The sequence below is a fragment of the Typopeltis vanoorti genome, chromosome 7, assembly GCF_054136105.1.
Source record: "Typopeltis vanoorti isolate ZY-2024b chromosome 7, IOZ_Tvanoo_1.0, whole genome shotgun sequence".
Lineage (NCBI taxonomy): Eukaryota > Metazoa > Arthropoda > Arachnida > Uropygi > Thelyphonidae > Typopeltis > Typopeltis vanoorti.
Window position 1 is genome coordinate 14,065,045 of NC_143555.1, and position 272,735 is coordinate 14,337,779.

The following is a 272,735-nucleotide window of genomic DNA, read 5'->3' on the forward strand; positions in this document are numbered from 1 at the left end:
TTTTTAAAAAATTCTGTGGCAGAAATGGCAGGTGTAAAAGAACAATTTTGTGCCCAGATAGTGACCACTAATTAAATATACGTTAGCATAACTGATATTTATATTAAGTTATGAATTCTTTCATCCACAGTTAAAAACAATATTAAAATTCTGCAAAAACTTGGACAGTTTTGAATTCTTCTAAAAAAAAAACATTAATATCATTTTTAAGTGCAACTTGGATTCTATGTTTAGAGTGGCCACTACAGAGGGTTGGATCTAAGCTAAAAAAAAATTTTGAAATATCAGAGAAAGGCTACTATGGATGCTACCTTTAGCAAAGGAGGAGTGCATACTGAGTTTATTTGGGGACATCATTCCAAAAGGAGCTTACCTGATCTCAGGGGACTGACCAAGTGAATATTAAGTATTTTATTCCAATATCGCAACAAGTATTGTTAGCTTAAGTTTTTGGAAAATGAATATAGCTAAATTTATACAACATATGACTGCATTATTATTATTTATTTTAAGTAAAACAGTTTTCATATAGGTCTGCATTCTGATTTAATGTAACTACTAATTACAGTTTAAAATATATAACAGCATAAGTATTATTTATTTTTGGATTATCTAAACTGATATCTGCACAATGCATCTTGAAAATTTTACTTTGATTTATTACATACTTTTGTATTTACAATATTGCACAATATATTCAATTTAATTGCATATACTTACAAATATATTCAATGTACTCATCTAAAATAAATAAATCATTATTTATACTTGCAAAAATATCAATTTAATCATCTCAAATAAATAAATCATTTAATATTCATGATTATGCAAAGTGAATAAGTCAACAAAATCCATTAAGAGACTGGAGTTCCATAAGTCAACATCACACTGATATGTAGTGGTTCCCAAAATGTGGCTAATGTTAACTTGAATGGCAGAGAGTAAATGGAAGGCTTGGGAAGCACTAACATATACAATTAGATTACTCTAAAAACCTATAAAGTTAAACCATGTTAATTCAAAGGATGGGAGAAAACATGGGTAATGGAATACAAGGATTCAAATTTTATGTTTCCTTCCACACACTATATTTGGCATTTCTGCAGTCATTTCTTCATATTTACTTTTCATTCATCATCACTGGGAGGTGTGTGTGTGTGTGGGGGGAGAAATTGCCTCATACTCACCAAAAGTTACATAGGGCTAAAATGGCCTACTCTCTATAGAGAATAAAAGGCTTTAGCATATTTATTTATCATTGCTGCTTCAGTAACATTACATAGTAAAATTAGCACACTGGAACATAACTGATATGCTGATAAATGAGACTACACTTAATTTTTAAAATAAAGCAATTCCTCAATCACAGTAAAAAATCAATTTGCAGTGGAATAACTGAAGCTTTGGTCATTTGATAGTCAGCAAAAGAGAGAGATCATCATTGGAATTCCATTATTGGGTTTCAGGCTGCTTACGAGGGGGGAGGGTCTGAAAAGTTCTGATAAACACCTAGAACAAAATGATATTAAAGCAACTGATATAACCACAAGAAAGAACATACAAGGATATAAGTATATAAGAACATAAGTTACTTTCATAACTCTACTTTCATAACTGCTACTAGTATGTTCTTTCTTGTGGTTATATCAATTGCTTTAATATCATTTTTGTTCTAGGTATTTATCGGAACTTTCCAACCACACCCCCTCGTAGAAACAAACAGTAAGCAGGTAGTCTAAAAACCAACAGAACCATTATTATTTAACAACAAAAATTTTATTAACCTTCTTGAAAACTGAATGGCGTATATTCTGCATAAATTAATTAAAGGGCAACCTCATTAGACTCACCCATAAAAACTCAATTTTCAATTCTGATTCCTATCCTTGTGAATTACAGATCTCCACAATGGATTTGTCCAGATTCTCTGCATGCAGAGATCAACTCCACAACAGCACTGTTGTATTATAGGTTTTGTGATCTCTCAAGTGTGGGGTTAACACACACAGATATACAAACATATGGTAAGAGCTTAACATAGGGCTATATGTGCTTGCATAATTAATGAAAAATTTCTAAGGAATATAGTAACAACTTACAATTTAATCATGGCTTGAATTATATTGAGAAAATATACAGAATATAAATGTAAATAAGAGGAATATACAGAAAATTATATAATAAAGTATATATATATTTTTTGCATATTTTCCCAAAGATAATTACTACTAATGATCATTACTATGATAATATGGAATTAATAAGGCTTTCACTATATCCACCATTAAGACTTAGATACAGTATAACTTTAGTATAAAGCCACATGGATAAATTCACAACTTGGTTGAATCTCATTATTCTGCCATACTTCATTATGGAGGGAAAAAAACATTTAAAAGGGTATTTTTTTTTAATGATTGAGAGCTGATTTCCAGGACTGTAATTACATTCAATGTAGTGAAGCATAGGTTAACTTATCCACTTGATGTCGCTAAGAAAGGAACCTTCATTGTCATCAGAAACAATTCATTGCATATTTTTATTTATTTTAATTTTATGATAACCCAACCATCAGAATTTCTATTTCAAGTCTTACTTTCTTTTCTAATTTACTTTCTTTCTTTTAAGGTTGCACATTGGTCAGCATTCATAGTGAAGAATTTATGGAGACACACATGTTAGAATAATTACTTTACTTAACTTATTGAGGTCATCATCAGGAAAAATACATATGTGTACGATACAAGCTACATGACACTGCACTATACAAAGGTAAAATGAATCTAGATGCTTGTTAATCTTTTAACCTAGCTTGACCTCTTGTGGGAAAAAAAATTAATAAATAAATAAAATAAAAAATTAATTATTTTTTATTTTATTTACTCCACATTCTTGGAATGATTCCAAGAATGTGGAGGACCTACCTGCAACTCTTATAACAACCAGAAAAAAGCCAAGAAGAAAATATCAATACGAGAGGCCTTTAGAAATGTTTACTGTAGTTCAGTTTTTAATTTATTTGTATTTTAATTTTTTATTTTATTTATTTATTAATTTTTTTCCCACAAGAGGTCAGGCTAGGTTAAAAGATTAACAAGCATCTAGATTCATTTTACTTTTGTATAGTGCAGTGTCATGTAGCTTGTATCTTACACATATGTATTTTTCCTGATTTCCTGATACAGAGGTCGAAACATCGAATATTACTTTCCAGTAAATGTTAAGCAAAGTAATTATTCTAACATGTGTTGTGTCTCCATAAATTTTTCACTATGAATTAAGTCTATATTAGTATGCTGTTTTGGGGCTAAGGATTAAAAAATTCATTCATATTCTGGAGGAAGCCAAACAAAGTACTTTTTCAAGTTTCTAAGCATGGTGGTCTCACACTAAGTGATTAAAATCATGAAGCTTCTAAAGTATGTCAGGTTTTTTATTCTACACAAAATGTTAACTGCTAATACTAACTTAAAAGCATTTGGAGGGGGGAGGGAGGGGGAATGAATACATATTGCTTAAATGATGAATGTAGAAAAGTAAGTGGCTGTCTCATTTTGACCATGAAACTGAAAGTTACCAAATTATAAGCAGCCAGCTAAAAATCAGATGATATCATAAAAGGACACGTACAGTTAAGCAGAAATAAACCTTTTTACCAACTTATCTTTAATTTCATAGAAGCAGCAAGATAAAAAAGATGATATCATAAAATAACATACAGTTAAGCAAAAATAAACCCTTTTTATTTGTTTTGGTACATAGACATTATTATTATTATTATTATTATTATTCGTGACACCTCCAAGGAGTCCGTAGACTCATCGTGGGAGGATACCTATTGTACAACTCTAAACGTCTTCAACACTGAACCTCTACTGCCAATCATCTACATCAATGCCATCTACTGCCCACCACCACCACAACTAGTATTTTTTGTCTGTAAATTGCGTGTGTTCTGAAGGGCCGATTTGTCTGTATGTGGGATGAAAAACTAGAGTTTCCTGGAGGGAAAAAACCCCACTACTTCTGTATGAGATAGGCTGACTCACCTTCGTTTGAAAAAAATCCATATAAAGATTCCTCCCGTGATGATGAGAACCGAACTTAGGCCTTTACCAAACGAAGGGCGCAACATACTGCCATTATTATATTATTGTCCGTGCAGTTAGCCTGGTGGCTATGCGCTTCACAACCATATGCCTGGGGAAGGAGTGTCCTAGGTTCGATTCCTGTTCGATGCGAGGAGCTTAAGGATCTTCCTCAGCCATAGCCAAATTAGCCAGCACGATTCTCCCCCCCCTAGTTTATATGGGGTTTTTCATCCCACAAGCAGGCAAACCGGCCCCATGAACACACATGGATAAAGTCAGGAATACTTAAGACAATCCTTCCAGCCATAGGTCTGAATTGTCGGCTATGCTAGTCCCGAACCCAGATAAAAATGGGGGGGGGGGAGATTGAGGTGGTGCCGTACCTCCCTGTAGAAGGGCTCACGGCCGTTGAATCACCATACGAAATGAATTATATTATTCTATATATGTAACAAAAGAGTAAAATCTAATGATTATTATTAAGAGAGACCTCCAGGGAGTCAGGGACTCATTGAGGGAGACCACATACTACACATACCAGCTATCATACTTATTCTTGAATTCACTCACACTGCTTGCACTCACAACATCCATTAGCAATTCATAAATGAAAAAGATTTATTTTTTGGTAATTTTATGTGTCCTTTTATTAATGCTAAATTTATCTGACTTATTAACATAAGTGTTAAGCACCACAACTGGAGATGCATTAAGAAGATACAAAAAATAATTTCCAACAGTTTTTTTTTTTTTTTTCCCCCCAAGTAGCAGGTATTTGCAATTAAAATTCTGTGCAGAAGTACACCAGGAAAAATTTCAAATGAGGTTTTCACATTCCAACATTAAATGTTTCTTTGTAAGAAAATTAAGTTATGAAGTTAGAAATCCACTGATTTTTTATTTTTGAATTCTTAATCCACCTATATTATTAAATCTCATTCTATAAGACAAATTCAACACTGCAGTGTTGAAGTATACTGAGTTCATGCAATGATTTTTGTAAAACTGGTGATTTAATAAAAGAACAGTTTGTATCCTAATGAAAATCGGTTCTCATTCTTTATTTTCAACTAAACAAATTCATGCTTCATCTATTTGGTTCCTTTTCAGATGCACCAGAGGCTCACAATCAGCAGAGTATCTTTTGTTTCATTTTAGCAGAAAAATGTAGTCAGCTTCATGCACATAGTTTTGCAGTAGAATCTGGTAAATGTGTTACTAGATAAAAATAAAGTGAAGTAAAAAATAAAAGCGATCTATATTTTAGAAGAATATGGAACACTACAAATTCCAATAAGAAAGTGCCTCCAAGAATGGAAACTTTTTCATGACATAGCTGTTAGTTTGCACCTTCAGAGGAACATGCACATACCAGATTTTAGCAATGCTGAGATGACAATTAATGCAGTAAATAATGTATACAAATAGTTAAAAAGAGAGGAATAAGAATTCTTCATATATTAACTAGTTATTATTATTTTATTTTCTTGATCTCCATGGAATCACAAGACTCACTGCAGAAAGTCAATGCTAGTCAACACAAAGTCTATCATACCACTCATCCACCATCTGCACTTCACTATCCATGGCTATTTTAGAGCAAATATCTTTAAATATATTGCACATCTTCCCATCTGGCTTGATCAGTTTGATTCTTCTTTATTATTACTATTATTAATTAATTTATTTTTTGTCATACACCATCTCTATTTTCAATAATAAGAGTTTTGAACAATGCTGAATAACAACAAATAAAGTATCATCTTTTTACGTACTGTGTATTATTACTGGAGACGCTTCTGTGATTGAGTAATGCTGTTCTGCCATACTTCACCTGTTTGGGAAAGAAACCTGTGTTTATTCTGAATATTGATATCTTTCCTATGGTTTGGTAATGAGCCCCTCCCCCTGCAGCCACTTTTACTACCCCTCCTAAAACAGGCTTACAAGAAGTGGACACATGAATTCAGCAAACACAACAACATATTGGGCATAGAGCTGACTAGATTACCCTGCTAAAATTAGATGAGAAGAGAATGAACTTCTTAACACCTTCATTAGATAGAATGAAGATTTAACTAAGATGATGAAATAATTGTTAGTATCAAGTGATAAATTTTATACATATTAAAAACAAAATGCTGAAAGAACTCTGAATATGCATTGAGAGGATGATTGTATTCATGGTTATACTATATGTAATTTATTTTCTTGATTTTATCATAAAATATAATTTAAAGTTTCAACAATATTTTAAAGTTTAAATAGTTCTGCAACTGGAAAATATTCTGCTCTTCTATAATTAAAATACTACTTCAGCAATTAATTATAAACTCTGGATATATACACAACAACTTCTTTGAGTGGGAAGGCATTATTATAGCTGCATGTTAAATATGTAAAAATACAATAAAACTCTTATTAACTTGGTAATAATAGTGAATATCAATAAGCAAATGATATACATAACAAATATAATCAATGAAATGAGCCATATAAGGACTAGAATAATACTATACATGGCAGCACATAACAGTAACGATAATTTCTGAGGTACTGTTGTTTCTCTCTCATGCTATACAAAATTAAAGAAATTATTTACATATTCAGTTCATCATACGTGCTTTTGGAATAAAAGTTTTTTAATGTCAATTAAGCAGTTTTGTGTATTTACAATATTTTCATCAAAACTACTCAATCATATTTTTAACTGCTAAAAAACATTTAATCCAATTCTTTATATAACAAATAATCTATTAAACACCTAGGAACATTAAGCCTTTTTATACCTTCTGGTCCCACATATCTTCTAATTGAAAGACGACAAAGGTACAAAAGTGGCTTAACACACATTGCTCCATGCCAAAATGTCACAGTGCCTTTTCGTGTTCTGAAAACAATTATGTCAGATAAAATTATCATTAAAAAGCAAATCAGTAATCTAAAAATGTTTTTATGATATTATGCTAAATAATAACAATCTGATCAAAAGGAGGATAGTTAAGTAAAAGCCAGACAAAATTAACTGTCTAAAATGCAGTTAGATGCAAAGGGAGAAAAGAAAGCCATTGTCTGCATTTTGCCAGATGCTTAGTTCTAAATCAATTCTTAATTACTAATCCACTGAGTAGCTTGCAGTGGTGACAACTACAAATTTTACACAGATGTAAAATTAATTGGATTGCAGACTATATTAAAGAAATAGAATTCTTTGTATAATATGTATACTATATTATTATTATTACATAACACCTCCAGGGAGTTCAAAGACTCATCGAAGGAGGGTACCTACTCTACAACTCTCCGTCTCCACCAACCGGAACTACCTTCATCATTAATGCCAACTACCGCCGACCACAACCACTAGTATTTTCACAGACAAATATCCATGCCCACATCCATGCTAACAACATGAAAATGATCCAGGGGAATCATGTTGTGGTGAATTTCATATACTAATGTTAATGGACTAACTGAAATCAAGTGATGAAATTTAATAAACAACTTAAATTTCAAATTAATGTTTGTTATATGTGTATGAAGATAACTAAATTATATAAATCAAGGGGATATTAAATCCAGCATTATTTCAAAGCTGAATGTAGAAACTATGAAAATTTTGTACGAAATTTGAACAGAGAGCTTACGGGAATACACTTGCCAGCATTTACTAGTTGCCCTAGCATCCATATATTTGCCTTCTATTGGTCCATTTTGATAAGGTTTCACTGGCCTGACAGCTGTTTTGAACTGGTCGTTCTCCCCAGAGACCAGGCAGAAACCTTAAGAGAGCAAAAACTCTTGTTCAGTACTAAGGAACTCGAAGCATCAGAGAAGTGTATTTTTCGTAAGCGAACTCTCTGGGTCGGTGCGTAAAGTATTTACTACAAATAAAGAGCCAAAAGGCTTCAGTTCAGAGATGCAAAATGAAGCCTTTTGGCTATTTATTTTTATTAAAAGATAAATAAAGAACTTTTAATTCACTTATCAAAACTAAAATGTTTTGATAAGTAAATTAAAAGGACTAAAATCAATATTAATTTCTGAAATCTTTAGAAAACATCAAAATCTATCCAATCAGAGTAGTTCTTGCTGATACAGATGGAATGGAGATGCAAAATTATCCTAAAAGATGATATGCATTTTCAAATAGATAAAAAAAGCATCCAACATTAAATTAAAAAATATTATGACTCACTTATTCATTATTTCCCTAGTACTTAGTTCCTTATGTACTATACTAGAAAGATAATACATCATCACTAGAAATACTAGCAAATCAATGTATTTGTAAAGTTATTTTGACTGCACATTAAGAATGTCTCCCTTGCTCAGTCATCAGCAGTGCTATCCTTAAGTTGGAAACACCTGGGCTCACTCCAGTCTAGGATGTGAAGAAAGTTTTATAAAGCTTTTCAAAAGAAGGAGAGTTCAATAATTTCATACAGATGTGGAATAGTATTTCCTATTGTAAACTAAAGTTTCTCTTTGCACAAATGTAATCAGATTCGGCAATCTTTATAGGTAGAATTAAATACTTTATCTTAGCATAAACTAGGTTTGTACAAACAAATTTGCTTATACAGGTCCCCTAACATACTAAGGGGAAAGTGAAGGGCAAATGCAATGAAAAAACAGGAACATAAACAGAAGATATTATTAGTGAAGTTCTAATTCATCAGCCTATTTTAAATAAGAATGCCTTTTTTTTTTTTTAATCATGAATTATAAATGCAGACTTTTTGGTGATGGCTCATGACCAAAAATTTTTCATTTATAATTCATGATAAAAACTACAATAGTAAGATGTATTTTAGCAAGATCACTTACCAAAACTGGAAAAATTTGAGGAAGTCATTCTTATTTAAAATAGCCTGCTGATCAATTAGTGCTCCCCAATAATGTGAAAAGTGTAAAATTTGGAATTAAAAAAATCGACCACTGCTACTAGCAACACACGTGCTTTTAAAGAATTCCTCCGTCCTCTGTCTATACTTCCTCACTCTACCGCTAGTTGGCGCATGCGCGTTATCTATTGAAACATACGGTATATCGATACTGGAGGCAGAAATGCCATCAGAAATCTAAAATGTGGAAAGGCAGCTTGAATATATGACATTCAACTTGAAATATGCAGAAGTTTTGCAATTACACTCTATAATTCAGAAGGCTTGGCCCCAATTTTGAATCCCAGATGATCTGAAATAAAGTTCTCACCATAAAGGAAACTATGGGAATTTTAAAAGAATTTTCTTATTGAGTGTTCTGGGAAACATCTATGCAAGTGAATTTGAGAAAATGCTAAGAAAAATTGCTGATGATAAACAAGCTGGATTTAGGTCAAACAGGGATTTTGTCAGGGAAGAATTTTTTTCTTCCAACAAATACTCAAGAGAGCCATGTATTCCTATCTGAACTTTTAGAGCCATGTATTCCTATCTGAACAGTGTATTTGAACATTGTAAACATGCATAAATACGTTTACAATGATATGTCTATAACAATTTTAACTGAAAAATCATCAGAAATCTAGGTTCATGTAAATAATTTAGAAGCTAAACAAGACCCTACAGAGAAAGCAAAGAAGATATAGATCTTTGCTTTCTCATCTATGCTGATTACAAAAGTATTGTGAATGGAGAAACATTTTTTTCTTCTCTCTCAAACCATTGAAATGCCTCTGCACTTGTGATAAATTCAATGCAAATGACTGCATGCTGCAATAAACTGATGTTATGCACTAAAGAATGTGATCATTGTGATGCTAGAGATTGGGTTGCTAAACCTCAACTTGGTGATTTAATAACTCCTTCTTCCTAAACGTGGTTTGGCACATATGAGCTAAGGCAGAGGTACAAAACAAGACTAGAAATGATGGTGTTGGAAGATAGTAAGAACTAAGGTAAAGTATACATGCAAAAGCACTTACATATAATAATAACAATAATAATAATAATCGTATGATACACGGCCATGAGTCCCCTTTACGGGGAGGTACGGCACCATATCAGTCGCCCCGAATTTTATCTGGGCTCTGGAACCGGCATAGCTGATGAATCAGACCTATGGCTGGGTCAGTATTCCTGACTGCAATCCATGCGTGTTCACTAGACCGGTTTGCCTGCTTGCAGGATGAAAACCCCTGATAAACTGGTGGAATAAACCCCGCTGTCCACGCCCAAGACCGGCTATCCTTAAGCTCCTCGCGTCGTCGACGGGAATCGAACCTAGGACACTCCTTCCCCAGGCATATGGTTGTGAAGCGCAGAGCCACTAGGCTAACCGCGCGGACAATTACATATAATGAAACTGGTAATAGCCAGTTATTGCATCATCATCATTATCAAATTCCTGCTGTGTACCCTCAAAGGGTGTACAGGATATGATAGTACTACATGAAAAAAATTACATCATTACTAACTTCCTATCTACAATTTTCCTCCAAATCAGTCTGTTACTTGTCAAGACCCCAACATTATCAGATCTTATATTTCTATCGTCTAAGGAATTTTGTACCGTATCAACCCACCAATATCTTGGTCTTCCTCTGGGTCGTTTTGCTGCCAACCTAGCAGAGAACACTTGTTTTGCTAATCTTTCTTCGCCCATACTATTTAAGTGACCATACCACATAAAATTAGCTCTGCTAACACATTAATGGATGCTGACAACGTCAAGTTCTTTCCTAATATCCTCATTTTTAATATGACATTGCGATTGATTCTATCTGTTCACACCTCTATTCTTTCTCAGGACTCTCATATCTGCGGTCTCTAGTCTTTGGTCAAGGGTTTTACTTCTGACCCAGCTCTCAGATCCATAAGATAAAACTGGTTTGAACACTGTCTTGTATACAGCTAATTTAGTGTTCCGGCTAATTTCTCTCTTATTCCATATGAATTTATTCAATTGACTTCCAACCATACCAGCTTTGCTGATTCTGTTGTCTATTTCTATACTCAATTTACCATCTTCACTAAAAATCGTGCCTAAGTAGATGAAATGTTTTACTTGTTCCACAGGTTCTCCATTCCCAAAACAGTTGACATTTTGAATAATTTTCATTGTCTTTGTCTTTATATTGCTGACCTTCATACCATATCTATCACAACAGTTATTCAATTTAGTCAGAGAATCTTGCAGACTTGTAGCGGATTTATTTAGAAGTATAACATCATCTGCATAAAGAAAAGAAAAGAGCAGACATTAACATCTCCAATTTTGATATCACTTTCCTTCATAATGTGATCCATATAGATGATGAATAACAGAGGGGATAATGAACATCCTTGTTTCACACCAGATTAAATATTAAACCATCTTCCTGTACTTCCTTCAATTCTAACTGCTGACTTACACTCAAATAAAGACTAAATATTGCTTGATATAATGCCCCATTAACACCACATAACTGTAGCATTTTGAATAGCTGCTCTCTTGGCACCTTGTCATATGTCTTGTCCAGTTCTACAATTCTTAAATATAGATCTTTGTTATGTTCCCATGATTTCTCAACTATCTGTCGTAAAGTGAAAATCTAATGCTGACAGCCTCCGTTTATGGGCTGAATTCAGCTTGTTCTTCACCAAGCTTCTCTTCCACAATCCTTCTCAACCGTTTCTCAAGTATGCTTGCATAGATCTTGCCAGGAACACTCAATAGGGAAATACCTCTGTAATTCTCACATTCAGTTTTATTTCCCTTTTTATATATGGGTACTATTAGAACTCTACTCCAATCACCGGGAATTCGTCCCTCTGGCCAGGCTTTCTGAGCTATGCAGTGCAGCCACTGTAAGACTCTTATACCACCATATTTCAGCATTTCTGGTCGAATATCATCTACTCCTGCTGCCTTTCCACATTTCAAGCCTTTGATGGCTTTTTATACTTCAAGTATGGATGCGTATTCCTGACTGCATGCCTGGTTAGTGTTTTTTACCACTGTGCTGTCATCACTGCTTGTTTCATTTAGCAGTTTTCCAAAGTAATTACTCCATACTTCAAGGATATCTTTTTCTCCCGTTTTCATGTCACCTTTATCATCTCTAACTCCTTTTACAGCACTCTTCCCTCCATTCCTAAGCTTCTTCAACAACATCCAGAATATTTTGCCACCTTCTTGATATTTATTTTCTATATTCTTGCCAAAGTCCTCCGATGACTTTTGTTTAGCTAGTTTTACACTAGCATTCTTACATTTGTCTCTGTATTCTCTAAGAGCACAAGCTGACTTATTTGAGGAACTTTTGATATGCTTTCTTCTTTTCCTTCACTGCCTCTTTAACTTCCTGTGTCCACCATGGAGTTCTAATTTTTCTATCCTTGCAGACAACTTCACCACATGCCTCTCTAGCTGAATCAATCAGGGCTTTCTTCAAGGCTTGCCACTGAATCTCCAAGGTTTGATTCCTGTTCTCAAATTCTTTAATTTTTCCTTCAATAATCTTTGTGTATTTTAGTCTACAGTTCACATCTGAGAGCTGCTCAACTTTTATTCGCTTTAATACTTTCTTACATGTTATTCTTTTCAATATGAAATTCAATTTTATCCTGCTCAAGACTAAATAGTGATCACTTCCAATTTCAAATCCTCTGTACACTCTGGTGTCCTGCACCAGGGAGAAAACATCACTATTAACAATAACATAGTCAATGAGACTTTTCTTATTCCTTGCCTCTTCTCTCCATGTGAATTTGTGCACATTTTTATGTTGGAACATGGTGTTAGTAATAACCAGTCCATGTCCTGAGCAGAAATCCAACAAAAATTAGAACTCCATGGTGGACAGATATTTGCCATTATTATTAGCTTTGCCCTTTTCCCTAAATTTTCCCAAAATATTTTTGTATGTCTCACAATCATTTCCTACTCTGCTATTTAGATCCCCAACAAGAAACAACTTTTCCATTTTCATTGTGTCAGTTGCTTTTTCTAAAGCCTCAAAAAATTCCTTCACTTCTGCCTTAGTAGAACCTTCTGTGGGACCATAGGCACAAATAAGTCTCATTGTCCAGTTTCTCCATTCTCATATTTGCCCATATTACTGTACTTGAGACTGACTGCTATTCAAGAAGATTAGCCTCGTATTTAGTGTTGAATACTATGGCTACTCCTATTGCTAATTTCTATATTAGTGAAAACTGTGTAGTATGAACTCCTTCCTGTATGAAACTGCAAGTGGACAGTTGATTAACACATTTTTTTCTATGGCACAGGGCTTCCGCAGCTCAGTCAGTATAGACCAAGCTCTGTGGTCGGAAAGACCTGCGTCTATGATGTGAAGAACCTTTATTTGGTCTCTTTCAACTAGCTGAAAGAGACCAAATAAAATCAGCCAGTCTCATTCAGAGGTAAAAGTTTTTTTCACATAAAAATTTGAGTTTTTCATCCCTCAGAACAGAAAAACCGGCTTATCGAACACACTAATTCCACATTAGGAGAGCTCAAACCCCCCCCCCCAAAAAAAAGAGGTGGAGGAGAAAGGGGGAACCCCCCATATGATTAAATAAATTCTATGGCACACAGCACCACAATGCTCTGTTTAGTGTATTGTGTTGATTCTTGTGTGCGTTTGAAGAGCTGCATTTCAAGTTTTCCCATTACAGATGTATGCCATTCAGTTGGCTACTGAGGCTGCCTAACAGAGGCTTCATACAGAAAACAGTTTTGCCAAATTCAGGAATTTTTCTTTTTGATAGACAACATACTACAGAGGAATAGCACCAAGGTGTTATTACTTTCCTCACTTTATAACCGACAACTCTCAAGTCCTGTCTATAATTTTGCTATGAATGATACACTCCACTGCTCTTCTTAACAAATCTTGAAAGTTAGAGAACTAAAACGTTCAAACATTTATTCAGGATTTTCCACAAATGATGTCATAAACATGAATTTCCAATGAAGTAATTAGTCACCATCAATTACACTAACACACACAACTGTCTTTTCTCTTATAAGAAATATCTTACTCTTTGTTTCCTCTTATCTTCAGGAATACTCAGAGAAATCAGTTCTTGAATGATAATCTTTTTTTTTAGGTTGACATCACTGCTTGCCCCTCTTGGAACAAACGTCACATTATCAGCCTTCAAAAAACTTTGTGCATTATTCTGACCAAGGCATTATATCATCTGCACAGTTGCTAATCCTATACAAATTCACTCCACCTCAGAATATTCTTCTTACATTTGATGGTGATGTACCAAAACTTCAATAAATTCATAATATTCTTTTATGGAATGATTCCAAATGCTATCTCATAGATGATCTTGTTCCTGTTTTATGGCTCTTCTATAGTTACTTCCATGAATGTGGCTTCACTGAACTGGCATTCACTTCTCTCAAAACCTATAAGAATGAAAGTGATGACTAGTCAACCTCTATTCTGTGAACTGCAAACTTACTAAACCAGTTTCTTCTCTGTCTACCTGTATTTTCTGAAAAGCATTCTCACCTCATCTTCCTAAAGACTCTTCAAGAAATAATCATAAATAGGTTCTTTCTTTCTTTTCGATCCTAGTTTACTGGCATTAATGTGACCTCTCATGAGTTGAACTTAAGTAATATATTATTATTATCCTAAGACCCCATGCAGTGATGTTATACCTTTAAATAAATTCAGTACCATTCTGCAGGATTATCAAACTATTATTATTATCCTGAAACCTTAAGGAGTCACAGACTCATCTAGGAGGTCCCTTTTGTCATACACAGCTCATCATACTGCATCTTAATAAACACATTCAAATTCTCTGCAGACATTACGCGCTCAACAATGCAGTCCAATCATTCTCAACTCTCCATGCAAAAAATCTGCTTTTCATTCACTTGCTCACACCCTCCAGGGATAACCTCTTGGTGTAGAGACTGGGTTCTCACCTAGTCTCTACACCATTTTATGAAAAACCACTTCAATATAAATCCTAAATCTTATTAACTTGTCTCTACATATCATCCATCTTCTTCTTCCTCCTATCTACTAGACTGCAAATTGCATCACCTCAACCTTTCTTCATATTCAACATTCCAGAGATCAGAAACTATTTTGGTCAATTGCCTCTGGACCCTCTCCAACATCTCTTCATCCTTTTGAAAACCAGGTGACCAAATCTGCGTGCAGTAGTTCACGTCACATCTCATCTCCTTTATACCCTCTTTTACCTTGCAGTGTCGAGGGTTTATTAATCATCAGACCTCAAACCTTTCACAGGATAAGGTGGTCAGCCCTACGTCCAGATGTATCCTATGTCTGTAGTGTTGAGTTCTCAAGGCCGGTTTGTGGGATGAAAAACCCCAGGATAAACTGGGAAAAAACCCTACTGCTCACACCCAAGACCGGCTAACTTGGCTATGGCTGAGGAAGATCCTTCAGCTCCTCACGTCACTGACAGGAATCGAACCTAGGACACTCCTTCCCAAGGCATATGGTTGCGAAGTGGCCTAATCAAAGCCCTTATACAATGGAACCAGAATCTCTTTACTTCTATATGTCAGTATCCTCTGCATCATTCCCAGAATTCATTGTGTTGTCTTCAAAATTTTGACAATATATCCTCCAAATTTCAGATCCTTATCCATTATCACCCCAAGATTTCTTATTTCCTCCTATAATATATCTCCACCAAGCATAAATTCTACTTCCATCTTTGTTTTTCAAATTTTAAAACCTTACAACATTGAACTGGCATCCTCACTCACCTGCCCACTCACTCAGTCTATTCGAGTCTTCTGGTAAGGCAGCATCTGCTTTACTCCTCATAGTTTTATTATTATTATTATTATTATTATTATTATTTTGACACCTCCAGGGAGTCCAAAGACTCATCGAGGGAGAGTGTGCCGACAGCATCGAACGATTGGTCCCCTTCCAACTACTAACCGCGCTCAAACATACTTAACTGAGCCATTAGTAGCAGAGGCTCTACCAATCGACCAACCTTCGCTTGTCCCAACTTTTGCATCATCTGCCAACAGCTGTAATCCACATTCAAATCTTCCCATCATCATCATCATCATAGAGCTAATTACGGATATACACCATACTGGTCTGCTCCAGTCTCATTATCCATATTTCTAAATTATATCCTAAATTTCCTTTAAAAAAAAAAAAAAAAAAAAAAAAAAAAAAGTGTGTATATATATATATACACACACACAATAAAAAGTTAGGAAAGATTAGCTGAATTATAAAGTACTATCTCCCATAAAGAGGATAGACGTAAACCATCAGATCTGTTTAAGTTAGGCGAGTGAAGTAAAGTTTTACATGTTTCTTTATAAAGCCGTTCCATGAGGAACTGACTTTTGTGAAGGACTCTTGTCTTTTTCCAATGAACTCTATGTCTAATGATGATGGCATGTTCTGCAAGTCTAGACTGTTCAGGTTCAAGGTATTAAATATAAGACTGGTGTTCTTCTAGCAGAATAGAGGCAGATCTTCCTGTCTGCCTGAAATAAGATAATCCACAAGAGCAAAGACTCTGGTAAACACCTGGAAAATTAAGATGTGGAAGCTTGTCCTTAGGAGAAGTGAGAAAGGTGGAGATTTTTCTGAATGGTCGAAGCAACAAAAATATTCAGTGGTTTTAAAACTTTTGCTATACGTTCATTAATGCCTTGTACATAAGGGATAGGAATGCACGTTATTTCTTCTGTATTTGAAGAGGAAGACATATTAAAACTACTCAAAGCTCTTTTGATGAAGGAATTCTTATATCCATTAGATAGAAAGGAAGAATATATTGCAGTTCTTTCTGTAATAGATATGCTGAAGAACAAAAGGAGTGGGCACGATGAACCCAGTGTTTTAATAGTTCCTGCCTTTTGACTGGGATGGTGATGAGATTCAGCATGGATATAATGGCCTCTATGAGTCTTCTTTCTAATAGACTGAGAAATGTAGGTTACCATCTGGTTGGTGAAGAATTAGAAGATCTAAAAATGCTAACTGCTTATTTGATTCTACTTCTAGGGTAAATTGGATCCTTGGATGAAGTGCATTTAACTTAGTGAGAAGCTGTTGAAGTTCATCAGAAGAACCATTCCATATAGCAAAAATGTCACTGACATATCTGAACCAATGAGGAGGTCTGGGAGAAATGTTGTCAAAGATACATTGTTCAAAATGTTCCATAAAGAAGTTGGAGATAGAAACATGTGAAACTTTACTTCACTCGCCTAACTTAAACAGATCTGATGGTTTATGTCTATCCCCTTTATGGGAGATAGTACTTTATAATTGAGCTAATCTTTCCTAACTTTTTATTGTATCTATAATTTTTTTTTTTTTTTTTTGTTAGGAAATTTATTGACCTTCTTAGTTATCTTACACTAGCTACTTAGGTGGTGCTTTTTGGAATTGTCAGTTATTGTTTAATTTGAGCTTAAAACGAACTGAAGATCCTGTGACACATAGGTGAAAATTATACTATTAAATAATCTTTTTACGTGAGTTTTTCTGTTATTAATTTTGTATTTATATGTCTGCTCACAGTTTGCATTATTAAAACTTATTATTAATAACTATTTTACTTCTAACTGGATTTTGCCCCCAAAATGCCATTGTTTTAGTTTTATCTATGGATATTTTCATTCCAAACTGTTCTACTATAACAATTAAATTATATATTGCTCTTTGTAAATTGTCTTCCCTATCTGATATTATTACCTAATCATCTGCAAATAATAGCATATTTATTTTGTTATTCTAGGAAATTTCTATACCTGGATTGTTTAAGGTGTTCCACTGTATTAATATTGCATTAATATAAATATTGAAAAGTGTTGGAGACAGAGGGCACCCCTGTCTTACTCCTTGATTTATAGACGGTTTTTCAGACATTTTTTTCATTTATTTTTATTTCATTATCTTTGTATATATTTAATATTGCATGTAGTAAAATATTATATATTTATTCTTTGTAATATATCAAACAGTATACCTGTATACTGTTTGATATACTGTTTAATATATCAAACGGTATACAGGTATCCCTTGCTTAACGTGGAGAAATTAATTGCGGCAATCCCTTGATATACACGGCAAGAGTTTTGATTAATGCGCTTTCAAATTTACCACACAAAATCATGCTCATGCCACGAGGCTGCTAGCCTCGTAGTCATCCAAATTCTCTTAATGATCTGTGTGAGAATGTGAAAGCTTTATTTTTCCCACCAAATACAACATCATTGTTACAACCTATGGACATGGGAGTCATTGCAACTTTCAAAGCCTATTTTCTTAAAAAGACATTCTCAAAGACAGTTGAAACAACAACGGGTGAAAATGCGATAATGCTCCACGAAATTTGGAAAAAATTTAACATTAAACACACAATTGACAACATTCGTGACTCATGGGAGCAAGTGTCTTCTAGTTCCATGAAAGCTGTTTGGAAAAACCTTCTGCCAGAATGCACTAATGACTTAGGTTGTTTTCAAAATTCTGTGAACAACATGGTCAAAGAAATCATTGCAATTGGTGAAGACCTCGATTTTGATGGTGTTGATGCAGAAGACGTTAAAGAATTATTGGATTCAAATTCAAAAGATTTCAGTGACAATAATCTTCTTGAAATTGAACAACGTACATATGAAGACAATGAACAAATGGAATGTGAAGATGAGGTTCCAAAGGAAATAACAGTCAAAGAACAGAATGGAATATTTCGCAGTTTAGAATCACTTAAGCAGCAAGTAATGGATATGGATCTAGATGTATCAAAGAATGCTTGTTTGCCAAGGTCTAGAGAGTTATTTTACTTGTTATCGTAGAATTTATGCAGATAAGAAAAAACTAAACTGTTCAAATGCCTCTTTATAACTTCTTTTGATTAAAAAAAATTGCAGTAACTAATGTAGGTACAAGTATTTATTAAACATTTACTTTGCATTCATTTTTTATCTTTCCTAAAAGAGTACCATATAAAACGAATTATTAATACTGTAATCGATCAGGGACAAATTGTACTTTTTACCATTATTAGATTTGATTAACGCGGTAACATTGAGGGATTAATTAACTGCATTAATCGAGGGATACCTGTATATCTTTTTACTTTGTCAAATGCTTTTTCATAATCTATCAACAGAGGATGAGTTTCTAAATTAAATTCTCTTCTTTTTTTCTATAAGTAGTTTTCAAAAACCAAAAGCTGCATCCATTGTAGAGTGTCCTTTTCTAAATCTATTTTGACATTCTAATAATATTTTTACACTGTATATTTTCAATTTTTCATTAAGTATTCTACTGTATATTGTATAATATGTATTCAATAAACTAATACCTCTGTAATTAGCAGGTTTTGTTTTATCCCCTTTTTAAATATAGGAATTACTATACTAATCATTCCTAATATCATTAACATATAGGTTAAACAGCAATGGTCCTAAAACAGATTACCTGAGACAGCACTGGTGACTTTCCTCATCTGAGATACTGCTTCCTCACATACACAACTTGTTGATACCTATCAGACAGCCAATCTCCAATCTAATGCACTAGTCTAATATCCAAACCTATTTGCTTTAGTGTAACTATTAACTTATTATGTGGTAATCTATCAAAAGCTTTTGCAAAGTCTAATTATACTATGCGTATCCATCTCCCACATCCAAAGCTGCTGTCACCTTATTGTAATAAGTAAGTAGATTACTAAAACAGGACCTCCATTTAGCAAATCCATGCTGTCTATCAAAAATTTCATTGTTGTCACCATTGGTTGGCCCAATGTTTTCTTAAATTGGGTCAAGGATTGATTGACCCAATGTAAGACTCATATTAAACAAATATGTTAAGGCAGATGTCAACTCCCTCAAACTATTAATTGATATACGAGGGTGGTCTGAAAAGTTCTCAGCCTCGATAATAGATGGCAAAACTGTCGGCAAGATTTTTTTTTTTTAAGTTGGTACATCTGTCATAAGCATCCATGTGAAATTACAAGTCATTCTATCAAGTAGTTTGTTTTATACAGCTGTCTGAAGCAAAAGTGTTGTCTGTGTTAATCCATTTCAAGACCATTAAAATGGATAAAATTCTTTATCCATTTTAATTCTTTATCCATTTGTAAAAGAAGGTTTAACGGCAAAAGAAATTCACTCAAAGTTCATAAAAGTTTATGGGCACTCTTCTCCTTAGTTTTTGACAATTAAGAAATCGTGTGCCGAGTTTAAATGCTGCCGTACCAGCCTAGAAGATGATCCACATGAAGAATGTCCAAAAAGTGTAACAACTCCAGAAATCATTGATCAAGTGCAGGATATGGTATTGGATGACCAGCAAGTCAAAGTGCGTGAAATTGCTGAGACTATAGGCATTTCAAAAGAATGTGTAGGATATATTTTGCACGAAGAATTGCATATGAAAAAGATTCGCGCAAGATTAGTGCCGTGCTTGCTCACAGCAGATAAAAAACGCACTTGCATGAAAATCTCTGAACAGTGCTTGGATTTTAACAAGAATAAAACTGACTTTGTGCATCAATTTATTACTATGGATGAGACTTGGATTCACCATAACACACCAGAATCAAAACACTGGACAGAAGCCAGTTCAGCACCAAAGAAGACGAAGTCAGTTCCATCAGCAGGAAAAGTCATGGCATCGGTGTTTTGGGATGCTAAAGGCATTTTATTTATTAATTATCTTGAAAAGGGTAAAACAATAACCAGGAAATATTATTCCGATCTTCAAACTAGACGAAAAAATTCATGAGAAACGACCCAGTTTGCAGAAAAAAAACATCTTTCATCAGAACAATGCACCTGCCCACTAAGGTGTTTTGGCAATGGGAAAATTAAGGGATCTGCACTATGAATTGTTGGAACATCCACCTATTCCCCAGATTTGGCCCTCTGACTTCTATCTCTTCCCAAAACTAAAACTTTTCCTCGCCTGTCAGCGTTTTTCTTCGAATCAAAAGGTAATTGCAGCTGTAGAGGAATATTTTGCAGATCTTACTGAGAACCACTACAGGGATGGGATAATGGCACTGGAGCATCACTGGGATAAACGTATTAGTCTTAAGGGAGATTATGTTGAAAAATAAAAATAATTCTGAAATTATAAATTCGTTTTTTCATTGTTAGGCTGAGAACTTTTCAGACCACCATCATATCACTGAGTACCACAGCCTTATTAATATCAAGTTTGCTTCATTCTTCATATACCTCTTCCTCACTCACTCATAGTTAGTCTCTCCTCCTCTCCATCCATTGTTCTCAAACTCTTCATGTCACATTCATAAGAATGAAAGTCCTTTATGAACTGCTCATTAAATATCTGAACTATATCCTCCACAGCAGTTGTCCTTATACTATTTTCTCCATTCAATACCATCCTACCATAATCGTTCTTACTTTTGCTGGCTACATATTGAAAGAACTTCCTAGGATTTTTATTGGCTTCTGTTACACCCTGATATCTTAAGAATGTAAAATTCTCAGTTATCATGGTGTAACATGAAGAGGGAGAGAAAAAAAAAAAAAAAAAAAAAAAAAAAAAAAAAAAAAAAAAAAAAACCTGCATTAAAGCTAATTTAAATGAATTATTAAAAAGAAAAAGGAAATATTCTTGCATCCAATAAAATATATATAAAATAAAGGTGTTTGGTTGAACTAACTAACAAAAGGAAAGAATATATTAATGTTGTAATATGATATAAAAGAGAAAATTTATCTAAATAAGACAGAAAAGGATTAGTCATAAGAAATGGTATGTGAGAGGCTAGAGATTAAAATATTAAATGAATTCATAGAAAAATTTTGGAAAGGGGATTAAATTAGAGGCTAGCCAAAGAAAAACAACAAACTATCGCTCAGAGCCGATGCCCGGATTGAGACATCGTTTGGCAAAAAAAAAAAAAAAAAAAAAAAAAAAAAAAAAAACGCCACCCTAATTGGTCGGTGAAGTAAAAACAAGTAGGGGGGAGGAGAAAAGAAGTTAAAGAGGGTGCCGTTAGGAGAGCAAGTATAAAAGGGTTGGAAACCCCCACCCCCACGGTGCTTTTTAGTTTTTGTTTTGGTTCTGTTCCCAAGGAGTTCTCTACGAGCTTCGTGGCATAGGTTTCACGCGGTTTTCCTGAGTGGAGATTGGGGTTATATCTCCATCGTCACAACATGGAAACAAAAGTGAGCGGGATTTCGATTCCGGATTTCCTATGTAAGAAGCGAAGAATGCCATAGAGTCAAAGAAAAGGAAACTTATTCTTAGTGTTTCAACTTCAGTGACAACCACGAGAAAGGGAAAGCTGTAAAGATATCGATATCCACGTTGCGAGTTGTACAGCTGTTATACAGATGATTCAAAGTGTGTCCCAAGTTACGAGAGGTTACGACCGAGTAAGCAAAGTTCAATTCCAAAAGGAACGTAGGAGAAACAGATTATCGGAGAGGTTATACCAAGCTAGTTCAATCAGAAAAAAGGTAAAGGCCCATATGAAAAACTCAAGAAAGAAAGGTACTGTAAAATATATCTAATGTTAACTAAAATTTGTCTGTAATAGGTATCATTATTCTAATACGGAACTGTTGAAGTGACCAAGGAAAATTTATACTAGGACTTTAGTATCTGACAGAATATATTAAAAGTCAGCTGGCTAGTGTTAATGTTATATGAATAATTACGTGTCCTGAGAATTTTGCATGTCTATTATATTGTATAAGAAAGTTTAAATGTCATAGTTATGTATTAGTGCAGTAAATGGTTTAGTTAATCTACTTAAGTTTGGATAGTTGAATAGTGTGAATTAAGTAATTACGTGTCCTGAGAAATTTTGCATGTCTATTGTAATGTATAGGAAAGTTAAAATGTCTTAGTTGTGTGTTAGTGCAAAAAAAGGTTTAGTTAATCTACTTAAGTTTGAATAGTTAAATAGTGTGAATTAATCTTATTTGTCCATGTCAAATGAATTTATGTGTTGAATTGTTATGGCGGCATTTGATCGTAATACCCATTATAGGATCATAGCCTAATTACTTGTAATAAGTTAATATTAGTTTGTAAGTATTTAGTTTAACATTGAATTGAGTAATAACAAAAATTGAATTGTACCATGTTAAAGTTTTTAATAAACCTTTGTTCAATGATAAGAAAAGTTGTCTGAAATTGCTGTCCAATGCACCACTTGAAAAAATACGGACCTAATCACGCAGGAAATTAATGTATTACGAAACAAGATAAAGTGTCATGACTGCAACATTGTTTCACTTTCAGACATATTTTAGTTCTTTCCCCTTGTTTTTGTATATAATATCTCAAACTAAATATCCCAAAAGGCACAGTATAAATACAAATATTAGGGGTACTAAGGGGAAAAATAACTTAAGTATTAGTAAAAATTTTGGTGATATCTCGTGCGTAGATAATAGTTGAACATAGCTAAGCAGAATTTCTCTAATTGGAATAAAAATCATAAATTGGGACATAACACTTCATTAGTTAACTGCTGCTCCTACTGAACTTTTGCTATCCTTACCAATTGAGTTACCCTCCTTGCTTGTTCTTTGCATTCCTCATGGAACTGATTATTACCACTCCTCTTATGTTGCTTCCGAAATATCTTTTTTCTCTGTATTGTATGCTTAATTTCTTCATTCATCCATTTCACACTTACCTTATTTAACCATCTGACTTTGGAATACATTTAGCCATTGCTTCTACTAGACAGTTCTTGAATATCACTCAAGCAGCAATGACCTCTTTTCTATGCTACAGCTTCAAGCTGTCTCCTGAGCTCATAATCACCTTGAGCTCAGGTATATTCCAGATATATCCTTTCCTCACAGAAGCCCTGACATGGCTGGCAACCACCCAGGTAATCACTTCATGGTCGCTCTCACCAATTGGAGGGAGATTTGACAACTCATTTATAATAACATCCTCTGATGAGATGATCAAGTCCAAGAACCTCAATCCTCACTTGCCTTCTGTTACATAATGCCTGGGTAGTTGTCCCTCAAAAGCTTTAGAAACTCATTTTCTTTAATTCAAGTTACTATCTATTTGCCATAATTAAAATCACCCATAATGATCACCCTTTTCCCATTTGCTTGGCTAATTTGCTTATACATTTGCTAGTCACTACTCTCTACACTTCAATTTCTCCTTCCTTATTACTCTCCTGCTCTTTAACATCCAACCATTTAAATGCAGTTCATCACTCTTATACAGTTCAATTCGTCATTCAAACTCATTCATACATTAATTGTAATATATATATATATATATTTTAAAGATACCAAGCAATTTTAAACCTGGTTTTACTCCATTTCCCAAGTAAGCAAACAGACTAAAAGTCAAGTTTGCACCTGCAATTGATGCAAGTCTAACTGATCCCACAGGTAGTGCAAGATCAGGGCAACTCGTGGTAAAGGTGGAACAAGCTCCGATCACTAATCTTAATATTTACCCTTAATGCCAAAACACATCTCCAATAAGGGGATGTATGATGTTTTGTATTAAAGGCAAGGGGCCACTACCCAGACCGGTTTCGACCTTTATTGAGGCCTCATCAGTGGGAGCTAGGCTAGAAATACCAAGATTTAGTAATACAGAGCTCGTAAGTATTTTACCAGAACAAGTTGCCATAAGGTGTTTTAACCTTATTAATTAAAAATCTCTGGAGGAGATATAAATGTAGAAAATATTTTTACCTTGGGTATAAATATGTTAAAGATACCAAGCAATTTTAAACCTGGTTTTACTCCATTTCCCAAGTAAGCAAACAGACTAAAAGTCAAGTTTGCACCTGCAATTGATGCAAGTCTAACTGATCCCACAGGTAGCGCAAGATCAGGGCAACTCGTGGTAAAGGTTTTTAATTAATAAGGTTAAAACACCTTATGGCAACTTGTTCTGGTAAAATACTTACGAGCTCTGTATTACTAAATCTTGGTATTTCTAGCCTAGCTCCCACTGATGAAGCCTCAATAAAGGTCGAAACCGGTCTGGGTAGTGGCCCCTTGCCTTTAATACAAAACATCATACATCCCCTTATTGGAGATGTGTTTTGGCATTAAGGGTAAATATTAAGATTGGTGATCGGAGCTTGTTCCACCTTTACCACGAGTTGCCCTGATCTTGCACTACCTGTGGGATCAGTTAGACTTGCATCAATTGCAGGCGCAAACTTGACTTTTAGTCTGTTTGCTTACTTGGGAAATGGAGTAAAACCAGGTTTAAAATTGCTTGGTATCTTTAACATATTTATACCCAAGGTAAAAATATTTTCTACACACATATATATATATATATATATATATATATATATATATATATTTTTCAAAAAATAGATTTAATGACTCCAAGACCGAGATAACATATAAAGATTTTAATGATAAATACTACTAGTTTCGGCATATAGCAGCCTTCTTCAGGTATTTATAAAGGAAAGGAATACTAATAAACATTGAATTATTTAAATAAACAAACTGGAAATTACAGGTACAAATTGCCTCACATAATCGATACATAAAAACGTTGTATTTTTCAAGTTGTTCCAACTGGCGTGCCATTGTTTGTTGCAATTGTGCGTGCAAGTTCACGTGAACGCCAATATTGAATAACTGCAGCATGGCTATCTGGGATGTTATAACTTAAATTATTATTTAAGTGGACCGGGTTCAGTAGGATTTCCCTTGATTCTACGATTTTTCTTTCAAACTCATCTTCACAGCGAAAAATATTTTCTGATCTATTCCAGCATACAGAGTGGCTTTGTTGGTCATCATTAGGATTATTTGAAAAAAGAACATGACTGGATAACGCAGTTGCATGAGATCTTTTGTATGAGATGTCTCTCTTATGCTCTTCTATGCGTTGTTCAATAGATTTGTTAGTTTGACCAAAGTATGGGATATTGCAATCACACCACAATTTATATACTCCAGGGTACTTAAGGTTGTGATGAGTAGGTTTTGGATGGCTGATTAGAGAGCGGATTTTTGGAAGTGTGGTGAAGAAGGTCCTGATATTATATTTTTTAAGGACTTTAGCTATTTTCTTAGAGACTGTGCTAATGTATGGAATAGAGATGCTACCTTTAAAATTAATAGTCTCTGTTGTGCACTGCTTAGGAGGGTTCAGAAGAAGTTTCTTAATTGTTTTTTCAGAGTATCCATTTTGTTTAAAAATAAGAGTGAGGTGATTCATTTCTTTTTGTAGTTCATCTTGTTCATTTAAGAGAGAACGTGCTCTGTGTCCTAAGGTAGATATAATTCCAAGTTTTTGTGGTGGAAAATGATGAGAAAGATTATGCAGATATCTATTGGTATGCGTAGGTTTTCTGTACATAGAGATTTTTAATCTTTCAGAGTATCGTGTAAGCATAACATCCAAAAAAGGTAAAGAGTTATTATTTTCTATATCAGCAGTAAATTTTATATTAGGATGTTGGATCACCTCACTCTTATTTTTAAACAAAATGGATACTCTGAAAAAACAATTAAGAAACTTCTTCTGAACCCTCCTAATCAGTGCACAACAGAGACTATTAATTTTAAAGGTAGCATCTCTATTCCATACATTAGCACAGTCTCTAAGAAAATAGCTAAAGTCCTTAAAAAATATAATATCAGGACCTTCTTCACCACACTTCCAAAAATCCGCTCTCTAATCAGCCATCCAAAACCTACTCATCACAACCTTAAGTACCCTGGAGTATATAAATTGTGGTGTGATTGCAATATCCCATACTTTGGTCAAACTAACAAATCTATTGAACAACGCATAGAAGAGCATAAGAGAGACATCTCATACAAAAGATCTCATGCAACTGCGTTATCCAGTCATGTTCTTTTTTCAAATAATCCTAATGATGACCAACAAAGCCACTCTGTATGCTGGAATAGATCAGAAAATATTTTTCGCTGTGAAGATGAGTTTGAAAGAAAAATCGTAGAATCAAGGGAAATCCTACTGAACCCGGTCCACTTAAATAATAATTTAAGTTATAACATCCCAGATAGCCATGCTGCAGTTATTCAATATTGGCGTTCACGTGAACTTGCACGCACAATTGCAACAAACAATGGCACGCCAGTTGGAACAACTTGAAAAATACAACGTTTTTATGTATCGATTATGTGAGGCAATTTGTACCTGTAATTTCCAGTTTGTTTATTTAAATAATTCAATGTTTATTAGTATTCCTTTCCTTTATAAATACCTGAAGAAGGCTGCTATATGCCGAAACTAGTAGTATTTATCATTAAAATCTTTATATGTTATCTCGGTCTTGGAGTCATTAAATCTATTTTTTGAAATGTATAACAACCGAGTAAAAACTAATCGCCATATATATATATATATATATATATATATACACACATACATATAATGGATATACGTTTATGTTCTCAATATTTTATACATAAATATTTCTTGTTGTCTTTTTGGTGTTATACCTTATTATTTTATGATAGTTCAAGTCTTGTATTTTTTATTTATTTATTTATTTTCTTTCAGAATTCAAAATTTTCTCTTCACCTTTATACTTGAATTTGGGCCTAATTATCTGGAATACCTAAGCTTGAATTACATAAAGCATCACCTCTATCCTGCACCTTGTTCTCCACACAATGCAGAAAATTAAGCACAACAGTTGTTCTGGCCACAGCAAATGATTAAGACATGTTCACACTGGTAAGATATTGTTAAACTTTGATAAGTCTAGAATACTAAGATTCCACTTATCATCATTTAACAGGCAGACCCCATAAGAAATTTAAATATATGCTTGTTTTTAAGTATGCGTTGTTCTGCTCTTTGTATAATATTGAATACATTAGTTTAAAAAGAAAAGAATTGTGAAATAACTCAAGGAGACTTTATTACTTGATAGATAAAAGAAAAAAAAATATATATGGGAAAAATAATGCCAATGATAAGTGTAAGTTAATAATATTGATTTAGAGTTGATATTACCTCTGATGTAAAATAACTTGCAAGAGAAACAGCAAAGATAATCTGTGTAACAAAAGCTCAAAGTTTGGGGGCAAGCAGACGGCTGCCTCCAGCAATTGCGTGCTCACGGCACATGAAGAAAACAAGTGGAGAGAGAAAGGACATTGTGAAGTCAGACCCATGTGATGAAAATTCTATGTGCCAGGTGAATGACCTAGGTTACAGTGATTGCCGGTAGGGAGGAGATATAAAAGGGTTAGGAATCCCCCCCCCTGGGTCTCTTCTCTCTTTTCGTTTCCCCTGGTTGTTGACCGGCTCTGTTGGTGCTGGGTCTTCATTGGCTGGACGGTTGTGGGAGCAACTCCATTCCTGAGCGCTTGGACGATGTTTCTGTGAGAAACCTAGACACGGACTCCTAAGAGTACGCGTCCCGAAGGCTATGACCAAGGTGGTCATGAAAAGATCGCTTGAGCATATCGATGATCGGAAAATTCTAGGCCCTGAGACAGATTGAAGGTACCGAAGGAATGTCCAATTGAATAAAAGACAAACTGGTGATGATGCAGAAAGAGTGAGGAACTATCGTGTGTGGATAAGTAGAAAATTTGTTCTTTGTTTGTGTATAACTTGAACACTTAATGTTATGTGAAATTTCGATAGTAAAGGACTCATATAGAATTATAAGACATTACTATAGCAAAATTTTGTTAGATAGGAGATCATGAAAGGATAATCGTTAAATGAATTTGAATTATTGTAAATGATAATGGATGTTAAGAAGATTCAGCCTAAGGAATGAATGCTGATATGGATTGTTAGTATTAAGACTGTAATGTAGCATTTATAAATTGTGTGAGTTGCATAAGGTAAATTGTGTCTTGATGATCATATCTGTTGAGGGTGTTCATGGTGATTGATTTAATTTGATTTTTAACTTACTTAGAATAGAAATTTTGTTTGTATCACTAGCCGTACATTTAGTGTATAAACCTTGCTATATTTAACCAAGATTGTCTGTGTATGGAATCCGATGCACCACTTGTAAAATTGTTACGAATATGAGCGGGAAACCTCTAGAGTACGATTAAGGTCAAGATTGCAAATCTAGTGTTAATTCAGTACATCTTCTTACTCACTTCTTGATTAACATAATTTATTTTAATCTAAGAGTTCTAAGTAGCGCAGTGTAAAAATATAAATTTCTTAGAACTATAAGAGAGGTAGATTACGAAGGCTCTGCCACATTGGTTTTTGCTCGACCCTGAGGCTATCCCTTTGTGTTTCAGAGTTACCACATGACACACATAGGAAAGGCTTTACATGTAACATTGAGAAAATATAAAATTTAAAGAAATAGGACACAACAATATGTACTCTCAACACAAAAACACAAATCAACATTAGGGATGATGGCCATATACAAATCTATTCGCAGCTAACTACATTTGGGAATAATAACCTGACATCACCACAGAAACAGGTGATAATTCTGTTCATGAATTAGTAACAGGTCATCAATCATGTCTTAAGGAAGATGGCCGAAACACAGACAAAACCTACAGCTACCTGAAAGTCTGTTTAAAATAATCAAGAATCTCAAACTTTTTTTTGCTGAAACTGCTTAAATTAATCAGATATCACCTATCTTATAATTGCTAAACTGCGCCTTCTTGAGACAGCCAAGACAGAATGCAAAGTTGAATTGCTTATCTGGTGTCAAACTTTAGAAGTTTAAAAAGCTGATGAAACTGAAGGTTTGAATCCTTTAGTTCACCACAATCATACTGGTGGGTCTGTTAGCAATCCTGGATATATCCCCCCACACACACACACACACAACACGCATTAAACCATCAGAATGGAGAAAAATTTCTATCTTTCTATCTAGGAGTGAAACAATGTAGAAATGGTTGTGATAGCATTCACATCTCAGAGGAAAGGTCAACTGCCTGTGGTAGAAGACATTACTAAGTAGTAAATGAGTTTCATTATGCACTGTCATATATTCATGTTCCTTATTGGAGATTCAAGTGGCCTAAAATTATGTTTGAATCCAAAACAAAGTATGTCCTGGTTTACATTACCCCCCCCCCCCATATCGTCCAGATCATAACATTAGTGATGTTTTCAGAGTTATAGAGGACATCATTGAGAGATCCAGCATTTCTTTTATTTGAGGGTACTATTTTATAACTGCTATTCAACAAATCAGATAATATACTGTACTAAATGGTAATGCTTTATGAGGTTTACATATCAACTAGCAAATAACCTTGCCACCCACTATTCTGCAAGTTGTGTCTGGAAAGAATCCAAGCAGAGGTAGCATATGCAATGCTGTGATTGGCAGAGAGGTTAGGTTAAGTTCAATTACATGATTTAGTAAAGAATCAACCACACTATATATTCTATGTTCCTCCCAATTTCAACTCACATTAAACAATAACCACAAAAACGCAAGCAAAGAGAAATACATTATATGCAAGAAAGGCAATTTTGCAGATCATTTCACAAATATAGGTGATTTTAGATGGCAACAAACATCACTGAAGTTCAATCTCAAATCTGTCAAAAAGCACATGCCAAACCGTTTATACTTTTCTTAAAAAAACTTTCAGCTTCTTCAATCGTTACCGATTTCATTTTCCATAATTGCACACTTGTTTTCTCTTCAAGGTGGCATTTGTGCATATGCGTTCATCCATAAATGTTTCATTCCTACATATTTGCTTTAATATGCATATCTAGATAGCCTCAAATGGAGTTTGAGGCTATCTGGTGTGAAGTGGGGGCGAACAAGGAAATATATGGTGGGGTGTTGCTACAGATCTGATGATTTGCTGAGGATGAAAAAATGAATTGCCAAATCCTTGACGAGTACTAAATAAGTAGTTATTATGGGCGAATTAAATTATCAAATATTGATTGGGTAGCAGAGAAAACTCATAATGAGTACAAAGGAGAATTTATGAGCTGTTGTGAGACAACTTTCATAGCATCAGAAGGTGTCTCAGTTAAGAATGCGACTCTTTTGCCACTAGCTGGTGACAGTGATCATGCTGTACTCACCTGGGATTCAGCCAACTATAAATATGTTCCAATCAGGAGAGGTGATATGCTGAACTATGAATCTGGAAATTATGACAAACTCAGGAGAATACTATCAAGAATACTCAGGAGAATAGAATACAAGATATATTTTGCAAGGAACAGCATGTGTTAACTAAAGGGAAGTTGTATTTAAGCAATTTGTTCATATTGTATGACAATGTTACAGCTTAGTTGGTTTAAAGGGAATGAATATACTACATACCGTTGGACTTTGCTAAAGCATTTGATAGAATACCACATGAAAGGCTGTTGCAAAAAATACGGATTGGATAAAATATTGCATAAAATATGGGATTGGTGACAGGTGGTGTTTCCAAGAAATCAGTTGTTGTTTAATCTATACATTAACGATATTGAGAAGGGCCTCACAGGAGACCTTCAATTGTTTGCTGATGATGGCAAGATAGGTAGGGCAATCAGAGATGTTACTGATATACAGCATTTACAGGGTGATTTGAATAGGCTAGAAGTGTCGGTAAATGATAATGGCTATCAATTCAATGTTAGTAAGTGTAAAGTTATGCACTTTGGTGTGGTGCAACATCAACATCAAACAGCGTATTATGTTGGTGAGATTATGATTGCAGTAACTGATGAGGCTAGAGATCTTGGAGTTGTGGTGGATAGAAAGTTGAAGTTCAAAGGTCACCTAACAAAATTTCTAAATACAACTCAGAGGATAACTGTGATGTTGAAATGAACAATGATGTGTAACAATATGGAAATCACTTTTCCTCTTTACAAGGCCTTGATATTACTGCACCAAACTACTGTGTGCAAATTTGGCCTCCTGGGTTTGGAAGGTATAAAGAAGCTGTGGAAAGGCTGCACAGAAGAGTTACAAAGATGATATTGGGATTATGGAATGTAAATTATGAGGATAGATTGAGGAGTATGTGTACTGTAGACATTGTGAGACAGAAGAAAGAGGAGTGATATGATATTAGTCTAAAAATCTTTCAGAGGGAAATGGAAGGTCAGGGAGAGGACATGGATGCATCCATGGAATTTAACTTTGTGTATGCAGTTAAGTAAGGGTAATAGCTAAATTTTTCTCTCATAGAACCATGAGTGAGTGGAACAGTTTGCCTGCTGAAGAAGTGAATGCATCTAGTGTGAATTAGTTTAAGAAAAGGCGTGAGCTGGTATGGGTGAAGTTTAAAGTTCATGTATGGCACCCATCAATGAGTCCTTGACTTCCTGGAGATTTAATAACAACAACAACAAGGGGCAAAGCTGTATAACTGAGAGGAGACCTCCACATAGCCTTTAAAGGAATGCAGAGAACCGACCAGGGCTTCTGATTTAATGTCCAATCCTCACCTTCTCGTGGTGCACCTTGTTGGTTATTTACGTATACTGAATGAACGAGGATGGGCTACCAATTTGGGATTTAGCTGACCAAATTGTATTCTTATTGGTTAAACCAAAATAAAAAATGATGGTACAACATGACAAAATTTCATGCCGGCGGGGTGTCGCCCGGTTAAACAAGGTCCCCATTGTTTTTGCCATGGAACCAGGGCGAACAACGAAAAGTCAGCTACTGGAACAAATTTGAACACACCCCAACTCAACATCACCAGAGTTAAAGATCGGTACTATCAACTTAAGAAGCCTGAATGGCAAAGAAATGGAGCTAGCTGAGGAATTAGATAAGTACCAGATTGACATAATAGGGGTGAATGAAACAAGAAAGACAAAAACTGATGAGACCTTCCTGAGCAATAAATACAAAATGTTATATTCAGGCAATGACAATCAAGGAAAAGAAGGAGTAGCCAAAGTATACAACACAAAATATGAAGCTAATCTTCTTGAATGGCAGTCAGTCTCAAGTACAGTAATGTGGGCAAATATGAGAATGGGGAATTGGACCATGAGACTTATTTGTGCCTATTGGTCCCACAGAAGGTTCTACTAAAGTAGAAGTGGAGGAATTTTTTGAGGCTTTAGAAAAATTAACTGACACAATGAAAAAGTTGGTCTTTGTTGGGGATCTAAATAGCAGAGGAGGAAATGATTGTCAGACATATAAAAATATTTGGGGAAAATTTGGAGAAAAGAGCAAAGCTAATAATAATAGCAAATAACTGTTGGATTTCTGCTCAGGACATGGACTGGTTACTACTAACACCATGTTCCAACATAAAAATGTGCACAAATTCACATGGAGAGAAGAGGCAAGGAATAAGAAAAGTCTCATTGACTATGTTATTGTTGATAGTGATGTTTTCTCCCTGGTGCAGGACACCAGAGTGTACAGATGATTTGAAATTGGAAGTGATCACTATTTAGTCTTGAGCAGGATAAAATTGAATTTCATATTGAAAAGAATAACATGTAAGAAAGTATTAAAGCGAATAAAAGTTGAGCAGCTCTCAGATGTGAACTGTAGACTAAAATACACAAAGATTATTGAAGGAAAAATTAAAGAATTTGAGAACAGGAATCAAACCTTGGAGATTCAGTGGCAAGCCTTGAAGAAAGCCCTGATTGATTCAGCTAGAGAGGCATGTGGTGAAGTTGTCTGCAAGGATAGAAAAATTAGAACTCCATGGTGGACACAGGAAGTTAAAGAGGCAGTGAAGGAAAAGAAGAAAGCATATCAAAAGTTCCTCAAATAAGTCAGCTTGTGCTCTTAGAGAATACAGAGACAAATGTAAGAATGCTAAACACTGTGTAAAACTAGCTAAACAAAAGTCATGGGAGGACTTTGGCAAGAATATAGAAAATAAATATCAAGAAGGTGGCAAAATATTCTGGAGGTTGTTGAAGAAGCTTAGGAATGGAGGAAAGAGTGCTGTAAAAGGAGTTAGAGATGATAAAGGTGACATGAAAAAGGGAGAAAAAGATATCCTTGAAGTATGGAGTAATTACTTTGAAAAACTGCTAAATGAAACAAGGAGTGATAGCACAGTGGTAAAAAACACTGATCAGGCATACAGTCTGGAATACATATCCATACTTGTAGTATAAAAAGCCATCAAAGGCTTGAAATGTGGAATGGCAGCAGGAGTAGATGATATTCGACCACAAATGCTGAAATATGGTGGTATAAAGGTCTTACAGTGGCTGCACTGCATAGCTCAGAAAGCCTGGCCAGAGGGACGAATTCCCGATGATTGGAGTAGAGTTCTAATAGTACCCATATATAAAAAGGGAAATAAAACTGAATGTGAGAATTACAGAGGAATTTCCCTATTGAGTGTTCCTGGCAAGATCTATGCAAGTATACTTGAGAAACGGTTGAGAAGGATTGTGGAAGAGAAGCTTGATGAAGAACAAGCTGAATTCAGGCCATAAACGGAGGCTGTCATGATCAGATTTTCACTTTACAACAGATAGTTGTGAAATCATGGGAACATAACAAAGATCTGTATTTAAGAGTTGTAGAACTGGAAAAGGCATATGACAAGGTGCCAAGAGAGCAGCTATTCAAAATGCTACAGTTATATGGTGTCAATTGGGCATTATATCAAGCAATACTTAGTCTTTTTTTGAATTGAACGTCAGCTGTTAGAATTGAAAGAAGTACAGGAAGATGGTTTAATGTTAGATCTGGTGTCCAACAAGGATGTACATTATCCCCTCTGTTATTCATTATCTATACGAATCACATTATGAAGGAAAGTGGTATTAAACATGATATCAAAATTGGAGATGTTAATGTCATGCTTTTATATATATATATCTTTTATTTTTATATCTGAGATGTTATACTTTTAAATAAATTAGCTACAAGTCTGAAAGATTCCCTGACTAAATTGAATAACTGTTGTAATAGATATGGCATGAAGGTCAGCATTAGAAAGACAAAACAATGCAAATAGGCAAAAGCAGTGAAAATATCAACTTCATTGATGGAGAACCTATAGAAGAAGTAAAACATTTCAGCTACTTAAATGAAGATGGTAAATTAAATTACCATATTTAATTTACCATCTTCATTTTTACTGAAGATGGTAAATTAAAAGAAATACACAACAGAATCAACAAAGCTGGTATGGTAGAAAGTCAACTGAATAAATTTATATGGAATAAGAGAGAAATTAGTCAAAACACTAAATTAGCTGTATTCAAGACACAGTGTTCAAACTAATTTTAACTTATGGATCTGAAAGCTGGGTCAGAAGTAAAACATTTGACCAAAGACTAGAGACCACAGATATGGGAGTCCTGAGAAAGATTAGGGGCTTGAACAGATGGCATCAATGGCAATATCATATTAAAAATGAGGATATTGGGTAAGAATTTGACATTGTCAGCATTGAGGAATGTGTTAGCAGAGCTAATCTCAGGTAGTATGGTCACTTAAACAGAATGGGCAAGGAAAGATTAGAAAAACAAGTGTTCTCTGTCAGGTTGGCAGGAAAAAAGACCCAGAGGAAGACCAAGATATAGGTGGATTGATACAGTAAAAAGTGACTTAGAAGACAGAAATATAAGATCTGATAATATTGGCAGACTCATTTGGAGGAAAATTGTAGACAGGAAGCTAGTAATGATGTAAAATTTTTCATGTAGTACTATATTATCCTGTACACCCCTTGAGGGTATATATCAGGAATTTGATGATAATGCAAGACCTCACCACATGCCTCTCCAACTGAGTCAATCAATGCCCTCTTCAGGGCCTGCAACTGAATCTCCAGGGTTTGGTTCCTTTTCTCAAACTCTTTCATTTTTTCCTGAATAATGCTTGAATATTTTGGTCTACAGTTAATATCTGAGAGCTGCTCAACTTTGGTTCACTTTAAAACCCTACCACATGTTCTTCCCTTCAATATGAAACCCAACTTCGTCCTGCTCAACACCAAACAGTGATCACTTGCAATTTTAAATCCTCTGCACATTCCAGTGTCCAAACCAGTGAGAAAACATCACCATCAACAATAACACAGTCAATGAGCCCTTCATTATTCCTTGCCTCCCCTCTCCATGTCAATCCAAGCACATTTCCAGATTGGAACATTCTGTTAGCAATAACCAGTCCAGTCCATAGTTTCGCTCTTTCCTCCAAATTTTCCCAAAATTATGGGTTTATCCTTTTATGGATGAGAGTCGCAAAAAAAAAAAAAAAAGCTTTTGTAGTTCAGTTGGTTTTAGGTAGTCTCACATGGAGGTGAGACAGTAACTTGAGTTTTTTCATCCCTCAAAACTGCATGCACTCTTTTGGCACTAGCCAGCATCTTTATATTGGCCATAAGTCATAAGGGACAATGAGATCATGTTGAGAGAATTATGAACAGCATGACTGTCTCTCATAAAAAACTGTTCCAGGAACTACTAAAAAATTCCCATGCCTTATATAGAAGAAAATTACTGTCTCTTTTGTGTGTGTATTTGTTAATTCTTTCATGGTTGAAATTATTATTATGAGAATCAACAGCATATCTGTACTGTGGACTACCTCCTAACAACTTTCATAAACATAGAATTAAAGAGTGGAAACTTATAACATTGCAAAACAAAGATGCTATCCACTTTGCCAACTAGGCCTTTTAAAGCGAAACAAGCAAAGTTATACATTCTCATGATATCCTGAATAGGAATCTGGGCTGGCTATAACATGGAAATCCTTAAATCTCTGCACAACATAAAGAAATACCACTCCAGCTATAACCAACAATTTTAGCTCCTTATATTGAGGGAAAATCAATAACAAACATATATTTAAAAAAAAAAAAAAACACTGTGTGCATGGACAGGACTGCTGTAATCATCCAATGTCTGAGTCTATTTAGACTATAGTTTATATTTTGTAGTGAAACAACCTGCATGATATTTTTGTTTCACATCATATTTTACTATACTTCTGACTAATTTCAAAATACATTGCTTGTTATTCATTAAATACTCTTTTCTCACACAAAGTAAATAAATAACTCTAGCATGCTTATTATAACAAAACAATGACATGGAATATTACTGAACCCTGATTTCAGAAAGAATTTTGAATTTATAGGGATTTGGAATGTTCATGATTCAGGATTCAAAACGTTCAAATATTAACAGTAACCAAAATGTAAAATTTGTTTATTATTTAAATAATAAATATTAAACACATAATGTACAGTATCACTAATCTCATAACAAGCAGTTAAAAAAAAAAAAAAGAAAAAAAAAGTGGATACCTGATTAATAAGCAACAAATCAGTTTCACTACAGTATAAGTAGAAAAAATATTAATTAACTATTAATTATTTAAAACCTTACCCAACAGCCAGAACTCTTCCAGATGGTGAATAAGAGCAACATAAAGCTTCTTCCATGGTTCCTACAGCTTCAGGATCATCCTCAGAAATAACATCCCAAAAGCGAACATAACTTTAAAAACAAAATTTTTATTAATTTTTATATAATTTTTTAAATTTTAATTTAATTTAATTTTTTTTGTATTTATATAGTGACTGGTAATTTCATCACCTTCTTTATCTACCTAAAGCAGTTGAAGCTACCATGAAATAAAAGCAGCCAAGTTATTTAAATTTCTCTAAGAGTTCAGACCACTTATACTCTTAATGTTTTCTATCCATTCCCTGCTAGATCTTCCTGACAGTTTCTTTCCTTCCACTCTTCCATTTTGGAGAATTTGAGGAAACTTTTAGTAGGCATTCTGTGCACATGTCCATACCATTGTAACTGTTTTTCTTGGATTCTGTTATTAATCAAATATAGCAGTGTAACTCTTCTCTGATCTCCTGATGAGTTTTCATTTCAGTCCATGATGTCTTATTTATTTTCCTCAAACACTTGTTTTCAAATCCTGCCAATCTTTATTCTTCCTCTTATTTGATAGCCCAAGGCCCTGCATCAAAAAAGAACTGCAGGAATACCATTAATCTACAAACTCTGATTTTAAGTTTTTCAGAGAGGTGTGTATTTTTTCACGTATTTGCAAGTTTGGTCATAGTAGACCACCCTAGAATTATTTTGTGTTTAGCAGTTTCTTTATAATTTAGCTTAGCCTTGTCTGTGATAAAGATGCCAAAATAATTTAATTTTTAACCTGTTCCAGTTTATTTCCTTTCACTTCTAAGTTAAGTTCTTTATATTTTTAAGTTTCCTCATTATCTGTAAATATATTATATCATGTCCATGTGGTTAACCGAGTGGCTATGCGCTTCGCAACCATATGGCTGGGAAAGTAGTGTCCTAGGTTCGATTCCTGTCATCAACGTGAGGAGCTTAAGGATCTTTCTCAGTCACAGCCAAGTTAGCTGGTCTTGGGCATGAACAGTAGGAATTTTCTCCCCAGTTTATCTGGGGTTTTTCATCCTGCAAGCAGGCAAACTGGGGCCGTGAACACACAGGTAACAGCCATAGGACACACCAGAAGGCATAGGGCTAGCCACTTTTCCTCGGAATGAGTACAGCTTAGAAAAGCTAAGGATAGCTCCATAACAGGCTACTAGGCCTAATACATGAAGGGAAAAAGAAGATATTATATCATCTGCATATTTTACATGATGTAAATTTTGTTCATTCACAGTTTATTCCCATGTTTCATGGAATTGACTCTTTTACTAGTTTCACAAGGCAAAGGTTTAACAATTATGTTGAAAGCAGGCATCCCTGCATGACACACCATTAACTGGTAATTTCTAGAAGTTTCAACAGCTCCAAATTTCATTGTTACCATATATTACATTTTTCTAGTACTGAAGGATGATACTGAGTATTTTTTCCCCTCTAAAATTTAAAACAATTTATTTCTGCTTATTATCAAATGCTTGCTTAAAGTCTATTTTTTAACCACATCAATTCAGCTAATTGTAGAGGAGCATAGATTGAATCAATTGTACATCTCTCCCTAAAATCCCATTTGCTATTCTCCTAATTGTTGCTCATAACTTGCTTTAATTTTGTTTTGTATAATTCGGATAAATAATTCACACGCATGACATAGGGTGGACTTAATAAGGTTACTGGTCTATAATTTGCGCATTTCCATATACAGCTGTTTTTTATGTATGGGATTTATTCTTCTCAATTTTCAGTCATTAGAAATTTCTCCAGAATTCAAGACCTGGTTGAATAACTGCACTAAAATAATGCTTTGCTGTTTCTCCTCCTTTCAGAACTATTGGTACTCTCTCTGTACATGGGGTTTTATCTGTTTTCATTTGTTTGATTGCAGCATCTATTTCCATTTTTAATATATATGGGGTCTCCTCATTTTGAATGAGCAATATTCAAAGAGAAAACTATAAACTGATTTAGCGCATGTTGGAAGGAAACAACCCTCCCTTTTTTTCCAATAAAAAAAAAAAAAAAAAAAAAAAAAAAAAAAAAATTCCCTTGGCCTCAATCTTTTTTCTAGGTATTTCATTTCTTTTGAGCAACACTGTAAAATGTTCAGTTTATTCAAGAGAATTAGACTTTCAACATGCAAATATATGTAATATACTTGTAATAGGGCTATAAATGGGCAGTGATCCACAATGTACAGCCTCTCCCTGTCAAGTCAATCCCACCTTTCTGGGGTGTGGCCTATTTCCACAAAAGGGGCTCTGGCACTGGAAGCAATCATTCACTACAAAAGAATACCTTCCTAGTTGGAGGAAATGTCAACTAGACACTAGGTGGTAGATGTTTTTCATCGCCCAGTGAAATACCACTGCCCATTAAGTGGCAAATGCCATGTATGGTCTTTAGAGTAGGGATTCCCATTTCTGTCCCCCCCCCATTCTCTCTTCTCCGTGCAGTGCGAGTTCCTCCATTTCAAGAATAATCAGTTAAAACAGTGGTTTCACAAGCCAGCTGCCAGTTAGCGCATGAGCCAGAGAGTTACACCCAAACCTGTCGGTAATGAGTCCAGAGGCTTTCCAGTCAACTAGTCCATAATCCTGCTGCCACATACTCTGCCAGATCATGACTAGAGAGGCAGTCCGAGTAGCGGTATGTGGGAGGCACTGTCGAGGTCATGTCATGGTATGGAGACGGGTTTCCTCTCTGTATTGAAGTTACATCCAAGAGTCTCTCTTTCATTGAACGTCCACACTATATTTTGTCCAGCTAATATGATTAAACTTATTAAGGCCCCCTACAAACAATGGCAGTAACACCACAACAAAAATGAATCTCCCTCATAAACCAATCTCATCAAAAACGTCACATCACAAACAGACACAATACACAAACCAATCCAGAATCTCCTCACTAAAAACTCACTTTCACATCCTCTTTATTAACATCCGTGGCATTAACACAAACATGACTGACCTGCACCACCACTTGCAGTCTTCCAGACCAGACATCCTATTCCTGACAAACCTAGATTGCAACTACATCTCCTACTGTCCACTTCCAGTGCCGAAACTGCACACTTCATAATTTTTATTACCACAAGGGTAGCACCTGTGCCTTTGTGAAATCTAATATAGCCTGCCAGAGAATAGCTAATTCAGAATCCCCTGCTTTAGATGTTCTCCACCTCAAGGTTTCCTTATCCCATTTAGTAACATTCATTTGTTGCATTTACCACTTCAAATAAGCTATCCAAATAGTGAGGTCATATTTCTGGGTAACCTCAATGTCTATAATTCCAACTGGCTCCCCTATTTCAACACCATTGACCAAGCTGGATGAGAAGCAGAAGTCTTTGCCAAAAGTAACAACCTAGCACAAATTGTGCATCTGTCTACTTGAATTCCCTGATAACCTGCTTCACTCTCTAAATACTCTGGATCTCTTTTTGACCAGTTCCCTATACACTGTAGAGGTCAGTCACCTCTATTCTCAGAAGCTCTGACCACAATCTTGTATAGTCTCCTCTCTCATAGAATGTCCCTCCCTAACTACTCTCAACCTTGCATCATCTGGTACTAACAAAGGAGCCAACTGGGATGACCTCAAGAATTCTTGAGGTCATCCCAGTCTGATCCCAATCTTGGTCTGACTATTGTTTCTGCTCATCTCAACCTAACACCTGTGAATGAGTTACAGAAATTATTCTCACTGCACGAAGACTTTCATCCCCAATAAAAGGTATAATCCTCATCCACTTTCCAAACCCTGGTTCAATCAAAAGTGTAATAAAGCAGTCGAAGAAAAAAATTTAGCTTACTGCAAGTGGCTTGCTTCAAGAACCCCCAGCTTCATACGCTGGTTCCAACAAAGAATGCAACTTATGCAAATCAGTCATCAGCAGATCCAAATCTGATTTCATAAAGGCCAATAGCAAGAAACTTGCCTCTTGTCTAAATTGAAGCTGTGCCTTCTGGTCCATTGGTAAGGCCACTGGCTGCAACTCCTGCTTTCCTGCACTTCCACCTCTCTCTCACCCTAATGACACTGCTGTTACTTCATCCAAAGATAAAGCTGACCTCCTCGCATCACTCTATTCCTCAAACTCCTGTATTGATGACCAAGGGAAATCACTTCCTACTATACTGGAATTCCTACGTCTCTTTTAGTTTTTTGACAAAAAGGAATCAGGAAGCTACTAAAAACTTGGATACTAAAAAGTCTTATGGTCCTGATGGCATTTCTCCAACTGTTCTCAAACATGCTCCAAAATTAACACCTATCCTGCATCATCTCTATAATCTACTATACATATCTGGTACTTATCCCAATGCATGGAAGCAATCTCATATCCATCCTATTCTTAAAAAGGATGATAGAAGTCAACCATCAAACTACTGACCAATTGCCCTCACCTCAGTCCTCTCCAAAATAATGCAGAAAGTCATCAATAGCTAACTCCTCCACTATTTAGAGGTCCATCAATTAATCAGCAACCACCAGTACAGATTCCGCCATTCAAGATCCACAGTTGACCTCAGTTTACATCACCTACCACTGGACACGTGCCATGGAAAGGTTCAGAGAAATTTGTGCTGTCACCCTTCACATTTCCAAAGCATTCAACCATGTGTGCCATCGAGCCTGCTTAACAAATTGCTATCCTTTGGTCTCCCTGCTACCCTCTGTAATTGGGTAGCCAGCTTTCTCTTTGGTTGTTCTCTGTGAGTCATGGCAGATGGCCCTGTCTCTTCGAGCTTCACCATCAATGCTGGAGTCCCTCAAGGCTCTGTCCTATCACCTACTCGCTTTCTCTTGTTTGTAAATGACCTACTTGCAATCATCACTAATCCTATCCACAGCTTTGCTGACGATAGTACTCTCCACTCATCCTACTCATTTGACAAATCATGTAATACTCTGACATCCAAGGCTATAAGAGATCATCTACAACCAATGTCTTAAAATTGATCTTCATACTATCTTTCAATGGGACAAGGACAGCCTTGTCATGTTCAATGCCACCAAAACAGTCTTGCCTTTTCTCTTGCAAAAGAGATCTCAACTCACCTACTCTTGCCCCTCATTAACATTCAAATCACCAGACAAGATCAGATCTCTCTGCTTGGACTAACATTTACCTCCAGTCTCTTCTGGCATAAACACATCCCATCAACAACCTCATCAGCATCCAAGAAACTAGGAAATCTCTTTCATTTAAAAGGTTATTTTACACCCAACCAACTACTAAATATATACAAATCCCAAATCTTCCCTTAAAATTCTTGATGCTGTCCAGAGGAGAGCAATTAAGCTAACTGATGATCCCTCTCTTGCAGATTCACTTCCTCTATCTCACAGATGCAGTATTTCAACTCTGTGTCTATTCTCCAGGTACTTCTATCGTTACTGCTCCAATGAATTGGAAACTATCATTCCTTCACTTTCTGTTGCACCTGTTAATGCAAGAGCAGCAGCTGCCTAGCATTCCTTTACTGTGCAACTGCAAACACACCAAACCTACTTCTCCTCTTCCTCTTTTATTCTATCCACCTCTGGAACAGCCTTCCTCATGAAGTATTCCCAAGGCTATAAAGATCATCTACAAACAATTACAACTTGTAACTCTTGAAAAAAAGAAAAAAAAAAAAAACTTCTACACATTGCACAAGTTATCTCAACTGATGAGCATATATGCCATCCTGGTTGGCTGGGTAACTAGTGTATCCACTCTCCAACCAACAGGCTGCAGTTTTGAATCCTGCTGTGGACATGGATGTTTGTGACTGTCTTTTGGATGGGAGATGAATTTCATTGCAAAGTGTGAGACCACCACCAATTTATTGGAATTCCAAAGTGGATTGAAAAGTTTCATGTCTGGTCTCTAGAGTATGGAAAAATTAAATAAAATACAGAAAAGAAAATGTAAAATTAACCAAAATTAAAAATCTTTAGCCTACCCATGGTATTAATGTACTACAGGCTTACATATCATGGGAGGTCACAAAAAAAAATTATATATATATATATACATCCTCATCAAATTCCTGACATTTACCCTCAAGGGGTGTACAAGATATGATAGTACTACATGAAAAATTTACATCATTACTAAATTCCTACCTACAATTTTCTGCCAAATCAATCTGTTACCTGTCAAAGCTACAACATTGTCAGATCTTATATTTCTACCTTCTAAGGCACTTTTTACCGTATCAATCCACCTATATCTTGGTCTTCCTCTGGGTCTTTTTTCCTGCCAACCTGGCAGAGAACACTTGTTTTGCTAATCTTTCCTCGCCCATTCTATTTAAGTGACCATATCACCTGAGATTAGCTCTGCTAACACATTCCTGGATGCTGACAATGCCAAATTCTTTCCTAATATCCTCATTTTTAATATGATATTGCCATTGATACCATCTGTTCATGCCCCTAATCTTTCTGAGGACTCTCATATCTGCAGTCTCTAGTCTTTGGTCAAGTGCTTTACTTCTGACCCAGCTCTCAGATCCATAAGTTAAAATTGGTTTGAAGACTGTCTTGTATACAGCTAATTTAGTGTTTTGACTAATTTCTCTCTTATTCCATATAAATTTATTCGGTTGACTTCCAACCATACCAGCTTTGTTGATTCTGTTGTCTATTTGCAAATTTATTTACCAACTTCATTAAAAATCGTGCCTAAGTAGCTGAAATGTTTTACTTGTTCTATAGGTTCTGCATTCACAATGCAGCTGATATTTTCAATGCATCTGCCTATTTTCATTATCTTTTTCTTGTTATTGCTGATCTTCATACCATACCTATCACAACAGTTATTCAATTTAGTCAGGGAATCTTACAGACTTGTAGCAGATTTATTTAAAAGTATAACATCATCCGCATAAAGCAAGGAGCTGACATTAACATCTCCAATTTTGATATCAGGTTTAATACCACTTTCCTTCATAATGTGATCTATATAGATAATGAATAACAGAGGGGATAATGTATATCTTTGTTGGACACCAGATTTAACATTAAACCATCTCCCTGTATTTCCTTCAATTCTAACTGCTGACTTACAACTCAAATACAGACTAAGTATTGCTTGATATAATGATCCACTGACACCATACAACTGTAGCATTTTGAATAGCTTCTCTCTTGGCACCTTGTCATATACTTTTTTCCAGATCTGCAAAACTTAAATATAGATCTTTGTTATATTCCCATGACTTTTCAACTATTTGTCGTAAAGTGAATATCTGATCCTGACAGCCTCTATTTGGCCCTGAATCCAGCTTGTTCTTCACCAGGTTCTCTTCCACAATCCTTCTCAACCGTTTCTCAAGTATACTTGAATATATCTTACCAGGAACACTCAATAGAGAAATACCTCTGTAATTCCAACATTCAGTTTTATTTTCCTTTTTATATATGGGTACTCTTAGAGCTCTATTCCAATTATCTGTAATTTGTCCTTCTGTCTAGGTCCTCTGAACTATGCAGTGTAGCCTCTGTAAAACTTTTATGCCTCCATACTAGAGCATTTCTGGTCTAATATCATCTACTTCAGCTGCCTTTCCTACATTTCAGACTTTTGATGGCTTTTTCTACTTCAATTATGGATATGTATTGCTGATTGCATGCCTGGTCAGTGTTTTTTATCACTGTGTTGTCATCACTGCTAGTTTCATTTAGCAATTTTTCAAAGTAATTACTCCATACTTCAAGGATCTTTTTTTCCAGGTTTCATATCACCTTTATCATCTCTAATTCCTTTTTCAGCACTCTTTCCTCCATTTTTCAACAACCTTCAGAATATCTTGCCACCTTCTTGATTTTTATTTATTTTCTATGTTCTCACCAAAGTCTTCACACGACTTTTGTTTAGCTAGCTTTACAGTGTTTAGCTTTCTTACATTTGTCTCTGTATTCTCTAAGAGCACAAGCTGACTTATTTGCCGAACTTTGGATATCCTTTCTTCTTTTCCTTCACTACCTCTAACTTCCTGTGTCCAGGGAGTTCTGATTTTTTTTATCCTTGCAGACAACCTCACCACATACCTCTCTGGTAGATAATAGAAAAATACTTTTAACATGTTAATCATTTGTTAAAGAAATCTTAAAGCTCACCCGTCATCAGCTACTGTGGCCATATGAGCACCATCTTGAGAAAATGAGAGACCACGAATCCAAGTTCCATTAGCCCCTGAAGCATAAATTAATCGTGGTGGAGGAAAGAGGTGTCTAGAAGAAAATCACAAATTTTATGATTTGCTCATTTAAGTTTGTTATATGATTTATCAAAAATATCTGAATACTTTACAGAAACAAATTAAAGGGACTTTACATCTTTAATGTTTAATACAATCAGAAAAAAAAAATATTTGTGTGCAATGAACAACTGATTATTTTATAAAACAGCTAAATTGTGACATTAATCTTGCATAAAACTCATACTACAGTTTAATAAGATTTTATGGATTTTTAGACCTCCTGCTCAATAGCCACAGCTAGCTGCCAAGGGACATAAGAGGAAAAAGTCACTATGAGGCATCCCCTCTTATGAGGGGATGCCTCATAGTGACTTCAGGCTTCTAGTCTTAACATCTTCCATTTATTGTGTGTTTTTCTGGTAAAAAGGCTTACACGCTGAGTATTCATAACTATTATTTTAGGAAAATTACAATGTATACTGAATATTAATTACAATAACTTTAATTATTATCCGATATTTTGGAAAAGTCAAATTGCTATCGTCAGGGATGACAGAACAATAATATGTGTACATAGGCACAAACAGCAATGGATAAATGCTAATGGAGGGGTGGTACTATTCAGGACTCTAGGCCCAACCAAAATTTGGCCTAGTCCTAAATGGCAACCCCTAGTGGGCTACATTCAGTGGTTTTGGCCATTGGGCTGAGGATCTGAGGATGAGCACTTCACAAATTTGGTGCAGTTTCATGCACCCAAATTTGGTGAGGAATAGCCTCTCATATTTGTATTGCTATGATGAAGTAGAGTGGCCTTTCAGCATATCCTGTGGTGGGTATAAAAAGCATGGTCAGCAAGTCCTTAGCAGTCAGTCAAAACAGTGGAATCAGATGTAATCCAAGTGTTCAGAAATTCTGATATTGGCTGTCCTGTCTGATTTGCTATAGTAAGACAGTTTGCAAATGGAAGGGACCTGGTAAACACCTGGTCCAGTGGTCGAGATCACCAAATTTAGCCCAGAAGGGAGTGTAATTTAGGACTCTAGTCTAAACTTTGGTTGCCTTCCTTCAGCCTCATTTATCCATTTTCAGGTTATTTATTTTTAGGTACCTTTTTTTTGCATAGGTGTCATTGTTCTGTGATCCATAATGATTGCAATTTGACTTTGACAAAATATCAGAAATATTAATGAAAGTTATTGTAATTAATCAGTATATGTTGTAATTTCCTCAAAAATAACAGTTAATGTGTGTTTATTATAATTTTTATATTGTATCCCAGACAGTGATATATCAGAATTATTAATCCTGTGTTTAATTAATTATTTCTTTGTACTGTTTTCTTTCCATTAAAGCTAATTATGAGAAGATCCACAATTCTTCTGGAATGCATTATTGGTCATGTGATCCAGAAGAGTTTTGGGAGTAATTCAGTAACTGGTTATGTCAAATTCTCATTTCATTCCATTTAAAATGCCATCATGGCATAGCTGGTAATAACAATGCACTTTGGCTGGTAAGAGCTAAATTCAAATCCTGTCGAGGATTTGAATTTGAATTTGAATGTGTGTTCCAATGAAAAAACCTTATTTGAAGGTTTTTTCATTGGAAGAAAAGCTGGTCTCATACAACTATGGCAGGGTTTTTCTAGCTGGAAATTTAAGATTTTCATCACAAAAAAAAAAGAAAGAGGCTGATCAGAAGAAGAATGACAAATAGATATAATACATGAGCTTCAGAGCTTTAGTTGCTTTGATTGTAAAAGCTACTCAATCTGAATAAAGCTGAATGCATACAAATGCTACAAATTTAAGCAACTCATCCTCATACTTTTAGCCTAATGTCTAAGAGTATTCAATCTTGTCAACAACATAGTTTCTTTGGGATCCATAAGCATCACTTTTGATTTAGTTTGCATTCAGGTACATAGACCTGTTACTACAGCAAAATACTAATAATCAATGTTTAAGCTCACATAAGACTGACCTTAGAAGGTCCATTATAATGTTATTTCAAAAATTTTATTTCTTAACCTGAAATAAACATATTTTGTATATTTTCATGAACCAATTAGCACTGTAAAATATAAATTTATTAATGATACTGAGAGAATACTCGTGTTAGTACAAGTCACATAAGTAAATTTTCAATAAAATGAATTTATTAATCATGTCAAACCTCAAAAATATGTGTGGAAATTGGCAGGAAGTAGCACCGCTTAATGTATAATCCTATCATGTGAAAGCTTATTTCTGAATAGAAGTAACACACCCTAGCTTACAGAGTATCCATAGAATGTACACTCTGAAAGAAACTCAAATGTTGACTGTAGAAACATTTCAGTTTCTACAGAAGTTGTTGTCTTTTAAAATGAAAGATCAAATTTTATTCTATAACAGGGTAGAAACAACGTGGTTGCAAGCTGCATGTGGCTCTTCACGCTCTATCATGAAAAATAAACAAAGAGAAGAGGAAAAAAAAAAAAAACAGGGAGAGAAAAACAGGGTTAATAAAAATTACTGCAATACAAAAGTTTAATTCGAAACACGTTAAATGAAGTTTACTTTGAACAATTAGAATAATTTTAAAGTCGAAACACAGTAGGCCTTCTTTGTATACATTTTCTTAGTAAGTTCCTTAAAATTAGGCGTGTAATTAGTCAAAGCAGTTCTTACAAGCTTGTTCAAATGTTCATCATTTAAAACAGATCTTTATTTAAGAGTCGAATACAGCACTTCACAGAGGTACGTGGTCCCAAAAATGGAGATCAGTTTTCTGGCACATTGCTCGAGTGTTGGATACCGTTGTTCCGGAACTTGCTTCCAAAACTCAATTATGGAACATTCACTTTGCTTCATTAGTTTCAGTCCTTCATCCTCTTGAAGTTCCAAAAGCTCCAGTTCTGCAACTGCGACATCCATCACAATTGGTTTTGAAATAGGACAACCGTGCTCAAGCACGTTCGTGAGGAACGGATTTTCCAAAAAAGCGAATACTGGCTTAAGTTCTCAATGGTCGCAAAATTCATTGTTCATTTAATGGCAGATCATTTAATTTGCTAACATAAGATCCCGTTTCTTATATTAGCAAAGGAATACAATTGAAATTCTCCTTTCAATTGTATTCCCAGAGACTGGCATCTGTTCAGTCAGTTTGAGTAGTGTTTTATTATCCAGGTCTAAAACTGAAATTATTTGTGTTATATTCATCATCATCATCAAATTCCTGCCATGTACCCACAAGGGGTATACAGGATATGATAGTACTACATGAAAAAATTACATCATTACTAACTTCCTATCTACAATTTTCCTCCAAATCAGTCTCTTACTTGTCAAGACTCCAATATTATCAGATGTTATATTTCTATCGTCTAAGGTACTTTGTACCGTATCAATCCACCTATATCTTGGTCTTCCTCTGGGTCATTTTGCTGCCAACTTGGCAGAGAACACTTGTTTTGCTAATCTTTCTTCGCCCATTCTGTTTAAGTGACCATACCACCTGAGATTAGCTCTGCTAATGCATTCCTGGATGTTGACAATGTCAAGTTCTTTCCTAATATCCTCGTTTTTAATGATATTGCCATTGATGCCATCTGTTCATGCCTTTAATCTTTCTCAGGACTCTCATATCTGCGGTCTCTAGTCTTTGGTCAAGTGTTTTACTTCTGACCCAGCTCTCAGATCCATAAGTTAAAACTGGTTTGAACACTGTCTTGTATACAGCTAATTTAGTGTTCTGACTAATTTCTCTCTTATTCCATATGAATTTAATCAATTGACTTCCTACCATACCACATTTGCTGATTCTGTTGTCTATTTTTATATTTAATTTACCATCTTCACTAAAAATCGTGCCTAAGTAGCTGAAATGTTTTACTTGTTCCACAGGTTCTCCATTCACAATGCAGCTGATATTTTCAATACTTCTGCCTATTTTCATTATCTTTTTCTTGTTATTGCTGATCTTCATACCATACCTATCACAACAGTTATTCAATTTCAGGAATGACAGAGAGAATAAAATGGGGGGAGGAGTATTGTTGATGATAGCTGATGAGCTACAGCCAAGGAGAATAGAAGTTGAATTGCAGGATAGAGAAAAGAGCACAGTTGAGGCCATTTGGTGTGAGATTGTGGCTAGCAGAACTAAATATACAATTGGGTGCTTCTATAGACCAGGTGATGGAAAAGATGGTGGTGACAATATGCACAAGCAAATAGAAGAAATGAGTGGAAGGAGGGTGATTATTATGGGAGATTTCAACTATGGTCGCATTGATTGGAGAGCGGAGAGGACACATGGGAGGAAGGAATTGGATTTTATGCGGTTATTAAGGGATAACTATCTGCGACAGCATGTAATGGAAAATACTAGGGGTCAGAGAGTGCTTGACCTAGTAATTACATCTGAGGATTTGGCTGTAACAAATATGACCACATTGCCACCAATCGGTGAGAGTGATCATAGGGTCTTGACTTGGGAAGTGGCTAAAGGTTTAGAATTTTCAATTAAGACAGGGTACACGTGGAATTATCGGGCTGGAAAGTATGACAAGTTTAGGAGTTTGATTGGCTCAGTGCCATGGCATGTACAACTGCAAGGACTAGAAGTTGATAGTGCATGGGAGGTAGTTAAGAAGTGTTTGCATGAAGCAATGGCTGACTGTATACCTAGAGTCCGAATAATAAATCAACTAGGGGTTAAATGGATGAATAACACCATTAAGCTTGAGCTGCAAAAAAAGAAACAACTATGGAGGTAATTTAAGGAGAAAGGTGACCAGCAGGCACATGAACAGTATAAAGCGCAGGCCAGAAGGGTGACGAGTGTGGTAAGAAAAGCAAAAAAGGATTACGAAAGAACATTGGCCATGCAGGCTAAAGAGAATCCTAAACAGTGTTTTAGATATGTAGCAAGTAAAAGGGAAAATGTACATGGCAGATTGATTTTAAAGAATGCCGATGGTAGGGAGGTAACTGAATCAGTTGAAATAGTTGAGTTACTGAGTGAGCACTTTGCAAGAATATATCATCCAGGTGGTGACATTGCAGAAATGAATAAACCAGTAGATTATACGGGAATTGTGGTGAATGAAATGGAGATGAGTAGTCTATTGCATAACCTCAATGTCAATACATCTGTGGGATTGGATGGTATACCAGCTCGTGTAGTATGAGAAGCAGCTAAAGAATTGTCAGTACCCTTGACCATTTTGTTTAATTTGAGTCTCAGGTCTGGGTTAGTCCCGAGCGGGTGGAAGGAAGGGAAAATAGTTCCACTGCATAAAGGTGGTTCCAAGACTGCTGTTGTAAATTATCGACCGATTAGCATATCAGGAATCATTGTCAAGGTCTTAGAGAAATTAGTCAAGAAAAGAATACAGGATTGGATAGATGAAAATGGGATATTGTAAGGGGGACAACATGGTTTTGTGAAGGGTAGATCATGCCTCAGTAACTTGCTCACAGTGATGGCTAAACTGGATAGGGGTAATGGGTTTACAGTGATACTACTAGACCTTGCCAAGGCCTTTGACAGGATACCACATGGAAACCTAATCAGTAAACTGGAGCAGATGGGGATAGATATAGGGTTGGTAAGATGGATAGAAGGGTGGTTGAAGGAGAGATACCACAGAGTGGTTTATTCAGGAGTGAAGTCAAAAAGACGTCTTGTGACTAGTGGAGTGCCGCAGGGCTCTATTCTTGGACCACTGCTTTTCAATTTGTTCATCAATGTTATTGGAAAGGATTTGAGAGGAAGTGTTCACTTGTTTGCTGATGATGCAAAGTTGGGTAGAGCAATTGTGAGTGCACAGAATGTCAAAATTTTACAGGATGATTTGGATAGTTTGGAGGACTGGGCTAGGAAAAATGGATGTCAGTTTAATGTGGCAAAGTGTAAGGTTATGCACTTTGGGGTGAAAAGAATAGCAGCAGTATATCGCATAGGTGGAACCGTACTCCAGGAGATTGATGAGGCCAGGGATATGGGAGTACTGGTGGATAGGGAGTTGAGGTTTAGGGGACACATTGCAAAAGTAACTAAAACAGCTCACCAAATCACTTGGCTTATGAAAAATACTTTAACATGCAGAGAGAAGCAAGTTGTTGTTCTTCTGTATCGAGCCTTGATAAGACCCCATCTGGACTTCTGTGCCCAGTTATGGGCACCAGGGTTTCTTCGTGATGGGGAGGAAGTGGAGAGGGTCCAGAGACGAGTGACCAAGATGATAGCAGGTCTGTGGAATGAACCTTATGAGAATAGGTTGAGGATTTGTGGGTTGCAGAAATTGGATGATAGGCGAAGGAGGGGTGATATGATTGAGACATTCAAATTACTGAAGGGTTTTTATAAGATTGATCCAGAAGATATTTTTGAAAATATGACTGGTGGTGGGAGGACTAGGGGCCGTGCATGGAAGCTGGGCAAGAGCGTGGTTGACAAGGGTGTTAGAGCTAGGTTTTTTACTTGGAGAGTGGTGAATGAGCGGAATAAGCTTCCAGAGTCTGTTGTGGGTGCTACGACCGTGAATGAGTTCAAGGCAAGATATGATAGATACTGTGTAAATGTTGAATAGTTGTTCCAGACATGATGTTAGGGCCTCCCTCGATGACTCTGTCGACTCCTTGGAGTTTCCAGGAAAAATAATAATAATAATTTAGTCAGGGAATCTTACAGACTTGTAGCAGATTTATTTAAAAGTATAACATCGTCTGCATAAAGCAAAGAGCAGACATTAACATCTCCAATTTTGATATCTTGTTTAATACCACTTTCCTTCATAATGTGATCCACATAGATAATGAATAACAGAGGGAATAATGTACAACCTTGTCTCACACCAGATTTAAAATTAAACCATCTTCCTGTACTTCCTTCAATTCTAACTGCTGACTTACAACTCAAATAAAGACTAAGTATTGCTTGATATAATGACCTAACCTAACCTAACCATATAACTGTAGTATATTGAATAGCTTCTCTCTTGGCACTTTGTCATATGCCTTTTCTAAATCGACAAAACTTAAATACAGATCTCTGTTATATTCCCATGCTTTCTCCACTATTTGTCGTAAAGTGAAAATCTGATCCTGACAGCCTCTGTGTATGGACTGAATCCAGCTTGTTCTTCACCAAGCTTCTCTTCCACAATCCTTCTCAACCGTTTCTCAAGTATACTTGCATAGATCTTGCCAGGAACACTCAGTAGAGGAAATACCTCTGTAATTCTCACATTCAGTTTTATTTCCCTTTTTATATATGGGTACTGTGAGAGCTCTACTCCAATCATTGGGAATTCGTCCCTCTGTCCAGGCATTCTGAACTATGCAGTGCGGCCACTGTAAGACTTTTATACCACCATACTTCTGCATTTCTGGTCGAATAACATCTACTCCTGCTGCCTTTCTACATTTCAAGCCTTAATGGTGAAAAATGTTGAAAGTTTATTTTTCACTTGGTTAGACTATAATAAATTTAGTTTAATCCTTTATCCAAGTGTGAGCAAACAAATTTGTTTTTCAATTTTTCAATTTGTTTGCTCACACTTGTATAAAGGATTAAACTAAATTTATTATAGTCCAACTAAGTGAAAAATAAACTTTCAACATCTTTCTCTAAATCCAGAGTAATTTAATAAAAAGGTGGCACACCATTTGGCAACTCCTATAGGTGGAGCTGACCTTGCTAATGCTTCTGCCTGGTATCTCCACTCGGGCTGGGCTCCCTTCCTGAAGAGACCTCAATAAAGGTCGATACTAGTCTGGGTAATAGCCCTTCCTTAATTCATAACATTATACATATCCGCAAGAAGATGTATTTTGCATTATGGGAGATGCTGAGATAGGAGTGTTGTAAGCTTGCTCCACCTTTGCAACGAGTTGCTCGGTGTTGTACCACCTTACCCCAGTCCTGAAGATACTTTCAGGCACAAACTTTGTTTGCTCACACTTGGATAAAGGATTAAACTAAATTTATTAAAGCCTTTAATGGCTTTTTCTACTTCAAGTATGAATATGTATTCCTGACTGCATGCCTGGTCAGTGTTTTTTACCACTGTGCTGTCATCACTGCTTGTTTCATTTAGCAGTTTGATGGCTTTTTCTACTTCAAGTATGAATACGTATTCCTGACTGCATGCCTGGTCAGTGCTTTTTACCACTGTGCTGTCATCACTGCTTGTTTCATTTAGCAGTTTTTCGAAGTAATTACTCCATACTTCAAGGATTTTTCTCCCGTTTTCATGTCACCTTTATCATCTCTAACTCCTTTTACAGCACTCTTTCCTCCATTTATAAGCTTCTTCAACAACCTCCAGAATATTTTGCCACCTAATTGATATTTATTTTCTATATTCTTGCCAGTCCTCCCATGACTTTTGTTTAGCTAGTTTTACACAGTGTTTAGCTTTCTTACATTTGTCTCTGTATTCTCTAAGAGCACAAGCTGACTTATTTGAGGAACTTTTGATAACCTTTCTTCTTTTCCTTCACTGCCTCTAACTTCCTGTGTCCACCATGGAGTTCTAATTTTTCTATCCCTGCAGACAACTTCACTACATGCCTCTCTACCTGAAGCAATCAGGGTTTTCTTCAAGGCTTGCCACTGATTCTCCAAAGTTCGGTTCCTGTTATCAAACTCTTTCATTTTTTCTTCAATAATCTTTGTGTATTTTAGTCTACAGTTCACATCTGAGAGCTGCTCAACTTTTATTCGCTTTAAAACTTTCTTACATGTTATTCTTTTTAATATGAAATTCAATTTTATCCTGCTGAAGACTAAATAGTGATCCCTTCCAATTTCAAATCTCTGTACACTCTGGTGTCCTGCACCAGGGAGAAAACATCACTATCAACAAAACTTACATACAAATCCTTGTTATATTTCCAAGGTTTCTCAACTATTTGTCTTAAAGTGAAAATCTGATAATGACAACCTGTATTTGTCCTGAATCCAGCTTGTTCTCTATTTGTGAATTACTGAATAGTTTAAAGTCCATGTTTTTTATAATTAAATTTATTTTTACTTATAAATATTTCAGTTACTGGATTTTGAAAATGGATAAAAAGAAATTGGGTTTTCAATATCGTAAACGTAAAGCGGAAAAGGAAGAAAGATTGAAAAAACAAAAAAAGGTGCATTTTTAAAATATCTTTGCGAGATCATAATCACATACAAGAAGAAAATCTTCAAGATTATTTGTCTATAGTTTCGATTAATGAATTGGAGAATTCTACAGATCATGTTGATTCTGAAGCTAGTTGTTCTACAGATCAAATCATAAAAGGATTTGATTTTGCAAATTTAAATTATAATGATCCAGCAACTTGGCGTCCCGTAAAATTTTCCAATATCAATTAATTACGTCAACTATTAGTTGAACAAGGACCGGAACAGATTCATAATTTTGATTTTCCGAAAGATAACAATAATAGAAGATTTTCAATGACTCATTATACTCGAAGACTATTTAACAGCGAGACAATGCAGCATCTGTGGTTATTGTATTCAAAATCCACAGATTCTGCATTTTGCTTCTGCTGTTTATTATTTGATCAATGGCAGATTAACCTTGCTGATTCTGGATTGAGAGACTGGAAAAATGCTTCTTCTATTTTAGCTGCACATGAAAAAAGTCAGACACATTGAAAATTATCATAAGTGGAAAGAATTAGAAATTCGAATAAAAGAAAAGAAAAGCATTGATGAAGAGAACTTGCTAGTTATTAGAAATGAGAAGAAACATTGGGTGCAAGTATTAGAACGACTCATTGCTTTAGTTCAGATGTTAACTATTCAAAATTTATCATTTCAAGGAACAAATGAGACATTATTTTCATATGGAAACTGAAATTTTTTGAAATTAGTCTAATTTCTAACCAAGTTTGATCCAATAACGAATGAACATCTTCGAAGAATAAAAGATAGAGATATATATGTGCATTATCTTGGAAAAGATATTCAAAATGAAATAATAAACATCTTCGGCAATGCGATAAAAAAGAAAATTTTAGAATCTGTTGTTGCCGCAAAATGTTATTCTATAATTATTGACTGTACGTCCAACATTGGTCACACGGAACAAATGAACATAGTACTTCGATTCGTAGACACTAGTAATAGCACAGTTTCTATAAAAGAACACCTTTTGGGATTTATAGAAATAAAAAAATATCACTGGAGAATTTTTATCAAATGAAATACTAGGAACTCTAGACAAATTTTCATTACCAATACAAGATTTACGAGGTCAAGGATACGATAACGGCAGTAATATGAAAGGTGATGTAAAAGGTGTGCAGCGACGAATTTCAAATATTAACCCGAGAGCAATGTATGTACCCTGTAGTTCACATTCATTAAATTTAGTAGTGAATTGCACTGCTAATACTTTAGATGCCATAGCATTTTTTGACGCAGTACATCATCTATATGTATTTTTTTCTGGTTCGCCTCGTCGATGGGAATACCTCAAAAGACACATAAGTAATTTTATACTCAAATCAGTCTGTGATACACGATGGGAGAGTCGAATTGACTCATTAAAGCCCCTAAAATATAATTTGTGTGAAATTTGCGAAGCACTGCAAGAAATATCTCAAGATGATAGTTCATGTGGATTAAGTGGAAATACCATGAAATTAGATGCATGTAGTCTTCTTAAACCTTTAAGGAAGTTCAAATTTATCGCATCCTTAGTAATGTGGTATAATATACTTTTTGAAATAAACTTTACAAGTAAACAACTTCAGAATACAAGCCTTGATATAAATGGTGCCATAAATTGTATTAATGATACAAAGAATTTCTTAATGAAAATCCAAAATGAGGATGAATTTGAAAAGATGTTAACAGATGCAGAAAAAAATCGCTGAGGTCTTAGGTGTAACGCCTAATTTTGAACAAGAAAGAGTTAGACTTAGAAAAAAAAAAAACAATTTGTGTATGAAGCAAAGGATGAATTCATAACACATTTTAAACAAAAATTTAAGGTAGATTTTTATTTTTCAATTATTGATACTGCAATTGCATCTGTTGATGAAAAATTCAAGCACATGTCTACAATTAACAAAAACTTTGGGTTTCTTTTAAATATATATGAATTTCAAAAAATTACTTCAGCAGAACTGCTTAAAAAATGTTTGATATTGGAAAATTATTTAACACATGATAATTCTAGAGAAATTGATGGAACAGATTTATGTAGTGAATTACAAATAATAGCAAGGCGAATTCCAGAAAATACTTCCTCATTAGATGTCCTGTCATACATATGCAAAAATAATTTAGAAAACAGTGTTCCAAATGTGTTTATTGCTCTGAGAATTTTTTCGACATTGCCGGTATCTGTAGCAAGTTCAGAAAGGAGTTTCTCGAAATTAAAATTTACACTCACTCTACGATGGCTCAGGAACGACTCACTGGTCTAGCAATAATATCTATAGAGCATGAAATTGCATCTACAATCAATATACATGAATTAATTCAAAACTTTGCCAAAGCAAAAGCCCAAAAGATTAAGTTTTCATAATTTTTGTATTCAAGATTAATTTTCTTGCTATACAGATATTAGAAGTAATGATATATGTATTCAAATGTATTGGTTTTGATTAATAAATTTTATATATAAACTTTTATATATAAATGTTCTTAATGATATTATTTTAATAAATAACCACACATGTAGGTGTGTGAGTATGTCAAAATATATATACAGCAATCCCTCGTTTAGTGCGCCTAATGCGTTCTTTAAAACAGGCACATTAATCGAAAATGCACTAATCGAATATAATAGCCTATGGGAAAAAGTATAATTCATTTCTCAAATTTCTTTTTTGAATCTTAATTTTTTTTTATAAAAGAATGAAGTTATGTCTCTGGCCTAGTTAAAGGAAAATCATGAAGCTGGAAGACAATAAAACATATTCAGAATATAAATTTTATTATTCTACTTCTTAACAAAGAATTGAGGTAAATTTTGTACGAAAAATATTATACGCCGCAATTTGTTGTAATCGGCTTGCAGGCAATTTTTATGAACGGCCATAACAGCGGTATTGTCTTTCCCGATTGTTGAACGATTTCGATGTGCAAAAATTTAACGATAATTCATGAATATTTCCATGTTTAAAAGTATGCCACTTAGTCACTGACATTTGCTACACAGATGTCATTTCCTTCAGTTTTGAGAACAGAGGACACTGCCGATTGTTATAATCCACTTGCAGGCAATTTTTATGACCGATCATAAACAGCAGTATTCCCTTTCCCAAATGTTGAAAGGTTTCGATGTGTAAAAATTAACACTACACAAATGTTAGGCGTTCTGGGTCTCAGCTTTTCGACATATTCTCGAATATTATTCTCCTCAGAATATTTCCACTATAAGATATTTATTCAAAAAAAAAAAGCCTCAAAAACTAAAATGACAAATTCCAGGAACTTCTCGCAGAACACAGCTTGGGAAACCCTGGTATACATAGTGCAGTATGCCATTAAAAATAACTTCGTAAAATGTTTTAAACCAGTAACTAATTATTTCATCCTGGTGAGTGATTTTTTAAAATAGTTAGCCATAAAAATGTATAGACAGAAAATTTTTGAAATCTGTAACATTTATTTTTAAGATGTATATAGGCAAACTAATCAAATTTGGGTATCGAAAAAATGACGCACTAATTACTGCATAGAGACAATGTATAGGGGTGCCAGATACTGTCGCACCAGCCCTGCCTCTACAGCATGCTGTTTTAGGTAATTATCCCTTAGCAAGTGTATAAATTCCATTTCCAACTTGCCATGTGCAATTTCCTCCCTTCAATCTATAGTCGATAGCTGACATCTCTCATAATACTTGCTTGACCAGTACTAATTGTGCTAATTTGTCAATGCATTGCAGCTGCAGCTTTCTCTGTACTCCCTGATTTATAGCAGTAACGAACAATTTTTCCTGTTGGCCTCTTGCACTAGATAGCTGGAAAACTACCCCAGGAGGCAAAAAGTTACAGACCTATTGCTCTATTGAGTTGCACCTATAAAATGTTAGAGCGCCTTCTGTACAACATATTGTCCACACCAATTATGCAGCATGTCCTGATTGAGCAAGTTGGTTTTAGAGAAAAACGTGGTTGCTGTGATCAAATGCTCACTTTAACATCATGCATAGAAGCTGGATTTCAGAAGCAAGAAAAAAACATCAGCTGTCTTCTTGGACCTAACAGCAGCCTATGATACAGCATGGCATGAAGGTCTTATATACAAATTTCTTAGCATTGTTCCATGTAAATGGACTGCACACTTAATTTCCTCCATGCTCACTGAACGTTTCTTTCAAGTTATATTAGGAAATAAAATGTCCCGACAATGAAAACTTAATAATGGTCTTCCACAAGGGTCAGTATTGGCACCCTTACTTTATAACCTATACACGCATGACTTGCCTGCTACCATCTCACGCAAGTTCTGTTATGCTGATGACACTGTAATTGCCATTCGACACAAAAACATGAGTCAGGCTGAAGACGTACTTACAAAAGATCTGAAAACTATAGGTGAATATTATAAAAAATGGAGGCTCCAGCTCAATCCAGACAAAACAGAAGTATCAAGCTTTCACCTTAATAATCACATGGCAGATGTCACTTTACATATCTTCTTTGAAGGATGTCATAGTAACTATGACACAATAAGTTTCCAAAGTACTTAGGCATTACCCTGGACCGCACGCTCTCTTACAAGCAACACCTAACAAACGTTTCTGCTAAGTTAAGAACCCGTAACAACATAATACAAAAACTAATAGGCACGACATGGGGAGCAACAGCCGATAATCTGCGGATTACTGCTCTTGGTCTAGTTTTCTCTGTTGCCAAATATTGCTCACCAGTGTGGCTAAATAGCACACATGTTAAACTTGTTGATAGCCAACTAAATAATACAATGAGACTGATTTCTGGCACAATTAAATCGACACCCACACACTGGCTTCCAGCTCTTAGTAACATTGTTCCACCGAATCTGCGCAGGACTTACACGAGTATAAGAAAATCTTGGAGAACACAGCCCTACCAATACATTTAGATCTCCCAGACTTAAGTGTACGACGATGAGATCAAGACATCCACCATTACAATTAGCCCAACTACTACTACATTCTAACTTTGACTTGAAGCAAAAGTGGCAAGAACAGTGGGAGAGCCATACAGATGACATCACAAAATTTTCTCTCAATGCATTACAAGAAAGTTTTGATGCTTGCTCACACCTCCCACGAAAATCCTGGACTCAGCTTAATAGAATACGAACTGGTCATGGTGTATGTGCAGACATGCTTTTTAAATGGGGTAAACGACCATCCCCACATTGTGATTGTGGAGTTCAGAGACAAACTGTGAACCATATTGTGACTCAGTGTTATCTCAGAGCATATTCAGGCGACAAATTGGACTTTTTAAGTGCTACACCTGAAGCCATGAACTATCTGACCAATATGGATGTAACCTTTTAATTTTATTGGTTTTTAAAATGACTTTTGACTTTTAATTTTATATGTTATTAAAGTGTATTGTACTGCATGTTTTGATATTCATGCCATACGAATAAATAAATAAATAAATAAATAAATAAACTAGATAGCTTCAAATGAATCATCTTCCTCAGACTTAAAATTCTCCTCAACATCTATTTTTTGTTGATTGAAATTCTTCAGCTATCATCACTAATACTTCTCCCCCTGCCCCATCTTATTCTTCTTTCCTACCTAAAAATCACTCCAGTATTCACTCCACAAATCTATAAACTGCACACCTTACACTATCCCTGTGACTATATCATCTTCTGTCAACCAGGTCCTGCTGATGCAGATATATTTTTCCAAGTTCAGATGACCAATGTCAGAAACTCCTCTTTATTTATGATCCTTCTGGCACTTTTGTATACACACATTTCAACATCCCACTAAACCTACAATGACTCTTGCGATGTAATTCCAACCCATTCATATTTTAAACCAGTGATGTGATGTAAAAGGCTGTTGAACAGCAACAACCATTCAACAGCCTTTTACAGTTGACTTGCTGAGTCACCGAACCTGCTATTCCAATTCATTTTCATTCGGTTTACCTACAACACTTTAAAAACACAGGATAAAATGTGAGCTAAAGAGACTTGAGAAATGTTTACTGTGTGGCACTTTAAAATTGAGAATGGAAGAAAAAGTGAATGGAAAAAGTATGAAGGAGCAGAAACTGGAAGTAAGGAAAGGGCATTGTATGTAGATTCTGTGATCAGAGGTGTGCTTAATGTGGTGAAAGCATATTTCACATGTGTTAGTCAAGCTGCTAGTTGGCAAAGAGAAGTGAAAGAGTTGATTATTTTGGCAGGCACAAATGATTTGAAAGCTAAGAAATATGCAGTCAGAGAAGGTATGAAAGAGTTGATGGAAGAATGAGAAAATAAAGATTGTATGTCTGCTGCCATGCAACAGTAAGACTGAATTGTGAATAGGACTGAATTAGCCATGAGTGCTAATGAGTCAGTGAGTAGGAATGGTGTTCAGTTTATAGTTGTGTGGAGTGAATTTGATGGATGAAAGGACTTGCACTGCCTGCATTTGAATGATTTGAGAGTTAAATGTTTGTAAAAAGTGTTGTCCATTGAGAGTTTGGAAGTGCAAAACAGGGGAAACTAGAGATGTTGAAGGCCAAGCCAAATGTCAGTCCAGCCATCCCTGGAACAATTGAGTGTGAATACAGATAATCATGTGATCATATAATGCCAAGTGTGGTTTCACATCACAGGTTTAATACATGAATGGGTTGGTAATAACATCACAAGAGTCATTGTAGGTTTAGTGGAATGCTGAAATGCATGTATACAAGTGCCAGAAGGATCATAAATAAAGAGGAGTTTTTGACATTAGTCATCTGAACTTGGAAAAATATATCTGCATCAGCAGGACCTGGTTGACAGAATATGATATAGTCACAGGGATAGTGTAAGGTGTGCAGTTTATAGATTTGTGGAGTGAATACTGGAATGATTTTTACGTAGGATAAAAGAATAAGATGCGGCAGGGGGGAGAAACATTAATGATGATAGCTGAAGAATTTCTTCTTCTTCTTCTCTTCTGTCTAAGACGGGTTGAGTCTTCTCTTTTGCAGGATCGTCCAGTCTTCTCTATTCCTTGCTGTTTGAAAAAGTTCCTTATATGTTCTGCATCCCAAGATGTTCTTTATTAATTTCAGCCAGGTAATTCTTGGTCTTCCAGCCTTCTTTTTTCAGTTGGAAAAGTATTGATTAGGACGTTAGGAAGTCTGTCTGCGTCCATGCGTACAGTGTGTCCAAACCATCTCAGTTGTTGTTTTCTAATTTTTTCTATTATTGTCTTTTTATACAATAGTTCTTGTCCTGTGATGTTTGTTTTCTTTTCTATCCAACTTGTTCTATTTATTTTTCTTAAGCATTTCATTTCAAATGCCAGAAGTTTTTTCTCCTCTCTTTTTTTAACTGTCCACATTTCTGCTCCATAGATGACTGTTGGTATAATTATTGCTTCATATAATTTGATTTTGGCTTGCTTAGATATCTTGTTTGTTTTCCAAATTTTCTGTAATTTTCCCATGGTGGTCCATCCTATCGCAATTCTGTGTTTGATTGTTTTGAGTTCATCTATTGTTTCTGTTAGTTTTGATCCAAGGTATATGAAGTTGTCTACTTGTTCTATTTGTTCTCCGTTTAGGGTGGCTGAGATGGTAGTTCTGTTCTTCCCTATTTTCATCACTTTTGTCTTTTGTATATTTATTGTCATATCATATGTTTTACAGGTTTCATTTAGTTTGTTGATCAACTTTTGTAGTTCATTTGGGGTTCTTGCAAGAAGGACAAGATCATCTGCATATTTGATATTATTTATGTTTAAACCATTGACATTGATTCCAGGCTTATTGTTTATTGCCTTCTTTACAACTTCTAGATATATGCTGAATAGGCACGGGGATAATGGGCATCCTTGCATTACTCCTTTATGGATCTCTATGGGTTCTGTTGTGAGCGTGTCCTTTTTAATTATTGCAGTTGTCTTAGAGTAATATTTTATCAGAAACTGTATTATATATTTGTCTATTGCTTTTTCTAGTAGAATTTTAAGAAGGATTTCTCTGTTGATGTTATCGAAAGCTTGTTTAAAGTCCACAAAACAACAACATAGTTCTTTATGGTCTTTCCAGCTGAGCTCTTCTAGTTGGTGCAATGTGAAAATTTGGTCTATTGTTGAATAGTTTCCTCAGAAACCAGCTTGTTCTATGCCTATCATTTCTTCATAGGTGTTTTTTAATCTATTTTGTATAATTCTTATGAATATTTTATAAGTGTGAGGGAGTAAATTGATTGGTCTATAATTTCTGCAGTCTCTTTTGTTCTCCTTTCTTGTATATTGGGATGATCTTTCCAGTTCTCCAGTCATCTGGGATCTCTCCTGTTTGTAGTATTTTAATGAATAGGGTTGTTAAATATTCTATTGATATGCTGCCTCCATATGACTACAGTTCAGTAGGGATAGTATCAATGCCTGCTGCTTTATTGTTTTTCATCTGTTTTATTGTGTATCTAACTTCTTGTAAAATTTTTGGGTGATCATTATTTTCTTCTATTGTTGGCATTGTAGTTTTGTTTCCTTGGTGGAAGATAGTCTTAAAATGGTTTGACCAGATTTTTCTTATATATTCACTATTCCTGGGTTCAGTCATCTTGTTGTTTATCATTGATACTGCTTTTGCTGAGAATTCCTTTGGAATTTCTCTTACAGTATCATGGAAGACTTTTAGGTTGTTTTGTTGGTATGCTTCTTGGCATTTCTTAGCTTTTTCTTCTAACCATTTTTCTTTGGCTTTTTTGCATAGGTTATCAACTTTATTTTTTAGTGCTCTGTATTTTTCTCTATTCTCTTCATTGTTCTGTTTGTTTACAAGTATCTTGGGCTCTCTTTTCTCTTCTATGGTAGCTATGATTTCTTGGGTTATCCACTGTTTGTTTATTTTGGGTTTGGAACCTAGAGTGTCTTTTGCAATTGATAACACTGTTTCTTTTCCTTTTCCCAGTATTTTCCACCCAAAAATAGATGTTAAGGAGAATTTTAGGTCTGAGGAACATGATTCATTTGAAGCTATCTAGTGCAAGATTTCAAAGCAAGAGTTCAAACAAGACAAAATTGAACTAACATGATGGATGCCATTTCTGCTGAACTGTGCCCATGAAAATAACTGCAGAAGAGAATGATTATAGAAAGTGACCATCTATGAAACAGTGGCAGGAGAGATTCTGAGAGAGAGATCATCAGTCAGTTAAACTGCTCTTTTCAACATAAAGGATATTTAGAGAGAGAGGCTTTAGCTGCATGACCAACAATGTAAGTGCAACATTCCAAGGCTAAGCAGATTTGATTAGCATGGAGTTAGTAGCCAGAAGATAAAAGGTAATGTCTTGAACTAAAGAGGATGCCAGGTTTTTCTGAAGATGAGAATATTATAAAAGTGATATAGTTATGCCAGGAAAGAACAGGAGTAGGTGACAGTATGAGAAATGAGATCTGATCTTGAATGCTCAGATGAGCATTATCAAAAGTAAAGGGGCAAGAAGAAACCAAAGTTTTTTTTGTGAGAAAAAAAAACAATTTTGTCTTTTTTCTCACAAAAAAAAAAAAAATAAAGTTTTGGAAGTACTACGTTTTTATTGCCACACTGCAGGATAGCATGGAGATCAGTGTTTTTAGAACACTTATTGTAAATGATCTTAAATCTTCAGATATTTGAGCACTGAAAGGTTTATGATATGAGTAGCAGGAATGAAGAGTACTATAATCAACTACTGGACTATTTGGAGAAAAAGAATGATGCCAAGAGGTCTACCTTATCTTTTGGTGATATTACACCATCAGGAAGTGAGAGACAGACAAAAAAAAAAAAAAAAAAAAAAAAAAAAAAAAAGAGCAAAAGTTATGTCTGGCAGACTTAATAAGAGATCAGAAGACTCAACTGCCAGTTGGGTAAGAAGCAAGCTATAATGTAAGCTGAAAGAGAGAGAGAGAGAGAAGTTGGAGTTTTTGACTTGACCATTGAACATATGCAGTATTTTTATCCTGAACTGCAGAGGCATAATTTTTGGAGAACCAGGGTTTGGATAGAGGTTGCGGTAAAGTGGGAGATAAAGACCCTCACATTCTAGTAAGGATTATTTGGTAATCTGGGCAATGCAGGATAGTGAAAACAGTCCTAATCACTTGGTGCTATCATAGTGCTACAGATTATGAGATTAAACCCCCCATCTGGCCATGACGTCTACAGATGTCAAGGTTATAATGGATGCAAAGTGCAAATTAAAATTGTAATAACATTGATATTACATTGAAATATATGATGGATACGAAGTGTATGAGGAGTGTGTATTTTATCCATATGGCCGGTCGTGTGGTTAAGACTGGCTGGAAGGATATCATCTGCAGAAAAAAAGATGTGGATGTTAGTATTAGAGTTACCCAGAGGAGAGCAGATATGCAGTATATTTAGACAGCTAGCTGGTTAAAAAAAGGACCAAAATGTTGGAAGAATGATGAGGATTATCTGCTATTCTGCTTGGTAGCTTAACTACACATACCAGCAACTGAATTAGAAACCTTTATGCAAATACTAAATGTCACTTACCCAGGATATATACAAAATACTTGGTCACATGCTTCACCACATGTTCTAGACAACTATTTAAGAATGGTGCTGGTGAGTAATTGTCAATAGTGTTGATCACAACGGGAAAAACAAAGAATCTTTCAGAGTTCAATAAAGGTCTTATTGTGGGTCTGGCTGGAGCCACAATTTTTGATAATATCGGAGGTGACTGGTTTTTTTAAAGGTGAAATATCCTTTAAATAACTCACATTGCTTGTCTAAGAGGTAACTAATATAGTCTGTTAGGAATGAGAATCACTGTTGTTTGAGAAGGCTTATGGACAAACAGAACTTTCTGTGTGCAGCAATTGACCGAAGCATTTAATGAAGGCTGTTCCTAACCCATATCTCACTGAACTATGACAGGGAATTGAAGAGGATCAGTATTGGCAGTCACATACCTATACAGAACCCATTGTCTGCCAAAAACCAGAAAATTCATGATCAGTGGCAGGAACACCATGACTGGGCACTAGAAAAAAGTCATGTGGTCCATTGAGTCATGGTACACCTTGTTCTGTGCCAATGGTAGGTAGGGAGATTGGCAGAAGCCTCATGAAGCAACGAATCTAGCTTGCCTTGTAAACACGACTCAAGGTTCTGGAGGCGGTGTAATGGTGTGGGGCATGTTCTGTTGGTACAGAATGGGTCTGCTGATATTGTTGGAAGGTCAGGTATCCTCCAAGTAATATCTGAACACTGCTACCGACCAAGTCAATCCAGCAAAGTTAATGTTTTATCCAACAGATGACTGTTGTTTCATGAATGACAATGCACAAGAATTGTTCAGCAAGAATGATTGCGATTTATTATTATTATTATTATTAAACAAGACCTCATGGAGTCAAAGACTCATCTAGGAGGTCCTTTTATCTCACACACATCTCATCATACCGGGTCTTAAACACATTCAAACTCCTTGCAGACACCACACTCTCAGGCAAGGCATTCCAATCATTCACAACTCTGCACGAAAAAAACCTGCCTCTCACTCCCCTACTCACACCCTCTTTATACAGTTTCCAGGGATGACCTCTGGTTCTCCCCTGATCTCCCACTATTCGCTGTAGAACTTCTCCACCATTGATCCTATAGCAACCCCTTACCAACTTGTAGGTCTCTATCATATCTCCCCTCTTCCTTCTCTCCACTAGTCTCTGCAAATTACATCTTTTCAATCTTTCCTCATACTCGACATTCCAGAGGTCAGAAACTACCTTAGTCAGTCGCCTTTGGACCCTTTCCAACATCTCCTCATCCTTCTGAAAACCAGGTGACCAAATCTGGGCACAATAGTCCATGTGTGGCCTAATCAAAGCCTTATACAATGGAACAAGAATCTCCCTACTTCTACACGTCAGTGTCCTCCTCATCATTCCCAGAAGTCTTTGTGTTGTCTTCACAATTTTGGCGATGTGACCCCTAAATTTTAGATCCTTATCCACTATCACTCCCAGATCTCTTATTTCCTCTACTTCCAACAATATATTCTTACCAAGCATAAATTCTGCATCCCATCTTTGTTTTCCAAATTTTAAAACCTTACATTTTGCAACATTGAACTCACACCCCCATTTGCTTGCCCAATCACTCAATTTATTCAAGTCTTCTTGCAAGGCCACAACATCTTCACTACTCTTTATGGTTCTTCCCAACTTTGCATCATCTGCAAACAACTGAATATCTCCATCCAAATCTTCGCCAATATCATTAATATACAAGTTAAATAGTAATGGCCCTAAAACAGATCCCTGAGGCACTCCACTAGTGACTTTCCTTTTCCTGGATATTGCACCCCCATACACAACTTGTTGATACCTATCAGATAGCCAGTCTCCAATCCAATGCACTAATCTAATATCCAACCCCATCTGCTCTAATTTGACTGTCAACTTATCATGAGGCACTCTATCAAAAGCTTTTGCGAAATCCAAGTATATTACTGTGTATCCTTCTCCTCTGTCCAAGGAAGCAGTCACTTTATTGTAATAAGTAAGTAGATTACTAAAACACGACCTCCCTTTAGCAAATCCATGCTGTCCATCAAAGATTATACCATTGTTGTCAACCCAACTCTGGATTCTAGCTCTCACAAGCTTCTCCAACAACTTAACCACAACACCCGACACACAGATAGGCCTATAGTTTGATGCTTGAGTTCGATCACCTCCTTTATGAAGTGGCACAATCTTGCCCTCCTTCCACTCTTTAGGGACTTGACCAAGTGCAAGACTCGTATTAAAAAAATATGTCAAGGCAGGTGTCAACTCTCTGGCACATTCCTTCAGAATACGCGGTGATATATTATCAAGTCCCACAGCCTTATTTACATCTAGTTTACTCAACTCCCCAAACACCTCTTGCTCACTTACAGTCAGTCTCTCCTCCCCATCATCAACTGCTCTTAATCTCTCCATGAAGTCACATTCACAAGATTGAAAGATCTTTATGAACTGCTCATTAAGTATCTCCACCACACATTCTGCAACAGCTGTCTTTATACCATTTCCTCCAATCAATGTCATCCTTCCATAATCATTCTTTCTTTTGCTGGCTACATATCGAAAGAACTCCCTAGGATTCTTTTTAGCTTCATTAGCTAACTGCTGTTCATACCTCTCTTTAGCTACTCTCACCAACCAAGTCACTCTCCTTGCCTGGTCTTTGTAGAACTCATGAAATTGGTTACTTCCACTTCTCTTATGCTGCCTCCACAATGCCCTTTTTCTCTGTATTGCATGCTTAATCTCTTTATTCATCCATCTCACACCTAACTTATTTAACCTTCTCACCCGTGGTATACATTTAGACATTGCATCCACTAAATATTTTTTGAAAATCCCCCAAGCTGCATTGATCTCTTTTCCAGCTAACTCCTCATTCCATGCTACACCTGCAAGCTGTCTCCTGAGCTCTTCATAATCACCCCCCTTGTAGTTCCACATATACCCTTTTTTCACAGGGGTCCTTGCACTGCTGGCAACCACCCAAGTAATCACCTCATGGTCACTTTCACCAATTGGTGGATGATTTGATACCTCATTGATAATTACATCCTCCGATGAGATGACCAAATCCAAGACCCTTAATCCTCTTGTGCCCTCTGTTACATACTGTCTGAGGTAGTTATCCCTCAAAAACTCAAGAAACTCATTTTCTTTACTTCCAGTTGCTATCTCTTCATTCCAGTCTATATTGCCATAATTAAAATCACCCATAATGATCACCCTTTTCTTATTTGCTTGGCTTATTTGACTATACATTTCACTATCACCACCATCCACATTACCAGGTCTATAACAACATCCCACCAAGTATTTGATTCTATTCACCTCTATCTCACACCATACTGCCTCAAAACCACTGGCCCCATTTCCCCCTTGCATCTCTACCTTGTATGGACATAACTCTTTCTCTATCATCAATAGCACTCCCCCTCCCTTTTTACCCCTTCTATCCTCACGAAACACATCATACCTTTCCATCTCTATTCCTGTCAGGATGTCATCCTCATCTAACCATGTCTCACTTATTCCGACAATCTCTGGGTGCACAGACGCAATTAGTGCAACCATTTCATCCGCCTTGTTTCTTATACTTCTAGCATTGGTATACAAACACAACAACTCATTTCTGGATCTACAGCTAGTTCCACTGATACCACTCACTCGATGTGATCTCTCCATGCTGGACTGGGGCCATATGATCATTTCCATCATCTTCCCTGGCCACCACAAAGCCCAGATCTCAACCCTATTGAAAATGACTGACTGAAACAGGTTAGAAAAACAGATTTGGAAGAAAAGTCTTCTTCCACCAAATCTGAACCAGTTAAAGGACTGTCTGGTGAACACCTGGTATGTTGTAGACATAAATACAATCCAACACCCTGTGTAATCTATGCAAAATCTCATATGTGTTTAATTTGAGCTAAAGGAAGTCCTACACAATATTAAATAAAAATGGCTAGTATGTGTATTTATGTTAGACCATGACTGATAGTAAATGATTTCTTGCCCTTTCCAGCTTAAATGCAAAGCTTGGGAAGGGGAACCAGTTTGTGTTCTAAACAATTAGTCTCATAAGAAGATAATCTTACAATTTGGGTAATAAAACTATGAAATCAACTTAGCATTGAAAGAGGGCAGCATGGTTGTCTGAATTTCGAGAGCAGTAAATGAAAGCTATAATAATATTAACCAAGAGCAGGCTTTACAGCCTTTGGCAAAGAATGTCTAATGCCAAAAGTGCACATCTCTCCCTTTTTTGTAGAACACATCATGCAGGATATAGTTGGGGAGGATTATAGTTGTAGAGGGTGTATATATTGTTAATATGTATATTATATATTTGTACATAGGTTGCATCTTGTAACCTTTCTCATAAACTTAGTGTGTATATAAATTGTATTATATATAGTATAAAAAATTAACACAAATATTATCTTTAATATAACATATTAAAGATAATATTTGTGTTAATATAAGTATGGCAGAAATACAAAAAACTATTTGTGATATAAAAATCCATCACAGAATAAGCATTACGCCACAAAATTGACAATCAACCAAAACTCCTCTTATGGCTTTTTTCCTTGTCAAACAAAAGTTCTCACTTCTCATAGACCAGCATATTTTTCAAACCCTGTATCCACAAACACATGCATATAACTAAAATATATATACATATATAAATGAAAATAACAATAATAATAACAATAAAATAACAATATATACATATATATATATATATATATAGAGAGAGAGAGAGAGAGATTCTTTCACAGTCTCATAAACAGCTGAAGTTTATTTCAGAATAAATAAAAAGCCCATCTGTTAAACTTTTCATAAGTTTACCAAATCAGAGCACTCTGTTTTGTCAACTACAAAAAAAAGCAAGACAGTATAATAGTGGTAGTATACTATCAAATGTTCTCTGAATACAGTCGGCATCATTTGAATGGAATATGACATTCTAGAAAGGTGCTCATGTATGTTGAAAGACTTGTGTTTAATAGCATGCAACATGAGAGAAATAAGCTATAACTTTTTTTTTTGCTTGTAATTATCAGTGGGAAAAAAATTACACTGGTCATATAATATTATGCAAACAGGAAAAAAATGTTTGTAACTGTGATCTCTAAAACCCTCTGATTTTCCATATAGAAACTGATAAATTGACATAACATACCCAAATGATTTAAGCATTTTACCAGTACTAGAATCCCACAGTATCACTCTTGTATCCCATGAAGCAGTAGCTATCAGACAGCTATCTGGAGAAAAGTCACAGGCCACAATATCATGATGATGGCCTTCAAGTTTCAGTTTTAGCACATAATGTACTGTACTCCAGACATAAGCCTAAAAGAAATTTCATCATTTATTCTTTAACAAAAAAATATCTTTTATGATTATTTATTTAATGCTAATGACTAGATAATTTCACTGAATCTTTTTAAAAACAATGCCAAACATAAGAAAATTCCTAAATGTACTGAAAAAAAACTTCTTGGGGACGTGGAGGTGTAAGAGAGGATCCAGGTGCAAAATGATGACTATTCTTTGGAGTACTTATGCAAACCGACTACAGAACACAAAAGAAAATCATGAGAAATAGAACCAAACAAATCACAGAAAACATAAATGCAATTTGCAAAAAACAAAAACTGAAGGAAATGTAACAGAGCCAATTCTGGGGAAATATAACAAAAGAAAATTGTGGGGAATAAAAGAAACAGCAAGGAAAAAAGAACAAAGGAAATGGCAGCAAATCCTACATTGATGACAGAACACAAAGGCCGGACAAGTAATGCAAACATTAACACAAGACATAAGAAAGTACTAGAAGAGTATGTGATATTAATAAAATAAAAATCCAATATTCATGTTTGTATTCAAAATGTTACATTAGCTTAAATTAATGTCACTAACCTGAATTACAATGAACTAAATATGTGCAGACTGTTAAAATTTAGATTTTTACAATTAAAATAAAAAATTTAGGTAAAAAACTAAGAAATTCTAAATCAGAAATTTAGAATTTTTACCTTATAATATCAGAGTAAGTTTTTCAACATAAAATGAGATGTTATGCAAACAAATTGCATAACTTTCATTTAGATTTCAAATTAAAATAAAATATTGTATGTTGTGCAATTTTCTTTAATTTCCAGTTCTATGAGAACAGTATCAATTCATGTCAACTGTATACTATATCTATCATTTTCCCCCTCCTCTCAGGCTAAATAATACAGACTAATGTTCATCAGTATTGTTTCCATTTCTCTTTGTAATCGGAGATGACCAAGTGGACTGACTGCTTTACGTCTTAGGTTATTTTTGATCTTAATGATATAGAATGCATATATTTAATTTTATTACGAAGATTTCAGGTAACATTAATTTAAGCAAATTTCAAAATGTATTTTATTTTTATAATTTCATACCTGTTGTTCCCTTTGCCAATGATTACTGTCTGCATTTGCGATTTATGTTGTCATTTTGTGTGCTTTATGTATAGTTTCTACCCATCCTTTTTATTTTGTTGTCATTGCATAATTTCTCACCAATTATTTTGCTCTGTTTTCTGTGATTTCTTTTGTTCTATTTCTCATGATTTGTTTAATTTCCCACTATTTCCTTTATGTTTTCTGGTGATTTCTTTTATTTTTCATGGTTTCTTTCATTTCTGTTTCCTACGATTTTCTTCTCTCCCATGATTTGTCGTGTTATTCACCTTTTTTTTTTTTTTTTTTGTTGTTGTTCTGTTTTGTGCAATTTCTTTTGTGGTATTTCCTGAGATTTCTTGTTTAATGGGAATGAAATGTGTGTGTGTGGGGGGGGGGGGTAGTACCCTAAATTCACAATAGCAAACTTGCACCTGGTCCCTAGAGGTTTGATATTGTAAGAGTCTATAAGTTATTAAAGGAGTTTTAAAGAACAAATGCCAAAGAAATTTTTCAAAATGTTGACAAGACAAGAGAGAAAAAAAGGATAATTTTTGTAAAGTTGTATAGAATCATGGTTAACATGGCCATGTGAGGAGAAGATTTTTAGAATCGAGAATGATGACTGAGCTACCAGACTAGTTGTGAGTGCATTATCAGTGAATGAGTTTAAGGACAGAGATTAAATTAAAAATGTCAAAAAAATTATATTCTTGTTTAATCCTTTATCCAAATGTAAGCAAACAAAGTTTGCATGTGAAGATTCTTCACGACTAGGCTACTTGTATATTGAAGCTGACTTCACATTAATTACCTTAGCATCCCATAATGCAATGGCAACATTTTTTCAGGTGTGTATACATTATGGGAAGGACCACTACCCAGACTGGTTTCAACCTGTATTGAGGTCTCATAAATGGGAGCCAGACCTAGAAGAGATACAAAGGGTGAAGTAATGCAAAAGTCATATATATCCCATACAATTAGTGAAAAAGTGTAACATCTTATTATTAAAATACTCTGGATTAGAGCAAGTCGTAGGAAGTTTTTTCACTTGGTTATAAATTAAATTTAAAACATTTAAAATTACATTAAGAAGAAAGATGTTAGGCATATGATTGGTCATTGTGGACTTCCTACAATGTAGGCTCCATGGAGGTTCCCATACAACAACGATAACACTTTATGAATGAAATAAACCATTTCACAATGGAACATTTATTTTTTTTAATATATCAATCCTCACACAAAAGATCACAAAAAATTTAGGAGATAACAGTACCATGTGTAGCTAAGTGGTTAAAGAGAACAAATGACTCAGGTTCATGAATAGTAGATCATAGAGCTTCAGGAAAGAGCATGAGAAAGGAAAGCTGTTTCAAGTATAGAGAATGAGAAGAGAATGAGAAGGTGATTGGGTGAATTTTAAGCTGAACTGTGTATGGATGTTAGTAATTGCTGATAATTATACATACATACAGAAAAATAAGGAATGACATGGCCAGTGTGGTAGAGCAGCACCCAGGAAAAGACACATAAAAAAAGGTATAAAGCAGAAAGAGAACATGAGAAATAAATGGAATAAGTGTGTGGGTGAGAGAGAGAAATGGGAAGGTGTAGAGTCATCTTTTGAGCAGATTGCCTTCTAATGGAACAGTACTGAGCATTCTAAGGGAGATTTTTGCACATTACCCTAAATGTGAAAATAGTATTCTAAGGATGAGCAGATTTAGGATATAGTATCAGGAGTTGTACAGGCAAGTAGAGTGCCCTGGAGACAGAGGAAGTTATGAATATAATATAATAGGAAAGGTAAGAGGTATAAGTCACCGTGTTCCTCCACTGTCCCTTAGGACTCGTTAAGCCCTCCTAATGAGGGATTAAGTATGCATTTTATGACTGTAGATCTGTGTGTGTGTGTGTGTGTGCGCGTGTTCATGAACAGGTTTTCCTGCACTAAGGGACGAAACAGACCAGATAAAGGTTCCTCATGTAATAGATGGGAATCAAACCCAGGTCTTTCTGACCAAAGGGCTTTGTCTACACTGACTAAACTATGGAGGCTCTAGCCAAAGTGAAATATGAATATGATGAAAAGTAAGTGGAAATAAAGTAAAGTTTATCACACAAGAAATAAAATAGAACTGTGTTTGGAAGCAATAAAATTCATTAATTGTGCTCATCCAATGAAAAATGGAAAGAGATCAGAGTTCTAGGTATTGGTTATTTAATATCTTCAACCTTCAAAGTGCACAAAATTTGTTCACTTTGAAGATTGAAGATATTAAATAAGGGATGCTTAAGGGACAAAGCTGCATAACTGAGAGGAGACCTCCACATAGCCTTTAAAGGAATGCGGAGAACCGACCAGAGCTTCTGACCTGATGTCCAATGCTCACCTTCTCGTGGTGCACCCTGTTAGGTATCTACCTGGATACTGAATGAACGAGGATGGGCTGGCAATTTGAGATTTAGCCGACCAAATTGTATTCTTATTGGCTTAAACCAATATAGAAAATGAGATGGTACAACGACAAAATTTCATGCCGGTTGGGCATCGCCCAGTTAAACAAGGGCCCCTGTTGTTTTTGCCAGGGAACCAGAGCGAACAGTGAAAATTCAGCTACTGGAACAAATCTCAAAGCACACCCCAACTCAACATCACCAGAGTTAAAGATCAGTACTATCAACATAAGAAGCCTGAATGGCAAAGAGATGGAGCTAGATGAGGAATTAGATAAGTACCAGATCGACATAATAAGGGTGACTGAAACAAAAAAGACAAAAACTGGTCAGATCTTTCTGAATAATAAATACAAAATGTTATAATCAGGAAATGACAATCAAGGAAAAGAAGGAGTAGCCATAGTATTCAACACAAAATACGAGGCTAATCTTCTTGAATGGCAGGCAGTCTCAAGTAGAGTGATTTGGGCAAATATCAGAATGGGGAATTAGACAATGAGACTTATTTGTGGCTATCGTGCCACAGAAGGTTCTTCTAAGGTATAAGTAGAGGAATTTTTTGATGCTTTAGAAAAAGCAACTTACACAATGAAAAAGAAAAAGTTTGTCCTTGTTGGGGATCTAAATAGCAGAGTAGGAAATGATTGTCAGACATATAAAAATATTTTGGGAAAATTTGGAGAAAAGCCAATAATAATGGCAAATACCTGTTGGATTTCTGCTCAGGACATGGACTGGTTATTACTAACACCATGTTCCAAAATAAAATGTGCACAAATTCACATGGAGAGAAAAGGCAAGGAATAAGAAAAGTCTCATTGACTATGTTATTGTTGATAGAGATGTTTTTTCCCTGGTGCAGGACACCAGAGTGTACAGAGGATTTGAAATTGGAAGCGATCACTATTTAGTCTTGAGCAGGATAAAACTGAATTTCATATTGAAAAGAATAACATGTAAGAAAGTTTTAAAGCGAATAAAAGTTGAGCAGCTCTCGGATGTGAACTGTAGACTAAAATACAAAAAGATTATTGAAGAAAAAAATGAAAGAGTTTGAGAACAGGAACCAAACATTGGAGATTCAGTGGCAAGCCTTGAAGAAAACTCTGACTGATTCAGCCAGAGAGGCATGTGGTGAAGTTGTCTGCAAGGATAGAAAAATTAGAACTCATTGGTGGACACGGGAAGTTAAAGAGGCAGTGAAGGAAAAGAAGAAAGGATATCAAAAGTTCCTGGCAAATAAGTCAGCTTGTGCTCTTAGAGAATACAGAGACAAATGTAAGAAAACTAAACACTGTGTAAAACTAGCTAAACAAAAGTCATGGGAGGACTTTGGCAAGAATATAGAAAATAAATATCAAGAAGGTGGCAAAATATTCTGGAGGTTGTTGAAGAAGCTTAGGAATGGAGGGAAGAGTACTGTAAAAGGAGTTAGAGATGATAAAAGGTGACATGAAAACAGGAGAAAAAGATATCCTTGAAGTATGGAGTAATTACTTCAAAAAACTGCTAAATGAAACAAGGAGTGATAGTACAGTGGTAAAAAACACTCAACAGTCATACAGTCAGGAATACATATCCATACTTGAAGTATAAAAAGCCATCAAAGGCTTGAAATGTGGAAAGGCAGCAGGAGTAGATGATATTCGATCAGAAATGCCTGAAATATGGTGGTATAAAAGTCTTACAGTGGTTGCACTGCATAGTTCAGAAAGCCTGGACAGAGGAACGAATTCCTGATGATTGGAGTAGAGCTCTAATAGTACCCATATATAAAAAGGGAAAAAAACTGAATGCGAGAATTATAGGGGTATTTCCCTATTGATCTTGCAAGCATACTTGAGAAATGGTTGAGAAGAATTGTGGAAGAAAAGCTTAATGAAGAACAAACTGGATTCAGGCCAAATAGAGGGTGTCAGGATCAGATCTTCACTTTACGACAAATAGTTGAGAAAGCATGGGAATATAACAAAGATCTGTATTTAAGTTTTGTCGATCTGGAAAAGGCATATGACAAGGTGCCAAGAGAGAAGCTATTCAATACGCTACAGTTATATGGTTTCAATGGGGCATTATATCAAGCAATACTTAGTCTGTATTTGAGTTGTAAGTCAGCAGTTAGAATTGAAGGAAGTACAGGAAGATGGTTTAATGTTAAATCTGGTGTGAGACAAGGATGTACATTATCCCCTCTGTTATTCATTATCTATATGGATCACATTATGAAGGAAAATGGTATTAAATACGATATCAGAATTAGAGATGTTAATGTCAGCTCTCTGCTTTATGCGGACGATGTTATACTTTTAAATAAATACGCTACAAGTCCAAAAGATTCCCTGACTAAATTGAATAACTGTTGTAATAGATATGGTATGAAGGCCAGCATTAAAAAGACAAAGACAATGAAAATAGGTAGAATTGTTGAAAATGTCAATTGTGTTGTGAATGGGGAACCTGTGGAACAAGTAAAACATTTCAGCTACTTAGGCACGATTTTTACTGAAGATGGTAAATTAAATATGGAAATAAACAACAGAATCAACAAAGCTGGTTGGAAGTCAATTGAATAAATTTATATGGAATAAGAGAGAAATTAGTTTGGAACACTAAATTAGCTGTATACAAGACAGTGTTCAAACCAGTTTTAACTTATGGATCTGAGAGCTGGGTCAGAAGTAAAACACTTGACCAAAGACTAGAGACCGCAGATATGAGCATCCTGAGAAAGATTAAAGATGTGAACAGATGGCATCAATGGCAAGATCATATTAAAAACGAGGATATTAGGAAAGAACTTGACATTGTCGGCATCCAGGAATGCATTTGCAGAGCTAATCTCAGGTGGTATGGTCACTTAAACAGAAAAATGGCAAGGAAAGATTAGCAAAACAAGTGTTCTCTGCCAGGTTGGCAGGAAAACGACCCAGAGGAAGACCAAGGTATAGGTGGATTGATACAGTATAATGTGCCTTAGACGACAGAAATATAAGATCTGATAATGATATTATTGGAGTCTTGACAAGTAACAGACTGATTTGGAGAAAAATTGTAGATAGGAAGTTAGTAATGATGTAAATTTTTCATGTAGTACTATCATATCCTGTACACCCCTTGAGGGTACATGTCAGGAATTTGATGATGATATTAAATAACCAATAATAACCATATCAAACTTTGTGATATGAAGAAGAGGAATGAATGTAGTATTATCAGAAAAACTACTGATAATACCGAACGTTAGTGAGAGAAAATTAGTAGTATACAAGTTACTTACTGGAGTTATGATTGAATCAATTAAAGCTACGAGGCCAGTACATTGTCTGTTAATTAAGAATTATCTACACATTAGCACAAGAAAAGTATATTTTTGATTTCTTAAACAAATTAAAAAATGTCTCCTTACAACATACTGATCTTATGATCTTCGATGTAGAATCTCTAATCACAAATGTACCTCTCAAAGAGAATTTACACTTACTTATGACATATTCCCATAAGATATCATAAAATTATTCAGATTCATAACGCACTCCGGATATTTCTTGTGTCAAAACAAATTCTACAACCAAGTAGAAAGAACTGCCATGGGAAGTCCACTTTCCCCTGCTCTAGCCAACTTTTATTTGGAGCATTTTGAAGACACCCTTTTTTCGTCTATATATATCCTCAACCTTCATTTTGGGTTAGATATATATATATATATATATATATATATATATAAGACATTTTTGCAGTGTGGCCTCACAACAGAGATTCTTTACCTTCCTTTTTAGCAAAAATCAATACTTTACACCTCGTATCACGTTCACCATGGAAATTGAAAAAGACAACAAATTACTCTTTTTAGATATTCTTCTCATGTGCTCACCATCAAGTAATTTACCAACATCTGTTTACAGAAAACCCACTTTTACTGGACGTTACATTCTCGTACAATCTGCTCATCATCCTTCTCAAAAGACAGGAATCATAAAATGTTTAATTTGACGAGCTAGAACTAATTCTTCAAATCCCCATCATTCACAGAAAGAACTTTTGACAGTAGAAAGTTCTTACTATCAAACAATATATGAAATTAAATGGCTTCTCCAAAAGGACTACACAATATCTGTTCGACTCCTACAAGCCAAACCAAAACAACAAGGAATCAATACGTCGAGTTCCAATCCCATATATCTGAGGAATTTCAGAACTAATTTCAAGAATTTTGAAGAAATATGATCTATACTCTAATATACTCTACTTCCATTCCTATTAATAAAATATCTACCTAATTCCTCCTCATCTAAAGATAAACGCTCAACTATGTCTCTTCCTGGTGTTCTAATACCAAGTTCCATGTGACTGCTATATTTCTCTCTTACTTTGGAAAAACCGGATGCTCGATAGAAAAAAGAATAAAATACAAGAACACCAATCTTATATTCTTCACAACATTAGTATAAGCTTAATGTGGCTTGAAGAAGTTCCATGTTTGGTCTTGAGAGGAGGGTGTTTGGATTATTTAAAAATAAACTAAAAATACAAAAAATATATAAAATTAATAAAAACGGAAAAGAATCCTTATCCCATGGCACTAGGTTTAGGTTTACAACCTTTCATGGGTGGGAATTACATAAAAAAAAAAAAAAGTAGTAAAAAAGTTGGTTGTTGATGAACTTCTCCATTGTTTTCAAAAGAACTACTGATGAGGGCAACAGGATGAGAGGCTGACTTTTATCATTTTTTTACATGGGTTAAATATAGGTTTATGGCCCATTCTATCGAAAAGATGGCAGCCAGAGAAGTATGTAATTCTCACATTTAAAATGCATACAGGCAATACAGAATGATGGAGCACACATTCTGAATGCAATTCATCAGAATTCCATCTGCAATACTGTACTCTATTCATATCTAAGGTATTAAGGATTCATCTGATATCTTTCATGCAAAGGAATAGTTTGTTGTTTTGATGTTGCTTACACTTGAGTTGGATGAGACTAATGGCAGGAGGTCAGTTTTAAGGGAAAGGTGTAGGTTTCTACCCAAATTTTTACCCCCTCCCCATGCACTACTCATCTCAGCTTTCTCAGGTTTATTATTATTATATTTTTAATATAATAATAATAAACTGATAATATATAATATTATCAGTTTATAATAATAATACGCTGACCCAAAAGGTTGTTTGGAAATCTATAGTACATTTTGTACCATGGGTGGGCTAAGGATGTTTTTTCTATTTTCATCAATTATATACATAAAAAAATAAAATAAAAATAAATAAATAAAATCAGCTAATGCCTTTTATTCCGTTATAGGGAGTAGAAGAGGCCATTTTACCCGTATCTAACTTTTGGAGACTGAGTGGACAGTTCAATATCCACTGGTAGCCAATCAGATATATTCTTGTCTAAAATAATGTGGGTTCTACGGTCAATTTTCTTGCGTTTACAGGATGAAAAAACAAAGTTTCCAGGAGAAAAAACCTGCTTGCCTGTGCCAAAAATTGTCTAACTCGGGAACCGATCAAAAAAATACTTCTGAGGAGTGCAAACACCACTTTCACTGAGCTACACAGGTTCTTCACACACACACACACACACACACACACACACACACACACACACACACACACACACACACACACACACACACACACACACACACATTTTTTCTTTTTGTATTTTTCATTTCTTTTTTTATATACTCTGGAAATCCTACTATAGAGACCAAACATCGAACTTTTTCAAGCCACTATAGGTCTCCAATAAATGGGGCAGTGGTCTCACACCAAGCAGTGAAATTCATTTCCTATCTAAAGACAATCACAAATATCCATGCCCATGGTGGGATTCAAAGCTGCAGCCTGTTGGTTGGAGAGCAGGTAAGCTAACCACTTGGCCAACCATGGCCAGCTGTTACACACTCATTGACTCCTTTTGCCCAAAGGTGGAGTTTGTAACATAGCATGTCAAAGAGTATGCCCAACTTTGAATCTCCGAATTTTGACCTTTGGCTGAAAATTTCTATCCCATTTTATCAAATCCACTTGCTGTCTTTACCACTCTTCTAATGCCACCAACCATTCTGAACTTTTCCTTTCCTAAAAAGTCGACATCCTTTAATCCAACTTATTCAAAACAAATGACTCTGCTACTTTAATTGCACAGATAAAGCTGGTAGAGAGGCTGAGTCATTTGCCACCACCAATGACCTTGCACAAATAGTACACACCTATCAGAATACCAGACAACCACTCTCCAAATACTTTAGACCTCTTCCACACTAGTGATCCATCCGAGTACACAACGAATGTAACCTGTACTCTAGGTAGTTCCGAATACAATTTTGTGCTGATCTCTTCTCCCATGAAACAATCACTCACATTCATGCATCGTATGGCATTACAAGAAAGCCAAGTGGGATGAGCTATGCAACTACTGCTACACTACATTTTCTTGGGTGGATTAGATTTGGGGTCAGGTGGCCAGAAACAATATGTGCTGAACGTATTACTGAAATAATTCTTATCAGCATGGACAATTTATTCTCGAGGTTTCAACCTAAATTCCCATCCTCTATTGGAGCCTTGGTTCTCTCACAGGTGTGGCACAGCTGTACAAGAGAAGAACTGAGCATACCATAACTGGCTTACAACCAAAAGTTCATCCATCTATACCATTAATAAGAAAGCCCAGAATAGTTGCAAAAAAATTATCAACTTATCAAAAAATGACTCTGAGAAAGGCTAAAAGCAGGAAACTTGAATCCTATTCAAATGGCAAACCAATCATTTTGGTCTCTAGCCATAGCAATTGGTTGCATCTTCTACCCAACACTGCTCCCACCACTGTTATATCCTGATGGCCGTTGCATCATCATCACCTATAGAAAAAAAACCAAACCAATCTCCTGGTTTCAGGGACCCAAAGAAGCAAGGTGATAGTGTTTCACCAGGTGATGAAGGTCACCTACCACCTAGTAGTCTAGCTGGCATTTCCACCAACTAGGAAGATATCTTTTTGCAGCAGGAATGGCTGCAAATGCAAAAGCCCCTTTTGTGGAAACAGGCCATGCCATGAGAAGGCAGAGTTGACTTGACAGGAAGAGGATGCATATTGTGCATCCCTGTTCATTGTTCATTCTATCCCTAAAAATGGGATAGAATGAACAATGATAAAAATAATGATCTACTCATAATTATTCTTCCTATTCCTTAAAATGGAAATAAAAGTGCCATTGTCTTACCTGAATATTCTCAAAGTAACGAAGGTCATTAATGGTCAGCTTTTTCATTACATGGGGAATCCATCCTTATGGACACTGCTCATGAATATGTTGGAAGAAACTCATGCTGCTTCTCTTGATATTTCCACGGCATTTGATTGTGTCTGGCACAGAGGCTTTCTAACCAAAATAAGATGTAATTATCACTCTCCCTGCAATTTGTGAATGGAATGCTAGCATCCTCTTTGGTTGTTCAGCAGTTTTTTATTTTTTAAATGATGATCCACACCCAAGACCTATAACAGTATAGTGCCACTCATGGGCAAGTGATTAAGAAGAAAAAATGTAGAGTGGAAGGTTGTACTAAGCAGAGAAAAACATATGGGGGTGATTGTACCAAAGAATAGAGGTGGATGGAATGAAGGAAAGTGATGAGAGGTTAGTTTGGTGTGTTCAGAGGAGCAATGCCCACGAAAAGTACCTATAGAAAAGGTCATCATCATCTTTGGTTCGACAGCCCTACGTGGACTCTGGCCTTCCTTATTTAATGCCAAACTCCTCCAATTTTTGACTCCTAAAACCTTAATATCCTGCATTACTCCATCTTAATTTAGGTCTTCCAATTTTTCTTTTTCCTTCCGGCTTAGCATTAAACATCTTCTTAACTATTCTATTACTATCCATGCATATAATGTGTCCAGCCCAACTTAATCTATTTATTTTTATGTACTTAATAATGTCTGGCTCATTAAATAATCTGTATAGTTCATGGTTATATCTTTTCCTCCACACACCATTCTCTTGTACTGCTACAAAAATATATCTGAGAACTCTTCTTTCAAACAGACCTAGCAATCTTGTGAGATCAGATGTGACTTTAGGTGTTTCCTAAGTTCACAAAAGCATCTATTTGCAGAAAGAATATATCTCTGAATCTCAGTACTGATATCACTTTTACAGTTAACTTCTATAAAAAAAAAGTTAGATCTATCTATGCCCAAGTATATAAAACGATGCACAATTTCAAATTTATATAGGAACCAATTTGAATCTGAAGGATTATTATCACAAATCTTTCTAGTTACTGACATATACTCTGTTTTTTCTTGATTAATGTGCAAATTCATCTTCTTTGCTGCCTTTTCTGATGCAAGTTTCTTCCACTGCTTTTCCTGTCCTTCCTATAATATCAATATTATCTGCATATGCCATAATTTGTACTGACTTGTAGAAAATAGTGCCCCTCTATGAAAACCTTTTTAAGTGCTATGTTAAACAATAAGCAAGTTATCCATGTTGTCTGATTCAACGTGTTCTGGATTTTCATCTGACAATGAGTATTTCTCATTGTAGCTTTAACTAAAGCAATAAGTTTTTGTGGAATCTGTAGTTCCTCCATTGCAATGAATAAGTAAGATCTATCTATGCTATTATATGTGGCTCTAAAATCTATGAAAAGGTGGTGTGTTTCAATTCCAAATTCATTAATTTGATCATTTGCATAACTTCCTTGATGGAATCCACACTGTTAATCACCGATAACATTCTCTACATAGGGTTAAAGTCTCTTAAATAGAATCTTAGAGAAAATTTTATAAGTTGTACATATTAAATTAATTCCTCTATAGTTAGAAGATATCATTATATAATCATAAAATGACCTGGGTGTCTCCTGATGGAGACACCTTTAACCAAATCGATCATCTTTTAATAGATGCAAGACACCTATCCAATTTGATGGATGTTATAACCCACAGAGGAGCAAATATTGATTCCGATCACTATTTGATTATATCAAAGACTGAAAGCAGAATCTCTAATGCAAGGAAGATATATGGGTCCCATGCTAGAAAGTTTAATATGGAAAGATTGAAGGAATTAGAAGTTAAAGCGAAATATGGTGAGAGAATCAGTGAAAACCTGTCTGGTCTAACCATTGATGAAAGTGTTAATGAAGATTGGAATGTCATAGTGACTACAGCAGACATAATATTAGGAGAAGTCAGTAGAGTTAAGTATAACCATTGGTTTGATGCAGAATGTGAACGTGTGACTGTATTAAAAAATGAGACATAAATAAACAAATTCAGCAAAGGAACCACACTCGTAAAGCTGTGGAGGAGTATTGTTTGGCTAGAAAAGAAGAAAAAAGAGTGCATAAAAATAGAAAGAAGAAATACTATGAGTATAAGCTTAAGGAATTGGAACACCCCAAAAGTATGAATGAAAGCAGATCTTTCTATCAAAAGTTAAATAGTAGTTGGAATGATTTCCAACCTAGAACAACATTATGCAGGGATAAAAAGGGTATAATTTTGAGTGGGAATGAAATGACACTAGGAAGATGGGCAGAGCATTTTGATGAATTATTGAATTCAAATATATCTGGTCAATTAGATGATACGGAAGAGAGCCAAGATCTAGAAGACGTTGAACCAGTACCAACAGATGCAGAAGTGGAGGCAGCTATTAAAAAACTTAAGAACAATATGGCACCAGGAATAGACATATATACCAGCAGAATTAATTAAAAGTGCAGGTACAGAATACTTCAAACAGCTGTGTCAACTTATCATCAAAATCTGGATTAATCAATCCAGATTTTGAACAATTCCAGACAAATGGAATCTGAGCGTCATATTCCCCATCCATAAACACTGTATTACCAATAGCCATATTTCTTGAAGAAGCAAAACTGATCAATCTAGTCCCATTATCATTAGTCTCATTATGTAAACTATATTTCACAATGGTTGGCCTGTGTCTATTCGCTTTGTCTATCTTGCCATTTAAATCATCTATAATAATTTTTACATCCCTCTTTGGACGTTCCTCATAGATCTTATCTAATTCATCATAAAACACCTCTTTTTCAGCATCATTCTTTTCTTCAGTTGGAGCATGTACACAGATAGAACTGTAGTTAAAAAACTGTCCTTTAATTCATAACCTAGACGTTTGAGGTGAGTTTGCTTTGAAGTCCATGATAACATGTTTTATCTTCTTGTTTACAATGAAACCTGTTCCAAACATGCAGGGGCATGCCAAGGGTATTTGCCACCTGGGTGCAAACTTTTATCGGCCACCCCTAATACTGCATTGTATAATCCTAATTAGATATTAGCTATTAAAATACCACCCTATCAATGTTGCCGCCTGGGTGCAGTGCACCCCTTGCACCCTCGAGTTGGTGCGGCCCTGCAAACATGTGATCTTTCTTTTGGCAGCCATAAAAAATAATGTGATTTTTCTTTTCTATAATCCCCTTTCCGGACCATCTCATTTCTTATATAGCCATATAACAAGTATTCTGTATTTATCCAATTGCTCCAGCAGTATTTTTAGAGCTGCAGATCGGTAAAGAGAAAGTACGTTCCATGATCCAATTTTCAAATCCTTTTTCAATATTTAGTCCATCAAGCAGTTATTTCTTTCAATTTTGTAACAAGTTTTTTTTCAGGATGAGGTCTTCAGCTCCATGTCCAATCCCCAACCTGGAGGACCAGGCCTCTGTATTTATGACCCCTGGTGACAGGGTGACCCAGCTATACCCCCAGGCACTGGGTACCCATTTTAGTCACCTCATACGACATGCATGGGCTATAGTGGGGCTATTCTTATTCCCCAGCCACCACACAGAATCCTATAGATAAGGTACAGTGTTGAAATAGAGAACATACGATAAAGTGACAGAAGGGAGTCTGTGAGGGAAGGGTCATCTATTAAATGGATTGCCCTAATCTGAATATTGTTGTGTCACCTTTTCTTAATAACTTTTGATATCTACGCTCTCTACGTTTATTCGTCCCTTGGTGTCACGTGGTACTATCTAAGTACAAAGGGAATTGCCCTGGGGTAGAGCCAAAATCCAAACGTAACAAAGCTTCTGAGGTTCTTCTTCTCATAAAATCCTAAGACATTTATTTGTTGTCGCTGTGCCACTTAGGACAATTAGTTTAAAGGAGAAAATCTTAAACAAGAAGTAAATACCCAGCTGTACCTCAGTGACTAACAACCGTGCAATTGTGACTGTAGACACACTACTCAAATAGTTTTTAGACACACTACTCAAATAGGTTCGCATATTTAGCAAGTGGTGCATTGGATAGTACTAGCAAACAACTGAATCAGAGTAAGCAAAAGATTTATTTACCATACTAACATATATACAGCTCATGGAAGTCTGGGAAAGATCATTTCTAAACTGCAAATTTATGTGCTATCATAATTATCAAATATGAACAATAAATTCTCATAACTCACATAGGATTAACAATAGAGCTGTTCTATATTACTTCACACATAAAATCCTCATAACACTCTTAATTAAAACCTAGTAAACATCCTAAGGTTATCACTCATTAAATTACACTTGTCTACTTTCACAACTTATAATTTGCTACAGTCCTAAATTTTATTTTTGTTAAGTCCTTAGATCTTGATTCACAAATCATTCATTTACACTATTTAACAATAAAATTTCATGATACCGTATTATAGTTATCTTTTGTGCTTGTTCCTCTCTTAACTCATCCTTGGACAATCCTCAAATCGATTTCTTTGGGTTGGGGTTAGTATCTGGGATTCCTCGATCACCTGCAGGCCCATTCGTTTCAGTCGGTCATGCCTTCTTTTCAACAGGATTCTTGGGGCAAAGTCACTCTTTCGCACGTGTTGCCTTTTTACCTAGATTCTGAGGCCTCTTCGCAGACTACCCTTTTCTTCCGGAGTAATGTGATTCACCTTGGCCCTTGCGACGAATAACCTTTCCCGTGGATATACGGTATTTTCCATTTCCTTCTGCCGGGCATCAGGGCAGAGATTTCACCTCACGCTCTGGAGCCATTCCTCCACTCCGAAGTCCACACACCAAAACAACCAGGAAAAAGCCTCGTGTGGGGTTCCTAACTGTTTCATATCTCCACACTCTATCGGCACTTTCCGTAATCTCCCCTCGACAGCGCTCAACGCGATATCTCTCGGTAGAGGATTTCTTCTTTTCTGCCTACTCATCATGTGCCATGTGCACACGATATGATCACGGCAACTTCCTTTAATCCTGTGCTCTTGGCCTTGGATTACGCTATATTTATCATTAAAAATTGTGAGTCATGCATCTAATCTTTGTCTATCTAATTCCCAGGAATGGTATACTGCTTTAATCATACATTAGCGTTCTTTTTCCCTAGAATTTCACCGCCAATATTTAACTAGCTTAAGTAATCTTTCTACATAATTAAATAAAAAAGTAACACGTAAAAACCACAGTGAAATCTTTAATTAGTAAAAGGACAGATATTTCGTACTAAAAATAATAGTACATCTTCAGTGTCTGTAATAACAGTAATGGAATACAGGCAAACATTCAGTGGATCACCTATTAAAATACAATTGCTACCGCATGCTAGGAAATAATAGAAATAACAAATTTAATCTATTAAGATAAATGGTTTTTTACATAAGATAAAAGTCTCCCAGATCTTTGAGAGAGACATACAGTCATTTCTATTTAAATTCGGTTGGTGTAAGATAGTTTCACAACTTTCTTTGAATAAGCGTTCATATTTGAATCTGCATCTATGGAGGAGAACTGCTTTATCCCACTGGACACTATGAGTAGAGTCAATACTGTGCTCGCCAGACCAGACTTCAGAGGCTTGTTATAATCAATATAATCACAATTATTATCTTTTTGTTTAATATATCCTAATATTGTTCACATATATGTAATTTACACTCTTAGATGCAAGCAAATTTTCTATTATAGGGTCTTTGCTTGTTAAATTATGAAAGAATAAATTCTCTTAGGAATTTTATCTATCACAATTTAACAATATCATCAAGAATTCTTAATGAGGTCTTGGGTACTCCACCCCAAATGTGGGAACAGTATTAAGAGTTGAGAGAAAGAGGTAATGTTTAGAACGGTAGAAAATACCAAGCTCTTTAGAGGCTAAGGAGGATATGTAATATGTTTGTGACAGGATAAACTGGAAGTGACAGTCAGTCCAAGAAGAGAAATTTGATATTGAAAGGAAACTGGAACATTATCAAAAATGAGAGGGGACGAGGTAGAATTTTTCTTGTGAGTAATAAGGCAAGTCAAGCTTGAGTTTTTTTGGCATTGAAATTTATGAAGTTGTCTTCACCCCATTTGAGGGTGTTGAGGAGGTCAGTGTTCAACTCACTGGTTATGGAAGATCTTAAGGCATCTAATATTAGTGTACTGCAAGGTTTATCAAATGAGGAAGAGGAATGAAGAGTGCTGTCACTGATGTAAAGGAGGAAGAGGATGAGTTAGAGCACAGAACCCTGGGAAACACCAGCATTGATGGGGAAATCTGATGAGAGGAAGGCATCCATCATGACATATAATGAATGACTAGTGAGGAAACTGGCAATCTAATCACAGAGTGTAGAAGGGAGGCCATAAGAAGATGGCAGTTTATTCAAGAGGCCTCAGTGCCAAACAGGAACGATCAAATGCCTTTAAAATATCAAGAGCAATAACATGAGTTTTTCCAAATAATTCCATGGCTTGCATCCAAAGTTGGGCAAAAACAGCTAGGAAGTCAGATGTAGAACGAGAATGGCAGAATCCATATAAGTAATCGCTAACCTTATCCATCACTTTTGAAAGTACTGAGATGAGAGCAATGGGTTGACAGTTAGATGACTGATTTTTGTCTCCCTTTTTTGGGTACAGGCTGATGTAGGCACTTGCTGGGAAGATGGCAGTGAATATGATAGTTTATAGAGGTGATACGGGATGGGTGTCAATTCTGGAGCACAGATGGAGAAATGCCATCTGGATCAGGAGCATTATTAGTATCAAGATTAATGAGGACATCAGAAAAAAAATTATTATTATTTTTTTTTTTCTGATGTTCTTTTGGCCAAACTTCAGAGGAAGCATGTAGTGGGCAGTTGTGTTAGTATGGAAGGTGATTTTGTTTTGGTCGACCAGGCAGGAGTTAGAGGGGAAAAAAAACCGATGCCAAGAGGTCTGTCTTTTCTTTGGGTGTGGTTACCATTGTGCCATAAGAATGCAGGAGAGGTGGCAACAGGGAAGGACATAAGTTATGCCATGCCCAAAAATCTTAGAAAGGGACCAGAAGGCAAGTTTATTTCATTTTTATGAAGTCTGCTTTGGAATCATTCATAACTTTTTCTTTACACATTTCTGGCTTATGTGCAAGCTGAATGAGAAGCTAAAGTTTTCAATTTAAGCCACTAAACATGAGCTGCATTTTTATCATGGACAGTAGTCGCACATTTCTTCTGAGAACCAGGGCTTGGATATAGGTTGGGGGTTTGCAGTGGAGTGAGGAATGAAGGTTCTCACTCCAGTAAGGATTATTTTGATTATCAGTTCACTGCAGGTGTCTGAATCAGGAGAGCAAAAGCAGTAATCTCACCATGGAAAAGTGGCATAAAAATTCTGGAGGTCATCCCTTTTGGCACAATAATAGTGTCATGGATACGAGGATGAGATTGGCTGGGGAGGAGAATGAACTGTTAAGATTGTGGTCTTAGATTGATGTTTGCTCTCCCCAAGGGGGAGAGCAGACATCCATAGCATTCTTGGAGGAAGGGCAAAAGTTGGGCATGATGCCATGCCCAATAGTCTTAGAAAGGGACCAGAAGATTTGATGCTGATTAAGAAAGGTCAAGAATGCTGGTAGAATGAAGAGGATTGTCTGGTATTTTTGCTGATAGACTGACAATTTGTGTTGGGTCATGACTGATGGCAAATGACTCAGCTTCCCTTCTAGTTTGATCTGTGAAGTTGGAGTTGGAAACTAATTTGTGTTATGGACATTAGGAGGACAATCTCACAATTTGGGTAATTAGATTGTAAGAAATTAATTTTTAGTGATAGGTGGGGTGGCCAGAAAGGGCAGCAGGATTATCAGTTAGGAAAGAGGTAAATGCAGCAAATGAAATTACAGAGCATTATACGTGTCTGTAAGGATATGTGCTATGCATTATGGGATACTAAGGCAAGTGAAGTGAAGTCATTTGCCTCTATATAGAAGTAGCCCAGCCGCAAAGTTACTTCACATGCAAACTGTTTGCTCACACTTAGATAAAGTATGAAACCAGCTTGCTTATTTTATGAAGTGCTGACAATGAAAACTGATTATATATTACAATGCACCAACAATCACTTACCACTTTACACATGCCAACTGAAACCATCATTTTGCCATCACGTGACCATGAACATGCATATATTGGCCGGTTGTTCATCTTCAAAGTTTTAAACATGTTCCCATCATCATTTAGGTCCCACACTTTTAATGTTCCATCATAGCTGGCTGATGCTAAAATCAAACTTCCATCAGGAGCAAAAGACACATCTGTTACCATATCTTTATGATCCATCAATTCAAGCATTAGTTTACCTAAGAAAATCAAAAAATTGCATTATTTTTATGGCTATTATAGCCTGTTTGTGTTTAGGAGTGTCCCTTATTTTAAATACATTGGCTTTTTTACTGAAGAAAATATTTTTAGGGCATTATAAGTGTATTTTAAAGGAAATTATAGCAGAATAATTGAGGAAGAAAATTTTGTACATATCTTGTTTAGATGTAGACACAGCTCCCATTCCTTCGGACACCACCACCAATTCGTGACCCACACAAGACAACTCCATCATAAATCTATCACATCATACTCTCACACCCAACGAAATCACCATCCTGCACAAAGGACTAAATTTTGCTGTATCCCCAAAATACATACAGAGAAAAGACATCATTATCGAAGTCCAAGAGAAACTTGAAAATGACCCAAACAGAGATACTATATTTCAGAAAATAAACAACATTATAAATAGCAAAATAATAGTGAAACCCAACATTACTCCCAACTTACAAAAAGACCTATTATCTTTAAGAATGAACCCGGATATAATAATCACAAAAGCAGACAAAGGGGATACTCTAGTCATCATCAACAAAACCAATTACCACAACAAAATAACGATTGTCTTATACGACCAACACATCTACCAAAAAATCCAAAATGATCCCACCCCCGACCTCATAAAACAAATCAACAGCACCCTACACACCTTAAAAAGTCAAAACAAGATAGACAAAACCACAATGAAAAACACAACCCCTTATATTTCGGGAACATCAAAACCCACAAAGACAGTTACCCGATTCGGCCTATAGTCTCCTACAAGAACACCACCACAGTACCCTTATCAAAATTCGTTGCCAAACTCATCAAACCATTACTTACAACATCTAACTCTATGATTAAAAATACGGACGACCTATTCCAGAAAATAAATAACATTACTTCATCCCGAGATGATGTCCTCACCTCATTGGATGCAACTTCATTATACACTAACGTGGATGTCCCCAGAACATTAGACATCGTACACACACGCACTACTCACAGTGGACCACACCCTGCACACACGCACAAAATTAACACCTAATGACATCATTAACCTGATCAAACTCACAATATCAGCCAACTTCTTTCGGTCTCCTTATGGGCCAAAACATCAGTGGCCAACTAGCAGAATAATTCCTGGCACACATAGAATCACTCCTACGACCCCCCCCCCCCCCGGCATCACCTTTTATGGCAGACACTGGATGATATTCTATGCATTGGTAAACCCACCCACACACACACACACATCACTGCTAAAATTCACCATGGAAACTGAACGGAACAAATCCATCAATTTCTTAAACCAGACATTAATCAGAACTAACAACAAAATAGCCATGAAAATATACCATAAACCCACACATATCGGAAACTACCTCCATTTCACAGTTCGTACCACCCATATTCCATTAAAAAATCAGTCATCCCATCACAATTTATAAATGCTTACAAATTCTCAACTAACCGTAATTATCTTAACACGGAATTAAAGAATTTAACACGGATTTTTAAAAATTGCAACTATCCCACACAACTAATCAATTACGCAAAGAGAACAGCAAAAACCCGTCATAATAACAACAATACAACCAAAACTGACTTCCCAACACATATGGTCATCAAACTGCCATACATCCAAAACACATACAAAGCCTACAAATACATTTTCAAACACACGGCCTATAAGTTAGTATTCACCACGAACCAAAAATTAGTAACTCTCCTAAAACCCACTAAATCGCTCACTCACATAGAAATATTTGAACACCACAACGTAGTCTACAAATTTCCTTGTCAAAAAGACTGTGACATCATCTGCACAGGCTCTACCATGGACTAGACTACAAGATCACTTCTGTGACTGTAACATCCCTATTCCGGAACATTTAAACACAAAAAAACAACATAACATCAAAAAAGAAAAATAGAATATAGAGTACAGGGAAAACAGAAATAGCAGCTCACGCCCTTGCACTGAAACATATCCTGCAAATCGACAAGGCCATAATAATAGACAAACAAGACAACGAAACAATGCTTAGAATATCCAAAACAATAGCCATAAAATGTGACAAAAACTCAATCAACGTCCACCAACTCTACCTAATTTCTGATTGCTGGAAACTTCACAACTTACATATCAGGTCATGCCTCCAACCAATAAGTGACAACAAATGCCCTTTTTTGGCAGATACAACATGTGGTCGTGACATAACCCTACACTCATTCCGAAAATGTTCTGATGATGGTCACACGACCGAAATGGCTCGCACCCCATTAACACTCTCCCCTGCCCCAGTTTTTCCATAAAATCCCTTCTCCTTCCCCAAAAATAGTGTCCTTAAGTATAATAATATATATATATATATATTATTTTAGAAAAACCCGGGTTTTCAAAATTATTTTTCCCGCCATGCATCTATCACTCTCTCCACGTTTCTCCCCCATCCTTTTTAACAGCATAACAGCAGAAATATGGAGAAAGAAGTCATCCTAGCATCTAAACAAGGTATGTACAAAATTTTCTTCCTCAATTATTCTCTATAATTTCCTTTAAAATACACTTATAATGCCCTAAAAATATTTTCTTCAGTAAAAAAGCCAATGTATTTAAAATAAGGGACACTCCTAAACAAAAACAGGCTATAATAGCCATAAAAATAATAGTTTTTAAGAGGAGTAACATGGGAATTTTCCCAGAAATAATACCTAAAAAATTGCATGTTTCATGTATCAACAGAAATACATTATCAGACTGTTAAAAACAATCTAATAATATATTTCTGATATTCCATTCATACCAGATGAATGGAGAGCTGCAGTAACTACTAGAGGAATTTTACTGAACACATGATATATGATTTGCTTAAAACAGTTAATCAGTATAACAAGTACAGCTGCAGCAAATTATTCACTCACCATAATAAATTACCAAAACAGTTCCAGTCCCAGCCAAAGCCTCCATAACATAAATGTCATGTTAAATGCAATTCACCATGGTGAGCTGTCCACTATAGTGAGAGCTGACTATATTAATGGAAAGGCTAGTCCCTGAACAGCAGAACAAATCATAGTTTGGCTGTTCTTCCCAAATCAGGAAGAGGAGCAAAACATCTTCAGTAAAGACAGATCATGCAAAAATCCAACATTCACACTATATAAATAATGAAAAAATCAGACTCCATGATGCTATAAAAAAAGCACATACAACCAAGTTTTTGCCGAAGCCTTCTGGAATTCAAAATCAATACAAATAAAAACATTCTTGATCAATATTACAGTAGTGAAGAAATTAATCTCAACAAGCTGAATTTTCACTGTTTTTGGTTTTTGTTTCAGTTCACAATTTTGGTTTTAGTTCATTATTTTGATTGAGTGCTGTGTGTTTTAACAGTCTCTATGATGTTTATTAATAGCATTGTGCATTTTTAATAAGGTAAACAAGTTGACATTCACATTGTTTTATTCATTCCGTTCTGCTATAAAATGGATACATCTCCAAGAAAGCATTCAAAAATATGTACTCTTTCTCAGCACATATCCATGACTCAAAGACAAATTGCCAATGAGTTTGGTTACTGTTAATGCGATTTTAAAGAGGTTTAGGGAGACACGTACCTTTTCTCTTTAGTTTAGTTTATTTTCTCTTGAGTGTAGGAAGTGTAGTTTATTTTCTCTTGAGAGAAAATAAACTACACTTACTCAAGGTCGTTTACTAGTTAAAAAAAGCAAAATGAATCTAAGATTGTCTGCTGTACTCTTAAATAGAGACTTGGCAGCTAGTAGGATTAATGTTTCTGTCATGACAGTCCATCGATTGTTGGAAGAAAAAAGAAACCACTGTTGACGAAGGCTATGCAGAAAGAGAAGCTCTAGTGGGCAAAAGGGTATAAAGATTGAACTTGAGAAGTGGAAGAAAGGTCATATTCTTTGTCCAAGTAAAGAAAGTGCCCTAGGTTCACAAATGAGCACTTGAGAAGACTTCTCCCACTCACCTTCAACAAGCTCCTAAACACCTAGCTAAATATACTCTTGGTTGTTTTACCCATGACGGTCCAGGATCACTTGTGCTGGTTAACAGTATGATGAAAAATGACCAATACATAAAAATATTGGAAAAAAAGAGTAGTCCCACAGGTCCAGAAAGACAAAACTCATCTTCCAACAGGATCTTGCTCCATGTCACACTTCAAAAAAAGTGAAAGAGTTCCTCAAAAATCATAACATCCAACTGCTTCAGTGGCCAGGTAACTCTCCTGACATTAACCCAATAGAAAATTTGTAGGCCACGGTGAAAAAGAGACTTGGAAAATTAAATTGTGATACAAAGGATAACTTAATACCATCATTATAAAAGTATGGTTTCCAGATGCAGAAATAAGAAAAATTTGTTCTATGTTGGCAGAGTCCACGCCTAAGCGAATTAATGAACTTATTAGGAACAGAAGAGCACATATAAATTATTAAGGAAAGTTAGAATTTAATTTTTGTACTTATTTTCTTGCAAAATTAAAATTTTTCTTTAAAATGTGAGAGTTTGGATTCATTTGTTTGCTACTGTACATAGAAACAGCTATATATATATATATATATATATATATATATGTTTTATTATATTATCAGTTGCACACAGATAAACCTTATCATTGCTATCTAAGCTTTTTTCACTGGGTATTATACTCATCCAATGCTACTGTAAATGGCACATTACCACAACTAATGGAAAAAATAAAAAATTTCAGCATCCTGAGAGAAGACATAGTATAAGCCATAATCAGGAGATAAGAAACACCAACACTTCGAATATAGGATAACCAAATTAAACAAACAGTTAATATGTGAAAACTTATTATTACCACCTACAATTAGCATCCAAAAGTTATCCAACTGTCAAAAAATTTCTTTTAACTACAGAGGTTCTGTAGTTAAAAGAAACTTACACTTTACTTACAAAACCTAACTGAAAGAATACTCAATATCTTCAAACAACAAACATAAAACTTGCCTTTACTCTTCTAAACAAAGTACTGTATCCATTTTATCCATTCTACAAGCACCAAACTACTTCATCTGTTATTAAAAAAGCCTGAAATTTACCAGATATACTGTGCTTGCAAAATTTGTTATATAGGGTTTATAGACAGGCTGTTCTGGAAAACCCAATGGAGAAACATATCAGAGATGTGAAGAGCACACAAATATTGTTTAGTATACCACATAATTCAGAGAGAGAGAGAGAAATATAATATTTGGCAGCAAACCAAAATGCTGTATATTTCAATAACAGTTACACCTAGAAGTGAAGTATCAGAAATGATATGTTCACCAAAGTATGATAAGAACAAATGCAGTCCACATTTATAAAACAGTTTAAATTAGCAGAGATGAGATACTAAGAGCAATATTGTCAGTTGTATCAAATATGATGCTCGTAGGCTTTTCTTGAAAGATGTAGTTAAAAGAGGTTAAATATACAAAGCATTAAGTACCTTTTATATAATAATTATCATGGGGAAGCAGATCCCAACACCTGTGAAACCAGTCAGTATAAGTAAATTATTGTATTGCATGATCTCATATTATTTGTTTTCTTTTTTTAAGGATTAAATAACCATAGATAAATTAACAAAAACCATTCACAAAGAAGAAAATGTATACATGTGTGATACTTTTCTGGTGGCATGATTTTCTTTTTTTTGGGGGGGGGGGGGTAACTGACATAACAGCATAATAAGACACTACTAGTCATAAATTATTTATTATTATTATTATTATTATTCATGACACCTCCAAGGAGTCCATAGACTCATAGCGGGAGGATATCTACTGTACAACTCTCTATCATCACTACAACACTGAACCGAAATTTTATTCCAATGTTTCAGTAGCACGAAATCAATGATATTGAGGAACATCATTTATGTTTCTACAACTAATCTACATTATGCTTATTATGATAGTAAGCTTAGTGGAAGTAGCTAGACAAAGTGAGTGAAATAATTGCAGCGTGCAATTATTTGCAACAAAGTTAATGTAAGATAGCAAGGCTAGGCAATGGTCAACAGGCATCAACAGACCAAGTGCATTTCAACAAAGAATGCTCTAGATCAGTGATGGTAGATCAGTTCAAAAATTTTTCATGTGCCAGGATATGCATGTTACCTATCTTTTAGATATTAATTTTTAAATTACTTATTTTTAGGATAAGATATTTAAAAAATAAAATTGTTACATACCATACTATATTAATAACATGAAAAAAATAACCATAGCGATGATATATGATATGATATGATAAACACTGAATTTATACACAGAAACCCAAGTTATTTAGTGTTCTTAAAAATTAATTAATGGTCAATCTTCATTGTTCCATTTCTGAGGTACATATGAAATTTAAAAAAAAATAAAATAAGGATAAAATTTAATAAAATAGCAATAAAAATCAAATAAAAAGAGTTGCTATAAAATATGCCGCATGTTTATTTATGTCACATTCCAAAACCTGGCATGCATGCTAGTGATCTGTCATCAATGTTACAGATTCATAACACTTTTGTGTTCTTTTGGCTCTTCCATCAGCATAGTAATTCCTAGATAATGTAATTCAGTAATATGAATCACTAGAAACAACTTTTTTTTTTAAATCTTCAAACGACCGATTTTAGTTTGTCCACTGAAAGTGCAAATTTTCTAATTTGTGCCAATAAAAGTAATGCATAATAGGCTCATCTGTTGTTACAGGCCCTAAGGAAACAAGAGCATAAAGCACAGTATTGTCTAAAATGTGTGTCCTATGACATTTACTCTCGCAGTTGTACTAAGGCAGCGCTTCCCAAACTGTGGGCCATGGTCCCCTTGGGGGGCAGTGAAATAATGAAAACAAATTAAAAAGGTTTTAAGAGACTAAGTATTTTTTTTTAATCTTAAAAGAAATGTATTTAATTTTTATTGTTTATTATTTATTTTTTGTTCTTTTTTATATTTTAATGGAAAACAAATCACACATTGGTGTTGGTTCACAAATTTTGCTTCTTGTGTATTTGGGCACTTAATGAATATTAGTAAATATATGCTTATTCATATAAGTTTCATTTCAAAGGTATTGATAAAAGCACAAAAAAGATTACAAACACAAAATCTTGAATATATTTATCATATGGCATAAATAAAAAAAAGTAAAACATCTACATTCAGGCAAATACAAACATGAAATTTATGACAAACATCAGACAGAGGATTAATCATATTTTAACATTTAGGTTTTTAATCCAGTTGATCACCTCTGGGGATAGGTCAAAGATATCCTTAAAGTCACCTGGACATGCTGTCAAGTGACATTCCTGTACTACATGGCGAATGGTTTGGGTCTTGGCTCCACAGGGACAAAAGATTTGGTATCTTACCCCACTTTGAAAGTAAGTCTCCACATACACAGTGGCCTGTACGAATCCTGTTAACCGTCATCCATATATTCTCGGACAGGTCAAATCCAGATGGTTTTTGGAAGATGTTTATGTAATTACGAACTTCAGGTGATACTGCTGGGAGCACAGTGCATCCCACCTACTCACCATACTGTCAATTCTGGTTAAAAAGATTACGAGTGGTTTTTATGGCAGGTCTTCTGGATTTTAGTCTATTAGATAAAGCATCTTCTTGAATATAAATTGTCTTGAATATAAATGCAATAAATATTATAATGAATTATGATTTTTTTTTTCAATGGGGGCCATGAAATATTTTAATTTTTCCAAAGATGGCCTTGGTATCCATAAGTTTGGGAAGCACTGCAATAAGGCACATTTACTTAACCATAAAATCTTTGTCGGCAAACAGTCCATAAAAATTTTGCATTTTTATTGGCTACATTCTGATAGATTGGACGTATTGTTGTTTAGAGACTGTTATTCTTAATAAATACATCTATGAAAACCCAGGCAATAACACTGTTTGCTAATAATTAAGTCTGCTGTTCTGGACTCACAGTCATATCATAATCAAAATATTTTCAATTTAATTTTGGATTTTACCAACTCTTCTTTCAAAATAAAGTTAAACTATTGACTGTTATCTGTGCTACAGCCTTCTTGTATATGTTGTGATAACCATTTGGCAATGTAATGCTCTGGAAATATCAATAACATCTAATAAGGACATTCTCAAGGGTTAAATTGTTTTAAATTATGGCCATAAGAATGTGCACACATGCACACAGCCTTGTCTGTTTTCCCTTAGGATGAAAAACCAGAGTTTGGATAGGAAGAAACATATATCTCATCCAAGTTTCATCTCTGGAAGAAAGTCCTTCCTTCAGCCATTCATATCCTTGTACTCTGGCATTACAACAATGCCGAATGGGAGACTTATGTGACTTGTTACAGAAATAATTAATGTTGGAATGCAACTTTTCATTCCTCACTCTGTTCAAATTTCCCAACCCATATCTAAACCACAGTTCACCAAGAAGTATGTAAGGGTGATTCAAGAAAAGCAAATAGCCTATTACAAGTGGTTGAGACTAAAACACCAACTTCCTTCACAGCCTATACAGTTGCCCACCACACTTATAAAAAAACCATCAGGGCAATCCATTTATACAAGGATGAAGGCAGTCCAAATGATGGTAACTTGTTGAGAAAACCCTGGTGTCCCTCAGAGCTCTGTCACTTCACCCACCCTCTTCCTGATTTATATAAACAATCTGCTTTCATTGACTGAAAACCCTATTCATAGTTTTATTGATGGTAGCACACTCCACTAATCCTACTCATATGACAAGCCTTATAGTGTTCAAACACCTCATGCTTCAATGAGATAAAAGCAATCCAGTCAACTTCAATACTTCCAAAACACAGTTTTGCATGTCACAAAAACCCTCAGATCTTATCCACTTACTTTTGATATGCTCAGCTAAACTGTCAAGACCAAATCTTTCTTCTCAAATTGACTCTTACTTCAAACCTTTCCTGACATAATCATAACGCTTCTATAGCATCATCAGTTTCCTAAAAATTTGTCATTTGCCATCCTTTTCTACTTCAGATGGTACATCTCTGCTAAACAATCACTTACTCTGTAAAAATCCCAAATCCAACCTACCCTGGAATACTGCTATCCTGTTTGGATGGTGCACCTGAGACCTGCCTAAAAATTCTTGATGCTGTTCAAAAAAGGGCAGTTCAAATGATTAATGACATGTATCTTACAGCCTCTCATTGACCATTTTCCCAAAAAGGATGTCTCTGCATTGTGTCTTTTATATAGATCACTGTTCAGCAGAACTAACATTCATTATGTCTCCCATTATGTTCTTTGCCAGATCTACAGGAACTTGAGCAGCAGCAGCAGCTGGTCAACATACCTTTATGGTCAAACTGAATACAACAAACCTGCCCCCATGAATCATTTCCAAAGGACTACAACTTCCAGAATTAGAATTACTCCTGACCCCTGCCAACGTATAGCATTTGTTTGCTATAGGCATTTCTGTCTTTCATGTGTCGGAGTAAAAAAAAATTTTTTTTTTTTAAAATCCACACAATGGATTATTTGCTCTCTACATAAAAAGCAAAATCACAATGAGCCTATACTATATAGGCTCATTGTGCCTATATAAGGTACCCGTAGCACAACTGGAAGAACGACGGTACATTGCGCCCTTCAATTGGAATAGGCCTAAGTTCGATTCTTGTCGTGACGGGAGGAATCTTTATGTGGACTTTTTCAATCGAAGGTGAGTTAGCCAATCTCATATGGAGGTAGCAGGGTTTTTTCTCCCGGAAACTCAGGTTTTTCATCCCGCATACAGACAAATCGGCCCTTCAGAACACACACAATTTACAGACAAAAAATACTAGTTGTGGTGGTGGGCGGTAGATGCCATTGATGGAGATGATTGGTAGTAGAGGTTCGGTGTAGTGGTGGAGAAAGTTGTATAGTGGGTGTCCTACTGCGATGTGTCTCCGGACTCCTTGGAGGTGTCCCGAATAATAATAATAATACACACACACAGTAATATATATATATATATATATATATATTACTCTGTAAATAAATAAATAAATAAATATATATATATATATATATAAATTTCCACATAAGGCATTTGTGGATAGGTTATTTTTTCTCTACATAAGAAGCAAAAGCTTCTGCTACCATATAAGTTCATTGTACAATTCATGCATTTTATATAATTCACTATCATATAAGTTATATAAAAAGCATGAATTGCATGATGAGCTCCATACAGTAGCAGAAGCTTTCTTTTTACTTAAATAGCAAATAACCTATCCATTTACTTCTGAAGTAATATGTACAAAATTTGTATTCATATATATTCTATCATCTGCATAATTTAAAGTTCGAGAATCCAGAAACGCATACTTTATGGTAAATGCTCTTATGTGATTTATATCTCATGTTCTGAATAACAGAGTATTAGAAAAATCTGTTTCTTAATTTGTAATTATTTTAACAATATCAATAAATAATGCACATTTTGCAGTTCCCAAACAAGCCAACAAACCTGATAAAATATCCCAGGTTCGAATGCGGCCATTACTGTGACCTGTAGCCAGTACAAGATCTTTTGAAGCACTGAACCTTGTCCAAAAAGCAGATGACGGTAAATGGGAGTTTTCTGATGTGGAAGACCCAAATGCTACTGCTCGCACAAGACAACCAGTATCAATTCGAACTGGTTTCTGAGTTAATGTTCTACCTTCATCATCTGTATTATCTATTGATGCTCTGAAAATAATTAAATCTAACACTTAACCAAAGAAAAGTTTCATTTTAATATAAGAAAATAAATTATGCAAAACAACAATCATATAAGTGCAACTGTAATATGAGTAAACTTTATAATATTAGTGACCTTTGCAATATGCCTACTACACAGATTTGGTAGACTGCAAAATAACTGTTGCTTTTACTAATCAGACTAGCATCAATTATGCTAACAAATCATTCAATAAGTTAAAGATGCTAACTCTTATCTACTGATCTAAATATATTGTTATACTTACCTGTGTACACAGCTATGTTAATATAACTGCCATGTGTAATAGCAATTTGCAATTATTCACATCCTCTTATTCAAGTAGAACTAGTCATGTGCACCTGCATGAATTAAAAATTTAACAGCAGGGAGTAAACAGGATTAGTTGACCAGAAGCCTGTTGCACAGATAGCAAATAAGAGAGACACTGATTACTATTCCATCTCTGATACATACAGGGTGTTCGGGATAAATTTGACAGTTTCGTAAGGAAAAAGAAAATCTTCTTTGTATCTATTAAATTTAATGAATTGACAAAAAAACATTACAGGCAGAGTTAATTACAATACTATCAACAAGATTTACTCAAAATAACCACCATTAGCATCGATCACAGCTTCAATTCTGCTTCGGAACCTCGAACAAGCTGATGCTACAGTCTCCCTGGGAAGGGCCGCAAAAACTTTTAATTTTATCCATTAACTGGGCTTTTGTATTACTGGAAGTGCGATTGGTGTCTTTTTCAACTGCGCCCCATACAAAATAATCCATGGGGTTAAGGTCTGGGGAGTTTGGAGGCCAAACATTTGGACTGGTGAAGTCGTAGAAATTTTCAGACAACCATTTTTGACTTTTCCCAGAGGTGTGGCAAGGGGCCGAATCCTGCTGCCATACATACGGCCTACCATTGCCTACCCTTGTTATCCAGGGCTTGACTACAGTTAGCAACTCCACGAACAAAGCCCGAATTCCAATGCCAGGGTTCTTCAACACCTGTTCCTGCAGATTTGCGAGGAATTCTGCTGTACGAACGCAATCAGATCGTCTGCTAGGGATCTTTCTTCTTGCTACATCCTCGTAGTCACCATTGCAAGTCTCTAGTTCATGCCTGATTGTTTTTACTGTATTCAGGGAGCATTGGGCAGCAGTCGTAATATCCTTATTTTGATGGCGGGCACGAATCATCATGATACAAGTTATTCTCTTCCATGATTCAGGTGGGTTCCAGCTATCCATCCTTTCTGACATCTTGTATGTGAATGAAGAAGGGTCCAAACTTTTAAATGAAGAGAAGTGTGTGTTAATACATGTAACTTACGGAAAAATATAATTAATTATAAATATGTCAAATTTATCCCGAACACCCTGTATATGCATGATGATAACACACTTAAATTTTAGCAGCTTTAGCTTTTCACACATAATTTCCCTTATTCTGAAATATAAGGGAAATTATGTTGGATAGGTATTAAAATTAGTACTTTTAATTTTTCTAATGAAAAAAGAAAATGTGCCAAGGTGGTCCAAATAAATAAATAAATAAATAACAGCATATCACAAGAGGATAGAGACCAAAACACCAACTTCCCACTCAGTCTATGCTACAGCTCAACAGGTATAGAACAAATAAAAACCAAAATTTCCAAGAACCAAAGTTGTCTTCTCCCTCTCACCTTTGATAACACCCAGATCTCTATACAAGATTTCAACTCTGGACCACGAACCTCTGGAGTACAAGAACTGCTCTCCAACTAATAAGCTATGGATATGAATCCCACTATGAGCATGGATGTTTGTGCAATGACTTTTATATAAGAGATGAATTTCATCACCCTGTGCAAGACTGCCTAAGGACCCAGAATGGCCTGAAAAAGTTTCATTTGGGCTGCAGAGTAGGGTTTCCATTCTCTTCTCCCATTCTGGTCATCTGCCAGGCCTTACTGCCATACATCAATGCTGATCTTACCCTTTTGTAGGGATTTCCTTTTAACTTGCTAGACACTTTTGTATTACAAAAGACACTTGAAACCTTCTTCAGTTCATCCACTTTGACTGGCTCCTCCTGTTGTGTTCTGAGTCCAGGTATCCATCACTTTGGACACATCATCCTAGGTATGTGAACCTAGACATTTTCGACAAGTCTGTGCCCTGTACTGTTATACTCCTTGCTACTTCACTACAAGATATACACTGTCTTATTTCTACTGATCCTCAAGCCACAATCTTCCAAAACTTTCCTCCACTGTTCAAGTCTTTTGCTTCCTGCTCAGACTTTGTGCAAATCACCACATCATCAGCAAACATCATTGTCTAGGATGATTCAGTTCTTATCATTTCTATCAACACATCGAAGAGAATGACCAATAAAGAAGGGACTCAAAGCTGGCCCTTGATGAACCCTCACTTTTACTGTGGTGCTTCAGTTCTTCCTGCTCTACACTTCAATTTTGTTTTGCTACCATCATACATGTCTTATATGACATGTATGATGGTAGTTCAACCAAAAAAGATGTACATACTTTTCTGGTATCATTTTCTTCCTTACGGTTCTCCATATCTCTTTTCTTGGGATTCTACCAAAGCCTTTTCCAAGTCATTGAAGACCAGAAAAAGTTCCATGTTATTCTACTGGTACCTTTCTATGAGCTGTCTTAGAGCAAAGATGGCAGTTGTTCCCCCAGCTGGGCATAAAAAAATTACTCTTCACTAACTGACACCAAGCCTCACAGTCTCATCTCAATCACCCTTTCCCCACATCTTCATAGTGTGACTCTGAGTTTAATTCCTCAGTAGTTACTATAGGACTAGATATCACCTTTGTTCTTATATACTGAAACCAGTATACCAGTTTCAATGATTTTAATAAAAAAAAAGAAAGATTCTATTAAAGATATCTGTTAATACAGTCATGCCCAATTCATGTAGATATTTCCATATTTCTATAGGGATGTTATTAGGTCCAACTACCTTCCTGTTTTTCATCTTTCTCAGTGCTTTCTCCACTTCCATTCTCATTTCACTTCACCTTCCTTTATCTTTTGCATACTCCTATTTACTTAATTCATTAATTTCTCAAAATAATCTTTCCATTTATCTAGCATATCTATTTCTTCACACAATACAGTACCACACTCTCCCTTGATCATCCTGGCATGTTATATCTTTATTTTTTTTTTTCAACTTCTTTTGTCTGGCTATCACAATAATCAGAAAAATTACACTGCTTCAGAAAGTTATCCATGAAGAGAAATACTTAAAACTATTGGCTTTACGGTTCTCCAACAAAATTTCATTACATGAATTCAGTTCATTTTTTTTGTCGGAATAATACAGTTTTCTTCTTGTCTTCAGTATTCTGCAATAAAAACTATCATAAAGAACATAAATTAGAAGAAAACACCATCATCATCATCATCCTTTCAGAGATTTAGGTGCAATGGCCTGTTCTGGCCTCATTCCATCTTTTTCTTAATCGTTCCTGACTTCTATGTCCTCCAATTGGCATATTGGAGTAGAAGAAAACATAACTAATAAAATAGTAAGTTCTCAATCTGATCAACTTACTGGAACAAACACAGGGTTAAATAACAAAACACTAGAACAAAACTAGCAGTGGAATTTGCTCCTTCCAAACAAGAACAATATTAGAGGCCTTCTAGATGTGTATCTTCTGGTGGCCATACACCATTTGAAAGAATAAATACTTTCAGATAAATCATAGGTCTCCGAATACATTGCTATAATAAATAGAACCCATATTCTCATTCCAATCCCTGCAGGGATTAGAATGAGTTGCTTAGCTGCCCTGATGCCTCAAATGTCAGTGCATACGTGTGCTAGCTTCAAACTTCTGGTATAACTCAATGGCAGTCTCCTTGTATGGGCAGGATGAACCAACATGTAAAATAAACTTTCAAATAAGAAAGATAGTTCTATTATATATTTTCAGCCAATTTAAATAAAAGAATGATCATTTCTTGATATTTGTTGGCCAAAATTATATGCAGGTCTTGAACTATGAAAATTGACAACTCCATGCATTATCTCCATTGCCATTACAAATTGTTGCCAAAGTTTTGTGATACTTTATAACAAACTAACTTTACTTTGTTCCAAACTGTTTAATAACAATATTTAAAAAATGATTTATTAACATATATCTTTATCATCTTTGTGAAGATGAAGACAAGTGAATTTAATTTTAGTGATAAATTAAATTTTGTGGCAGAATGTTAAAAGACTATTATGTTAAAGTAAAAGGTATGTGTGTGTGTGGGGGGGGGGGGATATACGTTTAATTATCCCAATTTCTTTCCAATGTTTTTCTTATAAGATTACATAATACGTCACCTAATTTTAAAAGTAATAATAATAATAAAATGTGGTGTATCTGAATGAAAGTAATCAGATAATCCACAATATTGCTTCAGTGTTGATTTATCACTCAGTATCTGCAGTAGTCTAGCTCCTATTAATGAGATCTCAATACAAGTAAACTGGTCTGGATAGTGATCCTTCCCATAATTCGTAACGCAATATATACTTCCAAAAGGAAGTGTGTGCTTTGCATATGGGAGGGATACTAGGACAAATTTTTATGAAGTCATATACTTTCTATATAGAAGCATCCAGTCATGAACTGCAATTAAACATGAAGATGTTCAATTGCAAACATTCTCTGCTCATACTTGATTAACACATTAGAAAACAAGAACAACTTTGTATCTAGCATAATATACTTTGTAATCAAGCATAAAAAAAACTTTCTTCATGCATCATGGGTTTATCACCTTTCTGGATGGTAAAAAATAAAGTAAAATAAACAACTGCCTATTTCCAAAAGAAATAGACTAAAGATATGATGCAAAACTGAAATGTTTGTGAACTGTGATCTCTTTGTCAATCATCAGAAAAATGCAATATTTTCATGAAGTGTTTCACTGGTAAGTTATTATGATTTGCTTTTGCAAATGCTACAGAAGATTCTAGTGTTATATAAAGATCACATAGTTCTGAGATAAAGAGGTTCCACATGTTGAAGTATTAGGAGGGATGATGGTGATGATTAGTCCATATCCTGAACAGAAAACCAGAAAGTATCAGGTACTTATCATTATTATTAGACTAGCCCTTTTCTCCAATTAAGGTATTTCATTTCCTACTCTGCTGTTAAGATCTACAATAAGAAAAGAACCAGTTTTTCATTTTTTCTTTATTATTGTAAGCTACCTTTTCTAATTACCTGAAAAATTACTCCAATTTTTCCTTTGTAAATTCTTCCGTAGGACCAGAGGCATAAATAAATCATATTGCCCAACTTTTCAGTTTGAAATCTGCCCACATCAGTATCTGAAATGGCCTGTTACTCAGCAAGTTTATCTTCATGTTTAGTGATGAAAAAACCTTCTGTTTAAAAAAAAAAAACAACAAAACAACAACAAAAAAAAAAGTGGTACATGATTAGACCATGTATAAGTAGCAGTATAACTACAATTGAGCAAATATTTATATAGTTTTTCTTGTAGAAAGGCTTATACGTTGGTTGCATATGATTACTAAATAACTTAAGGAATTCACAATGTATACTGGAATATAAATTAAACTAAACTTTAATATATACTTCCTATATTTCGGCAACATCATGTTGCCATCTCCATAGGAACATAAGATTAAGACACATGCATGCAGGCACTAAAAACAGCAAATGAGGTAGAAGCGAGGAAACTGTTGTTTTTCCTACAGTCCTGATGGTGACCCTTAGCAGGCTATATTAGGTATTCTTGGCCATTGGGCTAATGTTCTCAAGATGTATGTCTCCCAAATTTGGGGCAGTCTCATGCATCCAAATTTGTTGAGGTTTGGCATATTTCTTAGGGCTGAGGCTGATTCTATGAAAAGTCTTTCAAATTTATACATGCTGCGGTGTATTACTGTGGCATGTATCCAGAGCATGGTCTGCAAGCCCAGAATGGTTGTAATGGTGAAACCGGATGTAATCCTTGTGTTCAGAAATTCTGATATTCGCTGTCCTGCCTGTTTGGCCAAAGTAGGACAGCTTACAGCTGCAAGGGACCTGGTATACACCAGGTAGGTCTAGGGGAAGTGGTTGATCTTTAGTGGAGCAGATAAGGGATGCCAATTTTCTATATGGTCTGTAACAAGAGGTCAAGTCATGCTTATTCAGGATTTTGGTAATTTTTTCCAGGGTGTCCCGGATGTAGGGAATGGTGATGGATTTAGCATAATCTTTTTTGTGAAGGGGGGGGAGGTGCTATGGTTTACTGGTTTTAGTATTATTTGGATTTTTTGGGGGTTGTAGCCATTGGCTGAGAAAGTGTTAAGGATGTGATTTAGTTCAGTGGTTAGGGCATTGTCATTTGAACAAATTAGTTTAGCCCTGTTGTATAGCATCTTAATAACTCCATATTGTGTGTGTGTGTGTGGAGGGGGGTTGTTGGTGAATGTACCTGCCTATATGGGTGGGTTTTCTATAAATATTTCCCAAATTTGGGGCAGTCTCATGCATCCAAATTTGTTGAAGTTTGGCATGTTTCTTAGGGCTGAGGCCGATTCTATGAATAGTCTTTCAAATTTATACTTGCTGAGGTGCATTACTGAGGCTTTCTTCCACCGTATTCTGTGGCATGTATCCAGAGCATGGTCTGCAAGTCCAGAGTGGTTGTAATGCTAAAACCGGATGTAGTCCTTGTGTTCAGAAATTCTGATATTCGTTGTCCAGCCTGTTTGGCCAAAGTAGCAGCTTACAGCTGCAAGGGACCTGGTGTATACCAGGTCTAGTGGGTGACTATTGTGTCTAGGAAAGGGAGGCTGTTGTTTTCCTCTTTTTCCAGGGTGAACTTGATTCTGGGGTGTTGATTGTTTAAGTGCATTAAGAAGGAGAAAGTGTAACAGAGCCATGTGGCCAAATAGCGAACACATCATCAATGTAGCAAAGTCATATGGTAGGTTTTTGTGGGGCAGAGTTTAAGCCTTTCTCTTCAAAAGTCTTCATAAAGAAGTTGAACAAGGTTGAGGAGAGTGGTGAACCCATGGTTGTCCCCTCTATCTGTTTGTAGAATTTTCCCTGCCAAACGAAATAGCCTGAGTTCATTGTGAACTGAAATAGGGCTGAAATATCAGGGGAAAATTTCGCTTGGATGAGCTCTAAGGGTTCTTTGAATGGGACATTTGTGAATAAGGAGGAGACTTCAAAACTAACCATTATGTCAGTATGTTGGAGTGTAAGATTTTCTACACTGGCTTTGAAGTGGGATGAGTTTTCTATGAGTGATGGTGTGTTGCCAGTATAGTGTGGGAGCGCTTTGGCTAAATGTTTGGCTAATTTGTACATTGGGGAATCAATGCCATCCACTATGGGGATGTAATGGCACATTTTGTTTATGTATTTTTGGGAGCCCACAAATATGGTGAGTTAAAGGGTTTTAATTTGTTAGTAACTTCCACAGGCCAAGAAGTGACCTTCTTAAGGAGCCTATGGAGTTTTTTTTCTAATTTGTGAGTTGGTAGGATTGTATTCAATGGGGGAGGTAAGTAGCCCAATCTAATAATAAAGCATTAAGCTTACTTGTGTAGTTAGTATGGTTGAGCACCACAGCGGTGCTCAACCATACTAACCGCTTTGCTGATTACTATTTCTTTGTCTTTTTTCATTTCCTGTAGAGCCTTATATTCATTATTGGATATGTTGGTTTTTGGTGGTCTAGCTTTGGTGAGAACACAGGCTAATATTGTTGCCGATGTGGTTTGGAAGGTGGCAGATACCGCGTTCAATCTGGATCATAATTTCTTCGGCTGGTATTTTTCTAGGAGCACTGGTGAAATTGTGGCCACGTGCAAGAGCGTTGAGTGCTTCAGGCTTCAAAATAACTGAAGAAAGATTGACTACCGTGTTGAGTGATAATTTTGGTTCAGAGGTAGATTTCTTTTTTAAATTATCAAATTTCTTGATATGTTGACTCCGTATTTTCTCAAATTCTTTATCTGCCGAAGCTCTGGATACACGCCACAGAATACGGTGGAAGAAAGCCATAATAATACACCGCAGCAAGTATAAATTTGAAAGACTATTCATAGAATCAGCCTCAGCCCTAAGAAAGATATCAAACCTCAACAAATTTGGATGCATGAGACTGCCCCAAATTTGGGAGACGTACATCTTGAGAACTTCAGCCCAACGGCCAAGAATACCTAATATAGCCGGCTAGGGGGCACCATCAGGACTGTAGGAAAAACAACAGTTTCCTCGCTTCTACCTCATTTGCTGTTTTTAGTGCCTGCATGAACGTGTCTTAATCTTATGTTCCTATGGAGATGGCAACGTGATGTTGCCGAAATATAGGAAGTATATATCAAAGTTTATTTTAATTTATATTCCAGTATACGTTGTGAATTCCTTAAGTTATTTAGTAATTTATATAGTTTCTTCTTCACTTCAAGAACATACTGAAAAATTCAAACTAATAATTATGAAAAGTCAGACAAAACTGGTTCTTATATATTTAAGTGATTAACTTAAAACAAAAACTGTTTTGTCAGTTTTTTAAATCATAGGCTCGATAATTTTCCTTGGGACTTCGAATTAATCAGAATCTACTGTATATATTATTTATGTTAAAACAGATCATTCATCTTACTACCTGAATTCTTGACAATTCTCTTCATCCATCCAACACTAGATCTTTTTTTAACTAGTTCTTCCAGATGCTCTGTTCAGGTGACTGCTCCTCTTGGCAATTAAGACCACAGTCTTATCAAAGTTTCATCTCTGGTAAAATTCCCTTCCTTCAGACATTCACAACCTTATGTGCTCTGGCATTACAATGCCAAGTGGAAAGACTTGAATGACATTTACTCCTATTTATCATGGTCAGCTTACTGTTTTTGCAGTCACGCCTTCTGGTCCCTCACCAAAGCCACTGGGTGCAACTTTTGTCCAGCTGTGCTTCTTCCTACTCTTTCTCATCCTAATGGTAACATAACCTAAAGACAAGGCTGATGTCTTGGCTTCATTCTTCTCTTCCAATTCCTACATAGACCATGACAAATCACCTCCTTCCTTGCATGGAACATTGCATCTCATGTCTCCTGTGACCTTCCGACATAAAGACATCAGAAGAATCTTGAATAACTTGGATACTACAAAGGCAGCTGGTCCATGGAATTCCATCCACTGTACTCAAGAAATGTGCTGCAGAACTAATGTTCTGCAGCACAATTTCTTGAGTACTGTTTATCATCAAACTGCTCTCACATAAGTTATGTCTAAAATAAAGGAGATTATCAACAGTCAACTTCTTTGTTGAGAATCGCTATCTAATTAGTGACCACCAGTATGGATTTCTCAACTCTAGATCCACAGGATATTTCCTGGCCTATTTCACTCACATTTGGAGCCATTCCATGGAAATGGTTTGGAGAAACTGATGTTGTTACTCTTAACAACTCCAAGAATTTTGATAGCATTTGGCATGAAGGGTTTCTCAACAAGTTACCATCATTTGGACTGCCTTTATCCTTGTATAAATGGATCACCCATTTACTCTCAGATCGTTCAATGCATGTAATGGTGGATGGTGTTCTCTCAACTCAGACTTTCCTGCCAATGCCCCCCAGGGCTCTGTCATTTCATCCACCTTCTTCCTGATTTCTATAAATGAATGATTGAAGTAAGAGTCAGTCTCGGACTCTTACTTCAAACCATTCCTGGCACAATCGTATTATTTCCATAGAATCAACAGCTTCCAAAAAATTGGCGTCCTTTAACGGGTCAAGATGGTAATTCTCTGTCAAACAGTTACTTAATCTGTATTAATACCAAATTTAACCAAAACTCAAGATCTACCTAAAAATCTTGATGCTGTTCAACATCCATATGCGGTCGAACTGCACTCTCACTGAACCTGTACTCCCAGTCATCTTTCATTCTTTCATGCATTATGGGATACTAAGGCAAGTGATGTGAAGTCATTAGCCTCCATAAACAAGTTTCCCAGCTGTGAAGTTACTTCACAGGCAAATTTTGTTTGCTTACACTTGGATTAAGAATTAAACCAAGAATATAATTTCCAAATCATCATCATCAAATTCCTGATGAACCTTCAAAGGATGTAAAGATATGATAGTACTACATGAAAAATATACATCATTACTAACTTCCTATCTACAATTTTCCTCCAAATTAATCTGTTACCTGTCAAGACTCCAACATTATCAGATATTTTATTTCTATCTTCTAAGGCATTTTTTACCATATCAATTCACCTGTATCTTAGTGTTCCTCTGGGTCTTTTTCCTGCCAAACTGGCAGAGAGCACTTGTTTTGCTAATCTTTCCTCTCCCATTCTGTTTAAGTGATCATACTACCTGAGATTAGCTCTGCTAACACATTCCTGGATGCTAACAATGTTAAGTCTTTCCTAATAGACTATTGTCATTGATAACATCTGTTCACATACTAATCTTTCCTAGGACTCTCATATCTGCAGTCTCTAGTCTTTGGTCAAGTGTTTTATTTGTAACTCAGTTCTCAGATCCATAAGTAAAAATTGGCTTGAACACGGTCTTGTATACAGAGTGTTTTGACTAATTTCTCTCTTATTCCATATAAATTTATTCAGTTAACTTCCTACCATACCACCTTTGTTGATTCTGTTGTTCTATTTTCATATTTAATTTACCATCTTCATTAAAAATTGTGCCTAAGTACCTGAAATGTTTTACTTGTTCTATAGGTTCTCCATTTGCAATGCAGTTGATGTTTTCAATGCTTTTGCCTATTTTCATTGTCTTTGTCTTGTTATTGCTGCCCTTCATACCATATCTATTACAACAGTCATTCAATTTAGTAGGAGAATCTTGCAAACTTGTAGTAGAATTATTTAGAAGCGTAACATCATCTGCTAAAGCAAAGAGCTGACATTAACATCTCCAATTTTGATATCAGGTTTAATACCACTTTCCTTCATAATCTGATCCATATAGATAATGAATAACAGAGGGGATAATGTAAATCCTTGTCTAACACCAGATTTAACATTAAACCATCTTCCTGTACTTCCTTCAATTCTAACTGCTGACTTACAACTCAAATAAAGACTAAGTATTGCTTGATATAATGCCCCATTGGCACATACAGCTGTAGCATTTTGAATAGCTTCTATTTTGGCACCTTGTTATATGCTTTTTCCAGATCTATAAAACTTAAATACAGATATTTGTTATATTCCCAAGATTTCTCAATTATTTGTTGTAAAGTAAAAATCTGATGCCGACAGCCTCTATTTGACCTGAATCCAGCTTATTCTTCACCAAGTTTCACATCCACAATCCTTCTCAACCGTTTCTCAAGTATACTTCCATATATCTTACCCAGTAGGAACACCCAGTAGGGAATTACCTCTGTAATTCTCACATTCAGGTTTATTACCCCTTTTATATATGGGTATTATAAGAGCTCCACTTCAATCACCTGAAATTGATCCTTCTGAACTATGCAGTGCAGCCACTGTAAGACTTTTATACCCTGAGCATTTCTGGTCGAATATCATCTTATCCATCTGTCTTTCCACATTTTAGGCTTTTGATGGCTTTTTCTATTTCAAGTATGGATATGTATTCCTGATTGCATGCCTGGTCAGTGTGTTTCACCACTGTGCTGTCACTGATTCTTTAATTTAGCAATTTTTCGAAGTATTTACTCCATATATCAAGGATATCTTTTTCTCCAGTTTTCATGTCATCTTTATCATCTCTAATTCCTTTTACATCTCTCTTTTCGCCATTCCTGGGCTCCTTTGACAACCTCCAGAATATCTTTCCACCTTCTTGATATTTATTTTCTATGTCCTTACAAAAGTCTTTCCATGACTTTTGTTTAACTAGTTTTACAGTGTTTAACTTTCTTACTTTTGTCGCTGTATTCTCTAAGAGCACAAGCTAACTTATTTGCCAGGAACATTTGATATGCTTTCTTCTTTTCCTTCAATTCCTCTTTAATTTTCTATCTGCAGCATGGAGTTCTGATTTTTTTATCCTTGCAGACAACCTCACCACGTATCTCTCTCTCTGGCTGAATCAATGTTTTCTGCAGCGGTTGCCACTGAATCTAAGTTTGGTTCTTGTTCTCAAACTCTTTCATTTTTTCTTGAATAACGTTAGTGTATTTTAGTCTACAGTTCACATCTGCGAGATGCTCAACTTTTATTCACTTTAAAACTTTCTTACATGTTCTTCTTTTCAATATGAAATTCGATTTTATCCTGCTCAAGATTTAATGATGATCACTTCCAATTTCAAATCCTCTGTGCACTCTAGTGTCCTGCACCAGGGAGAAAACACCACTATCAACAATAACATAGGTTAGTAATAACCAGTCTATGTTGTGAGCAGAAATCCAACAGGTACTTGCCATTATTATTAGCTTTGCTCTTTTCTCCAAATTTTCCCCAAATTTGTATGTCTGACAATCATTTCCTGGTATTTAAATCCCCAACAAGGATAACTTTTCATTTTTCACTGTGTCAGTTGCTGTCTCTAAAGCCTCAAAACATTCCTCCACTTCTACCTTAGTAGAACCTTCTGTGGGACCATTGGCACAAATAAGTCTCATTGTCCAGTTCCTCATTCTGATATTTGTCTGCATCACTCTACTTGATATTGCCTGCCATTCAAGATTATTCTCGTATTTAGTGTTGAATACTATGATTACTCCTTCTTTTCCTTGATTGTCATTGCCTGAATATAACATTTTGTATTTATTGCTGAGAAAGATCTCACCAGTTTTTGTCTTTTTTTTTTGTTTCAGTCACCTCTATTATGTCGATCTGGTACTTATGCAATTCCTCAGCTAGCTCCATCTCTTTGCCATTCAGCGTTCTTATGTTGATAGTACTGATCTTGAACTCTGGTGATGTTGAGATGGAATGCACTTTAGGATTTGTTCCAATACCTGACTTTTCACTGTTTGCCCAGGTTCCTTGGCAAAAATAATGGGGGCCTTGTTTAACCGATCGACGCCCCAGACGGCATGAAATTCTGTCATGTTGTACCATCATCTGAAATTTTGGTTTAAGTCAATAAGAATACAATTTAGTCAGCTAAATCCAAAATCGCCGGCCCATCCTCATTCGTTCAGTATCCAGGTAGATACCAAACAAGGTGCACCACAAAAAAGGTGAGGACTGACATTAGGTCAGAAGCCCTGATTGGTTCTCCACATTCCTTTAACTACCTTACTGGCCATTAATCAAATGCGCATCGTCATATGCTTCGTATCCATCATATATTTCAATGTAATATTAATGCTATTACAATTTTAATATGCACTTCACATCCATGATAACCCTGACATCTATAGACACCTTGGCCAGTAGCATGTTTAAAGCCTATGTTGAGGTCTCCTCTCAGTTATACAGCTTTGTCCCTTAAGCACCCTCAATATAATTTCTTGGCATTCATTCCTATAAGGCACAGCATTATACATGTCCATAAGGATATGTGCTTTGCATTATGGGATACTAATGCAATTGATGTGAAGTCATTAGCATCCACACACGAGTTGCCCAGCTGTGAAGTTATTACTTCATGCACAAACTTTGTTTGCTTACACTTGGATAAATTATCAAAACCAAGAATATAATTTCTTGGCATCTTTAGTTTATAGTATAACCAAGTGGAAAAACCTTTAACAACCAAAGGACAATAATCTTCAATGGTTCAAGAAGAATATCAACAGACTTCTCTATTTCTGACCCTGCCCTCACATGGTATCTGTTTGCAATAGGTGCTTCTGCTTTCATGTGTGGGATATATATATATATCATCATCATCATCATCATCATCATCATCAAATTCCTGCCATGTACCCTCAAGGGGTGTACAGGTGTGTACAGGAGTATATATATATATATATATATATATATATAAATTAAAAGTAAAAAAAAAAAAACATTATAAACAATATAAACATTATATTGAATTGAATATTGTATAGTTAAACAATACAATATTCAATTCAATGTATTATTTTTGCTTGCTTGCTTGCTTACTTACTTATCTGTTTGCTTGCTAAGTAAGCAAGCAAGCAGATAAGAAAAAAGAAACCATTTGTTAACAAAGCTAAGAAGTTACAGCCTGTTACTAGGTGAAGGACTATTTTAACTGACTAAAATGTAGATAAATACAGTCAATGTCAACTAATTCAATATGATTGGTTTTCTTGATTTTTCTGTGCAGCTGACAAAACAAAAAACAGCTTTTAAAAAATGAATTTTATTGAAACTTATATTAATTCAAATTTCATACATACTGTGGGGGGGGGGCAGATTATTATATGTCAAAATGTATATACTTAGTGATATCACAATTGAATAAATGTGCATACTTACAGTGTGCACTTACATCTGTTCCAAGGCACAAGAGTTACTATTCGATTTCCACAGGACCATGCAAAATAGCACTCATCAGGTGAAAAAGCACAGTGCCATGTCTCACAGCCTAAAGAAGGATTTTTGTCCTCACCATCTGCAGGAGCTAATCGTACCAGAAAGGAAGCCGAATCTAAAATTTAAAATTATATGCATGTAACAACCTCTTTCATAGAAACCATTATTTAAAAAGAAATCTGAAATTCTATTAAAGTAACATTTTTCACATTGATTAGATGACAACACTGCTAAATGATGTAACCTGACATTCAATTTTACTGGAGCCATGAGTAGTACAGTTCCACACTTGATATCTAATGACTTCCTTATATTTAAACTTTAAGAGCTTAAATAACCAGCAGTCTGCAGTTGAACCAAATGAAAATATGATTAATTTTTGCTCCCGGTCTCAATAAGAAGGTTCTGCAAAAAAAAAAAAAAAAAAACCGAATTATAGAAGAAAATTCAGATAAATAACAGCAGAAACTGAGTATGAAGTGGTGCAATGACAGAGAGAGAGAGAGAGAGAGAGAGAGATAAAAAGAATGGAGCAATTATTACACTAACAGCTACCTTCTGAGCAGAATTCAGGATTTATAAGCATAATTCTCCTAACACAAACTTGAAAACATTATTTTATATGTCATGAAGTTTAATGGATCAAATAATCTTATATCAAGATTACAAAACAGATTTAAATGTGGATTTCAAAATAGAAATATTACTGTGGGAGTGAAGAGCAAATAGACAGTTTAGTCTTTCACATTTTTTCTCATGAAAAAGAAGGAAATATTTAGTGAATAAAATGTTTAAAACAAATGATCACTAATGAACGATAATAATTTATGAATAAGGAAAGAAAACATAAACACCATAAAAAATAAGCAATGCAAACCTGTGCTGATCTTTCTGTAAGTCAGAGAAAGTGATATCACCAGCAGATCCAGATAACAAGGAACCATCTGCCCATGAGTGGACTGAATAGATACAGAATTATATAATCTGAAAACTGTGCCCTAGAGGCCATCCTCTCCCCTCCATAACATGATTCCAATAATCAAAGTGATAGTCTGAAATGATCCATCATCTGAAAACTATCCAAAATGTTTATACCATATTGGGAATGAAATCACCACACTGTTGATACAAAACTACTAATAAAATCTTAATCATGTTAGACAATCAACAGCATACTGTACATTCCTGTAAAGTATATTCTAAGAAATGACTATGGTTTTTATCTGCTTGTGTTTATCTTCCCTCCTCCTCCTCCTCCAAAACTGAATATGCACTTGTGGGAGTTGTTCTGATATAATAGAATGGCATCATCAAAATGGCATAAATTTGTATAATTTTAATCAGTAATATAAATTTTCATACAGCCAGGGATGGAAATAAAGGTGAAACTATGCTATTTAAAACTAATACACTTTTTAAGAAAATAATTCTGAGATGTCATGTCTTAAAATCAAATGAACTTACTAATTTCATCCCTGCTCTTATTTTTAAAGCTTGCCATTTCTTACCACTTCAAATTAAACATAAATATTCTTCTACACAATTTCATTTATCCTGCAAGAACAAAATGTACATTAACATGCAGAAAATTCCAGGTTTCATACTATAAAAAGTAATGCTAATTAACTTTAGTATTTAGACAACTATATATATAATGGTTATAAACCATCTGTACTAATCTATGACTTGTTGGTCACTAATATTAATACATTCCTACTAGGGAAGAGAGACAAAAACTGGTATTGGTAGTGAAATCTTAAAGAACACTAATTTAAAAAAAAGTACTGCCTCTACAGAAATTGTCTCTTTTTGGTTCAGTATTATATTCTTGCATTTTCAGGGTTCATGTCTCTAAATGGTAAGATTGCAGACCTAATTTTTTTGCTTTTACATTTTACATTTAAAGCTGGATATTTTTAAAGATATCTTCAGATCCAAAATGGGGAATACATTATGTTTTTTTTAATTTCAGCATAAGGCTTTTGCTCTAACATAAATTCCTTTTCAAATAAAGGAAAATTCAATAATTGCTGATATCAGTAGTGAAATCTTAAAGGAATGCTAATTTTAAAAAAAAAAAAAAAAAAAAAAAAGTACGGCCTCTTCAGAGATTGTCTCTTTTTGGTTTAGCATTATAATCTTGTATTTCCAGGGTTACTACAAAAACTGATCCTATTGATACAATAAATCTTTTTTTTCTTATTATCCTTTCTTTTATCCAGTCCAATTTGTTCACCTGAATAAGTGTGGTACACACACAAAGTTCCAACAACCAAGCAGAACAACTTGCTATAGTTCATTCACTTATATATCTCCAGGAATTAGAAGTCAATTCATCATCAAAAGACAGTAACAATTTTCTGTGACAGTAGAAGCACTATAGACAGCATAAAAAACCAGAACAACCATATAGCATTATAAAACAGACAAGAAAGCTGGTTTGGAATCTCACTCTATTGGTATATGGGAAATCAAGTTCTGCTGGGTGAACACACATACTGGGGTTACGGGAAACGAGAGAGCGGATCAGTTGGAAGAAGCGGCTAGAAACAACTTACCAAAAGTACTCGAAATCTGCTATAAAAACACTTGCAGAAGAAAGAAGCCTAGACTTTTGGGAAGAAGAATGGAAAACATAAAAAAAAAAAAAAAAAAAAAAAGGATCATCAACAAAAGAATGGTTTCCTAACATCAGAAGCAGACTCCGGCTGAAAAAACGCCATTTCTTCAGGTTTAACCACACTACTAACGGGGACATGGAAAATTAAGACACTACTTACACAGATTCCATATCCTGGAATCACCATCATGTATTTGTAGTTCACAACTCCAACAGACTGTTGACTACATACTTTATGACTGCCAGCTACTAGACTCCATACGGATGCCCCTAATGCAACACGTCATTACTTCTGGAGACAAGTGGCCAGTGTCAAAACAGAGACTAACTGAAAAGTATTACTCAGAACTAATTAAATTTGCCAATAAGATTAACTACCAGTCATTGTAGAGTAACATAAATTACTGATATTGTATGAATTATATAGTGTAAATATATGTATATATAAAAATATAAATATGGATGCAAAAGTCGGAAAATGTACATATAGATGTAAAAATAAATACAAAAATATAAATGTTAATCGGTACTTGTAAGCTACATGTAATATAAGTATTGGGGCATGCAGGAATAAATTACCTCCTGGAAGGATTACTATCAGGAGGAAAATGCAACACGCATGCATGCATGCATGCATGCACACACACACACACACACACACACACACACACACACACACACACACACACACACACACACACACACACACAGAGAGGATGTATTCTGAAAGTAAGTGCCAGAAGTATAGATTATGTGAAAAGGAGAGGGAAATGGTGGAATGTTCCAAATAATAAACATGAAAAGGCAAGTGTTTGGAGAAAGCACAGACGGGAAGAATAAAAGTGAACAAAAGTAACCCAAAATACAAGTTATAATATGGAAGATATGAAAAATGACAAAGTGGTTGTAATGAAAAAGAGAGAGAGAGAGAGATAAGGATTATGAAAGCAAGAAAAGGCAAAAACAGAAGAGTGAAGTATGATGACAGAAATCTCACAGCTTCAATAGTGCTTCATAATACAAAATGGGATTGAAGAAATTGAAAAAACACTGAATAAGTATCGGGAAAGAAAATGAAAAAATGAGAGGGAAAAAAGAATGAAAGAACAGAAAGGAGTAAAAAAGGATAAGGTGATGTATGATGTGCTATATAATGAATAATGAAAGAATGTTTGCTATGGCGCCTCGATAGGTCAGTTAGTACTGGCAATGCCCTTCACCTTTTTTGGGGGGAAAGGCAGAGGCTGGGGTTTCAATCCCTTCTAAGATGCAAAGAACATTTATAAGGACTTTTTCAACACTAAAGGTGACTTAGTCATCTGATATGCTGGCAGCAGAGTTTACCTTCCTGGAAACTACAGCTTTCCATCCTGCAAAAAGCAAACATGCCAGAAGAAAAAGAGGTATAATACACTAGCCTTATAATATTAATTGTTTTAGCAATAATTAAAAGCAAGTTTTCTGGGATTGAAGATTTGCAACATGACCATAGCTATATATAATCATAGTAAGTGAAGGATGTGACTGTATCAGTCTGCTCTATAGGAGATAAATATAGCATGAGAGAAGATATGAAAAAGTTACTGAATGAGGTGAAAACAAAGAGAGAGAGAGGGGGGGGGAGGAAGGTGAAGATTGCAAGCTTGTTGCTAACGCATGACGTGGGTTAGGTGATAGTTGAGATATGATTATTAATGATTCAACGTGCATCACACAGGAGAAATAATATGGAGTATATTGATGTATTTAATGTTTTTGATGATAGAAAGGATTTGTACTAGTGGGACTACACTTAAATGGATTTGGCATTATATGCTCTGAGAAATTGTTGTTGTTGTGGAGTAGAAAATACAAGTAGTGGTAGAAACTAGGTGTTACAGGGTGACTGCATGAGAGATCAAGATTTTCATGACTTAGAAGTTGCACAAGAGAAGGAAAGCATGGAAAGGATGACCCTGAGAATGCTGGGAGCAGTTATCACAGAAAGCAGCCATGGAATATGGACTACTTTTATTAACTAGCCAGGTTTGAAGAAATTCTTAATAAACATAGCCTAACAGCTGGTATCATGCATGTTCACTAATATCAGAAGCATCAAGAAAGTGATGAAATTTTATCATTAATAAATGAAACTGGACCAAAGATGATCAGCAGAAGTGAGACCTGCTAAGAGAAGCAGATATTCTCACAGGACCAGAATGATGTGACAGTGTATTTAGTGAGGACAATCAGGATAGAAAGGAGAACTACTTGAGTAATGATTGCAGGGGAAAAACAACCAGAACAGAGATCCTGATTATGAAGAGGATTGTGCTACAAACACAAATAAATCTTATGAATATGTAAGTGGAATTGCTGTTATGAGTGATTTCAACTATGGGGATAAAAACTGGAGAGAAGAAAAAGCATGAAAAACGGAGTTACTTGGGAATGACTATCTCAAGCAGAATGTGATGAAAGGAACTCCCAGTGCAAGAATACAAGACCTAGTAACAGCATTAGAGAAACTGTATATAAATGGGGCAACTGTTTTATCTCCAACTGAGGAGATGATGATTTTAACTTGGGAGGTGATAACTCATATAAGAGATTTCATTAAAAAATGAAATCTCTTATAAGAGTGGATTATAAGCAAGTCATTATGACAGAAGATGGCTTGAAGCTGTACCCTGACATGAAAAATTTATATGGCAGAAAAATTAGCAATGCATTAGAAGTAGCCAAAAGATCTGAAGAAAGCTATATCTGACTAAATTATATGGGAGTCAAAGGGATGAAAAATAGTTTGAAAAAAGGGCTACATGAATAGAAAATGTGTGGATCTAATTCCAGGGGAAAAGGTGAAAGTAATGAAAAAGCTATGAAAAGCAGTTTCCTTATGGGCAAAGGAAAATCCAAGAGGAATTTTAGCTATGTGGCAAATAAAAGGAAAAATAACCATGGAAAATAACTTTAGTGAATACAGAAGATAGGAAAGTGTTGGATGTCTTAGAAATATCTGAACCATATAAAATTTGAGATGGAAAACAGCAACTTACATGGAAACTATTTTAATAATGCAAAATTTTCGTCTTAATTATAGAAGGCATCTTTAGTGCAATGATAAGTGATTTTTAATACAATAAAGGTAAGGAATATACCATAGTCCCCCCCCCCTTATTCACAGATTTGCTATCTGTGGTAGAAAAATATTAAATGAAAAATTACAGAAATAAAAAATTTATAATTACATCAGCAAAGTAGATATTAGATCAACGTTATTTCAAATCCGAATGTTTGTAGAAACTATTAAAGTTTCGGAAGTTGACCTGAGAGTTTACGAGAATACAATCCTCGACATCCCCGAGTTGTCGTAGCTACTTTAAGTAGTGCCAGCTAAGACAACTAGGAAATGCTGAGGATTGTATTCTTGTAAGCTCTCAGGTTAATGTTTAAAACTTTCATAGTTCCTAAAAGCATTTGGCTTTGAAGTTTTAAATCGCACACAGTTGTGAGTAGTTCTCGGTTATCAGATCGACTGTCACGGTATCACAGTGCTTGTGTTCAATAGCACTAATTTTACTTAATAATAATGGCTCCAACTTGCAAGAGTAGTAATACTGGCAATTTAGATATGCCAAAGAGAAGAGGTAAAGTGCTTCCTTTTAAGTGAAAAGGGTGAAAATTCTCGACTTTATAAAATAATAAATAAATAGTAATAATAATAATAACAATAAAACGTATGCTGAGGTTGCTAAGATTCCATTCACATTCAGATAACATTTATTACAATATCATATTGGAGGCTTAATAATTGTATACAGCACTCAAAAAGGATTAAAACAGATTTTAATACTTCCTATATTTCGTCTCAATCACTGAGAGATCTTCAGGGATTAGAAAAAAACTAATGTAACATATGCACAAATACCACACAATACTAAGCTAACCACGTTGGTGACTCTAAAGTCCTATCTAGGTTGTGGGCCCTCTATGGGCGATAGTAGGTGGCCTAGAATGTAAGGTGGGATCTCTGATGATTAATGTTTCCAAATCTTCGGAAGTTTAGTGCAACCGTATTTATTTATTTATTGAGATTTAATTGATTTCTGAGAGCTGCTGCAGAATCTAAAAATAGTCTCTCTTTTTTTTTAATTTACTGTGGTGGAGCATGGTGGTTTTTTTTCCAAAAAATGAGCCATAGACTCAGCCCCTCTCAAACCTGGGTAAGGTATGTAGATGATGTGTTCTCTATTTGGCCTCATAGCCCGGACACATTAGACTCCTTCCTCAGTCACCTCAACAGCCTACATCCAAGAATCCAGTTTATGATGGAAAAGGAAAATAACAATAGTTTACCCTTCCTAGACACTTTAGTTACATGCCTTCCTAATGGTACAATTTCCTTCACTGTATATAGAAAACCTATGCACACAGGCAGATACATTCACAAACTCTCCCACCACCACTCTGCTCAACAATGTGGCATTATTAAAACTTTAACCAAGAGGGCCCACAATCTTTGTTCCAGTAGAACTGCCCTTTCAATTGAACTCAACCACAACATCTTCCTCTCCAATGGCTACAGCGATTATAGTATTAAAAAAATAATCAGTTCCTCATCCATTCCCCGGCCATCCCTTCAGAAAGCATTCAGAAATGCCATCACCATACCCTACATCTGTGGCACATCAGAAAAAAATAGCTAAGACTTTAAAAAAAGTACAACCTTCACATAGCATTTAAGTTACACCACAAACTTGCTACCCTTATCCGTTCTACAAAATATCAGCTCCCTCCTCTCTCAGTGCCTGGAGTTTATAAAGTAACATGTTCCAGTAAGCTGGTGTACTTTTGACAGACAGGGAGATCAGCAACCATCTGCTTAGAAGAACACAAGTCATACATCTGCAAACAAGACTATGGTCAGTCAGGCTTGGCTGACTATGGCTTGGATACAATCCACAGGATCTCTTGGGAAAAAACCACCATGCTCCACCACAGTAAATTAAAAAAAGAGAGACTATTTTTAGAATCTGTAGCAGCTCTCAGAAATCAATCAAATCTAAATAAATATGGTTGCATTAAACTTCCGAAGATTTGGGAAACATTAATCATCAGAGATCCCACCTTACATTCTAGGCCATCTACTATCGCCCATAGAAGGCACACCACCTAGATAGGACTTTAGAGTTACCCAAGTTAGTTAGTTTAGTATTGTGTGGTATTTGTGTATATGTTACATTAGTTTTTTGTAATCCCTGAAGATAACTCAGTGACTGAGACGAAATATAGGAAGTATAAAAATCTGTTTTAATCCTTTCTAAGTGCTGTATACAATCCATTAAGCCTCCAACATGATGTCCTCACAGCACTTGAAGCCTCAAAGCATGGATTATTACAATATGTTGTTATAATTGTTCCATTTTATTATTAGTTTTGTTGTTAATCTCTTAGTGTGCCTAATTTATAAATTAAACTTTATCATAGGTATGTATGTATGTATAGGAAAAAACATAGTACATATAGGTTCAGTACTATCTCCAGGATGTCTTGGAACGAATCTCCTGAGGATAAAGGGGGGACTACTGTACTACCATTGTTTTGATTTTTCAAAGGCATTTGACAGGGTGCCACATGGAAAGTGGATTTTTAAGTTGCATCATATGGGTTTGGATATCAAGTTATTGGATTGGTAATTGGCTTTCTGATATATATATATATATATCAGGGAGTTGTATGTGGGGAAACAGTATCAGGGAATAGGAAGGTTACAAGTGGAGTTATACAGGGTTCAGTCCTAGGGACATTGCGGTTCAATCTTTATGTCACTGATATTGTTACAGGTCTTCAGGGCGATGTTCAGTTGCTTGCAGATGATGTGAAGTTTGGGAAGGTTATTATTAATAGTGCTGATGTTTTGGCTCTTCAAGAGGATTTGAATATCTAGTAGAGTGAGCAAAGGCATGGGAATGTTAGCTTAATGCAACTAAATGTAAGGTTTTAAAATTTGGGATCTACAGAAAGGATGCTTCATACTCACTTGGTGGAGCTATACTGAAAGAAGTGGGGGAAGGATTTGGGGGAGATTGTTGATGGAAATTTGAAGTTCAGAGGGCACATTGCAAAAGTTAGAAAGACATCTCAGAGAACTGCTGTAATATTGAAAAGTACAAGAGACCACAAAAGATAAAAAAAAAAAAAAAAAAAAAGGTGGTGGTCCCATTGTATAAAGCCTTGATCAGACCACATCTGGATTTCTGTGCTCAGATCTGGTCACTGGGATTTAAGGGGATGTAACACCTTGGAAAGGTTGCAGAACAGATAACAAAAATGATGTCAGGACCATACAATGTTGATTATGAAGATAGACTGAAGGCATGCAGACTGCACAGTTTGGTGAATAGAAACCAAAGGGGGGGGGATGTGATCACGACAATTAAGCTGTTGAAGGATTATTATTTTATTAACACCGAGGAGATTTGTCATGTGGTAGAATGAGGGAAAGAAAGAAGTACACGAGGCCATCCCTAGAAGTTGCAAAAGGAGGTGGTGAGTAAAAGAGTAAGAAGTAAGTTTTTTTGCATGGAGAGTGGTAGGGGCATGGAATGCATTGCCTGAGAGGGTGGGGAATATGCAGACTGCAGATGGTTTTAAGGAGTGGTATGAAAGACTGTGTTCACTAGTGTTGACCTCCCACAATAAGTGTTTTGACTCCATGGGGATCAGGAAAATAATAATAATAATGGGCAATGGAACATAAATAACAGAAGCATTTTAAAAAGCACCACCAAGTTAAACAGCAACCAGTCAATAAAATTCCTTATTAATTTAAAAAAGGCACACACACACACACACACAAGCACACATATACAGCAATCCCTCGATTAATGCGCCTAATGCATTCTTTAAAACAGGCCCATTAATCGAAAATGAGATCAAATATAATAACCTATGGGAAAAAGTTTAATTCGTTCCTCAAATTTCTTTTTTGAACCTTAATTTTTTTATAAAAGAATTGAGGTATGTCTCAGGGCCTAGTTAAAGGAAAACCATGAAGCTTAAAGATAATAAAACATATTCAGAATATAAATTTTATTATTCTACTTCTTAACACAGAATTGAGCTAACGTAGTTTAGAGGGCATTTTGTTTCTTTTTTTTTGTACAACCGACGGTATGGTCCTATTGCCTCTTCTACTCTTCTGCAAATTTTACTGCTTCTCTCTTCATCAGGATCAGCCTCTAAGCATTGCTGCTTAAAAACTTCGATTGTATGAAAAATATTTTCAAATTGTTTCTGTGAAATCTCTTTTGGCTGCCTATCAGTGGTTGAATTTTCTTCATATTCTTCGGGATCTTCCTGCTGTGCATCTAAATTTAACAGGTCGGAATCACTCAATTCTTCAGAATGAGATTTAATTAACTCTTGGACGTTATCATTGTCAATCTCATCAAAATCCAGTTCACGCCAGATGTTGGCAATTTCCTCAACAACATTATCCATTTCATTTGAAAAGCTTCCAAAATCTTTTGCACAATGTGGAAGAATGTGCTTCCAAACGGCTTGCATATTGCTAGCAGTAATTTCATTCCAAGATTGATGAATATTTTCGATAGCAGATTTAACATTAAATTTCTTCCAGAATTCTACTAATGTATAGAATTCTCACCAGATGTTGCTTCTATTGCCTATTTAAATGTTCTTAAAGGTTGCAATAATCCCCTGGTCCATAGGTTGTATGAAAGAAGTTGTATTTGGCAGTAAAAATTTGGAACATAGCATACATAGTGTAATATGCCATTAAAAATAACTTTGTAAACTGTTTTAAATCAGTAACTAAATTATTTCATTCTGGTGAGTGATTTTTTAAAATAGTCAGCCATAAAAATGTAGAGATAGAAAATTTTTAAAATCTGTAACGTTTATTTTTAAGATGTATATAGGTGCACTAATCAAATTTGGTTATCGGAAAAAAATGATGCACTAATCGGGGAGTGCATTAATCGAGGGATTACTGTATATAAGAAAACAATAAATTAGTAATTAATAGAAGAGTTTCACAATAATATTTCTCAAAGAGAGGATAAAGCTGAGGGCCATCAAAATTATTTAAATTCTGATTATGTAAAAAAGTCTCTCCACTTTCTTTATATAATCATTCCATAAGGAATCTAATCTGGTGTAAGAGCTTGGTTTTTATCCCAAGAATTAAAGAAAAACTATCATTTATGCTCATACTCCCAGATTATACAGTCTTCCAAAGATCCATAAACCTGGTATTTTATTAAGACCTTATTAGGCTGCATTAATTGCACACCTAAAAAGTTTCTAAGTTGCTACCTAACTTAACTGGAAAATCTGCTTCACATATTAAGAACTCTTTGGATTTTAAAAATAAATTTGTCATCTTCATTTAGGTCCTTCAGTATTATGATTAGATTAGACATAGTAGCCTGTTACACTAATAATCCGTTGAAATTTACTATTAATTTACTTAAACAAGATTTTTATTCTGACAGTCTTAAACTTACACTTTGTTATTCATTCTGGTTATTTTAGTGTTCAAGATAAAGTATATCAGCAGACTGAAGATACAGCATTTAGAAGTCATCTTTCTATTAAACTTTCAAACTACTTTATGGAGCACTTCAAAGATCATCTCCTTAATGATATTTCTCCCAAACTATGGTATGGTACAGATATGCTGGTGACATATTTGCTATATGGAACGATTCTCCATTTGAGCCTCTGTAGCTCAGTTGGTATAGACAAAGCCCTCTGATTGGAAAAATCTTGGTTTGATTCCTGTCCATGACACGAGGAACGTTTATTTGGTCTCTTTCAACTAAAGGTCAGTTAGCTGGTCTCATATGGAAGTAGGAGATTTTTTCACCTGGAAACTTGGGTTTTTCATCTCTCAGAACAAGCAAACTGGCTCACTGAACACACACACACCATGGACAGTCATAAAATACATATATTTAATCCCTCATTAGGAGGGCTCAACCTGTCCTCCTCCCAAAAGGGAGGAAGGAAGAGGGAAAACCCCCATATGAAATAAATAATTCTCCATTTGATTTTAAAACTTTTTTGTTTCGTGTCTCAAAAATAAATAAAATTCATCCTACAGTTCATCATAGAAGCCAGGATATTTCTAGATTTAATGATTCTTCATCAACCTGATGGAAATTTGCATTTCTCAGTTTTTCATAAAGAAACAATACTGATCATTATATCCATGTTATTTCACACCATCCAAGTAAAAATTTGGAGCTATCAAGACCATGCTGAACTGTGCTCATACTTTATGTTCAACAGAGGATCTTTTAAGTCAAGAACAGAATTAATTACATAAAATCTGCTTGTCTAAAAAATCTTCAACAAGTCCCGTATCACCAAAATAATTAACAGTTTTAAGTTCCCAATTACTACTGTTCGGGAAGAAATCTCTCTCCCTCTCCGATTCCTCATCCTTATGTTAAAGGAATATCTGATGCTTTGCTAAAAGCATCAGATATTAATTGTTTAAGTTTGAAGCCTCTCAACATCATGGTTTTCTTTTTGTTCTATCACGAAATTTCAATCTCTTTCTTTACCTAAAGACAAGCTTCCTCCAATTAACTTTCTTAGGTGTTGGCCAGATACTTAACTGTTGTGATATTTTTTCATACTTTGGAAACTCAGGTAGATCTGATGTCTGCTGTGAAAAATATAATATTACATCCAGTATCATGAACCTAAGCAATCTGGCTAATCAAACTTTTATGTTTACTAAGCACAAAGTCCTCTAGAAGATAACCTAGCTCTTAAAGGGTAGATTCCTTATGGAACATTTATATAAAGAGAACTGTGAGACTTCTTACATCATCCAAATTTTAACAGATCCTGATGGCCTTCAGTTATCCCTTCTTTAGAAAATATTGTTATATGAATCTTGTTATTTTCTTATTATATATATATATATATATATATGACTAAGAATTTATAAGGCAAAACACCGGAATAAGAAGATAACATTTACTTTAATTGACAGCTCAACGTTTCATCCTAATTGCACAGGATTTCTTCAGGTGTAAACATACAAACCAGTAGACAAAACAGTAAAGATTAACAAAAATGACAACTATTATGTAATTATAGAAGAAAATGATGTTATTTTTAAATATTTCTAATTTTATATCGCATTATTCAGAATGCTGTGTGTGTTTATACATTCACATGCATGTGTATGTTTAAAAAAGGCTAGGATGTATTCAGATAAATTGATACTTGAGTTAATATTTAGATATTTAGAATCTGATGCCATTTCCAGATTTTTCTCTTTGTTGTGTCATAGTAATGGTGTAATATTGAAAGTTTATTTTTCACTTGGTTAGAGTATAATAAATTTAGTTTAATCCTTTATCCAAGTGTGCATGGAGTGCCCGTGTGTACCACCTTACCCCAGTCCTGAAGATACTTTCAGGCGCAAACTTTGTTTGCTCACACTTGGATAAAGGATTAAACTAAATTTATTATAATGGTGTAACAGTTCTGATTTATTCCATAACACTGATGTCTCATTTGCAAAGTGTCTTGTGAGTCGGCCGAAGAAAGTACATGTCATGACAAAGCTGAGGCTCCATTCCTATAGAATTCATTATCTTAGGCATGTTCTTCAATAAATTGTTTAACTGATTTTTCTATCTGTCCATAGTAAGTTAACCAGAAATCACACCATAGCTGATAAACACTTGGATATTTTATGTTAGGGTGTTGACAATTCTGGTAGTCATGAAAAAGCAGAAGTGAGGGTAGTCCATGGTTCCAGACTAAGCATATATCGTCAATGTATCTTTTCCATAATTTTGGTTTATGATGACCTCCATAGTGCAACTGGAAGAACAACGGTCTGTTGCACCCTTTGACATGGAGGAAGAGGAAGAAGAGATTGAAGAGATAGTTTTATTTCACTGTTAAAACTCATAGGTTATTTTCAAAAGGTTATTGATGTGATTTTGAAGCTCTATAATAATGATCCATAATGGAGTAAGTGTTAGTATTAAGAAGCTGTTTAATTTTTAGTTATAACCATCTCAGTCAAGGATAACTGTAATATTTCTTTTGTCTGCAGGCAGGATCACTATGTCAGAATTGTTTCTAAGGTTATTGAGAGCAATCATTCTAAAGGTGAAAGATAATCAACAGGAGTTTTGCTGCATTTATGGCAAGTGTTCAGAGAACTGCATGAGCCCAGTTCCATTAGTGGTGCTGTGCATAGCCAACATTTGCATGTTTATCAGTAGAGAGAGAGTTGTCTAGCTGTACAAGTTAACATGTAGTGGGGAGATTACGAGAACTGTGTAGCTGTAACAGCACTTTACAAGGTTGGAATGCAGTCACCTTTTATTTTCAACACATTAAAAACACATGGGATCAGTAGGATGTTTGTGTATCAGACTATTAACCGTTATGATGATACAAAAGACACATGTGACTGACAATGACCAAGTCGACCATGCTGCATTAGGACACAACAGCTTGTGAAGACTGTGAAGGCATGCTTCTGCCATAATCCTGTGAGAACACAGAGAGTGATGTCATGAGAGATGAACATATCGCAGAGAATGATGTCATATGTACTAAATGATGACCTTGGGAGAGAGCCTATCGTCATTCTACTGAACACTTCCACTTACGTGGCAGAGAGTGATAAAATCAAAAGCGGTACACAAACTACAGATGCAGAGAGAGATCGACAAGATTTTCACCACTGAAGAGTCATTTAATTGCCAAAACAACTGGATATATGCCTTGCATGGTTGCACAGCACGTGCCATGACATCCAGGATTCAGAGAGGTCATCACCCTGCAGCAGTGATGGTTTGGTGGGAGGATGATATATCGGGGGGGGGGGGTAATTCAAGTTGCATTTCTGTGAGAAAGGAGGAGTCAAAACTTCCACCAAAATGCATCACGACACCGTGCTGAAATGTGTGGTACATCCCTGAACAACACCTTGTTTCATGGTAGGCAGTGGACCTTCCAACAGGACTCAGTCCCTGCACACAAGGAGAAGAACCACACAATAGTGGTTGGATGTAAATATGCTAGACCACATATCACCATCTGATTGGCCATCAGGAGGTCCCGATCCGAATCCATTAGACTTCAAATTGTGCTCAGAGCTTGAGAGAGTAGCCTGCAAGAAATGATACCCCAGCATTGCCAGCCTGAAGGTGGATTTGGAGTGAGCAGTGGCAGCATTTCCACTGAATGTTGTCTGTACCACTATCGATATATGACCTCACAGACTTCGGGTGTGCATGAAGGCAAAAGGGGGACGTTTTGAACACAGAGTGCTACTATATGCATGATATACATGTGGTTTGTATGTGCTGAAAGCTGTAAATGATTTACTGATAGATTAAGATTAAAGGTTTATGCATTGTTCGAGTTGTAACAGTATTTGTGGTTAGACTTTTTATATGATTATGACAAGTCATGTATTTATTCTTAGACAAACAGCTGAGATATTAAGTGATCACGCTATCGAGGTAGACCCCACCACCTATGAGATGGAACTACATCAAGGGAGATAAGAGGATGAGTTGGGAGTTATTAGCATCTGTATCTTAATCCTCTGGAGCAGTAGTCAGCAACCTTTTTAATATGAAGGGTGCAATACTGCGGGCGCCATGACGCTTGCGGGCGCTGCTTTGCCAACTCCTCCTGATTTAAATAATTAAACTTAAAATTACAATTGGTATGAATGATCTTGAAATGTCTTTCTATATTACTTTTTTTAGAAATAGCCACACTATTATTGCATAATAAACAAATACATTTGCCATTATGATTGGTAAAGCAAGGAGCTCCATCTGATCTGACAGGTACATGCTAATTGTTAACATGAATATTCTTTTTGTATTCATTTTTTATTTTTAATGGTATTTTATATTCATTCATATGTGACAAAAATATGTTGTAAAATCGAGGTAAATAAAATAATGTTAAAATTTGAAATCTCATTTTTCTTAAAAACAACTAATCATAGAATTTCTAAGCCTGAAATGGGAGAAAAAATGCCTATGTCATGAAGCCTCTGTAATTTTCAAATTTTATATTGCTCTCTTCATATTAAGAAGGTTGCTGACCTCTGCAAGATGTGCTTTACATTTATTGAAAATACTAAGGAAAGAGGTCTGGAGCTTGCTACACCTTACTACGAGTTGCCCATAAGGCACTACTTCTGCTTGCATCTGCCGAAACTTTTAGTTTCTATATATTCGGCACGAAACTTTTGTAGTTTCTATATTTGGCTATGAAATAATGTTGGATTCAATATTCACTTTATTTGTACCATCATGTATTATATTTGCAGTGTTTTTTCTTTACGTTTTCTTGCATTTTAGCACATACTAATAATGAATGTATCTCTCAGATATACCGCAATCTACACTGCAAAATTACCGCTGCAAGCTCCAAAGCAGTTTACAATAATTTCTCTGAGGGTGCACTAAAAATTCACAGCGGGCACCATGGTGCCTGCAGGCACTGCGTTGCCGACCTCTGCTCTAGAGGATAGCATGACTTCATGAAAGGTAGATCTGCTTTTAGAATTTGCAGAAGTTTTATAATAAAGTGACTGGAGTTGGTTAGCAGGTATGGATATACTATAAAACTTCTGGAATTTGCCAAGGCATCTCATATGATTCCACAATGGAGGTTTATTATACAAACTCAAAGGAATGGGTATGGAAAACAGGTTTGTGACATAGATGGGAGAGTGGCTAAGTGGCAGGTATAGGAACATATGAAGGTACTCAGTGTAAGAGAAGGAGGGTGACCAGTGACTACCACAAGTTCCTGTAGTTGAGCCTTCCCTGTTTAACTTGCATATTAATGATACTTCGTTGGTTTAGATAGTAATATACAATTATTCCAATGATGTTAAGTCAGGAAGGGGTGATAGTGGACATCTCCAACACAGAACCCTTATTGGCTGATCTGAAGAAACTGGGTCTATGGGCAAATATAAAGCAATAGTTCCATGTTAATAAGCATAAGAGTATTCATTTAAGGACACTGTAAGTAAGTGGTAGGTGAAGTTGCAGAATGGGGGAGGGGAGTAGACGAAGGATTAAAGTTTAGGGCCGACGTGGCTAAAGTGGTTAAGTCATAGCATCAAATAACTATATGTTGATGATAACACTAACTTATTAGAAAAGGGAGTTATTCTCCCACTTTAGGCAGTTTTGATAAGATCAGATCTGGATAACTGTGTAGATATGGTCATCTGGGTTCGGAGAAGATAAAGAAGAGACAACTGAAATGATCTATTAGAAGACAACTAAGAGTATACAGCCTAAATCTGAGTAATATAGAAGAGAAAAATATGATGGAAACATGGAAATTGGTAAATGAATCTTACAGTATAGACACAAACTTCCAAGCACCCAGGCATGCTTCTCATGGAATACGCTACCAGCGAAAGTGATGACCGCATCTGGAATGTTTTTTTAAACAAGATATAATAGGTATTTGAGCATTGTGTGATCATAAAGTGCCTCCCCCCCCTTTTTTTTAAGATTCCTTGACTCCAACTCCCTGAAAGCCTGCAGAGTAGTAATAATAATTTTTGCAACTATATCCAAAAATATGATTAAATTAATTGAAGAATAATTATTAATATGTTGTTTTTATTATTACATTCAATATCAAACTAGGTTTTTAAAAAAATTTAGGATCTGAAGCAAAGGTTCATGTAGTAAGATAATATCTGGTTAGCAGGACTTATATGATACAGAGCTACCCCAACATTACCAACCTGCTAAGGCTTATTAAATTCTAAAGTGTTTGCTTGGAAAATTTTATTTTTTAAAAGATATATTAATACTGAGATATACCTGAATATTCTTGAAAGATAAGTGTTTTGCAGAATCTTCTAAATGATCAAAAGAATTTTTTTTAAGTACAGAACAGGACAAAAGTAAGTATAAAAGTGAAAATAAAACATAGGCATTGGAAGAAACAAAAATGTATGAAGGGATAAAAACAATAAGTTAGAAATATGGAATAACAAAAATAAACTAATTAAACATTAATTTTTTGAAATAAAAGTGAACTTTAGGAATGTATAAAAAGACAACTAATGAAAAACCTGAAGAATGGCCCAGGCATAAGGTTAGTTACTACAACAAGTCATTACAATTTCATTTTATAATTTATTATTATTTTGATTATTGAGTTTTATCTGATGTTATTGTGTGTCTAAATATTATGTTTTGCACATTATATTTACATTGGTTACATATGGTAATATCTCGATTATCTGCTCTTCAAACGAGCAAACTTCAATTAACCAAATGCTGCACAGGTTGGTGTGTCAAATTACTTTGATACAGCACCACATAATTGCACTGTCAGTTATCTAACCCTTCAATTATCCAACCAATGAAGTGCTCTCCACCACTGTGGTTGAATAACTGAGAGATTACTATGTTATGCTCTAGTAATGAAATTTTTGTGCTTAACTATGGATTTTCTGGGTACCCTATGTATCTATTCCTTGTTTCAAAAATATCATAATGCTGAATTTGGCAAGAATGATAGAATACAGAAATGCAGTATTGTAAGAAAAATATACTGAGCAAGATTTAAAACATACTGTCACAACTTTACTTAAATTTTTGCATGTAGTAATTTTTTTAATTATAAAAGAAAATAAGTCAGTAAGACTGGTTAGCTTATATATTCTTAGCAGTGAAAGGGTTAATGATCTACACCAGTGTTTCTCAGTGTGGTATGCATACCCCCAGGGGTACGTGAAAGGTCTTCAGGGGGTATGTGGCAATTTTCGTCTATGCATCATTAAAGCATGGAATCATTATTAAGAAAGAAAAAAAAAAAAGAATTATTTTAAACGTATATATTTCTCAATAAATTATATATTTTGTATGAATTCTCCTAGTCAGATGGTGATAACTGCTTCATTTGAATAGTTTGCAAATTTGCGGGCGATCACTTGTGAATCTTCCTTCAGCTTCGTATATGACATTATTATTATTATTCCTGATACCTCCAAGGAGTCCGAAGACTCATCGCGGGAGGACATCTTCAACTGTCTCTACACCTTACCTCTACTATGAATCAACGCCACCTACCGCCCACCTCCAACACCACCACAACTAGTAATTTTTGTCTGTAAATTGCGTGTGTTCTGAAGGGCCGATTTGTATGTATGTGGGATGAAAAACCCGAGTTTCCGGGAGAAAAAACCCTGCTATTGCGAGCCTGCAACAATGCGAAGAGCGTATGATAGCGACTGATAAAAAAGTAATTATATGAATCAATTTGAATATGAATCGTGAAAAAAATTTTCAATGATAAATACAGGTGTTTGCAAACAAAGTGCAATAATAACCAATGTTATTGCACCATTAGCAACAAAGCAGATTGAGCAAGAGCTAAAAGAAGTTCATTTTATATCAGTATTAATCGATTCATCAAACTACTTTCACATGAAATTAGTGCCTCTGATCATTAGATACTATCATCCAGAAAAAGGTGTGAAGGTGAATGTGTTGCAGTTAGTTAATTTAGGTGGTGAAACTTCAGAACTTTTATTTTCTTATGTGTTGGAAGTGAGATCTCCTGAAAAAGGTTATTGCTATATTAGAAGATAATACAAATACAAAGTTTGGTGGAAAGAAGAGAAAGGGAGAGAATAATCTGTACTTCAAAATGCAAGAAAACACTATGAACAATTTAATTGGAATTGGTTGCCCTGCACATGTGATACATAATGCTGTGCAGACTGCTTCAGATTGCTTACCTATCGACCTTCAGTTAATATTTAACAAGGTTTACCAACATTTCCACATATATATTGTCTACAAGTTGAGGAACTTGAATCATTTTGTGAATTCACAAACACTGAGTATAAAACTGTTTTGGGTAGCAGCAAGACAAGATGGCTCTCTCTTTTGCCTGCAATCCAGAGGGTTATTGATATGTTCCCTTCATTGAAATCATATTTTTTTTCTATTGACAAATATCCTATCAGTCTCAAAAATTTCTTTGAAAAGCCACTTTCAATTACACTCCTGCATTTCCTTGCCAGCCAGTTAAAAACCTTTTATGATACCAGTAAATGTATTGAAAAGCAAGATATAACAATAACTGAAGTGAAGGATGAAACAAACAAACTGGTGGAAAGGTTCAATTGTAGGAAGGCAGAAAAGTTTCTTACAACTACTGTGAGAAAACAGTTGGAAGAATTAGAAAAAGAACACATAGCACTTGAAAACTTTGAAAGCTATGCAGTAGATTTCTACTGCACCTGTATTGAATATATTCAGGTGTGGTGTAGACCATTTCTCACACCTCTTCAGTCTATGGATTGGATTAATTTGAAAGGAAAGGATCCTGTGACTTGGAAGAACATACAAGAAAGCTACATATTCATGCAGACAGTATCACCAAGTTTTACTGTGAATGAAGAGGACTTATTTGATGAGTTTGTATGTGTGAAAAAATATTGAGAAAGCAAATTTGAAGTGTGGAGTGAACAGAAAGATCAAAGTGTCAGTGATAAATGGTGTGAAATGTTTGCTCATTTTACAAAGCAGGGTATAAGTTCTGGGAGTATTAAATGCCTAGTTAGTTTTTGTTTAGCACTGCCAGGAACTAATGCAGCTGTTGAATGCGTTGAATTAATAAATGAGCTCTGTACAGATGAAAAAAACAGACTTAAAATTGAGACAGTAAAAGATTTAATCATTGTAAAGACATATTTTAAGAATTTCTCTTGTGCTGAGTTCTATGATCAAATATCATAGAACTCAGAACAAAGAAAAAAAAAATTCTTAAACAGGTCCATAAATCTGATAAATATTTTTCTAATTAAATATGTTTGTGATTAACAATCCTTTTTTAAAGTGATTTAATTTTAATGTATGTTTATAGCAGTATTTAATTTAAAGTGCAACATATATAATAGTTTTATTTTTGGTTTTCTTAACTTTTAACATTATTATTATTATTATTTGTGACACCTCCAAGGAGTCCGAAGACTCATCGCGGGAAGACACCTACAACTATCTCATCCACCACATCGAATCTCTACTACGCCATCTACCGCCCACCTCCACCACTGCCACAACTAGTATTTTTTGTTTGTAAATTGTGTGTGTTCTGAAGGGCCAATTTGTCTGTATGCAGGATGAAAAACCCGAGTTTCCGGGAGAAAACACCCTGCTATGAGATCGGCTAACTCACCTTAGATTGAAATCATTCAGATAAAGATTCCTCCGATTGCGACGAGAATCGAACTTAGGCCTATTCCAATCGAAGGGCACAATGTCCCATGTCCCATTTTTTTTAAGTAAAAATTTCAGAATGTCCCAGATTTTGGTAAAACATTATGGAACCCTATATTAGTACCATGTGTGTGTTTACACTGCACCCCCCCACACACACACAGAATTATAATAAATTTTTTGTATAAAATTATATGTTTTTGTATAAAACATATATTATAAAACAATCACATGCTCTCTGTCCGAGTGTAAAGGTTCAAAGATTATTCAAAACATGAAAATAATGCCTGCACTCATTAAAAAATTAGGGCCACTGATCGAAATATGTCACACAGTTAAGATAACGACAAACATGTCATCATGCCTCTGTACTTTTTATCCACTCTATAATTAACTTAAAATCCCATCTGAAGTTATGCTGAAGGCAATAGAATAAAGAGAGGATTTTGGTGCACCACCCCAAATATGGAAGCAATATTCCATGATTGGTGGATTTGGGATTTCTATTGATTTAGAAGATGTGGTGTGAAGTAGGTCTTGTGTGAAACACAAGACCTACTTCACAGTCAAGTTTTTTGACAGCTGCAGAAACTATAGTCAAAATGTGTTTGTGTCAGGAAAGATTGGAGGTGTAAGTCAGTCCAAGAAGGGAAATCTGATTGTGCTTGGATATCGCAGAATCACTGAAGGTAAGGGGGAGGGATGAGAGCTCTTCCTTGTGAGAGATCAGACAGGACTGAGTTTTAGTGGCATCGAAGTCTACATGGTTGCCCTGGCCGACTGGGATATAGCTCGGAGATCAGAATTCAAGGCACTGGTCATGGTAGATCTTCTGGATTCTAATACTCAAGCACTACAAGGTTTGTCAAATGAAAAAGAGGAATGGGTGTACTGTAGGAGGAAGACAGTGGGTGAAAGAATGGAACCCTGATATACTCCTGCATTGGTGGGGAAATCTGAGGAGGAGAAACCATTCACCATGACAAGTGGTAAGAGGACAGTGAGAAAGTTGCTGATCCAGTTGCACAGTGTGGAAGGCAGACCACAGGATTGCAGTTTGCTAAGTAGGCTGCTGTGCCAAACCCGATCAAATATCTTTGAATTTTTCCATGGCTTGAGTCCAAAGGTAGGCGGTAAAAACTAGAAGATTAGCTGGAGATGGCGAGTAGAGAAACCTGTATTGCTGGTCACTGATTAGTTGGTAGATCTCTAGGTGGTTCAACTGTTGGTTGTTGATGATGACTTCCTTCATAGTTATAGAAAGAACAGAAATGAGAGCAACTGGACGGTAGTTTGTTGGTTGACTATATCACTTTTCTTTAGGATGGGCTGGATGCGGATCCGTTTCCATTTAGAGTAGATGCTAACTGAATAAGATAAATTAAAGTAATACAGGATAGGTGTTAGTTCTGGGGCACAAGTTTTTAACACAATAGGTGGTATACCATTGAGTGGGTATGGATGTGGATGACATGGAGTGGGCTGTTCTTGGTGGAGTGGATCACAGTGGAGGGAACTTTACCCAGGTCATTAATGCAGGAATTAAAAGAGAAGAGTGATGCTAGTAAGTTGGCCCACTCTTTAGGTGAAGTAAGTACAGTACCATCTCAACGTGAAAATGGTGGTAACCTGGGTCAACAAAAGTTGTGCCCAATGGCGTAGGCAAAGGATCATAAGGAGCAACTGCCATTTGTGCAGGAGGTGAGTTTGCAGCATTTGGCCCTTTCAAAGTCTGATTATGATTTAGCGATGATTCTTTTACAGCTGTTGCGAGCTGCAATACACACAAAGTGAACAGCTAGAGTTTTGGTCCTGAGCCATTTTGTGATAGGCAAAGGTTTTTTTCTTTTACTGCATTGGCACATTTTTTTTGAGAACCAAGGCTTGAATGGTGGCTGAGAATTTGGAGTGGAATAAGGGATGAAGGCCTTCATTCCTGTGAGGATGATTGCTGTTATTTGGTCTGCATAGGTGTTTGGATCAGAAGAAATGAAGTAGTAATTGCAACACTGGAAGGAAGAATAGAAATCACAGAGTGAGTGAAAGTTATTCTGTGGCAAAAGAGATTTATACGAGGTTTTGATCTGAGTTATCAAAAAGAGAACTGATATCCACAGTATACTTAAGAGGGGAGCTTGATGATCTGTGATAGGTCACTGCTAAACACCTCAGCATCCTTGCCTACTTGATAGGCAAAAGTGAAGGAAAGTCAATATGAATTTCATTATTATTATTATTATGTGACACTACCAAGGATTCATGGCAAGGACTCTGCTACACACATCTAACCATCTCCCCCTACTACTTAATCCTCCTATTACATATATACACAACTATTATCAATGGCATCTACTGCCCATCACCACCACCACCAAAAATATTTTTGTCTGTAAATTATGTGTGTTCTGAAGGCTGATTTGCCTGTATGCATGCATGCATGATGAAAAACCTGAGTTTCTGGGAGGAAGAAAACCCTGCTACCTCTGTATGAGATCGGCTAACTCACCATCAAAGGAAAAAGTCCATTAAAGATTTCTCTCATAACGACGAGAATCAAACTTGAGCTCTTTTCCAATCGAAGGGTGTAATACCTTCGTTCTTTCAATTGTGCTACAGAAGCATGGGATGTTGAAGTCCCAAAGAAGGATGACCTCACTATTGGGATATTTCAAATGTAGAAAGTCAAACTTTAGAAAGAGACAGTTGAAGAGGTCAGAGTGTTAACGGAGTTTGGAGAGCATATGAAAAAAGGAAAGTTGGTTGGTAAGAAAATTTTGAAACAAAACATATCAAGCAGTTGGGGATTCGAGATTTTGCAATCTCTGCCATGGTATGTCAGTTCTGATGAATGTGCAAGTGCCACACTTGGGGCAGAAAGAACTTTGTAACGTGTAACTTGAACAGTGGTTGTTGAGGTTGCCAGCTGAAATTCTTGAGAGACAAATATCTCAAGCAACATGTAGAGGAAACATGAGGATCAAGAGTTTTGGATCTGGTCCTTGCATCAGAGGATATGACTGTAACTGAGATGTCATTCTTGTTCACCCTTGCTGAAAATGACTATGCAGTCATCACCTGGAGACTGAAGAGACATGTAGATATATCAAGGAGAAAGGAATTTATGTAGAATTATAAGGCAAGTCGCTATATAAATCAGCAAGGACAGTTCCATGAATGGAAACATTGCAAGGGAGAAATATCAGCAGTGCATGGAGACTACTGAAGATATATATAAACAGCCATGGAAAATTGCATCCCTCAAGTGAAAAAGATAACATGATTTGATGTAAAGTGACTAAGGAAATCAAACAAGAACTGCAGATGAAAAAGAGGTTATGGAAAAAGTATAAAGAGAAACATGGAGAGCAGTTGTATCAAGTATATAAGACTCAAGCCAAAAAAGTGACTACTGCATAACAGGAAAGATAAAATGGAATACAAGAAGAGATTAACACTACAGTAAAGGAAAATCCTAAGAAATTCTTTTGCTATGTGGCCAGTATGAGAAGTGATTGTGGACAAATGACCATGTTAGATGGAAATGGGGATTGAGTGACCAATGCAGAGACATAGTGGAACTGGTTACTGATCACTTCACCAGGGCATTTTAGTCTGGAAAAGCAGGTTTTATTCCTGGAAGGATGAGAAAAGTTGAAGCTTTAGAAGTGCATGAGGAGAATATGTTTTAATTATTAAGTACTCTGGAAGTCAATAAGGCAGTGGGACTAGATGGGATTTCACCACAGTTTAAGAGAATGTGCTGACAGCTTCTTTGACATGCTGTTCAATGAAAGTCTAGCTATTGGGAAAGTACCCAATAAGTAGAAGGAGAGTAAGATAAGGCCTCTACACAAGGGCAGTGGTAGAATGCAGGTATCAAACTACAGACCAGCTTGTATTTTGTCTGTAACTATTAAGATTTTGGAGAAATCAGAGAGAGAGAGAGAGAGAGAGAATATACAGAATTGGGCAGATAAGGGTAATATCATCTGTGAAGATCAGCATGTATTTCTTAAGGGATGTTCGCATTTCAGTAATTTGCCTGCCTTTTATAATAAAGTGACAAGAGCAGATGATGATAGAAAAGCATATACTGCTTCTTTTTTTTAAATTTTAATTTGCAAAGGCAATATGGTGCTGCATAAATGAATATTTAAGTTACAATACATTAAATATCAAGTTAATGAACTGGATGCGCGGTTAGCCTACTGGCTATGCGCTTCGCAACCATATGCCTGGGGGAGGAGTGTCCTAGGTTCGATTCCCATTGGTGACGTGAGGAGCTGAAGGATCTTCCTCAGCCATAGCCAAGTTAGCCAGTCTTGGGCATGGACAGCATGGTTTTTTCCCCAGTTTATTCTGGGGTTTTTCATCCCGCAAAGCAGGCAAACTGGCCTTGAGAACTCAACACTACAGGCCATAAGGCTGACCACCTTATCCTGTAAACAGAGTGAGGTCCGATGATCAATGGACCCTTGACACCGCAAGGTAAAAGAGGGTATAAGGAAGATGATGATGATGAACTGTACTAAAAATTGACTGTCTGATACAGAGAGCTGTGTGTTGCAGAGCAGTATCATGAAAAAGAAAGGTCACAAATGGAATTTCACAGGGATCAGAACCTTTGCATCTTAACATTTATGTCAATGATACTAATTAAGACAATATCAGGAGTTCGGAATGCTGGCTATAGAGAGAGCTTGAAGAGATGTGGTGGATAGGAGGAAGAGAGGTGATACGATAGAGATGTTTAAGTTAGTGACAGGATTTTATTAGATTAATCCAGAGAGGATTATAAAAAGAGTAGAATGTGAGAGGAGAAGAACTAGAGGTCATTCCTGGAAGTTATGTAAAAGTGTGGTGAAGAAGGGTGTGAGGAGTAGATTTTTTTTTTACATGGAGAATTGCCAGTGAATGGAATGCATTACCAGAATGTGTTGTTAATGCAAGGAGTGTTAAGAACTAAGATTCTACATGATAAATATGTTGTCAGTTGAATGAACCTCCCAAAATGAGTCTGTCAGCTCCGTGGAGGGTGTAATAATAATAATAATACCACCACTGGGTTTATAGGAGATATTCAGTTATTCAAGTCTGATGTGAAACTTGAAAGGGGTATTAGTAACAGTGCCAATGTGGTAGCACTTAAGAAGGATTTAAATAAGTTGGTCACATTGGCAAATGAAAGGGAATGTCAGTTTAATGCAACTAAATATAAGGCCCTGAAATCTAGGATCCCATAAAGGGAAGCTGCATACTCTACTAGTGTATCTATACTAGATAAGTAGAGGAGATAAGGGACCTTGAAATGATGGCCCAAAAAAATTTCAACTTTATGGCACATATTGAAGGGTTAGTGAAGGTGACAAAGGGGATTGCTTCAACATTATGGGGGACTTTGACCAGTAGAGATATAAGAGTGGTGATTCCACTGTATAACAGGCCAAATCTTGATTATTGTGCTCTGATCTGGTCAGTGGGATTTGGAGAGGATAAATTAACCTTGGAGAAAGTATTGAAGTGAATAACCAAAATGATATAAGGACTTTACAATATTAGTTATGAGAATAGACCGAGGGCATGCAACTACAGAGTTGAGTGGATAAAAGATGAATGTGTGACATAATTGAAACATAAAATAAATAAAAATGACAAAAAAAAATACAAAATTAATTTTAAAAAATGGAGGAAAGATCCTTAGCCCACCCATGGTACAAATGTATTATTTGTACAAATAGTACATTAACAATCTTTTGTGGGCAGGAACTACACAAAAAATTTTTAAAAAAATTAAATTATTGTAAATTTAAACTGTTGAGAGGCATTTATGGGATTGACACTATGAAGATTCTTGATTCTTCATATAAAAAAAGGAGATGGAGAGGCTGGAAGTTATGAAAGGAGACAGTGAATTGGAAGGAGAGAAATGACTTCTTTGCATGCATGGAAGGGACCATGGAATTCATTCCCTGACAGGGTAACGAACGTGTAGACCATGAATGGGTTTAAGGCTTTGTGTTGATAGACAATGATGTGAGACTTGTGTGTTATCTTATCTTGTTATCCATGACAGTGAGTCACTCACTCACTGTCGCGTGTACAAGTGTGCTGTGCTCTGATGATGCAGAGTTGAAAATCAGCGAAATAGAAGCGTTAATAAAACATCTCTGTGATAAAAGTGTGTGGTGTTGTTAATACCATGAAAAATAAGTCATGAATAATCATCAATACCTAAGCTTATCTGTTAGATTATCTTGTTATCTTTGGGACTATCTTAGAATAATGTTCTCACCTATGGGGTGGTACACCGAAACACTCTGGAAATTAGAGAATGTAATATTAGAAAATTACATAAAGGGATGGGTAGATGTTAAAGATTTTTGTAATCCTGTGGAGAGATATATGGGAAGCAACATTTTATGGATGGTGGTGTGATCTAAGAAGAGAAAACTAGATGAGCTTTGATCCCCCAATCATATAATTATTATTAGACCTCCATGGAGTTGATGACTCATTGGGGGAGGTCCTCGGTCCTCCATATTACAATTTATTAATTTTAGAAAATGTCATGAAATGTGCTATTTCTTCCAAACTGATAAGACTAAAATCACACAACTTTGTTATAATAATTTATTTTATTAATTTGTTTTTTAATGTGAATCCTACCAAAGCTAGGCTGTAAATTGATCATATATTAGTATCATGGGTGTACTATGGGTTACTTATCTAGACACTATTCTCTAAAAAACAAACACAGAATTCACATTGCTTTAGATCTCTAAATAAGCTGGACAGTCGTCTCTCACCAGGTAATGTAACATAACTACAACCTGAAAGACATTCACAATCATTAATGCCCAATGTGGGATTGAAATCCACAGACCGTTAGAGAGTAGATATTATTATTATTATGTGACACCTCCAGGGAGTCCAAAGATTCATTGAGGGAGAGTGTCCCAACAGCATCGAATGATTGATCCCCTTCCAACTATTAACCATGCTCAAACTTGCTTAACTTTTTGCGTGAGCCATTATCAGCAGAGACTCTACCAATTGACCAACCTTTACTAACCACTCAGCCAACCAAGCCAGAAAATCAATTTCTTGGGAGTGTCATGGTACTTAATGAATCTTTCATTTAATATTGAAGCAAATCTAAGTACTACAAATTATTGTGTAAATATAGAATTTGAATGGGGAAAGAACTTCATTTGGTCATCACAAAATAAGAAATGTTTACAACAGCTTTTTTAACTAAAGGAGAGTTGGCTGGCTTATGAAAGGATAAGCCAGGCTGGCTTATGAAATAGTGGCAAGCTTTTTACCTCCTGCAAAACAAATCATAAAAACACATACCATGCTTTAAATAGACAATATATTTAAAAGATGAAATGGGGGTTGGATTCATTGCAAAGTGTATAAGAGTCAAGATAAGAGAAATACAATTTCTCTTATCTTGTAGGTGCCAAAGGGGTAATGATAAAAACATCTGCACTGACCACCAAATGTCAACATGAAAAATGCACTTGCTTGTTTCTCTCAAAGCTACCAAAATAATAATAAACACAAATAAAACTGAAAATTTTTCCTTCATACTTGTCTGATAAATATTAGACAAGTACAAATAGAATATAAAAATTGTGACCAAAATAAATATTTATTGGAGAAGGTTGGATATTTATTGGAAAAGGAAAACAATACTTAGCATTATATCATTTTATTATTGAAATAACTTTTTTCAGAGTTGTGTTCTGAAGCTAAATACACATGCTACAATTCGTTTATACGCCTGTTCGCAGGAGCGGTGCATAAGCGAGTAATGTGTATCGATTTAAAAAAATTTCCCTTGCTTTATTTGCAGAACTAGTGAGGAGTAACATTCTTAAAGGTTATTAAGTATTCATCTTTACCATTTTAAGGATTACTATTCAGTACTTGATAGTCAGAGTAAATAAATTATTTTAGGAAGTACACTGGAACCTTTAAACTTTTATTACTGTTAAGAATTTACATGTTATTCTTCGATGTTTGAACTTAAAATAGTAGTGTTACCTGAATAAACAGAATATTACTCTACGTATTGCCATCAGCGTAGATATTCGTCTTCAATAGATTGGCATAGATAAGAAACACAAACAAAATACTTAATTTCATGGTCAAAAGAACGAAATTGTACAACTATAAGTTATTACAACACAAGTGCCCTTCTGAACTGTATACTTGATACCATAGCGACACACATGTGGAAAAGATATTTTACCCTTCTTTATTCACATATTCATAGCGGGGGAAAGAGCAATAATGAATAGGAAAGTATTAATTAAAAAGTAAAGAGGTCAACAGTTTTACAATTAAAAGGAGGAAAAAAGAACACAGAGTATATAACATTCAAATATATGCACCAGACTTCTCTCATCCTGAAGATCATATTGAATTTTATCACAAATTACAAGATAAGACACATCAAACCCATTATAATAAACATGTTCATGTTTATTATAATGGGAGATTTAAATGCTAAAGTTTAGCATTTTTCTGAGGGGTATGTCATGGGCTATTTGACATTGATAAAGGAAATTAAAGCGGAGAAGAATTATTGGATTTCTATAAAGCAAATGAACAATCTGTAGATATGCCATGGTTTTGGACAGAACAGTACACAACCTGGAAATAAGAAAAATATGAAAAACTTCAGTGAAAAAATTTAAATCTTTCGAAAGTGCTGAACGGGACAGAGAAAGAGAACCACTCTCAGCTAAGATACAGATTAAATCCAGACAAAAATAAAAAATACAGATTAAAATTATGAGGCCTGTGCAGCTCAGTGAAAAAAAAAAAAAAAAAAAAGAAGCTCAGATGAAGTATAAAGACTTTAGGAAACACTAAGCACTGAGCAGATCATCATGTAAAAAAAAAAAAGATTGTATGAACACAGATAATATACTCAATATGAAACCATAAAGAAATGTCAAAGAAATATACCAATTAGAATGAGCATACATGTATATAATTGTAAATAGATGAAAAATAGGATATATGAAATAGTAATGTAAATGTTAATATAAGTCATTAAGATAGAATGATATCAATGCATGACACAGCGAAGAAAAAAAAAAGTTCAGATGAAGTATAAGGACTTTAGAAAACGCAAGACACTGAGCAGATTATCATGTAAAAAAAAATTGTATGAACACAGATAATAGACACAATGCGAAAAAGAAACTATAAAGAAATGTCAACGAAAAAATGCCAATTAAAATGAGCATACTATGTACAAAATGTATATAATTGTAAATAGATGTATATATATATATATATATATATATATATATTTATTCCTATTCAGATTGCACATAAATGCTTTGTTGTTAATAAAATATATGTAGCTCAGTGGAAGTGGCGCTTGCACATTGCGCTAGGTCGCTCAAAGTTGGAACATAGGTTCAAGTTTAGTCATCGACTTGAGTAACTTTTTCTAAGCCTATGTTCGACTGATTCCCGAGTTAGTCGATCTTCGGCACGGATAAGCGGGTTTTTTCTCCCGGAAACTCGGGTTTTTCGCCCCGTAAACTCAAGAAAATCGACCGTAGAACCAACATTATTTCAGGCATTAAATACGAGTGCTAGGGGTTAGGGGCAACGAGATGCGGCACTTGTTGAGCCGCCTCTCTTCATTGCGTACCGCTTAATTAGTGATAACCTCGGGCCACCTATCTCTGATAGGGTACCAGTGGAGATTGATCTGTCCACTCAGTCTCCAAAAGTTAGATAGGGCTAAAAACAGTCTTTTCCTTGTATACGGGAATAAAAAGCGTTAGCTGATTTTTTTCTATAAACTCTCAAAAAAAAGCAAAGATATTAAAACATCAGATAGATGGGAACATCTATATAAATCAAAAGGATTACCTTGAAGAAGTAGAGGACTTTGTATACCTTGGATCACACATCTCAGATTCATTAACAGATAGTATTGCTGTTCCACGGAAGTCTTAATAAAGTATGGAAGTCGAGCCTCATCTCGAAGGAGACGAAGATTCGTCTTTACAAGTGCACCAGCCAGTTTATCTTTCTGTACGGTTCTCAGACCTGAAACATCTCAACAAAATCAGCGACCAATATTTTAAATAGCTTTGGAACTATTTGTCTAAAAAATATCCTGGATTACTCCTAGGAAGACCACATTCCAATCACTACTATATTAGATGAAACCCAGCAAGATCCTCTAGTCAGTAGTGTTCAAAGAAACCAAATGAAATCGCTCGGCCACCAACTTAGACATCTACCCTCTGTGCCATTTGATGCTCTAGTACTCTACACTCCTACAGATGGAAAAAGACAAAAGGCAGACCGCGAACTCCATATTGGAAATACATCAGCAATATTCTCCCCATTTCCTCCAAATCTCTGAATCAGAGATCTGTCAATTAGCATATGACAGGGAAGCCTGGTTTTCCTTCACGTCATAACAACCTCCAAGTTCTATCTTAGTGTACACAGACTACTTATTTGTTTTGATTGGTTACCCTATTTATAATTGTAAAATTATAAATAAATTATGATGATTATATTCTTGGTATTTCATATATCTGTGCACATGATATCAACTGGTAACTATTTTCAGTCAACGATTATGTTCCGTCCTTTTAAAAAAAATTAAAAAATTTAATTAACTATATATGAAGTTCATATATAGTTAATTAAATTTTTTTCATTAAAAAAATAATTAACTTGTCTAAGAAATATCCTCGGGTATATATTCATATATACTCATATATATATATTCATATATAAATATAAAATGTTCATATTATGAACATTTTACAAATACGAGGGTGGTCTGAAAAGTTCTCGGCTTAACAATGAAAAAAAAAAAAAGAATTTTTAATTTCAAAATCATATTTATTTTTCAACATAATCTCCCTTAAGACTAAAATATTTATTCCAGTGATGCTCCAGAGCCATTACCTCGACGTTGTAGTGGTTCTCAGCAAGATCTTTTTTGATCTGCAAAATACTCCTCAACAACTGCAATCACCTGTTCATTCGAAGAAAAAGCTGACCAGCGAGGAAGAGTTTTAGTTTTGGGAAGAGATAGAAGTCATAGGGAGCCAAATCTGGGGAATACGGTAGATGTTCCAAAGGTTCATAGTGCAGATCCCTTAATTTTCCAATTGCCAAAACACCTTTGTGGCAAGTGCATTGTCCTGATAAAAGATGATTTTTTCTTCTGCAAACCGGGTCTTTTCTCACGATATTTTTCTTCTGATCTGGTTAAAAGATCGGAATAATATTCCCCGGTTATTGTTTTATCCTTTTCAAGATAATTGATAAACAAAATGCCTTTATCATCCCAAAACACTAATGCCATGATCTTTCCTGCTGATGGAAACGACTTTGTCTTCTTTAGTGCTTCATTACACACCAGAATTCAAACCTGCTGTTTGGATTCTGGTGTGTAATGGTGAATCCAAGCCTCCTCCATAGTAATACATTGATTCACAAAATCAGTTTTATTCTTGTTATAACGCTCCAAGCACTGTTCAGAGATTTTTTGATCTGCTGTGACAAGCATGGCACCCATCGTGTGCAAAGATTTTTCATTTGCAATTCTTCATGCAAAATATATCCTGCACGTCCTTTGGAAATGCCTATAGTCTCAGCAATTTTACCACTTTAACTCGCTGGTCATCCAATACCATATCGTGCACTCGATCAAAGATTTCTGGTGTTGTTGTTACAATTATTGGACATCCTTCACGTGGATCATCTTCAAGGCTGGCACGGCCACGTTTATACTCGTTAGCCCATTTCTTTTCTTAATTGACGAAAATGAAGGAGAAGAGTGCCCATAAACTTTTATGATCTTCGAATAAATTTCTTTTAGCGTTAAACCTTCTTTTTACAAAGAATTTTATAACCTCACAATACTCAATTTTATCAATTTGAAGGGATACAGATCAGCATTTTTGCTTCAGACAGCTGTATAAAACAAACTACTTCTAGAATGACTTACAATTTCACATGGATGCTTATGAGAGATGTACAAGCTTAGAAAAAAAATCTTGCCTGTAGTGTTGCCATCTATGGGTGAAGCTGAGAACTTTTCAGAACATCCTCGTATATCAATTACCTTTTCTCCATTAAGAATTTAAGAATGTTTATTGGTTAGTATGCTTTCAAGAATAAATTTTAGTCTGTAATTTTATTAACAAAAATAATAATAAAATTCCATACCAGTTACAGGTCCTTGAGGTCCATCATCTGCAAAGTATTATCCTCTGTTTTTGACACTGTAATTAAAGGTATTTATTCTTATGCTTAAATATGTCTAAAGTTAAACTTCAAATTTCAGGAAAAACTACGTATGCGACTATCTTACTTTCCTTTATCATTATTATGAAAACTCCTGATAAATGTTCTTTGTGTCCGCGAACGAATTTGAACCTAACTCTTTCTAATCAAAGAACTTCATTCAAACAAACAATTTTAAGTAATCCTTAACAAACCTTACTGTTTGTTTACACAAAGCCAGCTCTATTTCCATTAGGTTTTGCTGTTATATTGGTATTAAAATTGGAGCTACATGAAAAATATTTTCAGAACTTCAAACTGTTCTTCTGACATGTTTGATTAAAAGTGATTGTCATGCTATAATAATAACTGATTTGATTTAAATTCACAGTTATTATTATTATTATTTGACACCTCCAGGGAGTCCAAAGACTCATCGAGTGAGAGTGTGCCAAGAGCATTGAACGATTGGTCCACTTCCAACTATTAACCGTGCTCAAACTTACTTAACTGAGCCATTAGTAGCAGAGGCGCTACCAATCGACCAACCTTTTAAAACTCTTCATTATACAGTAAATCCTCTAATGCCTTTCTCCTAAAAGAAGTAGGCTGCACTTTTGTATTACTCTTCTTTTAAAAAAATCGGTAGAAAGAATTATTCAAATTAAGTGGATATTGAATCCAACATTATTTCATAGCCGAATATAGAAACTACAAGAGTTTCATGCCGAATATAGAGACTATAAAAGTTTCGGCGGATACAAGTGTACGCCAACCTTTATGACAGGACAACTCGTAGTAAAGGTGGTACAACGAGTTACCCTGTCATGAAAGGTTTGCATACGCTTGTATCCGCCGAAACTCTTTTCCGTATTCGGCACGAAACTCTTGTAGTTCCTATATTCGGCTATGAAATAATGTTGGATTCAATAGCCACTTAATTTGAATAATTCTGCATTGCCGAAGTGAAGCCTTTCTTTTTCAGTAGAAAGAATGTCTACACCCATTGCCGCATTTATACCTTTGGAGGCGTTAGGTGCGTCATCATTATGAGGCCTCAAAAGAACAATTCTATTTCTGTTAATCAAATTCATATGCACCCTTTTAGTTTATTGAAAATAAAAGTCGTCATTTCCATAATAACTGATTTTAATAAAATAAAAAGAAAAGAACATTGGTGTACATATATTTGCATTAAAAAAGTATAAAAATAAATCCGTTCAAATTTAAATAAAAAAATTAATAACTTAAAGTTTTATTTTTCAAGCTTTGATTTTAGCAAATATATCTATAATGCCATGATAATTAATCGAGTGAATTACATCTGATTCAATGCATAATAACGACAGGTCGCTTATTTTATTTTGGGTGCAAGTTGCTTCTTAAATAATTTTTTATTCATTTGAACATTGAAAACGAGCGTTTAGCACTTGTATTTGAAATAGGCATCGCCAAAAATATTTTTAAAATTGTTTCCACGTTCAGAAAAGTTGGCCTTATCAAATCGTTTATAAATTTGTACATATTTTTAATTGAAGAATGTTCTTCTTTTATCATTATTAAAAATTGTTAACTTCATCAATAAATGTGTTTGAGTCAATATCAGTCCCATAAGTTTGTAAAATTTTGTTAATACTAGTCTTGTACTTGCCTTGATCTTTGTCTTTCTTCAAAAAAATGTCAAACATATCAAATATGTCTAAATAGCTTTTTGCTCTTTCATTAATTTCCAAAATTAGTTTATTGCAAATGACATTAAAAGTATTAACAACGAAATTTTCTTTCCCATGTAATATAATCTCATCGTTTGATTGTGAAACTTCGTCACAGATTTTTTTTTCACTCTTTCCTTCTCATCTATAAACTTAGTCTCATATGTTAATGAATTTGCTTCTTCATTTAAAGCAACAAAACTCTTCCTTATATCTAAAATAAAACCAACTAAAGACTGTAATAAAATTAGCTAACAGCAAATCCATATCGGGATTTTGTAAAGATTGTATGCCCACCCTTCATTGGCAATGTGGCAAGAATAGTCAATTCATGCTGAGGGGGGGGGGGATGAAATAAAGGATGTACAAGTTGGTCACCAACATGCAAAATCGCGTGCTTTATACGAAATTTTCCAACTGTTGTACAAGCAAAATAGTCACTACTTTAAGAACTAGAATTTTCATAAAAGAAAAGCTAATTTTCCGATATCTAATAATAAACACTCATCCCACGAAACGCATTGTTTATCCTAATATTTTAATGGATTCTTCTTATTTTGACATGAGCAGTAGTGTCGAAGGGTCTCGCATGTTTGGGCGTACAGTGCTAGTAACATTTATCCTTTGCAAAATTTTGTCCTGAACAACTGTTAAAATTGCCGTTTCTGAATTGTCAAAATGTTCAGCCAATGATCAGCTCTCTAATTTAGAAAGAGCTTTTTCATGAGGAGAAATGGATAGTTCAAGTAATGCCTCTTTAATTTGTTTATGTCCAATACAGCATCAGCTCTTGCGGATCACCTTGTTTCTTTCACTTACTCTTTTAACTGTTAAAGATTTTTTTTTTTATGTTAAGGTGTATACCCCATCTTCTTGTTGAAGATGAAAACTAATTATACGCATTTTGAATAAAACAACAACAAAAAAATATTGCACTGCTTCCAGACTAGATTCCACGGCATAGTTGCCAATTAAATTTAACAATTTGCTAGAGCATGGTATATAATGTGCAGAGAGACTATATTTTTTTCAGCCTAGGTTGTAAACCTGTATAGACACCTTTCATATTGGCAGTATTATCATAATTTTTCCCTCTCACCATTTTATCTCCAAATATAATTCTTCTAATTTTTATATTCTGTCTTTTCTAAATATGAGGAATTATGATGAGTAATACTGATGAACCCGATAAATCATTCTCTAATATCAGAATTTGTGGTAATGTACGTAAGTATAATAGCTAGTTGGTTATTATGGGCAATGCCTGGCGTTAAATCGAGTATTATTGCAAAATAAGCAGCTTCCTTAATTTCTGATATTAATATTTCTCTTGTTTTATTAGCTATTAACGCTATTAATTCATCACAACTGTAGTAAGAAAGCACTCATTCCGAAAATGTTCCGATAATTGTCAGTCGACCGAAACTGTCCGCACCCCATTAACGCTCTCCCCTGCCCAGTTTCCCCATAAGTAAATCCTTCCTCTTCCCCCCCCCCCAAAGCGCCCTTAAACACAATAATATTAATATATATTATTATTAATACAAAACCTGGGTTTCCAAATTTATTTTTCAAAACACCCCTCGACGCTCCCTTCCTCCTCCCGCCCCACTTGCTATAAACAACCTTCAGCAGGATCATGAAATTGGAAGACATCCCAGTATCGAAACAAGGTATGTGCAAAAATTTTCCGCCTCTTTTATTCTGCTATAATTGCCTTCTATACTCACCCATAATGCCCTAAAATATATATACCAATGTATTACTTTAATTTCGCGAAGTTTGAGGTACAACTTCAGTTTTCTTCACTTCCTTCATTTAATGAAGAATGTAAGAAAGACGGAATTGTCCCCTTTTGACTATTTAGCTGTTTTTCCTTTTCTCAATGGTTTTCTTTTGCTAACTCCGGATTCAAACTTTCGTCTTGAATGGCGATTTTAGAGCTGTTAACGGATTAATTATGGTGGATTGACCTTTGGGTCACTTGTCTATACTGTATTACTTGGAATTTCCTTTATTGTCTTACGATATTTGATGCACAAATATTTTAGCGGCCTCTAGTTTTTATATTATGAATTAATATTTAAAAACAAGTATTTTATTTGGCAACTATAACTAGGATGTTTTTAATATTGTTGTTTGTGAGTAGTAAGGTTTTAAAATGTGGCCCCATAGAGAGTGAGGCCCCAGCTTGCACCTTATGGCAAATGCAGCCCTGCCTACTACACCTTATCTTGGAGTGCACTTACATGGTCTTAAGAAAGGTGATGCTAAGTGGTAGTGATCTATCAATAGTGTATGGTACAGTGGATTTTGCTGACTTTCAGCATTAAAAAAAATACGTTCCTGTAACAAAAATTGAGTAAAGAAGAAAAAAAAGAGCTTAAGACCATTATTGAAATTGAGAAAACATTTTCTTTTAATGGCGCTACTTTTTCTAAACATTTAAGGGTCCAGGAAAGGTTGTTGAATTACATGCCATTTTTTGAATAAAAAATTAAAGAACAAAAAGATACCATTATTTGCTTGTGAAAGATCGATAGGAAAAGGTTCCAATATTTGTGAGTAGAATCGGATATGTAATGTGCTTACTTTTGCTGGCTATCATTACAGGATTAATCACGAGGCTACGCTACCCTTGGTAGCACAACCTCGTTTTAGGCTGTGTTTTAGTCCTTTCTAAGTTTTGGAGATTGAGTGGGCAGTTCAATCTCCACTGGTAGCCAATCAGAGATAGCTGGCCCAAGGCTATCACTAATTAATCGTCACGCAGTAAAGAAGGCGGCTAGTAAGTGCCGCCATCTGGTGGTCCCTAACCCTAACACAATATTTATTAATGTCTGAAAATAGTGTGGGTTCGACGTCCGATTTTTTTGAGTTTACGGGACGAAAAACCCGCTAGCCCGTGCCAGAGATCGACTAACTGTGGAACCGGTCGAGAAAAGGCTGTGAAAAAGTTCTTCTAGTCGTCGACAAGATTCGACCGCCTCTCGTCGTGCGGGCAAGCGCTGACGAGTGCAAACGCCACTTCTATCGAGCTTTTATTTGTATAATCAACATGCTATGTACATTCGGAACTATATACAAATATTGACAATCTATGTACAATATTTACATAGCATGTTTTTTGTTGTTGCTTGCATATTATTCTAATATGTTGACAATATCAGTTTGCAAGTACATTTTTTTACCTCATATTAACATGTCACTTAACATCCCCCCCCTTTTTTTTACACATAATATTTTGGACATATCTATTTTCATATATGTTACTAACCAATTACATTAGTTCTATATTTCTACTATTTTTTGTATTTGCATGATATTTTTACTCTTTACATTATTCATTTCTATATTCCCACAGTTATACAGCTTACATATTTACATCTGCAATCGAATATGCAGGCATTAATTTTATACCATTAATATACATTGCGTTATTGTAACAAATCTTTGCTAATGGCACATTTGATGATATATTCTTACCATATTTATTCATATACATACATACACATATCCATATATACATATATAGTATACATTGTTTTACATCAGTCATTTCTATTCTGACAGCTATACATTTGGAGTGGATTAAATATTTACATCTTCTTTCTAACTTGCAGACATTCGTTCTATATCGCCAATATGTATTGCGTTATTGTAACAGCTGTTTGTTATTTAATCATTGAGTTTTTCTCCAAAATATGTAGGTATTACATACACATATATTTATATATACCTACATACACACATATATATACTATACTATACATTGTTTTATGGTATATACATTTCTTGCTGCGCATGTTATATTAACATTTTTTCTTCTCATATCTTATACATAGAACATGCACACCCAATATATTATGATACATATAACATACAACATTTATCAAGTATATTACATAGTATAATATATTATTAATTATACCAGATATTATTTGTGCATACTATATGTACACTGCACATTGTTTTGTATGCCATTCATTATCATTATTCACATATTAAAGATTATATGGTCCGTAATTTATTAGAATACAATGCGTTCACATATATAATGTATTTTCTTTTAATTTCATTGTTTTACGAGTGTGCTGTTTTTTTTTTTTTTTTACGTCTAAGGAGGTTCCATTATGGGTGTTATTGTTATCTTTCCTTCTTCTTCCGCTGCCAGTCCTATTTCTCTCCACTGCTGTTTTGTTAATTATAAAATATATACACGTTTACACAAGAATATTATTTAATTTGCCAAATATTTCAGTCTGAATATTACAGACCATCTTCAGTGGCTACATAGGAATATTTTTAAAAAACAAGGTGCAATACAAACAGTTGATCATTCACAAATAGAACAAGCCGCGTGATGTCATATCGCTAAGTATTAAAAGAGTAAATATTTTTTTTTATCCGAGTCATGATTAAATTAAAGATATTAATTCAGAAATTCATGTAATAATCTTAAATAACCTTAGACTAATATAGGAAATTAAAAAAAAATTAATGTCTTAGCCTGATTAAACTTTACCAAATTTTTGATACAGATATATAGTCATTACCATTCAAGTTAGGACGTGGAAGTAAGGACTCCACATTTTCTTTAAATAAACGATCAAATTTATAGCGACATCTGTGTAGGAAGCGAGTCTTGGACCAAAGGATGTTGTGGCTTGTTTCTATTCCGTGCTGAGCTAATCCAGGTTTCTCGAGTTTCTTGTGTTGAATGGATGATTGATGCTCTTGAATTCTTTTTTCTATAGAGCGTCCAGTTTGTCCAAAGCAGGAAAGATTACAGTTACACGAAACCTGATACACACCAGGTAGAGACATAATTGAGCGTTTCTCTTTAGAAGAAGGAAAATGGGTGGATAATTTGTTAATAGGTGTATGGCTGTTAAATCATATTTCTTCAGAATTCTTGAAATTGGTTCTTAAATCTCGAAAATGTAAGGAATTGGAACTCGACGTATTGAATCTTTACTGTTTTGTGTTGGATTGTAAGAATCGAAAAGATGTTGTGTACTCTTTTCGGAGAAGCCATTTAGTTTCATGTGATGTTTGATAGTCGAAAGAACTTTCGACTATCAAACATTAATGCCTGATTAATAAGCATTAATAAGAATACCTGAGGGTGAACGGATGAGGAGGACGACTACAAATGATAACTCGTTGTCTTTTTCAATTTCTATGGTAAACTTTATACTAGGAAGTAAGGAATTGATACTGCTTAAAAAGGAAGGTAAGGAGTCTCTGTTATGAGGCCATACAGCAAAGATGTCGTCTATATATCTAACTCAAAAGGATGGTTGAGGAACAATAATGAGAACAAAACTTCCTCTAGATATTCCAAATAAAAGTTGGCTAGAGCAGGAGAGAGTGGACTTCCCATGGTTGTTCCTTCCATTTGGTTGTAAAATTTGTTTTGACATAAGAAATATCCAGAGTGCATTACGAAATCAAATAACTTTATAATGTCTTGTGGGAAGATGTCAGCAAGTAATTCTAAGGTCTCTTTGAGAGGTACATTCGTATATAAAGATTCTATATCAAAGATAACCATAAGATCTGTAGGTTGTAATGCGATATTTTTGAATTTATGTAAGAAATCCGAAGAGTTTTTCAAAAGTTTTGAAAAAAATTCGAAGAGTTTTTATCGCATAGCCAAATAATCTAGCTTAATTAATGAAATCACACAGAGGCAACTCACGTTCTTCTTTGCAAAACTCTTTAGATTTCTTTAAAAATTGAAAAATATCGCATTACAACCTATTGATCTTATGGTTATCTTGAGATAGAATCTTTATATACGAAAATACCTCTCAAAGAGACTTTAGACTAACTTGCTGACATCTTATAGCTATCTTTGTCTTTCTTTTGCAGGCTCTGTTGTCATGGAAACAAGAGGTTATGCGAGCCAGTCTGCCGTTTTACAATTCGATAATGCTATATTATTTTGGTTGTAGTCAAATCATTATTTTAAATAATAATAATAATAATAATAATAATAATAATAATAATAATAATAATAATAATAATAATAATAATAATAATAATAATAATAATAATTATTATTATTATTATTATTATTATTATTATTATTATTATTATTATTATTATGGGCAACTCCTAAGAGTCCTTAGACTCATTGAGGGAGGCCCTAAACAATTACTCAACATTCACATAGTATCTATCATACTTTTCCTTAAACGTCTTCACAGTCATGGCACACACAACAGATTCTGGCAACTTATTCCACTCATTCACCACTCTCCTAGTAAAAAATGTACTTCTAACACCCGTGCTAACCACACTCTTGCCCAGTTTCCATGGATGGCCCTAGTCCTCCCACGAGCAGTCCTGTTCTCAGAACTATCCTCTGAATTGATCTTATAGAAACCCTTCAGTAATTTGAATGTCTCAATCATACACCCCTTTTTCGCCTATCAACCAATTTCTGCAACCAATAAATCATCAACCTGTTCTCATAAGGTTCATTCCATAGACCTGCTAGCCTCGTGGTCACTCGCCTCTGGATCCTCTCCACCTCCTCCCCATTAACTTGCTTGTCTCTGCTTTTCAAAGTATTCTTCAGTGATCGAGTGATTTGATGAGCTGAATTAGGCACTTTTGCAATGCGCCCCTAAACTTCAACTCCCTATCAACCAACACTCCCAAATCCCCGGCCTTATCAATCTCCTGGAGTACAGTTCCACCAATGTGGTATACTGCAGCGAATCTTTTCACCCCAAAATGCATAACCTTACACTTTGCCACATTAAATTGACATCCATTCCCCTTAACCCAGTCCTCCATCTATCGAAATCATCCTGCAAAATTTTGAGATCATGTGCATTCATTGCTCTACCCAATTTTGCATCATCAGCAAACAAATGAAGAGTTCCCCTCAGATCTTTTCCAATATCGTTAATGAACAAATTTAATAGTAGTGGCCCAAGAACAGAACCCTGTGGCACACCTACTAGTCACAGGTAGTCTTTTGGACTCTACCCCTGAATAAACTACTCTCTGATATCTCTCCATCAACCACCCTCCTATCCTATCTCACCAACCCCTATCCATACCCATATGTTGTAGTTTACTGATTAGAATTCTATTTGTTATCCTGTCAAAGGCCTAAGCAAGGTCCAGCAGTATCACTGTATACCCATTACCGTTATCCAGTCAGCCGTCACTTTGTTATAAAACGTAAGCAAGTTAGTGAGGCATGATCTACCCTTCACAAAACCATGCTGTCCCCATACAGTATCCCATTTTCATCTATCCATTCCTGTATTTTTCCCTTGTCTACTTTCTCCAAGACCTTGACAACGACTCCCAATATGCTGATCAGTCGGTTGTTTGCAGCAGCAATCTTGGAACCTCTTTTATGCAGTGGAACTATTTTTTTCCTCTTTTCACCCCCTCGGGACTAATCCAGACCTGAGACTCAAATTAAACAAAATGGTCAAGGGCACTGACAATTCTTTAGCCGCTTCACGAAAGACCCGAGCTGGTATACCATCCAATCCCTGTATTGATACTAAGGTTTTGTAATATACTATTCACCTCCTTTTCGTTCACTTCAGGTCCCATATAAGCTATTTGTTCGTTCATTCCTGCAGTATCACCACCTGGATGATATACACTTGCAAAGTGCTCGCTCAGTAATTCCACTATATCAACTGATTCAGTTACCTCCCTACCATCGGCATTGCTTAAAATCATTCTGCTATATACATTTTTTCTTTTACTTGCAGCATATCGAAAAAACTGTTTGGGATTCTCTTTAACTTGCATGGCTAATTTCCTTTCATAATCCGCTTTTGCTTTTTTTTTACCAAACTCGTTACCTTTCTGGCCTGCTTTGTACTGCTCATAGGCCTGCAGGTCACCTTTCTGCATAAATTCCCTCCACAGCTGTTTCTTTTTTTTGCAGCTCAAGCTTAATGGTGTTATTTATCCATTTAAGCCCTACTCGATTTACTATAGGACTCTAAGTATAGAGTCAACCATGCTTCCTTCAAACACTCGTTTACCGCTTCCCATGCACTATCAACGTCCAGCCCTTGCAGTTTGACATGCCATGGCACTGACCCGGACTCTAGGTATAGAGTCAGCCATGCCTCCTTCAAACACTCGTTTACCGCTTCCCATGCACTATCAACCTCCAGCCCTTGCAGTTTGACATGCCATGGCACTGATCCGAGCAATCTCCTAAGCTTGTCATACTTACCAGCCCGGTAATTCCACATGTACCCTTTCTTAATTGAAAATTCCCCACATTTAGCCATCTCCCAGATCAAGATATTATGATCACTCTCACCAATTGGTGGCAAGGTGGTAATATTCATTACAGTCAAATTCTCAGATGCAATTCCTAGGTCAAGCACTCTCGAACCCCCTATTATATTTCATTACATGCTGTCTTAGGTAGTTATCCCTTAATGACTGCATAAAATCCAATTCTTTCCTCCCATGTGTCCTCTCCTCTTTCCAATCAATGTTACCATAGCTAAAATCCTCCATAATAATTATCCTCCTTCCACTCATTGCGTCTATTTGTCTATGCACACTCTCTCCACCATCTATTCCATCATCTGGTCTATAGCAGCACCCAACTTTATATTTTATTCCACTAGTCTCAATCTCACATCAAATAGCTTCAAATGAGTTCTTTTCACTATCCTGCATTTCAACTTCAATTCTCCTTGGCTCTAGTTCATCAGCTATCATTAATAACACTCCTCCCCATTCTTTTCTCTCTGTCCTTCCTAAACACACTATACCCCTAACATTCAATCCCACTAGCTATATCATCCTCTATCAGCCATGTCTCACTAATGCCAATACCCTGTGGCCAGGAAAAGCCAACGAAGGCCAAAAATTCATCCTTCTTGTTCCTAATACTCCTGGCGTTAGTATACATGAAGTACAGAAGCCTGTTAGTCCCACCCCTATCCTGATGCCTTATACTAACTATCCCATTCTGATTTGTTGTCCTTCTTACCAGCTCAGGCATATTATACACATTCTTACACTGAACTGCCTCCCTGATATCTGCATATAGACTTCCTTCCCCCCATAATAGCTGTAGTTTCCTTGATTCTGCACATCCACTTTCATTTCATTCTGCAACACTTTTCCCAGTCTCAGCACACCAAATCCATTCAGATGCAAACTATCCATCTTATATAAGTCCTTTCGCCCATCAGACTCACTCCATACGTCCACAAACTCCACACCACTCCTCCTGCATAACCTGCGGATAAGATCATTTACAATTATGGCCCTCCTTCTCAGCTCTTCTCTATCGTACAGTGGTAACAGATTTGGGATTATATTAATCCCAAATTCACAGAGATTAATAACCTCGGTACTACTTACAGTTGACTCTATCACCTCTCTCCCTAGCAAATCCCTTTTCTCAGTTTTTTTGAACACTTACTCTATCCTTTATCAATAAATGTTCTAAATGCTAAGCGCCCAATCCATTTAAGTGCAAACCATATCTCTTAAAATACTCCTTCCTTTTATCAAACTCATCCCAGACATTCATAAAATGAATATTCAGTTTCATTTCTTTACAGAAGCTTTTACACAATCTTGACATCATTCCATTTACTGTAATTGCTCTTCTGTTTAATTCATCACTATCAAATCTTGGTAGTACACTCATGATCTTTCCACTCTCGCTCTTTGCATTCGTTGCTATCATTAAATCCTTCAAATCCTGTCTCACAGAAAATCTTTCGCTACCTAGATCAATTTGTCCCTATAACTGCACTAATCCCACTCGCTCTATATTTCTGCCATTTCACAGCCTCAGTTATATGCTTAATCTTTGACCCAGGATAACACGCTTTAATTACTCTACCATCCTTCACACCCCTAATTATAGAATCCCCATACAGCACAATATCTTTTCTGCTCCTTTTTAACTTGATATCCTTTACCCCCACTGATGCTTGTTTTGGTCCCTAATCTTCTCCCACATTCTTTTTGATATCGCTCAGTAATCTCTGTGTATGTATTTCTGCACTATTTATTCCATGCACACATTCATTTAATCCGTTATTAAATAATCTGTGATTATCATTCCATGTCATTCTTAGTCTGTCCATACTTTCTATTCCATAAAAAACATTAGAACATATTGGAATGCTGAAATATAGACTATACAATTTGGTCTGATCAAACTTATAAAATATATTACAGTCATTTAAAAATATCAGTTCCTTTGGCCCAGGAGAACTTGCACAACACAGTTTACTCCACACTTCTATCAGTTACATTGGGATATGGCTGTATAAAAAAGGAATGTTTCCTATGAGACTGATGGCACCTAACTGTCAAGTCTTGATGATCATTTAAACTTGGGGCATTAGACAGACCAGATGTATCATCATATATTATACTAAAATAATAATATAATAATAACATATTATCGGTACTAGACTACTGACTGTTGGATCTACATAGCTAATTTTTAAATGAACTTGAAAAAAAAAAAATATATATATATATCTTCGATGCGACCGAAATAAATGTTTTAATTTATTTCGGTCGCATCGAAATAAATTAAAAAACTCAGTTTCGAGTTATATTTTATGCGAAGACAGCAGCGCCTCTGGTAGCATAGCGTAAATGTGTAAACTTGAGGTGCGGCTCGATGTTTGTGGAGTGTGCGGTTTGGAAATGGGTTAATCTGCACAGGTTTTTGATATTATCTTTTTTTTCCTTGGTTATTGATTTTTTTAAACTTTAATAAACATATTTCGTTACGAATGATGTCCTTTTAGTGGAAGAATTTTGGTAAATTATAAATTTCTCTTAAGAGAAATAGGAATTCAACTCACGTGACAAGTATCACCGGATATATTTGATCATTATGCAATCTGTATACCAAAGAATCATTAACATTTTGCTTGTTAATGCAATGGTCTTGTTCATTTCATATTTGTTCCCTATTCATAAATAGGGAATGACAGTATAGACACCATTGTCTTATAAAGTGGAGATGTTTTGTATTGGAAATAAAACACCATGCATATGGATTATTACATCTACGCTCTATCTACCGATACTGTCTTCAAACTTAAAACCATCTAATGTATGTGTTTGTTTTGTTGTGTAATAGTTTAGAATTTCCAAAGACATCAGTTATGGATAAACCTGTAACGGATAAAGATTTCCAAGTTAGCGTTAGTGATGTTTATGATTTGGCAGCAGACATTGGACATGAATTTCAAAGAATTATAGACATGCATGGTGTCGATCTAGTTCATGAATTAATGACTAAAGTTATTGAAACTCTAGAGTATCTAGAATCTAGTGCCTTATTAAACGAGAATCTTCAACTTGAAGTGTCTGATTTTCAGCTACGTATATCTCAGCTCGAGTATGAGAAGATGGAGAAAGCAGAATTCAGACAAAAACTTGATCTTGTAAGTATTAGACGTCAGTTTGTTGTGTTTTGATGTGAGTCAAAAGTAGTTTTATTAAATAGTAGTATACCATAAGACATGCTGAAATTTTGTTGAATCCATAAGTAATACTATTCATTTGTCTACTCAAACTTGTAATTATTACAACCAATTGCATACCATCTGTATAGAATAAACAGATGCATTATTTTATCTTTTGCATCAGCCTTTGAATCCATCCATCTATACAAGGTGAACAATCTTTCATGTGTGGAGGTTCAGAAAAATGTTGCTTTGCTTTTATCCACTACTTGCTCTTAACCACAGCCCCTCCTTCCCAGAGTGAACAGTTTTCACTAATAATAAATTTAGTTTAATCCTTTATCCAAGTGTAAGCCAACAAAGTTTGCACCTGAAGTGTCATCAGGACTGAGGCAACTCGTGGATGGATAAACTAAATTTATTATTTATTATAGTCCAACCAAGTGGGAAAAAACTTCCAAAAGTTTTCACTAATGTTCATCTAATAGTGAGAAATATTACCATATAAATAATATTATACCCATCACAGAATTTCATATAATATAAAAACCTTGAAGCAGCCTTCATAAACAAAAATGAGTTTGAATGGTATCAAAAAATGAAACTAAGCCATATGTTGCCCCCCCCAGGGATTTTTCTCATCTGTGTTGTTGTTGGATCACTTCACATCCTTTCTTCTGTGACAGTATTCTTTCTTCTTTATTACTGGATTTCTTTATTCTGTGAAAATATTTTGTATATCTACAGAGGTACAACTTGTCATTCATCTTCCAAAAAGGGAAACCTTCTGAGCTAGAGTATATTTCTGGTAGAACAGTAACTGCCTTATGTGGAGCACTAAAGTTTGACAAACTGATATTGGCTTATTGGATTTTTTAGGAAGTTATTGCCATTAGAATTGGACATTCTTCAAAAAGTAATTCATTTCAGAAGAGAAGTTTTTCAGGTTCTTGCAGAAAAAAAAGGGTGGGGGGGATATTGATTGAGAAGGAAAAGTGTAGGAATAATACAGTTAAGACAGCTATCGGAGACAAGCATAAAAAAAAATGTTTTGTAATAGCAATTTTGTATAGTCATATTCATCACCACAGTAATTGAACATGGAGCTGTTTTTGGCTTATGTAACGTAGACACATTGTTTTACTTACTGTCACAAAGATGGGCCATTTAAAATTCAAATTAAGGTGACTGGATAAATTTTAGTCGAGATTTTAAATACTAAATTTCATTAAATTCAGTGAAGCAAGAGTAGAAGTATTAATGTTATTAAATTGTTTTATCGATAAAGATTATCTGTTTGAAATCAATCTTAAATTGAGTAGTCTTATTTTAGTAGACTATTATTTTAGTATTATCCCAAAATACCAATTTTTATCATATTATATCTGGCCAGAATGAAGTTAATTGCTTTGTATAATTTTGGAATTCTTGCCAAATTTTTTCTCTGAAAGTAGTTAAATTAAAATTGTTTATATTTTTCCAAATATTCCAAATACTAAATTTTAATCATATTCATCCACCAAGAGACAAGGAATAATGTGTATTTGTTATATAGGCTTGCACACTTAACAGTACTTATCAATTTTGTGATATGCCTAATAAGGACCTTATGAAAATAATTGAATGATACATGAAAATTTTCACTAATCTATGACATAGCACAATCTTTTGCAGTTGGTGTGAACAAATTGTTTTTATTATTAGATTGAGCCCCAGAATGGAATCAAAGTTGGGAGGACCTTAACCCATACGGGTTAAGGTTATGTACTTGTTATACCTCCCATACAGGTATAACAAGGACCTCTCATACTTCTTTTTTAACTTCCTCATTGAACAAGCTCATTCCAGAAAGATCCAGTTCTCATTCACATGCTATGAAATAATTTGGCACAACTCCTCAATCATCATCAGCACTCCTCCTTCTCCCTTTCTGTGTCTGTTTTCACAAAAGACTACATATTTCATCTCTATTCCTGTACAAATGTCATCCTTTTTCCCCTATACATACATACCTACCTATCATAAAGTTTAATTTATAAATTAGGCACAGTAAGAGATTAACAACAATAGCTAATAATAAAATAGAACAATTATAACAACATATCTGAATGTGAATGGAATCTTAGCAACCTCAGCATACATTATTATTATTATTTTACGAAGTCGAGAACTCTCACATTTTTCACTTAAAAGGAAGCATTTTACGGTTTCTCTTTGGCATATCCGAATTGCCAGCATCGCTACTCTTGCGATTTGGGGCATTTATAAGTAAAATAAGAGTTACTTGAACACTAGCACTGCGATGCCGCGATAGTCGATCTGATAAGCGAAAACTACTGAGAACGGCGCGCAATTTAAAACTTATGAATTGTCTATTACTGAAAGAAAGAGACTTAATTTCGGCGATGTAAAATTACGTCGGCAAAGTGGATATTAGATCCAACATTATTTCAAGGTTGAATGTTTGTAGAAACTATGAAAGTTTCGTAAGTTGATCTGAGAGCTTACGAGGTACAATCCTCGGCCTTCCCGAGTTGCCTAAGCTACTTAAGTAGTGCAAGCTAAGGCAACTCGGGGATACCGAGGTTGTATTCGTAAGCTCTCAGGTTAACTTACGGAACTTTAATAGTTTCTACAAACATTCGGCTTTGAAATAATGTTGGATCTAATATCCACTGTGCCAATGTAATTATAGATTGTTTATTTCTGGAATTTTCCATTTAATATTTTCTGACCGCGGATAAAGGGGACTACGGTATATTTTCACCTGTAGTTATTATGCTCTGGAGCTAAATCTTCATTTGTTAAAAATTTATTCCAGGTATGCAGGTTGGATTCTATCATTTACATCAGTACCATCATCCAGTGTCACTAAAGTACTGTATACGACTAGTGATGAGGCCTGAAACGGGACGGGAATACTTACATATATGAAACCGCGTAACTCCGGATTCGCGAAAGTCGGGGTATGACTGTATTTCATTTATGTCTTCCAAAAATTGTTCAAACAAATTCTTTCTAATATTTTCTGATCTTCACATAATTGTTTGTCAAGTCCAAATAATGTCTTACCATTGTTCATTTCTTTGGATAAATTTCTTTCATTACTGAACAGTTCACTTTCAGAAGCAATCAAATGTACAACTTGATAACTGGCACTTACAGCAGATACATTCCTTGATGGATACCTTTTCAGTGTGTATTATTGTTTACTTGATTTGTTTTATAATTTTGAATACTTTTCTTTTGCAGCAAGATTTCCTTTATATTGTCATAAGATTTGTGCTTGGAATCAGTGTTGTTTTGAACTATATTCTTTAAAAACTGAGGTTTCCTCACACACCAAACATTGCTTTTCTGTCATACTGAATGAAGAAATAAGTTTCCAGTCCACCTTTTATAAAAAAAAAAAAAAAAAAAAAAAAAAAAAAAAAAACAGCTGCACTCTGAATCGACTTTTTTTCAAAACCTTTATAAACACGATTTTTTTAATTCAGTGCAAATTAATAATAATTCAATACAATGGACAAGTTATATCAGAATACTAGAATTTCACAATATGGAAAGATTGATATGTTCATAACTATTTAGTATTGTTTATTAGCGCCTCCAGAGCGCAACAGGAAGAACGATGGTACGTTGCGCCCTTCGATTAGAAAAGGCCTAAGTTCGATTCTCGTCATGATGGGAGGAATCTTTATGTGGACTTTTTCAATTGAAGGTGAGTTAGCTGATCTTATACGGAGGTAGCAGGGTTTTTTCTCCCTGAAACTCGGGTTTTTCATCCCGCATACAGACAAATCGGCCCTTCAGAACACATGCAATTTACAGACAAAAAAATACTAGCTGTAGTGGTAGTGGTTGTGGGCAGTAGATGGCATTGATGTAGGTGATTGGTAGTAGAGGGTCTGTGTAGTAGTGGAGACGGAGAGTTGTACATTAGGTGTCCTCCCGCAATGAGTCTTCGGACTCCTTGGAGGTCTCACGAATAACAATAATAATAATATGACTTCACTAGACTAGACTACATGTACATATTTGTTGTTGTTGTTGAGCTTGATGCTTGCATGTCTGCACATGAAGTGGCACAACATAGACAAAACATTGATAAAAGAAACAGAATTCACAACACTAACACGATGGTTCATCACTCAAATATTCACCACAACAAACACTACAATCTTTGAAATTCATTTATTTCAAAGATTGACACTGAAATAATAAACAAATGCTAGAACAAAATATAAACAAAAATAAGCAAAAAGAATGTGAAAAATAAACAAAATAAAAAATGCTGTTTGAGTTCTTTCCACATGTGTTGTATAAAAATTATTTGTGCGCTGTAGGTTACATTATTCATCATCATACTGTCAAGGATTTAGGCCTAGAGTGGCCTGTTCTTGCCTTAGAAGTCATTGTTGAATCTCTTAAGAGGATGGCCTGGTTTTCTTTTTCCTAATGGTTTGTAATTTAAGGTTTGTTTTAGTAATCTTCCTGTTTTCATTTTTTCAAAGTGTTCCATCCATTCATGCTTATATTTTTTAAAATTTTTTCTATTACTGATTCCTGGTTTAATTCTTTCATAATTTCTTCGTTTCTTTTGTGATCGAATAGAGTATACTTTCCAGTTTTCTCATAAACTTCATTTTAGCTGTTATTGTTTTATTGTCTAGATTTCACTTCCATATGATATGACTGGTAGGACCAACATATCATATACTTTTAGTCTGGTTTGTTTTTGAACTAGGTTTGGTTTAAATATAGAATTAATTTCACCTGTTATTTTTAAATATTTTGCAATTTTTAGGTTTATATCTGTTTCATTTTCATATGTAATCATACATTCTAAATAGCTAAATGAATTCACCTGATCTAAAATCTTGTTATCTATTATTATTTTAGTTCTTACTGGATCGTGTCCTTTAACCATGTTACCAGCCAAGACATCTATAGATGTCAAGCTTATCATGGATGTGAAGTGCATATTAAAATTGTAATACCATTGATATCACATTGAAATATATGAAGGATAATAAGTGTATGAGGATGCGTGTTTTATCCATAATGGCTGGTTAGGTGGTTAAAGGCCATTGTTTAAAGGAACATAAGTTAGACACTACTGATTTAGATAATCCTGGTGTCTACACTATCCCTTGCTCCTGCAAACTTACGTACTTCAGACACACTGGAAGAACAGCCATTATCTGTCTACAAGAACATAGAAACTGTCCATCTTTATTGCAACTGTTCCTGGGTGGCAGCCCATGCCATGGATATAGATAACTGGATCCATTCGGTGGTGGTGGGAAAACCTTTTTATACAGAAGTGGATATAAATCAGGGAAAATATATGAGCACAGCATTCTTTAAATCTAAAATAAATTTAGTTTAATCCTTTATCCAAGTATAAGCAAACAAAGTTTGCACCTGAAATACCTTCAGGACTAAGGCAACTCGTGGTAAAGGTGGACCAAGCTCTCATCACTCCTTGTCTTAGTATCTCTCATAATGCAAAGCTCATCTCCTTGCAGACATGTATAATGCTATTCATTAAGGGAAGGGCCACTACTGGTTTCGACCTTTATTGAGGTCTCATCAGTGGGAGCCAGACCCAGAGGTGGTGATAGCAATGGAGAAGTCATATTTGCCTATACGAGTTGCCAAAAGGTGTCTCACCTTATTATTAAATTACTCTGTATTTAGAGAAAGATGGTGGAAGTTTTTTCTCACTTGGTTAGACCAATGGTCTCCAAAGTGATGCGCATACTCCTGGGGATACGCGCGTCATTACATGGGTTACGTCAAAAAAAGTTTTATATTGATAGGAAAAAAATTAAGTAATTAATTAAAGATAAAGAATATTACTTTCTTTCATCAATTAAACATATATCTAATATAGAGAAAGACGTTATAAAGATCCTGTAAACTTAAATTTGCGAGTAGTGCACATTGGGTAACTTTGCACACATAATTGTCCGTGGCACGATTTAACTTGGAACCAGACCTTTGTATCGCAGTATCAGAAGCCATCAAACCAGAATTTCAAGAAATTATGAAAGAAATGCAAGGCCATTGTTCACATTAAATATTGTAATAAATATGTTTGTAAGCTGTTAATAATAAAAATAATGTGTAAAAATATCTAGCTTTTTTTAATTATTATATGATAATACAAGGCATATTTCCTCTTTATAATACTTATTACAATAGATTTTTGCTCAATCAATTGGGGGGTATGTGCTATTTATTTTTTCTGTCTTGTGGGTACACGATCAAAAAAGTTTGGAGACCACTGGGTTAGACTATAATAAATTTAGTTTAATCCTTTATCCAAGTGTAAGCAAACAAAGTTTGCGCCTGAAGTATTTTCAGGACTAAGGCAACTCATGTAAAGGTGGCCCAAGCTCTCATCACTCCTTGTCTTAGTATCTCCCATAATGCAAAGCACATCTCCTTGCAGACATGTGTAATGCTATGCATTAAGGGAAGGGCCATCTACCCAGACCAGTTTCGACTTTTATTCAGGTCTCGTCAGTGGGAGCCAGACCCAGAGGTGGTGATACTAAGGTGGAAGCAATGGAGAAGTCATATTTACCTATATGAGTTGTCAAAAGGTGTCTCACCTTATTATTAAATTACTCTGGATTTAGAGAAAATTAATAATAAGGTGAGACACCTTTTGGCAACTCGCATAGGTAAATATGACTTCTCCATTGCCTCCACCTTAGTATCACCACCTCTGGGTCTGGCTCCCACCAATGAGACCTCAATAAAGGTTGGAACTGGTCTGGGTAATGGCCCTTCCCTTAATGCATAGCATTATACATGTCTGCAAGGATATGTGCTTCGCATTATGTTAAATACTAAGATAAGGAGTGATGAGAGCTTGGCCCACGAGTTGCCTTAGTCCTGAAGATACTTCAGGCGCAAACTTTGTTTGCTTACACTTGGATAAAGGATTAAACTAAATTTATTATAGTCTAACCAAGTGTGAAAAAAAAAAAACTTCCAACATCTTTCTATAAATCTAAACAAATTCAGTTGCATTACATTAACAACAGTCTGGGAGACCATTTTGAAACCTGCTAGTGTGCTTGCATGCATAGTCTAACCAAGTGTGAAAAAAAAAAAACTTCCAACATCTTTCTATAAATCTAAACAAATTCAGTTGCATTACATTAACAACAGTCTGGGAGACCATTTTGAAACCTGCTAGTGTGCTTGCATGCATAGTCTAACCAAGTGTGAAAAAAAAAAAAACTTCCAACATCTTACTATAAATCTAAACAAATTCAGTTGCATTACATTAACAACAGTCTGGGAGACCATTTTGAAACCTGCTAGTGTGGTTGCATGCATGTGCATAATATTTTTTCTTTATGCCCATGAAGATGCCTTGGTGACCAAAGTGAAATATTAGCTTATTAATTTAATAGCTAAATAAATTGAGTTAGTTAATGATTACTTCCAGATAAGTTTTCTTCGCTAAACATCAACATGAGTGATAATCGTCTATACATCCATTTGTGTTTAATGAGCATGAGATCTGCATTAATTTTTTATTTCATAAAAAATTGTCTTGATGTATGCCATATATTATGTTAAGCCTTTCATAAGCTTAGCCTTAAGTGGAGTCTGGTATCAAGGCTCATGTGTTGATTCAAACTAATTACTAGGTTTAATGGAATGAATAGCACAGAGGAACAATAACATTTAAAAAAAAGTTTTTTAAGGGGTGCTTAAGGGTGAAATCTGTGTAACTGAGAGGAGACCTCCACATAGCTTTGAAGGAATGCAGAGAACCAACTAGGGCTTCTAACCTAATGTTCAATCCTCACCTTGTTGTGGTACATCTGTTAGGTATTTACCCAGATACTGAATGAACGAGGATGGGCTGGCAATTTGGAATTTAGTCGACAAATCGTATTGTTATCGACTTAAATCATAATATAAAATGATATTACAACATGACAGAATTTCATGCTGGCTGGGCCGTCGCCCAGTTAAACAAGGTCCCTATTGTTTTCGCCAGGGAACAAGGGTGAACAGCGAAAAGTTAGCTACTGGAACAAATTCCAAAAACAAGCATTTCAGTTGAATAATAATTGGAAGACTTTTGTAACATCACCACAGTTCAAGATTGGTATTATCGATATAAGAAGACTGAACGGTAAAGAAATGGAGCTAGCTAAGGAATTGGATAAGTACCAGATCGACATAATAGGGGTGACTGGAACAAAAAAGAAAAAAACTGGTGAAATATTTCTGATCAATAAATACAAAATGCTATATTCAGGCAATGACAATCAAGGAAAAGGAGTATTCAACACTTAATATGAGGCTAATCTTCTTGAATGGCATGCAGTTTCAAGTAGATATGGGCAGATATCAGAGTGGGAAACTGAACAATGAGACTTATTTGTGCCTATGTTCCCACAGAAGGTTCTACTAAGGTAGAAGCGGAGGAATTTTTTGAGGCTTTAGAAAAAGCAACTGACACAATGAAAAAGGAAAAGTTGGTCTTTGTTGGGGATCTAAATAGCAAAGTAGGAAATGATTGTGAGACATACAAAAATAGTTTGGGAAAATTTGGAGAAAAGAGCAAAGCTAATAATAATGGCAAATATTTGTTGGATTTCTGCTCAGGACATGGACTTGTTATTACTAACACCATGTTCCAACATAAAAATGTGCACAAATTCACATGGAGAGAAGAGGCAAGGAATAAGAAAAGTCTCATTGACTATGTTATTGTTGATAGTGATGTTTCTCTCTGGTGCAGGACACTAGAGTGTATAGAGGATTTGAAATTGGAAGTGATCACCATTTATTCTTGAGCAGGAAAAAAATTGAATTTCATATTGAAAAGAATAACATGTAAGAAAGTTCTAAAGCAAATAAAAGTTATGCAGAGGCTTGCCAGTGAATGTTTTCTTCAGTTGCAAGCCCTGAAGAAAACATTGATTGATTCAGCCAGAGAGGCATGTGGTGAGGTTGTCTGCAAGGATAGAAAAATCAGAACTCCATAGTGGACACAGGAAGTTAAAGAGACTGTGAAGGAAGAGAAGAAAGCATATCAAAAGTTCCTGGCAAATAAATCAGCTTGTGCTCTTAGAGAATACGCAGACAAATGTAAGTAAAGTAAACACTGTAAAACTAGCTAAACAAAAACCATTGGAATACTTTGGTAAGAACATAGAAAAATAAATATCGGGAAGGCAGCAAGATATTCTGGAGGTTGTTGATAAAGCTCAGAAATGGATGAAAGAGTGTTGTAAAAGGAATTAGAGATGATAAAGATGACATGAAAACTGGAGAAAAAGATATCCTTGATGTATGGAGTAATGTTATTATTATATGACACTTCCAGGAAGTCAGCAGGAGTAGATGATATTCGACCAGAAATGCTCAAGTATGGGGGTATAAAAATCTTACAGTGGCTGTACTGCATAGTTCAAAAGGTTAGGATCTGTCAGGATCAGATTTTCACTTTACAACAAATTGTTGAGAAATCATGGGAATTATTATTATTATTCGTGACACCTCCAAAGAGTCTGAAGACTCATCACGGGAGGACACCTATTGTAGAACTCTCTGTCTCCACTGCTACCACCAATCATCGACATCAGCGCCATCTACTGGCCACCACCACAGCTGGTATTTTTTGTCTGTAAATTGCGTGTGTTCTGAATGGCCATTTTGTCTGTATGCAGATGAAAAACCTGAGTTTCCGAGAGAAAAAATCCCTGCTACCTCCGTATGAGATCAGCTAACTCGCCTTCGATTGAAAACTCCCATATAAAGATTTCTCCCATCATGACGAGAATCGAACTTAGGCCTTTTCCAATCAAAGGGCGAATGTATCGTCATTCTTCGATATCTAACAAAGATCTGTATTTAAGTTTTGTAGATCTGGAAAAACAATATGACAAGGTGTCAAGAGAGAAGCTATTCAAAATGCTACAGTTATATGGTGTCAGTGGGGTATTATATCAAGCAATACGTAGTCTTTATTCATGTTGCAAGTCAGCAATTAGAATTGAAGGAAGTACAGGAAGATGGTTTAAAGTTAAATCTGGTGTCAGACTAGGAGGATGTACATTATCTATATGGATCACATTATGAAGAAAGTGGTATCAAACCTGATATCAGAATTGGAGATGTTAATATCAGCTCTTTGTTTTATGTGGGTGATGTTGTACTTCTAAATAAATCCGCTACAAGTCTGCAACAGTGCCTGGAAAGAAAAGTGAAAATTGCCTGACTGAATTGAATAACTTTTGTAATAGATATGGTATGAAGATCAGCAATAACAAGACAGAGACAATGAAAATAGGCAGAAACATTGAAAATATCAACTGCATTGTTGAATGGAGAACCTATAGATGAAGTAAAACATTTCAGCTACTTATGCACCATTTTTAGTGAAGATAGTAAATTAAATATGGAAATAGACAACAGAATCAACAAATCTGATATGGTCGGCAGTCAACTGAATAAATTTATATGGAATAAGAGAGAAATTAGTCAAAATACTAAATTAGCTGTATATAAGACTGTTTTCATACCAATTTTAACTTATGGATCTGAGAGCCGGGTTAGAAGTAAAACACTTAATCAAAGACTAGAGACCGCAGATATGAGAGTCCTGAGAAAGATTAGAGGTGTGAACAAATGGCATCAATGGCCATATCATATTAAAAATAAGCATATTAGGAAAGAACTTGACATTGTTAGCATCCAGGAATGTGTTAGCAGAACTTATCTCAGGTGGCATGGTCACCTAAACAGAATGGGAGAGGAAAGATCAACAAAACAAGTGTTCTCTACCAGGTTTGCAGGAAAAAGACCAAGAAATAGGTGCATTGATGTGGTAAAATGTGCCTTAAAAGATAGAAATATAAGATGTGATAATGTTGGAGCCTTGACAGGTAACAGATTGATTTGGAGGAAAATTGTAGGTAGGAAGTTAGTAATGATGTAAATTTTTCATGTAGTACTATGATATCTTGTGCACCCCTTGAATGAAGGTACATGTCAGGAATTTTATGATTATGATGAAAAAAAGTTTTTTTTTAGTTTTTTAAGTTATCCAGACAATTAGCTAAATGTTTAATCTCACTTACCGGTCATCTTCAGCTTATATTAAAAATTCCACTCGGTTCAAATCTTTAATTGAAAATTTAGTTTTAAATCACATGTGTATCATACCCCCTCTTTTCCTCCTATCCAGCAAGCTCTGTAATCCAGGTTTTTTCAATCTATCTCTGTAGCTAGCTCCGGAGTCTTGACATTGTCTTAGTCACTTGTCTCTGGTCCCTCTCCAATGTCTCCAGATCACGTTGAAAACTAGGTGACCAAATCAGATCACAATAGTACTTTATACAGTGGCACAATGACCCCCTTAACCCGTTAGTGTGCTTCTTAGCATAACACTGCTATGTGCAGTCTTTGTGGCACTTGCAATCTGCCCTCTAAACTTCAGTCTCCTATCAGTCATCACTCCCACATCTCAAATCTCATCCACTTCCTGCAGTACAACAAGATCAGTATAGTACACAGCTTTATATTTCTGCACTTCAAAGTGCAACACCTTGCATGTATTAATATTAAAACTACAATCCCACTGTTTTGTCAAAGTCAAAAGTCTATTCAAATTTTCCTGAAGGGACTTAACATCAGCAGTGCTACTTATAATTCTCCCCAACTTTCCATCATCTCAGCAAACAACTGAAGTTTCCCAGTTAGTCCACGTGATATGTCATTTATAAACAAGTTAAACCACAGGATCCCAAGAACAGAACCTTAGGGCACAACACTGGTTACCCCCTTTTTTTTTTTTTTTTTTGAGACACTGTTCCATCACACAAGTTGCTTGTACATTCTGAGAGTCATTCTCTGGTTTGGCAGAGAAGCATAAGTGAGGAAGGAGAAAGAGCAAAAGAGGCAGTGTAAGGAGAGAGTTTTGTATGCAGACTTCATAATGTGGAGTTGAGAAATGTGTGATGATGAATCTTTTCCCTCTGGCAAACATTAAGGATTTAGTGATGCTGTTAGTATGCAAAGAGGGAAAGTGAAAGAGATGATTATATCGATAGGTACATATGATCAGTGACAAGTGTGTGTAATACAAGGAAGATATGACAGCATTTCTGACATAAGCAAATGCAAAGAGTGAAACGAGTAAAGATTGAGTCTGCTGCCATGGTGTGATGGAGGCTAGTTGACTAGAATTGTCATGATTGCAAATGAATTAGTGTGTAGGTTGTGAAGGAGGAATGGTGTGGAGTGAGTTAATGGACAAAAGTACTTATATAAGTCTAATATGCAATATTAATTGGGGAAGTATCAATTATGGTAATCTGCCATAGATTACCATAACTGATACTTCAAAGTATCAGTTATGGTAATCAAGAAAATCAAGAAATTTTATAAATTTCTTGATTAGTAATATCAGAGTATAAACTCTGCTATGCTCCTGGCAAAGAACATTAGAGGTCTCACTTAGTGAGTTCGGTTTGTCTTAATGAAAGGATTTGGTATAGATTGTTGTTCGTTCTATTCCATCATGATGTCCATCACTGAGATATTAATTTTTATTACATAATTATCAATAATCCATACAGAGGACAAGCAAATGACACTATCTCAAGGAATGAGTTTACCAAGCTGCAGCATCATTTCCTCTTGATCCAAGTGTCATTTGGGATCTAATACTTGCAAACATCCAGATGAAACTTTTATTATCTGATAGAACAAAGTTTCATCTTGATATTTGCTTGTATTGGATCCAGCAGAGCACTAGATATTGGTATACCAGACTTCTATGTGCCTGAAGAGCGCTTCTCAAATCAGTATAAATGTCCATTTGGTAGCATTTCAGTTTTATATAATTTAATGCATGCTCTGTTGTGTGCAGTGCACTAGTAGAGTTGGCATATTCTGGCAGGATCTGATTAAATATTGCAGTCTGAAATAATGAAGACACTGTAGATCCCACTGAAGACTGATTTTGAACTGTCTCTACAGACAGATTCAAAATCAAAGTGTTCTGCTCTGTATGTTTAAAAGCACTGCTGGACAAATGGAGGGGCTTGAATGTTGCTTTTGCTCAGGTTTTCATAAGCCATACTCATCTCACATACTCTTTGTATTGGGGGGGGTATGCGAGATCCTACTACTGTACGCCCACAGATATGAGACCCGACACATCTGCACATGTCAGAAGAAGACCCCATTCCGATAATAGGGTAATCAATCCGTCTTGTGAGATGAGTTGTTTATTATTGCATGTCGGAAAATTAACTTTTATGAACATTGTAGTTTTTAAAGTGGTAACTATTTTGCTTGTATAACAGTTGGAAAATTTTACATATAAAGCACGCGATTTTGCGTGTTGGTGATCAATTCAGCTTATTTCTTTTTCCCCTTCAACACGAATTGACTCTTCTTGGTAAGTTGCCAGACTAGGGTCGGAGATCTGTGGTCGGACAGTAACTTGCATCCAACCTGATTCATGCAGAATGTGTGAATAAAATGCTTAATGTAAAATATGTGAATTCCGCATACAGTAAACCGTGTGTAATGAGCAGTTTATTGTATATGTTATAACTGAAATGGGCTTTGCCTGCCATTATTTCACTGGCTGGGCCTGTTAATGTGATTATAAATTCAGTTTATTATTCACAGTAATTTTTATTTAATATATCTGAGAATTTACTTTTGATATTAAGATACTCTTAAATAATAGGAGCTAGAAGAAATAGAAGAAAATTGGAGAACAGAAACTAATCAGCTAAGAGAACTAGTTGAAAGGCTGCAGGAAGAGAATATACGGCTTAACAGTTCTCTTCAAGAGAAAGAAAGTTCTTTAACACAAAAGTGCCAAGGTATGTAGATTTAATGCTTATATTGTACTTTAAAAATTAATATTCATGCATTGAAAATTAATAATAATAATAATAATAAAAACTGAATTAAAACATGTTAAATACTGTACATTGTGGAACCTTCATTGAAACTGATATAAGTTAAGTCTGATACAAGTTATGTTCAGTTAAGGTAAGGACTTTAAGCATAAAACTTTTTTTCTTTGAAAAATGGAGAATGAAAACTTGGTGCGTGATAATACTAGGGAGAATGGAAAATTTTAAATAATTTTTTTCCTTTAATTTAGATGGAATTCAGGGGACAGGAGTTAAAGGATTATAGGATTTCTAAATGGATTTAACATTTCCTTTTATAATACAATTCAGTAAGCTAATATAAACCAGTAATTTTTGAAATAAACACCTTACAAGAACAATAATTATACAAAAGTGATCTTTGAATTGCATTGAAAATACCTAGTAAACCTGTGGACTTTTGAATCGACAGATATGATGTGTGTGAATTAGTAATAGTGAGGTCATCTAATTTCAACTTATCAAGCAGATGACCAATGAAATGATTGGGTAAATTTTATATATATATATATATATATATGTATTTTTTTTTTTTTTAAGCTTACTATTGTGTTTATAGATAAGTTTGTAAATATGTATGCACCTAGATTCACTTTTACCATTCCTCTGTGTGTATGTTGGCATACTTGGCTGGTTTTATTCAGTATTTGTGATCCCTAGGAAAATTTGGAGTAATCGCAGTTTGGATTTCAATATCTGGTTTTTGATAATTTTTCATTGCATAATTGGATAGCTTGTATTTTTTATAATTTGGAGTATTTTGTTTGATTTCTTTTTTTATTTTTTTTTTATTTTGGTGTTTGTAGGAGAGATATTACAATCTGATAAATGCTTTTGTGTCCTCATTGAGAAGATATTGTCGTTAACCAAAGTATACTTCAAAGTAAACATTATGCACTTCAAAAAAACTTTATTATGAATAGTTTTTTGTGAGCATGAATGAAGATCATTATTTGCAACGAGGAAATCACTTGTTAGTTACTTTTTAGAAAATTATACTGAGAGCTGTGTATGTCATTATTTTATGAGGAAACTTTAAAACTTGGGATCTCAATATTGGGATATACATGGGATCTCAATTAAAGTAAATCTTTTTTTTTTTTTTTTAATGATTACACAGGAGAAATTGGTTCACCTTTGGTATTTGAGTAATGTGAATGAACAGAAGCTAGAGAGGAAATAAAATAGAGCTGTTTTGGGGGATTTATTGATATTGTGTGATTGTAGCCTTCACATGACAGTCTCTGAAGCAAAATAATGATTATGAAAATTATCTCTAAAGGTTAAGTGTATGTTGAGGATGTATTAGATATGAAATTTGAATGCATAAGCATGAGTGTAGGGATGCTATAAATTAGTTTTCATTTGTCATGTTTATAATCAGGGGTGGCTCGTCTATAGGGGCTGGGCCCCACCTATATTTGTATAACTAGCCCGATAATTGTAGCTTTAAAAAATATGTTTCTTGTAATTATTATTTTTTGATCTATTTCCAACACGTTTTATTGTTTAATAAAAAAATTACTGTAGTATTTTGTGGCAATATTGTATAATGCGACTTAGTATGGTCTCGGGCCAACCATGGCTGGCCCTATTTTATACGTGTAGAACACAGAGCCTGTATGAGGCAAGTGCACTAGCAGTCGTGGTTTGTTTACCGGGCACAACGCTTATCTTGGGGCCAGTTTAGTCTGGCCCAGTCACTGTATTTTCACGTACGTACATAGCGCGCGATTCTTTGATTGTGAGCACGTGCACTAGCGATCGTGTTTGTTTACCGGGCGCAATGCTTATCTTGGGGCCAGTTTAGTCTGGCCCAGTCACTGCATTTGTACGTAAATAGCAGGCGATTCTTTCATTCTCTTATTATTTATTCTCGTTGTTGATCTGTTTTATTGTTTTTAGTGTGTTTAATTATTGTTGTCGTTTTTTGTTTTAATTTATTTTTAAGTTTAAATTTTTATTACGTCCATAAATAATACATTTTAACTATGAACAAAATCGACAGTTTATTGGAAAAAAACGTTTCTCGGAAGTTTCAACATTGATTTATAAAATAAATAATAGAAATAATAACTTTTTTCTTTTAACACTTGAAAAATGAAAACATTTTGGAGGATGGCCAGCTGGAGTCGAACCAGCATCTTTGGATTTCTGGTTCATTGCTCTAGTACGTTGAGCTTCTTTTTTTTTTTTTTTTGCTCTAGCCGTTGAGCTATGCCCGCAACTGCAAATCTTTCGAGTTTTCGTGTTATTAATACGTTGAGCCCGTATGTTACATCCTAACAATTTAAAAAAATTAATAGCTCAATGCACCAGTGGATTCTGACTAAACATTATTGTAATAGAAATAATAACTATAAATCAATAATTGAACCCACTATATAAATATAAAAAAATTAAGTTGTTTTTGGCCCCTGGCCCCACCTGTTTCTTTTGTTACCAGCTGCCACTGTTTATAATTTTCAGAAAGTTTAATTGAACTAGACAGTGGATGTCTGATTAATGATGATTGATTGTTGCCTCAATATTGCCTGCTGCCATTCATTGTGTTTCCTTGATTTTCACATCAGACTTTGATCACATTTGAAAAACTTTCTCTAAGGATCATAAAGGCATGTTATAATCAATTTGATGGCATGGCCAAGTAGTTAGTGTATCTGCTCACCAACAGGCTGCAGGTTCAAATCCCACCATGGGCATACATGTTTGTGATTGTCTTTAGGTGAGCAATGAATTTCATGGCCCAGTGCGAGACCATTGTCCATTTATTTGAGGTCTTGAAGTGGCTTGAAAAAGTTGTTTGGTGTCTAGACCAGGATTACAGACTATGTAAAAAGTAAATAAAAAATACAAAAAAATCAGTAAAATAATAATCATCATCAAATTCCTGCCATGTACCCTCAAGGGGTGTACAGGATATGATAGTACTACATGAAAAAAATTACATCATTACTAACTTCCTATCTACAATTTTCCTCCAAATCAGTCTATTACTTGTCAAGACTCCAACATTATCAGATCTTATATTTCTATCGTCCAAGGCACTTTGTACCGTATCAATCCACCTATATCTTGGTCTTCCTCTGGGTCGTTTTGCTGCCAACCTAGCAGAGAACACTTGTTTTGCTAATCTTTCTTCGCCCATTCTGTTTAAGTGACCATACCACCTGAGATTAGTTCTGCTGACGCATTCCTGGATGTTGACAATGTCAAGTTCTTTCCTAATATCCTCGTTTTTAATATGATATTGCCATTGATGCTATCTGTTCACGCCTATAATCTTTCTCAGGACTCTCATATCTGCGGTCTCTAGTCTTTGGTCAAGTGTTTTACTTCTGACCCAGCTCTCCGATCCATAAGTTAAAACTGGTTTGAACATTGTCTTGTATACAGCTAATTTAGTGTTCCGACTAATTTCTCTCTTATTCCATATGAATTTATTCAATTGACTTCCCACCATCCCAGCTTTGCTGATTCTGTTGTCTATTTCTATATTTAATTTACCATCTTCACTAAAAATCGTGCCTAAATAGCTGAAATGCTTTACTTGTTTCACAGGTTCTCCATTCACAACACAGTTGACATTTTCAATGATTCTGCCTATTTTCATTGTCTTTGTCTTTTTATTGCTGACCTTCATACCATATCTACTACAACAGTTATTCAATTTAGTCAGAGAATCTTGCAGACATGTAGCGGATTCTTCTTGTAGTAGAAGTATAACATAGTCCGCATAAAGCAAAGAGCTGACATTAGCATCTCCAATTTTGATATCATGTTTAATACTACTTTCTTTCATAATGTGAACCATATAGATAATGAATAACAGAGGGGATAATGTATATCCTTGTCTCACACCAGATTTAACATTAAACCATCTTCCTGTACTTCAATTCTAACTGCTGACTTGCAACTCAAATAAAAACAAGTATTGCTTGATATAATGCCCCATTGACATCATATAACTGTAGCATATTGAATAGCTTCTCTCTTGGCACCTTGTACTATGCCTTTTCCAAATCGACAAAACTTAAATACAGATCTTTGTTATATTCCCATGCTTTCTTGACTATTTGTCGTAAAGTGAAGATCTGATCCTGACAGCCTCTATTTGGCCTGAATCCAGCTTGTTCTTCACCAAGCTTTTCTTCTGCAATTCTTCTTGACAGTTTCTCAAATATACTTGCATAGATCTTTCCAGGAACACTCATTAGGGAAATACCTCTGTAATTCTCACATTCAGTTTTATTTCCCTTTTTATATATGGGTATTATGAGAGCTCTACTCCAACCATCATGAATTCGTTGCTCGGTCCAGGCTTTCTGAACTATGCAGCCACTGTAAGACTTTTATAACACCATACTTCAGCATTTCTGGTCGAATATCATCTACTCCTGCTGCCTTTCCACAATTCAAGCCTCTGATGGCTTTTTCTGCTGCAAGTGTTTTTTACCACTGTGCCGTCATCACTGCTTGTTTCATTTAGTAGTTACTCCATATTTCAAGGATATCTTTTTCTCCCATTTTCATGTCACCTTTATCATCTCCTTTTACAGCACTCTTTCCTCCATTCCTAAGTTTCTTCAACAACCTCCAGAATATTTTGCTATCTCTTTGATATTTATTTTCTATATTCTTGCCAAAGTCCTCCCATGACTTTTGTTTAGCTAGTTTTACACAGTGTTTAGCATTCTTGCATTTTTCTCTGTATTCTCTAAGAGCACAAGCTGACTTATTTGCCATCCTGGCAAATAAGTCAGCCTGTGCCTGTGTCCACCATGGAGTTTTAATTTTTCTGTCCTTGCAGACAACTTCACCACATGCCTCTCTATCTGAATCAATCAGGGCTTTCTTCAAGGCTTGCCACTGAATCTCCAAAGTTTGATTCCTGTTCTCAAACTCTTTCATTTTTTATTCAATAAACTTTGTGTATTTTAGTCTACAGTTCACATCTGAGAGCTGCTCAACTTTTATTCGCTTTAAAACTTTCTTACACGTTATTCTTTTCAATATGAAATTCAATTTTATCCTGCTCAAGACTAAATAGTGATCACTTTCAATTTCAAATCCTCTGTACACTCTGGTGTCCTGCACCAGGGAGAAAACATCACTATCAACAATAACATAGTCAATGAGACTTTTCTTATTCCTTGCCTCTTCTCTCCATGTTGTGCACATTTTTATGTTGGAATATTGTGTTAGTAATAACCAGTCCTGAGCAGAAATCCAACAAATATTTGCCATTATTATTAGCTTTGCTCTTTTCTCCAAATTTTCCCCAAATATTTTTGTATGTCTCACAATCATTTCCTACTTTGCTATTTAGATCCCCAACAAAGACCAACTTTTCCTTTTTCATTGTGTCAGTTGCTTTTTCTAAAGCCTCAAAAAATTCCTCCACTTCTACCTTAGTGAACCTTCTGTGGGACCATAGGCACAAATAAGTCTCTTTGTCCAGTTACTCATTCTCACATTTTCCCACATTACTCTACTTGAGACTGACTGCCATTCAAGAAGATTAGCCTCGTATTTTGTGTTGAATACTATGATACTAAGGCTACTTCTTCTTTTCCTTGATTGTTATCGCCTGAATATAACATTTTGTATTTATTGCCCAGAAAGATCTCATCAGTTTTTGTCTTTTTTGTTTTAGTCGCCCCTATTATGTCGATCGTACTTATCTGATTCCTCAGCTAGCTCCATTTCTTTGCCATTCAGGCTTCTTATGTTGATACTGCCAATCTTTAACTCTGATGATGTTCAGTTAGGGTGTGTTTTCAGATTTGTTCCAGTAGCTAAATTTTCACTGCTCACTCTGGTTCCCTGGCGAAATCAACGGGGCCTTGTTGAACTTGGCGACGCCCCAGCCGGCATGAAATTTTGTCATGTTGTACCATCATTTTTTATTTTGGTTTAACCAATAAGAATACAGTTTGGTCGGCTAAATCCCAAGTTGCCAGCCCATCCTCGTTCGTTCAGTATCCAAGTAGATACCCAACAGGGTGCACCATGAGAAGGTGAGGATTGGACATTAGGTCAGAAGCCCTGTCGGTTCTCCACATTCCTTTAAAGGCTATGTGAAGGTCTCCTCTCAGTTTTACAGCTTTGACCCTTAAGTAAAATAACACCCCTCATCAGTAAAATAATTAAAACGATTAAAAAAAATTTCTTAACTCACCCACAGTACTGATATACTATACTTGACAACCTTATGTGGTTGGAGAGAGACACAAAATGTGTGTGTGTGTGTGTGTGTGATGCAACAGATTTACTCAGCTATCTATCTATATGTTCACTGGGCACCTACAGATGCCGTGTGGTCACTCTGATGCTTGGTGATGTCAGAAAAGCAAATAACAGGACTACATGGCAAGACTTGGTCTTGCCATGTAGTCCTGTTATTTGCTTTTCTGGCAGCCTCAACTCTCTGAAGATCAGTCACTCCACACACACCATCCATCCATCTCATTGATGGTCTACCCCTTCCTCTTTTCCAGAAACTTTACCTTCAATTACTGTTCTGAGAAATCCCCCTTCCATCCTTTTTATGTGTCCAAAATATTTTAACTTTCTTCTGTCAATATCCTTAAGGAGCCTTAAAGTTCTACTGATCTTTTCTAATACCCATTCGTTTGTATGCCTTTCAGTATATGATATCCTCAACAGCCTTCTGTAACACCACATTTCAAAAGCAACTATCCTTTTCTAATCCGTCATCTTTAGGTTCCAAGTCTCACATCCATAAGTCGCTGTTGGAAAAAACAACTGCATCCAAAATCCTCAACTTTGTTCTCATGGAGATAGATTCATCCTTCTAGATTTTAGACAGGTCTCTGACTGTTGTTTTAGCCATTCCTAACCTTCTTCTGAAGTCTTCTGAACAGCAATTTTTCACATTAATAATGGATCCCAGGTACTCAAACTTGCTGACGTCCTCAATTCTTTCTCCATTAGGTACACTTGTTTCTCAAGAGCTTTTCTGTTTGTATTTCCTTTGGGAACCATAATCTTTGTTCTAGGATTGAGTTGAAATCCTAGTTCTTCCATGTCATTACAAAGGAGTACTGTATCATCAACATACCTCAGATTACTGATCAATCTACCTCCTATCCTAATTCCTGTCCTGAGCTCATCCAGTGCTGCATGCTTGATGTCCTCAGCATAGAAACTAAAGAAGTGAGGAGAAAGTAAACATCCATGCCTAACTCCTTTTTCAACTTGAAACCAATCAGTCAATCCAACACCTGTTCTTACCATGGCTTCTTGCTCCCTGTACAAGTTTACTATCAACCTGATAGAATGTTGAGGAAAACCCATTCTTTTCATTACTTCCCACAGTTTCACATGCTCAACACAGTCAAAAGCTTTAGAGCAGTCTAAGAAACACACTACCAGAGGGAGTCTGAATTCTTTATATTTTTCTATAATCTAAGGCAAAGGATCTGATCTCTGGTGCCCTTACCCTTCCTAAAACCTGCTTGTTCCTCTGGCATCTCTGCCTCAACTTTGGCCTCAATCCTATTTAGCATGATCTTCAATAAAATTTTGCTTGCATGAGATATTAAACTAATAGTTCTATAGTTCTTGCACTCCTTCATGTTACTTTTCTTATGTAGTGGTATGAAAACTGACTTCTTCCAGTCTCTAGGCCATGATCCTGTCACCCATATCCTTGTAATCAATCTATGAAACACTCTTATCCCTCCATCCCCTGTGGCTTTAATTAACTCTGCTGGGATTTCATTTGCACCTAGGGCCTTATTGCTGTTAAGCTGCTTAACTGCTCTTTCAACTTCATGCCTAAATGGAGGAGTTCCAAATCAAAATTTTCCTGGTGAGAGGACTCCACATTTTCTTTATCCACTCTGCTCTGCAGTTCCTTTTTGATTTCCAACGCTTCTGTTAGTAATGCTCCATTCCTGTTTTTGATGACATTCAATTTATGCTTAATTAATTCAATTTACTCAGCATACACCATAATTAAAGAAATTTAATGACTAGAAGCCAAGTAATACAAAAATAGAAAAAAAAACTATTTACTGTATTTTTCCGTGTATAAGATTCGCCCATGTGTAAGATGATCCCTACTTTTTCCAACCCAGAATTAAGAAATTAGTATTTTAAACATCTCCACTATCTAATCATACATTCAGTTGGAAGGTCCAGACTGTCTCTCTGAAGCTTTATTTACATGTTCTTTTGTGTAATTGATAACTTTTAACTTGAATTTTGATGAATATGACAATCTTTTTTTTTATGACATTTTTGGACATTTTTATGGGCTAGTGCTCAAAATATTGTTAATGCATTAACTTACCTTGCCAACGAGTTGCAGACGTATGAATGCTTTTTCAGAGTTCTGATTGGTTTATTCAAAGTCGACCATTAAAGACATCAGTTGACAGAGTTAACAAAGGCTAGTGATCGGTGGAAGCCTGTTCGCGGAGACAAGGTACTGGCAGCTTCGCCACAGCAACTGCGGGTCTCTCAAATGTTCTCCTATTCAAGTTACTTGGATGATTTTGAGTTGCATAGCAAACGAAACTTGATTTTATTTGCTCTATCTTTACAAATGGACTTTTTTGTAAACTACACAATTTGGGTTTTATGGATTATTTTACTGTACATACAGACATTCATAGTATGCTCACATTTTATAAAATTTCAACAAATGGGAATAAGCTCTTTCTGAAGAGTGTTGTACTAATATTCTATCTTGCAATCATTTCCTTTAATTTAAATACTTCATTTTCAGGTATATTCTGTTTTCTTCTGCTTCTTTTTTCATGTTATTTTTATGTTTTCAAACATAATTTTGGAACCAATTCTGTATTTTCCTGTTTTAGAAAATGAAATTGCCCAACACAGCTAATAAATTACGCTAACCCGTGAAAACCAAATTGGCAACACTCCTGAAACCTACAAAATCTCATATATACAAAGATATACTAGAACACGGATGGTATACAAATTTCAACACAAATACATGCCAACAAAACTGTGATGTTTTGTTAATAAAAATACACAGGTTCCACAATCAGATCTTTATGTGCAAGACTACAGGAACACCTCCGTGGCTTCAATATATCAATCCTAGAACACTTAAGCAATAAGAAATGTCGTAATCAAAAGAGAAACAAAATACAGGGAAAACATTAATAACACCCCACACTCTTGAACAGAAACATACCTTGCAAATCGACAAAGCCATAATAGTACATATACAAGAAAATGAAACGATGCTTAGAATATTGGAAACAATAGCCATAAAATGTGACAGTAATTCCATAAACATTCACTTCTCCTATATAATCCCCAAGAGTTGGAAGCTCCAACCAATAGAAAACAACACAAATACATCCATGACAAAAACACTAAGTTGGCATGACATAGCCTCCACTTTTCGCATGTGCTCCGAAGATGACACTCTCGAAATGGCTTGCACCCTGTTCCTAATCTTGCTTCATCATATTGTATCCTTCTCCTTTCCCCTAAAAATTTCTATTCTTCTCCACCCAAAGAATTCATAGCCCACCCATAAAAAACCTAGGTTTTAAGGGTGGGCTGTGAATTCTTTGTTTTATCTTATCTGCAATTCTCCAACACTTTTCTGTCACCATTTTTTCCACCTCCCCCTTCCTCTCTGTCATACTTCCTATCCTATTCCCTCAGCTATATGGCTGGTTGGGGTAGCTATATGCCACCATACTAGGGAGATGATTATGAGCAAGGTGGTTTCCCGTTGCTTTCCTTGCCGTAGTATATTAGTATATTTTATGACTGTAGCCATGTGTGTGTATGTGTTCATGGGACTGGTTTGCCTGTTTTGAGGGATGAAAAACCCAAGTTACTGGAGGGGAACCTCCACCTCTGTATGAGACCAGTTAAATCATCTTTAGTCGAAAGAGACAGATAAAGATTCCTCTTACGTCGCTGACAGGAATCAAACCCAGGTTTTTTTAACTCAAGGGCTTCATCTATACTGACTGAGTTACGGAGGCTCCTGTCATAATTCAGCAATGATATATAAATGTTTATCACTATATACCTGATGCTGCTCCAAAAGAAGACAACCAAGAACGTCCTACAAAGGTATGTCTAAAATTATTCCTTCTTTATATTCTTCATATATCTATGTCTTTAAAACATCAATAATGCGCTAAAAAATTGAGTAAAAAGCCAATAACATCATAAAAGGGATACCTAAAGAAAAATAGACAAAATAGCCATAAAAATTATTAATTTTTATTTGCATATGTTACATGTTTTCTAGATATATTTGAAATTTTATTCTCAAATATATATATTATTTGAGAATAATAAATTTAATAATTTATGAGCTTATGTCAGATAAGCTCACAAATAAGCTTCGAGGATGAAAGCTGAGAAAATACACCTCATCGAAGAAAAAAAAAATTAAAAAAAAAAGTATCATATGTACGTAATGTGTACACAAATGTATGTAATGTTGTATCATGTGTAATGATAAGTATGTAATGTATGTATCATATGTTATAAATTATTATAATTATTATTGCGGAAAAAAAAATTATCAGAATACATTGAATGTATCAGATGTAAAGAAATGTATGTAATGTTGTATTATACGTAATCAAAACTATGTAATGTATGTGTCATATGTAATAAATTATTATTATTATTATTTTAAAAAAAATTTAAAAAAATTATTTGTGACACCTCCAAGGAGTCCGAAGACTCATCGCGGGAGGACACCTATTGTACAACTCTCCATCTCCACCACTACACCGAACCTCTACCACCAATCAACAATATCAGTGCCATCTACTGCCCACTACTGCCATAGCTGGTATTTTTTGTCTGTAAATTGCATGTGTTCTTAAAGGCTGATTTGTCTGTATGTGATGAAAACCCGAGTTTCTGGGAGAAAAAACCCTGCTACCTCCATATGAGATCGGCTAACTGCGGGATGAAAAACCCAAGTTTCCGGGAGAAAAACTCTGCTATCTCCGTATGAGATTGGCTAACTCACCTTCGATTGAAAAAGTCCATATAAAGATTCCTCCCATCATGACGAGAATCTAACTTAGGCCTTTTCCAATTGAAGGGTGCAACGTACCGGCGTTTTTCCAATTGCGCTACGAAGGCTCTTAATTCTTTATGGAGTCGCTTGATATATTCTCTAATTTAAAAAAAATTTTCTGTTGATAAATATTCAGTATATTTTTAACATTGTTGGAAGTGTTTATTCACTGTGGATTTATGTAGTACAAAGAAATATTAAAATGTATTGTTATCATCATCATCATTTATTCATGTATGAATAGAGAAATATATATAGGAACAGAATACAGAAATTGAGCTGAGTTGTTCTGTCTTGTGCATGGTAAATGGCAAATGTCAGATGGTTCATGAGCCTCATCTTCAAAAAGAAGTTTGCTTATGTAATGCCAAAACCATTTTCTTGGTCTTCCTCTGTGTCCATTGTTCTGTAGAGAGAGAGAGAGAACAAGTGCACTGAAAATAGGTGGATGTATAAAAGCTGGTGTCCCAACTATCTAGTTGACTTTTTTTTAGTTGTTTCTGTTAGGTGTCTTTGCTGGCATTCTTCAAGAATGTGATCTTGCCTTATATATCCTAGTATTGTTTGAAGGTATGTTGTTCCAGAGCTATTGGATATTAACTGCTCATTGAGTAGTGATGCTCCATGTCTAAATACCATATGTAAATATGGCTTGACTGTTGGTTTTGTGTATACAGATGAATTTATCATATAGGTTTGTGTTATGTGCAGTGTTTTCAGCAAAATATAAATAGAACCCCAGCTAGTACAGATTTGATATGGGAGATTGTATAGAGTAATTATTTAGACAATGGATCAAGTGTTAACTAATAAATATTTATTAAACCTACTAGTTTGCAACTATAATCATTAGAATTTTACAGTTATTCATATTTGTGTAATGTTTTTAACCAAAGTGCTTGTACCCTGAAGATGCCAACAGCTAAAGTTTGGTGAAACTAGTAGGTTTAATAAATATTTATTAGTTAACACTTGATCCATTGTCCAAATAATTACTCCAGTTAGATGATCAAGAAAATAAACATTCATTATGGGAGATTGTATAGTTGTAAAAAAAAAAAGTTAATTATTTATGGTAACAGATTTATAGCTGCTTAGTTTTCTATTTCTTTGCTTTAATGTTTCATTCTAGGTTGTTTATCAGATCAAGATTTAAAAGCCATACAAAGGTTAAAAGATATTGTTGAAAATCAGACTAATAAATTACAGTCCAAGGATAAAGAATTATTACAGAAAACTAGTGACATGGAAATGGTAATTGCCACATTTTCTTTTAAGATATCTAGCATATTAACTTAAATACTATGTTAATAATTTATTAAAAAAAACTTTTTCCTATTAAAAAGCAAATCATAACTGTTTTCATAACAGTATTTTTTAAAGGAAATTACAACATAGACTAATATATTAACAAATAAATTGAATTAATACTTCCATTATTTTGGCAAAGTCAAATTGCCATCATCAAGGAACAAAATATAATGGGGTGTGTATGCAGGCACTATACTAAGTAATGAAGCTGAAGCATGTCATCTGAGGGTAGGTCTATACTAAATAGTGCCCCTAGTGGCTAAATTGGGCATCCTTGGCACTTGGGACTGAAGTACGGAGGATGAGAGCTTCCCAAATTTGGGACAGTTTCATACAACCAAATTTGTTGAGGTTAGGATAGTTTCTCAGGGCAGAGGCAGATTCAAGGAAAAGTCTTTCATATTTATATTTGCTGTGGTGTAATAGAGTGGCTTTCTTCCAACAGTATTCTATGGCTGGTGTCTAAAACATAGTATGATCAGCAAGACCTGAGGGGCAGTAGTGGTGGAAGAGATATAGTCCTTATAGTCTAATGCTGTCAGGATAATAATGTCATCCCTGATTGTGCTAACTTGAAACACCGATTTAATTCACCAAAGTTTCTCTGCATACAAATGCACTAGCTTTGCCTTTTTACATGAACAGATTGGGATTACTCGCATTCTGTTTGCTGACACAAACAATGCTATTTATGCACTACAAGAAGAGCCTACTCAACACTGAATGCTGACCTTTGGATGATCCTTAAAGATTTCTGTAATGCTTAATGCATTGTATCTCTGCCACAACTATGCACTTGCACCTATAAAAATTCCTACAGAAGAAATTAGGATTCGGATTGAACATGGGATTCTTAGCCTTCCTGCTCATATTGTCAGCAATATCAGATATGATGTTGCCAGTGTACTGATTCAAGCAAAACCTCCAAAAAGTAACCTCTCCTACAAAGAATATGAAGCACTATTGGAAATCAGGAAGAATAATAAAATACTAATTACTAATTCTGATAAGAAATGCCACAGTAGGTCTAAACTACTACTACGATTACACGTTAAAACTGGCTTCTTTGTTTAAGGATCACTTAACTTACCTTCCCTTAGACTATGACCCTACCAATACACAGATCAAATAACTTCATATCCTTCAACAGGCCAGGAGGCAACTGTTGAAGGAGTCTGTGAAGTCACCTCCTGGCCTGATTAAGTTACTAATATACTAAAGCCTTATAATTCTAGATACCTATATATATATATATACATATATATATATATATACATATACACATATATATATAGACTACCTAAAATTCCTAAACAGAATGTGCCATTACACCCAATTGTAGATGTCATTGATTCACCCACAAAAATTAGCCAAATATTTAGCAAAAGTGTTTTACATTGCACACCTTCTCTCACATAAAAAAACCTCATCCCATTTTAAAGCCAGTATTTAGCTCAATTTAACCCCCTTTTTTTTGGGGGGGGGGGGCGCTGCTTAGTGCTTGAAGCCTACTCTCAGTTGACATGCTTCAGCTTCATTACTTAGTGCAGTGGTGGCGAACCTATGGCACGCCCAAGAATTTTGCTGGCACCTCAACGATTTACATATGATATCCGTTATATGCTTGTAAATTATTCTACCTTTTTTTAATAAAATAAAAGTATTGTAAATTTTAATAAAATAAAAATATATGTATTGTACATACAAGTTAAATAAACAAAATTTAACTTGTATGTACAATACATACAAGTTAAATTTTGTTTTACAGGAGAGAGCAGCTATGAAGACATGAATTTGATTGGTGCGGTATTAACAAAAGATCATGCGACCCAAAGACAAATGGAACCGACAATTTTTGAGTTGAAATGCTAATTCTCTTCAACCAAATTCCATAACATCTGCAACTGTCATAACAATATTCACTATATATTTCTTAGTTTCAAGACATTCACGATGGGTTGTCATTTATTGTTCTGACAGAACTTCTCATTATCGGTGGGGTCAACTCGCACAAAGTTTCAACCCTTGGTTGATTTTTATTGCTGCTTGTTTTCGTTTGAGCTGGAAGGGGAACTCACATAAGCATTATATGGCATGTTTCAATTCGTGGTAGAATTTTCTTTGAAGTTAGCCTTTGTGATCTATCATAATGACATCGAGATTCTTGTGGAAAGGCTTAGATGTTGGTTATACATTCTTACTAATTAGCTTAAGGAAATTACACTGTACAACAGAATATACATTAAAATAAAACTCCACGTAATAGTGCTATTTCACTCATTGCATCAGTGTCACCATTTTTATTCTCCGATGATTCATTCAATCGTTCTGTATGCTTAACTTCATTCTCTCTTTCAACACCACTCTCACAGCTATCAGGTACTACCTCGCAAATATCATCATTCATACCTCGAATATCGCTGTTATCTAGATTCTCACTTTCAACGACGATATTACTCACATGACCCGAAACAACACTCATGAATTTTGACAGACATTTGTTCATCTGTCCTTGAAGCGTTCGTACCACAAAAAAAAAAAAAAAGTTTTTCTTTGGCTCAAAGCATCATCACCAAACATTTCCTTTAGCATTTGTGCAGCAGGTTTTATTATTATTATTATTATTATTTTTTTTTTAAAAGCAAAATTTGATGCAGATTCTTTTCTCCTTAATATCCACCAATTCAATTTCAGAAGAAAATTGCCAAATCTTTAAAACGACATTATAAAAATGCACATAACTCAAGAATGCAGCCTTTCAGCTTGCCTGCTGTTGGCATACTGAATTACAAAGGGTACTGCTTATCCACTCTAGAGGGAGAAGGCCATAAACTGGCCTTCATCAAAATTTTTATTTTCATTTTCTGCATGTACGGAAGCCAACTTAAATACTTGTAAGTTATCAACCCATCTAAATTTTGGATGGGTTGATATTGCTCCCCCACCCCAATTTCAAAATTGATTTTGAAATTGGGGTGTTGGAGCAATGAAACATGCATCATGTCCAAGTGGCAATCATTCATGCTTTTGTGGTTTCTCGGTGTTAACATTTTTTTGCCCAACCCTTTTCTGCATCTTTTGTAAGCAGATGGTGCTGTAGCATTGTTACTCACAGGAAAGTCAATCTCCTGACTTCATACTTTTCCTCCACTTTTTAAATTGATAAATGTTCTACCCTAGTTCCAATCCAAACTTGCAACATTCACCGTCACCCTCTCCATCTCTCTGAATTTTCACCCAAGAGATCAGAAAGATCTCGTCTAGACTGGATCTGATTCTGATGTTATTTCATTAATTGTTTTGTGGTCTTGTGTTGACTCCTATGTATGTTTATTTTTTTCCAGTGGTGTCTATTCTGCAACTTGGAAATAAACATAAGGACAACAAATCTTCACCATCAAATATCATTTAGTTGCTCTCACTTCATTGCATTTGCAAAATAATGGAGAAAACCATTACTAGTTACCTACCGTTGTGTCCTGAATAATCAAATTATAAGTGGGACAAAACATTAATTTATTCAGGAACAACTACCTTTGATTGTAATTAGAGAATGTTGTGTTTTGACAATGAACGGCATGTATATATATATATAAATAACAGAAGGATAGAAGTGAAGAAATAATTAATATGAATAATATGTGAGACTTTACCTGTTTTGTAGGAAGTCTAATAGTAAATTTATTTAAGGTATTAATTTATGTAAAGTATTCCATTTCATGTAGTATAAGAAAGCAAAGTGTATAAGCTAAGGTCCAAGGGTCACACTTTAGCTGTTCAGAATAACGTATGGCCGGAGGGAAAGTAAGTTATACGAAAAGGAAACAAGAATGCTTTCTAGGAAAACACACCGTGCGCATGTGGAACAGTGCACGTAGCGCAATAAACAACGTGGTAAAATGCGCGAATCTCCGAGATTGAAGCAGGCAATATAAACGCCACCCCCCCCACACACACAAGGCTTTTTGGTTCCTGTTTCCTGACCTCCTGGACGTTGGCTCTCAGTCTCTGCCTGTGGAGAAGATTCTAGGCTGGCCGTAGAAGTCGTCTGCCATAGCGTGCGTGTTAGGGCTAGCTATTTCCTCAGACTCGGATAGCTATGCTATATCGTGCAACGGTGATCCAGATGCGTGCCTGCGATACCGGTGAAAGTCCTGAGTGGCACGCGGCATATAGCCTTTCCAATGCGAGAACCTGGCCGTGAAGCTATCTTATGTGATCCGGAGAATTGTAGACCTTAAAGGAGCCTTGATGTCCAGACAAGGCTGAAGAAAGAACTGAAAGTCATTCCAGGAACAATAATGTAGATTGTCATATTCTGATTTCCAGTTGAAGATTTGTGTGTGATTCTATAGGATATTTTGTGTAATGGACATATCGTAAAGAACTTTAGGAACTATCCCTATTTTGGCATTGACCTGTCCCTGTTTAAGAAATGTCTCCCTTGAAGGGATTTGTATAAGAGATGATTGTGATATGTTGTGAGATATAACTAGTGACCACGTGAGTGATAAAAGATAGGCTACATAAGCTAGAAGTTTGTTAGATTATATATAGAAGTGGTCCAAGTAATTTGTTATTGTATTGTAATGTTAATATTGAATTTGAGATCTTGCTAGCAGTGCGATTTAGTTAACCATGCATTTATATTTTCTCATGTATAATTTTTTCATTTAATAAATATGTTTCATAGCATTTGCCTGAGTCCAGCTTGATATATGAATTCAAATAGCCACTCATAAAATTACCATCGAACCTAGCGGAAGGGACCCACGAGTATAAGTTAATATTTAGAGCCACGACTGCATACTAAGATAAAGAGAACAGGAATTAGTTTATTTATTGTTGGAAGTTTATTACTGTATATTACTCTGAGAGATCCACCTCGGATAAGAGTTTCGTCTATCCTCAGTATTGGCTGGTGCAGTTAAAAAATAAATTTGTCAATATTTATCAGGTGAACTGTCTCAGAGGATATTTTTAATGGCAGCATCCCATACTTGGACAAAGCCCTAATCATAAGTTAAATTGCACGTGACTAAACTTAAGAGCGGCCTAAATATAGCTTGTTTAAAGAAAAGAAAAATTTGTATGAGTGAGTAGGGCATACAATAAATAACAAGAGTAGATAAAAATATAAAGGTATAGGGTTAAAGAATATGATAAAATTATAGAGGTTAGGTACGTAACACTACTATAGTACACAAAAATCTCTCAACTAATAAACAGTCACTGATATGCATTTATCACTGTTTATCATGAAGAGATCTTGTCTGCTTTGTCACACACTTTCAGGCAAATTATTATTATTTGACAGCCCTGTGAATTCTCAGGAATATTAATAGTGTTGCCCTACACAACACTATTAAGCTTTACACAATCCACAATCTGACACTTACTATATAGTATTTTTGATTCTTGTCATATGTGTTCTCTGGCTGATTTGTCTGTTATGCAGGATAAAAAACTTGAGTTTCTAGGAGAAAATAAAATACCTGCTACCTCCATATAAGATGGGCTAATGCACCCTTTGGGAAAAAAAAATTATATCAAGATTCCTCTCTCATGACGAGAATCAGATTCAGGTCTTCTATCAAAGGGCATGTGGCCTGTTGGTGATTGCTCTTGATAAAGGCATGTAATCAGTTTTGATACAAAGATGTATTAAACATGCTTTCATCAAGTGGGTCAGCAGCTCCATCCCCTTTCCTGGTTGTGCAGACAGGGATGTATTATCAACCATTTCCAGTTGATTGCAGATGAGTGTACAATTCTTCATTTTTTGCTTATGATGCATTTTCTCTATCTCATTTACAAAAGCTTGCGACTAAACACATCAACAACACACTATCCAGTTTGTAACCTTTCTAACTTGAGCATGAGCATACTCCTGTCTTATTTTTCCAAAAAAATGCACCCTTTTTGTGTTTTCTTTAGCCTACCCACTGTACTAATGATTATAGGTTTACAACCTGTCATGGTGAGGGAGACACTAAAAAAACATGAAAACAAAAAAGAAAACACCTTAATATCTAGACAGGAGATGTGATTTCTTTTCTTGGGATAATTCTGTCCTCCAGTCTTTCTTGACAGAAACATTACAAGTATTGAATTCTCACCATCCAAAATTTTAATATGGTGACTCTGATGAATAACTTGAAACTAAATCTGTCCATCCATTGAATATTGCTCTCACATTTAGAGTACTGTCTCTAAGAGTTCCCTTATAATCCTTGACTCAGTTTTGCCATGATCATCTCAGCCATCTCCTCCCACACGCTTTTAAGAAAATATGAACGTTCCATATCCATACATGCCCATCTTCTTCCTCTAGACAAAAGTTATAGTAATTCATCATCATTCCATATGTTGCACTTTTGAAAAGTAATGAAAAATTTTGAAGGAAAAAAAAAAAATACAATCTTGTGATCACCTTCAGTCTACCCAAAAAATTATCAACCCTTATTTGCTCTCCTAAAGACCAGCTACAGTCCTTAAATTTGCTTAGCTTCTATCAGGAGACCCAAAACTATAATCTGTTTACTAGGCCAAACAGGCAGCACAGCCAACATCAGTTACTCTTGAACACAAAACTCCAGCCAGCTGCAGGACTCGCAGACTGTGCCTTGGATACTGCCACAGAATTTTTTCGAAAAGGTAACTTTGTTTCATAGGAGCATATACAAGGTTTGTCCAGGAAATTCCTGAATTTTTTAAATATTGTCTAACTTAGAAGCTATTCAGCCTTATTGCTTTCATAGTACTCTCCTCCACTTTGTGTACACCACTGCCAGCATTTCTTCCATACTTTGAAACATTTCTGGAACCTTCTTTTGGGATATGCACAGGTCTGCTAGCAATTTTTTCTTTATCAAGTCAGTTGGAAAAACTGTCATCATCACCTTGACGTTTGACAGCTTATCTTGCTTTTTTGGTTTGTGGTGACCCTTTTGACACCCACTGTGATGATTGAGCTTTTGTTTCGATGTCATAGCCATAAACCCACGTCATCCCTGGTAATGATGTTTATCTAAAAACCTTTTCTTTAGTGTTACATTGTAATCAGCTTTCTTTCTAGACAAATTATGGAGACTACAACCATGTTAGAAATAATTACTTTAATTTCCTGACGTTTTGACCTTCATATTAAGGTCATCATCTGTGGTATACACACATATATACAGAAGTATATATATATATATTTGTGAATGTATGAGGTATGTAATATATATATACATACTTTGTTCACTCCACTTCCAAAAATCCGCTCCTTAATAAGCTACCCAAAACCATGCCATCATCATCATCATCTTAGATTTCCTGGTGTGTACAAAATTTGGTGTGATTGTGATATTCCTCATTTTGGCCAGACAGACATATCTATTGAATTACGCATGGAGGAACACATGAGGGGACATTGCTTACAAGAGACAACGAGCCAGTGCCTTATCAAGCCATATCCTTTTCTCAGCTAATCCTAATGATGAAAACCCCAAGTCATACAGTCCACTGGGACAGATCTACTAACATCTTTCATTGCCATGATGAATTGGAGAGAAAAATCGTAGAATCTAGGGAAATCATCCTCAACCCTGAACCTTAAATAACTTGAGCTACAACCTACCAGATAGTCATTCAGCTGTAATCATGTACTGGCATTCACGTGATGCTGCAAGCATGCACTCTCCTAACAATGCAACGAACAAAAGAACAGCTCTAAATACAACTACGTTTTCATACTAATTATGTATAGAGACTCTATGTTGTTCATAGTTTTTTTTTAAACCTTCAATGTTTAGTGTTTTTTCTTTTATAATGTCACCTGATGAAGGCTGTTATAAGCCGAAACTAGTCGTGTTTTACTATTAAACCCCCTTTTACCTAACCCTCGGTTTAAGTCATTCAGCTCATTTCTCATTATGTATTTCAACCGAGTCAATGATTCATAACACACACACACACACACACACACACACACACACACACACACACACACACACACACACACACACACACACACAAAAGTTATATTACGTTTCAAACAGTATGCCAAAGAGACGATGATTAGATCATGCCAGTAGAATAACAACTGTTATTCTACTGGCATGATCTCTAGTGAAAAAACAAATACATGAATGCCATTATTCTATTTATAACATCATCAGAGAAAAAAATTATATAGATTTATTACAGCAACAGTGGTGTTCCTAATTTAACATGAGAGTTGTTATATTAGAGTTAAGATCCTGGATTACTTACAGTCCTATTTATAATTAACTATTAGACAAAAAGGGCCTTCCATATTCTTGGAATTTTTAGACCACCATTATTGTTAATATTTGAATGGTGATAAGAAATTCACAGGCCTCCTTAATTTACATTAATACCACTTTTTTGCGTGATGTAAACAACAGGTGCCTTTCCAGTCAATTCTATGTAAAGTATTCAGGGCATGATCAGAAAGGCCAGATTTACCATAGTTATTAAATTTAATGTGCTGTTTATGTTTCTTTTTTTTGGATAGTAATTGTGCATCATTTTTCACCTATATAGGGCAAATCACAGGTGTAATGAATACGGTATACTCCAGTGTGAGCCTGCAGAGGAAGTGGATCCTTGAATGTGTTGAATAAGTTCCTTATTTTTGCAAGAGGTTTAAAGATGGCATTAAGGTTGTATTTCTATGGTATTCTGTTTATTTTATCTGATATAGCTTTAATCTATGGAATGGTTACGCTTTTATTGTAATCTAGTTTATTTTTGTTTTTAAGTGATGTCTTGTGAAGAATTTTGTTGACAGTATTTGGCTGTAGCCATTTTTCAGGAAGATATCGCTGATAACTTAATTCATCTTTAAGTGCTTGTTCAGTGGAGAAAATCTTCTAAGTCCTGTTTTTTGGATTTTGTGACATCTAGATTTTGTGTTGGGTGATGGTAAGAGTTTATGTGTATATATTGGCCAGAATGTTTAGGCTTCTGGTGAACAGTGAAGGAAAGACTATGGAAGGAAGACATGTGACAAGTGTCTCTAGAAAAGGAAGTGTGTTCTGACTTTCAATTTCAGTTGTGAATTTTATGCGTTTGTATTGGTTGTTTAGGTGGATGAGAAAAGTGTCTAGTCTGGTAGCCATGGGACCAGATAGCAAAAACATCGTCAATGTATCTAAGCCAGACTTTGGGTTTTAAAGTAAAAGAATTTACTTCTCCAGATTAGTTGTATACTGTTTTCACTTGCATATGTCATTTGGGTTTCAGTGCATTCTCACTGAAATTGAAATGTGTACATGATGCTGTACCAGTATGTGGAATTTATTGAGTATAGTATATGGCAAACACTTACAACCAACAAAACATAGGTGTACTAGCTATGTGGAATTTATTGAGTACAATATATGAAAACACAACCAACATTACAGATTTTTTTTAAAATATTGATATCTGGGTGCCACTAAAGGGCTTAAATTTATTAGAAAGTGTGCTGATTTGAGTTCTTTAACTTAGTGAAGTGAGAGCTCGTCTAGCTCAGTGGAAGCTCAGTGCTAGACGGCCTGATGAATTATCTAGGTTCAATTCTAGTCCCTGACTAGAGGAACTTTTTCTAAGCCTTTCTTCTACCAGTTCCTGAGTTAGTTGATCTCTGGAATGGGTATGTAGGTTTTTTTTCTCCCAGAAACTTGGTTTTTTTTTGTCCTGTAAACTCAAAATTGGTTGTAGAACCCAAACTATTTCAGACATTAAAAATATGTTAGTGACCATGAGATGGCAGCACTTATTAGCCATCTCTTCACTGGGTGCTGCTTAAAATTGGTGATAGTCTGGGCCATCTCTGTCTGATTGGCTACCGGTAGAGATTGAACTGTCCATTCAGTCTCCAAAAAGTTAGATAGGGGTGAAACAGCCTTACCTGCTTTCTATAAGGGAATAAAAGGTGTTAGCTGATTTTTTTATTTTTAACTTAGTGAAATGTTTTCTTCAGTCTCATACGTCACTTGTCTAGAGATTGTTTTTGCCAAGCCACACATCTCAGCAATCTGTAAACTGCTGAAAATGAACTGAAAAATGAAATACTCAAAATCTTGCTGATATTTCTGCTTAAATTTACCAACAGCATGTAGTTTTTAGGCATCCTTTTAAACTGTTTTTTTGGATTTGCTTGTTCTTATTTTGTAAAGGAATTTAGAGTAATGAGAATGCTTTTCACGTTATTTATTTAAAATCAGTATTATGAAGAGATTGATGAGCTTTGAATTTTAGTATATGTGAAATTTTCTAAGAAATAGTGATATATCCTTTATTTTTAATTTATTTTCTTTCTTGTAATTTAGTTGCAGCAACAAATGGAACAACAAGCCCAAGCAAACAGAGAAATCAGCCATAGGCTTCGACATTTGAAGGCACAAGTTCATGTGTTATTAGAGGAAAAATCTGAACTTCAAGCACAAATACAAAACCAAGAAAGTGAGCTGGTTTCCTTGCAGAAGCACTTAAGTGATACAGTAAAAGAAAATATGGAGCTTGTAAAAGCTGAGGTAATTATTAAACTGAATGTGAAAGTAATTTTTATATTCATGTAGATAGTAAAATGATCATCGGTGGTAGATGATTTTTTTTTTTTTTTTTTGTTGAAAGTTTATTTTTCACTTGGTTAGAGTATAATAAAATTAGTTTAATCCTTTATCCAAGTGTGAGCAAACAAATTTTGCGCCTGAAAGTATCTTCAGGACTGGGGTAAGGTGGTACAACACTAGGACAACTCATTGCAAAGGTGGAGCAAGCTACCAACACTCCTGTCTCAGTATCTCCTATAATGCAAAACACATCTCCTTGCAGATATGTCTAATGTTATGCATTAAGGGAAGGGCTACTACCCAGACTAGTTTTGACCTTTATTGAGGTCTCTTCAGTGGGAGCCAGACCCAAGTGGGGACACCAGGCAGAAGCATTTGCAGGTCATCTCTACCTATAGGATTTGCCAAATGGTGTGCCACCCTTTTTTAATAAATTACTCTGGATTTAGAGAAAGATGTTGAAAGTTTATTTTTCACTTGGTTAGAGTATAATAAAATTAGTTTAATCCTTTATCCAAGTGTGAGCAAACAAAGTTTGCTCCTGAAAGTATCTTCAGGACTGGGGTAAGGTGGTAGTAGTCTGGGTAGTGGCCCTTCCCTTAATGCATAACATTAGACATATCCGCAAGGAGATGTGTTTTGCATTATAGGAGGTACTGAGACAGGAGTTTTGGTAGCTTGCTCCACCTTTGCAACGAGTTGCCTGGTGTTGTACCACCTTACCCCAGTCCTGAAGATACTTTCAGGCACAAACTTTGTTTGCTCACACTTGGATAAAGGATTAAACTAATTTTATTATAGATGAATTTTTGTCCGGTATGCCACCACTTTCTTGCTCATTATACACCCGAAGTGGCTTAAAAATGTTTGGTCTTCTCTAGAGTAGGATTACCAGATCATCTAATCCTTATCATATGTCATGTTACAAATATTGTATATTTGTAACATGACATGTTACAAATATACAATATGTTTATAGCCTCCTCCTTGCTCCAAATTTGATATTGTAACCTGGAATTAGAAATCCAGGTTACAACATCAAATTCAAGATATTTGGAGTAGAGCTCACCTGTAAAATGGAAAATCAAACTGAATGTGAAAATTACAGAAGAATTTCTCATCATCATCATCATCATCATCAAATTCCTGCCATGTACCCTCAAGGGGTGTACAGGATATGACAGTACTACATGAAAAAATTACATCATTACTAACTTCCTATCTTCAATTTTCCTCCAAATCAGTCTGTTACTTGTCAAGACTCCAACATTATCAGATCTTATATTTCTATCGTCTAAGGCACTTCGTACCGTATCAATCCACCTATATCTTGGTCTTCCTCTAGGTCGTTTTCCTGCCAACCTGGCAGAGAACACTTGTTTTGCTAATCTTTCCTCTCCCATTCTATTTAAGTGACCATACCATCTGAGATTAGCTCTGCTAACGCATTCCTGGATGCTGACAATGTCAAGTTCTTTCCTAATATCCTCATTTTTAATATGATATTGCCATTGATGCCATCTGTTCACGCATCTAATCTTTCTCAGGACTCTCATATCTGCGGTCTCTAGTCTTTGGTCAAGTGTTTTACATCTGACCCAGCTCTCAGATCCATAAGTTAAAATTGGTTTGAACACAGTCTTGTATACAGCTAATTTAGTGTTCCGACTAATTTCTTTCTTATTCCATATGAATTTATTCAATTGACTTCCCACGATACCAGCTTTGCTGATTCTGTTGTCTATTTCTATATTTAGTTTACCATCTTCAGTAAAAATTGTGCCTAAGTAGCTGAAATGTTTTACTTGTTCCACAGGTTCTCCATTCACAACGCAGTTGACATTTTCAATGATTCTGCCTATTTTCATTGTCTTTGTCTTTTTATTGCTGACCTTCATACCATATCTGTTACAACAGCTATTCAATTTTGTCAGAGAATCTTGCAGACTTGCAGCGGATTTATTTAAAAGTATAACATCATCTGCATAAAGCAAAGAGCTGACATTAACATCTCCAATTTTGATATCAGGTTTAATACCACATTCCTTCATAATGTGATCCATATAGATAATGAATAACAGAGGGGATAATGTACATCCTTGTCTCACACCAGATTTAACATTAAACCATCTTCCTGTACTTCCTTCAATTCTAACTGCTGACTCACAACTCAAATAAAGACTAAGTATTGCTTGATATAATGCCCCATTGACACCATATAACTGCAGCGTATTGAATAGCTTCTCTCTTGGCACCTTGTCATATGCCTTTTCCAAATTGACAAAACTTAAATACAGATCTTTGTTATATTCCCATGCTTTCTCGACTATTTGTCGTAAAGTGAAGATCTGATCCAGACAGCCTCTATTTGGCCTGAATCCAGCTTGTTCTTCACCAAGCTTTTCTTCCACAATTCTTCTCAACCGTTTCTCAAGTATACTTGCATAGATCTTGCCAGGAACACTCAGTAGGGAAATACCTCTGTAATTCTCGCATTCAGTTTTATTTCCCTTTTTATATATGGATACTATGAGAGCTCTACTCCAATCATCGGGAATTCGTCCCTCTGTCCAGGCTTTCTGAACTATGCAGTGCAGCCACTGTAAGACTCTTATACCACCATACTTCAGCATTTCTGGTCGAATATCATCTACTCCTGCTGCCTTTCCACATTTCAAGCCTTTGATGGCTTTTTCTATGGCTTCAAGTATGGATATGTATTCCTGACTGCATGCCTGGTCAGTGTTTTTTATCACAGTGCTGTCATCACTGCTTGTTTCATTTAGCAATTTTTCAAAGTAATTACTCCATACTTCAAGGATATCTTTTTCTCCTGTTTTCATTTCACCTTTATCATCTCTAATTCCTTTTATAGCACTCTTTCCTCCATTCCAATGCTTCTTCAACAACCTCCAGAATATTTTGCCACCTTCTTGATATTTATTTTCTATATTCTTGCCAAAGTCCTCCCATGACTGTAGCTAGTTTTACACAGTGTTTAGCTTTCTTACATTTGTCTCTGTATTCTGTAAGAGTAAAAGCTGACTTATTTGCCAGGAACTTTTGATATGCTTTCTTCTTTTCCTTCACTGCCTCTTTAACTTCCTGTGTCCACCAGGGAGTTCTGATTTTTTATCCTTGCACACAACCTCGCCACATGCCTCTCTGGCAGAATCAATCAATGTTTCCTTCAGAGTTTCCCACTGAATCTCCAAGGTTTGATTCCCGTTCTCAAACTCTTTCATTTTCTTTTCAATAATATTTCTGTATTTTAGTCTACAGTTCACATCTGAGAGCTGCTCAACTTTTATTCGCTTTAAAACTTTCTTACATGTTATTCTTTTCAATATGAAATTCAATTTTATCCTGCTCAAGACTAAATAGTGATCACTTCCAATTTCAAATCCTCTGTACACTCTGATGTCCTGCACCAGGGAGAAAGCATCACTATCAACAATAACATAGTCAATGAGACTTTTCTTATTCCTTCTCTCCATGTGAATTTGTGCACATTTTTATGTTGGAACATGGTGTTAGTAATAACCAGTCTAGTAATAACATGTCCTGAGCAGAAATCCAACAGATATTTGCCATTATTATTAGCTTTGCTCTTTTCTCCAAATTTTCCCAAAATATTTTTGTATGTCTCACAATCATTTCCTACTCTACTATTTAGATCCCCAACAAGGACCAACTTTTCCTTTTTCATTGTGTCAGTTGCTTTTTCTAAAGCCTCAAAAAATTCCTCCACTTCTACCTTAGTAGAACCTTCTGTGGGACCATAGGCACAAATAAGTCTCATTGTCCAGTTCCCCATTCTCATATTTGCCCACATTACTCTACTTGAGACTGACTGCCATTCAAGAAGATTAGCCTCGTATTTTGTGTTGAATACTATGGCTACTCCTTCTTTTCCTTGATTGTCATTGCCTGAATATAACATTTTGTATTTATTGCTCAGAAAGATCTCACCAGTTTTGGTCTTTTTTGTTTCAGTCACCCCTATTATGTCGATCTGGTAATTATCTAATTCCTCAGCTAGCTCCATTTCTTTGCCATTCAGGCTTCTTACGTTGATAGTGCCGATCTTTAACTCTGGTGATGTTGAGTTTGGGTTTGTTTTCAGATTTGTTCCAGTAGCTGACTTTTCGCTGTTCGCTCTGGTTCCCTGGCGAAAACAACGTGGGCCTTATTTAACCGGCGACCCCCTAGCCGGCATGAAATTTTGTCGTGTTGTACCATCATTTTTTATTTTGGTTTAACCAATAAGAATACAATTTGGTCGGCTAAATCCCAAATTGCCAGCCCATCCTCGTTCATTCAGTATCCAGGTAGATACCCAACAGGGTGCACCACGAGAAGGTGAGGATTGGACATTAGGTCAGAAGCCCTGGTCGGTTCTCCGTATTCCTTTAAAGGCTATGTGGAGGTCTCCTCTCAGTTATACAGCTTTGACCCTTAAGCACCCCTTGTGAAGAATGTTTAATGAAGGAAAGAAGAATTTCTTTCCTTCATTAAACATTCTGGCATCCTTGTTCTTCCTAAAAACATTCAGGAGGAACAAGTTGTGATCAGACCAAATCGGGATTATCACAACTGAATTTTTACTTTAAGACAAAAGGTAACTGGAATAGATGATATGCAATAGATATGTAGGCATAAAAGTTCACAGTGACTATTCTGCATATTATATGCATAGTATTATACATTTGCAAGAAAACTCGAGAAGAAGTTAAGAAAATTTGTGGAATGGAAAGCTAGCTCAGTTTAGGTCAAATAGACATGATCAGGATCTGATTTTCATTTTAAGATAAATAGTGGAGAAATCACAGGAAGAGAACCAGGATCCATATTTAACTTTTGCAGATTTGGAAAAGGTTTATGAAAAGATGCCAAGAGAAAATCTGTTCAGAATTATACAGTTATATGGTATAAATGATATTATACTCCTGAATAAATCCAGAACAAGTCTGCAGAATTAACTGACTAGATTAAATTACTGCCATAATAAATTAGGTATGAAAATCAGCAATAAAAAAAACAAAGGCAATTATACATTTGCAAGAAAACTCAAGAAGAAGCTAAGAAAATTTGTGAAATGGAATGGAATATTGAAACACATCAACTGTATCCTAAATGGAGAATCTGTAGAACAAGTTAAATATTTCAGCTATTTAGGCACAATGTTTAGTAAAGATGGCAGATTAAATATGGAAATCGACAACAGAATTAGCAAAACTGAATAAATTTATTTTAGATTAAGAGAGAAATTAGTCATAACACTAAACTAGCTATATACAAGACAGTGTTGAAACCAGTTTTAACTTGTGGATCTAAAGCTGGGTTAGAAATAAAGCACTTGATCAGAGACAGGAGATCACAGGTATATGAGAGTTTTGAGAAAGATTGGCAAGAGTGAACAGATGGCATCAATGACGGTATCATATTAGGAAAGAACTTTACATTGTTAGCATTCAAGAATCTGTTGGCAGAGCTAATCTTAGTTGGTATGATCACTTAAACAGAATGGGAGAGGAAAAGTTAGCAAAGTCTATTTTTGCCAGGATTTTTTTGGCAAAGAGTCTTGACAAACAGTCTTGACACTTCTAAGGCACTAAGTGCCTTAGAAGATCAAAGTACAGGATATGGTAATATTGATGTCTTAACAAATAAATTTGGAGTAAAATTGTCAATAGGACGTTAGTAATAATCTAATGTTTTCATGTAGTACTATCATGATGTTCTGTGCACCTCCTGAAGGAACATATCTGGAATTTGATGATGACAAAAGAAAAATCAATGGAATTTGACAGTTTTGAATTAAGTTTTATCAATCTGGGAATGACATATGATAAGGTACCAAAAGATGGCTGTTCACAACTCTACAATTATGATATAATACATTTTATAAAGCAGTATGTAATCTGTACTTAAGTTGACTACATACTGTTTTATAAAACAGATGTACATTATAAAAATGCTGTGTGCAAGAAGATGGTTTGATATAAAATCAGGAATAATGCAAGGCATGGGTGCATGAGTGTTATTCATCATTTTTCATTATTATTTTCACATCAGTTTACTTTATCACCTTTGCCCATCATCTGCATGGATTACATGAAGGGAAGTGACAGTAAATTTGATTGGAGATAGTAAACTCAAAATGTAAATATACAACAGAATACAGATGATGTTATTCTCTTGAATAAATCCAGTGTAAGGATATTTAAATATCTTTACACAGTTTTTTTTACAGAAGATTTTTAGATATGCTCGCAGAAGACTGTAAGCATATTGAGTTTTTGTTTAGAGTAGACGTTAAAAACATAATTCGTTTATCTCATTACTTTCAACTATCCAGTACTGAAACAGAAAAGTTCCTGTGATTTTACTTGACAGCTGTCAGTTCCATAAACACAGAGAATCATTTTTTATTCAATTCTTCAATAATAATAAAAAAAATCACATCACTGAGAATGCATTAACTTCTCAACAGAAACATAAACAAATAAGGAATCCCCTGAGAATCACCATTTGTTTCTTATGTTTATTTGCTTTATTTCTTAAGGGAATCATTTTTGATTATCCTTTTTCTTCTATCTGCTCCATTTTTTTCAATGTCTCTCTCTCTCTCTCTAAGTATTCTCCAATTTGGATTTCTTGAATGACATCATAGCAGCTAGGTATCACAAACAGAAAAGAGAAATTTTCAGTCATGGCAGATTGGATTCATTTTTTTTAATATATTTTTTTTTATTTTTATGTTGAGCCCATATACGAGAGGTTGGCTGGTCAACTTATAGTACTTTAGTACCGTATATATGGGTACCATATTTACTGGCATTACTGTGAAGTTTCTTTTCACGTACTCAGTATGAAAAACATCTACAGGCAATTCAATTCTAATGACAGAAAGGTATGTACATCTTATCGATTCTTATTGTTGCTACTGCTAAATGGAAAATAATTCGACCGGTGACTTATCTATTTAGGCATAATGACCTCATTAGTCATCCATCAATAACAAAATTACAAACACTGCTGCTATACTTTTCTTACATCAGAATATTGTTTTAAGAAAGCATAATTAACAAACTTAACAATAATTGTAATTAACTAATGTAACCGTAAAATATTTCATAAACAAAATGTTATAATGATATTTAAATATTTTCATTAACTAAATTACAGTATTGAATAATTGCTGTATCAAATGTACAAAAATCATCACTGCAAAGATAAAAACTGTGAAAATTGGCAAGAACACGGAAGAATCAACTACATCCTGAATGAAAGAGCCTGTAGAAAAAGTAAAACATTTCAGCTGTTTAGGCAAAATTTTTAGTGAACATTACACATTAAATATGGTATGATTGGTAACTTGTTGAATACATCTACACAGACTAATAAAGAATTACCAAACAAGAAGAAATAAGCCGTATACTAGATAGCATTCAAACAATTTTTAAGTTATGAATCTCAAAAGTTTTATAGTGACTACGCTGCATAATTCAGAAGGTCAAATTCCCAATGATATTAGTAGAGCTCTAGTGGTACTCATCTATAAAAAAGTGACTAAAACTAAATTTGAGAATTACAGAGGAATTATTCCAGGTAAGATTTATGTAAGCATACTTGAAAAGAGGTTGAGAAAGATTGTGGAAGAGAAACTTGTAAAAAAACAAACCGGGTTCAGTCCAAATAGAGGTTGTCAAGATCAGATATTCACTCTAAGACAAATATATGAGAAATTGTGGTAATCTGACAAAGATTTGTACTTCAGTTGTCTCGGATCTGGGTTAGTCCCAAGGGGGTGGAAAGAGGGGAGAATAGTTCCACTGCATAAAGGAGGTTCCAAGACTGCTGTTGTAAATTACCGACCGATTAGCATATCAGGAATCATTGTCAAGGTCTTGGAGAAATTAGTCAAGAGAAGAATACAGGATTGGATAGATGAAAATGGGATACTGTATGGGGGACAACATGGTTTTGTGAAGGGTAGATCATGCCTCAGTAACTTGCTCACGTTTTATAACATAGTGACGGCTGAACTGAATAAGGGCAATGGGTTTACAGTGATTCTACTGAACCTTGCCAAGGCCTTTGACAGGGGCTGTATTTGAAATATTTGCATATATTAATATATGGCTACTGAACTTCAACTTCTTATCTGTGAAAACTCAAAGATCCCTAGCATGGTCAAACTTATTCTAGCATAATCTTGCCAGTGTCATTGGATATGTCATTACACCAAATTTCATAACTTTACATCATGCCAACATTGAACTGACAGCCATTTTAACAAATCCATAGTACATATACAGGGTGATCAAAAAAAAAAGTATCCCTGTATAAGGCCTTGTGTTATCTCATATATAATGTTTTATTTATATATGTAATCATACTCGTTGTTCAATTTTTTTCTTTCTCTTTTTTGGATGTATTCCTGCCTTCCGAAATCTATATTCCTTTCACCTGAGAGCAATGGAAATATTTGTTTAAGTTATCAACTGCGCCACCCATTCCTCGATATGGTAAAAGAAATATGATACTTCCAGTAGGTTGCAAAATGTCTCACAACTATATAAATAAACACTTGATTGTCCCCAAGTAATCAATTTTTGTTTTGCAGTCTTGGCCCTTCACTTACGCACGCTCTATACTAAATTTTCCCATTTAGGTTCGATTTTTTTTGGGGGTGGGGGATCAATGCATTGCAATAAGAATAAGATCAGGCAAAACTCTACATAATATGCAACAAAAAAAATTTAATTGATCAACGAACAGACATATACACTAAAATATCAAGGGGTGGTCCTCTGTAAAATTCTCAAAATACTAAGGCAAAACATGCATGTATCTTTGCTTCAATAAAGTACACATTATGTTATTTGTTTAACTCAAGGAAATACCTTTAACAAAATTCTCAATACGTGGAAAAGCGTATTGAGAATTTTGAGAATTTTCTCGTGTTGAGATTGTAGAATGAGCAGTTCAGGCATGACATTTAATTTGAAACCGGGCGACCACAATTTTACTTTTAATTGGTCTCGAGCATAAATGGGGGGAATTTGTAATTCCACTTAACTCCACAGGCCTCCCAAGTGTTCTTATACAGTCAGATACCTTAGACTTCAATTTTCTGAATAGGGAACCTGTGATTACTGAAATTTGGGATCCAGTGTCACGTAGAACTTCACACTGTATTCCCCTTACTTTGCCTTGAATCACTCTTAAGAGTTTAGTGTCATTTTTCACCCTCTCTTGTTATTTTCCCTTGATAATTTTGTGGTGCGATGGCTAGTGCCCAACATATTAGTTTCGAATTGCCTGTTACTATAAGGCCTTCTTTTACTCTGGTAGCAGTATCAGTCCATGTGCCCGAATCTGTTGCAGTTATAGCATTTTGGTGCTTCTCCCTTCTTTCCTCTGCATTATTCAGTTGCTCCAGATTTGATTAGGGGTCTCAGTGGATTGTTTAGATGTGAATTTTTGCAGATGTCTGAACAAATAATCCATTTTATCCATCAGAAGTTTATATGCCCTTTGTACTTCTCTAATCATGGAGTGTATTTCTTCCTTTGTGATGGGTTTTACACCACTTGAAGTGAGCACTTAACTTCTTTCAATCTTGTTGATTTCGGTTGTTTACATTTCCCTTCATTTCCTTCAATTTGTTGTTCTTTCGTTTTCTCCTTTAAATTTTCTGGATTCCTTTCTCGTTTCTCGTCTTTTCTTGATTCAGATTCTTTATTAATGGTGTGAATTTGATGAGCGGCAGACATGGGATGAAAATCTCCTAGCTTTTCTTCTTTTTCTTTTACTGCTAGGTGGCGTTCATTTAAATTATTAATCCGCTTGTTATGTGTTGTTTCCTTAAATTCTTCCCTGATTCCTAGCCTGAACTCGTGAAAAATCGCCCAGTCTAGATGGTTTAGTAATTTATTGTAGTATTCAGTCACACTTTCTTTTCTTTCCTAGGTACACTTCTATAAGCGCCATAGGTTCGGACCTACACTTCTGATCTTGGAAAACTGGGATATCAGGGTCTCGTTAAACTTGTTGTACTCAAATGTGTCTCTTAATATGGGAGACGAATACAAGACGTTTTTAGCCCTGCCAATCAGTTTATTCCTCAGTATGATCAGAAGCTGAAAGTCCGACCAATTACCGACATTTCTCAATTCTTCCACAAATTTGAAAAAAGACAGAACATCGTCATGATCTTTGCCAAAGAATTGTGGAATGATGAGGTGAGGATTAATCATCCTGAAAAACTCTCAATCACCCATTGTGTTTGTGCTTTTAGTTTTCGAATTTGTGTGATCCACATTCATGGTTTGAAAAGATTTTTTCTTACAAACATATTGTATGTTTTCAAATATTTCTAAGGTAAAACACTTATTATTCACTTTTATTGGCTTGCCTGATCTTATATGCAAAATTGATCCAAATCCACCCTTAAGAGTCGTGGATTTTATCCTGCCGACGGCTGCGGCATTGTAAAGATGTGTGTTATCTTGTATATAACATTTTATATATATATGTAATCGTACTCATTGTTTAATTTTTTTTCTTTCTCTATTTTGGATGTATTCCTACCTTCCAAAATCTATGTTCCTTTCCTGAGAGCAATGGAAATATTTGTTTAAGTTATCGACTGCGCCACCCATTCCTCGACATGGTAAAAGAAATATGATACTTCCAGTAGGTTGCAAAATGTCTCACAACTATATAAATAAACACTTGATCGTCCCCAAGTAATCAATTTTTGTTTTGCAGTCTTGGCCCTTCACTTACGCACGCTCTATACTAAATTTTCCCATTTAGGTTCGATTTTTTTTGGGGGTGGGGGATCAATGCATTGCAATAAGAATAAGATCAGGCAAAACTCTACATAATATGCAACAAAAAAAATTTAATTGATCAATGAACAGACATATACACTAAAATATCAAGGGGTGGTCCTCTGTAAAATTCTCAAAAATACTAGGGCAAAACATGCATGTATCTTTGCTTCAATAAAGTACACATTATATTATTTGTTTAACTCAAGGAAATACCTTTAACAAAATTCTCAATACGTGGAAAAGCATTGTTGAAGACATATCACGATCAATACAACAATTTCTTAAATTTAGCTAAGAAAAGCCATACATGAATATATTCAAGCATTAGATTAAGCCACAACTTAAGTCATTCCCTAAGAATTAGCTAAACTCATTCATAGATGCGTCAACAAAATCCCAACAGAATGAGTCTTTAAGTATACTCAGGTTATTAATGTCCCTCTTAATTGAATTGTCAGTTCATTAACCTATCCTTAAATGTCACACAGTCTTAACAAAATAATATTCAAACTCACATGGGCTGTCTTCTATAAGGGCACATCCTTCAATTTCTGCTGGCTGTGACTTCCTATATCCCTTTTCCCTTTTTTTATTCTTTTCTTCTAGGTCCTTGGATTACAGGCCAGCTCATCAGGTCAGCTCGTGGGACTTGAGTGACTATTCATCAGTGCACTAAGCACACTGGCAAAGGGTCGCAATTTGTCAGGGCCTTCACGGACTCAGTAGAGCGGAATGGCTCACGGACAAGTTTGTCTACTCCTTGGCTATTTGTCCCCTAGTCATCTTTGCTTCTGGGCTATGACGGCTTGTGGCATTTCTCCCTTTGAAATCCAGCTTCCCTCCTTTTTTCCCCTCGACAAGTCAGGAATTCACTCTAAATTCTTACAATGTCATCCCCCGTTTCACCATCTCTTCTCCTGTCTTATATGCACCTCGGTTCCGAAACCCTGGGTTCAGTTTTCTTAACCCTGTGCATTCCTTGCGTGCACTTATGCGAACTCCTTAAGTTATCATGTGATTCCTGGTTCTGGAACTTTTGCCGATCCCCTTCATTCTCCGTCTTCATGTTCTAATCAGAATATGTCGGCTAGCGGAATATTTGTTTGAATCTTGCCCCCCCCCGCTTTCTGCATTGACCTTGAGGTTATTTAGGGTTGAACTTGTAAACAAAATTTCAAACGGCTTTCCGACTATAGGGCGTTTCCTTTAGCGTTGACAATTTTACATCTTTTGTTTTTCAAAGAGATAGCTATACAATACTGAATACTAAAGGAAAAGATTATATACAGGTATTCTGAGTTTTGCCTATCTGTAAAAATTCGATGTACTTGTTATGCAAAATTTCTTCTTGCTGCATCGAATTTTTACAATATCATCCCTCTGTTATCTGTTTGCAACAAAACTACAAATTCTCAATGTTTTCTCATAATCTACATTCCACAGCCTCCCAACATCTTTTAACACTCTCCTTTGCACCTTCTCCACTGTATTTGCATCCCATGAAACCAGGGGACCAGATATGTGTAGAGTTGTCCAGATAAGGTCATATCCTCATAATGATACAAAATGACTTCCTTATCCTTATATGCAAGTGTTCATTTCAGCATTGCATTTATCCTCTGTGCTGTATTTGAAATATTTGCATATATTAGTGTATGGCTCCTGAACTTCAACTTCTTATCTCTGAAAACTCCAAGATCTCTAGCATGGTCAGTTTATTCTAGCATAATCTTGCCAGTGTCATTGGATATGTCATTACACATAATTTCATAACTTTACATCATGTCAACATTGAATTGATAGCCATTTTAACAAATCCACAGTACATATACAGGGTGATCAAAAAAAAAAAAAAAGTATCCCTGTATAAGGCCTTGTGGAACACCACTCAGTGATCCAAAACTTTGAATAAATACATTGTGCATCATGCAGAAGCAATATCTATGGGGAAAAATAATGTACCATATCTAACTCCCAATGATCTTATTTCTTCAAAACGACTAATTATATGTTGTAGAGTATGGTGGTAGTCGATCTCATTGGCATTTGTTCAGGCAGTGAAATTCACAGAGTGCAGCAACAGCATTGGAATTGTTTGGTAGTACAGCTTCACAAGCAAAGCACATTGTGGCAAGGTTAGTGCCATCATTCTGGATATATAGCACTTCACATAGCCTTAAACAAGGATACCTAAATTTTGGTCATCCTGTATTTCTTTGCTGTTTAATCAATTCTTTATTTTAAATGAAGCTGTGAAGAAATCTTCCAAATGAAACAGACATTTAATAGTAGAAACAGGAACATGGAATTGGTGCTATGGAAGTCTGCTTTCTGGTATACTTGGTAGTTTTGTTTGTAGTTTGCATCTTTGACATTTTTTTTCTGCTTGATATAAGTAAATCATGAGTATTTATGATGTTACATAAAAACCTCAGGATGAAACTTATCTTCTGAATCTGAGTTCTGAATGCTTCACTCTCCCACACTTTTGCCAATATCCTGCTCACCACATGATGCCATTGAATTGGCATCCGTTGTTACTCCACACTGCCCAACTGACCAACATTGCCTTCTAGTCCAACTGCAAGCACACTGGACCTACTTCCCCTCTTTCTCTTTTATTCTGTCCGCCTCTGTTATCTAGAGCAGCAGCCCTTCACAAAGTGTTCCAACAGCTATAACTTCAGCTTTTCAAGAAAAAAATCAGTGGGTTCTTTCTTTAACAGTTTTTGCCTATACTTTACATGCAAAAAAGACTATCACTAAGAAATAGCAATATAGTCTGATATTTTACTTTCCTGAATCATCTCTGTCATAAGATTTATTTAGTAGATAAATTCTAATGTGGATATATCAGAAATAGTATGAAAGAAATTGATAAAATAAGCCAATTCAGAATAAAACAATTACCATATCTCTTTTTTATGTATAGGACACAGCAACCGAGAGAGAGAGATTCTACCTGAATGCTGTTCTGTTAGGAATTTTTTGGCATATGCAAAGAATATTTAGTTAGTTACAATCAGAGTTCTCTATTTTTGAGTGATTTCACCATGCATCACATGCTGAGAAGAGAGATCTGGGTTCAGATACATCAATGACTGAAGGAATTCTTGAAGTGTTTTCAGGGCAGTTTTATAAATTCTCAGATTTTTCATATTGCAGAATCTGAGAACTAATTAAGAGTAAAAATTAAATGACTACAATTAGATTAGAATTTGGTGACAGTCTAAACAAGACCATAATCCATATTGACCAAGTGGATAGCATCTCTATTTTTCAGCCAATAGGGTGTGGATTTGAATCACAATGTAGCATAGGTGTTTGTGAAAATTTTTAGGCATTGATGATTTTCGTCCCCCAGTTTGAACCCCCCCCCCATCTTGGTATTTGGATTCTTTGAAATTTCCAAGTTTTGTTTCTAGAATATAGATTTTGGAGTATTTAATCCTTAGCTTGATACAAAATGTGGTATAGGTGATCAACTTTTTTTGAGATGGATAGAAAAAGAAGTTATGAAAATATGTAGTATGAATTATTTAGATAGTGTTAATTGTGGATTACATTTTGTACTTAACTTACATTAAGGTAAGGAAGAAAGTTATAATTATATTACATATTTCCTTGTATAAGAATCTTGAATGAGTACCTGAGTTGTCTTGCAGAATATTGTGACTCCAGATCTGAGAGGAAAATTGATTATTGATCTCGATGATCCCAACAGACCACGATTTACTTTAGATGAACTGAGGCATATTTTGTTTGAACGCAATGACCTGAAAGCTAGACTAAGTGATTTAGAAGATGAATTGAATATTTATAGGAGGAAGGCAAATTCAAAGTAAGCTTATCTTTTGTTTGTTCTATTTGAGACTACTTCATAAGGTATGGTCAATTAAATTTTGAAAATGAAAGTAATAAGATATCAGATATCTTAAAAAATATGTTCGTAATAATACTAATATGAATACTAGGAGGGAGAAGATTTAGGAAGTAATTTAGAAAGTTAATGGGTGTCAGTTCAATGTCGACAAATGTAAAGTTATGCATTTTGAGATAGATTATAAGCCATGTATCACATCAATGGTACTATACTCCAGGAAATAGATGAAGCTAGAGATTTCGGGGTGGTGGTGGTGGTAGATGGAGTTAAAGTTTAGAGGATATATTGCTTAGGTAGTAAGGTAGCCCATAAGATTACTTGGCTATTGAAGAATACACATATAAGGCCTTGATATGCCCACATCTGGATTACTGTGTTCATCTGGTCCCCTAGGTTTCTTGGGGGATGAGAAAGCAGGGGAGAGGATTTAGAGGCGAGCGACCAAGATGGTGAGTGGCCTGTGGAATGTTCTCTATGAGGATAGATTAAAGATGTGTGGATTTCAGAAGTTGGTTGATAGGAGAAAAAGAGGGGATATGATAGAAACATTTAAGTTGCTTAAAGGGTTTTATATGATAGATGCAGGAGCAATGTTTCAGCACAGATAAAGGAACCAGAACACAGGTTTATCTCTGGAAGTTGAATAAAGGTGTGGTTAGTAAGGGTATGAGGACTAGATTTTTTACTTGGAGAGTTGTAAATGAGTGCAATGGGTTGCCACAGTTTGTGAGTGCTTTATCTGTTAATGGGTTCAAGGAGAAGTATGATAGATTGGTGAATAGATTGGGTTTCCTGCAATGAGTCTTCAGACTCCATCCGTATAATTATAATAATAATATTATTATATATAAATATGCAGATGTTTAAAAAAAAACCTGATGACAGGGATACACTGTCAAGAAATATTTAATGTGGATGAAACTGGTTTATTTTGGAAAAGGATGCCTTCCAGAACTTACATTCCTAAGAAAGAAAAAACAGTTCAGTCTATGCTGCTAAAATATTTCAAAAGACGATACAGATGTTTTTGTCAGTGTCAACTTACCTTCAGGAATTATATTTAGCTTTTTTTTTTCTACTTGTTTGTTTCTGTTTTGCTCTCATTAACTACTGTTAACAATAGATTTAAATTATAAGTATATTCTTTTTATCCTTTACTGTAATATTTCATTAAGAAACTTATATAAAAACTTGCGTTTAAAATTTTTCATAGTCTATTCCTGTCAAGTTGGAATCAATTACTATATTTTACATATAATTATAAGCTTGAATACTGTGAATTTGAATAATGCAACCATTTCATGAGATTCATTATCCACACTAATCGAGACCTACCTGTAAATTAAGTTTCTACTAACCCAATAATGACATAAGCAGCAGTTTTAGCATCCATTTATGTTCTTGTCCAGCGAACTTCCTTTCTCTCTTTCATTCTACTTACTTCATCATCATCATCAAATTCCTGCCATGTAACCTCAAGGGGTGTACAGGATATGATAGTACTACTTGAAAAAAATTACATTATTATTAATTTCCTATCTACAATTTTCTTCCAAATCAGTCTGTTACTTGTCAAGAGTCCAACATTATCAGATCTTATATTTCTGTCATCTAAAGCACTTTGTACCGTATCAATCCACCTATATCTTGGTCTTCCTCTGGGTCGTTTTGCTGCCAACCTGGCAGAGAACACTTGTTTTGCTAATCTTTCTTCGCCCATTCTGTTTAAGTGACCATACCACCTGAGATTAGCTCTGCTAACGCATTCCTGGATGCTGACAATGTTAAGTATTTTCCTAACATCCTCGTTTTTAATATGATATTGCCATTAATGCCATCTGTTCACGCATCTAATCTTTCTCAGGACTCTCATATCTGCGGTCTCTAGTCTTTGGTCAAGTGTTTTACTTCTGACCCAGCTCTCAGATCCATAAGTTAAAACTGGTTTGAACACTGTCTTGTATACAGCTAATTTAGTGTTCCGACTAATTTCTCTCTTATTCCATATGAATTTATTCAATTGACTTCCCCCCATACCAGCTTTGCTGATTCTGTTGTCTATTTCTATATTTAATTTACCATCTTCAGTAAAAATCATGCCTAAATAGCTGAAATGTTTTACTTGTTCCACAGGTTCTCCATTCACAACACAGTTGACATTTTCAATGATTCTGCCTATTTTCATTGTCTTTGTCTTTTTATTGCTGACCTTCATACCATATCTGTTACAACAGCTATTCAATTTAGTCAGAGAATCTTGCAGACTTGTAGCAGATTTATTTAGAAGTATAACATCATCCGCATAAAGCAAAGAGCTGACATTAACATCTAAAATTTTGATATCAAGTTTAATACCACATTCCTTCATAATGTGATCCATATAGTTAATGAATAACAGAGGGGATAATGTACATCATTGTCTCACACCAGATTTAACATTAAACCATCTTCCTGTACTTCCTTCAATTCTAACTGCTGACCTACAACTCAAATAAAGACTAAGTATTGCTTGATATAATGCCCCATTGACACCATATAACTGCAGCGTATTGAATAGCTTCTCTCTTGGCACCTTGTCATATGCCTTTTCCAGATCGACAAAACTTAAATACAGATCTTTGTTATATTCCCATGCTTTCTCGACTATTTTTCGTAAAGTGAAGATCTGATCCTGACTCTATTTGGCCTGAATCCAGCTTGTTCTTCACCAAGCTTTTCTTCCACAATTCTTCTCAACCGTTTCTCAAGTATACTTGCATAGATCTTGCCAGGAACACTCAGTAGGGAAATATCTGTAATTCTCACATGCAGTTTTATTTCCCTTTTTATATATGGGTACTATGAGAGCTCTACTCCAATCATCGGGAATTCGTCCCTCTGTCCATGCTTTCTGAACTATGCAATGCAGCCACTGTAAGACTCTTATATCACCATACTTCAGCATTTCTGGTCGAATATCATCTACTCCTGCTGCCTTTCCACATTTCAAGCCTTTGATGGCTTTTTCTACTTCTAGTATGGATATGTATTCCTGACTGCATGCCTGGTCAGTGTTTTTTACCACTGTGCTGTCATCACTGCTTGTTTCATTTAGCAGTTTTTCGAAGTAATTACTCCATACTTCAAGGATATCTTTTTCTCCCGTTTTCATGTCACCTTTATCATCTCTAATTCCTTTTACAGCACTCTTTCCTCCATTCTTAAGCTTCTTCAACAACCTCCAAAATATTTTGCCATCTTCTTGATATTTATTTTCTATATTCTTGCCAAAGTCCTCCCATGACTGTAGCTAGTTTTACACAGTGTTTAGCATTCTTGCATTTGTCTCTATATTCTCTAAGAGCACAAGCTGACTTATTTGATAGGAACTTTTGGTATGCTTTCTTCTTTTCTTTCACTGCCTCTTTAACTTCCTGTTTCCACCAGGGAGTTCTGATTTTTTTATCCTTACAGACAACCTCACTACATGCCTCTCTGGCAGAATCAATGAATGTTTTCTTCAGAGTTTGCCACTGAATCTCCAAGGTTTGATTCCTGTTCTCAAACTCTTTCATTTTTTCTTTAATAATCTTTGTATATTTTAGTCTACAGTTCACATCTGAGAGCTGCTCAACTTTTATTCGCTTTAAAACTTTCTTACATGTTATTCTTTTCATTATGAAATTCAATTTTATCCTGCTCAAGACTAAATAGTGATCACTTCCAATTTCAAATCCTCTGTACACCTGTTGTCCTGCACCAGGGAGAGAACATCACTATCAACAATAACATAGTCAATGAGACTTTTCTTATTCCTAGCCTCTTCTCTCCATGTGAATTTGTGCACATTTTTATGTTGGAATATGGTGTTAGTAATAACCAGTCCATGTCCTGAGCAGAAATCCAACAGATATTTGCCATTATTATTAGCTTTGCTCTTTTCTCCAAATTTTCCCAAAATATTTTTGTATGTCTCACAATCATTTCCTACTCAGCTATTTAGATCCCCAACAAGGACCAACTTTTCATTTTTCATTGTGTCAGTTGCTTTTTCTAAAGCCTCAAAAAATTCCTCCACTTCTACCCTAGTAGAACCATCTATGGGACCATAGGCACAAATAAGTCTCATTGTCCAGTTCCCCATTCTCATATTTGCCCACATTACTCTACTTGAGACTGACTGCCATTCAAGAAGGGATTAGCCTCATATTTTGTGTTGAATACTATGGCTACTCCTTCTTTTCCTTGATTGTCATTGCCTGAATATAACATTTTGTATTTATTGCTCGGAAAGATCTCGCCAGTTTTTGTCTTTTTTTTGTTTCAGTCACCCCTATTATGTCGATCTGGTACTTATCTAATTCCTCAGCTAGCTCCATTTCTTTGCCATTCAGGCTTCTTATGTTGATAGTACCAATCTTTAACGCTGGTGATGTTGAGTTGGGATTTATTTTCAGATTTGTTCCAGTAGCTGACTTTTCGCTGTTCTCCCTGGTTCCCTGGCGAAATCAATGGGGCCTTGTTTAACTGGGCGACGCCCCAGCCGGCATGAAATTTTGTCATGTTGTACCATCATTCTCTATTTTGGTTTAACCAATAAGAATACAATTTGGTCGGCTAAATCCCATATTGCCAGCCCATCCTCGTCCGTTCAGTATCCAAGTAGATACCCAACAGGGTGCACCACGAGAAGGTGAGGATTGGACATTAGGTCAGAAGCCCTGGTTGGTTCTCTGCATTCCTTTAAAGGCTATGTGGATGTCTCCTCTCAGTTATACAGCTTTGACCCTTAAGCACCCCTTCTACTTACTTCTGTTATCTAAAATGTGTTTCTTCACAAATTTTAGATAACAGGTTGTAGAATTTTAGATATCTACAACCTCTAATTATTCAAGAAGAACATCAATATCTTCTTAACAACAGTAATTTTAACTTTTTTAGCTTTGCCTAATTTTTTGGAAGAGCAGTGAACAGCCAATCTCCACTCTCAGCATCATTCACAGCTGAACCCAGTTTATCAGCAACTTCATAGGTGTCAGGAGAAAGAGTCTGGAAGACAACTGCCACCATCTGTTCGCTCTCGTAATTTTCCTGAGAAGTGATATCTTGGTCTCTAGTTCTTCATCAGCTACTTTTTTTGTAACTCAACTTTTAGATCCATAATGGCAAAAATTATTAAGTCTAATTGCTGCATTTGAGTAATATTTAAGGTTTCTATATATATAAACTTTAATATAAAAGTGAATATTTTCACTTTTATATTAAAGCCATCATCTGAAGTATGTACATTTACATACAAACATAAAAGAGGTGCACAAATAAGGTATACATTAAAACTCACTATGGTATATTTTTTTGTGGCTTGGTTGGCTAAGTGGAGATAGCATACCCACTCTCCAAGCAACAGTTATGGCTTCAAATATCACTATGGGCATGGATGTTTGTGAATGTCTTTAGGTATGATTTTTCATTTTGTTTGCTGAGAGACTACCACCAAGGTTATTTGAAAGCCTGAAATGGCTTGAAAATATTTCATGTTTGGTCTCTGGAGAAAGTTTTCTAGATTATCTAAACCATAGGATCCCAATCACCTGTTTGTACTGGCCTGAACCCAATGTTATTGTTCTCCAAGTTTTTCTTAGTCTCTTCTCAAGTTTGTTTGCATAAATCTTTACTCAGAATTGGGCTCAGTAGGAAAATTCCTCTGTAATTCCCACTCAATTTTTATAGATAGGTACTATGAGAGCTCTACTCCAGCTATCTAGAATTGGACCTTCTTACCAAACCTTCTGAATAAAACTTTTATGTAACTATATTTGAACATTTATAGTTGAACATCATTCTATTCCATCTGCCGTTATGCAATTCTGGTTTAGATGGCTTTTATACCGTATTTGCCGGTGTATAAGACGTATTCCCTTTTTTGTACACATTTTCTAGGAAAAAAACTTTATCACTGAATATTATAATGAATTTACAGTATTTCAAATATAAAGTAATGAGTAGGTTTACTTTCAACAAATACTTAATCTAACTAGGAAGGAGTACCATCTTTTAATCTTCTTCATCAAAACCCAGAAATTCATCTCCAGAGCTAAATGAAGAGACACTTGAAACCTCTTCTAAATTAGAATCTGAGTTCTCATACAACAACTTGTCCTTTGTACCATGCAGTGCATTACTAATTCCACAATTCTTAAATGATTTAACCATTGTCTCAGTTTTCACAGCATCCCATGAAGCTTTGACCCACTCACAAACTTGCGAAATGCTAGGTCACTTCCTGATGGCGTGACCTCAAAATCTGAAGACTGCATCCAGCTGTTCCACTTACCCTTCATAAATCCCTTAAATGGTTTATTAATACAGACGTCTAAAGGTTGAAGCTGACTAGTTAGACCTCCTAGAATTACAGCTGAGTTTTTAACATCATCTGTTCTGTGAGAACGAAACTGATCCCATACTAACAGGGCAGCCTTCTTCAACAGTCCTACAGGACACCTAGACCAAATTTTATCTGTCCATAATTTCATTCCTCCTCCATCCATCCAGCCTTTTGCGTGAACATGTACAAACACTCCTTTAAGCAGTTTTTTCTTTGGGTAGCATCTTCCTTTTAAAAATCAACAGTGGCGGCAATTTTGTCCCATCAGCACAGCAGGATAAAACAACCGTGTAGTGAGTTTTTTCGTGACCAGAAGTTTTAGTAGTAACACTTTTTGTGCCCTTGGAATCTACAGTTTTGTTTGAGGGTACATCAAAAGTCACTGGAACCTCGTCCATGTTTCCTATTTGCACAAGTTCAAAATTTTCTCGTTTCCTTGTGTTAATGACAAATTGATAATCGATGAAATTCAATTTATAGACACTGAAAGTCCTGCTTTTCTGTGGTCTAAAATCCAGGTATTCAGTTCTGTCTCTGGTTCTGGCCATTTTGCAGTTCCACTTCATAGATTATGTTTATTGTGAGTTGCTTTTTTTTTTAGATCCTCTTCCTGATTCCCTCAAGTTCTTATCATTTTCTCAGTTGGAGGTAGCTCGAAATGTCTCTCTGCAGTCCTGTTTCCATGTTCTTTAGCATACACAATCACACGTAGCTTGTATGCAATATTGTAGCAATGCCTATGTTTTTCAGCCATAATTTGCCAAGAAATTTAGAAAAAATTTAATGGCAGAAATTTATCACCGTTCACAACAACTGTGATAACAATTGGAAAGCTTAAACGAACAGGAACACAGCTGTGATCGGCTATGACAGCGCAGGGGCACCCACTGAACTCTACATAACTGGAATGCTCTCACACACCGCAAGTAAGCAAGAAAGTAATCGCGTAACTCGGAACAGAGAAAATTTCCAGAAATGAAAGTAATAAAAAACTGAATATCAGCGTATAAGACGCACCCTGTTTTTCAGACCTATTTTCAAAGGAAAAAAGTGCATCTTATATGCTGGCAAATGCAGTATATATATATATATATATATATATTCCTTATTCCTACATTATGCTTTCCTTATTTCCAAGCTTTTTTTTTTTTTTTTTTCAGTAGCCTTGAGAATGTTTTGCTACCTTTCTGATAATTAGCTTCTGTATTCTTAGCAAAGTCTTTGACATCTGTTAGTTACTTTTACACACTGCTTCACTTTCTCACATTGTTCTCTTTATTTTCTTACTGTATGCTTGCTTACTTGCTAAGAACTTTTGATACATTTTTCCAAGCCTACATCTTCTTGAGTTGACCATGGAGTTCAGATTTTTCTGTCCTTGTAGACAACTTCATCACATGCTTCCCTAGCTGAATCAGTCAGTGTTTTGTTCAGTCTGTTACTGAGTCTGAAGTTTGATTCTTGTTTTCAAACTCATTTATTCTTGAATAACATTTGTGCTAAGTCTATATTCACCTCTGAAAGATGCTTGACTTTGATTCTTTTAAAACTTTTGTACATATTTTTCTTTTCAATATGAAATTCTTTTTATCCTGCTCAAAACTAAATGGTGATCACTTTCCTATTTGAAATTGTATTTCAAATATTGAAAGATAAAATTCCAGGTAAAACCATATGCTTTAAGTCAAGTGGATCCAAATGATTTTACAATATCCATTAAAGGGACTGACATCAAACTATAATAAGTGTGTGATAACAGACAGAAAGCTACATCATATTTTATCATTAAAAAAATCATTCAGGACACATGAGCATACTAAACCAGCTCTTAGAAATATCAAGAATAACATAGCCAGTGAGACTTTTTTTTTGATTCTCTCTGTAAATGTGTGCACATCTTTTTTGTTGAACATGGTATTGGTAATGACTAGTCCATGTCCTGAACGTAAATCCAGCAGGTATTTACCTTTATTATTACCTTTGCTGTTTTTTCCAAATTTTCCCCAAACATTTCTTTATGCCTGTTTACATTTCCTACTGTGTCATTTATATTTCCAACAAGAACCACATTTCTTTCTTTCTTTTTTGTCAACTATGTTCTCTAATGAATGGAAAAATTCCTTCACTTCTTCCTTCTAAGTAGGATCTTCCGTGGGATCTTAGTCACATAGGTATCATTGTTGAATTCTCCATTTTGATATTTGTTCACATTTCTCTCTACTTGATGTTGCCTACTAATCAATATTATTTTAGTGTTGAACACTATACTCCTGCCTTTCCATCATTGTTGCTTGAATTTAAAAGAATCCCTCTTGTTTTACCCCAGTGTAAGTAGACAAATTTTGTGCTTAATATAAACAAGTAAACCATCTTCACGACTGGTTTACTTGTTTATAGAGGCTGTCGCATCATTTACTTTGGTACTCCATGTTGCAGAAGCATTATTGGAAAGGCTGGTTCAGACTTTTATTGAGTCTGTGCCATCTGTGGGAGCCAGACCCAGAAAGGTACTACCAAGGTTAAATCAATGCAGAATCATATATTTTCTACATACTAGTAGTAAAATGGTTTATTACCATATTATTCAATACTTGAAATCCAAAATAGTTGTAGAAAGTTTTACATCTGAGTTACAAAATATATTATACTTGATCACTTCGTTTGTTTTGATTTATGTTTAATTCCTTTTTCTAATGCAAGAAATTATTATTGCATTAACTCTCCTGTAGTCTTATTGAGAGAGAGACTAGTATGTAGAGAATTTTGACTGCATGTCAGTTGGTTCATTATCCCATAATTGCAAAAATATTATGTGAAAGGTCACTAGTTATACCATTATAGAGGTCTTATAAGTGGGAGCCAGACTCAGGCTCTCACAGCCACATAATATCAAAACTAGCAATGAACATATTTCTTTTCAAATATGTAATATTTTTTTTCTTCATATCACAAGAAAATACTGCCTATTTTGCCTACCTGGTTGGCAGAGTGATTTGAATCCTGCTGTGGGCATGGATGCTTGTGATTCTCTTTAGGTGTTATGAATTTCATTGCCTGGTGTCAGGCTACTACTGTGCTTATTGGAGGCCTGAAATGGCTTGGAAAAAAGTTTGGGCTATGTAGTTGAGTTTCCATTTCTTTCAAAAATAATTAAAAGAATGACATCATTAATATTGATATTGTTTTAGTTATGCATACAGCTTATACATAATTTGTTTCATAACTATTTATTTCAATTTTAGAACTGCTGCAGCTCATAGTATTACAGAAAATATTATATTATTATAAATGTTATGGTATGTGAAAAGATTTGTTTGGTTTTTGTAAATCAAAACCATAGCAGTTTTAAACCAATAAGAGCATTTTGTGAAACATTTTCTAACTGGAATTATGATCAACAATAAAGTACACTAAATTAAGCCTTGTTTATTATTAAAACTCTCTATATATAAAAAGATAAGCCGAAATTTGAAACGTTTTTATGTCATGTTTGTCTCTGGCTTACCAGCCCGGAACTCAGGGGGTTGGGCGTCAGGGGGGGAAGAGTCCCCCTAGAGAGAGAGAGAGAGAGAGTGTGTGTGTGTGTGTGTGTGTGTGTGTGTGTGTGTGTGTGTGTGTGTGTGTGTGTGTGTGTGTGTGTGTGTGTGTGTGTGTATCAGTGGTATCGTATGATCATTTCGGTTGGGTGTGCTGTCATGTTTTCCAGGAGGGGGAAGCTTGGAGATAAATAATTACATCAATAAATTTTTATAATTATTGATTCATCATCATCATGTGTATCAAGGATTTAGGCCTAGCATGGCCTGTTCTGAGCTTAGAAGTCATCGTTTAAAAGGATGTCCCAGTTTTCTTTTTCCTAATGGCTTGTACTTTAAGGCTTGTTTTGGTAATCTTTCTGTTTTCATTCTTTGAACGTGTTCCATCGATTTATGTTTATATTTTTTAATTTTTTCTATTACTAGTTCTTGGCTTAATTCTTTCATAATTTCTTCGTTTCTTTTGTGATCAAATAGGGTATACTTTGCAGTTTTTCTCATAAACTTCATTTCTGCTGTTATTAATCTTTGCTTGTCTTTTTGTTTTATTGTCCAGATTTCGCTTCCATACATTAAGACTGATAGGACTAATGTATTGTATACTTTTAGTCTGTTTGTTTTTGAACTAGGTTTGGTTTAAATATAGAGTTAATTACACCTGTTATTTTTAATATTTTGCAATTTTTACGTGTATATCTTTTTCATTTTCATATGTGATCATGCATCCTAGGTAGTTAAATGAATTCACCTGTTCTAAGATCTTGTTATCTATTACTATTTTGGTTCTTGCTGGATCTTGTCCTTTAAAGGAAATAGTTTTTGATTTTTCTGTTGATATTATCATACCATAATCTTTGGCTATCTCATTTAGATCTAAAATAGCTTTCTGTAAGTTATCTTCAGAATTTGTAATTATTATTTGATCATCGGCAAAAAGGATAGTGTTTAAGTTCACTGTAGGAGAAATCTAGCAGATAAGCTTAGGTGTTGATGGTTATTTATGACTTATTTTCATGGTATTAACAACACCACACACTTTTATCACACTTGTATGTGTACAAGTGTGTTGTGCCTTGATGATGCTGAATTGAAAATCAGCGAAATATAAGCGTTAATAAATCTTTGTGATAAAAGTGTGTGGTGTTGTTAATACCCTGAAAAATAAGTCATGAACTGTAGGAGAAAGTTTAATACCTTAATGTAAATTTTTATTCCATTTTATTATTATTACATTTAATTAATATTAAAAAGAGTTGCTGAGGGGGGGGACATCCCTGTTGGACCCCTTGATTTATCTCTCTCGTATATGATAGCTCGTGATTTAATCTTATTTGTATTTGATTATTTTCATATATACTTGTGATAGCTTTTAGGATATTATTTGGTATTTGTCTTTCTTTTAATATGTTAAATAATATGTTTCTTTTAACTTTGTCAAATGCTTTTTAAGTCAATATATGCAATATGTGTTTCTAAATTATATTCTCTTCTTTTCTCTATTATTAATTTTAGGCAAAAGGCTGGGTCTATACATGATCGTCCTTTTCTAAATCCATTCTGTACTTCTAAAATAAAGTTTTCAGAATATTTCATTAGTTTGCTATTTAAGATTCTGCTATATATTTTGTAACAGGAATTTAGTATACTGATACATCTATAGTTTTTAGGGTCATCTCTATTACCTTTTAAAGATAAGAATCACAATTGCTTTTTTCCATTCTATTGAGGGGATACCAGTTGAATAAATTTTATTTAAAAATAAGAGTCTTTCTTTGAATCTTGTTCCTGCGTATTTATATAGTTCTTCTCCAGGTGATTTTCCGTTTCTTGTTTCTTTCAGGCTGATTTCTAATTCTTCTTTAGTTATTTCCTTTTCATTTTCATTAATTGTTTGCCAGTTGTCTTTTTTAAAATATTTGTCTGTCCATAATTCTATGTAGTAATTTAGAAATTCTTCTAATTTAAATTGGTGTTTCATTTTATGTTTTCTTTGGTAACTGCATTTAAGTGTTTCAAAATCTGATATACATTGGGTCTTATTTTATATAAATCATGTTCTAAATTAGAATTCTACAAATTTGTTCCATGATTCTCTGTCTTTTTCTGAATTCTCTTTTAGTTATGGCTCTTATTCTTTTATATTCTATTTCATCTTCTAATCTTTTACTGCTTAACCATTTGTGTTCAGTTTTTTCCTTTTATTGAATTTTTTGGTCTTTCCTAAGCTTTCATTTGCTGCTGCATTTAGTATCGTTTTTATATTAAGCCATTCTATTTCTTCATTTTGTTTTATTTTATCTAGATATTGGTTGATTCTTTGTTCATATAGCTATTTGTATATTTCTGTCATTCAATAGTCTAGTTTTATAAACAAATGTTTCAAATTTTCTTTCTGTTCTTGTTACTTGTAGCCATTTAGGTGGTAATCTTAATATAATTTTAACAAGGAAGTGGTCACTGCTTATTTCATATCCTCTGTGAACTCTGACATCTGGTGAAAATTTTGATGTCTTATTCATTTAATATAAAATAATCTAATATTGATTTCCATCCTCTTGCTGCCCAAGTATATTTATGTATGTCTTTATGTTTATAGAAGGAATTCATTATTTTTAGTTACTTAAATAGAAAGACCCGTGAAATGTATACTGTTGTTACATTATGGTGGGAGATCACTACCCAGACCGGTTCCAGCCTTTTTTGAGGCTTCATCAGTGAGTAGCTAGACCAAATTAATACCAAAGGGTATAGCGAAAAGAACTTATTACTCTGCTATACGAGTTGTTCAAAAGATGCACCCATTAAGTTACTTAAATATAAAGAGCCAACAGGCTTCATTTCGGCGATATAAACATTATTTAAATTAAGGGGATATTAGATCCCACATTGTTGTTGAACCTCTCTGATCCCAATCTTTGAGTTTCTTATTCAGTTTTAAAATAATGTGGGATCTAATATCCCCTTAATTTAAATATTATTATTTTTAGGTTATTATAAACTACAAAGTCAATCAATTTTTTACCATTCCTGTTTAGAGTATGTTCTCCATGTATTCCTATATTATTATTAATTTTCGTGTTTCTGATTCTTGCATTTGAGTCTCCTGCTAAAATTATGTAATCATTTTTATTTATTTTATTATATATGTTTTGTAGCTGATTATAAAATTCAGTATTATCCTGTTCTCTTCCTTCTTGGGCATATAAACAATTATTGTTAAATAGCCTCTATCTATTTTTATTCTAGCTTCTATTATTCTTTCATTCCATAATTTATAATGTTTTAACTGTTTTGAAAGGGAGTTATGAATCCAAATCATGACTCCTGCTTGTGGTCTTTGGTCTCTGTCAACTCCACTGTATATCACATTAAAATTTTCAGTTCTCATAGTTCCTTTTAATTTCTTTTTTGTTTCAGTGATTACTGCTATTTTAAAATTTCTTTCATTTAATAGTTGGTCTAATTCTATTTCTTCATATGCTATTCCTCTTACATTCCAGTTTGCTATGTGTATTATATTTTGTCGTTTCCATTCCAGGATCGTTTTCCATAGAATCAATCCGATTATCTTTCTCTGTCAGCTTACAAGTAGAAATATTTTTCTCTATATCAGGGGACTAGCCTGACAATGGAATAGTTCAGTGGTAGGGCTGCTACCTTAAGGCTTCTGAACTAGCCTTCTTCCAAATTTAAACCCATTGGTGGAATAGGATATATTGAAGGAGTAAAGGGTAGATTATAGTAGAATTATAGTAAGGTGTATAGAGAGGGCATATTTATAAGGCCAGAAATGAAAAGACCCATGGCCCTCAAGTACTCTAATAGCATAAAGGTCATAAAATAAGAAGAGTTGGCTGATAAGGCCTTATAGGAAAGATTAAAGTGAGTGGATCTTCCTCAAAGTAGAAGAAGAGGAGAATAGATCCAGCTAGGGGTCCATTTGAGTGCCACTTCCCTTACAATGAAGGTGATTGCCCCTTATGGCCCTGTTGGTCCACGAGTCCTTATTCAGTATATTCGGACCACCCCACTATATACACACCCACACATATGGTGGGCTCCCCTATCTGCCACCCAGGGGACGCGCTTTCTAGGGGTTACAGGGTTCCCCCCCCCAAGAGTTATTGATTTAATTAAATACCGTATTTTTCGCACCATAAGACGCACCTTTTTTTTTACATAGAAAAATCGACTGAAAATTGGGGCGCGTCTTATGGTCCGAAGGTAACATTAAAATACAAATCTTTACACTATACTGAAGCTGTTAGCAAAGTTCAATTACTGGCACAATATGTTAATAAAATTAGTAAGTATGCTACTGAAGGTAGGTATCTAAGTTATCTCGCTGCATGTGGGTGAATCACTGATTTAGAACGTCAATAGTCATTAGTGGGTAAACATATGCACTTTTGTACAGTTCATTTGAATTATTTTTTATAAGTTGTTAAAATTTTTATCTTAAAATTAGAAAAAATTGAGTGTAAACAAAAAAGACTTTCATATAACGTGAGTTATATAAATTAAATGTGATAAATTATGCAAAACAATATGGAAACAGAGCAGCAGAAAGACCTTTTGGTCCACCACCAACAGAAAAAATGGTTCGTGAGTGGAGAAAACAAGAGGAACAATTAAAACTGCTATGTAAACACAAGAAAACATTCTATTCACACCTAGAAAAATGGTCAGAATTAGAAGTACAAATGAAAAATTGGGTAACATAGAAACATGGGAATATCTGTTTCTATGAAAATGATAATTTTTGAAGCGAAACGATGAGCAACTGCTAATGGAATTTTAGATTTTATCGGATCACCATCTTGGTGCTTTAGATTTATGAAAAGACACGGGTTATGCATGCATACAAAAACCACTCTTGCCCGAAAAAATGCCGGCTGACTATGAAGCTAAAATTATAGAATTTCACAGATTTGTCATATCAGCGAGAAGGAAATTTAACTTGGAGCTTAATCAAATTGCGAACATGAATGAAGTGCCTCTAACTTTTGATGTTCCTTCAAATCGGACAGTAGATTCGATTCAAAAGGCACCAAATCAATAGTGATCAAAACAACAGGTCACGAAAAAACTTACTACACTGTAGTTTTAGCTTGTTGCGCGGATGGAACAAAACTACCCCCCATGTTAATCTTCAAGAGAAAAACGTTACCAAGATGAAATTCCTCGTGGCATTATTATCCGCATTCAAATAAAGGCTGGATGGATGAAGCAGGAATGAAATTATGGATACAAAAGATAATGGCAAAACATCTGAGTGTGTTGTTTAAAAAGCCTTTTTAAAATATTTTTTTCTAAAAATCATCTCATAAATTTGGGGTGCATCTTATCATCCGAAAAATACGGTAATTAGATCAATAAACATATTTTAACTTTTTTTTATGTAATTATTTGTTGATGTAAACTATAAATACATTATTTTTTTTGCATCGATTTTAATGATCTTTAATTCTTGGGAAAAAAAAAAGGTATTCAGGATTAATAGTTTTTAGCACAATTTCATATATTAAAAAATTGACCAGCATATTTTATTAAAAATCAACTAATTAATTAATCCTAAATTAAATTATTTCAGTTTAAAAGCAAAAAAATCATAAAACTAACAAGTAAAATAATATTAAATTACATACGCTTACCTTTTAAAAATGAATTTTTTTTGTTTAAATTTGTTTCGCTATAAATTTACAATTCACACTTCACTCTGTAACTTACTAGACAGAGGGCAAACTAACCAGTCACTGTTCACAAATCAGAAAAAGATGAACTGAAAACAGGAACATGTGTTTTATTACTGCAATAAAACACGTGTTCTATGGCTACCCTGCAACAGGCCAACCCATAATAAAATTTTAAGACAGACAAAGCGTTCCCAGGGTGGAGGGTGTAAGATTACATATCTCAATCAATTTTATGATTATAACTTGTGGAATTTTTTAATCGATCCTGGGGGAAAGTGTCCCGTCTCCCACCCCTGCAGACGCCCATGACTGTGCGATTGTATTTTATTGACGTATGAAAGTTTTGAGAGGGCCTAGTGCATGTCATGCACTCTCAAAATTAAAACTCATCTCAATTGGTCCAATGCAATTAATTGCAGGATAACTTGAATACTTCTGCATAGAATGGGGTAATAATCTGTTTTAGGATTGATTAGAAGACAACAATGAAGGCGAATGCTATATTTGGTTGGTATATTTGAAATACTCAAAGATGAAAATATGTGAACCATCATTTATAAGACATGTGAGAATAGGAAGGAATAAGTGGGAGTAAAAACACTTTCATTAATGGTAAACGAATAATGAATAATTATCATTTGTGATATGTGTGCCCTATAAGTTGTTGGGTAGACCGAATAGCACGATCCTATAAATTCTAAACATGAATAAGTGAATTTATGATGGCATAGTTAAAAAAAAAAAAAAAAAAAAAAAAAAAAAACTTATGTGGGAGAGAGAGAAAGTATTGCAGGAATAAATGTAGTTTGATGGAGCAGCAAATCAACTCATAAAATTTGTTGCACATGTTATGTGTATTTCTCTGGTTTGTGTATATTTCGATTCGTTTTCTAAGAATTTTATTTTGTTTACTGAGACTCTGTATACGTAACATCCAATCATTATTGGAATTATCCACACTTTCGGGAATCCTGAATTCATTAGTTTTTTTTTTTTTTAGTATAAGTGGTTCTTTTGCTTTATCGATCTCACATATGCTGGTATTTTGTTGTAGATCAACAACGGCTTATAATACACAGAATATTAATTTTTATTCAAGAATAGATATTTTTTACTGTCTGTTGTTTCCGAAGACTAGAATAAAAATGTCTCTATATATCGTTAAAAAACTTTGCAACCTCAACAGTTTTTTTCTTTTGCTTGTGCAAAAGAAAAAGCAATGAGCATTTTTCTCCTAACATCCACTTTCAAATTTTCAGTTCCAGAAAACATGTGTAACAGTTATTTGTAATAAAGCCATCAGATATAGTAATCTCTCAACTCATGACAACATTCAATTGGATTGGTTGACACAATAACCAATCACAACTGCTAGGTGCTGAGTGAGCTCAAAATTTAAGCTCACCTAGTCACGTCTACTCAGCGGTTTAAAAATAATGCAACACTAAGAATTTGACACACTGTACCCTCTTTACATCTTTTAGAATGGCTCAAAGGTGTATGCATTTTGAAAGCACACCTATGCTATTAACGCGAATGTTATGCAATGTTTACGCTGTGAAAAGTGCCTTCTTCATGAAGCACTAATACTTGATCATCCTTGTGAAGAGGACAATGAAGCGTTAGTACAGTATATTGTGTTCAATTTTAGGAATCATGAGCGAAGTCTGCAAACAATTGGGTGAGTCTTTAACTGAAATAAATGCAAAAGTATAATATTGGTGATACTGATATTTCTTGGATGAGCACCGCACACCTAGCACACCCGAAATATTTGCCCCTGATATATATATATATATATATATATATATATACAGGGTGTTCGGGATAAATTTGACAGTTTCGTAAGGAAAAAGAAAATCTTCTTTGTATCTATTAAATTTAATGAATTGACAAAAAAACATTACAGGCAGAGTTAATTACAATACTATCAACAAGATTTACTCAAAATAACCACCATTAGCATCGATCACAGCTTCAATTCTGCTTCGGAACCTCGAACAAGCTGATGCTACAGTCTCCCTGGGAAGGGCCGCAAAAACTGTTTTAATTTTATCCATTAACTGGGCTTTTGTATTACTGGAAGTGCGATTGGTGTCTTTTTCAACTGCGCCTCATACAAAATAATCCATGGGGTTAAGGTCTGGGGAGTTTGGAGGCCAAACATTTGGACTGGTGAAGTCGTAGAAATTTTCAGACAACCATTTTTGACTTTTCCCAGAGGTGTGGCAAGGGGCCGAATCCTGCTGCCATACATACGGCCTACCATTGGCTACCCTTGTTATCCAGGGCTTGACTACAGTTAGCAACTCCACGAACAAAGCCCGAATTCCAATGCCAGGGTTCTTCAACACCTGTTCCTGCAGATTTGCGAGGAATTCTGCTGTACGAACGCAATCAGATCGTCTGCTAGGGATCTTTCTTCTTGCTACATCCTCGTAGTCACCATTGCAAGTCTCTAGTTCATGCCTGATTGTTTTTACTGTATTCAGGGAGCATTGGGCAGCAGTCGTAATATCCTTATTTTGATGGCGGGCACGAATCATCATGATACAAGTTATTCTCTTCCATGATTCAGGTGGGTTCCAGCTATCCATCCTTTCTGACATCTTGTATATGAATGAAGAAGGGTCCAAACTTTTAAATGAAGAGAAGTGTGTGTTAATACATGTAACTTACGGAAAAATATAATTAATTATAAATATGTCAAATTTATCCCGAACACCCTGTATATATATATGCATGCAATTAATTCATAAAATAACCATTCTTTGTAAACAAACTCCTCAAAAAAAAGAAAAAAATGGTGCATGGGTATCTAAGTAATAGGCAGAATTAACAAACAAACAAATATTATGCATTACTTTTTCAATGGTACAAGATATATGTGCAGTAAATGATTGCAACCCATTATCAATATCAGTAATGTACCCTTCCCCATCCCCAAACATAAAAACACCATACTTACAGCGGGATTTTGTGACTGTTAGTTCAGTGGTAAAAGTACTAGGTTTATTAGGTGTTGTTTTTGTGTATAGTTATTATAATTTCAACTACTATTCGACAAGTGGCTTCTTCAAGGTGGTAAAACAAGTAAGGATTACAGATTAAATAGAAATTTGAAGAAAAGAAATCAGTTAAATTATTTCTATATTTGATAATGGAAGATCGATCATTCATTCATTGAATGATACTATTAGTAAAATTTTGAAGTGTTTTATAAATAAACAGATATTACTAACAATTAGTCTTCCAGAATGAATAGATAATTCGCACAATAGTTATCTGTTTTGAGAACTATCTACAGACAAGTAACTAGCATATTTGTTTGTATATTGCTTCTGTACTTGGAACAATTTGCAGATCTCTATTTTTATCATACATATCATAGTCGCTCTTTTATGCAGATTCTCATTATTCTTCTCATCATAACTTAGTTATAACCTAATCACCCCTCCCCTGTTTAGTAATACTGAGATATCCAAACATGATCAGATTTTTCTTCTTAGACTGACCTGCACTTGATCTTTCCTGGAACAACCACATTTCAGCTATAGTTTCTACAGCTGCTAAAAACTTTTGTGTATTTTTTCACATAAGACTACTTCACACCTCCACAGCTGCCAACTCTGTACAAATCCCAAATCTGCCTAGCCATGGAATATTGCTCCCATATTTAGGTTGGTGCACCAAAATCCTCTCTAAGATTGCTTGATTCTATTTTCTGGATAGAACTGAGCAAACTCTCCTGGAGTCAAAGACTTATTGAAAGGGGAAGAGAGAGAGAAAGGGTACTCTACTACTATGTAGACTAGTCTTCTATCCAAATTCTATCCAGGAAAAACTCTCCTAGATGGAATCGAGCAAACTCTCTTGGAGTCGATTAATAGCCGGACTGCCCATTAATGATCCCTCCCTCACAGACGTTCAGTTTCTACCTTGTGCCTATTCTACAGATACTTTCAGGGAACAGTGCTCTGCTGAATTGGCAACCATTATTCCTTCACTTTCCAAAATCATTAAAACAAGAGTTACTGCTAATGAATACCCTTTTACAGTCCATCTTGAAACTCACCAAACCAACTTCACTGCCTCCTCTTTCATTCCATCTACTTCTGTCTTTTGGAATAGTCTCTCCCACTTTGCTTCCCCAAAGTTCTGTTGGGAAAGGCAGAATCTGTTTACATTTTGCTGTTCAAGCAAAATGCGAACAGATTCCTTCTTTCTTCTGTTCCTCTTGCTCACACATGACATTATTAATGTGCTATAGTTCTTGTGGAATATCATGTATGGATCATATATAATGGAAGTTGTTCCCATAATAATAGGTGCTTTAGGTGCCATCTCCAAAACACTGAAAAACATATAGAAGCACTCAAATTAGACGGATTAAAATTCAGGCAGTTGCAAAAGGCCACTTTGTATGGCATAGCATTCATATTCAGAAGGTATTTCCACAATTCGTAGGCCCCTTGGGTAGGGCTCAAATTAGTGGAATATAACCAGCCTTTTACTTTAATGAATTATTATAATGATTCATTAAAGTAAATATTATATTTATTTTAATGAATATTATACACACACACACACACACACACACACACACACATATACATACATACATAAACTGACTCTTTGTGTTAGATGTTATACCAATTAATAATATTTACAGGCTCTTGATAACAGATACATTCTAGTGTGAGTTGTCCCTCTTACAAATTCCTTCTTCCCTCAACTCACTCTACACATTCAAATACTCACAACCATTCTTTCTACACACCCTACATATCAAATTGTTTGCCATCATAGCCTGTCTTCTGAATTCTGTGTTATCTTTTCTAGCTAATAATTGTTTTCACTTTCTCACTCTTCACTCTTGCTTCTTTCAATAGCCTTTCATATCCTCTTTCATACTCTGTTTATCCTCTGAAAAAAATTGTTTGTTCTTATGAGAACTACCATCTATTTTACTTTCCTTTCTACTTTTCAATTACATTCATTAAATTTTTGCTTTTAGAACTCAGAAAACTGAAAGTAGTCATATGGTCATCAGTCATGTTTTGTGATTGAATCTCCATACCATATAATATCCTTATTTTTATAATTGCTTTTACCTACCCAAGTATCATGACATGAAATCTTATGTGATTCACTTTTTTTTTTTAAACTACTTACCCCTGTCCTTACTATCCCTTAGGACTGGTTGAGCCCTTCTAATGAGGGATTAAATATGTATTTTATGACTGTAGATCCATGTGTGTGTGTGTGTGTGTGTGTGTGTGTGTGTGTGTGTTGGGCCGGTTTGCCTGTTCTGATGGATGAAAAACCCAAGTTTTCAGGTGAAAAAACTCTCGACCCCTGTATGAGGCCAGCTAACTCACCTTTAGTCGAGAGAGACCACGTAAAGGTTTCTTACATCATGGACAGGAATCAAACCCAGGTCTTTCTGACCAAAGGGCTTCATCTATACCTACTGAGCTATGGAGGCTCCTCCAGAATGGCATGATTCTGTTTCAATGGCGTAAATCAATTCACTGAGGGTAGGCTACTTTGTTAACAAATTCACTAGCATTAGTCTTTGTTGCTGCCCTGTTGTTCTTGCAAAATTTTATGTATCACTTTAATATTGGAGTATTCCAACAAAATATCAGGCAAATCAAAAGCTATAAATACACAAAAATCATCAGTAATATATTTAAAAAAAACTAAATCTTCTAAGAAAATAACACGATAAAACATAAAAATCACTAATTAAACAGGAGCGTTAAAATACACCAACCCATTCACTGTGTAGCCTTGAACCAGGTTATATATCCAATATAACAAATTATTTATATCATATGGGTCAGAGTCACTTAATATATATATTGTATATATTTATTTTTCTGGATGAAGAATGTGAGGTATAATAATTAATTTTATGACTTCCATGCCAAAAAAAGAGTACAGTCATCCCTCGACTTACATCCGGGTTCCGTTCCATCCGGCAGGACGTAAGTCGATACATTAAATCAGCAGAGTTATAGTGGTTAGGGACTTAATCGTAATAAGTATACTGTCATTTTAATATTTAAACCTTATTATAAAACTGTATTGTGTGTTACTGCCACTATTCCAATGTGCTTTGCTTATTCCTCTTCTTCTTTTCATCATATTTTGTTTATAGCAAGAACGCATCATGTACTTTCGTTTCTACTAATAAGTAGCATTCAGTATTGGGGTCCATGTCTTCAACCATTTTGAGAACATCGCTAACTGCAGAGAACATTTCTGCAAGACCCTGCACTGTTGATTGTTTAACTACCTCTCCTTGTTTCTCTTATCCCTCTTCCTTTTCTCGTTTTTCCTCTGCTGAAACAGTTGTTCCTCCAGTTCGATCAATTTTTCATTGGTCAACTCTTCAGGGGAACTTTCTATGAGTTGAATTACTATATGTCATCATTCACTTTGAGATTAAGATTTTTTGCTAGGCCCACTATTCCAAACTTCCAAAATCATGTACAAACGTTTTTAATGGTTTTCATATGCCACTCATACATCGAGAGGTCACTTCGTCCCAAGCCACAGTAATATTTTTAATAGCATGATAAGTATTGAATGTTTTCCAGATTTGCATGAGAGTCTGGTCATTTCCTTCAGTGGCAGAAAAATGGCTTGTGAAAAAGTTATCCATAGTTAATAAGCCTTAAACACTGTAAGAACTCCCTGATCCATTGGTTCGATCAATGAAGTAGTGTTTGGAGGGAGAAACATGGCCTTGAACTTGGTGAAGATCACCACTATGAGACTTACAAGATGGATGACCTGGAGCATTATCTAGAATTAATAAAATTTTAAATTCTACATTTTCTTTCACACAATAGCTTTTTATTTCACTCGCATAAAGTTGATTAAGGCATCCTCAAACATTTTTGAGTCATCCATGACTTCTTATTGCTCCGATAATGAACTGGGAGTATGCTTCCTAATGTTTTTGAAGATTCATGGATTCTCACTGTGCCATATCACAAATGGTTTCAGTTTATATCGAGCCACATTACCGGTATTGGAATCATAATACAGGCATTAAGAGCTTTCAAACTAGGTTTAGATTTAAGCTTTTTGTGGATGAATGTCTGCTCGGGCATTTTTTTCTGAAACAAGGACGTCTCATCCATACTAAATAATTGCTGTGGCAAATAATTTTATCCAATTTTTCCACAAACTCCTTGGCAGCCTTCTCAGCACTTGCAGATTCCCATACATTTTTACATTATACAGCGCAAAACTCTGCTTGAATCTCATGAACCAATCAGAAGGAGCATTGAATTCGTAGTCATAATTGGGTTCTGCTTTCTCCTTCAACATGTTGAAAAGACTTAGTGCCTTAGCAGTTATGGTCACAGTGCTAAGGGGTATGTGCTTTTGGTTCAGGTCCTCTATATATAGCTGAAAATGTTATTTATTCCCTTATGGGATCACGGACGTAACTCAAACGGATGGAAGTCGAGGGATGACTGTATAACTGGTTTCGTTCTGCTCTCAAGGACTTCATTTGGTATGCATGCATGCACAAGCGCACACACACAGAACGCAGACTAAAACAATAGAAATATCGTAGCTGTCAATACATTAATAAAAAGAATTGCCTTTGTTTTTGAAAGTATTCTGTTATTGTTGAAGGAGATGTGTGTTGTTGTTGTCATCTAGCATTTACTGTAGTTGAATATCAGTCTAGTAAAACCAGCCATGATTGGGCTATGCCACGTCATGCTGGGCCCAAGCCCAAGTAAATAGGTGAGGGTTGAGTAATGGGCTAGCAACCCATCCTCATTAAAAAGTCCTTTGCTAAGAACTAAACCAGAACCACAAAAAAAATTGACCAAAAAATAATCTTTAATGAAGACAAACTATTGAGAATAGTTTGAACTCCTGTAACCTCTAGAGAGTGCGTCCCCTGGGCGGTGGATAGGGGAGCCCACCAGATATGGTGGGGTGGTCCAAATATATTGAATAAGGACTCGTGGACCAACAGGGCCACAGTGGGCTATCATCTTGATAGCAAGGGAAGTGGCTTTCCCATGGTCCCCTAGCTGGGTCTATTCTCTCTCTTCCCTCTTCTTTGAGGTAGGCCTCCTTGCTCTTTAATCTTTCCTATATGGCATTCTTCACCCAACTCTTGTAACTCACGACCCCAATGGTATTAGAGTAATCGAGGGCTATGGGTCATTCTATTTCTATCTCTACTCTATCTCTCTGTCTTCTCTTTAAAATTCTCTCCTACCACTTAAGGCAAGCTTGAAGGCCTCAAGATGGCCAGTAACCCTCTCAATCAAAATTTTAACCCACCAAAGGACTCATGAAAACAGTAAACTAACAGACTTTTTTGGTAACGAACTGGCTTGGAATAAGGATTCGAGAAGAAAATTATCGAAAAAAAAAAAAAAGCAGAAATACACCTATTGGAATATAGCCACCTGGAATGTGAAAAGTATTCACCACAAAATCATGGAACTGGACCAAGCACTAGAAGAAAGAAATGTAAAAATAGCAGTAATTACAGAATCTGAAAAAAAGCAGAGAGGAACAGACGAAACTGAAAATTATATATATATATATATATATATATATATATATATATATATATATACAGTGGGGTAAAAGCAGAAGAGAGAGCTAAATCTGGTGTAATGATCTTTCTACATAAATCTCTTAGAAACAATATAATCCATTACAACTTTTGGAGCGATAGAATAGTAGAAATGAGAATTAAAATAGACAGAGGCTATATGACAGTAATTGGAACTTATGCACCTGAAGAAGGAAAAGAGGAGGACTCAGAAAACTTCTACACCCAACTGCAGAACATATTAAATAAGACCAATACTAAGGATCACATTTTGGTAATAGGAGATCTCAATGCAAGAATTGGCAATAAACCATATAAACCAAGCATAGGACCTATCAGAGAACTTAACTGTAATAGAAATGGAAATAGATTAAGAGATTTTACTGTAAGCAATAACCTTAAAATAATGAGCACCTTCTTCAAACATAAAGACATCCACAGATACACCTGGGAAGCAGGAGACACAAGAAGCATTATTGATTACATAATCAGCAATATCAAAATGTCAGAAATGATAATAGATACAAGAGGATAAATTCCTGCCATGTACCCTCAAGGGGTACAAGATAGTACTACATGAAAAAAATTACATCATTACTAACTTCTTATCTACAATTTTCCTCCAAATCAGTCTGTTACTTGTCAAGACTCCAATATTATCATATTTATAATATTTATATTTCTGTCGTCTAAGGCACTTTGTACCATATCAATCCACCTATATCTTGGTCTTCCCTCGGGGTCATTTTCTCCAACCTGACAGAGAACACTTGTTTTGCTAATCTTTCCTCGCCCACTCAAGTGACCATACCACCTGAGATTAACTCTGCTAATGCATTCCTGGATGCTGATAATGTCTAGTTCTTTCCTAATATGATATTGCCATTGATGCCATTTGTTCACGGCTCTTATCTTTCTCAGGACTCTCATATCTGCGGTCTCTAGTCTTTGGTCAAGTGCTTTACTTCTGACCCAGCTCTCAGATCCATAAGTTAAAACTGGTTTGAACACTGTCTTGTATACAGCCTAATTTAGTGTTCCGACTAATTTTTCTCTTATTCCATATGAATTTATTCAATTGTACAAGTGATACAAAAGTATACAGAGGATCTGAAATAGAATCAGATCATTACTTTTTAATTGGAAAAATAAAATGGGAACTAAGATGGAAAACAACAAAAAAGCACAAGCAAAATAGAAATTTTGAATCTTTCAAAGTTAGACTTTTGGACGACAGTAGTATTAAAGACTTGTACCAAAAAAGAATAAACTGGATGACAAGTATAAAACAAAATCAGAACATAGAAGAAGAATGGCAAACCTAAAAACCATAATGACAAAAGCTGCAAAAGAAAGTTTAGGAACAAAGAAAAAGTGGAAAAGAAAAAGAGGCCTTAGGGACTGGGATGATGAAATTAAATACATTATTGAAGAAAAGAAAAAAGCATATAAAAACTGGCTTAACCTAAAAACAATAGAACCAAAAATCGAATACAACAGAAAAAAAGCAATAGCAAAAGCAGCATGCAGGAGAATAAACAGAAATAGATGGAACAATTTTGTAATAAAATTAGAGACTGTACGCTGAAAAGACCTAATGCATATAAAATCCTCAAAGATCTAAGCAATGAAACTAGAGAAACAGCAGATATTAATACCATTAAAATAGAAACATGGCAAAATTACTACCAAGATCTATGGTATGATGAAAACATTCGAAACAGAAAACTACCCTTTGTAAACATCTCTGGTAACTTGGAAAACATCACTCTAGAAGAATTAACAGAAGCATTAACCCAAAGCAAAACAGGAAAGGCTCCAGGAGAAGACAATATAAACTCGGAACTTATCAAATATGCAGGACTTGAATTCTCACTCAGGTTACTTAACTTTTAAAATATGATCTGGAAAGAAGGAAAATGCCCACAAGATTGGACCAAAGCAATAATTATTCCCATCTACAAAAAATGACATAAATCTGATTGTAACAATTATCGTGGAATCAGCGTACTTAGTACCTGTTATAAAGTATATGCAAAAATCTTAGCATATAAACTTAAACGTATAGTAGGCCCAAAATTAATAGAAGAACAAAATGGATTCAGAAAAGGCAGGTCTTGCATAAACTTTGCATTTACATTAAAATTATTAACTGAAAAACACAGGGAAATGAACATAGAAACACACATAGCTTCTATAGATTACACCAAAGCATTTGATAAAATTATCAGAGAAAAAGTATGGGAAATCCTAGAAGAATATGAAATACCAAACCAACTCTTTAGAGCCTTATATAATATATATCAAGATAATAAAATATCTGTGAAGTACAATAATTCAACATCAAGCTGGAAACCAATAAATCGAGGAGTACGTCAGGGTTGCCCTCTCTCACCAGTTTTATTTAATATATACATAGATAAAATCATAAAAGAATGGAAGATAACTAATGAAGGAGGATTCAAGATAAACCGTAACACCAGATTAGCTAATCTTCTTTTTGCTGATGACCAAATAATCCTTGGAAATAATGAAGATAAACTACAAAAATCATTATGCAGTCGAAATAATCTGATAAAAACATATGGTATGGAAATATCAACAAACAAAACAAAAGTCATGGCCTTCAAAGGTGCTAATCCAATAAGAAACAAAATAGTAATAAACAACAAAATAATAGAGCAAGTAAATACATTCAAATATTTAGGTTGTGCAATGTCATATGAAAATGAAGCTGATATAGAACCAAAGATATCAAACTTTTAAAAGTAACAGCCATTATAAACAAAATTTTTAAACCCAATTATGTACAAAAACACATGCAAATAAGAATCTACAATACAGTAGCTAAACCAACCTTACTTTATGGCAGCGAGATATGGACAATAAAAAAAGCAGATGAAAGAAGAATTGAATCATCCGAAATGAAATTTCTGCGCAGAACTGAAGGAGTCACAATAATGGACAAAATGAAAAGCAGCGAAATCAGAAAAAAACTTGGAATTACAACCTCCCTAAATGAAACAGTTATTTGCTATAGAGAAAAATGGAAAGAACACATACTAAGAATGAATAGAAGCAGAATATGTAAACAAATTCTAAATTTCCACCCAAAAGGTATTCGATGCAGAGGAAGACCCTTAAAAAGATGGAATTGAGTCTGGAACAGGCCACTTGACCTATAAGTGGAAAGGAAGAAGAAGAACTATTGAGAATGATATTTCCTACTGAAAGCTCTTATAGAGAACCTAGGGAATTGAGGAATACATCATAAAATTCATACCAGACTCAAAAACCAAAAGAGAGATAAATTATTTGGAGTCAAAAAAACAAAAACAAAACGAGGATGATAGAATGTAACAACTATGCGTGAAACATCAAAATCAGACAAACTTGGATGATGTTGAATAAAGCAAGAGCAGTAATGATAGAATGGGAACCAATTACAGAAAGATGCATAAGCGCAAGATTTAACTAAAGATTTTGTAAAGTGACAATTATAAATGTATATGCACCAACTGATAATGCTGATGAAAGATATGAATTGTATGATATATTACAAAAAAGCAATAGATAACATAAATCCTAGAGATATAATTATAGTAATGGCAGATCTAAATGCTAATATAGGAAATGATTGTACAGATAGGAATTGATAATGGGAGAAGAAAGCATAGGAAATCTAAATGAGAAGGGAGAGAGATTCCCCATGCAGAAATGAATTCTGCATGGGGAATGAATTTGTGAGATTACGATCCATCTTTGAGCATAAAAATATACATAAAGTAACATATTTTTATGTTACTTTATGTATATTTTTCCACCTGGAGAGCACCAGGTGGAAAAACTTGTGATCAAATTGATCATATAATGATGCAAAGAAATTGGGGAGGATCTCTTTTGAACATGAGATCAAAATCAAAGAGTATATGCTCATATAGACCACTTTTTAGTAATATGAAAAATAAGATTAATGACTGTGAAGAAAGCAATGTGCAAAAACAGAATGTATAACATAAATGAAGTAAAAAACGTGGAAACTGAAAGAAAATATTCAGTAGAGATTAAAAATAGATATGAAGTTCTTACTCAGATCACACAAATGAACATGAATTCAGAAGCAGTGAAGAAACATGGACAGATATTAAAAACATATACAATGAAGCCATAGAAAAAACTACTAGGAGTACATAGAAGAAAAGAGAAATAATAAATATCTTCACATACAAAACTCAGAATTTAAGACAGAAAAGAAATAAAAAAACAATATATAATAAGAGTAACATTGGATTTCGAGAAAAGTGTAAATACATAAAGAGATTAAGAAAAATGCAAGAAAAGAGAGAGAGAAATCATAGAAAATCTACTAAAACAGGCAGAAATTGCAGCTAATAGAGGTGAGACTAAAACATATCATGAGAACAATGACAGGCAAGAAAAGAAGAAGAGATATTAAAGACAAAAAAAGGCAGTAAAAGAAACAATAATAAAAATATAATAGAAAGATGGATAGAATACTTCAAAGAGATAATGTATACAGAAAATCCTGAAAAAGAAATTCATCATGATCAATTTCCTGATATGCACCCTCAAGGAGTGACAGCACTACATCATTAAGTTTACATTATTAATGATCTTTTATCAGAAATCTTCCTCCAAATTAGTGTTACTTGTCAGCACTACAATATTGTGATTTTTAACAGTTAGTTATTCTAATGCACTTCTGACTGAATCAGTACACATAGACCTTAGTCTTCCTCTGGATCTTCTACCATCTTGGCATCAAACACCCGTTTTGCTAACCTTACTTTACCTATTCTGTTTAAGTGACCAATACCACCTTTCATTAGCTCTGCTGACACATTCCTGAATGCTAATCATTTCAAGTTCCTTTATAACATCTTCATTTTTAATATGATTCCACCATTGATGCCATCAGTTGACTCCCCTAATTTTTCTCAGAACCCTCATATCTGTGGTCTCTAGTCTTTGATCAAGTGATATATTTCTAACTCAACTCTCAGATTCATAACGTAAAGCTGGTTTAAACATTGTCTTATATACTGCTAGTTTGGTGTTTTGGCTAATTTCTCTCTTATTCCAAACTGATTTATTCAGCTGGCTACCCACCATACCAGCTTTGCTTATTCTGTTGTCTATTTCCAGATTTAACCTGCTATCTTCACTAAAAACTAAATAGCCTAAATAGCTGAAATATTTTACTTGTTCTATAGGATCTCCATTCAGAAAATATAGCTGAAGTTTTCTATACGCCTGCCTATTTTCACAGTTTGGTCTTTTTATTGCTGATTTTCATGCCAAATTTGTTACAGCTATTATTCAATTTAGTTAATGAATCCTGGAGATTTGCACTGGATGTGTTTGGAAATACAATATCATCTACATAATGCAATGTACTAAGTTTTATTTCTCTAATTCTGATATCAGGCCTGTTTCTTTCATAATGTGATTTATATAGATGATAGATAACGTGCATCATTGTCTTGCTTCTGATTTTTCATCAAATCAGATGACTGACAACAAATATAGACTATGTATTACTCTGATAATGTCCCATTCACCCCATATAATGTCCCATTCACCCCTTTTCAAAACATGTAGTGTTTTGAAAAGCTTTTTTCTGGTTGCTTTGTTATATGCCTTTTCCACATCTACAAAACGTAAGTACAGATCCTTGTTCCCATGATTTCTCAGCTGTTTGTCTTAAGTGAAAATGTGGTTTTGACAACCTCTATTGGCCTGAATCAGCTTGCTCTTTTCCAGATTTCTCTTCCACAATTTTTCTCAACCTCTTTTCAGGTATACTTGTATAAATCTTACCTGGAAAACTTACTAGAGAAATTCCTCTGTAATTCTCACATTCAGTTTTATTCCCTTTTTTATAGATGGGTACTATGAGTAACCACTGCCAAATTTTATACCTCCATACTTCAGCATTTCTGGTCATATATCATCTACTCCAGCTGCATTTCCACATTTCAAGTTTTTTATGGTGCAAATTTTCTACCATAGTTCTGTCACTACTTGTTTAATTTAATAGTCTTTCAGAGTAATTACTCCACATATCTAGGATATCCTTGTCTTCAGTTTTCATGTCACCTTTATCATCTTTTGATTCTTTTTATAGTATCTATCCTCCATTTTAAGCATTTTTCAATAGGCTACAGAACATTTTGCCACCTTCATGATATTTATTTTCTGTATTCAAAGGCTTCCAAATTCTACACATATGACGAAATAAACGAAATATGACGAAAACATAAGCCATGATGAAAGTCACATATGACTTTCATCATGACTTATCTCTCTTATATTTTTCTCTGTATTCTTTTAGAGCATCTGCTGTCTTATATGTTAGACACTCAGTATGCTTTCTTCCTTTCTTCATTTGGATGGTACTGTAGCCTCACCTAAAGATAAGATCAACTTACTGGCATCACTCTTCTCTTCAATTCCTGCATTGATGACCTCGGTAAAGTTCCCTGCACTCCACTCCACCAAGAACAGCCCTCTCCATATCATTCATTGTCTTCTGCCAGAAAGAAATCCAAAGAACACAAACAAGGCATCTGATCCTGAGTATCCCACCTATTGTGTTAAAACCTTGTGCTCCATAACTAACACCTATTCAACTGGCATCTACCCTACAACTTTGGAACAGATCTACATCTAGCCCATCCCAAAAAAAGGTGATAAAAGTCAAAGAGCGACTGTCCAGTTGCTCTCACTTCTTCTTTCTCTAAAACTGTGGAGGAGGTCATCATCAACCAACACTTGAACCACCTAGGGACAGACCTACCAACTAATCAGTGTCCAGTCAAGCAGTGGAAAAATTTGGAGAAACTCACGTAGTTGCCCTTGACATTTCAAAGGCATTTGATCGGATTTGGCACAGGGGCCTACTTAGCAAACTGCCATCCTATGGTCTTCCTTCCACGTTCTGCAACTGGATCAGCAACTTTTGAAAGTCTACCCCACTCTGCCTTCCCCGAAGAATACAACCTTTAGCTGTTCAAACAAAATATGAACAGATTTCTCCTTTCTTCTTTTCCTCTTGCCCACATGCATAACTAATGTACAATAGATCTTGTGGCTTTTTGTGTGAGGATCAAATATATATCTACTCTATAATATAAAATGATAAGCCTTTTTTTATAATGTTTTTGTATCACGTTTTTTATCAAGTTATTTGAAGTGTTTTGAAACTCAGGGGCTACCCTAAATGTCGAGTCTTCAAAATTCGAGTCATCAGAATTCAAGGAGAACTGGCCTACCAGTCCGCAACTCGGGGGGGGGGGGGGGGTATGAGCGCCAGGTAGGGAGGAACTCCCTTTTGAGTTTGCAAAATTTGAGTCATCAGAATTCAAGAACTGGCCTACCAGTCCGGAACTCGTGGAGGGGGAGGGGGGGGGCGTTTCGAGTCATCAGAATTCAGGAACTGGCCTACCAGTCCGGAAGTCGGTGGGGTGGAGCCATCAGAATTCAAGAACTGGCCCACCAGTCCGGAACTCGTGGAGGGGGTGGGGAGGGGGACTTTTTGAGTCATCAGAATTCAAGGAGAACCGGCCTACCAGTCTGGAACTCGGGGGGGGGGGGGGGGCTAGTATGTATATAAAATTTACATCTACAGTTTACCTGTAAAAGCTGCTCATCTTTATTTCTTTTTAAAACTATTTTTACTTACTGTTCTTTTCATTGTGGTATTCAGTTCCTGTGTACACTCTTGTATTCTGAATCCAGCATGAGGATATCACTATCACTTACATGTGGATATTACTAATAACATAGTCAATGAGGCTTTTCTTATTTTTTGTGTCTTTTCTTCACATGAACTTGTGCAAATCTTTATGTTAGAACATATTGTTAGTAATGACGAATCCATATCCTCTGCAGAAATTTAGCATATACTTACTATTTTTATTAACCTTGCCCTTTTCTCCAAATTTTCCCAAAACATTTCTATGTCTGGTGGGAATCACTTCCTACTCGTCTGCTTAGATCTCCAACAAGTACCATTTGTTCCATTTTCTTTGTCAGTTGCTTGCTCTAGTGACTCAAAAAATTTCTTCCACTTCTTCCTTATGACAACCTTCTGTGGGACCACAGGCACAAATAAGTTTCATTGTCTGTTTTCCTATTTTGAAGTTTGCTTGCATAGCTTGAAACTACCTTCCAGCCAAGAAGTTTATCTTCATGTTTGGTATTGAATGCCATCACTGCTCATTCCATTCCTTGATTATTATTGCCTGATTATAACATCCCATGCTTATTATTTAGTAAGATCTTACCTGTTTCTTTTTTGTTTCAGCAATGCCAATTATATTGACATGGTACTTTTTCAGTTCTTCAAATACTGAGAAATCCAAATACCAGAAAGAAAAGAAAACAGTATTAAAAATAAACACCAAAGAAATTTAAAAAAAAAAGAAAAAAAAAGTGAAATATAAGAAATGCTAAAAGCTGCTGGTATAGATGATACCAAATGAACTATTAAAAGCAGATGTAGATTTAATAGTGAATGCACTCTACCCATTTCTTAAGCAAATAAAGATGCAGGAAGAATGGCCAGCTGAATGGAATATCGGATTACTGATCAAAAAAAAAAAAAAAAGATTTAACTTGTAGTAATTGGAGAGGAATATCATTATTAAACATAAGTAAAATACTAACAAGGATAATATTAGAAATAATAAAAAAAGAAATAGACCAAAAGCTAAGTGAAACACAACTGTGATTTAGAACTAACAGGTCATGTATAGATCAAATAGCAACACTCAGAATAATAATACAACAGTCAATGGAATGGGAGTCATTTTTTTTTTAAATGCATTTGACAGCATTAACAGAGCAGCAATATAACAAAATTAATGTCATACTATAGCGTACCATATAAAATTATCAACATATTTAAAAAAAAATGTATGAAAAGTATAAAATACAATAGTTCTCCATACATAATGGAGAACTTTCAGAAAAGTTTGAAGGTAAAACCGGAGTTAGACAGGGCTGCAGTCTCTTCCGAACAATATTTCTAATTGTTGTAGATTGGATTATAAGAAATACCATGATAAAAGCAAAAGGGATAAATATACTATATACTGAATATACTGAAAGTAAGACATCTTTTCCATTATATTTAAGCAATGAAGATTCGCAAGCATTTTCTTTTATTATTTATCCTTGCAACTAAGTTCCAATGGTCCCATTGGAATTTAATAGAATACCTACATGATCTGGATTTTGCAGATGATATATGTTCACTGTCACATATATAACAACATATAAAAGAAAAAAAAACAAGAAAATTCAATGAAGAGTCCTTGACTGGTGGATTAAGAATAAATAAAATGAAAATAATGAAAATAACAACAAAAAGAAGACATGGTACTGGATGATCAAATCTTAGAAACAGCAGATAATTTTAATTACCTAGGATCAATAATAAATAAATAGGGAGGAGCATAGTAAGATATTAAAAGCTAAGATGCAGAGAGCACAGAGAAATTTTTAACATATTAGGAAAATATGAAAATGAAAGGGAATAGGTTTAAAAAACAAAATAAGAATATTTAATATTGGTATTAAATCAGTTTTGCTCTATGCATCAGAAACATGGACAACAACAAAAGCAATTAGGAAAAAACTGCAAAGCTTTGTAAATGAGTACAAGAAGAATTCTACAAATAAAATGGTTAGAAAATATATCCAATAAAGAATTAATGCAAAGAACTAAACAAAAACCAGTAAATTAAAAGAAAGAAAAAAAAAACAGAAATGTATAACTTCAATCAGAGAAAATGGAAATGGATGGGGCATATACTAAGAAAACCTGAAAAAGACAAACGAGCATTAGAGTGGAGTGGAATCTGCGAGGAAAGAGGAAGAGAGGTAGACCAAAGATGAGCAGGCAGAGAAAAGAAGAAGAAGAAGAGCTCAGAAATATTGGAAAGAACTGGACACAGGTGAAGAGAGAGAAAGAGAGGTAGAAAATAGTCATATGGAGATTCATTTTCGATGCCTTATGCTCATAATGGAGTGAAGAATAAGTAAGTAACAGTCTGGTAAGTTACTTAGCAGACTGTTACTTATTCTTGTTTTGTTGGTGAAGGCAAATATGTGAATAAGAACAGTTATATCAAATAGCTCTTACATGTTTTCCAGCTTTTATGCTACCATCTGATCTGTAAATAATAATGTATTATCATTCTGTTTGGTTAGTCTTTGAGAGAATTGCTGCTGAAAATGGAAAAGTTGTGTAAGTTATCTGAAATGTATGGATATTCTTTTATTCTCCTTCTTTTTTTTTTTTTTTATTGTAAATTCCACCTATAATAGGCTGTGAAATATTGTAAGTAGGCTGAGGATTAAATAATTTAATCCTTCAAAATAGTGAAATTAAATTAAAATTATTTTAAATAATGCTGAACACTTTCACATACATCCATACCTCTGTGGGATTTGAACCCACCAACTTTTTAATTGCAGAGCTTGCACTACACACTATTTGTGCAGCCCTTAAGACTGGCTCTTGTAATATATTTTTTTGAACTTAGTTGCAAGGGTAAATAATATAAAAAGAAAATTGTTGCGAATCTTCATTGCTTAAAATCATAATGGAAAAGATGTCTTACTTTCAGTGTATTCTGCTAATTTTGATTTCTGAATGTAGTAATTATATGCATTGTTCTGTTTTTTTTTTTACATTTTAGATGTGAATCTCTTTCTCATGCTGAAAATGAGCCACCTGTTCAGGGACCGATTAATAGGGAACCTGATGATAAGCTGTATCCTGGTAGAAAATTGGGCATTCGCCGATTGTAAGTCATTTTTCTAGTTTTTAACTTTCTTCGTAATTCTTCAGACTTTCTTGAAAAATTATTGAATATAGGTTTATGTTCAGAGTTTTATCCTTCTGAGTCTTCAACTTGAACCTATAGAGAATGACAGAGGTATAAATATCTTTAATTGTTTGATTATTTATAATTATTAATTTTTTTTATATCATTCCTACATATGAGAGGTTGCAAACTCTATAGCAAATCAATGCCATATGTGGGAATTTACTGTATATTTCCTAGGCAACTGAACTACACACAGCTCACCATCACCATTACTTATCCACCAAATACCGAATGCTGCTGCCATCATCTATACACCATGAATAGTATTTTTTTATTTGAAAATTGTGTGCATTCTTCTGGTTATTTTTATGCAGGATGAAAAACCTGAGTTTCTAGGAGAAAAACCCTGCTTCATCCGTATGAGATCAGCTAATTCATCTTCATTTGAAAAAGCCCATATAAAGATTCCTCTTGTCACGATGAGAAGCAAACTCGGGTCTTTTCCAGTTGAAGGGCACAATATACTATCTGCCTTGCAGTTGCATGCTACAGAGGCACTATGGAAGTCTTTGATAGTAAGCTTACAAATTGTTCCCCCCTTACCATTCATTTCATTATTTAGAGAGCAGAGCCAAGATTACTACTCAGTCTAACCATAAATGAGTTATTTCTATTACTGCATGATATCAATTCAGTCTGCATGAAATATAATTGTAATTATATCTGTGTCAAAAATTCTTAAAAAGATTTATATCCATGTTAATATGTAAATTATTATAGTCCAAATTACTAGATGATACTCCAAAATATCAAATTTGAAAATTTTAAATTCAGTGCAGCCAAACAAATTAAAAAAATAATAATGGAAAAGTTGTGTGAAATTGTGTGAAATAACGAAATTCTCAGAAATTATTTCTTTTATCCTAATTGGATATTAGAGAATCATATTTTTGAAAGCAAAATCTATTCTACAGGAAAATTATTTGAATTTTGTTATAACCTCACAAGCAAACCTCAGGGTAATTAACACCAATACAGAATACTTGTCATTCTTAAAAATTGAAATGCAGTGTACATTGTTTATTTTTGTAATGATTCTCTAAGCAACTTGTTGTGTAACATAAAATGAGCAGTTCTACATTGAAAGAGACAGATATCCACTTCCAAAATGATGCAGCTAGCAGAACATTTTTATATTGCATTTTTAGTATGGTAATTTTATGAGCTAAAAATGTGCATTTCTTTAAGTACTCTTGATAATTTTTTTTTCAATAAAAAAAAGAACCAACCTAATAAAATTTACTTACCTTATCGAAATAACTGCCTGGTGGTTTGAACAAGGTTTTCTCCCCAAAGTTTGTTTCAACCATTGTTGGGAAAACATGCACTTCTAGTGGCAAGTCAGTGCTGGGACCATTGCTGTTTAATTTGTACATAAATGATATTTCCTTTCAGATTATTTCCTATTGACCAGATCCAGTACCCTCCCACCCCTAGTCCCATCCATCACATTCTGCTTTAAGTAATCATCTCTTGGTAGGTGTATAAATTATATTTCATCTTGCCATGTGAACTTTCTTTTTTCCAGTCTATATCTTCCATGGGTGAATTCCCCATAATAATTACTTGACCTGTACTCATTGTACTAATTTGATTATGCATGCCTTCCAGATCATCTGAGGAACTCCTAGGCCTATAGCAACAACCAACTGTATATTTTGTCCTACTGGTATTAATCTCACACCAGACTGCTTCAAATGATCAGCCACCCTTCTGCCTATCTCCTATTATTTTTCTGCAATTCATTCACTATCACCAGCAGTATCCCTTCCCTCATCCTATCTTCTCTATCTTCCCTGAAAATACTAAACCTTTCACATTCAATCCCCGTAACTACATCATCTGCTGTTAGGCAAGTCTCACTAATGCCTATTTCTTTTAGCGAGGTTGCACTAACCAATGCCAAAAACTTCTTCCTCTTGTTCCTGATACTTCAGGCATTAGTATATAGAAACTGCAACATCCCTTTATTTCCCCCCCCCCCCCCCCCACACACACCTTTACCTTCTGAATTGACTATCCTATTCAATATTTTTGCTTGAGAGACTAGATTCCTCACTTGGTCATTCTCACACTCAGTCACTTCATGGGTGCTTTCACACAAACTCACTTGCTTCCACCCTAATTGCTTAAGTTTCCCTGAATTTGCACAGATCCATAAATTCTACATCATTCCTTTTGTACAATCTATGTATAGACTCATTGGCTGTCAATGCCCTCCTCCTTAGTTTTCCTCTATTATAGTGTGGTAGGAGACTTACAATCTTCAGTTTTGCCTCTTCTAACATCTTTTTATCCTTCCTCATAGAATACTTCTCGCCTCTCAAATAATTTGTGCCAACCAAGACGATCATTTCCTTCAACTTACCTTTTTGCATCCAGATGGTGTGGCTAATATTGTGAATGTTTGCACCTGGAAACACAATTTTGTCATACTTTCATTATATACTCCCCTGATCATTGAGTCTCCATACATAATTTTCTCCTTAACTTGTTTTTCTTGTTTGTTTGGTCGGTCTTTATTATTCCTTCAGATCACCTGCTGCTTTCTTTTTTCAGCCCTGCTTAAATTTGGCACTTCTGCAATTTTACAGTTTCTTCAACCTCTTTTAAAATTCATGTTTCCTTATGGAAGTTGCTGGTGTTTTATTTGTTGAATGAGCCTAAATTATCTTTGTGTAGGTTTGAGCAATAGTCTTTCTATCTATTAAAGATATCCTTTGAATCAGTAAGAATATGATTGTTGACATTAACTATACTTGAATACTTCTTGGTTTAAATTTTCTATTCAATAGCCTTATTTTGCTAAATAGGTCTTTAGTTTGATTTTGATTTGAGTGATCTTCAATTTGTCTGCATATGTTGTTGATAAGTTGTTTTTATCATTAATGCAAATTTTTTTTCATGAGCTTGGATAACTTGCTATAGATCTGTCTATCATCTTCCATTGAAAGTCCCTTTGACTTTATTCTCTTCTTTTCTCTCTTCAGAGTTTCATTTGATATTCAGGGTGTGTTGTCCTGGATTTTAGGGGTAATGTTGACTTCACAGTTTCCAATAATAATATTTTGTTTTTACCCCAAAGTTCTGAGGTTGTTTCATCAGTGTCATTCCCTAGTTCTAGAAATTTATTTTCCGCTTTAATGCTGTATGTCTCAGTAATTCCTGTGAAGTCTAATCTGAGTGGATATGTTCTAATATTTGTATTTAAGTGTACTTTCATATCAGCAGTGAATTGAAGATTAGAGCTACAATCAGCTTCAGGAAATGCTTTAACATTTTTCATCATAGACCTCCATCTTTTGTTAATAAGGATGTAATCAGTTTGATTCTATGTTCTGTCTCCAGGTGTATAATTTCTTGTTGTGTTGCTCAAAGAAAGTGTTTAGTAACTATAAGTTCTCTTTCTATACAAAAGTCAATCAGTCTTTCACCTCTTTCATTTTGGGTGCCCAGTCCATGAGATCCCAGGACTGTCTTGTTGTGGTCTTCCATCCTTGTTACAACTTTTGCATTGAAATTACCCTTAATGATCAAAATGTCTCTTTTAGGTATTTCATCTATGACTAAATTCAGATCCCTGTAGAAGAGGTCAGTGGTCCCTTCGTCTGCATTACTTGTAGGAGCATAAATTTCTAAGAGTGTGATTGGTATTGATTACAGTCAATCCTTAAGGAAATTATCCTATCATTGATAGGGTTTGTAGCTCAACACTGATTTGCATATACATTTTTTGACAATTATTGCTACTCTGTTTCTGCTTATAGAATCATGTCCAGCAAAATAAATTGGTATTGCCTAGCTGTATTATATAAAGTGTCCCTTGTTTTTTCCCAATGTGTTTCCACAATTCCTAGTATATTGATGTTTAGTCTTTTCATTTCATTTTGTTTGCACTATATCCAATTTTCTTGTATGTAGTAATCCTTGTACATTCCAAGTACCGACACGTGTAATTTCCCCTAATTGCTGCTTTTTGGTCATAGTTGGATTGTGGCCGAGAAAGGTATCAGTTTTTTTGAACATTGTATGTTCTCAGTAGGTGTCGAGATTGGGAGTGCACATTCCTTTCCCTCTGTGATTCCATTGCCAGGCTGGTATCTGCCCACTCTTTTCATCATTCTTCATTGTGGCTATGGTTGTCATGAGAGGATAGTAGAGTGACTTCCCCTTGCCTTCTTTACCCCACAGGGCTATTGCCAGTAATGCTGATTCAGCCATGCCAAATAGCTGTATTTTCAGCCTCATGCCAGTACTGGAATGTGCTGTTGCCAAAACTATAGGAAACCAGAAAGTCTAGATAATGGGTGGACATTTGAGTGGTATCAAAAAAGGGTTCTTTATTCCAAAAAATTAAATATGTAACTGAACTAAAAAGGTTTTGAATCAGGAGGGAAACAGTGTCTGACTGTTGACAAGATACACAGAAATTGCTGAAATTGTTCCCATTCCCATCATAATGTTGCCAAAGAATACAATACTAAGATTGTCATTGGGAGGGCTATTCCATAGAGAAACTTGCATTGTCTGTGTTACTTGGAGGAGTGTTGATGTATACAGTACACCTTGGAAAGATCTGATAAGGAAAAGATGAAGATTGTCAGGAAGTATATGATATTTTGTTGCATAAAGTGGATAATTTGTAAGATTTTAAAAGTAATCATGGCATTAGGAATGGATAACATGATACATGTAAGCACAAAAATGTATATTTTAATGATAACTCTTATAATGTAACAGATGTTTTATTCTAAGAGCAACAGACGATCTTCAGTGAAACAAGGCAGATTCAAAAAAGGGTATTAAAAACAATAGCGATTTCACCTTCATGGCATGACTACAAGGTAGAGATGGCATCTGCCATATTGAAGACATAATGAAGCAATTTTTTAATTCATCATTATTTACATTTTCTGAGAGTAAAAATCTCCTAAACTTTTGGGAGATTTTTACTCTCAGGATATACAATCATTTCAGTTAAGGTTAGGTCAAAGCAGTAAGACAGTAAGACCTTGGACCATTCTTTGAATAAATGTGCATATTTAAAATGTCTTCTATGAGTTAGGTGTTTCTTTGACTAAGCATTCTGTGATCAGTGTTGACTCAGTACTGAGAAAGACTAGAATTATAGTAAATTTAGTTTAATCCTTTATCCAAGTGTGAGCAAACAAAGTTTGCACCTGAAAGTATCGTCAGGACTGGGGTAAGGTGATACAACACCAGGGCAACTCGTTGCAAAGGTGTAGCAAGCTACCAACACTCCTGTCTCAGTATCTTCTTTAATGCAAAACACATCTCCTTGCGGATATGTCTAATGTTATGCATTAAGGGAAGGGCCACTACCCAGACTAGTTTCAACCTTTATTGAGGTCTCTTCAGTGGGAGCCAGGCCCAAGCTGAGATACCAGGCAGAAGCATTCGTAGGTCATCTCTACCTATAGGAGTTGCCAAATGGTGTGCCACCCTTTTTTAATAAATTACTCTGGATTTAGAGAAAGATGTTGAAAGTTTATTTTTCACTTGGTTAGAGTATAATAAATTTAGTTTAATCCTTTATCCAAGTGTGAGCAAACAAAGTTTGTGCCTGAAAGTATCGTCAGGACTGGGGTAAGGTGATACAACACCAGGGCAACTCGTTGCAAAGGTGTAGCAAGCTACCAACACTCCTGTCTCAGTATCTCCTTTAATGCAAAAAAAAAAAATCTTTCTCTAAATCCAGAGTAATTTATTAAAAACGGGTGGCACACCATTTGGCAACTCCTATAGGTAGAGATGACCTACGAATGCTTCTACCTGGTATCTCAGCTTGGGCCTGGCTCCCACTGAAGAGACCTCAATAAAGGTCGAAACTAGTCTGGGTAGTGACCCTTCCCTTAATGCATAACATTAGACATATCTGCAAGGAGATGTGTTTTGCATTAAAGAAGATACTGAGACAGGAGTGTTGGTAGCTTGCTACACCTTTGCAACGAGTTGCCCTGGTGTTGTATCACCTTACCCCAGTCCTGACGATACTTTCAGGCGCAAACTTTGTTTGCTCACACTTGGATAAAGGATTAAACTAAATTTATTATACTCTAACCAAGTGAAAAATAAACTTTCAACTAGAATTACAGATTTTGTTCAGATTCAGTTTGCAGAATGCTAATCTTCACTGCTAGATACATCCAATGTAATTTGGTATGTTATCTATTACAAAAAATAGGCATTGTCAAAACTCTGCTTGACAGCACTCACTTCATCTGTTCTTTCCCTTCCTATCTACAACAAAACCAGATACTACTAAAATGGCCATACAGTTAATAGATTCAATGCCTGAAAAGTCTATTGCATCATAAATATCTACAATCTGGTTTCATGGAATTCCACTATTGAACATAGTTATGGTTCTCTCTGTTTACCTGAAGCAATAACAAGAATCTTGAAGAAGTGTATTGTATTACTATTTTCTTTCCCTTTCAACAGTATTTTCAAGTCATCCACCAAAGATAAGCATTTGCTAGCTTTTCTGGGTGTTTACGCCTTGTAAATGTGTATTTTGGAAAAACAGAAACATGGACAAACTGGCCCCTCTCTTGAGAAATAGACTTCAAGAAAACTACTACATCTGCTACTAGAAATATCGCAAGTCTTGTCTTGCTCAGCATGGAATCAACACTGATCATAGAATCCTTTTGTTAAAGATATATCTAAACCATAAAGGTTGATTTAAATATGTTTATTCAGTGAATGCTCTGAGACCTAATGCAGTGACCTAACATGAATCAGAATAATTATATATTCTTGCTAAACATTTTGGAGATTCTTATTCTCAGCAAATGTAAAAATTATGTTTTTTTAACATCATTGTCTTAGCATGTTATATGCTATCTCTAACTCCTGCAGTTTTTTATGAAGGTGAAATCTGTTGGTTTCAGCCCAAAATATTTGTTGTATTTTAAGATTAGTTATTGTCATTCCAAATTAATTCAAAATCTATCTTTGTGCATATATGTATTATTATTATTCATATGGAAAATTTGTGTGACATTACTTACATCAAACATCCTGGCTCTGGTTCTTGACTGGTGAAGTTCTGGAAGCCAGCCAGATCTGTAGGCATTAAAGTACCAAGGATGTCCACTTCACTGTTTGATTTCTTTTATGGCAGGAAATTAAGCTTCAGGAATAGAAAGTCACAAAGACTTGAATTGCAGACTTATGAGAGTGATAGAGAAAGCAAATTATTATGGAAAAATGGGGATAGGAAAATTTGAGCCAGAGATGATGATAGATAGGTGGGGAGAGGGGCATTCTCTGACCTCATAAGTCAGATTGCAGAAACTTGGAATGTAGTTTGGACAGTCATGGGTAGCAGCTGAAGCTCAGTTAGGAATAACAAGTTAGGCTTGGATGATGGGTGGAGTGCATTAGTTAGTTCATATTGAAATCAAGTATGCTTGTGAAGTGTATAACAGAATTTTCAGACCCATATTGAGACTTTTGTGAGAAAGAGTTTTATGTGGAATTATAAGGCAGGTGATTATGGCAAACTCAGGAGGCAGCTTGTAGCAATATCATGGAATGAGGAATTGCATGGGAAAGAAATCAGTAGTGCTTGGTCTCTACTCAGGAATTATATGGAAGAGGCAATTACTGAGTGTATTCCAAAGGTTAGGAGATTAAATAAGGTAGGCATGAAATGAATGACTGAAGAGATGAAATGGGCAGTCTGGAAGAAAGAGGCATTGTAGAGGCAGCACACTGAGTGGAGATTCAATTACATGTGGAGTCCAAAGAGCAAACAAGAGGTGACTCACTTATTAACGGTAACAAAAGTGCAGTATGAGCAGCAGTTAGCAAATGACACTAAAAGAAATCCTAGGAAGTTTTTTTTTCGATATGTGGCCAGTAGAAGGAAGAATGATTATGGGAGGATGATGTTGGTCAGTGATAATGGGAGAATGATAAACACTGAGGAGGATATAGATGAGCAGTTGAAATGGGAAGGAACCAATGATGGGGAGTGAGCAAGAGGTATATGAAATATTGAGTAAACTTGATGTTGAAGGAACAAGGCCATAGGACTTGATTATATCACTGTATTTCTTGAGGGAATGTTCCACAGAGTTAACAACAGCCTTTAACATGCATTTTTTTTTACATGAGTTTTAGATTAGCCTGGTCCCCCAAAGGAATGGAAAGATAGCAAAATTGTTCTGCTTCATGAAGAAGGTGATAAGACTAAGGTTTTGAATTATAAGCAAGGTGTTAGAGAAGCTAGTGAGGACAAGTATTCAGAACTGGGTTGAGAGTAGCAGAATTCCTCTTTAATGGACAGCATGGGTTTGCTAAAGGAAGATTGTGTTTTAACAGTCTGCTTACATATTATAACAAGATGATGCATACATTGGACAAGGGGGATGCATATACAGCAGTATATTTAGATTTTGCAAAAGCTTTCTATAGATTGCCACATGACAAACTAGTAGTTAAATTAAATTGGAACAGATGGGATTGGATAGTAGATTAGTGCATTGCATTGGAGATGGGCTGTCTGATAGGTATCAATAGGTTGTGTATGGGGAAGTGATATCCCAGAAGAGGAAAGTTCTAGTGGAATGCTCAAAGGGGCACATTGGTTTGAGGCCATTGTTTAATTTGCATGTAAAATGGCATTGGAATGAAATTAAATGATGATATACAATTGTTTGCAGATGGTGCAAAGTTCAGCAGAGTTATGAGAAGTAGAGTGGATGTTGTAGCTTTTCAAGAGGGAGACTGTTTGAATGGGTGGGTGGGTGGGTGGGTGGGGATGTCAGTTTAATGTTGCAAAGTGTAAGGTTTTAAAATTTGGGAAGCAAAGATGGGATGCAGAGTATAGGATTGGTGGGGACATTTTGGAGGAGATGAAGGATTTGGGGGTTGTGGTGGATAGAGACTTGAAATTTTGTGAACATTTTACTAAAATTGCGAGGATGACAGTGGATTGTGGGAATAATGTGTAGAAATAAGGATGTGTTGATTCTATTGTACCAGACTTGGATCAGGCTACTTGTGGATTACTGTGCACAGATTTGGTTGTCAGGTTTTCAAAAGGATGATATGTTGGAGAGGGTCCAGAGATGATTGACTAAGTTGGTCTCTGGAATGTGGAATATGAGGACAGATTGAGAGCAAGCAAATTACAGAGCCTAGTGGATAGAAGGAAAGACATGATTGAGATGCATAAGTTGGTAAGAGGTGATTACCAGATTATTGTGGATGAGATTTTTCATAGAATATCTACAGAAAGCAATTTAGAATATCTACAGACAGCAAAAGAGGCCATTCCTGGAAATTGTATAAGGTGGATATGATTGGGGGGTGGGGGCATAGATTTTTTGCATGGGTGGTGGATGATTGGAGTGCATTCCCTGAGAGAGTGTGATGAGTGCAGGCACAGTGCATGTGTTTAAGCTGAGGTACAATGAGCTGTGCATGTGAGAGTGAGACTTCCCATGATCAGTCTCCTAACTCCATGGAAGTCTGTTGATAATAGGAAAAGGCCATTAAGTATAATTGTTGTGTTGATTTATCATGACATTTTGGTTACTAATAATTGAAGTAGTATTTCATTATTTGATAGAGCTTATTCATATGATGTCTTTTTCTTATGAAAGGTGTATATTATGTCAGTTTTTTGTTTTGGTATACCATTTATGTTGTTTAATTAACTGCTGTATTCTTGCAGTTTTCCATCCATGCACTGGTCTCGTGTGAAGAATTAAAGGAATACAAGCCACAGCATTATTGTGCTTAAAGTGATATTAGAAAGCAGTTCCTATTCCAGGAACTGTTCTAAGAGACTGTGATCTAATTTCTGTGTAGTATACTATACAAAGTTATTTTTTTAATATTTATTAGAAGTTTTAAGTCTTCCATGTGTTTAAATTTAACAGAGGTAATTTCTAATAATGTGATATAGAGTTACTAATGCCAAATTAATGTTTTTGAAGGGCTGTTATTAAGAACAAAGATGAAATATACATATATATATATACTCATAATTTAAAAATAGACATTTTAAAGAAGTATCTCATCAAAAATCTGTTAGTTATTATTCAGTTATAGCATTTAACGAATTTGTTTCTTTTTATCACTTTTGGTATATCATACTTGATTTTATACTAATTATATATTATCATATGGCATTATAAATTTGCATTAATGGACAACTTTTCTTCTATAAAGTAAAAACAAAACAAAACAAAATATCGGAACATTTTTACTTGCAGTTACTTAGGTTGATGTAGAATGGAAATAAATGTGCTGGTGTATGTATATGTGTATGTATATATATATATATATATATAAATTAAGTAATTTATATATAAGATAAAAAGAAAAAATTATACAGTGATAAAAAGAAGAGATTTTAACTTATGAAGGGTTGTATATAAACTTTAAAAAAAAAAAAAAAGTAACATAAATAGGTAAAATATGCTATTACTTCTTATAATCTCATTTCTCAATCTGTACATTGCCATTGTTGTTATATCATGAGATATTTAATCTTTGGTTGTCTTGTCATTATTTTACAGTGAATGCTTTTTTGATGATTGGGATATTTTTTACAGACAAGAATTGAAATGTCACTCTGCAGTTCAAGTTTGCAAAGTTTGAAATATCTAAAATTAACTGCATCATCTTTTCAGGTTACAAAAATAGTTGTCTTTATGTGCTTCTATATATTATACCAAGTACTTACATATTTCAGACAAATGCAAAGTCAAGTTTTTTGAATAGTGTAAAAGTTATAATAGTTCAAGTAATATTTGATCTTAGAAATAGATTATATTCAATTTTCCAATGATTACTTCTTCACTCTTAACAACTGAAATATATTTGTTTATAGTGTAAATTGGAATTATCAACAGTGTTACATAGTTGATTCATCTGCCATATTTTGTGTAATGAAGCTACATTATAAATAAGGGGTTTCAGGTTCATATAGTTCCAGTTTGTTGGAAAATGATTATTTTTTGTGATGAAGAGGTTGCTATTTAAATTAATAATTGACAATGTCAAGAGTAGTTAACTCTTACTATAGAAAACCTCTGGTAAAAAAAAAAAAAAAAGAATACCTACTATTAGTGGAAAGTTTATATTCAACTTCCTTTAAAACAGTATTCGTGCTCTGAGACTTGGACTGGGATTTTTTTATTAGTTTGTTGTGGTAGATGAGTTTGCTATGGTTAAATTCAACTGTACTCAGTGAAAATGATAGTGATTGGAGTGTTTTTTTTTTTATTTTTTTTTTTATATCTCTTTTACAGAGAACACAGAGATATTCTTTTCAGTATTAAAGAATTTTATATTACCTTCTTTATGTATTATTTGTAGAAAAGTTACAGAGACATTGATTTTCAATATATTGTTTAAAGTTTCTGTCCTGACAAGAGATGCCTAATTAAGCATTAATTAGTTTTGACAATAATGTACAGCAATCTGAAAGAATTATAAAGAACAGATTTTGCAATTAAATCAGTTTTGTTTATTCACATTGAATAATTGATTCTTTCAAATAATAAAAAAAAAAATTAAGTGACTATTTTTAAAATTAGACTAATACAGTAATAGAAAACATTAATCTTCTTCTATCTTTTTTATTGATTTAAATGAAGACTAGAATACAGTCATCTGTTTGAAGATGGGTAATGTAATTAATATATTAAATTGCTGTTAAATTTGAGAACTCCAATTGTATATAAACAGAGGTAGTCAGTAGCCGCTTATTAGTCATTCTTGTGTTCCATGATATTCTTAATAATCTCCACTGTGTCCATAATTCAGATACATCAGTTTGCTTTTTGTCTTCTCAACGATTCAGCTTTCATATCCATTCATCACTACTGGAAATACCATTGTTTTAACAGTTCTAACTTTCGTGGCCTAACTAACATCTCCATCTTTCATAAATTTTGACAGGTTTAACACAGCATCATCATCATCATCATCAAATTCCTGCCATGTACCCTCAAGGGGTGTACAGGATATGACAGTACTACATGAAAAAATTACATCATTACTAACTTCCTATCTACAATTTTCCTCCAAATCAGTCTGTTACTTGTCAAGCCTCCAACATTATCAGATCTTATATTTCTATCGTCTAAGGCACTTTGTACTGTATCAATCCACCTATATCTTGGTCTTCCTCTGGGTCGTTTTCCTGCCAACCTGGTAGAGAACACTTGTTTTACTAATCTTTCTTCTCCCATTCTATTTAAGTGACCATACCACCTGAGATTAGCTCTGCTAACGCATTCCTGGCAGCATAATACACTAATATCTGTACAAAAAAAGCTTAGTCTATTCATCTTCAGTTTATAACAACAAATGGCCATAATTATTAGTATACATTGTGCTTTATTTTTTTAATGAAATGTTGAAATAATTTATGCTACATTCCATACTGATAATTGTTTGTTATGTGCCATCCAGTTGTTTCTGACTCTTGGTGATCTTGTGAACAAAGGATCTCCATCAAACTCAGTCGTTTGTCTTTTCTTTCAGCTGTTGTAAATTAAAGTTATTAAGTTCCTTTATGTTGTCCCCGTCCAACTCTTCGGTGCCTTCCTCTCCTTCTCTTTTCCTGCATAACTGCCTTTTCCAATGATTCATCTGTTCACATAATATGCCCAAAGTGTACAAGACCGAACTTTTTAAATAGCGCACCAACCGGCACAGAGCACTGTGGCTTCTGAGTGCATCTAGTGGTAGTTTTTTGACAACAAACTTCTATTTGACCCATTCTGCTATGAACATTAGTCATTGAATTACATCCACTGAAGTGAGCACGTACACAAGCTGTTGGTCAGATTAGTGACAATGAAAGAGCTTGAAGAACAACATGTGTATGAAATTTGCTGCACACTTGGTAAAAATTTTACAGAGACATTTCAGTTGCTTAACCAAATATATAAGGAGGACTGTATGAGCCAAACTCAGTGCTATGAGTGGTTTAAGTGTCGATGAATGAGTCGGTCAAAGATCAAGGTGATGTTGGTTGTGTTTTTTGATTGGAAAGGCATTATGAATTTGTACCACCTGGTGAGTTGTACCAGGCAGTTTTAGCACATTTGAGAGATGCTGCGCACAGGAAGAGGTCTGAATTGTGGGAAAAACAGACTTGTATGTTGCACCACGACAATTCTCCAGCTCATACATCGCTCCTCATCCGCAGTTATGTGGCAAAACATCAGGCATCCATTGTGTCCCCATCCACCCTGTTCTCCAGACTTAGCCCCAGCAGACTTTTTCATGTTTCCCAAACTTAAAACCACTTTGAAAGGATGTTGTTTCCAAACCATAGAGGAGATTCAGGAAAATGCAATAAGAGAATGGTGTGCCATCACAGAAAGTGCATTCCAACAATGGAAAAAACATTGGGAATGGTGTATCGCCAGTAGATGGGAACTACTTTGAAGAGGGAGGGGACAGTGCTTAAAATGTTGTAAAATGAGCAATACAGTATTTATAGCAAATATTTGGTCTTTTTTTGAACATGCCTTGTATTAACTTTTGTTTAGTGATCCTTACCTCCAAGGAGTATTTTGTCTTTATATTCTCTAAAACTTTCTTATTAGTCATTCTTGTGGTCCATGGGATTCTTAATAGTCTCCTCCATGTCCATAATTCAGATGAATCAGTTTGCTTTTTTTGTCTTCTCAATGATTCAGCTTTCATATCCATGCATCTACTGGAAATACCATTGGTTTAATAATTCTAACTTTCATGGCTTTCTAACATTTCCATCTTTCATAAATTTTGTTCGGTTTAGCATAACTGTAATATTTTTTGTTTCATTTTCCTATATGTGTATGGTAATATCTTTATTCTCTTATATCTCTATTCTTTAGCTTTATCTTTATTCTATATTACAATTAGCTATGTGCGCTTTCTCTCTTGTAACCTTTCTCACTTACTCTGCTGTACATTATGTTTATCCACCTTCCGTATTTATTAGTCTTATGCCTATGAACACTGAAAAGTTTATTTGTCAGACTGCACCATCAGTATATCAAATATTCGGCATAAGACTAAATAAAACTTACGGTAGATCTCTCTCTTACTAGCGTAAATTCCGTCAACAAAGTTTATATAAACAGTCGTGGTTCTTAAGTAATTAAACTGCGCTTCTAATGCCTTAGTTGTTTCCCGCTCACAAGTTCGATTTATTTAGGAACAGTGCAGTTGTAAAATAAGGGATCAGGCAGCACTCTTTTAACAAATAATTAAAACACATTTATTTACATTAATATGAAATATACATGAATCAAACGACAGGAAGATTGCTTTCTCTACCCATCTATAAAATCTTTAGCATAAAATTTTGAACCCTTTCACTTCGACACTAAATAATCTCTTTAACTCTAAAACTTATTTACTCTCTGCTTACAAATTCAACTTATTAAACTTCTAGTTTACTCACAAAGAAGTTAGCTAATTCTCTGTTAAGTTATTTTTACAAATTTGATATCAACTTCTAACATGCCAATTAACTCTCTTATAGACACTTCTTATTACTATTAAACTAATTCTTAACAGTCCATATACAACATATCTCCTAGATCAGTGGTCGGCAACCTTTTTAATATGAAGGGTGCAATACTGTGGGTGCCATGACGCGAGCTCTGTGTTGCCAACTCCTCTTGCTTTAAATAATTAAACTTAAAATACAATTGGCATGAATGGTTTTGAAATGTCTTTCTATATTACTTTTTTTAGAAAAGCCACACTATTATTGATAAAGCAAGATGCTCGCATCTGATCTGACAGATACATGCTCATTGTTAACATGAATGTTCTTTAACAGTTAAAGAATATTCATGTTAACAATGAGCATGTATCTGTCAGATCAGATGCAAGTGCCCAAGTGGACGAGAGACCTCTGATCATAAGTAGTTTGAGTTGTTGACGTCATCTAGTTATCAATGCGACCGTGCTCTCACTACCACCATTTTTAAACATTGTTAGAACCCTTTGTTTTTTAGTATGTGTGTTTGTTGAATCACTCCAGGTTGCTGACCTCTGCAAGATGTGCGTTACATTTATGAAAAATAGGAAAGAGGTCTGGAGCTTGCTCCACCTTTACTACGAGTTGCCCATAAGACACTACTTATGCTTGCATCCACCGAAACTTTTAGTTTCTATATATTCGACACGAAACTCTTGTAGTTTCTCTATTCAGCTAATCTGAAATAATGTTAGATTCAATATTCACTTAATTTGTACCATCATGTATTATATTTGCAGTATTTTTTGTTTTCTTGCATTTTAGCACATACTAGTAATGAATGTATCTCTCAGATATACTGCGATCTATGCTGCAAAATTAGTGCTGCGAGCTCCAAAGCAGTTTATAATAATTTCTCTGAGGGCGCACTAAAAATTCACTGCGGGCGCCATGGTGCCCGTAGGCACTGCGTTGCCTACCTCTGTCCTAGATTATAAGAGAAAATATACAAAAGGATGTAACTTACATTGGCTCTGTATCACACACATTCAGTCAAGAGTATTTTACTAAAGTCTTTATGGCTTTTCTTTCACCTTGAGTTTTAGGCTTCCTTCAGGAGTATCTTGCTACAACGGTATCGCGTCAGGATATTAATGGGCTGTTGGACTGCAATCTGCCATATAGAATAGCACATACAAGAGGTTTCAGCAAATTCTCCTCTGGATCCTTACTTTGGGAACTTCTGCTTCTAATTGCTGGTGACTGTAACTGCCGACTGCCAATGACTGATCTGGCTCTCTTTGGTAAACAGTGCTTTGCCTTTTGCTCTCTTGGCACTTGGATCTCAGCTCTCCTCTGTTGGGAACTGGACCTGGACTCTCCTCTTTGTAACTGGGGCCTTGCCTCTCCTCGTTCTCTGCCGCCACTACTCTGGTTTCAACTTCTGATGACTCTCTGCTGACTACTGGAAGCCCCTTATGCTTGGCTCAGTCCCCTTTTATTTTGCGATCACGGAACCTTGCACTAAGGGTAGTAAACCCAAAGAATTCGGCATGACTCTTTCATCTTTTAAGTTTGACCACTCTTTGTTCTCCTCCATACATTCTTTTGATTGTATTTTGCCGGGCAGCGGAAACTTGTCTCTAAAACTACTGGACCTCTTTGATACATTCCATGTCTTTTTGGGCAGCGGAAACTTCTATAAACCTAGCGGCACTCTTAGATACTAACTTTAAAGGTATTATGCGCAGAGCTTGTAAGCATCTTTTTCGTACACAAAACTAAACAAATTTCCTGTGCTCTTACACATAGCTATATACAAAGTTCCGATGGCAAATTATTGCCTTTGTTTTTGATGTTAAAACAGTAAATACAGTCACTTCCCATAGGGTTAACTACATTAATATTTAGCAAAATATACACAGAAACAAACAAGGTTATTTACAGTTTTCATGAGAATTGACCTATGTAAAAATCGATGTAAAAAGCGCTTTGATATTTTTAAGCTACAATCGAGTTTTACATAGCTTCTTCCTCCACGGCTGTCCTTCTTTTAATTTCATCTTCACATTATCCATCATTTCTTGTTCTGGATGTAAATCAACTTTTAACCACCACCTCTAGTTTATGTCCCTTAATCATAAATCTTAATTCATCCAAATTCAGATGCCATCATTTTTGGTTTGCTGATGTTTAAATTAATCTTTTTTGCTATCCCTCTTAACCAACAGAATTGGCTACTTCAGATCTTTAGTTTTTCTATGAGGGTTCTTTCATCTTATTGATGATACACAGTCACATAAAATTCAAACTAAAATTAGAGATAATGAGTGATTTTTGTTAATGCATGCATGTGCCACACGTGCACTTTATAAGTAGATAAAATGCACGTGTGGCATTTGTCATTTGCTGCTTCACATTTATAGGAAGAAATAATTTATTAACTACATTAAATGTTTCCATGCCAGTATTGCATCTGCTTAGGCTAGCATTATCTAGGCACTTGATTGGTTCGTTCTCAACAAAGTAAAAAGACATACATAGCAAGGACATTCACGTGCACAGAAGTGGGAAGCGATAGTTTCATGTTTCACAGGAATCTTCATTATGAAAAATGAACAACAGATATAATAGAAAAAAATTCAACAATGTGCTACAAAAGCTGTAGTAATAGCTGCTGATTAATTCATGGAGTGATACTATGTAAGACTATTTTCCATAAGGGAGATGAATTGATGACTATGAGACCTATTCACATTAATGCATTTGAATAATTCTTCATAGCTTTCTTTATAAAGCTGTTCCATAAGACTCTACTAGTGTAAAATTATAAGGACCTTATGTTTAGTTGAGATGGCATGTTCTGTAAGGCCTATTCAGGTTTGAAAAATGATGTAAATTTAGGATCCTTGCAATGAATAGAAGCTGATCCTCCATATTTTCCAAAATCAAATTTAGTACAGGTCTAAGTACAACAAGTTTCATCAATCTTAAACAGTCTGGCCTTTCAGAATATGGCATCTCCACTAATATACAAGTTGTTTAGAAGAATGAATCCTCAGTATATCCACATCTAGATTGCTGTGCTTAGGTCTGGTAACCCAAGTTTCTTTCGTCAGAATGTGCTGGTGAGGATCCAGAGGCAAGTGACCAAGATGGTGAGTGATCTGTGGAATGCTCCATATGACAGTAAATTGAGGATTTGTGAGTTACAAAAGTTGGTTGATAGATGGAAAAGAGGGGGTGGGGATATGACAGAAACATTTAAGTTTAGAGAGTGGGGTTAGCAAGAATGTGTTGGCTGGATTTATCACTTTCAGAGTGGTGAATGAATGGAATGGGTTACCAGAGTCAGTTGTGGGTGCTTTGCCTGTCAACGAGTTCAAGGTTCTCACGACAAATAATAATTTTACATATGAGTGTTTTGGAATAGCTTTGAAGCATTATTCAGTCATCCTCATTTTAAATAGACCAAAGGATGCATTTATCTCTGGTTCATTTATAAGCTGGTTCTTTTCAAGGAATTTTTTTTTTTAATCTTAGAATTAATTGACCATTGTTACATTGCTAAAGCTTCAGTGGTGCATTGTTATATTTATTTCTTAGATATTTATATGTTATTCAGTTCCAATTTTTATGTTGATGTTTCCTGTGAAACATGGGGAAAAATTTGGTACCAATAAATGTTTATTTTCATGTAAGTTATTTGTAACTAAATTAATAAAGATTAGGTAAAGGCCTTCACCCAGCAGTGGGGATTCTACAGGCTGAATATCATCATCACTGCATTGATCATATTTTAAAATAACTGATAAATTAATTAGAGGATTTTGTTTGCATTCACCAGATATGAAGATTTGAAAAGACTTTAAAGGATTTTTTTAAACAATTTAAAGTGTTGCTTATGTTTTTAAATACTAAAGAAAATCACTTTCTTAAAAGTGCTTTGGTTTGCTTAGATTTCTTTGTGATGTGACAACATTCTTGATACATATCTCCATGTTCCCCTCCCCAAATCAAGGTCATCAGGTTAGGGTTTTAAGTGCCAGACATTGGTATGAATTTGTCAATGGTTATTTTCTGCCAGAAATTTGATTTGTTTTATGATCAATAAATCTTGTTTATTTCGCTTGTGTTCGCATTTTTCTCAGTTGTTTCACAAGTACCTTTTGAAAGTATGCATTCTCATCATCCTTCACACAGGACAATTATGAAACACTGGTATGGTAAATTGAGTTATCAGATGACGGATTTAATTTCTCAAAAGATGCCATGATTTGTAGATTATTCATAACTTTGCTGGAATTAGACACCATTAAATCTCCTGGAGCTCATTATGTTTGTGCAATTAGTATGTAATTAACTATGACCTGCTATGAACTTGCTAAAAATATTCAGCTTGCAGAATTAAAACAGATCATCTCATGGAATTGGAAATGTTCTGAGAAACGTTTGCTGCTGCACTTTCTAGTATTGAGGGATTCTTGGCAAATTATCATCTTATGGTCTGCCTTCTCCTTGTAATTGGACTGCCAGTTTTCTCTCAGATTCACTACGTGAAATGGTAATAGGTGTTCTTTCCAGATTTTTCCTCTTAATTCAGGTGTTCCTCAGGGCTGTGGTATTTTACATGATCTTTTCCTTATATATATATATATATATATATATATATATATATATAAATGGCCCACTCTTATTGGAGCTGTTTCACATTACTGTGAACTAGAATTTGCTGTTGTGCCAAAACGTATTCCTTACCTGGAATTAATGCACAATAATGACGCATTCTCTCCAGTGTGTCAAGGATGGAAACAATTTACAAGTAGAATCTGTTCGTAGTTTTGTTCGTGATTAGCTAATCTTCCTCAACTTAACGTATCTACTGCCGAATTTCGTATTCTTCAGCCTCTTACGCTTAATACCCACTAAATATTTTCTAAAGCGGATAAAGGAAAAACAGCCTTGATTAATGTCAGAACCAATTACCATGGTTACCCTTATTTCATTATGACAGATCCTGGGAAAAAAATACAGAATTCTGTGGTATTAAAAACCATGAAAATGTTCCTTCAAGCCTATTGTGAAATTTATTAATTTTTGTATTGAGAAATTTCTTTCTCGTTAAGTGCACATTTAAACCAATTACGTTCTTAATAAAAAAAAAAATAAGTAAAATAAATTTAAAGAAAAAAAAATCCGCATCTCTTAATAAGGATCAAGGTTTCTTGCAGCCAATTGATGTAATTGTTTCCTTATTTAAAAGCGTGTACTATTTAATTACTGTATTATTATATACATTTGTTTTTTATGGCGCAAAGATATCAAAGGTCATATTGCGCCAGGTCAAAACTCACAGCGGTACATAGTAATCGGTTAGTAGGTTAGTAATCACAAACATCTATGCCCTTGCCAGGATTCATATACGCTAACCACTCAGCCAACCAGGCCAGCACTCTGGACGTTCCTCATAACAGTAATGATTTCTTAAACTATTTAAATTATACATATTTGGTCATTTTATAATAGAAATACAATTTTATTAATACAGATCAGTTTAGAATAAAACTTATATTAAAATCTACCAGTTTCGCCAGCAAACTGTCTGGCTTTTTCAAGGCGTTTACGGAGATATGAAAACTAGTAAATGCAAATTGAAAGGAACATAAAAAACATTGTAAACCAACTAGTAGCTGAGGTTACACGTTCGCGTGACAGAGAGGGCTTATTGTTCTTATTCATTATCACGCATGCGTGTTTGTTGTAAACGTGTAATGTGATTACTGGCTAGCTGTAGTTCAGGTTGATTGAGACAGAGAGAGGATCAGGTTTTTCCACGAACTGTTCAGAATTACACCCTGATTTCTGTTGAGGTTTCCGCCGGTTATAGACACTATTGTGGCTTACTTAAATAAACGATGCCTGTAGTCGTCATCGAGATATGGCATGGAGCTGTTTTGCCAATCTATCGTGTGGTTAGACATACAGAAATGATGTGCTAAGCCGGAAGAGATGCTTCTGTTGTGGTTTACATCACCAATATGTTCTTTTTGTCTAATTTCTAAACTTCGTGAAGTTTGTCCGATGTAGGCAAGACCACAGGAACAGGGAATGTAATATACTCCTGGGTATTTGTAGAACGGCACTTTATCTTTTGGGGAGCCTAAAACTTGTCTGATGTTGGTGGTTAGTTTGAAGACCAGTCTGATGTTGTGGGCTCTTAGTATTCTTGCTATTTGATAAGAAATTGACTTGATGAAAGGTATCACTACAGTAGAAATGTGCTGACAGTGGAATTCTTGTCTGGGGTTGTCATTGTATAGATATTTTTTGATGATGTTTTGAGGATATCCATTTTGTGATAATGTGTTGGCTATTAGTGAGAGTTCAGTCTGTGTATCCTCCTCTTCTGATATAAACTTTTTGGCTCTATGTTTCAACATGTGGATAATGCTCAGTTTGTGTGTCTTGTGATGGTTTGAAGTATAATGAAGATATCTTCCAGTATCTGTGAGCTTTCTGTAAATGGATAAGTTGACACTGTTAGGTTGTTTTTTTATCAAGATATCTAAAAAATGCAGTTGGTTGTTGTTTTCCACTATCAGAGTGAATTTTATCTTGCTATGTATTGAGTTGATTTTATCCACAAACGATTTTAGATTGTCTAAGCTGTCTTGCCATATGATGAAGATATCGTCAACATATCTCCACCATGTAGATGGTCTCGGAGAGATTTCAGAGAGAATTTCTTTTTCAAGTTTTTCCATGAAAAGATCTGCGCAAGATGGTGATAGTGGGCTTCCCCTTGCTAGGCCTTCTAATTGTTGGTATATGGTGTTGTTAACCTTGAAGAAATTTGAAGGCAGTGTCTAAACATCTGTGTGATGTCTAGAGGAAAGAGATCTTGGATGATGTTTATTACCTCTTCTACTGGTACATTGGTGAAAAGGGATACAACATCTAGACTGGCTAGCATGTCTGTTGGTGCAATCTTAATGGCTTGGAGTTCCCCCCCCCACCCCCCCCCCCCCCCACCCCCCCCCCCCCCCACCCCCCCCCCCCCCCACCCCCCCCCCCCCCCACCCCCCCCCCCCCCCACCCCCCCCCCCCCCCACCCCCCCCCCCCCCCACCCCCCCCCCCCCCCACCCCCCCCCCCCCCCACCCCCCCCCCCCCCCACCCCCCCCCCCCCCCACCCCCCCCCCCCCCCACCCCCCCCCCCCCCCACCCCCCCCCCCCCCCACCCCCCCCCCCCCCCACCCCCCCCCCCCCCCACCCCCCCCCCCCCCCACCCCCCCCCCCCCCCACCCCCCCCCCCCCCCACCCCCCCCCCCCCCCACCCCCCCCCCCCCCCACCCCCCCCCCCCCCCACCCCCCCCCCCCCCCACCCCCCCCCCCCCCCACCCCCCCCCCCCCCCACCCCCCCCCCCCCCCACCCCCCCCCCCCCCCACCCCCCCCCCCCCCCACCCCCCCCCCCCCCCACCCCCCCCCCCCCCCACCCCCCCCCATTAAACTAAATTTATTATATTATTACGGCATCTCCATGGAGTCAGAAGACTCATCACAGGAGACCATACATTGACATACTAACCATTATTAACATATTATCTATCATACTTCTTAAATTTCTTAACAGACAAAGCATTCAACACCACCTCTGGTAATGCATTCCACACTTTGACCACCCTCCAAGCAAAAAATCTAGTCCAACATCCTTGTTAACCACTCTTACACAATCTCCAGGGATGATCCCTAGTTCTCTCCCATCCTGCACTGTTCAAAAAAAAAAGTCATTGGTATCAATCCGTAATATTTGAAACCTCTATCATATCTTCTCTACTACATCTACCAGCTTGATTACATGGAGAAACCTGTGGAGAATTAATGACTAAATTTAACACACGTGAACCACAGTAGTAGGTTTTTTATTACATAAATATTTCGTCCTAGGTATCTTAGGACATCATCAGTACAGTATGGCAATACTAGGATACTAGGAATGACAAAAGAAAGGGCGCGTATGTACAAAGGAATCCAAATTGCGTGTGCGGTGGCATGTTGCAGCCTGAACATAAATTAAATTAAAATGAATTGCAGAAAGTTTATTTTTCACTTGGTTAGAGTATAATAAATTTAGTTTAATCCTTTATCCAATTGTGAGCAAAGTTTGCACTCGAAAGTATCTTCAGGACTGGGGTAAGGTATTGCAACATTACAACACCAAGTCACTCCTTGCAAAGGTGGAGCAAGATACTAACACTCCTCTCTCCCATCTCCCACAATGCAAAACACATCTCCTTACGGGCCCTTCCCTTAATGCATAACATTAGACATATCCGTAAGGAGATGTGTTTTGCATTGTGGGAGATACTGAGATAGGAGTGTTAGTAGCTTGCTCCACCTTTGCAAGGAGTGACCTGGTGTTGCAATACCTTACCCCAGTCCTGAAGATACTTTCAGGTGCAAACTTTGTTTGCTCACATTTGTATAAAGAATTAAACTAAATTTATTATAAAATTAATTGCAGTTATTATTTTACACAATTTTGTATGACAATTTCCCATACTTTAGGGATGGCAAGAATATCATTGCGGTTTAGACCAAATCTAAACCGCAATGGTGTTCTTGCCACCCCTAAAGTATGGGAAATTGTCATACAAAATTGTGTAAAATAATAACTTAACTGTAATTAATTTTAAGTTCAGGGCGCAACGTGCCACTGCACACAATTTGGATTCCTTTGTACGTACGCACCCTTTCTTTTGTCATACTGTACTAATAATGTCCTAAGATACCTAGGACGAAATATCTACCATCTACCAGCTAGTTGCCCACAGACCTTCAGTCTTTCCTCATAGGATACATTCCACAGACCTGCAACAATCTTTGTAACTCACCTCTGGATCCTCTCCACCATTTCTTCATTACCAAGAAATCCAGGTGACCAGATCTGTGCGCAGTAGTCCAAATGCGGTCTTATTAATGCCTTATGAAGTGGAACAATCACTTCCCTATCCCTGCTTGTCAGCATGTTCTTCAACCATGTAATTTTATGTGATGTTTTGGTAACCTTTGCAGCATGCCCACAATAACCTCCATATCCCTTGCCTCATCAATGTTTTGCAGTTCAGTTCCATTAATATAGTACACAGCATGTGATCTCATCCTTCCAAAGTACACCTTACACTTAGCCATTTACCTTAGCCCATATCGCTAGCCTATTTAAGTCATTCTGCAAGATATCTACATCATTTGAATTGACAATCACTCTTCCCAATTCGGCATTATCAGCAAACAAGTGGATATTTACCTTCAAATTTTTAATTTGTGCATTAATAATTTGAAGGGAAATATCCACTTGTTTGCTGATGATGCAGAATTGGGAAGAGTGATAGTGCAACAGAGTTGCACAATTCTGTTTATGGAGAGAAATTACCTTTTCTCAGGCAGAATTAAGGAAAATTAACTTAGACATGAATATGAGATCTAATGTCAAAAATTTTCGTAATGCTTAACCAGGACTAACATTCCTTCTAAGCTGTGCACGTGGGTCAAAAAGGGAGAGTGCAAGCGGGTGCATACACACACACACACACACACACAGTAACTACATGCGCAAAATTTTTGCTTTCAGAATTTCCAATCTACTGTCAATTTTTGAACATACAGAAACAAACTATATGATAAATCATGTCGTTTATTCTCCAATATTAACCTATTCCAACTTAATACACTTTAATTAGTTACTTTTAGCCTGCACCATATGGTCAAACTGATGTTGCAAGACCATATTTGATTAGTGTGGACTGCGTAGATAGTATAGTCATTTGAACTTGTGCAAATGATGCAATGGGTTTTTATAGCTACATGGATTTAAGCGAATTAATTTAATGCTCGCAATTTTACAGATTATAGCTAGACAAAAAAGAGGAAATTAATATGCAAAATAGTAATTTTAGCATGTTAAACCCTCAAAATGCCACTGTAGAAATCAAGCTCTCCATCAGCATTTGTTGGGGGCTATGGGCAAGAGTA

General features: G+C 35.2%; 2 protein-coding genes across 3 annotated transcripts; one reads left to right on the forward strand and one right to left on the reverse strand.

The window, feature by feature from the left end:
• Positions 1-533: 533 nt before the first annotated feature.
• Positions 534-144,166, reverse strand: LOC150104494 (WD repeat and SOCS box-containing protein 1-like). 2 transcript variants are annotated; one of them, XM_090395184.1, is made up of 9 exons: positions 144,045-144,166; positions 116,553-116,642; positions 115,032-115,203; positions 100,372-100,595; positions 89,595-89,827; positions 70,481-70,653; positions 45,484-45,597; positions 37,330-37,440; positions 534-6,981 (listed from the first exon to the last, which is right to left on the reverse strand). In XM_090395184.1, exons 2-9 carry the CDS (start codon positions 116,587-116,589, stop codon positions 6,816-6,818), a joined length of 1,230 nt encoding a protein of 409 aa, XP_090251310.1. In that variant the 5' UTR covers positions 116,590-116,642; positions 144,045-144,166; the 3' UTR covers positions 534-6,815. The 2 variants fall into 2 exon arrangements, with proteins under 2 accessions (XP_090251310.1, XP_090251311.1); XM_090395185.1 differs by lacking the exon at positions 144,045-144,166 and having other exon boundaries at positions 115,045-115,203; positions 116,553-116,624.
• Positions 144,167-160,662: 16,496 nt separating this feature from the next.
• Positions 160,663-259,716, forward strand: LOC150104495 (RILP-like protein 1). Its single transcript, XM_090395666.1, has 7 exons — positions 160,663-161,436; positions 175,208-175,346; positions 187,619-187,740; positions 198,123-198,326; positions 212,881-213,056; positions 248,033-248,140; positions 257,937-259,716. Exons 1-7 carry the CDS (start codon positions 161,101-161,103, stop codon positions 257,971-257,973), a joined length of 1,122 nt encoding a protein of 373 aa, XP_090251792.1. The 5' UTR covers positions 160,663-161,100; the 3' UTR covers positions 257,974-259,716.
• The last annotated feature ends 13,019 nt before the right edge of the window (positions 259,717-272,735 follow it).

Coding starts and splice junctions, on each gene's coding strand:
- LOC150104494 (XM_090395184.1), bottom strand. CDS start 116,589: ATGGCAAGCTTTAAAAATAAGAGCAGGGATGAAATTA. Junction 100,596..115,031: donor AACAGATGTAAGTGCACACT/GTAAGTATGCAC, acceptor AATTATTTTCAG/AGCATCAATAGATAATACAG. Junction 6,982..37,329: donor GGAAGAGTTCTGGCTGTTGG/GTAAGGTTTTAA, acceptor AATTGTTTTCAG/AACACGAAAAGGCACTGTGA.
- LOC150104495 (XM_090395666.1), top strand. CDS start 161,101: ATGTATGTGTTTGTTTTGTTGTGTAATAGTTTAGAATTTCCAAAGACA. Junction 198,327..212,880: donor TGGAGCTTGTAAAAGCTGAG/GTAATTATTAAA, acceptor GTTGTCTTGCAG/AATATTGTGACTCCAGATCT. Junction 248,141..257,936: donor AAATTGGGCATTCGCCGATT/GTAAGTCATTTT, acceptor GTATTCTTGCAG/TTTTCCATCCATGCACTGGT.